Raw genomic sequence first — 288358 nt, 5'->3', positions numbered from 1 at the left:
TATCCCTTCTGTAACGGTCCCGATACGGTGTAAAATTTTATAAATTGTGTGAATCAAAATCTGGATATACATGGGCGTTTCGTATTTATCAGGGGAAGGATAGCCATCTTGACCCACCAGGATGCCCTGATTCTGTGGGTACATGTGGCAAGATAGTATGGGACCTAATCCTTCCCTTGTTAAATAAGGGATACAGGCTATGGGTCGACAACTATTACACAAGCATAGAGTTATTTAAAACTCTATTTTGCTTTGAGACCGTAGCCTGTGGCACAGTGCGTAAGAATCGTAGAGGTTTCCCCCAAACCCTGGCAAGAGGTAGACGCAGTAGAGGCTCCCTTTCAGCGCTCCGCCAGGATGAGTTGCTTGCCCTTCGCTTCACCGATAGGAAAGATGTGTACATGTTGTCTACAATGCACAACGAAACTTCAGTGCCAGTGTCTGTGAGAGGTGGAACTGAGCAGCTGGAGAAGCCGAAGTGCATTGTGGATTACAGCAAGTTTATGGGGGGAGTAGACTTGGCTGATCAGTGCATACAGCCCTATCTGGTGAACCGGAAGAGTAGGACCTGGTACAAGAAAATTGCAGTCTACATAACCCAGATTGCAATTTTCAATGCCTATGTGCTTTATAAAAAGGAAGCCATAGGTAGACCATGCCCATTTCTAGAGTTTATGGTCCAAATTTTGTCCCAAATTATATTTGCCCAGACCCCAAATCCTAACCCTCCTTTGGAATCAGAAGATGTCCAACGACTTACCAGCAAACATTTCCCTTCCCGAATCCCCCCCACACCCTGTAAAAGGTCACCCCAACGAAAATGCCGTGTTTGCTGGAAAAGAGGAGTCCGAAAGGACTCCAGTTATTATTGTCCCTCCTGTCCATCCCTACCCGCCCTCTGCATAACAGACTGTTTCAAAGTCTACCATACAGAGCTGAACTACTAAATCACTCTGTATGGTACTTTGGCAGTTTGTTTGCTTGATTTCCCTGGATTCCCTGACCTCGGCTTGTCCTGACTATGCTTCGTTAGCTGCCTGTACCGACCCATTGGCTTGTTTTACCGACTACTCTGATTTCTGGATTCCCCTGACCTTGGCCTGGCCCTGTTTATGCTAGCCATTCTAAAGTGGCTACACCAAACAACTCAAAATACTATATTTGTAGTACTTGAAATGTGCGTTCACAAAAAAAGCAAAAAAACTAATCACAGGGTTAATGCTACAGTATCTGAGTCAAAGATCTATCTGCCTCTCTCTGCCTTCAGATCAAAGTGTATATGGGGGTACTGTACTATTCCTGTGATATACTAAAAACCTGGAAACATTGTACATGTAGGTATTGTTATATTCAGAAGACAGTGTTAAATCAAAATACTGAGGTTTTAGTGCACTAACTAATACCAGGATGATGACATTCCTAGTGAAAATGCAATTTATGTGATTAAAAAGACAAAAATAAAAGTAGAAATTGCTGCATCGGCCTATCATTTCTGTTAAAATGGCTAGACCAAACATCTCAAGGTCTGCCATTTGTTGTACTCTGGGTTGCCTACTTTTGAAAATGGTATGCCATAACGGTGGAAATGTATTTACCCAGGCTGCCATGCTCTCTAAATAGCCACATAGGCCCAGCAAATCACGTTGTCAAACTTACAAGCTAAAAGGGCATCTAATATATTTTGCCCTGTACTTATCGGAAAGAATCTGAAATAATGATACGTGGGGGTACCGTTATATTCAGAAGATAGTGTTAAATCAAAATACTGAGGTTTTAGTGCACTAACTAATACCAGGATGATGACATTTCTAGTGAAAATGCAATTTATGTGATTAAAAAGACAAAAATAAAAGTAGATATTGCTACATGGGCCTATCATTTCTGTTAAAATGGCTAGACCAAACATCTCAAGGTCTGCCATTTGTTGTACTCTGGGTTGCCTACTTTTGAAAATGGTATGCCATAACGGTGGAAATGTATTTACCCAGGCTGCCATGCTCTCTAAACAGCCACATCAAATCACTTTGTCAAATATCCAACTTTGAAATGGACATCTAATTTATTTGTCCCTGTGACTTCCCCCCAAAAAAACAGAAAATCCGGTATATGGGGGTACTGTTACATTCAGGAGACAATGTTAAAAGAAAATAGTGAGGCTTTGTTGCAATAACTCATACCAGGAATAAGAAATGTCCTGTGAAAAGTGAGTTCATGTGTGGAAAAAAGCACAAATAAAACTATTACCGCTATGTGGGGCCTTCATTTCTGATAAAGTGGTTCGACCAAACATCATAAAATGCACCATTTGAAATACTCTGGGTTGCCTACTTTTGAAAATGGTATGCCATAATAGTGGAAATGTTATTACCCAGGCTGCCATGCTCTCTCAAAGGCGAAATAGGCCCAGGAAATCACCTTGTCAAATTTCCAACTTTGAAATGGACATCTAATATTTTGTCCCTGTGACTTCCCCCCAAAAAACAGAAAATCCGGTACATAGGGGTACTGTTATATTCAGGAGACAATGTTAAAAGAAAATAGTGAGGCTTTGTTGCAATAACTCATACCAGGAATAAGAAATGTCCTGTGAAAAGTGAGTTCATGTGTGGAAAAAAGCACAAATAAAACTATTACCGCTATGTGGGGCCTTCATTTCTGATAAAGTGGTTCGACCAAACATCATAAAATGCACCATTTGAAATACTCTGGGTTGCCTACTTTTGAAAATGGTATGCCATAATAGTGGAAATGTTATTACCCAGGCTGCCATGCTCTCTCAAAGGCGAAATAGGCCCAGAAAATCGCTTTGCCAATTTTCAATGTGTAAAACCAAAAATGGACAAGTGTATATTTGACCCTGTAACTTTCCAAAACCCCATAAAACCTATACATGGGGGGTACCATGGCGCTCGTGAGACATCACTGAACAGAAATAGGAGTGTTTCAGGGCAGTAAACTACATACTGACGTTAATATTATCAGTAAAAGTACAGTTTTTATGTGAAAAACGCACACAAAAAAATGGAACACTAACTTTGGCTAGCATTTGTGCCCAAATGGCTACTACAAAAGACTGTCCATACCCAATTTTGAATACCCTGGGATGTCTACTTTTTCAAATGGTATGCCATTAAGGGGTAATTTTCATTTCTTGGCTGCCATACGGCCTCAAAGGCAGCCTAGACACAGCAAACTAATCTGACAAATTCCATTGTGAAAAAGCATAAATGGATAAGCCGTATATATGACCCTGTAACTTAAAAAAAAAAACATACAACCTATACATGGGGGGTACCTTGGCGCTCGTGAGACATCACTGAACAGAACTGGGAGTGTTTCAGGGCAGTAAACTACATACTGACGTTAATATTATCAGTAAAAGTACAGTTTTTATGTGAAAAACGCAAAAAAAAAAACAGAACACTAACTTTGGCTAGCATTTGTGCCCAAATGGCTACTACAAAAGACTGTCCATACCCAATTTTGAATACCCTGGGATGTCTACTTTTTCAAATGGTATGCCATTAAGGGGTAATTTTCATTTCTTGGCTGCCATACGGTCTCAAAGGCAGCCTAGACACAGCAAACTAATCTGACAAATTCCATTGTGAAAAAGCATAAATGGATAAGCCGTATATATGACCCTGTAACTTTAAAAAAAAACATACAACCTATACATGGGGGGTACCTTGGCGCTCGTGAGACATCACTGAACAGAACTGGGAGTGTTTCAGGGCAGTAAACTACATACTGACGTTAATATTATCAGTAAAAGTACAGTTTTTATGTGAAAAACGCAAAAAAAAAACCGGAACACTAACTTTGGCTAGCATTTGTGCCCAAATGGCTACTACAAAAGACTGTCCATACCCAATTTTGAATACCCTGGGATGTCTACTTTTTCAAATGGTATGCCATTAAGGGGTAATTTTCATTTCTTGGCTGCCATACGGTCTCAAAGGCAGCCTAGACACAGCAAACTAATCTGACAAATTCCATTGTGAAAAAGCATAAATGGATAAGCCGTATATATGACCCTGTAACTTTAAAAAAAACATACAACCTATACATGGGGGGTACCATGGCGCTCGTGAGACATCACTGAACAGAAATAGGAGTGTTTCAGGGCAGTAAACTACATACTGACTTTAATATTATCAGTAAAAGTACAGTTTTTATGTGAAAAACGCACACAAAAAAATGGAACACTAACTTTGGCTAGCATTTGTGCCCAAATGGCTACTACAAAAGACTGTCCATACCCAATTTTGAATACCCTGGGATGTCTACTTTTTCAAATGGTATGCCATTAAGGGGTAATTTTCATTTCTTGGCTGCCATACGGCCTCAAAGGCAGCCTAGACACAGCAAACTAATCTGACAAATTCCATTGTGAAAAAGCATAAATGGATAAGCCGTATATATGACCCTGTAACTTAAAAAAAAAAACATACAACCTATACATGGGGGGTACCTTGGCGCTCGTGAGACATCACTGAACAGAACTGGGAGTGTTTCAGGGCAGTAAACTACATACTGACGTTAATATTATCAGTAAAAGTACAGTTTTTATGTGAAAAACGCAAAAAAAAACCGGAACACTAACTTTGGCTAGCATTTGTGCCCAAATGGCTACTACAAAAGACTGTCCATACCCAATTTTGAATACCCTGGGATGTCTACTTTTTCAAATGGTATGCCATTAAGGGGTAATTTTCATTTCTTGGCTGCCATACAGCCTCAAAGGCAGCCTAGACACAGCAAACTAATCTGACAAATTCCATTGTGAAAAAGCATAAATGGATAAGCCGTATATATGACCCTGTAACTTTAAAAAAAAACATACAACCTATACATGGGGGGTACCTTGGCGCTCGTGAGACATCACTGAACAGAACTGAGAGTGTTTCGGGGCAGTAAACTACATACTGACGTTGATATTATCAGTAAAAGTACAGTTTTTATGTGAAAAACGCAAAAAAAAAACCGGAACACTAACTTTGGCTAGCATTTGTGCCCAAATGGCTACTACAAAAGACTGTCCATACCCAATTTTGAATACCCTGGGATGTCTACTTTTTCAAATAGTATGCCATTAATGGGTAATTTTCATTTCTTGGCTGCCATACAGCCTCAAAGGCAGCCTAGACACAGCAAACTAATCTGACAAATTCCATTGTGAAAAAGCATAAATGGATAAGCCGTATATATGACCCTGTAACTTTAAAAAAAAACATAAAACCTATACATGGGGGGTACCTTGGCGCTCGTGAGACATCACTGAACTGAACTGGGAGTGTTTCAGGGCAGTAAACTATATACTGACGTTAATATTATCAGTAAAAGTACAGTTTATTTGTGAAAAACGCAAAAAAAAAAAAAGAACACTAACTTTGGCTAGCATTTGTGCCCAAATGGCTACTACAAAAGACTGGCCATACCCAATTTTGAATACCCTGGGATGTCTACTTTTTCAAATGGTATGCCATTAAGGGGTAATTTTCATTTCTTGGCTGCCATACGGCCTCAAAGGCAGCCTAGACACAGCAAACTAATCTGACAAATTCCATTGTGAAAAAGCATAAATGGATAAGCCGTATATATGACCCTGTAACTTAAAAAAAAAACATAAAACCTATACATGGGGGGTACCATGGCGCTCGTGAGACATCCCTGAAAAGAACTAGGAGTGTTTCAGGGCAGTAAACTATATACTGACAATAATATTCTCAGTAAAAGTACAGTTTTTATTTGAAAAATGAAAAAAAAAAAAATAACACTAACTTTGGCTAGCGTTTATGCCCAAGTGGCTACTACAAAAGACTGGGCATACCCCATTTTGAATACCCTGGGATGTCTACTTTTTCAAATGGTATGCCATGATGGGGTAACTTACATTTCTTGGCTGCCATACGGTCTCAAAGGCAACCTAGGCCCAGCAAACCAATCTGTGAAACTTCTATGTAAAAAATAAATAAATAGACAAGACATATATTTGACCCTGTAACTTTCCAAAACACCATAAAACCTATACATGGGGGTTACTGTTTTACTCATGAGACATTTCTGAATACAAATATGTATGTTTTATTGCAGTAAAACCAAACAGTATTGTGACATTAACTGTTAAATTGACATGCAGAAATTGAAAAATATCAAAATTTCTTAATTTTTCAAACTTTTTTAGATTTTATTCATATAAAGTGGAGTTCTATATATGAATGTTTGATATGGAATGAAAGCCCTGTTTCCCCTGAACAAAACAATATATAATAAGTGTGGGTGCACTTAGTATGAAAGAGGTAAATTATAGTTGAACAGACATAGAGCCAAATTCTGTGGTTTGTTTACGTTTTGTTTTGATCACAACTTGTACATTTGGCTCCGTCCTTAAGGGGTTAATATGCCACACCTGTGAGGTGGATGGATTATCTCGGCAAAGGAGAAATCCTCACTAACACAGATTTAGACAGATTTGTGAACAATATTTGAGAGAAATAGGCCTGTTGTGTACATAGAAAAAGTCTTTGAGTTCAGCTCATGAAAAATGGGGGCAAAAACAAAAGTGTTGCATTTATAATTTTGTTCACTATATGTAGCTGAATCCTTTCTTTTTTCAGTAACTTACACTTGCCAATTTTGCAGAAGTTCCAAATTTATTTCAGTTAACTATTTTTTTTACAAATTTACGATGCATCCATAAATGTTGCAGATTTGTTATAATGGTGATTTCTCTAATTTATAAAGATTCACAAATAAGGAGTTTGTCAGTAAACTAAACTGTGCAGGATCTAAGTTAGTTGTCTGCCATATGCCATAGTAAAAAAGTTAGTATGACAGATATTCATGCCGATGTAGTAACACGGTGATAGTTGTGTATTAAAGTGGCACTGTCACCCCCATCCTCTTCCATGAAAAATTAGTAATTCATAAAGATAGAATCTTTATGGAATACTAATTTTAACTGTGTTGGATGTTCACTGAAAATACCTACTCAGTTGAGAGATATACTGTGACTACTTTGTCTCTGTATATCTCCTCCACCTGACTTTCTAAACTCAGAGTGGAGCAACAGAGTCAACCTTGGCATCCATCATAAGTGACAGCTGCAGGGAATTTGCTCTGTCTATGGAGGATCCCAGGGTCTTGCAGCATCCCTTATGCACAAGAGTTCAGCAGTGACATTGGAGCTAAAGAGAACCCACTGGAACAAGATGGTAAAACCCAATAGAGACATGTTCTGGTAAGTATATATCACATTGACCTGCATCCCCTGGGCCACTGGACTCCCAGCGACGAACTCCGGCATTTTTGTGGATTCGTTATTCACATAAAGTTTTATTTATGAATTAGTTCTAAACCATTTAAATTAAATCTTGGTTGGTTCACACTAGAGAAGGATTGCCATAAAGTAACCTTAGGAAGCCACCTAGAGCCCAGGAGCCCAGGGTCCTGTGAACATGAATTTGCTTAGTGACTTATTTTCTGAAACAAAGTATAACTTTCAAGCACTCATAGTAAATATTAGAATAGTTATTCTGGCTATTTTCTGCTGAAAAAGCAGAAACATTTGTGATGGCCATATATGGCATTTCCAAGAACAGGCGTAGGCAACCTTTGGCACTACAGATGTTGTGGACTACATTCACCCTAATGTTTTACCAGCATTATGGTTGCAAGAGCATTATGGGAGATAGAAACATAGAAACATAGAATGTGACGGCAGATAAGAGCCATTCGGCCCATCTAGTCTGCCCAATTTTCTAAATACTTTCATTAGTCTCTGTCCTTATCTTATATCTAGGATAGCTTTATGCCTATCCCACAAATGCTTAAACTCCTTCACTGTATTAACCTCTACCACCTCAACTAGAAGGCTATTCCATGCATCCACTACCCTCTCAGTAAACTCATACTTCCTGATATTATTTTTAAACCTTTGCCCCTCTAATTTAAGACTATGTCCTCTTGTTGTGGTGTGTTTTTTTATTTCTTTTTAAATATAGTCTTCTCCTTCACGGTGTTGATTCACTTTATGTATTTAAATGTTTCTAACAAATCCAACCTGTCTCGTCTTTCCTCCAAGCTATATATGTTAAGATCCTTTAACTTTCCTGGTAAGTTTTATCCTGCAATCCATGAACCAGTTTAGTAGCTCTTCTCTGAACTCTCTCCAAAATATCAATATTCTTCTGCAGATATGATCTACATTACTGTGTACAATACTCCAAGTGAGGTCTCACCAGTACTCTGTACAATGGCATGAGCACGTCACTCAACATCCAGACTGTCAAAGCTTTTCAACACCTGTCCTAAAATTTCTGTTTAAACTGCTGTTTCCTGTTGAATTTCTTATACAGTTTGGTTGCTAAACGTTTTAATTCTATACCACACATGGCTACTCTCCATATCCCCCCACCCCCCACCCCACCTCCTATTTCTGTTCTTCAGGCCTCACCTCACATTCATACTCATAGGTACAGCTATAGTGAAGCTCTGCATTTTTTTCTCACCACTTCCCACCCACCCTCCCCTCTCACCTCCAAATTTCCCCTGCTACGTCTTGTCTCAAATCCCCACGGTATCCTTTAGATTGTATGCTCATGAGCTATCTAGCTAAGCAGGTTCAATGGCTAGTTATCAGCTTACGGGCAGGACTCTCTCTACCTCTTGTATTTGTCTGTGTATTTTGTACGTACTCCACTAATTGTACAGCGCTGCGGAATCTGTTGGCGCTTTATAAATACCAGTAATAAATAAATAAAATAAAATACATTAAATTAACTAAATGGATACAAGTAGTATTTTTAATTTAACATTTAAACTTTACCAAAATATTGTGGATATCATTTTTTTTTTTAGAGAATAACATATATCCTATCTTGTAATATTACAGAGTCCACTTTTCTTACAAAAACAGCCAAGAATGGATAAAAGAGTAAAATACTCAGTTTATTGGCATTTGTAGGAAACGTTATCTACGTTCTGTGAAACTAATGTCTATTAAGGGGCATAATGCATGTACAACCTGAAACTCCCTGATTGCATGTTCATATAGAAGTAACTTTTCCTTTCATTGTTAGCTGAGATTGTGTCAGTTTGTTTGCTGCAGTGAGCTAGCCTTCATAATGATCTTATCGCCACAGACTATATTTTTTTTGCAATTAAGTTTGCAATTAGAACATGGATTTTTATCATATTTTTGTTTTTTTTATCTCAAATAACTTTGCTCAAGATTATTTAAAGCATGATTTTTTTTATGAATCTAATGATTACATCATACACTATGAAAGAAAATACATTCTGCTGTTGATATTTATTATAATATGTGGCTTGATTAGAACCTAAACATTTTCTAGTATGAAAATATTCATGTATTTATTCATTTTATTGGATTCTAGAATTCTACAATCACGTATGGGCAATTTCTCTGTGTTGCCTATTGTATTTAAACCATAATATAAATAAAATAAAAACTCATGAGATTGTTTTACAAATATTAATTCAATTTCTTTAGGAAACAAAAAAAATGCAATCTCCTCATAATCTTATCCTTACTGACCTTATGTTAGAAAATGTTCAATTTATTTGTCTGCAAAACGTCTGTGAGCTCAAATAAATAAAAAATGTAATAAATGCTTGTTCGGAAGGTCTATATAAATCATATTTTGAGCTTGTTAAACAACTCTCTTAGTTATTTATGATTGTGTTTTAACATGTTTACCTTTCTATGTCCTATTTCTACATACCATAAACTGACGTGAATGTGGCTAATACTGCACGTTAGAACATTTTACTGTATATATCAGCATATAGTCACATAATCTGTCACAACAGGTGATCTGCCTGGATATCACCTGATGTAACCTGGTGTTATGGATGGTAATGTAATGATGTCAAAGAGGCTATGCTGCAGCCCACAAACAGTTAAAGAGTTAAAAGGAATCTTTCCATTTTAATATTTTACACAATATTTTATTTAATTACTCTTCTCAATCTTTGAGACTCAGTACACAGAGATAGATAGATTGATAGATAGATAGATCCTATAGACTGTAAGCTCGTTTGAGCAGGGTCCTCTTTATCCTATCGTTCCTGTAAGTTTTCTTGTAATTGTCCTATTTATAGTTTAATCCCTCCTCTCATAATATTGTAAAGCGCTACAGAATCTGTTGGCGCTATATAAATTGCAATAATAATAATATAGAATATGTTTTATCATAAAACAGAAGGGATGTTTCAAGCTGAATTCATCCAACCTGTATCATATACATTAGAAAATAAATCTATTTTTCAAAATAGGTGCATATATCTGAATGCTATTCTTTTTGATCTAAATCCACTGGCTCTCATCCTTCTTTAGTGATGTTATTTTTTTTAGCAGAATGTATTTCAGATCACTACACTACTGATCCATTGTTTCTTTCTACTGCAAACTTTTTTATTTTCTTCTTAGGTTCTTAAAACACTTATTCCTACAGCAAAACACATTTAACAATAAAAACAATAATGTTTCAAACAGCTCAGATGCTAGCATAGTCAGTTATTGACTGATATGTAAATTTTAATGGTTTTTACCATCTACAGTACTTGTTTAGATTTACAAAAGCACATTTACCTTCAGTTCAGTAATCTAGAACTATTAAGCTGTTCTGAGTGAGAAACAATATCACTCATAGTCTTGCAAGTTTCAAATAACATGCATCAAAGGAATATGTATTAAAGCATTCTGTAATGGTTATGGTGTCAGAAGTATGCTTGCAACCCCCCGGTGTAAGTAGTCAAACCATTTACTAATGGGTTGGCATCTTACTTGTTGTTGGTCAGGTGTCAGTCACTTCCTCCACTGAAAACCAGAAGCTCCTGCATGGAGCTCTAATTAGCTCTACTCAGCTAAGCCCTGCTGTTCTCAGTCAATGGACTAAGCCCTGCACTGTGAGGCTTAGTTCAATGCAGAATGCTTTCAGCGCTCATAGAGAAGGAAGCAGACACCAAGCAGAACTCAAGTGAGACCTTAACAAACAGTTTGAATGCTTATTTTTGGGGGAGGGGACACCTGGGAACTTCTAGCACCATAACCACTAATGTGCACTGTAGTGGTTATGGTGCTCAGTGTTCCTTTTAGGGATTGGCGTTAATTTCAAAACACTCAGTTGTTACAGTTTAAAACTCAATTCCTATTGAAAACCACTGTTATCTAAATATATGCATTACTTTTAAGATTTATATACTTGAAAACCTGATCCAGAAACAAAACACAATTAGAATAATATAAAAAGAAGAAAGGCAAGATTTAACTACAGTAATTTATAGAACATGTTTTATGTAACAAAAACCTGATAGACATAGAAGCCATGCAATTAAAAATGAAGCATATGATAGCAGTACAAATAAAATGATACCTAAAATCTGTGATCATACAAACTTGTGTATACATTGTAACATATGACCAGAGCAAAAAAAATATAGATACTTTTTTAAAACCAATGAAAATAATTGGAAATAAATATCAACAGAGAAAATTGTCGATATAATTTAAAACCATCAAATTTCTATATTCATGAATAAACTTATTTATGTTATCCTAGAATACTCACATATAAAGTTTTTTTTTTTTACTTTGAATAACAGTAAATAACATTGATTATATTGCTATAATGACACTTTTCAAGGGTGGGATATATTATGCATCATGTGAACAGTCCGTTCTTGAATATGGGAAAGCGAAAGGACCTGAGTGACTCTGACAAGGGTCAAATAGTGATCTCTAGACGACTTGGTTGGAGCATCTCCAAAATGACGTGTTTTGTGGGGTTTTCATGTAAGCAGATGTTAGTATCTACCAAAAGTGGTACAAGGAAAGACAATCGGTGAGCTGGCATAAGGGTCATGGACACCAAAGCTCATTGATGCACGTGGGGAGTGAAGGCTAGCCTGTCTGGACTGATCACAAAGAAGAGCTACTGTAGTTCAAAGTGTTGAAAAACTTGGAAACCTTGGGTCCTGGCATTTATGTAGATGTGACTTTGACACGTACCAGCAATCTAGAAATTGTTGCAGACCACGTACACCTTTCATGGCAATGGTGTTCCCTTAGCGATATGGCCTCTTTCAGTAAGATAATGTACTCTAGATAAACGGTTACTACCCTGTCTTTGCCAGCTGCCCTCAGAGATGGAGTCGAGAGGGCAGGAGCGACAAGGGAGTATGGTCAGATGGTGGTGCCAGTCCCACCAGAGGGCTTGTACCCAGATAGATTAATGAACAAAAAGAGAAAAGAAAAAGGGAAATCCCCCGAGGGGTATTCCTGCGCTGGCAATGAAGAAACAGTGACAATTAGGGTAAAGGTAACAATTGCCTACATGTCCTAGAGAGTATAGCATAAATATTAGAGAGAGAAAAGAAAAAAATATAATGATAATAAAGGAGCAGGAATATGCTGCCTAAATAATCGTTATAGTGCCCTTTGTAACGCTAATAGTGGGAATAAATCTTTATTGTATCTTCAAATAGTAACAAAGAGACACGAACTTATCCCTATATCTATATATGGCTGCAGGCAGGAGCTACAGAAAACACATTAATTGGTACTTGAAAAGGGAGAGATGGATTGCTATCTATCTCGATGTAACAGACAATCCTATTACTAGTCCCTAGTCTCCTGAAAACACCTTTGAGGGTGTTCTAAACTGGGTCTGAATCTAAGTGTTTGAATCACCTGCCTAATCAGTCTAAAGCTATACTAGCTAGGATTAGCACTGAAAATGAAAGATGGGTTTAAAAGCCCATGGTGCAAGTAGATATCCTTAGGTGCATTAAGTGCATAAGTGCATAGGTAAGGTGAGGAGAAAAACGACGAGCTTTTGGCCCGACGCGCGTTTCGGTGTGTAGTCAGGGGCTGAGCAATTGTCCTTGCGAAAAACCGGGATTTTTAAACGCCCGTTAACCAATCAGGAGCGGGATTCCCCTATCGTCATTTGTGACGTTTCGGGAAGTTCCCGCGTCACGTATGACGTACCATGTCACATGGTCAGGGGTGGAGATAAGGGAGGAGTCAGTAGGGGGAAGCGTCATATGATTGACGGATTAATTGTCTCTATCTGCCGTAACTTGGCAGAGAGTAGTAATGAGTCCCTCGGGCACCTCCTTGCAACATATATGCTTAAGGATTCTGATATCAGCTAGGGTTACAGTTAGAGAGCATTATCAGATAACGATTTGGAGTAAGAGAGATAGATGTATATTAGCCTTCTTAAAGAGAGGAGTTGTCCACTCCCATATCATGATAGTTAGATGACAGATCAAGGATGGCTTACACAGAGTTAAAGTGACAGTGTAGTCATTAAACTTTTTATGGAGATTAACTGTCATATTTGTCCCATATCAAAGCCAATTGATCAAAGTTGCTTTGGAGATTATACACTATAAATTGGTATACAGTCTTGAACTTCTTATATTGAGATAATTCTCCAGTAATGAGATCGAGTGTATACTCATAATTTGTAGAGAAGTGTATAATATGAAGAATGGGGGTAGTCTATCTATATACTTTAAATGTTTGGATAGGGACAGGCTCCAAATCTGGAGGCTCCTTAGTCTCATACTTATTATATGCTCTATAGTGCTTTTTCATAAACTGTAAATTCTGTCAAGCTGTTTGTATGGAATAGTGCAATGGGAGGGTGGTTAACGGTTGGTTAGGAGGACAAAATGCTCAATTATAATGGAAAAAGTGCTATATGTGGAAGCAAAAAAGGTGATTACTATTTACAAATGTCAACGTTTATATTTAGAGATCATGTAATAAATGGAGAGTAGGTAAAGCCTTCATTCAGACCATTTGGCGACGGGGTTTGTAAACGGTAAATCCAGTAACATTCCCATTTCCAAATGCGTTGGTATCCCCCTGTGTGCAGTTTTGACATGTCTAGAGACCGAAGTCTCTATATGTCTAGTTGTTTTTACTGCATTAACGTGTTCTAGAATCCTTCTTCTAAAGGGGCGAAAGGTTTTTCCCACGTACTGCATTGGACACTGGCAGGTGATCAAATAGACCAAGCCCTTGGAACTGCAGTTGAAGAAGGAAGGGTTGTCAAAATTCAGACTTTTGGAGCTGTTTGTAAATGTTTTAGAATCCTTTCTGATAAAACTGCAGGCTTTACATCTACCGCATTTGTAGGTGCCTTTGAGATTATTGATCAGCCAATGTTTTGGTGCTGTAGTCCTCTGGAAATGGCTATGGACGAGGGAGTCCTTGAGATTCATACCTCTCCTTGCCACTAGGGATACTTGTGATGGAAGAGAATCCCTCAGTTGTTCGTCCTGTTTCAGCAAAGGCCAGAACCTATGCATGATGGATCTCACGCAGTTCCATCCTGCATCATATGTGGCTACGCATCTGAGTTGTTTGTTGTCTGGTTCCTTAATTTTCCCATATAAGGGAAGGGGATGGGGATTTTCATCTCTTATTAGACTCCCTCTGTCTGCTAGAAGGGCTCTGTGATAGGCCCTCTTCAGACATTTGTTTGGGTACCCTTTTGACCTGAACATAATGCGTAGATCCCTGGCCTTTAGTTTGAAGTCCTCAATGTCTGTGCAGTTGCGCCGGAGGCGCAAGTACTGGCCAATGGGGATCCCTTTCTTTTGGGGAGTAGGGTGATGGCTCCTCCAGTTAAGTAAGCTATTTGTAGCTGTACTTTTCCTGAATAGATTTGTTTTTATACTCCCATTGGAGTTCGGGATAAGAGTAAGGTCCAGAAAGGTTAGAGTGGGAGTTCCCACCTCTGTAGTGAATCTGAGATTCAAGTCATTCTGATTGAGTGTCTGTACATAGTGTTGGAACTGTTCCAAAGTGCCTGTCCATATGATTACAATGTCATCTATATACCTTTTCCAGTAATAAATGCATTGAGTCAGGTCACTTGGAGGGTCAGTGAAGATTATCTTCTCTCCCCACCATCCCATAAACCGTTTATCTATAATTAAATTTCAGGGTTCAAGACCCATTTTGCTACTGGTCAGAAATTAGAGATCCAATTTTAAAGATTTAAATGGCAGGTTTCCTTTCTAACTTACCTAATGCCTCTAAGTGGTGTCAAGATGCAGACTTAATTTTTTCTGAAGCCACTTTACCACCGGATGAGTCCAACTACTCCCTAACAGCAGGCTTTAACAGCTTAACCCAGCTGTACAAACAACAAATCAGGACAAGCTGGGAGATAGCATCTCTAGAAAATTACCTAAAAAAAGGGCTAATTCCTAGGGGTTTAAGAGTTCCAACAATACCAAATACACATATAGACGAGGAAGATTTTATAAAAGAATGGGAGGAGGCTGCAGGACAATGCTCTGCTAAATTCATGGAAATAATTTGTAAATACGAGAATAAAAAACTAAAGGACATAGAGAAAAAGGTTGAAAAAGAGGTAGACCGGGTACAGCAATTTAAACTGGACCCAACCTTTAACTTGAATGAAAACAAACTACAAAATAATCTGGAAAAATTTCAATCCCTAATTAAACAACGTAAACATCATAATTTTTTTAGGGATAGTAAAGACTTTAAAACAGGCAACGTATATAGGAGATACCAGAGGAGAAGGGTCGAAAAGGACCAATTCTCAACCTCCGAATACGAGTCTAGTGAGTCTGAAGTGGATTCCCAATCTTCCACTTCCATCTCTGATGATCAGAGTAGGGGAATACTTAAGAAAGGGGTCACTTTTTTAGAGAAACAGGGGGAAAGTCGCCCCCAGCCACTATCAAGACCCAAGAGACAATACAATCGGAGGAAGCAATTCTGAATAAAAATCAGGTGGTCAACCTATCTAAGTATAAGTTGACACAACCAGAATTAGATCTATTGGGCAAAGGTCTATCTTTTATACCCACTCCACGCTTCGATAAGTTCACGTGGGTGAAAGACGTCCATTTATTTGCCCGCAAACTCCTACTACACAAGAATTACCTCCTCTCTGAGGAGAAAAAAGCTAAGGCACTAGGTCTAGATCTTAGAGATTATAAAATGACCATGCTTTTAGCAGAACTCCTAGAAGAAAATGACAGAGGTGAACAAGCAGTATATCCTCTCACCAATCTGAAGAAAAAAAGTCAATATTGCCCAAAATTGGGTGACTCAAAATACATTGAGACTTTTGTCGAATTGGTGAGCAATGAGATTGATAAAATCACCATATCTGACCTAGACTTTAAACCTAACTCCAATCTATCCATACCAGAAGTAAGGGCCCTAAAATCCCTAAGAGAAAACAAGGAAATTACAATTAAACCTTCTGACAAGGGAGGTAATGTCGTAATTATGGATACTACAAATTATATAGAAATGACGAAGAAAATATTGACTGATGAGAGTACTTATAAGGTCATACAACATGATCCAACCACAAAATTCCGAGATGAATTAAGAACCATTTTACTAGAAGGGTTGAATGACAATCTCATCTCCAAAAATGAATACGAATATATCCTAGGTGACAGTCCACGTATCTCAACCTTCTATAGTCTGCCGAAGATACACAAACAGCACAACATCCTAACCGGAAGACCAATAGTATCCGGCAACAATAATCTGACCCAGAACGCTAGTGTTTATCTGGACCAAATTTTGAAACCTCTGGTCACTCAACTCCCTTCTTACCTGAGAGATACAAAGCAAACTCTGGCAGAACTGACTAAAATTCAGATGCCCCCAAACTCTATGCTCTGTAGTCTAGATGTAGAGTCTCTCTACAGCTCCATCCCTCACCCCCTAGGCTTGAAACATACTAGATATTTTCTACAAAAAAGAGGTGCCCACTTAGACCAACATAGTGAGTTCACGGTCCAACTACTCGAGTTCATTTTGACACACAATCTTCCTGTTTGATGGAGTGTACTACCACCAGGTGTAGGGAACGGCTATGGGGACGTCTTGTGCGCCCTCCTATGCCAACCTGCACCTGGGATGGTGGGAAGAGAAGATAATCTTCACTGACCCTCCAAGTGACCTGGCTCAATGCATTTATTACTGGAAAAGGTATATAGATGACATTGTAATCATATGGACAGGCACTTTGGAACAGTTCCAACACTATGTACAGACACTCAATCAGAATGACTTGAATCTCAGATTCACTACAGAGGTGGGAACTCCCACTCTAACCTTTCTGGACCTTACTCTTATCCCGAACTCCAATGGGAGTATAAAAACAAATCTATTCAGGAAAAGTACAGCTACAAATAGCTTACTTAACTGGAGGAGCCATCACCCTACTTCCCAAAAGAAAGGGATCCCCATTGGCCAGTACTTGCGCCTCCGGCGCAACTGCACAGACATTGAGGACTTCAAACTAAAGGCCAGGGATCTACGCATTATGTTCAGGTCAAAAGGGTACCCAAACAAATGTCTGAAGAGGGCCTATCACAGAGCCCTTCTAGCAGACAGAGGGAGTCTAATAAGAGATGAAAATCCCCATCCCCTTCCCTTATATGGGAAAATTAAGGAACCAGACAACAAACAACTCAGATGCGTAGCCACATATGATGCAGGATGGAACTGCGTGAGATTCATCATGCATAGGTTCTGGCCTTTGCTGAAACAGGACGAACAACTGAGGGATTCTCTTCCATCACAAGTATCCCTAGTGGCAAGGAGAGGTATGAATCTCAAGGACTCCCTCGTCCATAGCCATTTCCAGAGGACTACAGCACCAAAACATTGGCTGATCAATAATCTCAAAGGCACCTACAAATGCGGTAGATGTAAAGCCTGCAGTTTTATCAGAAAGGATTCTAAAACATTTACAAACAGCTCCAAAAGTCTGAATTTTGACACCCCTTCCTTCTTCAACTGCAGTTCCAAGGGCTTGGTCTATTTGATCACCTGCCAGTGTCCAATGCAGTACGTGGGAAAAACCTTTCGCCCCTTTAGAAGAAGGATTCTAGAACACGTTAATGCAGTAAAAACAACTAGACATATAGAGACTTCGGTCTTTAGACATGTCAAAACTGCACACAGGGGGGATCCCACGGTCCTAAGGTTTCAAGGCATTGAACTCATTAAACAAGACCAAAGAAAAGGCAACTGGGACCAACGCATTTGGAAACGGGAATGTTACTGGATTTACCGTTTACAAACCCTGTCGCCAAATGGTCTGAATGAAGGCTTTACCTACTCTCCATTTATTACATGATCTCTAAATATAAACTTTGACATTTGTAAATAGTAATCACCTTTTTTGCTTCCACATATAGCCCTTTTTCCATTATAATTGAGCATTTTGTCCTCCTAACCAACCGTTAACCACCCTCCCATTGCACTATTCCATACAAACAGCTTGACAGAATTTACAGTTTATGAAAAAGCACTATAGAGCATATAATAAGTATGAGACTAAGGAGCCTCCAGATTTGGAGCCTGTCCCTATCCAAACATTTAAAGTATATAGATAGACTACCCCCATTCTTCATATTATACACTTCTCTACAAATTATGAGTATACACTCGATCTCATTACTGGAGAATTATCTCAATATAAGAAGTTCAAGACTGTATACCAATTTATAGTGTATAATCTCCAAAGCAACTTTGATCAATTGGCTTTGATATGGGACAAATATGACAGTTAATCTCCATAAAAAGTTTAATGACTACACTGTCACTTTAACTCTGTGTAAGCCATCCTTGATCTGTCATCTAACTATCATGATATGGGAGTGGACAACTCCTCTCTTTAAGAAGGCTAATATACATCTATCTCTCTTACTCCAAATCGTTATCTGATAATGCTCTCTAACTGTAACCCTAGCTGATATCAGAATCCTTAAGCATATATGTTGCAAGGAGGTGCCCGAGGGATTCGTTACTACTCTCTGCCAAGTTACGGCAGATAGAGACAATTAATCCGTCAATCATATGACGCTTCCCCCTACTGACTCCTCCCTTATCTCCACCCCTGACCATGTGACATGGTACGTCATACGTGACGCGGGAACTTCCCGAAACGTCACAAATGACGATAGGGGAATCCCGCTCCTGATTGGTTAACGGGCGTTTAAAAGTCCCGGTTTTTCGCAAGGACAATTGCTCAGCCCCTGACTACACACCGAAACGCGCGTCGGGCCAAAAGCTCGTCGTTTTTCTCCTCACCTCACCTATGCACTAATGCACTTAATGCACCTAAGGATATCTACTTGCACCATGGGCTTTTAAACCCATCTTTCATTTTCAGTGCTAATCCTAGCTAGTATAGCTTTAGACTGATTAGGCAGGTGATTCAAACACTTAGATTCAGACCCAGTTTAGAACACCCTTGAAGGTGTTTTCAGGAGACTAGGGGCTAGTAATAGGATTGTCTGTTACATCGAGATAGATAGCAATCCATCTCTCCCTTTTCAACTACCAATTAATGTGTTTTCTGTAGCTCCTGCCTGCAGCCATATATAGATATAGGGATAAGTTTGTGACTCTTTGTTACTATTTGAAGATACAATAAAGATTTATTCCCACTATTAGCGTTACAAAGGGCACTATAACGATTATTTAGGCAGCATATTCCTGCTCCTTTATTATCATTATATTTTTTTATTTTCTCTCTCTAATATTTATGCTATACTCTCTAGGACATGTAGGCAATTGTTACCTTTACCCTAATTGTCACTGTTTCTTCATTGCCAGCGCAAGAATACCCCTCGGGGGATTTTCCTTTTTCTTTTCTCATTTTGTTCAGATAATGTACTCTGCCACACAGCAAAAATTGTTCAAGAGTGGTTTGAGGAACATGGTGAGGAGTTCAAGGACGTGTCTTGGCCTCCAAATTCCCAGCTCTCAATCCAATTGAGCATCTGTGGGATGTTCTGGAACAACAAATCCAAACCATGGAGGCCCCACCTCGCAACTTGCAGGACTTAAAAGATCTGGTACTTATGTCTTGGTTCCAGACATCACAGCACACAGTCAGAGGTCTTGTGGCCAGAGCACCAGAGCTAGCCCATCTGGTCCAATCACACAGAAGAAGTACTGTAGCTCAAGCTGCTTAAAAATTGAATGCTGGTCATGATAAAAAGGTGTCAGAACAAACAGTGCATCACAGTTTGCTGTGTATGGGTCTACGTAGTCACAGACCACTTAGCGTGCCCATGATGACCCTTGTCCACCGTCAAAAGCACTTTTAATGTGGATGTGAGCATCAAAACTGGACCATGGAGTTATGGAAAAAGGTTTTCTGGTGTGATGAATCATGTTTACTTTTAGAACAGGTGCTATCTGGGTGCATGTGCGTCATTTACCTGGTGAAGAGATGGCAACATGATGCACTAAGGGAAGAAGGCAGGCAGTCAGGGCAGTGTTTTGCACTCGGCAATGTTCTGCTACGAAACCATGGGTCTTAGTATTCATGTTGATGTTACTTTGACATGTACCACCTACCTAGAAATGACTGCAGACCAAATATACCCCTTCTTGGAAAAAGCGTTCCTTAATGGCATGGAGACTTCTTTCAGCAATATAATGCAATATAAAATAAAGGTGTTGCCTTGGCCTCCAATTTCCCAGATCTCAGTCCAACTGAACAGCATCTGTGGGATGTGCTCATCCCCGCCCCACCTCACAATTTGCATGAATTAAGGGATCTTTAATGTTTTATGGAAGTGTGTGTGTGTGTGTGTGTGTATGTGTATGTGTGTGTTTTAAGAGTACCGTGACAAAATGATGTAATTATATTAGAATATCAACATGTGTAACAAGCATAATAAGGTAAAATGATGCAAACCACAAAATAAGCGCCAAAGTTAACTGGAGCAGAAATAAAGATTCATCAGTAAACTTTGTAAGTCTTCTAATGTAAAAATGTTCCATTAGTAGGACACAAGAATGTGTAATTCATATAGATATTAAATCAATATAATATAGTATAATATAAAATAATGTAATATATAAGTGGAATTCCCTATTACATTTCAACACTCACAATTAGCTGTATTTAGAAGATGTTCAAAAGACTCACTAGACAGAGTTCAATCTATGCAGTATTCAATCCATGGCAGCTGTATCAGTTGAATCATTGTGAACAGCGAGATACAAGAAGACTTGGCATTGCTTGAAATCATTGCTAATATTTTACAAAAATCTTAATCACAGCCGTGTGTTTTACCTTTAACATTAGCTATTACACTTGAGACGCACAATAAAAATGTAGCAAGCATAAAAAAGCAGATAAAAGATAAAAAAATAAATGTGGCTGAAAAGAAACAACCAACATAAATGTTGAGAGTAAATTTTATGTTATATAAATATGCCCCAGAAAAACTAGTATGACACTGAATAATAAACAAAAATGCACCAATGAAATTAAACAAAAAATAGGCTAAAATAAATAGAGAAAAAAAGCCAATTAGAGAAACAGAAAGTTGACAAGTATGTTATAGTTATAATCCATGAAAATAGGACTCAAAAAGAATAAAAACATCTAAAAATAATCATTTACATCAGAAAACAAAAATTGTATTTTGTGTGATAAGTTGTATTAAATTAGTGTTTCTGTTACACCTTTGGGGAAGATTTGATGACTAATACCATAACATATTTTCCTGTTTTACCAATTGTAGTGAAAAAGTGGAAACATTTGAGGCTGCTATACGATTATGAATAATTGTCTCATAGCAGTGGAAAACAACTACATTTATAAAAGGCAAAGGTCGGCTCAAATTTGATCAGATTAGCCCTTAATTGTTACAGCAGAATATGCTAGAAATATAGGTATACTGGAAAAGCACAAACATTTAGTAAATATTTGAATAAACAAAGAAGAAGTAGTTATTGGTGAAGTTTACTGTACAATTTTAAACATAGAGTTTAAAACAAAACATAAAACTTGCACATACACTACTACAACCAATATCCCAAGAAATAAAAAACTAATTAGCTCTGTTAGTTGAATTTCAACAGCTTAGAGTTGGTATCTGGATGAGCATAAACAAGACTACAAGTTATAATGGCTTTATTCTTCAATCTTTTCACAGCTTCAGGAAAAACTACTCTTCACTGGATCAAACTGCATTTTATAGTCCTGTATCTTTTATCTATATCTTTGTACACATAGATGTATATTGATAATTTATGTACATATGGAAATTATGGGACATTATGATTGTCTTTTACTGTATAATAATAGACCAATTCCCCATATTTGTTTTGGATAGGCAAATTTAAGTAGCCTGATAAGATTATTAGTGTATTCTTATGAGTGCGCCGTAACTTAATTTGTATCGTGTATGAATATTGGTCACTACAGCAGCACCATTCCTGTGGAATGCATATTTTAGGTGTGCCCCCAATCCTTTTTGTTTTGCCATGTCTTTTACTGTATGACAGAAATGCCATGTCCATGAAATATCAATTGTGTTAATTGTATGCTAAGAAAACAAGGGTTTTAGAAACATTTAACAGTTATTATTTCCTGAACATGTGTGTGCAATATGTACCTCAAGAGGTGTGTAAAATCAGGTAATCCTGATTTGATCCATTATTTCTGGATACCTCAAGTTTTAGTCTTTGCTCCGAATTTTGAGAATTAAAAATTGTATGGGGACAATGTGCAATGTGATAAGTCCTTCAGTATTGCATGCAATTAGCAATGTGATAAGTCCTTCAGTACTGCATGCAATTAGTAACAAGCTTTGGTCACAGCAATGATACCCAACATCTGTATGCCCTCAGATATAAGATCCCACAGAGGAGTTGAATATTTTGCACATAATTGAAGTACTGTACTAGCAATACTAGTTAGCAAACAGTTACTTTTTACTATATGTAGATATGCAGTATTGTTACAGCAAAGTAGAAAATGGTGTCTTTGTGGTCATATAAGAAACACAATCTGCCTTAGATCAATTTCTCATTGGTCAGTTTCTGTCTTTTTAACAGAGTGAACATAAATCATATGGCTCCAAACTTGTCTCAGGATGGATGAACTCTTATCTTTCGTAAGATGGTTATAGATCCATAAGCCTTTACTTTTCAAAGAAAGCAAGTGGCTGGGCCTAGGAGCCATTTTATAACTTAACTGTGTATATCTTGCTTACTGCATATGTGAATATGGGGTGTGTTGTGTGCATGCAAGTTCTTGTACCTTAGAATTCAGACAGAATTCAACAGAGTGATTGTCACACCAACACATTCTTTATATCTCTTCTTTTAGCAGTATTGGCCAATAAGTAGAGCTCCATCTACAGTATATTGATTACTGGGATGTTTTAAGATGCCATTTGCAGTTGGGAGTTGTATTCTTTAACAAACCCAGAGATAGCAAGTGACTAAATAGAAAGAATAAATGGGCCTGCAAACAAACCTGTCATGGCAGATAGAGATTTGCAGTTTTATAAATATCTGGCTTGACTCATGTTGTACAATTATGTGCTTCTTCTCCAAATACTATTAAAAGCTCATAATTTATTTAAATTACCCTGTCTCCTGCTGAGTTTGCAGTGGGTGTTGCACTTGCTGTAAGACACACCTCTCCTGCATACCCCTTTTTGGGAAACACAGATTTACTTTCCATAACAGGTTACATTCCCCAACACTTTAAGATAGCTTTGTATAAATAAATCTCATCTGTTCTTTCTCTTCATTCTTAGATTTCCTGTCAAAATCAGCTGCAATAAGTCATTTTGACTCTTTCTTCTTGCTGCTCTCACGGCAGAGTCTGCCCCTCCTCCCTACTTCCTCTTGCCAGCCTTGTTTTCTCTTAGACTGAAGGCAATCAGGGGAGACGCTCAGAGGAGGGTTTTTATGATAACTGGCAAGCAGAGCACAATTCTCTCATCTATGTGCCTACCAGCAAAAACTGCAGTGACTGAGAGGAGGGGGAAATGGCCGGATTTTAACATCTCATTTTAGAGAAATGTAGACAATTGCTAGCAATTTTGCTACTACAATGTATAGATTACATTTGATTTTCTATCACTTAAGAATAAGTTGTTTTTGTCAGCACAGATAAGCTTTGAATGCTAAAAAAATTACAGTTAAATAAACACTTTTTGATTACTTTGATCTCATTGTCAAATCCAAAAGAATATCCAAAACAAACAGTCATAACTCACAGATGAGTAATTGTGCCTCATTTTGTGCATATTTAGAACGAGCAAAACAAATCCTTTGAATAGAATGCAAATATGGTGGTTACTGCCACATAAGTCGTTTGGAACGAATTGTGAAGCTATATTAGGTCATTAATAAGAAGTGTGACATACCTATGGAATGGAAAAATTGCAACAAAGTTTTTATTTGGATTGATGTTGGCCTGCAACACAAGGTGACGGTCACTTATTGTTTCTATAGATATGTCTTATCTCCACATGTGGGCCAGTATGGATACCTGAGGGTATATATCCAATGATATGTAAATATCTAGTATACTTGCTTGGGGCCTGTAACGGACCGTTTCACTTACAAGAGGATAAAACCCAGTTTAGGCGATAATCCCCTTTCCAGATGCACAGGCAGCTACTGCAAACACCATTCTCCCGACTGGAACCACACGAACACTGGAACAGCTGAACAAGAAAAGCAGACATCGGCTTACACTCTTGGCAGTCAGCATACAATCCCATTCCCCCAAAGACCGAGACGACACATCACTTTGAGGTTTAAGCAAGAACTCTAGACTGGGACACCCAGTCTGGCTTTTATTACAAACAAGTACATACAGGACACTCCCAGGGGGAGGATGAATTTAACCAATCACATGGATGTACCTCCCACACATTTCCTCCCCTTAGATTAGCACTTAACATAATTATACCGTACACCCTTTTCCCCAATTCCTGGATGTACCCCAAATACACATGCTACACCTCCAAAACAGGTATCCCCTGATAGCCCTTATTCAGGGGGACAACATATCCAAGAATCAGGTCATTCGGATGAATGGTTCGGGAGATATGAGGTTCCAAAGATTTGACCGACCGCATGGGTAAAGTATCCGAAAACAGTTCCATGCATTTTGGCCCTGCGGTCGGTCACAAACAAGGGAATGAAAACAGACGAATTGCCTGTGTTATAGAGCCTAGAGAGGGTTTGAATGAATTCCCTTGTTTGTGGGGTTCTTTCTACCGAACGGCTGGTCATTCGGTAGTATTTATACGAATTTCTGGAAGTATGGAGGGCTCAGCGGTGTTTGCCTAGTCAAGTGTCCGATTTTAGTTCCAGACACTCGACGGCAAAACACCGCTGTTCGGTAGTTTAAGATGGCCGCCGCCACGTGTTTGTTTCCCGAATGGCGGCCACCCAGAGGACAAAGAATACATTACACTGATTGCCAATTACCCGTTTGCAACATTGTTGCAAACTGTAATTGGAGGCACACTTATTCCTGGGTGGTCTGGTTGTTCGGTAGTTTCACTCAATATAATGAATGGAGTGATTCTACCGAACAATCAGGTGAATGCTGCATACATATCCCAGGTCAAGCTTAACACACAAATACACATATAATATTACAGGCAGTACACTAGAATATGTAGCACAGTCTTAAAGGGACAGTAGTCCCAAAAGTCCCAATATGTCCATAGATGCTGTTAAAAGGGCCAGTAGCAGCAATATACAGTACAATATGCCCCAAATAACCCAGGGGCCATAGTCAGTAGGTAGGAGGCTAGCAAACAGGCTTCTCCAGGGCCCAGTGGCGAGGTTAGTTTCGCCACAGGGCCAAAATCTAATTTTGAGTGAGTCACCATCTTTCCCTGCCAGAGACCCCCTGGACAGAAATACACTATTTCTTGTAAAACATAAGTGAGTGAGTGAGTGATTAGGATTTCTTTAAATGTTTTTGTTTTATCTGAGGTTGGTGTGAATAATTTGTCTGTCATCTATTATTTTGTTACTTTTGTTTGTTCAAAATAAATAGTCTTTATTATGTTTTGCCTTTGTCTGGTAAATGATCCACCTTACCTATTTACCAGCGCTGTATCTAGCGCGAGGCTGACCAGGCATTAGCTTTGGGCAGCACTTTGAGAGAGGTGGCAAAAAAGCCGCCCCAAACACCCTGGCAGATGCCTGGTCAGCCTCTTGTCCTGGGGGGCTCAAGAAGTGGCTGGATGGCCACCTAAGGGATCCCCCTGAAGCTGGCATCTGTCCTGGTTGCGCACGGGCGGCGAGGGAGCATTCTCTCCTGAGCTCTTGCTGCTCAGCTAACTCGTGCGCACCGCAGTGATGCCGGAGCTGGAATGTGATGTCACTCCAGCCCCGGCATCACTGAGAGGTGCATGAGGGAGTGATGCCAGCCCCGGCATCACTGAGAGGGCATGACACTGAGTGAGTGTGCATCTGTCAGTAAGTGTGTATGCATTTCTATCAGTGAGTGTGCATCTGTCAGTGAGTGTGCATGTGTGTCTTTTCGGTGAGTGTGTGTCTGTCAGTTAGTGTGTATGTGTATCTGTTGGTGAATGTGTGTGTCTGTCAGTGAATGTGAGTGTGTGTAACTGTGAATGTGTATGTTTCAGTGAAAGTGTGTTGGTTAAAGGGACACTATAATCACCAGAACAACTAGAGCGTATTGCATTTGTTCTGGTGAGTACCAGAATCATTACCTTCAGGCTTTTTGCTGTAAACACTGTCTTTTCAAACAGTGCAGTGTTTACATTACATCCTAGTGATAACTTCACTGGCCACTTCTCAGATGGATGCTAGAGCTGCTTCCTATTTCAGTCTTGCCTAGTTTTAATCACAACATTCAGTATCTCCTCCCTTTGCATGCAGACACTGAACTTTTCTCATAGAGATTAATTGATTCAATTCTTCTGTGTGAGAAGATGCTGATTGGCCAGGGCTGTGTTTGACTTGTGCTGGCTCTGCCCCTGATCTGCCTCATTCACAGTCTTAGCCAATCCTATAGGGAAGCATTGTGATTGGCTCAGAACAACACATCTGATGATGTCAGCAGGTAGCTTGCTGTTCTGAGACAAACAGGGACAAAACCAGCAGCTTCAGGCTTGAATACAAGTAAGATTTCACAATATTTAGGGAGGCAAGAGGGGGACAGGGGGACTAGATGCTAGTTTTAACACTATAGGGTCAGAAATATGTTTGTGTTCCTGACCCTATAGTGCTCCTTTAAACAATGTGTGTGACAATGACTGTGTATCTGTCAGTGAGTGTATGTCGGTGCATGCATCAGGGAGGGCGTGTGTCTGTCAGGAAGAGAAATTTGGAAGGGGGGAGGTGTCTGAGTTTTGTCATACCTAGGGCAGCACAAAATCAGAATACACCACTGCTGTTTACACGTTACCTGATTAGATTGATTCATTAGTATTCTGAAGTGGCATAGATATTGTGCTAAATTATATTTGGTGAGTTTGTTTTGTCTAATTTGCGTGAGGTACCACTTTATAAACTGTCTTGGTGGTGGCAGCGCTAGAAATAGTAATATTTATATTATAACAATTAAGTGTGGGTGGTGTTAAGGGGGATTTTTATCAATATGTCCAGTCTAGTGCAGACAAATATTGAACTTTAACCCTTTCACCACCAGAACTAAGTCACACACACTGTTGGAATAGGGTGCGTTCGTAAAGAAATTTTACTTTTTAAAATTACGTCATGAACTTTTTTTTTATCATATACATTTTATTTTGTTAACATTTAATGAAACACACTTTCCAATCTCACCTATTACAATCAATCAATGTTGCTGGCTGTGGTAGCATTATTATTATTATTTTCTTTTACCAAAAGTTGATATTTTTTCACCAACTCAAATCTTTCATAATGTCTAACATTGACAGTGTACATTGACTTGATAAGGATCTCTTTAAGACCCCTTTAATGTTGTAGAGTACACACTTTAGACTGCTGGTTTGGAATTTTCTGGTGATGCAGCTTCATTGTTTGTTTTTCAACTATGTGTGTTCTAAAAGTTCTGATCACTCAAAATGCTTGTTAGAGAGTTCACATTCACACTAGAGTGCTTCTTTGCATGCACAAGAAGTCATTTGTCATACATATGATGACCATGAACAATCCATAAAACACTTGGCACATAGACCAAACAGACATTGTGAGGTGGCACTTGTCTCTGGCACCAACACTCAAACAGCTTGGAAAATGAATTGTATTGCCGATATTATGTTTTCACTTTAAATCTGAACTTGTTTTTATACCTAGAAAACATAAAAAAATTACATTATGTTATTGTTATTATTCAGAGCTTGTAGTATTTGCAAAGATAGCACATTTAATGAAATGAATGAAAGTGTAATTATCAAATATACAACAGTTTCACTAATCTGTGCAGTTGTTGATGGGTTAAAGCAATTACGTTTGAAAGAGATGCATAAACATTAGTTTAGCTTATCTTGTATAGAGCTGCTAAGGTGGGATTTTGAAGATAAAATTCTATTCACACTATTGCTTTCTCATAAACCTTTCTCATTTTACTACAAGTAAGCTTAATTGAACAAAGTTTGTGGTTAATATGCAGTAGTTTCATTAAACTTTGCAATATATAGCAGAACGGCCATTTCTCGCCTGCTACAGAAAATTTATCTCACATGAAACGCAGACATTACTGTTTGGTATTTATAATCCCGGAAAAACTCTCAAGCAACTCCAGTAATCAGAAAACCTAGAGTAGTTAATCATTGTCTGGAAGTAGTGAGAACCCATGAAAGAGGGGTGTGATCCTAATTTATGCCATGCTGAGTGATATTATTAATCTGCCTGAGAACTTGACAAACAGTATTTCACGTGCGTGCTCCTCTAAGTACTTGGCATTTTACAATTTAGACAGTAAGACTTGCTGTCTTATTTTTTTTTTTCTCTCAATGCTTGGTTTTGATTTGTATAGCATATTCCTTCTTATATGAGTGCCTTTACTGAAAACAACATAACATTTTAAGTCAGATTAATTCTTCCTTACTGAAATGCACAATTAATCTTTGCCAAACTAATCTCCTGATGCCCCGACTCAAACCCCTCCTTCTGTGAAAATTTCACAGATATCTCTAAATCTTCTAATTTGTGAGAAGACTATAGAACCCATGGCTTTTAGACCTTGGGTAATTTTACTGTTTAATGTTGATGACATTTTTATATTTCATTTTGTATTGTTTATGTTGATTGATTGCATTTATGGAATAACATGTAAAGTGGTCAGTTCAAGGTCGGTTACTTTAGCTGGTTCTATGGTGAAATTTTGAATGGTAAGTAATATACTAGAAATTCTTAATTTTAAATGTTAAGATGTATGTCTATTATTGCACAAGGCTTGAATTCACGATGGAAGAAACAGATGTTCTATGATTAGAGTTGAGCGGACACCTGGATGTTCGGGTTCGCCGAGTTCGGCTGAACTTCGTCAAAAGTTCGAGTTCGGGCACAAACTTGACCCGAACTTGCCCCTGAACCCCATTGAAGTCAATGGGGACCCGAACTTTTGGGCACTAAAATGCCTCTAAAAAAGTCCTGGAAAGGGTTAGAGGGTTGCAAAAGGAAGTAAAATGGGGGCAAGAGTAGGACAAGTGCCCTGCAAACAAATGTGGATAGGGTATTCTCTTTCATTGTTCAAACTGAGCTCCACTCCTGATGCATGGAGAAAAGGCCTTCACAAGCCTCTGCTATTGTGTACATAGTTTATACTAAGTGACCCATAGGTTGAAGAGGCGGTGACCGTGGCGGTGTAGGTGGAAGCGGCAGGTGGAGGAGGAGGAGGTAGCCAACACTGCGTTTATTTTTTTATTTTTTATTTTTTTTTAATTGGGGTAGCCCCCAAAATATTGGGAAATATATATAAAAAAGAAACATTTGAAGTCCAATAACGCCATCAGGTTTTTAAAACTGTCCGTCTCCACCAGACGGAATGACAGCATTTCAAAGGCCAGGAATTTTGAACTGCTGGCATTCAGGACTCAACGGATGTTAGTAACTACAGACCAATTTCATTAATAAATATAGATATGAAAATATATGCAGCAATTCTGGCATCCAGATTAAAACTATTTATTGAGAAAGTTATTCATCCAGACCAGGTTGGTTTTATTCTGGGTAGATCCTCAGAAGAATTCTGGATATACTAAATTGATTAGAGCGTCTGGGGATCCCGCTGCTGACCCTGTCATTGCAAAGAAAGCCTTTGAAAGGGTCAGTGGGATTCCTTGATGCCGTACTGACTTCCTTTGGTTTTGTGGGCTGGATTCATGGAGCCATTATGGCTCTTTATTCTGAAACAACGGCAAGAACAGTTGGGGTAAATATACTATGTAACTGGTTCAATTTACATATCAACATGAGGCAAGGTTGCCCTTTATCCCCCCTTCCCTATGTTTTGACGTTCAATCAATATTAGAGCAAATCAAAAGATTAATGGTTTACAAACTAATAGATCAGAAGCCAAAATATCGCTATATGCCGACGACATTTTATTATCTCTCACATCTCCAGAAATATCTTTACCACAAGTACTATATGAAATAAATAAGTATAGTGAAGTATCAAAATACAAGCTAAATGAATTTTCTAAACAAAGCTCTATTAGGAAATACATCTAAATTTGATTATTTAATCCTTTAAATTTTTAACTATTCTAGAGTAAAAAAAAATAACTTTCAAAGCAGCCAATTTAATACTTCTCTCTGATCAAAAATCGTTACATATCGTTGATAAGTGGAAAAAAGATTTGTATACAGATATAAGCGAAACTGAATGGTGCTTTACCCTTAAACCCTTAAGGACCAAGCTTCTGGAATAAAAGGGAATCATGACATGTCACACATGTCATGTGTCCTTAAGGGGTTAAGGGGTTAAGAATATTCGGAAAACACATCCACTGTTCATTAAAATGTCTAGCTATACATTGTCTTTTGGCAACTAAAATCATAATAGCCAGACAATGGAAATCAACCTTGCCCTTTCAAAGGGGGCATTTAATAGACCAATTATCATATCAATTGTGCATGGAAAGAGATATGTAAGGATCTTCCGTATATTCTTTAATTAAACAAGAGCATTAAATTAAATGGCTGGAAGCATTAGTACTAACCAACTAATAAGTAATGAGTTGGACCGAAACCACTGTACTGACGAAGATATAGACTTTTATGTATGCATTGTTATGTCTTTTCACCTATCGTTAGTTTTTTGGGGAAATATCGTTATATATAACAAGTGATATTTTGTCTTGTGATTTTTTTTCCCAACTGCATTGGGTCAATGTTGTTATTGTAATTTTATTTATTTCTTTATTTATTTCTGTTAGTTTGACGTATGTGTTTTTTATATTATGGAAAAAAAATAACAAACAATTCTTTCAATAAATATTATTATATATATATATATATATATATATATATATATATATATATATATATATAAAAGAAATGCACAAATTAAAAATGTATTGGGTAGCTTTGGATTCTGTACAAAACTTTATATAATGTACATCTGATCTGTACTAATGACTTTTCATAAAACATAATATTTAGGGAAAAAAAAGAATATTAGAACTCAGAGAAAGGACAAAAGCTTAGGGAAACTCAATAGCTTGCCCTTTGTTAAATCCCCGCTCAGGTCTCAAAATAGTTTTTGCTCACTTTTGCCATTATAGAGAGAACCTAATTCAAGGCATGTCCGACTGCCCCTACCCATAAGAGCTGTCCAGAACTGAAATGCCGGCAAGTCCTCCCTGCATGAGAGATACAGCAGCCCTGGATGATTGTTTTGGCCTTCTTTGGGCTTTGTCAGTAGGGTGTAGCTGACACCTCTCTAGGCACAGCGTGCACGTATTAAATGGAATTTAATGGAATTCAGTAAAAAAAAAAAAAAAAAACTGTATATAATGCACATCTGATCTGTTATAATGAATTTTGTAAAGTATCATTTTTAGGTAGCCTAACTGCAAAACAGTTGACTTGGATGATTTTTCAAAATATGCTATTTCTGCTAGTTTCAAATTCACATTAATTTAGCACAGTGTAAACTTTAATGAATGAATAACCCTGGCGATATTTTAATGGACAAATACATAATTTTGCTCAAAAGTTGAATTAAATATATCCCAAATGAATATACACAACATCATCAATCAGAATCTAGCCAAAGTTACATTCAGCTTGGCATTTATATTATTAACCTCAAATGATAAAAGACTGAGTTGAACTTGTCTAGAATCAACCTATGACTCTCAGATACTAACTACAGCTGGGGCTCTGTCCACTGAGATATCTCTTTAAACAATGCCTTCACACTTTTAAGTTACTCTTTTAAGTTTATTTATTTGTAATCTTTTGTCAGGATTACCTCATAACTGATTATTTTGCTTAATAATGACACATTAACAATTTATAGTATGTTATCAGGGCATATCAATGAATATGGAAAATAGAAAATCTACAATACAATAACAACAGAAAAACATTGCAATAATGCTATAACAATTTAAAAGATGGTGAATAAATGCAAAAAATTCACACTCACAAACCAAAATTGATTGTAGGCGTTATCATAAACCTCAGGACTTGTGGAGCATCATGGCAGATATAAAGGAGAGAAAATATAAAAATAATAGTGCAGAGTATCTTGATAAAGATGAACACTTTAATAAACAAACACACTTACAAAATTGAAGTGGAAAACAGGCACATCAATAAATCCCATCTCAGGATCCCTGGAATCAGGAACACCAAAAGGACCAATATCCAAAATGTAAAAAGGCGTAAAAGTAAAAATAAAAATAAATAAAACCAAAAATCAAATGTTCTGCACTAAAATAGAAAAGCCCTACGCGTTTCGTTCAGTAACCTGAACTTCCTCAGGGGAAAGTGAATCTCCTAATCTGCATGAAACATCCTTCAAGTCCCGATCTCCTTTTAAACTCATCTGAGTTTGGCACGCAATAAGTCCCAGCCTATCCACAGCGTACTTCCGGGTTCGGCATTTTCTGTACTTCCGGGTGCGTCCCAATGACGTCACCGGAAGTGCGACTCCGGTTTCATTCTCGGACTAAACCGGATATGATGATGCGTTCCATTCGGCAATTTTGCATTCCACCGCTCGTCAAGGGGGCGGAAAATAGCCATAATACAAAGAAACAGCAATTACCAAATCGAAAATCGATCTCATATCCCATAAATTAAATAATTCACCAGGATATCAATAAACAAACCTTCCTCTATATAAAATATTGAATACATAACACAAATAAAAATAAAACAGCTTAAAACATATACATGAGGTCTTAAAGAGACAAACCCATCAAAAAATCATATATTAAAGAAAACAAACCAAATCAAACACTACATTCAGCCCCGTTGGTTGCATAGTTTGCAAGGTGTATATCCAGTATCCCTCTCTTTTCCTCAATAATAATCCAAGGTCACCACCCCTTTCATCCAAAGACACTTGTTCAATAACAGTACATTGGAGGGTACTGAAATTGAAAAAAGGGCATTTATTACAGTGCACTGGCACTGAGTGTGTTACCATGTTCTTTTTGATATTATTTCTGTGTTCTTGGAATCTAATTTTAGCCTTCCTTCCCGTCCTCCCCACATATTGCAACCCGCATCCACATGTGATCAGGTATACAACATGTGTTGAGGAGCAGGACACCAAACTTTTGATTTTGAACTTCTTTTTGGTTTGCAAACTACTGAAACTCAAAACAACTTTATGTTGGTGATTGCAACTAATGCAGTTGCCACATGTATGGAAACCTACTTTATTTATAACCTTTTTATTCTCCAATCGAAAAGTGCTGGGTGCCAGAATTTGTTTAAAATTCGTTCCCTTCCTGAAAATAATTTTCGGAATTTGGGGGATCTGCATATTTAAATAGTCATCTTCAATTAATAGACCCCAATGCTTCTTAATGATTCTCTGTACATCAAAGGCCTTCAAGCTATATTGTGTATTAAAAGAGAAATCGAACATAGGGTTTCTAATGTCCGTCTTTCTTTTGTTCATTAAAAGATCGTTTCTATTAATGCTTCCCACTCTTTCAAACTCTGCATCCAAAAGTTCCAGACTATATCCCTTTTCCAGAAAACGATTCTTCCTGATTCCAGGGATCCTGAGATTGGATTTATTGATGTGCCTGTTTTCCACTTCAATTTTGTAAGTGTGTTTGTTTATTAAAGTGTTCATCTTTATCAAGATACTCTGCACTATTATTTTTATATTTTCTCTCCTTTATATCTGCCATGCTGCTCCACAAGTCCTGAGGTTTATGATAACGCCTACAATCAATTTTGGTTTGTGAGTGTGAATTTTTTGCATTTACTCACCATCTTTTAAATTGTTATAGCATTATTGCAATGTTTTTCTGTTGTTATTGTATTGTAGATTTTCTATTTTCCATATTCATTGATATGCCCTGATAACATACTATAAATTGTTAATGTGTAATTATTAAGCAAAATAATCAGTTATGAGGTAATCCTGACAAAAGATTAAAAATAAATAAACTTAAAAGAGTAACTTAAAAGTGTGAAGGCATTGTTTAAAGAGATATCTCAGTGGACAGAGCCCCAGCTGTAGTTAGTTGTAGTTAGTAAAGTGTTCATCTTTATCAAGATACTCTGCACTATTATTTTTATATTTTCTCTCCTTTATATCTGCCATGATGCTCCACAAGTCCTGAGGTTTATGATAACGCCTACAGTCAATTTTGGTTTGTGAGTGTGAATTTTTTGCATTTACTCACCATCTTTTAAATTGTTATAGCATTATTGCACTATGTTTTTCTGTTGTTATTGTATTGTAGATTTTCTATTTTCCATATCAATCTGAGGACTGTGAGGAGTCCTTATCTACAGTACTTTAGTACAAGGGTAATTGTTTTTAGAGTTTTTCTCTATCTATTTGCCCACTAAGTGTGTGTCTTTTCTTTTCCACGCTTTGGTGTATCTGGACATTTCTGTATTTGGTTACATATCAATGAATACCCTGATGACTGTGCTTTGATTGTATATTTTTACATATTTTCATATTTGTAGCTTTTTTGTTTTTAGTGTAAGGTGGTACCTTGGGAATTTGAGGTACATTCTTTGTGATGGTAAATATCTTCTGTAAGCTATATCTCATGATGAGTCACGATATTACATTTGAAGTTGAGCCATCTACATTTTGGATTCTAAGAGTGGAAAACACTGAGATTAAATTCTTAGTACAATTTTTCACTGTTGTCTATATTTTTACTTAAAGGAAAACTATAGGGACAGGAACACAAACATGCAGAGCCAACACAAGCCAAACACTGCCCTGTGCAGCACTGCCCCAGAAAGCACCTCTAGTAGCCATCTGAAGAATGGCCAGTGGAGGTGACTCTAGGTTGTAATGTAAACACTGTGTTTACTGAAGGGAATGATTATATTCACCAGAACAATACAATAAGCAGAAGCTGTTCTGGTGACTATAGTGTCCCTTTAAGTTTTATTTGTTTTTTTTACATAACTGTTTATATAATTTGAGATATAAAATGATCTACCTACAGCCAAAATCATGTTTTACTACAGAAATAATAATTAATAAGCCATGATATCCATTAACATACAGTATATCTCATATAAGTATATCATTTTGGGACATTAGTTTGTTTCTGTTTTAAGCTTGGAAAGATTTCATGTTATTTTTTTTTTTTTTACTTTGGCTTAATTCTAGAGTTGGTAATATAGTCACTGCTTTGGTCAAATAATGTCAATCACCTTATGGTCAGTTTAAATGATAATCTTTATCATCTCTACCTAGTCAATAGTTTTTAAGAACATTCAGTCTCCATTACAAAATAGCAAATACATCAGACTGTTATACTGGAAACAATACTTCAGACATGAGGAAGAGAGGAAAACTCTCAAAAGCTTGTCTTTGAAATATGTTAGTCCAATAAAAAAGGTATCATTGCATACTGCAATACACTGGTATTTTGACATCTTGTCTACTGGACTAATACGGCTAATCCAATATATGTATATATATATTTATATATATATATATATATTTATATAGATAATGTTAAACAAAAATCTGCACAGACTTGCTTGCTTTTCCCACAGAAATCACAAATCTGCAGTGATGTTACTACCGCAAAGGATTCTGGGTGGGCATATGCAAATTAGTTTAACAAAGAATCACATTTTTCCCTCATTACATTATAAACATGGATTCATTTGAGTCTGTGTTTGCTGTACACAGCAGCTTTGAAACACAACTTAGGAAAAGATGCAAAACCAGTGAACCACTCATGGACAGCTGTTTCGTTGTTAATGCAACTCGTCAGCATGAGGTTGGTTACTGGTTTGCTTATTGAGGCTTGGTAGTGCTTTGGAAGCAAAATCCAAATAGGTTATGGTGGGGAAAAATTGTGATTGAAAACCCCTTCCACCTGAAGTCTGTGAATAGTTAATACAATGTTAAACAAAAATCTGCACACCAGTCAAGCTTGACTGGTGTTCAGATTTTTGTTTTTCATGGTATTAACTATTCACAGACTTCAGGTGGAAGGGGTTTTCAATCACAATTGTTTTCCCCACCATAACCTATTTATACTCTATATATCCATATATAAAATTTTATTTTTATTTATTTTTAATATTTTTTATTATTTTTGGCTTTTAAAGACACAAAGAAAATATATATTTAATTCATTAACTTTTGTCATACCTTGGTCTCTGGATTGATTGTGAGTGGATCGGAGTTCCCTTTTGCTCTATGCCTGGAGTAAATTCATCCTCAAACAGCTTTCTGTATCACGTCTAAATGAGCTAAATGGTAAGCATCACAAACATATATATTTTTATTCTGTTATTTGTTAGCTTTGGCTCTTTATGGGACTGTGTGGGCTGAAGCAGCCAAGCTCTGCACTCTTCTTGTAGTTTCTTTTCACCAAGGTCAATGCAAATTTCTTTGACATAACAGCTTGTGAAACTGATTTTTCACAGCTCTGAATACATTTTCAGAATTAAGTTATTATTCCAAGGAAAATTTCCATAAGTGTGAAGTATAGTTTCAGCTGCTACCATCACAAATTGCTAGCAGGAGCCATTTCAGAGCTACATCAAAATATATACCATAATGAGTCCTTAAGTGCATTGCCATCGGGTACACGTCTGCTCCTGAAGGTGAAAGCACAAAAAGGCAACAGATCTCATTTCCCCGTGTTGACAAACAATCTTCAAATTCTGACTGCCTACCAAAAGGACTTGGGATGAAGGGTAATTAAATATTTCATAAAAAATATTAAAAGCTGATCAATTCCCAATATTTTCATAAAATTCAGAATTAAAAAAATAGGTTCAGAGTGCTCAGTTTGTCCAATCCACAGCAATTTAAATAGCCCCATAAACATTCACAACCACCTGTTACTCTAAAATAAAAATATCCTTACCTTGTTGTCCTCTAACTATATTTTAAAAGGAGCAATTTTAAATTTTTTTTTTGTTTGTTTGTTTTTTTAAACAGAAAAATAAGCATTTCCTTTTTTTTTTTACCATTTTTGTATTATTCATTTTAACTGATTTTGGTCTTTAGCATTGAAAAAAATTGGGTGAAAAATAATGGCATATTCAACTAAATGAGCACTGTGATTGGATGGTCTGGGATTCTAGCCAATGGCAATGTTTAAATGAGGGTTTATGATGTATAGATGTGCATGTTTTCTGTAACCTGTGCTGTATATATGCATGTGTATGAAAATCCTATTATTTTATCTTTATGTTTGCCACAGAATTTTGCGGGTTTTAGCTTTGACTGAAATCATGATAATTATGGTTCACATTCAGCTACAAAGTTGCATTTCACTTTCATTTGGTCAAAATAAAATACATTAGAAAGATCCACAGATACCATATCACATAGAATCTATTAATCACCCCCATCACATGAAATAACCACATAGTACACTACAGTCATCACTCAAAACCTATAGCATTTTCATGGCACCCACTTCAAACTCACAGAACTGTTTGTCACTTAGTACCCATGTGATAGTCATCAGTGGCTATTTGACACTGAAAGAGCACTCACTCTATAGGAGGGATTCTCTAGCAGAGTCAGGCTTTTCTCTGTTTATTAAATAGTAATTTCCTAATAAACTTATCAGCAGGAAATGTTTTACAGTAATCAGAGTAAATTTAGATAATCCAACAGTTAAATGTATATATCATTTAATTTATTTTGTATTGTATTACATATTAAAGGTGAAACAAAGTCTTAAGAAACACTCTCCATAACATCTTCATTACTTTTATACATTAACCTTGTTACAGCCTTTGGCATTCAAGCAAACAATAGGTCCTGAACACCTATCTGTAATGAACACAGATATTAAACGTTTTGCTTCCATTTTAGCCGAACGCCTTAAGGACATTATTGAAAAACTGATTCATAAGGACCAAATCGGGTTTGTGCCCCGGAAGATGGTCAGGCTATAACATGAGAAGATTAATAAACATGCTCAATAGTGCTACGAGGAACAAGAAGCAGCTGCTGACTATATCCATAGACTCCGAAAAAGCGTTTGACAGGCTAAGTTGGAGATTTCTTGACGGACATCAATGTCCTATAATATTAATGGCTGGCTATAAGATGCAATTATGGCATTGTATAAAAATCCCTCAGCTAGAACAGTCGGGCCAAATGTTTTCTCTGATTGGTTTAATATAAACAACAGCATTAGACAGGGTTGTCCCCTACCATGATGTTATATGTATGATCAATTGAACCCTTAACTTTAAACATTAGAAATAATGACAAAATAGTGGATTTAAAATGAAAGATATTGAATTTAAACTATGTATGCATGCGGCGGATATCATACTTACTTATAAGTGACCCTAAGAATTCATTAGACTTTCTCATGGAAGAATTCATTGACTATAGTTTGGCGTCAAATTACAAATTGAACAAGACCACTCTAATGGGCCATGGGCTAGATGATGCTATAAAATATGAGATCACTAGGAAATATAATTTAACATGGGCAAGAAAAATGTTAAATTATCTGTGAGTTTGGATCACAAAAAACTTTGACAGACTTATGGAGACTAACTTTATGAATCTGTTGAAACAAACAAACCAATTACTAAAAGATTGGAGACATTTGGAAAAATCCTGAAAATGCAGAATCCACGTATTGAATTCCTATATTATACCAAAGTGGAATTACCTTTTCTAAATAATACCTCTAAAAAAGTCCTGGACAGTTGGCTAACTCTTCTACAAAATAATATCAAATCCTTTATTTACAGAGGTAAAAAACTTAGGATTGATAGAACAATGTTATTTCTTAAGCCTAGAGAGGGAGGTCTTAATTTCTCAAATATTAGACTTTACTATCTGGCCAATACGTTAGCACACATGCATAGAACCCAGCTACATTCCGCTTCTAAGGAGGAATGGCTTAAAATCTAAACAGATGCGCTGGGCCTTAAATATGTTGCAGGTTTGTATTTGAAACATAATAAACTTTAAAAAAAAAAATTGAGGTTCCGATTGAAAATAACAAAATAATGAATCATGTTATCTTTGGGTGGGAAGAAATTAAAACGAAATTGGGCATACAATATCATGTTTTAGATTTTTTTAAAGCTTTCCGTAATAGAAGATTTCTGATCTATCTTTTAGTAGATGGGCAAATTGTGGTATTCATAGACTAGATCAACTATTATATCAAGGTAATGTGTTACCCTTTGAATAATTGTCCCAAAAATTCAAACTACCCAACTCTGAAATTTCCCATATCTTAGAGTTAAATATTTTTTACAAAAATACCTGCTCCAAGCTAATGATAACAGGATCAAAATGATAAAGATGTTATTTTCTAATGAAGCCATCCCAAAGATACTAGCTAAAGCGATAACCCGAATTAGAATTGTAAACTATGTGGAGAATTCTCCTCATTTGTCAAAATGGGAAAAAGAGCTCTACTGCGTTCTAGACCATTGGGAATAATGTAAAACTTTCAACACCACTTGCAAACAGGTTCAATGTTTGAATTTAGTAGAAATGCACTACAACATCATAAATAGGTGGTATTTGGTTCCGACTAGATTAGCACAGATGTAGCAAAGCGCTTCCCCATGATGCTGGTGTTGTGGATTCAAAGAAGGTACCTATCTGCACATTTGGTGGAGCTGTGCTTTTATTAAGAAGGCTTTAGATGCTCTTTTGTCATACATATAAGACCAAGATAACACTAGAAAGGACCCCTTAAACTGTATTATTACATATACATTGGCTCAATATGACACGTAAGAATGAGAGCTTTATTATTCATTGTTTTATTACTTAAAAAAATCATATTAGCTTGCAATTGAAGCCCAATTACTTTTACAACTAAAGATGGAAAGAGATCTAAGTATTCCTTTTTCTGAATGCCCCAAAACGATATGATTTGAAGGGGGGCGGAGTCAAGCCACAGAGCAAAGCAGACGTGTGGTTCCTTGGCTCCCAAATCCAGGGCGGATTTTGGGCCATTTACCCCAGAAATTGAGCAGCTAAAACTCATATTAGCTACCTCACAAGTTGGGGGTATTCTCCTGTGCACATTGATACCTTTCGCAAGGCGGAATGTTGTCGGAGAACCGAGGTACCCTGCTGCGGCGTACACTGGCACGTCACCGAACCGGACTGCCACGACACCAGGGGGCTCACAAGGAAAGTGGACCGAAAAGGAACATCAAGCTTCCACAAGAGGTCCCTGCCATTATCACACCTCCCAACAATCCCACTCGCCTTCCTAAGTCGAAAGCCAAACGCGGAACAGCCTTAAAGCATTGCCCACACGCCGGCGGCGGCCTACAACATGCGGATTCCCTGTATACCCCTGTCAGGGGACGGACATGGTCCTAAAGAAGACCAGAGCCTGTGGAATCTAGATGCAGGCCCTCACACAGGCCTAGGGCCAGAAGAGTGCTGTGTCCTGGTTTGAATCTGCCGACCAACACCTGCACCTAACTGGCTGCATGGACTCTCTGTAGGACTCTCTCGTGGATACTGTGAGCCTCCAGATACTATGCTTACCTGCCCTATGCTTTACGGTTTTGGGCTTATTATCTGAAGGCAGATAACAAGGGCAGACGGGACTCTCTACCATTAGACATTAGCTAGGGGGCACATATACTTGCAAACTAGCCGATGTTAGCCTGACATGATGCAACTATACTAGTTAGGTATTATGCTTTCAACGCTTGAACACTATGACACTGCACATAAACCCAGTGGTATTTACTTCTTTAGTACTGGCTCCACGATTCAGCTTGTTTACTTTTGTTTATTTTTTCCTGTTATCTAGCATATAATAGCTTTTCATGCATACACACCCTATTTCATTTTTAGTTGTGCACTAGAGATGTCCCGAATAGTTCGCTGGCGAATAGTTCGCTGGCGAATAGTTCCTGGCGAATATAGCTTGTTCGCGTTCGCCACGGCGGGCGAACAGATGCGATGTTCGATCCGCCCCCTATTCATCATCATTGAGTAAACTTTGACCCTGTACCTCACAGTCAGAAGACACATTCCAGCCAATCAGCAACAGACCCGCCCTCCCAGACCCTCCCATCTCCTGGACAGCATCCATTTTAGATTCATTCGGAAGCTGCATTCTTAGTGAGAGGAGGGACAGTGTCGCTGCTGCTGATTTAATAGGGAAATTGATAGCTAGGCTAGTGTATTCAGTGTCCACTACAGTCCTGAAGGACTCGTCTGATCTCTGCTGTAAGGACAGCACCCCAAAAAGCCCTTTTTAGGGCTAGAACATCAGTCTGCTTTTTTGTGTGTAATCTAATTGCAGTTGCCTGTCTGCCAGCGTGTGTGTCAGGCCCACAGCGTATACTGTGCCAACTTGCCCAGTGCCACCACTCATATCTGGTGTCACAATAGCTTGCATTTAAAAAAACAACAACTTTTTTGACTGTAATATAATAGCAGTCAGTCTCCTTCACACGTCTGCGTTTCAGGGCCTGCCAGGGCACAGTGTCACACCAGTGCAACTTATATCTGGTGTAACAGTAGTGTACATTAAAAAAAACCTAGAAATTTGACTGTGAAATAATAGCAGTCAGTTTCCTTCACACGTGTGTGTTTCAGGGCCTGCCAGGACACAGTGTCACACCAGTGCAACTCATATCTGGTGTAACAGTAGTGTGCATTTAAAAAAAAAAAAAAAATTTGACTGTAATAGATTGAATAGCAGTTAGTTGTCTGCAAGAGTGTGTGTCAGGCCTACAGCGTCTACTCTGCCAACTTCTGCCAGTGCACAGTGCCACTCATATCTGTTGTCACAGTAGCTTGCACGCATAGTACCACTAATCGGAAAAAAAAATGACAGGCAGAGGCAGGCCACCCCGCAGGGGCCGTCGTGGTCATGGTGCTGTGATTCCCTTTGGCCCTACAATAATGCCCAGTGTTCAGAGGCCACATACCCTGAACTCGAAAAGTTCTGAGGACATAGTTGACTAACACAGGACACCCAATCTTCCACAGCTTCCGCTCGGAACCTTGACGCACCATCCTCCTCCAGCTTAGCTTTGGGCACCTCTCAAGTTACCACTCGCCCGCCTGCTGCCACCACCAACACTAGCACCACAGCCGCTTCCCTTGATCTCTCAGAGGAGGTATTTACACATCAGTTGGAAGAAATGAGTGATGCACAACCATTATTGCCAGAGGATGTAGATAACAGGGATATGTCTCAGTCAGGCAGCATTACACACATGGACGTACGGTGTGATGATGATGATGTTGTACCCGCTGCGGCTTCCTTTGCTGAGTTGTCAGATACAAGTGAAGCGGTTGATGATGACGATGCGTCCGTGGATGTCACATGGGTGCCCGCTAGAAGAGAAGAAGAACAGGGGGAAAGTTCAGATGGGGAGACAGAGAGGAGGAGGAGACGAGTTGGAAGCAGGGGGAGGTCATCGCAAGGAGCTAGTGGCACAGTCAGACAGCATGCATCGGCACCCGGGGTAAGCCAGACAGCACGCCAATCAACGCATGCTGTTGCCACCACCAGAATGCCGTCATTGCAGAGCTCAGCAGTGTGGCATTTTCTTTGTGTGTCTGCCTCTGACAACAGCGATGCCATTTGCAACCTGTGCCAAAAGAAACTGAGTCGTGGGAAGTCCAACACCCACCTAGGTAGAACTGCTTTGCGAAGGCACATGATCGCACATCACAAACGCCTATGGGATCGACACATGAGTACAAGCAGCACACAAACTCAAAGCCGCCATCCTCTTCCTGGTCCAGCATCTTCAGCCACGTCAACCACTGCTGTCCTCCTTGCCCCCTCTCAACCATCCGCCACTCTGTCTCTCGCCTTGAGCAGTTCCTGCTCATCTGCCCACAGTCAGGTGTCTGTCAAGGACATGTTTGAGCGTAAGAAGCCAATGTCACAAAGTCACCGGCATCTGACAGCTGGCTTGTCTGAACTCTTAGCCCGCCAGCTTTTCCCATACCAGCTGGTGGAGTCTGAGGCGTTCCAAAATTTGTTGCTATTGGGACACCGCAGTGAAAGGTACCCGGACGAAATTTCTTTGCACAAAAGGCAATCCCCAACCTGTACTCGATTGTGAAAAAGGAAGTAATGGCATGTCTGGCACACAGTGTTGGGGCAAGGGTCCATCTGACCACTGATACCTGCTCTGTAAAGCATGGTCAGGGCAGGTATACCACCTACACTGCACATTGGGTAAACCTGCTGACGGCTGCCAAGCATGGAATGCGTGGCTCTGCAGAGGAGTTGGTGACACCGCCACGACTTGCAGGCATGCCAGCTGCCACCTCCTCTACTCCTCCTACTCCATCCTCTTCCATAACCTCCTCGGCTGAGTCCTCTTCTGCTGCTGCGTCTTGCTCCACATCAACTGCACCCCCCCAGCTCCCCAGGTACTATTCCACATCCCGGATACGGCAGTGTCACGCCGTCTTGGGGTTGACTTGCCTGAAAGCAGAGAGTCACACCAGACCAACACTCCTGTCTCCCCTGAATGCCCAGTGACTCTGCACCAACTGGAGATCGGCAAAGTGGTTTGTGACAACGGAAGAAATTTGTTGGCGGCATTGTATTTGGGCAAGTTGACACATGTGCCGCGCATGGCACATGTGTGTAATCTGATCGTACATGCTTTGTGCATAAGTACCCAGGCTTACAGGACGTCCTGAAGCAGGCCAGGAAGGTGTGTGGCCATTTCAGGCGTTCCTACACGGCCATGGCGCACTTTTCAGATATCCAGCGGCGAAACAACATGCCAGTGAGGCGCTTGATTTACGACAGTCCGACACGTTGGAATTCAACACTCCTAATGTTCGGCCACCTGCTCCAACAAGAAAAAGCCGTTAACGACTATTTGTATGACCGGGGTGCTTGGACAGCCTCTGCGGAGCTGGGAATTTTTTTGCCATGTTACTTGACGCTATCTAGTGGCACATTAGATTGCACGCGCAGTGCCCCAAATTTGAAGTAGGAGGACCGACCAAGCATCTTTTTCCATCTCCCGGTTCCTAAAATCGATGCCATATACACGTCCCCTGATAGGGGACGTAACAGGGATTAAACTGATAGGAATAGTACTACTTAACACACCTTATAATAATGCAGAGAGAGGCAACGCAGAGAGAGGAGTCTGAAGAAGAGGAGACAGAGGAGGATGGTGGCTTTGAGGAGGTGGAAGACCAAACACAGCAGGCGTCCCAGGGGGCTTGTTGTCACCTTTCGGGGACCCTTGGTGTTGTACGTGGCTGGGTGGAGGAAGAGACCTTCAATGACATCAGTGAGGACAAGGAACGGGACATGGCTAGCTTGGTATCCAACCTTGTGCAAATGGGGAGTTTGCGGTTGTGCAAATGGACTGTTTGCGGTTGTTTGCTGTGCGTTAAACGGGGAGTTTGGTCTGTCACTCTGAAGCGGGCGTAACCCTTACACTACCTGATCAATGCAAAATCATACCTGATGTTTTAAAGCACGTTATTCCAAACAATTTAGGAATGTTAGGTGATTTATGCCCTTTATAAATTAAAACCAGACTCTGCATCATCTATGTAATTTTCCTTGTGAGTTTTGCCATGGATCCCCCTCCGGCATGCCACAGTCCAGGTGTTAGTCCCCTTGAAACAACTTTTCCATCACTATTGTGGCCAGAAAGAGTCCCTGTGGGTTTTTAAATTCGCCTGCCTATTGAAGTCTATGGCGGTTCGCCCGGTTCGCCTGTTCGCGAACATTTGCGGAAATTCGCGTTCGCCGTTCGCGAACGGAAAATTTTATGTTTGCGACATCTCTATTGTGCACACATGCATACTGTTCTATCCATTTTAATATTACCGTCTGTATAAGCCAAGTAAAATACTCATCCATACCTAGCTTGCCAACCTATGCTCTCAGCAGGTAAACTTTACTCTATCCATTAATATCTAACCTGATAACACGTGTTCCTACTATAAAAAGTGGCTGCCTCGCTTAGGAGTAGCATTTGCTATATGTTGTTGTATATGTCATTTGCCCATTTGCCATAATAAAAGAAAGATTGAAAAAAAAAAAATTATATGATATGTGGCAGTCCTGGCTTTTGTCAACATAATTTACCAGTAGGTTCAGTGAAATCAAATCAGATTAAAGCCCTTATAGCATATGTCACCATGTACCTTTGGCCTACCTATATCGGGAAAAGAATGTTCAAAAGAATGTTTATTTGTATCCACTTAGGATTACATTGATGTATTCATTTGAGTGGTTTAATCTTTGCATTGTATGTCTTATGATTTATTGTTTATTGTCTTGATGGAAAAAATAATACATCTCTAATAAAAATTATTGAAAATATAGCAAGTTAAAAGTCAACTAATTTAGACAATTCCTATTTGCAGGCAATATGATACATAGTTACATGGACACATTCAGCCTTTCTCACATCTGTTCTTGCTGTTGATCCAAAAGAAGGAAAACATTTTGTTTGAAGTGCATTACAATTTTGCAACAAACTAGTCAAAAAAAATCTTCCTAATTGCAGTCAGATCTTTACTTGGATTACCACACTAATTACAATGATATCCTTGAATATTATGTTTTTGCAAGTATTCATCCAGTTGCTGTTTAAACATCTGTATGGACTCTGATAAAAAAATCACCTCTTCAGACAGATAATTACACATCCTTACTGTCATAGGCGTGTGTGCACCCTAAAGCACAAGCACACGCGGCGTATATATATATATATATATATATATATATATATATATATATATATATATATGTATATATATATATATATACACACACAAAGCTGTGTGTGTGCTGTGTGAGGGTGCTGTTAGTGTGATGTGTGTGTGAGGGTGCTGGTAGTGTACTATGTGGGTGAGGGTGTTTGTGTGTGCGTGCTTGTGAGGGTGCTGTGAATGTACTGTGTGTCAGGGTGCTGTTTGTGTGTGTGTGTGTGTGCACTTGTGAGGGTGCTGTAAATGTACTGTGTGTGAGGGTGCTGTTTGTGTGTGAGGGTACTGGTAGTGTGCTGTGTGTGTGTTTGTTTGTTAGGGTCATGTTTGTGTTTGTGAGGGTACTGTTAGTGTGCTGTGTGAGGGTGCTGTTTGTGTAATGTGTGTGAGGGTGCTGTGTGTTTGTGAGGGTGCTGTGTGTGTGGGTGCTGTATGTGTGTTGGTGCTGTGTATGTGTGTTGGTGCTGTGTATGTGTGTGGGTGATGTGTATGTGTGAGTGCTGTGTATGTCTGTGGGTGCTGTATGTGTGTATGTCTGTGGGTGCTGTATGTGTGTGTGTGCTGTATGTGTGTGGGTGCTGTATGTGTGTGGGTGCTGTATGTGTGTAGGTGATGTGTATGTCTGTGGGTGCTGAATGTGTGTGGGTGATGTGTATGTCTGTGGGTGCTGAATGTGTGTGGGTGCTGTGTATGTGTGTGGGTGCTGTATGTGTGTAGGTGCTATATGTGTGTAGGTGCTATATGTGTGTAGGTGCTATATGTGTGTGGGTGCTGTGTATGTGTGTGGGTGCTGTGTATGTGTGTGGGTGCTGTATGTGTGTTGGTGCAGTGTATGTGTTGGTGCTGTGTATGTGTATAGGTGCTGTGTATGTGTGTGGGTGCTGTATGTGTGTTGGTGCTGTGTATGTCTGTGGGTGCTGTGTATGTGTGTGGGTGCTGTGTATGTGTGTGGGTGCTCTGTATGTCTGTGGGTGCTGTGTATGGGTGCTGTGTATGTGTGTGTGTGCTGTGTATGTGTGTGGGTGATTGTGGGGGGTGGAGGTGGGGGTACATTACTTAATATCCCCCCTCCCTTCTTACTTTATGTAGGGACGGGGGATCCTTCCTTGCTGCCTTCCCTGGTGGTCCAGTGGAGGTGGGGGCAGATCAGTTATCCCCCCTCCCTTCTTACCTTATGCCTGGGAGGAGGGATCCTGCTGCTGCTGCCATCCATCCCTGGTGGTCCAGTGGAGAGTGAACTCTAGCCCCGCAGGGCTAGAGTTCACTCACGCGAGATTCGCTCAGATCTCGCGAGAGGAACCCGGCGGAGCTGCTGGCAATAGCTCCCCTGGTCCTCTCCTGCCTCCCTCACTGCTTGTGAGCCGGTGAGGGAGGCTGAGAGCAGAGCTGGAGCTCGGATAGTGCCGGCTCTGCATGAGATCTTGAGATCTCCCCTGCCGGTCTCAATACATAGGCGTGCCGCGGGGATTAGGGTGTGCCCAGGCACACCCGGCACACCCCGTGCGCACGCCTATGCTTACTGTTACTGTTTACTGTAAAAACTCTCTCCTTTGCCTTGAACTAAATCTAATTTCTTCCATTCTAAATGCATGACCTCTTGTCCTTTGTATAGTCATGTTTATGAATAGATTTCCAGACAGGTTTGTATTGACCCCAAATATATTTGTATAATGCTATCATATCTCCTCCGAGGTGCTGTTTTTCTAAACTAAACAGATTTAAATGTATTAACTTTTCTTCAAAACTAAAATGTTCCATTCCTTTTATCAATGTTGGAGCCCGCCTCTGCACTTTTTCTAGTGCCATAATATCCTTCCGTAGAACAGATGTCCCAAATTGCACAACATATTCAAGGCATAGTCTTGTCATTGATTTATAAAGAAGCAAAACTATATTTTCATCTTGAGAATTAATGCCCGTTTTATATATGACAATACCTTACTGGCCTTAGCCACTGATGATTGACATTGTTTTTTGTCTATAACAATTTCCAAATTCTTCTTGTGGGCTGTTATCTCTAATTCACTACCATTTAGGATGTAAGTTGCTTGTGCATTATTGACCCCACGGTACATAACTTTGCATTTATCTAATAGATTTCATCAGCCATTTGAGTGTACTGTAGCAAAGTAATATCCTGCTCACAATGTATACTTTTGTAGTACTGCTCTTTGAGGTTGATGGTTCAACAACTCCTGCCTAACAAAAACACTGCATGTCTCTGCGGTTAGTCAGAAATTCACAGTGTTCAGCAATTAATTCCTTAAAGTAGATTTTAGGAACTGACAGCAAGGAAAAGTAGTCCTACACTATTTTTTTTAGAACTTAACACAATTCTCTAAGATCTTTGATTTCTATATGTTAAAAAAAAGTTGGTTTCTATCATTTTGTGAATTTTGGAGCCACAAAAATTACTTGATTTTAAAGTGAAAGAAGTGGTGAGTTTTAACATGCATGTACTGTAGAGAACGATAGCTACATCTTCTCACTATTGCAGAATGCACATCACTTAAACCAAGCTCTATTTACAGTTATCGGAGAAGGGACACACTGGCAAATGACAACCGAGGGAGAATGAACATCATTTCCAGTTGCTGAAATGTGCAGGTAAGCCACAGGGATGAGAAACAATAAAAAAAATAAAAAATGTTTATTTATATAAGGACACACGATCAGTGTTTGGGGGCCTCTGCAGAATTCTTTGGCCCTATACAGCTGCCTCTTTGCCCTGATGGCTTTTGGAATGTGTGAGTTAAAGTGTCTGACATTCAACAAACAGGACTTTCTATAAAACCAGGACTATTTTGCCTTTCCTTAAAACTATCAAACATGTTAGTACATTTAATTTATTTGTCTACAAAAAAATAAGACGGCATTGTATTATTTTATATAGCTAGACTTTATGAGACCAAAATGAGAATGGAAGTGAAAAATAAAAAAATAAAATAAAGGGAAGCCACTTGGAACAGGAAAAAAGGAATTCTAAATTACTTTCCCAACCCCCTCGTTTTTGTTATTTCAAATGGAAATTATTCTGAAAGGAACACTGTTTTCTTCAAACTCTTTAGTTTGGGATTTGAAAAGAGGTTTCCTTTAAACTGCATATTTTAGAAGCTGATGGTGGTTGCTTGGCAACAGCCATGGGCTTACCACAATGCCAAGAACAAGAGCGGTAGTACAAGGGGAATTCTGTACCAGGATACACACATTTCTAACTGGCAGTTCTATCAGTTTTAAAAAAATGAAAAAAATCACTGCAAGGATTTTCCTTTTAATGACCATAATGTCCCTCACAGTAATGAGATATCACCATTCCAATGCTGCAGTTATTGCAATGCAGCACTGAATTGTGAATTATCATCATCAAAAACATCTAGCCTTAAAAATGCTCATCAGACACACTGGATCTTACAAATCCCAACAAAGTAGCCATTGTCCACATTTTGCTTCACAACTACACCTTATTTTAATGCAATTCTTCTTTTCATTCATGGGTCATTACTTACGGACTTTTGGGTTGTTTTATGCTAGCTAAAGGATTACTCTAACCACTAGGAGTATGTAAGTCACATCTCCTGGTAATGGAGCAAAATCATTTAGTAATTGTTTGCCCTTTTACCTGGATCCACGTCAGGCTCTTCCAGTGGCTAGTGATACCACTGTAGAGCTGAAGATGCTATAAGTCTATCCAGCCAGCCATTCTTTGGCTGAGAGCAACAGTTATATGCACTAATCAACCTCAACATTAAAACCACTGACATTTGAAGTGAATACCATTTATTATATTGTTACAATGGCACCTGTCAAGTATTTAAATATATTAGGCAGCAAGTGAACAGTCAGTTCTTGAATTTCATGTGTTGAAATAGGCAAGCAAAAAGTAACTTTGAAAGGAGCTGAATAGTGATGGCCAGATGAATGGGTCAGAGAATATACAAAACAACAATTCTAGTAGAGTGTTCCTGATATGTAGTTAATACCTAACAAAAGTGGTGCAAGGAAAGACAACCATCGAACCATCGAACTATGAACCAGCATCAGGGTCATGGGTGTCCATAGCTCATTGCTGCATGCAGTGAGCGAAGACTAGCCTGTTTGTGCAATTACACAGAAGAGTTACTGTTGCTCAAGTTGCCAAAAAACTTGATAGAAAGCCATGATAGAAAGGTGTCAGAACACACAGTGCATTGCTGTTGGCTATGTATGGGGCTGCCTAGCCGCAGACCAGTCTGAATGCCCATGAAAACCCCTGTCCACTGCTGAAAGCACATTCAGTGGGGACGTCAGTGCCAGAACTGGACCATGAAGCAATGGAAGAAAGCTGCCACTTGTGATAAATAATATTTTCTTTTATACCAGGTGGGTGGCTGGGTACATGTGCATCATTTACATCATTTACATGCAGTAGACATGGCAGCAGGAAGCAATATGGGAAGAAGGCAGGCAGACGGAAGCAGTCTTATTTTCTGGGAAATGATCTTCAAGAATACGCATAATTTTTAATATATAATAAAAAGTAAAAAAATAAAATCTGTACCTTTCGATGTGGCCATTAATAGATTACTGATCCTTTTTCAAGAGACCTGAAACTTTTCATTCACTTGTGAATGATGACTCATGTTGCTACTCCCAAGCTCTGCCTCTCTTTGACCATCTTTGCCATGTGGTTTGGATGAACACCACATTTATACACCCACATTGCTTTTATGATGAAACTGGTCACTTTCATATCAATCTTGATATACTATTACGCAAATTAAAGGGGCACTATAGTCAGCTTAATGTATTTGTTCTTGTGTCTATAGCCTGTACCTGCAGTTTTTTTCCAATGTAAACACGGCAGTGTTTGCATTAGTGCCTAGGAACACCTCTAGTGGCAGTCACTCAGACGACCACTAGAGGTGCTTCTTGGGTCAGTGCTGCACAATGCTGTACATTCCTCATAGAGATGCAATGATTTAATTTTTCCACAGATGTGCAACACCCTTCTTATGCTTTCCTGTGAGAAAGCATTGGATTGGCTGAGTTCATCAAGTTTGATAGCCAAGGGGGTGGGGCGTGTGCAGGGCCAGCTGTGACTGACCTGCGTGGCGCTGGAAGAAAGGTGAGTAAAATCATCTTTAACTTGGCTGACAGGGTGCCCAGGGGCCTAAAATGTGCTATTTTATCTATAGGGACAGGAATACTTATTTGTATTTCTGTCACAATAGTATCCTTTAAGAATACTGCTTATTTTACTGGCAGACAGTTTTGGTTTTTTTACGTTTCTCTGGCGAATGTGGCTATATGAATTCTTAAAGAGAATATGTTTGTTGAATTTCTATGTCAATCAACTGGCAGTTTGACTAGTAGAGTCAGATGATTGATCAAAATCAATCTAAGTCTGTGATGCAGAGAATGGTGGTGTTGTAAAGCATGTGTAAGAGCTGTCCATAGCGTTCTACTCCTGTGTGCTGAGAACACATCTGACAGGCTCTCACAGCCAGAGAATTTAAGAGAAAAAAAGAAATATATTAATATAATAATCAATAGCAATAACACATTAGGAATTGTGCAGCAGGTTTAAGCAATGAAACAGTGTTTGGAATTCCCAAACACATGCCAAAGTTTTTGAAAGCATATAATGAAGACGTCATACAGCTTGAATGCTTTTTCTATACTATTCAAGACCATGGCGAATAGATCATTGTTGATTTTATTCTATTCTGGAATTATTCCAGTTTCCCAAAGCAATAAATATGCCTCACAGCATCACAAGCTTTCCAAATTAAAGTACTGTTAGTCTTTGATAGCAGTTAATAGTGATGTCGCGAACATAAAACTTTCCGTTCGCGAACGGCGAACGCGAACTTCCGCAAATGTTTGCGAACGGGCAAACACGGCGAACCGCCATAGACTTCAATAGGCAGGCGAATTTTAAAACCCACAGGGACTCTTTCTGGCCACAATAGTGATGGAAAAGTTGTTTCAAGGGGACTAACACCTGGACTGTGGCATGCCGGAGAGGGATCCATGGCAAAACTCCCATGGAAAATTACATAGTTGATGCAGAGTCTGGTTTTAATCCATAAAGGGCATAAATCACCTAACATTCCTAAATTGTTTGGAATAACGTGCTTTAAAACATCAGGTATGATGTTGTATCAATCAGGTAGTGTAAGGGTTACGCCCGCTTCACAGTGACAGACCAAACTCCCCGTTTAACGCACCGCAAACAACCGCAAACAGTCCATTTGCACAACCGCAAACTCCCCATTTGCACAAGGTTGGATACCAAGCTAGCCATATCCCGTTCCTTGTCCTCACTGATGTCATTGAAGGTCTCTTCCCTCACCCAGCCACGTACAACACCAAGGGTCCCCAAAAGGTGACAACAAGCCCCCTGTATTTTTTTTTTAAATGTACACTACTGTTACACCAGATATGAGTTGCACTGGTGTGACACTGTGCCCTGGCAGGCCCTGAAACGCACACGTGTGAAGGAAACTGACTGCTATTATTTCACAGTCAAATTTCTAGTTATTTTTTTAATGTACACTACTGTTACACCAGATATGAGTTGCACTGGTGTGACACTGTGCCCTGGCAGGCCCTGAAACGCACACGTGTGAAGGAAACTGACTGCTATTATATTACAGTCAAAAAAGTTTTGTTTTTTTTAAATGCAAGCTATTGTGACACCAGATATGAGTGGTGGCACAGGGACCAACTTAAAAATATTGGATATCGCTAAAAATCATGATCACTATATACTTTCTCTACAAACCTCTAAAACGAACCAAACTACTCATCCATCCGCTATACCACTTTATCCCACCTAGAACTAGTGCCCAGTTAAAATACTTGACTCTTACTTACCCACACTCAGTCATGCCGCACACATTTCACCACTACTCTCACTGAATCCCTCTGACTACAGCTAAATTCATCTTCTACATCAGAACACTACTCCTAAGATTGGGTTGTATCCATGTCTCGGGTCTTTCATTTAGAATAGGGGCAGCGTCAGTCTCCTTCAACACTGACACTCCAGTGCATATTATTAAAAGATTGGGCAGATGGAAATCCTCAGTCTACAACCGATATATTCCTCATCCCGAGAAAGAAATGAGGAAAGCTTTTAAAAGTTTGGCTTTGTAAATTTGATGCAATAAGTGTGTTTTTCTTTAATACCTTTTCACCCTCTTTGCATGAACCCGATTTACATATATTACTAATATGTTTCTGAACATATATATTATATTATTCACTCACTCTCTCACTCTCTGGGCCGGCCTAAGACATCATGCTGCCTAGGTCCAACGATAAATGACTATGGGGGATAATGTATAATAAACACAGGTTACTGGCTATGGGGGGGGGGTAATGTATAATAAACACAGGTTACTGGCTATGGGAGGGATAATGTATAATAAACACAGGTTACTGGCTATGGGAGGGATAATGTATAATACACAGGGTACTGGTTGTGGGGGGTGAATGTATAATAAACACAGGTTACTGATTGTGGGGGGGTAATGTATAATAAACACAGGTTACTGGTTGTGGGGGTTAATGTATAATAAACACAGGTTACTGGTTGTGGGGGGATAATGTATAATAAACACAGGTTACTGGCTATGGGAGGGATAATGTATAATAAACACAGGTTACTGGCTATGGGAGGATAATGTATAATAAACACAGGTTACTGGCTATGGGGGGAAATGTATAATAAACACATGTTACTGGCTATGGGGAGGATAATGTATAATAAACACAGGTTACTGGCTATGGGGGATAATGTATAATAAACACAGGTTACTGGTTGTGGGGGATAATGTATAATAAACACAGGTTACTGGCTATGGGGGGTAATGTATAATAAACACAGGTTACTGGTTGTGGGGGGATAATGTATAATAAACACAGGTTACTGGTTGTGGGGGGATAATGTATAATAAACACAGGTTACTGGCTATGGGGGAGATAATGTATAATAAGCACAGGTTACTGGCTATGTGCGGGATAATGTATATTAAACACAGGTTACTGGCTATGGAGGATAATGTATAATAAACACAAACACAAAAAAATAATAATAATAAAAAAAATGAATGCAGCTTCAGAATTAATCTAAATTGTATGCTGTCTAGGAGGTGGGTGGGTCTGGGAGGGAGGGTCTGCTGCTGATTGGCTGGAATGTGTCTGCTGACTGTGAGGTACAGGGTCAAAGTTTACTCAATGATGACGAATAGGGGGCGTACCGAACATCGCATATGTTCGCCATCCCTGGCGAACGTGAACACGCTATGTTCGCCAGGAACTATTCGCCAGCGAACTATTCGCCAGCGAACTATTCGCCAGCGAACCGTTCGGGACATCACTAGCAGTTAATACACAAGTTCATACTGAATTTGGCATTTTGTTTCAGTGTTAAATTATTATACATTTACTTATAATTGAATATATATATATATATATATATATATATATATATATATAAACATTCTTAGAAATTACCTGTTTCTTGTTTCTCAAGTTTTTTTGTCTGCATTATCTGCAAATATATACAGATGACATGTCAGCAATACAATTTAACATGAATAATCATCTAATTAGTTCAGACATGTTTTAAAATCTATGCTTCAACTGCCTCATTCTCTCTGCAACTCCTGCAAACATTTCTTACTAGTACAGTCACTACTTTACTTTTGCTCATCCTCAAGAACAGGGGTAGGCAACCTTCGGCACTCCAGATTTTGTGGACTACATTTCCCCTGATGCTTTGCCAGCATAATGGGACATTTAGTCCACAACGTTTGGAGTGCCGAAAGATGTTTACCCCAGCTCTAGAACACTAAATGGGTCTCTTTGAAATATGTTGTGTGTCAGATGATGTGAGCACATAGATTAAAGGGACTCTATAGTCACCAGAACAACTACAGCTTACTGAATTTGTTCTGGTGAGTAGAATCATTACTTTAAGCTTTTTGCTGTAAACACTGTCTTTTCATAGAAAAGGCAGTGTTTACATTACAGCCTAGAGATAACCTAACTGGCCACTCATCAGATGGCTGTTAGAGATCCTCCCTGGGTCATGGCTGTCTAAAATGCATCCAAACATTCAGTATCTCCTCCCTCTGCATGCAGACACTGAACTTTCCTCATAGAGATTCATTGATTCAATTCATCTCTATGATGAGATGCTGATTGGCCAGGGCTGTGTTTGAATCATGCTGGCTCTGTCCCTGATCTGCCTCTTTGTCAGTCACAGCCAATCCTATGGGGAAGCACTGTGGTTGGATCAGGCTACCACTTCTGCTGATGTCAGCAGACAGCTTGTTTTTCTGAGGCACAGCTTCAGGCTTGAATACAGTACGATTTTGCTATATTTAAGGAGGCATGAGAGGCCCAGGGGGGCTAGATTGTGGCTTTAACACTATAGGGTCAGGAATACATGTTTGTGTTCCTGGCCCTATAGTGATCATTTAACCTCAGGCATTCACCATGCATATTTTATTGAATAGTTTATTAGTGAACATGATTATTTAGTTTTATGTAAAATAGAAACATTATGCTGCACTCAACATTTTTACTTGAATTGAAATATTAAATATTTCTACATGAAACTTGTACTCTGAAGCTAACAAATATAACAACTGTATGGCATATGCTCATATAAACATATGTATCAACACATTTCTATTTTGTATCTATAAAGGGTTCACGTATTATCACAAGAACGACTGTAGTTTTATCAATGCCAGCTCCATGACAAGTGTACAGAGGTCTGATGGAGTTGAGAGTTCAAGGGACACTATAGTCACCTGAACAACTTTAGCTTAATGAAGCAGTTTTGGTGTATAGAACGTGCCCCTGCAGCCTCACTGCTCAATCCTCTGCCATTTAGGAGTTAAATCCCTTTGTTTATGAACCCTAGTCACACCTCCCTGCATGTGACTTGCACAGCCTTCCATAAACACTTCCTGTAAAGAGAGCCCTATTTAGGCTTTCTTTATTGCAAGTTCTGTTTAACTAAGATTTTTTTATCCCTTGCTATGTTAATAGCTTGCTAGACCTGCAAGAGCCTCCTGTATGTGATTAAAGTTAAATTTAGAGATTGAGATACAATTATTTAAGGTAAATTACATCTGTTTGAAAGTGAAACCAGTTTTTTTTTCATGCAGGCTCTGTCAATCATAGCAAGGGGAGGTGTGGCTAGGGCTGCATAAACAGAAACAAAGTTATTTAACTCCTAAATGACAGTGAATTGAGCAGTGAAATTGCAGGGGAATGATCTATACACTAAAACTGCTTTATTTAGCTAAAGTAATTTAGGTGACTATAGTGTTCCTTTCAGTCTGACTGACATGACAATATTTTTTTTTTATAAATATGAATTGCTCCTCTGTAGAATGACATGGAATTTATATGTCTACTAAGTATCAGGTTTACGTGAGTTTATTTTCTTATCCTTATCTAGTTTAAATAGTAAGTTAGTAACCCATCTAATACCAAGCATTTTTGATTGAAAACATATTAGCATAATATATATTTGAAGCAAGGAATGCAAGTTTGTCGTAATACAGAGATTTTGTGTATTATTTGGTTTGCAAACATAAAAAAAATGAAATGATGTAATTGTATACATTTTTTATTTTTCACTTAATTATTCAATATTTAAGAAATGTACAGCTTTAGACAGTATACATTATTGTAATATTTCAAATAGTACGTTGTTAGTATAAAAGTATTAATGTGTTCCTGACCTTATAGTGATAAAACCACCATTTAGGTGACTGGCCCTCCTTATCCCCTTAGAAAGGGTTAAAATTTACATTATTTTAAGCGCCACGCAGGTTCGTCGGCACTGCCCCCGACCCTGATCTGCCTCCTTAGTGACAGCATCAGCATCCCCACAGGGAAAGCATTTGATTGACTGAAATAGGCATGGAGGAGGGACAGGGGGAAACACCTCATAGAGATGCATTGAGAAAAAATCAATGTTTTCATGCAGAGCATTGAGATGCTGAATGGCAGTACTGCACACTGTGCAGCACTGCCCCAGGAAGCACCTCCAGTGGCCATCTGAGGAGTTGCCACTGGAGGTGTCCCTAAGGGCAATGTCAACACTACCTTTTCTCTGAAAATGCAATGTTTGCATAAAAATGCCTGCATGGAATTATTATACTCACCAGAATAACTACATTACGCTAAAAGTTGGTAAAAATATTGTCCCTTTAATACCTTGCTTATAGATATTTGTAAGGACCCTGAAGGCATTACTAGCAGTCCAGCTTACTAAATAGAGCAACAGAATGTAAAAGGAATGTCTGCACTTGAGCATAATGTCCACATACAGTAAATACAGTTAAATAATTGTTCTAACATAAAGGTATTTAATAGAGACGTGTCCATCAAGTTCAGCCTTTCACACTTTTTTTTTGCTGTTGATCCAAAAGAATGCAAAAAACCCAGTTTGAAGCGCTTCAAATTTTGCAACAAACTTGGAAAGATGCCATCTTGACCCCAGAATGTCAGTCAGATGTATCATTGGATCTAGAAGCTGCTATAGGATTTTTGTCACTCTGCAATACTAATTTATCAGTGAAATTTGAGCTATCTGCTAAACAGCACCATCATTTGGCACTGTTAATTATGGCAATCCCATGTAGGGATACTAAACTAGGAAGCTATATATTTAAAGCAGCTGAAAGAGCAACATTAAAGGATCACTATAGGATCAGTAACACAAACATGTATTCCTGACCCTATAGTGTTAAAACCACCATCTAGCCCCCCTGGGCCCCTCGTGCCTCCATACATATAGCAAAATCTTTCTGTATTCAAGGCAGAAGCTGTAGATCTGCATGCTGTTTGCCTAAAAAAAAAAACAAGCAGTCTGCTGACATCATCAGAAGTGGTAGCCTGATCCAATCACAATGCTTTCCCAGGATTGGCTGAGACTGACAAAGAGGCAGATCAGGGGCAGAGCCAGTCCTGACCAATCAGCATCTCCTCATAGAGATGAATTGAATCAATGAATCTCTATGAGGAAAGTTCAGTGTCTGCATGCAGAGGGAGGAGACACTGAATGTTTGGATGCATTTTAGGCAGCCATGACCCAGGAAGGATCTCTAACAGCCATCTGAGGAGTGGGCAGGGAAGTTATCACTAGGCTGTAATGTAAACACTGTATTTTCTCTGAAAAGACAGTGTTTACAGCAAATAGCCTGAAGGTAATGATTCTACTCACCAGAACAAATTTAAAACGCTGTAGTTGTTCTGGCGACTATAGTGTCCCTTTAAGAAAAAGCGCTTTTTCTTTGTTTGCTGTTTCAGTTGCTTAGTAGATAAGATCCTGATTTTCTATCCTTATTAAAATGAATGGAACCCAAATAATTGGTTTCACTTCATTCCAAATGTTTATGTTTTTGAATGTTTTGTTTTAAAAGAATTCAGAATTAATAAAGGTTTTAATGGAATTAAAAAGCCTCTCTGTTGTGTCATTCTTGATAGTTCAGGGCGAGCACATACCCTTGTGTGTGTCCCATTCCACCTCATTCAAATGCCATTTGGAGTATTGAAGCATTTGGTTTTGCTTTCAGGATACAATTAGAACGATCTCATTCTCGTGTAGGGAAATGCATATTTCATCAATAACAACATAGATAAGTATGTTATTACAGTTGGTGGGCTTGTTGTTTTTCCAAAATAAAATAATATGTTACTGTTTGAATAATTTCAAAATTAACAAAAGCAGAAAACATGATGATAAAAAAGAATTTTATATCATTCATTACAGTTCAAGTATTATTCCTAATTCTTTATTTTAGGAGTAAAATTTGATAGTTTCATACAGAGTATGAAACATAATGATAAAAGAACAATATAGGGACAGTAATACAAACCTATAGTATTGAAATCACTAACATTCAGCCGCTCCCTGCCCCCCTTAAATAAGTAGAAAACTTACCTTTTTTCAAGCGCAGTGCAGGTCTGCTGGCACTGGCTCCACCCTCAATCCACCCCCTTGGCTGAGATAATCAGAATGGGAAAGCATTGGTAGGCTATTGCGCAAGCGCAGCATAACGCCACACTGTGCCAATCAGCATCTCCTCATAAAGATTTATTGACTCAATGAATCTCTATGGGGACAGTTCAGTGGCTCCATGCAGAGTGTGCAGACGCTGAACATCGGTGCATTGGGCAGCACTGAGTCAGGAAGCACCTCTAGTGGTCCTCTGGCTGACTGCCACTGAAAGTGTCCCTAGGCAGCAATGTAAACACTGCCTGCATGGACTGACTATACTCACCAGGACAACTACATTATGCTGTAATTGTTCAGGTGACTATATTGTCCCTTTAAGGATTATTTTTTTTAAATCATGATAGACCTTTCCACGTTTGAAAAATTAGAATGGTTATATTCTTTGTTTTTTGAGATGTCCGTTATACAATCTATCATACTATTGTTTCTTGTTTCAGTTTGTTTACGTAATCTATCCACAGAAATCTCACATTTAATTGTTTACACTCCTGGATGACAGCTAATTACTAACAGTCCGTATCACTAAACCGTTGACAAATACACTAAAGACCACTGTCAATCAATCATTCTACACAATATAATTGACTCTTCAGCCGGCTGAATGACATTATAGACTTGTCTACATCAGTGTAACATAGACATTATATATAATTTGAAATGTACTGTCATTGAGGCTTATCTAACGCCTACTGATTTATTTAAATTGTGATTTGGTTCTATGGTGTGTGCAAATATGCAAGTTAAAACAGGCAAACACAATTCAAAAGGACATATTAAAGATTTTACATAGTTCCACAAAATTTTTCATGTGTTTAGAGAAAAGAATCAGAAACACCAACAAAGGGGAACTTCATAGACTAAAATGCACAGCTTCAAACACCCATCGGGACCTGTCAGGATGTTAATTACACTCTTGAATAAAAAGGGGCTACCTAATCAAATATTATAAATTATACAAAATGATTTGAAATATTAAAACATCTTAAAGAAAAACTGCAATCATCTTGTAGATATCATCTTATAATGTGCAAATTCAGAGAAATAGCTATGGGTTATTAAAATATATTTTTAAACCAATAAATAGGAGAACATCATACTTCCTCATTGTCATTAAACTGCTGCCAAAAAGACACATAGGGTTATTTGATAAAATGATAATTATGGGTAATTAATAGTCAATTCAAAATTATTTTCAAATGTTATGCCAGTTAAGCCGAACTGGAAAAATGTTGCCAGTCTAGGTTATTTATCAAAGTGTGAATTTTCAGGGATTCAAAGTTAATTCTAAGTGCCTTTCAAGTTTAAAGCCGAAGTACCCAAACTGGAAAAACATCTCCAAGTTAGCTAAAGTTTTGCTACTTTGGCCTTAAGTCTAACGTGCACTTTGAATTTACTTATAATTCCAACAATGCAAACTTAATTAAATAACCCTGACAGTATTAAAAATTAAACTGGCAAGATAAGTAAAGTGCTAGTAGTAGAGTATCATGAGAAGAATTTACAGGGATATTCACTTAAGAATGGACAAAATTCTGTGAAAATAACAAAATTCCAACTGGAATGGCAATTCTCATATTTATTAGCACCAATTCAGTCGATCCAACTGAATAGGGATCATTCGGTCAGAAGCGTTCTCTGTCTGGTCTAGAATCAGTGCTTATTCGCATCCAAAGTCTATATGAAGTAGAGGACTCGGACTATGTAAAAAAAAATATTTGAAACTGAATCGTGACCTGATTAGAGAGCTGCCATTTTAAGAAAGGAGTAAATATATATATATATATATATATATATATATATATATATATATATATTTAAAAAGCCCATGGGTGTCAATATGACTCCCATATTACTACATGGGAGTTTTGAACCTCTCTTAAGTCCCCACCTGTCACTTTTCATCACCCTCTTTAAAGAACACTATAGGGTCAGGAACAAAAGCATGTATTTCTGACCCTCTAGTGTTAAAAACACTATCTAGCCCTCTATCCCCCTCCCCACACCCCTCACACACACACTTTGTCCCATTAAATATAGTAACATTTTACCGTTATTTCAGTCTGCTGGCTCTTCCCCTGATTTGCCTGCTTGGCTGACATCATCAGAAGTTGTGATCTCAGCTAATCACAATGTTTTCCCATGAGACTGTCAAGGAGGCAGATCAGGGGCAGAACAAGCACAAGCCAAACATAGCCCTGGCCAATCAGCGTCTTTTTCCTCAGAGATACATTGAATAAATGCAACTCTTTGAGGGAATTACAGTGTATCCATGCAGAGGGTGGAGGCACTTTCTTTTCTATGAAAATAGTATTTACTGCAAACACCTGAAGGGAATGATTATACTCACCATAACAAATGCAATAAGCTGTAGTTTTTCTGGTGACTATAGCTTTTTAAACTCTTTTTTTCCAAGTTGAGTTTTTCAGTTTTTTGTTTGTTTGTTTTTAAAGATAATCTACTTAATCCTGTTCATGCAGATGTTGAACACGAGGAATAGGATGTGCAGTACACATAGGATGTGCAGTACACTGTTGACCTGGAGTGTTCATAAGTTAGATCCCCGAATGTTGTAGAACTACAGTTCCCATGGCTCTTTCTTTGTCATTCCAAAGCATTCTAAAGACATGTAAAGCATCATGGGAGTTGTATTTTTACACTATCTGGGGATCTACCTTTTGGGCACCCTTGCTGTAGAAAATACAGTTGAATATATTTTTATTTCTTTTTTTAGCCTTTGTAATTAATTATTTTCAGGTACTGCAAATACCTTTGATTCAATTAACTGTAAAATGCTTGAAAAATATAGAGTTTTAAAAAAATATGAAGGTTTTCAACATTTATTTTTCCAAGAAAAACAATAAAGATAACTATTTAAAACACAGGATGAGTTTGGTTTTATTCATATGCATATAGGAAAATGTATCAGGTTTAAATACTAAAAAATAAATGATGTGTCCAAACCTTCTTTGTTTTTCCTGCAGATACATGCTGTGTCATATCACCGTCAGTGCTAATAAACAGGGCTGCCCAATGGATAGACCAATAGATTTAGGACTGTAACTTCCATGATGTTTGCCATTCTTAAGGCTGGAAAATCAACATCACATTTACAGTTCTACATCTGAGAATCTACCTTTTGCCCATACTCCATCTAAGCCATTCTGATTCATGGTGCAGAATGCTACATTAACCTCACAATAATCCATACCTCCCAACATGTCAACTGGACAAAGAGGGGCACTTTCATTTTAAGGGTGTGAGAGGGTGTGGCCAGGGGCGGGGTTGACCCTGAGAAATTTTAAGTGATTTACTAATAGCCATGTATGCAACTAAAATGCACTTAGAACAAGAACAATGTATTCAATTTACTCAGACAGATTTCTAAACAAATATATGGTAGTTTAAAGTCACATTGTTGTTATACACTCTGACCCCCCAAAAATATGGAACTCCTAGAAAAAGGGGGCATTAGGATAGAAAAGATGGACAGAGAGAATTGGGCTGAAAATAGGGACTGTCCCTGCTAACTAGGGATACTTGGGAGGTGTGATTTGGGGGCATTAATGGAATATTCACAAGTACCGATGATAATCCCCAAAACATTGTTTTCAGGTGCATAGATACATCCTTCCTCTCCAAGCAGAATACTTATCCCAATTGCTCCAATGTAGATGGTGTTTCAACTCTCTTCGGGGTGATCTGACCATATTTGAAATGACGTTACTACTACTGTTAGCAAACAATGCATTCTGTCAGATGAGATTTTGAAGCTAAATAATTAATAATAATTTTTTTTTTTATTTAGTTCAAACCATCATTTGCCTATAATGTGAGTTATTTTTAAATGCTTGATATTGACACCCAATAAATGACGTGACAGTCCAATTTCACGATAATATTAAATAGTAATCCATGTGGAACTATTTGGTATTAGACTGAGCAATCTATAATTCAGTTTACAGAGTCATTTCTGGAATGAAATCCTTGCTGCTTCAACATGGATCTAATTAAATAAGGACCTGGAAATGCAAACAGAAGCTACTCATGTGAGATCTGCAGGTGTTCAGGAAGATTGGATGAATAATAAAAACGGGGCTGTGTTCCTACATTAGCTTCAATGCACCAGACGGAATAACAACCCAATTCATTACACAAGTGTTGTTAAAGCCCAATTACTTTAATGACATTAATTCCTGGAGCCATTGGCAGGAAGAAATGAGCACAATTTGTTGCTAAAACTTCAGGAAGTGGCTGATGAACACAAACAGACTGATGGCTTAATGAGATAAGGCCAGTAAAGTCTGACCAGATATGATGCATTTTAAACAGTATGATTTCAGCCGGGGTTGCAGAATAATTTACAAGAAAAGAAAAAAAATGCAAGAATCAATCCGAATATTTGTTGCTCACTGTAAATCTCATTGATGCAGGGGAGCATTAAAAGAATTATTATTTTTTATTCATATACACAACCTTTTCACTTAAGCAGAATTAATTAACCATATTACACAGTGAGTCAGAGGTGCATCTCAGAGATCTGCTCTTTCAAGTAGCAGACTTCAGTTTATGACAAACCCTTTAAAGCAAATTTGTTTTGCCAACATTAGAAAGACCAGTTTAACCATGTTCAGACTGGTGCAGAGGGACCTTATGGGGTTTAGCTCCTATTTATTTATGTAATATGTTATACAGGAGGAAATGTTGGCTGTTGGTATGATACGTTTAAGACCTGCTGTTCTTTCGGGGGAATAAACATTATCCAGAAATAAGTTGAGAACTCAGCGAAATCTAAGCCTACTATAGCTCTCTAGAGAAAAACAGGATATATCCCAGAATCCCTTTTACTGTGGGGCTTCAATTTTCTAATTAAGAGTTTCACTTATTTTCTAAATCAAAATCGTGTATATACTTATGAGAGGCTTGATCTACAATCCAACTACAATGCTTTATCTCCAAAATAAAAACTCGGGGGGGAAAACAGCACAACAAGGAATTAAAGGGATATTATAGTCACCAGAACAACTGCAGCTTAAAAGGAAGCTATAGTCTACAGAAACACTACCGCCTATTGTATTTGCTATGTGAGTATAATTATTTCCTTCAGGCTTTTTGCAGTAAACACTGTCGTTTTAGAGAAAATGCAGTGTTTACATTACAGCCTAGGGATACCTTCACTAGGTTTTCTCACATGGTTTCTAGTCATATGGTTTCCTGGGGCAGTGCAGCACTGCCATTCAGTGTCTTCACCCTTGCATGGAGACACTAAACCTTCCTCACAGTTTAGTTTGTGCTGGCTCTGCCTCAATCTTCCTCCTTAACAATCAGAGCCAATCCAATGCTTTTCTATGGAAAAGTATTGTGATTGGCTCAGAACAGCACTTCTGATGATGTCAACCAAGCAGGAAGATCAGGGGCAGAGCCAGTAGCAGCAGACTGGAAAAAGAGGTAAGATGTTACCTTTTATTGTAAAAGAGAGCTTACTCCAACATTTGCAAGCAGTGTGCATATGCCACATGTGCAGCTTGAACAAAATTAAGATTTGGCAACCAGAATTTAGCATTCCGTGAAACCAAATGAAGGTGCATACGTCCAAATCTTTTTTTACATTTTTTTAACCCCTTAAGGACACATGACGTGTGTGACACGTCATGATTGCCTTTTATTCCAGAAGTTTGGTCCTTAAGGGGTTAAAGGCACACTATAGTCACCTGAACAACTACAGCTTAATGGAGTTGTTCATGTAAATCTAATGTAAACACTGTATTTTCAGAGAAAATGGCCCTAAGAAGGCCATGTACACATCAGACGTATTAAAATATGTTTGACGTGTGCAGGAGAGAGAAGGCACTGTGTGCGCGCCTTCTCTCTCCTGCCTGTCAGCAGAGGAGAGGGGGCGGGCAAAGACCGTGAGCTGAGCTGTCAGTCAGCTCAGCTCGCGGCTGCACACACCACGTGCATGTGATAGTGATAGTGCGCTCAGGACTTCATAGGGCGGCATGAATGCCACCCTATGAAGTATGTGCGCATGTGTGGGGAGCAATGGCGCTTCTGAATTGAAGCATCTGATTGCTCCCTGCTCGCGCCCACCTATTTTGTCATTTTGACGAAATAGGGGGGCGCGGCTTCACAAGGCTCCCAGCGCTGGAACGAGGTGAGTAAAAAGGGCTGCCTGGAGAATACTCTTTATTAAAAAAATTTTTTTTCCTTATTTTACCACATTATCAATGAATGACATACAGTAATCCATACTATTCAATTCACCATCTGACAAAAAAATTCAAAAACATCCTTTTGGTTAGCCGTGAGAAAGAACAGGGCATACATTTGTTAAAGGGCAACTTTTTTTTCCTTTATCTTCAATCTTTCTTAGGAATTTTCTTCTGTTAGGGTAAGTGTTTTCTGTAAACATGCTTCTCTAAATGATTTATTTTTGGATGATATATTAGTTATCCAACCCACCCCATCTCCATTTTTAATTGCAATACCAGTTGGGTTTTCCACTGGGAATACGTTAAGTTGTTTTGTTTCCAATTTCTAGCCAGGAGAGTTTTTGCTGCCATTAAACTATATATGGTCATATATTGCGGTTTCCTTGTCACAATTGGCCAGAACAAATATAATAATACTGACTGGGGAAATCTCTGCATCTCAATCTCATCGAACTTGAATAAAAATTTGAACACCCAGTCCCATTGTTTCTTGATATTTGGACAGCTCCACCACAGATGAATATATTTGCCAATTGATAAATTGCATCTCCAACATATATTTGAGATGTTACTATCCATTTAACCATTCTTGTTGTAACTAGGTACCATCTGTTTGTTACCTTATAGAAATTTTCAAATAATGCAAGGTTATGTATGTATTTATTGACTTTGTTTTGTGCACTGTACCACTCTTCTAAGTTTATAGAGATATTTAGAAAAAATGGTAATAGACAAGAAAGTCCAAAATGGGAGTGACAGTAATAAGGAAAGGAAGCCCTACCTTTAATAATTCTAGGGATAATAGAAAAAACAGGTAACGTAAGAAAAAACAAACGTCAGGAAGAGACCAAAAAACGTATATTGCTGGGTATATATAAACAACTCCCCAAAGCAAGGAAACCAACTAAATAGTATTTTAGTTGCAATAAGCAATAAGTAACATCAAACTCTCATTAAAGCCAGAATCCTATTTATTACACTTAAATTTTCCAAAAATGCCTAAAGCAGAGGATGACATAGTGGTACATATTTTGCTGGTAGCAAAGATTAGTATAGCTAGAAAATGGAAATCCTGTATTCTGCCATTATGGATCAAGGTTAAAAATCAACTCCTCTTCCAATTAAATATGGAAAAAGGAATAGAGAAGTAACAAAATTTTACTCTGAAGAGGAATTACAAATGGGACCTATGGATAAAATTGACCCCTGAGTTAGCATGATAAATAAATACCCTAGAATAAGATGTTTATGATATTTAATCTCTCTAGGAGCTGCCCTGCCGGACATGTAGGTAGTTTTATATGTTCCTCCTTTCCAGTAAATACGAAAGGAGCATAGTGGAAATGTGTGATCATACGGATGGGAGGAGTGTTTTTAAATTGACTGTTCAGCATGATATGTTTTGTACAGTTGATTTTGTCTATGTCTGTTTTTGTATTTTTTGTCAATAATAGTCAAAAAAGAATAAAGAATAAATAATTCAAAAACAACAGTCTTATCTTTAGTGATTTTGTTATTTGAAACCAAACTATATTGTTCTATTTCATTCATGAGGTGGTGAGCAGAAACCACAGGGTCAGTCACTGTTATGAGGATATCATCTGCGTATAAACACACTTTGAGTTCTCCTTTATTTATTGGAAAACCTTTGATCTTAGAATTAGATCTTATTTTAATTGCCAGCATCTCCAATGTTAATATGTATAAAATGGATAGAGTGGACACCCCTGTCCAGTCCTGTTACTTAAGTTGAACCATTCATAGCACATGTCTACCCCCACTACTCGGGCAGATGGGTTGGGATATATTGGTTTAATTGCCCTTAGGATCCAGTCTCTCATTTCAATAGTTTCCAGCGTTTAAAACATGTAGCTCCATCTGACCCTGTTGAACGCTTTTTCTGCGTTAATCGACAGGGTCAGGAGGGATATGTTGTTTTTACGCTGGCTTCCATCATATTTATCAAATGTCTGTAATTAAAACAAGCCTGTCTCCTAGGGACAAAGCCTTTTTTTGCTGGTAAAAGCTCCTTCGGACCCCTCTCTCTGCTCACCACCTCATTATATGCATTTATTAAGTGTTCTACTGTCTCAATTTTGTATATTTTATAAAATCTATTGGTTAAACCATCTGTTCCAAGAGTTTTGTAATTAACCAATGTGTCTATTGTTTTGACAAAGGTCATCTTTTGTTAAAGGTTCTTTTAATCTTTCCATATGAGTTTGAATTAATCTAGGAATAGCTATGTTCTTTAAATAATCTTTAATTTGATCCTTATTTATATTGTTTCATAGATTATATAGTTCTTATAATATCTTTGAAAGACCATACTTATATCTTTTGATGTCATATATTTTATATTAGATTCTACAAGCTAATCCTATTATTTCCTTTTTTGTTTTGTTTTTTTAGTTTTTCTGTTAACCATTTAGATATTTTATTGTTGCTATAATAATTATTTAATTAGAATTTTTCTAGATTTTTGGTTGTTTGTGCCATTCCTATGACATATATATATATATTTTTTGGATCTCTTTTAGTTTTTTTGATTCTCATCAGTCCATTTTTCTTTTATAATTTTTTAGCTATAATAAAATTCCCAATATATAGCTCTGATAAGGATGCCCATCTTTCCTTTCAGATCTGACATTTCAATTCTATTAAAAATCCATGGACTACCACTTCGAAAGCACACCAAGTTATAATCGGGAAAGTCTCTTTACTTGAATTTTCTTTAAAATATAATTCTATTATATTTTTAATATGGTCTTGATGATTTTTATTATACAATATGCTATCATCTACCCGCCATGTAATCATAGGTTTTATATTATTATTATTTTTAATAATCAACAATATATAACTGTGATCAGCCCAGGGGTTTTCTCCTATGGTAATCAACAGTGTTTGTTCCACCAAACTTTCTTCACCCAAAATTAAATCTATTCTGGAAAATGACTTATGTACTTTCAATAGATGTGTGTAATCTCTTTCTGACATATGATATACGCGCCATAAGTCTACCAGGTTATTTCTTTTCATTAAATTACATAACCTTATAGACTAATTTTTAATTTTTGTTAACTTTTTGGTTGGTTTTACATTTTTTATCCACTTCAGGATCGGGGGCACAGTTGAAATCTCCTGCTATAATCATAGTACCAGTTCTTATGCTATCTAATTTCCCAATTATTTTTTCCAAGCACCTATTCAGTTGTTTATTTGGTAGGTATACGTTTACTAAGGTAAAAAAAAATGAGTTTATTCTACAGATCATTATCTGGTATCTTCCCTCTGTGTCTAATTCTATATATAACTTTTCTACCTGTAATGAATTTGTAAAAAGTATCGCCACCCACATGGGTTAAATAACCTTTGTAACCCCATTATCCTTTTTTATCCAGTGTGTCTCTTGGACAAAGGCCACATCAATTTTCTCACTTAAGCACTTAAGCACTTAAGCACATTATGAAGAGAGTTTCTTTTAAATGGGGTATTAAAAATGTACATTCATGGAGATGAACTTTAACGTCATCTGTTACCTTAAAATTTATTTTTCAAACTCTGAAAGCTAACCAAACAAAAACACTTGTTACATACAAAACGTATATATCTTCTCATAACATATGGGATCCTCCTGCCATTCATACTAAAAACACAGGACCTGGAAACAATCCTGGTCAAAGTTATCATGGTACTAATTAAAGTACCGCTGTAACGGATCACCTGGCACCCCGACTTGGTACCTCCGTTAATGGATGCTCCTAGTGCTTCCTGAGGACTCCAAGCACTCTGGCAGACACCACAATCACCGAATCCGAGAAACCTTTTAAATTCTCCCAAGCATATGAATGCTGTAGACCATTGAATAGGAACCATACGAATAGGCTTGTACTCCTAGCAGTCAACTTGAACAGCATACAATAAATCCTTCCCCCCAATAATGAGACGACACATCACTTTGAGGGTAAAACAGGAACTCTGGACTGGCTCATCCAGCCTGGCTTTTATTTCCAACTCACACATACAGGCCACACCCAGGGGGAGGCATAAAAGAACCAATGACATAGATGTTACCTCCCACACATCCCCTCCCCTTAGTGTGACACATAATCCCATTATGCATACAGTGTAAAAATTACTTTTACACAACTTTCATAACTTTAAAACCATACATCACATTCACATAAAAATACATATCCACAATCAATCCATTCAGGGGAACAACATATTAAAAAATGGCATGAATCCGACCAGGGGTTCAAAAGTTACTAAAAGTATCTTTTGTTCCTTTCTGGCTGGCAGAAAAACATCCCCACAATGCACCCTGGTTTCCTCCCTTCTGCCCTGGAGTTAATTGGAGAAGTAATCCAATTACCCAGGACTAAAGGCAGACTCCATTAACCACATGGTTGCAAAACGACATAAAACACTTTAAAATACATAAAGTCACATTTACACATAACACACAGACATTTCACCTATCCCCAGATAGCTGGGATCTGCACGCGCAAAACTACCGAATAGCGCGCAGATCCTACTCACACAGTACAATTGCCATGGAGCTAAAGTCTTTCCCATAGTCTTTCATTATATGAATAGGCTCCATGGTATGGCTATCTGGGGTATCACATTCCCATAAAGTCTGGTCCATAGTCCAAAGGCAAGAGGCGGGCAATCAGCCCCCTCCAAGGACACGTGGCGAGGTCGGTTTCGCCACAACCGCTACCTGAGGTCTAATTTAAGATCTCTGGGCAAACCAGTAAGGCTAAGTGTCTTATTAATACAAATTATTAATTTACTTTTCCTCATTCTTATTATCCTCTATCCCTTCCTTTCTATCTCTCCTTCCCTAACCCACTATAAGCGGTTTCTTTTATCCATCTCATATAATTTAACATCTAAAATTACATTTAAGTGAAGGAGAGATAGAGAGTACTATGGGAAACTACACAACAACTTATCAAGACAATATATCTGTCCAAAATAGGAATTTTCCAACCATATCTTCCTTTACACTTTATACCATGAAATTGGTCACTTATTTAATTTATACTTTTCATTCTATTATATATAATCTGGAGGAAGGAAAAAAAGAAAAAGAAATACATTGTTTTACCATTTCATTATAGGAAAATTACTACGTGTTACTTTCCAGAACTTCGACTCTGTTCATCTGCAACACCTTGCTGCACATAACCTATAAGCCATGTAACAAAACCACCATTATATTTATCCAACTTTTCTGTTAAGACCTACATCTTAATCTTACCCTACACCAGTGATGGCTAACCTTGACACTATACATTGTTTCTGGACTACATTTCCCATGATGCCAAGCTAGCTTTTAGAATCTAAAAGCTAGCTGAGCATCATGGAAAATGTAGTCCAAAAACTATTTATGGTGTCAAGGTTAGCCATCACTGCCCTACACCCTTAAGTGTCTATTACTCTACCGTTTTACTATATTTCCTTTATTTTGTCTTTTATTTCAACCTTTGTGAATTAACTCTTTATAAGAATTATTCAATTTTCTTATCTGTATAACAATCTCTGTGACTTACTTTATCAAGTTTTTACCGTTTAGCTCTTATTATTCCTCTAGGGAGAAAAAAAAATCACTAGTGAGAATAAATATCTGTGATTTTCTGTGTATTACTTTCCATAACTTCAACTCTGAGTATATTATTGTGCTACACAATAGCCCAGTTCTATTCATCAAACTATACCTCTTGTTGTTCCCCTACACGATTTATTGTCTATTACTCAACCCTTTTTTTTTCATTCCTTTCTAATTTCTTCAATTTTAACATCTGTGAATACATTCCTTATAATAATTGTTGAATTTACTTATCCATATAACAAACTCCATGATTTACTCCATCTAGCTTCTACTGTATTGCTCTAAATACTCAAAAAAAATATATAATATATTGTACCTCTCCCTTCCCTCCATCTCATTTCCTTTCCATGCCCTACCCCTTTGATTCCTTTTTGTTTCCTTCTGATATCTATGAGTCCGCAAAAATATCTTCCTTTCAGTTTGATTTTTAAATTCCTTATTTCAATATATTCCAGTGTCCAGATTTTAGTTTTGTCTTTCTTTTGGTTCTTTTGTTCTCTTATCTTGTGTGGCACTCTTCATCTCAAAATCCTTCTCTTTTATCCACCTTTCTACTTCATTGATTTCATAATATATCTTTTGAGTTCCTTCCCAGAATATGGTGACCAATTTTGATGTTCCCCATCCCCCTTATATTAAGATGTCTAAATGGTATCAAAAGGCAGCCAAACTTTTCCTCCATATTCTTACATGTGGTGCCAAATCCGGGTATATGACTATACCTTTAAATCTCTGTAATATTTCTTGTTTTTGGTACGGCAATAAGAAGAGTACTATGATGTCTCATTTGGAATGTTATAGGGGTTTTTTTATCCTGTAGAAACTTTCCAGTAGTATATCAGAAACTCTTGTAAATATTGTTTCAGTTTATCGTGTGTGACATTTTCTGGCACATTTTTCAGACGGATGTTCTTCATTCTTAACCTATCTTCCCATGCATTCATTCTATTTTCCAAGTTTTTTTTATATCTCTTTCCATTTTATTTTGGATATCTGTTCTTGTTTTTACTAGAATTCAAGTTGCTCATATTTCTCTTCTATTTTTTTCCATCTTTTGACCCAAGTCTTCTATTTGTTTTTTCAGCACAGTTGAGCTACTTTGGATCTCATCTTTCAAGACCTCTGTCTGTTTTTCTAAACTTGTTTTAATACATTCTTGTAAGTTGCTCAAATAATTCCTTCTTTCCTAAATTGTTGACTCCTCCATCAAGGAGGTTTCTATTGAGGATTTATTCTGTATCTCTTTGCTTGATTGGGCAGAAAAAAAGGAGGACACCCCTAGTCCTGTTTGGGGTCTCTTTTCTCTCTCTCTTTTTCTGATTTATTACTGTTAGTGTTGTTTACTGCTATACTTGTCATGTTGGGTTTTCCTTTTCTAGCTTTGAATTTGTAGATTAGTTGATATGTCTTTATGTACCTTTCATTCTTTTCTTTCCTATTTTCCTTTGTCCTTCATTCCTCTACACCTATGAAACCCCAATAAATGATGAACAAATGTAGCAGAGAGGAAAACAGAAAAAAGAAAAGAAAAACAGTGTCATTATAGGCCTTTGTGACCTTAGCTGCTAATATTTGCTCTTCACCTCTTGTGGTATTTAGAACCTTTGGCTGTTTAAGATGTTTGCCTATTATTCAGTGCTTAAATTACTTTGAGAATAGTTATCACTGCATTTTGCATCGGCAAATAAATGATAGGGAAGGTGGAAGGGAAGGTATATTTACCTTTTTCTTTCAAATCATCCGTTGTACTTCTGCCAGCACTCTCGCTGTTATTATGGCATCTAGTTACCAATTTTCAGCCCTGTATGTGGGTGCTGTCGGCGGGGCTGGTTCCCAGTTAGTATCTCCAAGGACTATTTAGTATGGCACATCAACGTGGCAAACTCTGTTTGCTACGGAACACTCACCTTCTGGACCCCACCTCCCAATGTGCACAGACGTCATCACGTCCCTAGACCAAATCTTTTGTGGGTCCACATAAGAGAGAGAACCTAGGTGCACCAAAACTTATCCCAAAAAGGCAGTCTTTTTAAGCTTGATGAAGGATCAGTGTAGAAACCTAAATGTTGCTGTACTTTGTTCACTAATAAGAACTTAGCATTCCGACTGTCTGATTAACAGCTCTGAGTAGCAGGCTCAAAGCGGCCCAATTTAAAAAAAATTAGCTCAAATACACATATTCAGATCAAACTATATTAAAAGAAAAAAGTTCAAATGAGTGTGGCTATAACAAATACAGTATGTTGAAGGGACACAACAGCATTAAGAATACAAGTCTGCATTCCTAATGCTATATTCTCTCTATCCCTAGCTAACTTTTGCCCCACCCACACCCAGTTGTGTGCACTGTTATTTAAAAAAAATATTATTATATTCACTTTCTCTCCAGCGCAGAGATTTCCCCAGCACTGGCACCCTCTCCTGCATGCTTGACATCATCCAGAGGCATGCCTCCAAGATGACTGTCCAATCTAATGCTTTTCATAGAGGAGCCTTAGGAACTGTAGGCAATGTGCTGCACTCACTGTGATCTGCCAATGATTCTGTCATAGAGAATCATTGAATGCAATAATTCTCTATGACAAACCGTGACATCACTGCACATGCACTTATGATATCACAGTATGCCTGGATATGAGAGCCAGGAAGTAACAGTCTGGCTCTCCTATCTGGAGGGTTAGAGGCGTGGCTTAGGTCCGCACTTCCAAGCCTTTTAACTATTGGAATAAAACATTTTGGGGGCAATTACTGTAGGCACCTTAAAAAAGAATGGAGGGTATTTATAAAATATTTTAGACAATTTTCTTAAGAAAAAAAAAAAGCAGGAGTATCCCAATTGTTTCTACAGTGATTGGTCCATTTTTAAAATGGGGTCCCAAATTCTTCTTAATCAATAACCTACAATTAAAAATAATCTAACTTTTGGGCTTGTATATTGCAACACGGCTATAATTTATTAAGCAATTATAGCGTCGTACTGTAGATTGAACATATAGCTCTTACATTTTAAGACATAACAAATCAGCCGGGTAAATCTAAGATATTTTAAAATGTATTCATCTTAGACTATGTTACTTACTTTAAGTTTTGATGAAAACTTTCACTGCTGATTGGAAGGTAATAAATGATTTATCTAGTGTTAACTTGATGGAAAGGACACAGATGCAGAGAAAAACAGCAGTTAAAAAATTTGCATAAACGAAACGCGCTGGTCTATTAACTCACTATGAGAACTTATTTCATTTTAACACCAGCAATTGTGCTCTACTTTGGCAGATTGTAGCATTAAATGTCGCTATAATCAGCAAGAATAGAACAGAGCTTAATAAATATTTACCATCTTAATACGCTGGCTTGTGTATACCACCCAAAGCTTCAGATACTTAAAAAAAAAACCTGCATACTAAAAAATATATACACCATTATTAAACATTGCTGTCAGCCTGTTTTTATTTTCTTACCTCACTTGAACCGAAACAAAAAAGCACTTTAAATGGCTACAAGCATTAAAGAGAATAAAACCATTTTACTGTGAAGGAATCTTTACACAACTTAGAGGCAGCTATGTTGAAAGTAAATAAATGATAGAAAAAAGAATATTTGGGGGAAATTAACCCAGTTTTTATTTTTCCATTAAGGAGGTGTATCAACGAAAGTGAGAGTTTGCTTTTTCAACAAACCTGTATAGAATCATGTGAAATAGCCATATTTGGGTCATCTGTTCATTAAAGGGTTGCTCCAAGCATCAACATCCACTTTAGTAATTTAAAGTGTTTATGGTGCCTGGAGTCTGTATGTGCAGCATTTTGCTTTTAAATGCTACACATACGGCTTTTAACCCCTCTGCACTCGAAGGTGTCACTCGACCTCCAGCATCATCATTATGGGCTCACTAATGTAAATTCTGTTCAACATTTGTTGCACAGAATTTCATTGATGAGCTGACTGCTCTCAGCCAATGGTGACAGCTGCTGGTTCACCAGAAACTCATCACTGGACCACCAGGCAGCCCAGAGCCCAGAAGGGGGACCTGGTAATGGGGGGCAAACCATTGAACAACAGGAAACCAGGCTAAGGAACTCCAGGCATCATACCTACTGCAGTAGACTGTAGGGGTTATGATGCTGGGAGCAACCCTCTATAAGCAAGTTGCATATACCTATTGCGCTGACTCCCACTGCACAGCTCAGGTACAATTGGGTATAATTTTAAAGATAGCCAAAGTGCTCTTAAAAGTATAGGATCTCAGTAACATGCTATTTCACTACTACGTGTACCTGATATTCGGCAAAGTTGGTTGATCAAGCAGAACAATGGTACTAAAAAAAAGGGGCAGTCAAACACTTAAAAAAAATAATAAAAAATAAAATAAAAAATCACTGTTCTCAGGACATGTATATGGCTGAAGGATCCTGCCATATACTAAAGGTAGGGATGAATTATTCTAATTTTTTACACTTTTTTAAAAAATCTATTTCCTTTTATAATTTGATGAAATTATTTTATTAAAAATTGTTTCGAGGTGACATTTGTCCTTTAATAACCCATATAGAAGAACCATTAGTATTCATCTTTTGCTGCATCCTTATGGACCTAAAGGGGAGATGTCAGATGACCTGCACTAGACATTAGGGATATTTACATAGTTATTCCCTAAACTGAGAAGTGAATTTCAAATTTAAAACCAAAGTAGCTGAAGTATAATGCTTCAAGTTCGGCTATTTTTGCATTTGAAATTCATTTTGAATTCACCTGGAATTCTAACTTTTGCAAATAACCCTGGCACCTTTATTTCTCACCGTAAGGCAATGTTTCACCCTTGTGTTTCTAAACTATTTGTTCTGCTAACTGTTTGAAGAGGCAATTTGGTACATGGGGCACTTTGAGATGGCATCTCTGCACCTGTTTTATACCAAAGTAGAACATTTTCATATAATTACCTCCACTTTTTCTACTCAAATTCTGGATAAAGATATATATGGTTAGCGTAATAGTTATAGCTCAACAACTATTAGTTCGATTTTGCTACTCCTGCAAATAAAGCTGTAGCAATAAAGATGTAGTTCAATTTAGTGTAATAGTATTTGAAACTTATTTCGTACGACCTGCTGTGAAGCTAGAATTCAAATAACATTAAAGCATTAGGTTCGAGCCACAATAAATTAAGAAAACATTTCTGGGGAACTAATTCTGGTTAATATTTGGAGGAATGTCATTAGAAGTTAGTTCTGTACATAGAATGTAAATAATATACAAAATAGCATTCAGAAGCAACTTAAAAAATATGCAACATTTAAAAATGTAAACCACTAATAGTTATATAACCATTACATGTGTTAACCCATTCAAATTATTTTCTTTAGGGAAAAATGAGCACAAATTAAATGCTATATTTGTTATACATGTTTGGGGGGTTAAAAGTGTTAATAGGGGTCAAGCACTAACAAAAGACAAAATAAGATCAATGCATTTATTACAAGCAGAAATATCTCAATTAAAATAAAACATTTTATAACGCTTCATAATGCTGGAATAATATTTACGCATTACTGTCAAACTATTTTATATTTTTTGATCAACCTCTAATAAAAATATAAAGTAATGAGTTCTGTTTAACTTTGTCTGAAATGTTTCATTATTCTTCATAATAACTAAATAAATTAAAACTGGCAATCTCAGCCAATTCAATGCTTTACCATAGGGAAGCATTGGAAGGCTAGTGTACATGCACGAAATATCACAGCACCAATCAAATACTCTATAGGATCAGCATTTGATTGAGAACAGAGTCAGCCACGAGAGGCGTATTTAGCCCTGCAATGAAAACATTGCAGTTTCTACATTCTACATTATAGGGTTAAAACCATAGGGCCACTACACTCAGAACACTTCTTTGAGATGAAGTGGTCTGGGTACTTTTAGTGTTTTTTTTAAAGATGTAATATTAGAAGTAAAGATTGAAACATTGAGCTTATTTTACATGATGAATGGAAAACCAAACTAACGCAGAATACATGTTCTGGGTCCCTGTGAAAGAAGGTTAAAGGGCCATTGTAGTGGCAGGCTACGTCATCACCCCAGGACCCCTTTGGCCTGGTACCTTGCTATGTCACCACACTTCTGCATCAGTAATATCAGTTTTATTCCTATTTGGATGGTATTAATTGGCTAAGTATGTCAGCAGATGCTCTTAACATCGTCAATACCAAAAATTAGTATAAAAATTTTTGTTTTCATATTTTTTGCAATATAAAATATAGTCCATAAAGCCTCATTCATACTCTAGTTATGATTTTAGCAGCCTTTAGAGGAATGAATTTCTCTGCCAAAAGCCACTTCTCAATTATATTGCCTGTAAATTTGCTGCAAATGTAAGTTCACCTCCTGCTTCCAAATAGTCCAGGAAGTTTCAGTGGTGTGAATGGATTTTACCATTTCACTGGCATCATTACATAAGTGTTCCAGAGGCAATAAAGATTGCTAAAGCAGTTTTACTTTTATTTAAAATATAATTGAACTTAATTTACTGTATGTGGACATTATGCTCATATGTAGTCATGCTTTTTTACATGCTGTTGCAATTTTTAGTAAATACCCCAAATAATGCCTGTAGGGTCCTTACATATACCTATAAATCCAATATTGACCAATTAGATTTACCAGTTTTTATTACTGTTACAGTATGTGAGAAAACTTGCTTTTTTGTTTTGATGCTAACATTTCAGACACTTTACCATCAGATAAAGGATACTGCTTACTCGCTAAAGCTGTTTATTTCCCAAATATTTTTATAGCGGAGAAATGAATAAGTGAAAAATAAAATGTTTGCAAATTGACATAATTTTATTATTTACGTTTGTCTGCAAATCAATCTATATACAACATTGCTGAGATATGATATAATTATGATAGCTACGTGTCCCTTGCTTCAATTAAAAGTTATTTTTCAATCAAAAAGTGCACGGTAGTAAAGGGGTTAAGCAATTAATGCTGTCCAAATATATAAAAAAATATTAAGAGTAATATAAAAAAAATAAAAAATTATTTAGGTTCACAGGGGTGGATTAGCACTTTTATAATAGATTGATGTGCAAGAGATATGGTAAGTGAAATAGTGTACTATACTACTATTTTTTGTTCTGTTTTTTTAAAGTGGACTTATGACATTTATTGGTCCTGACCCTATTTTTTTTTTTTTTATATTCTTTATTTTTGGTGTGCAGGAAATCTACATTCAATAAAAATGCCAGAGCAGTGATAACAAAGATATTGAGGAGCATAGAGCAGGAACACTTTCATAGCATTCTATGGAGCTGCACAATTTTAGATTTTTAGAATAAACAAGAGAGTTTAACATGCCTTAAACTGCATCAGTTACTAAGGTAAAATTTAGGTAGAGACAAATAGACATACAGGCAGGATACAATGTGTGCAATTAAGGTAGCTTAAAAGGTGATACGTAATAAACATGTGAGCAATATCTTAGTATGTTATCTATTATGTCTAGGATAGCTTCTAGGTTGCACATATGTTAAATTTACCACTGGGCCTGAGGAGGACTAGGAAGCACTCCAACCATTATAAGGATTAGCATATCTACAGTGGGGATTCCTCAACATATAGCCTGGCTTAAATTTTATAGTGAGTAAACACACAGAGATTTACAGGCTATGCTGACCCGTCATGGCTGCCATACAGATGAATAATTTGGGGAATAGTAATGAATTGTTGCTCTGAAGCACCAATAGTTGAAAAGGGGTGCTGGGGCAGGTACTCTATCTTGTGTGGGCCTGGAGGTCTAATAAGAGTAAGGCCTACACTGAGGGGGGCAATCAACCTATGCCTACTGGTCTGCATAGCCTGTCCAGAGGTTTAGTAAGAAACTGGGTTTCCTCGAAGCAACCCCACCAGGCCCAGTCTCTATCACAGTCCCGCACTTTTGCTTCACTTGTCCGTTTGGCTCCTGCAGTCTGTACGGAGTATCGGGACCCTGCTGCCTGTTGGTGATGTCGTCGTTGTGTGGTGGGTACCCGGTGTTGCGGTCCCTGTCTGGGGATGCGTCTCCTTGTGTGTTGAGATCCGGGACAGTCCCGGCATTTTGGTTTGCAGGCTTTAGGTGCAGGAAGGGTAGGCTGGCAATGAGTAGATCTTTCTCTGCGCCATCGGGGTGAGGTATAGCAGCCATGTGAGCCCTGGCGTTGAGGAGCCGCCACCCGCCGCAACGGTTTCTCGTGCTTTCTTCTCCTCATTCCCCCTCTAGGAGTACATCGGGGTTGAGTGTGTGGGCCAGGTCGCTGGTCGGGACGGCTCTGCGGGACAGCAGCTTGATTCACAGGAGTGAGGGTGAGTCTTCGCTCACAGATCCTTGCCCAGAATTTCTCGCAAACGAGATCAAATGCCATGAGAAGCGGATCTACACCCGAAGGTGCCTGAGGTAAGATGCCCCCTGTTGCAGGCCTCTGCGCGGCGGCCATTTTAGTAGTGGGCCCAAGTTCAGAGTCGCTGAACCGTTAGATGTTGCTGAGGTATGGCCACTTCGGTGCACCCGTGGGGACCGGGATATCCCCCACCGGTCCAAAGGGGGGGGGGGAACAGGGCGCAAGGTTTGCAGACTGTTAAGTCAAGTCTGGGGATCGGCCGCCTCCCCGTCCTTAACCGCAACTGCAGGCCGCAGGTTGGTCTCACACGGGCTGTGTCTTCCGGGTGCCGGTTTGGAGGTGCTGGATATTCAGCGGAGTTCGTTCTGGTTCTGTGCGTGGGATTGAGCCACCAAAACGAGCGAGTTATGCCCCTTTGAGGCTAAAAGGGTAGGCCATTCCTGTCAGCGGTCAGGCCCCGCCCCCCGGTCCTGACCCTATTTTAAATATGAGTTCTTCTAAATAAAAAAATAAATAATATGCTGACATTTTATTTTATTTTAGTAACCATTTGAATAATGACTGTTTTATATTTTTGTTTTAAGCACATATTTGTATAGATTGATTTCAACTCCTGTTTTCAGTGTAGATAATGATTTATGCTCTGTCTAGATGACTGGATTGAAAATTAATCTGTTTTCATTTTTGTAAAAATATTGATATCTGTTTTATTAGCCTGCTTTGACTATGACAATACTAATTTCATGGCAGAGAAAACACCACCAGAATTCCGTTTTTCTTTTGTTTAAATTAACCTGTTATTTATAAAAAAAAAAGATAGTTTATAGTTTAAATTTTAAAATATAATATAATTATATAACGTAAAAATAATAGAGTATCATACTTTTAAAAGATGCAAATGACTTGCAGAATGGAATACTGCAGAGTCAGCAGACAAACACAACAGAATGCTTTCAATGTATTGTAACAATGTATGGATTTTGCAGAGCAAGCATAAGAATAAGCAAGAACAAGCCTGAATTTGATCCAGATTTATCCAGACCAAAAGCTGCCGGACGCATACAATTCGGACCCATCCTTCAAAGGTAGTGGGCTTAAATGCCATTAGGATGGCATGGAACGTCCTTCCATTTTGGTATGAGCTATACCTGTTGTAGTCACCTATTTGTCATAACATTGCCAGAATTTAACCAAGCCAAACCAAGAAAGTATTTTGCAGTAGGCAGCAGAAATTACAATTTCAAAATTAGAGTATTAGTTCCATTTATCTTTTGAATAAAATGAATTTTATTAAAGGGTTATTCAAACCCTTATGGGGGGCACCTTTCCAGTATAAAATGCCCCACTGGCCATTATGGAGAACTCCACCCCTCCCTCCCCCCCCCACCTCCAAACCTGTAAAAAAAAAAAAATTCTACTTACCTGGAATCTGAGCCCCCCTCCAACGTCAAGGAAGCCTATGATTGGTCTATTTTGCCAGTTCAGAGTGCATGCCTGATGAGGGGAGGGAAGGGAGGAGGGAAGGAATCATTTAAAAAAAAACAAAATAGGGAGGCAGGAGGGTGTGCAATGTGAGTGGGACAGAGGAGGGGAGCAACTAGTTACTATGTAACTATTTAACTAGTTGCCAGCACACAATTAAAAATAACTCTGGAGAAACTGCAGAAACATTGCAAATACTGCCTCCTACCACCATGAACATTTCAAATCACTGGCTGGAGTAACCCTTTAAGATTAGGACAAAATTAATATATCTAATGTGGCAGAAATATTTGTGAACTAGGAATTGTTAAACTGTTCACAAATGGTCTAACCTTCTTTATATTTAATTAACTCAGTTTCTTGTAATTAACTATTGCCTGTTTAACCCCTTAAGGACACATGACATGTGTGACATGTCATGATTCCCTTTTATTCCAGATGTTTGGTCCTTAAGAGGTTAAACATTGCTCTTAGCTCGCCTCTTTGCTTGATTTTTGAGTCGCCCTGCTTGCCTTGCCATGAGTAACCTCATAGCCTTCCAGCCTCAGTTCAGGTGGGTCCAAAGTCAAACAGTCACTCCTTTAATGAATGACTTCAGACCTCTGTTTGCCTTTCTGACTACTCTCTCAAATTGTCCGTGTTTGCTCCAGACCCTAAATCTCATTCTCAACTACTCTCTTGGATTATCCCTTAATTCCTGCTGCCCTACTGGCTTTAGAACATGGCCTTCATCATCTGTCTGCTCTCTCGGATTATCCCTTATCCTTGTTTCAATTTTAGTATCCGACCCCAGTTCACTATTGGCGACCATGGATTCGGATCATCCATTGAACTATTGCCTTATTGTTATCTGTTGTCTTAAATCTGTTCTCTCTGCCAAAACATGCCATTATCTAAGCCTCTGCCTCATATCTGTTCTCTCTGTTATCTCTACAGTACTCCACAATGCTCAGTCTGCCACCACGGGACCTACTGTGTATTGCATTATGTTGTAGGCATATCTACTTATCAGTTATTTGTTGTCCAGCTATGCCAATCATTATAAGGAAACTACTTAATTATCCTAGAACGTCTCAGTCTATGCCAAGAGTGGTACAGTAAGGTCATTACTTTACCACTGGATCCATATTGATTAGACAAATGGATCCACAATAATCACCAAGACCACTTCATCTCAATAATGCAGTGGTTCTGTCATTTTAACCCTCACATTTAAAATATTAAGTTTTTCTAAACACAGCAATGCTTAAATCGACCTCTAGCAGTTGTCTTCCTGACAGCCACTCGTAAAACTCATTCACGTGACATGGAAGCTCATTGGAAAGGATTGGAATTGCATGAGCATTAGATTCCTATGCTCCTCTATGAGGAACTTTGGATTGGACCACACAAGAGGAGGTCATGCTTCCAAAATTACATCACAGAAGAATGGGAGCAACACCAAGAGAATATTTGCACTGAAAAAAAGGTGAGTAAAAACGTTATTTTATTAAAATCTTAAATATGGCAGGGGTATATAAAACCAGGGACAGCGTCTCTATAGCTTTAGGAGTACAGATTTTTAATCCTAAAATGTTAGTGTTCCTTTTATCTATTGATTCCTTCAATTATTGTTTAATATTGCACCTGCCATACCAGTCTATTGTTAATAATAATTTTTGTGCATATCTGTATTGCACATTCACCAGTATACATTGAACATTTGCTGAAATCTATGTGCATTGTACTTTTAACCGCATCTTTTATGCACAAAAGCAACATATCTTTCAATATAAGTATATATATATATATATATTTCTAAATAAGTATGTAAAAGTATATATGTATTATGCATCATACAGGCTATTTAGACAGAAAAAGTCATGCTAAAATAAAACCTCAAACTAAGTACCAATTACTTATTAACTGACAGTTGTTCAAAGATATGTCACAGTACCATAGCGTAATTTTTTTATTTTTTAACAATTTATAATGTATGTGTGTATTTTGCTCAAAAACATGGATCTAGTTTAAAACTACTATTCATAGTAACAAACACATCTAAAATAATTATTTTATTGGGACATAATTAAGGAGTGTCTCTAAACGTTAATAAAATTAAGTCATATTACCATTAATTTTCTTTGCTCCAGTGACCTATCTTCAGTAGCACTTTGCTTGACTAAGTAATCTGCATTTCACATATTATATGCACTTTACTTACTATCTCAGTACTGGCTACAACTAGAGCATATCAATAATAAATGTCCCCTTCCATTATGAAAATAGGCTGCTATCATAAAACCTCCCTCCCCTCTGTCTGGCTTCTGTTGCAATTAATAGAGCAAAGTGTAGATCTTAACACAGTTTGAGGGCTTTCCGGCAAACAAATAGCCTTGTAAGAAGAATTTAATTATGTTAGAGTTTGGCTGCAAAATTGCAAATGTACTTTAATGTTTGAGAAGCTGAAATATTGTTCAGCCTGGAGGTAGGAGCTAAAAAAAACAAAACAAAAAACTATTATTTGAAGATTAGCATTGACAAAAGAAAACACATTACATAACAGTAACCATCTCTATAAGATGTCTTTAAATCGGTGTATATATTGCTGAAACAGCCAGGCTTTTTTGACAACAGGTGGTAATCTTTGCATCCCAAATGTTTGTTACATCTCCCATGATGCTGGTTAAGAAACACAAAGCTCGGCAAGCTATTTGCCAGTTTGTGAGGGTATTTATTTTATCAACATTGATATAATTTTTCAGTAAATATAATAAACATTATAGAATACATAAAATTATTAAAATAACCTACAAGAAGAAGCTCTTATATGCACTCCCTACAGGACCAGATTAACATAGGGGCTGATGGAGCTGCAGCTCCAGGCCCATGCCCATGGAACAGGCCCATTGATTTGAAAGAAAAAAAATTGTTGTTTTTTGTTTTGTTTTTTTACATATTACCCCTAGGTATATTTCTTAGTATAAACAGAGATTACTCTGTTTATACAGTAGGGGTCACTGTGTGTGGAGATACACAGGGATAGGAAGTTACAGCATCTCCCTCCCTGCCTCTCTCTACTCACTGTCCACGGGGGTGCAGCTAGACAGCACAGAGAGTCCAGAAAGCAGCTCCCAGCCTGCAGAGACAGCCTACAGCTCAGGTAAGTGAGGAATGGGGGGAAAGGCTGTAGGGAGACATAGGGATACTGCGAGACACTAGGGGACACTAGGGGACACTGGGTGACCTGGGGACACCGAAACACTTTTGGGCACTGGAAGATCAGGGGACACATCAGGATACAGAGACACTAGGGGACGCTGTCAGACACTAGGGGACGCTGAGGCACTTGGGGCACTGGGAGACATGGGGACACTGTGTCCCTAGTGTCTGTGTCCCCATGTCTCCCAATGTCCCCAAGTCTCTCAGTGTCCCCATATCTCCCTGCCTTTGTCCCCATGTCTCAGAGTCCCCTAGTGTCCCAATGTCTCACAGTGTTCCCATGTCCCTTAAGTGTCTCCTAGTGTCCAAGTGACACTGGGAAACATGGAGACATGAGGGGACACTGGGAGACATGAGGCACTGAGACACAGTGATACATAGGGACACTGTGACACATAGGGACACTGTGACACATAGGGGAGACTAAGAAATGGGGACATGAAGGGACACTGGGATACATAGGGGAAACAGACACTAAGGGATACTGGGAGACATGAGGACACTGGAAGACTAGGAGACACTGGGAGACTAGGGGACACTAAGAAACTGGGACACAGGGAGACTCTTTTATTGATAAATATGGTGATTTTACATAATTTTCTCTTATGTCACTCCTTGTGATTTACACGCATACATAATTAATTATGCAAATTAATAAGGCCGGTATTTTTTTCCCAAGAAAGCTGGCAGCCATAGCTATCCTTCACATATTCTTTCTTAAGTATGGAAACTTAAGAAAGAATAAGAAGCTCAGGGTGCTGTCTGCATAGTATGTCCTTAGTTGGCTAGCCTGCATGATTGGCAGGCAGCCTGACAAGCATTCATGTCAGGCTGGCCTTTCAATTCTTTAGGCAGACATGCCCCATTTTTAAGGCATGATCGCCTCTTTCGGCAGTTCTGATTACATGATTCGCACCAGTGGCCCACCCTTATATACCGCCCATTGACTTCCTGCTTCACTGGACACTGCTGTTAGGGGTATAGATTTACTTGAAAGATGAAAGCATAAATTAAGGAGAGATTAGCATAGAGTATGTGTTTTCTTATGGCTGTATCCTATGAGTTTCCCTCCAGCACCACTTCCGCCAGATACGCTTGGGAGGTATGATTATTTTAGTGTTTTTGGTTGATAAGATTCTGTAATTAGGCCCATCATAATTGTCAGCACCAGGCCCACTGGGCTCTTAATCTGGCCCTGAGAGTACTGTAGCCCTCCGCTACTCCCTATCCCCTCCACTATATTTAGTTCCCACTCTGCCCTGCCTCCTCCTCTTTTCCCATCCCCTTGAAGGCTCAGAGTTCTCTGTGCTCATTAAATCCACCAATCAAAGGCTTCTCTATGAGAAACTCCCATAACATCAGACTGGGGTGCACAGAGCAGCTGCAGGGACTTCACTCAGCACTGGATTGAGTAAAGGTGAGTACAACTTATTTTAAAACTCTCTTTGGGATTTTTTTTTTTTTTATGGAGTTGTATATTAATATATATTAATATTCAACCCTTAAATGGGATCTTCCAGTGTAATTTCCCTATCCCATTATTGACAATTAAATGACAGGGTAGATATTACTGAGTGGGTTTGGGGGGAAACGTGATCCAATGTAATCCTTGTTGAAAAAAATCATAGACCAAGGATGGTTGGCTAGTGTCACAATAACTAAACAGTCATATCTGTAGTAAATCCTTGTCTGCTATACTATACAAGTAGGCTTGTTACATTAAAATTCATTTTAGAACGTGTGTAAAATTTGGTGTGTAAAATTGTTATATATATATATATATATATATATATATATATATATATAATAAATACACAAGATCCAGCGCACTCTCCTATCTACTAAACAGCAACTTCAATGTTGACAGATTTTATCAGTTTGTAAAAGTTTTTTTTAAAAACACCTAATCTAGGCAAAAAAATGGGGATTTAGTTACATTATATGATCATACATTGCATAAGCCTGCCACAACGCCTCAGATGGAATTTTTTCCCAAGTAAGTGGTTAATCTCATAAGAGCAGACATTAGACTGTGAGAGTAGGACCTGCCAAAGATGGGGTACATTGACGTTGTTGTTTCCTATATATATATATATATATATATATATATATATATATATATATATATATATATATAAAGAAAAAATGCTCTTGCACTCACGCTTTAAATGTCCCTTGTGTGCCGGGTGCTAAGCCAAGGCTTTAAATATCCAAGAAATCCAAAGAGGTAGCAGCACTCACGGTCCAGATAAAAAATCCAAATTTTATTAAAGCATATTTAAAATGATCTGATCATTTTAAATATGCTTTAATAAAATTTGGATTTTTATCTGGACCGTGAGTGCTGCTACCTCTTTGGATTTCATATATATATATAATATATATAAAAGAAACAATGCTTTACTCCACAGGTCAACATTTCAGCTCCACTTGGGAGCTTTCATCATCCTGGGAGAAAACTTGCTTCTCCCACCAAAATCACACATTTGCAGTGATGTTACTACTGCAAAAGATTCTGGGTGGGTATATGCAAATTAATTCAACAAAGAATCACATTTTTGCCTCATTCCATTTTAAAACTGGATTCTTTGGAGTTTGTGTTTGCTGTATACAACAGCTTTGAAACACAGCTTAGGAAAAGATGCAAAGCCAGTAAACCACTAATGGACAGCTGTTTCATTGTTAATGCAAATCATCAGCATTAGGTTGGTTACTGACTTGCTTATATATATATAGATAGTAGCACACTCTTTATTTTTGAACTTTCAAATCACCTAACTTCTAGAAAAACTAGAGAACTACGACTAAGAAAGGTATCAGAATATCAAAATGAAACATTTTCACTGATAGTTAAACTGTTTTGGGGCAATGAAGTGGTTTTCTTATTCAAAAGACATTAATGGGTTTTGTTGTATATAAATAACTGAAACTGTAATTTCTCTTTATTCCTATTTCTTAAAAAGGATTATTACAACATATGCAAAGCATTTAAGATAGTTGCCAACTTACCAACCTTGCCAACAGAGTAACATGGAGTAAAGCGCAACAGGATGTTTGCAAATAGTCCTGCTGTGCTATCACAATACTGCTGGAAAAGCAGTTTGAGATTTACTATACTGTTATGGAGCAGAATTGTTACTGTCTGTTTTAATGTTGTTCTGTTATAGCAGAAACCACTCCCTGACCATGCTTTCCTTCATTTATACAAAGACCACTCACTATCCACAAATTCCTTCCTTAAAGTCACCAGCCAGGATGTTGCAATGATGGACCCAATCACAATACAAACTATGTATACCACAGAATTTATGAAGCAGATTTCAACATTGGGTTATAATGTTTGTTTGTCTTTTTTGTTTGTTGACTTATTTGTTTATTTTTTAGCCTTTTTGTGGTTGAAGAAAATAAGATTTGAGAAGAAAGAAGGCTTCTGTGTTTTTTACACAAGAGTTACATTTATCCCCCATGGAGTGAGATAGGGATTTTTTTTAGTTTGGATTGGAAACCTCTATTAACCAGAGAGAGGTACAAGGGGGCCCGATATTTTAATAACAAAAGAGGGTGGTCATGTTATTGTCCACCCCCTTTTTGGTATTAATACCTCAACCAGAATGGCATGACCAACTCCCTTTTAGTTTTACTAACCCCACCAGAAGTCCACGGGTGGGGGCTTAAACAAGTCCTCCACATTTTCTTTAAAAGAGCCTCCACTGGCTGGCCGCAGGTGGGGACAAGGTATAGAAGCCTGCTATTAAAAATAGTGCCATAATGACATTGTGTTACTTATTAAGCTGCAATATATTACTGTCAATATCATGATTCATATCATTTTAAGATTACACTTTTTTCATTTGTCATAAAATAAGCCAAATTACAGTTTAGACTTTTTAAATGTCAAAAATATTTTAAAAAGTGGTGCATTCCTGCATTACACCTTGTGCACCAATTTTAATATAATATATATGAGTGTCTTCAAAAGGTAAAGGTCAATGCCCCCAGGAGTGGAAGAAAATAGATGGTCACACAATTAGCTTATGTCGGAAAGTTGCCACAAGCTAATTGCTAACCAAGCTCTTATGAAAGGTCACCGCACATTGAACCCTTTTATACATTTCTCTCCCACTGAAATAGAAATAACAAAATTGTAATATTAAAAAAATCTATAGAAATACATTAAGTTGGCCGTATTGGGATTCATATCCTAGCAGAAGACACATTTAAAAAAGAAAATAAATGCCTCAATTTGAACTTAGGCCTCCAGGGCAAAGTAATTTGTAGGACTTTACATAGTTTTCCTTCTCTCAACCGCTATATTATTTTGTTGTTCTTTTACACCTTTCCACACGTGTATAAACTCCATAGACAAATATAGATAGCAACATATGCAAATTTAGTCCAAAATACAGGATCAATTTCATAAACACATTTTATTTAAGCCATAGGAGAACTGTAAGAATCCCTCCCACCACAAGGCATGTCATTCTGACATTCTTTCGGTATTATGGTCACATTGTTTGCGGGTGCCACCATAGGAAGAAGTTGAAAGCTGAACCTGGACTGTTCTTATATTTAACTAATAGATAAACCATACTGCAGCCTTAGGTAGAAAGCACAAATATATTTACTAAGTTCAAATGACAATCCATAAAGGGGGTCAAAGTATATGCAGAGACATTTCACGAGTCTGTGTAATCATTGGTACATGCTCAGTCCCACTAAACACCTTCTTGAAGGTCAAGTCTCACCCTAAGCAAAGGTGCCAAGGAAATGTGCCTCCATATGACGTGCTATGAGGTACAAAGGGTATGTGTCAAAATGTGGAAGATAGGATTGAATTATTATTTTTTATGTGATTGTATTGATGCCTTTCTGTGCTATACCACAGGGATCCACTCTTAGATAAAGTAGTGTATATATTTAAGAAAATCCAATTTTTTTTTCCTTCTTTGATGATTTTAGATTGTAAATGTTATCCATCTGTGGGACATAAAACATTGTGTTTCAGAGGATGCTGTATCCAACTGCCATTTACTACTGAGGGTAATGTTAAATAGCCAGATAAATAACCATTTTCTATCACTGTAAATGCATATAAAAGATACATTAAAGTTTATCAGAACAGGAAAAAAATATATTCTAAAGCAAACACGTTGTGCTGTAAGATCAGATTGAAAATAAAAACATTTTTTAGTTCATAACGGTTGTGTGAGTCACAGTCAGGTAAAGTGCTGCCTGGGCTGAATAAACAGGAACAACAGTGATTTAAATCCTAAATGGCAGAGAAATGAACAGTGAGACTGTTCTATGCACCAAAACTGCTTCATACAGCTAAAGTTGTTTGGTGCTTTAGAATGTACAATATTTTATGGTTTTAAGGGTTTGAACATTTACAAATAGTTTAACACCAAAATTGACTCTCCAGCACTGTCCCTCGCTGTCCCTATTGACATCTGGCATGTACCTCTTTAATGAATTGGGAGCTATTGATTGGCTTAGAGTCAGCTGACCTCTCTAAGCCCATTAGCAGCACCCCTGCCCGGCCACAGCCCATGCTTTCTCTAGCATTTCAGACAACGGATATCAATGGGCACAGCGAAGAACGTGCTGGAGTGCCATCTCTAGAGTAAACTGTTCGTGAATGGTTTTACCTCTGCGGATAAGGAAGCGCCATGGACCATCTTGTACCATTACAACTTAATTTTTACTAAGTTTTTGTCGTGACCGGAGTGTTCCTTTAACAATGTGGCTAACAGTAGTTGCATCTACTGGTAGGATAATTAGTGGCATGTGACAGAGCAAATTCATTGTAAAGACTGATGTGTAACATATTTTTTAAACTGTACAATGGTCCAACAATCAAATAACGAGTAAGTAAAATAATTATTGGTCATTAATAGTTTGAGATCTCTGAAAAAAATCCCTGTGGTCAGACAGCAACATCATTCACATACAAGATTATTCACTTACAGGGTTATTCACTCAACACTGAAAGGGTTCGTGTGATATGCGGCCAGAACATTAGTAAGAAGCAATTTTTTATTTTATTTTTTGCCTGGGGTGTTAAAAAACTTTGCCTTATCCCTGTGTGTTTTATCCTCTTTTAGGAGTTTGCAGCTTTTAGGGTTATTCACTAAACACCGGATTTTGACAGGTGAAAATTTCCGAACTCCTTAGAGAATCTGCAAGAATTACCAGGATTCAATATCCAGATTAAAATGTGTGATTTTGCATTTGACCACTGGACAAAGAGTCTTTGTGTAGTGATGTGTGATTTCGGTTTCAATTTGAAGACTATGTATTGTCATTTTGGCACCATTTCTTTTGTTATCAGAAATAAAAATGGCCTTGAAAATTATGGTTGCAAGTGTAGGACAGCCGCATCGGAAGATACTAACAGACTATTCTTGGAATGTTCATTCAGAAGCGGTAGTTTTAATAAAGATTTAAGTGAATTGTATTATATAGAGAAATTATATAGAGAAAGAGTAATGGAGCTAAAATATAATAAAGATGAATTATATTTTAACTCAATGCTTGGTTTATTGAAACATATTTTCTCTACCTCTAAATTAACCATAGTATTGTGTCTTCAATAGTATAGCAGACAAACCTAACAAATCTGAGTTTTATAAAGTTCTTGATATTTTCATTTTTCTTTAAAGCCTGCTGATTCAATCTTTCTGAGCCACAGTCCCTTCGTACCCCTTCCTTCTTCACCAGGTATTTTAGGAGACAAGCTATTTTTCTGACTAGGCCACCTATTGATTGTTACTTTTTCAGTTTAAGAGAATTTAAGTACAGAAAGGTAGTGAAAATGACTTCTGTAAAATAAGAGTACTGAGTTTACACAAGAATGATTGACATAAATGGGGGGGAATTACAGACTCAAGCTATTACAAAAACAACTCTAAATGAAATCCCACTGAGTCTGCAATCCGCAAAGCACACACATCGTCTTCCATATTGTCTTCCAATTCTGCCTTGGAAATAGTTGACTTCTTCAATAGAAAACTTCATACATGTTATACTGATGGGTTAAAAGATCGTTATTTTGGGACCATAGGTTCCCTTATGGTGATGTGATCACAGTCCGCTTCCCTTTGCTCAGTAAAAGTAAGTAAAATAAAGCTGATTTACTTTTTTCCCAGCTCTGGACTTCTTTGCTGCAGTCTCCAGCTCAGACTCCAGGTGAAATCATACAAACTGGCATCAATCATGATCTCTTGATCTCCTCCAGTTCTTCTCATAGAGCTGCAGAATTTTATTCCTAGACTAAGTTTTACTCGGTTCTGAAGGATGAAGTGCCTCTAGTGGCTTTCAGGAAGACACTATAGTCACCAAAACAACTACAGCTTAATGCAGTTCTGGTGTCTATAGTCTTCCCTGCAAGCATTTGAATGTATCTAATGTATTTAAAGTAGTGTTTACATTGCTGCCTAGGACAATTCTAGTGGCAGTAACTGATAGGGCCACTAGAGGGGCTTCCTGAGTCAGTGCTGCACAGTGTGTGGCACTGGCGTTCAGAGTCTCCACGCTCTACATGAAGGTGCTGAATGTTCCTCATAGAGATGTACTAAGTCAATGCATCTCTATGAGGAGATGCTGATTGGCACATTAGCCTCCCAATGCTTTCCCAAGACTAATGATCTCCGCAAGGAGGCAGCGCATCGGTGGGTTAAAAGCTGCAAGGAGACCCACATGGCGCTGTAAAAAGCTAAGTAAGTAAGCCAGCCACCTAAATGGTGTTTATTATAGTGTCAGGAATACATGTCTGTATTTCTATAGTGTTCCTTTAACTATTCAATGTAAATTCTACAACACTAAAATGGTTTACATTCCAGGGTTAAAATTACAGGACCACTGCACCCAGATCAATAAATTGAGATGAACTGCTCTGGGTGCCTTTGGTGGTACTTTAATCACTTGATCATATTTGGAGTACCTTGATACAGTTTACTATTTTTGCAATCAGTCAGTTAATTTGAATAGAGTTCTATTCATTACTGTGAATCTTCTGATGTTACCATTTTTCCGAACATGGGATAGATGTGGATGGACAATCACAAGAAACACTTATAAATATATTTCCAGTTCAGAACTTACAATAATAATAAAATAAAAAAATTGATGCAAAAAATAAATAAATAATAATAATTAGACATTAGAGGCTTTTAAAATGATATTTCCCATTTTCATTTTTTTATGAATGACATAACATTTTTACTATAAAAAAAGAAAGTTGTCACTTAAATATGCATGCATAGAAAACATGATCCAGTTTATTTTATAACATCATTATTAGGTGATGCACTTTTAAAACTTTAGTTTTTTTCGTCGCTCATTATATTGTTAGTTTTGCAGTCGTTAATTTTGAGATATTTACCTGATATCACGTCAGCACCTGATCTGCTAATAATCAAAGTTAAAGGTGAGTGAAAGTTTCTATTTATGTCAGATCGTATCCTTTATGATGTGGTGTTTACTATACATGCCACCATTAACGTCCTGTGCTGTTTCCTGTATTAAGTACATTTCCTCTTACTCACGAATGCTTTGTTAATGTTTCCAGTGCTTGCGATTAACGTAGGCTGGATTAAAACATTCTTGTAAATTTGTAAATTTGGCATGTGCCAGAATTGCAACAAGGAAACTATTACCTGAACCCCAGAACTCTGTCTGTACACAGACCAATGCTTCTATTATAGAGAGACTTGCAGAGCAGTACAATAAAATAGAGTTCTCCTTTATTAAAAGAAAGCAATTGCATACCTTTCTTTCAGTTTACAGATTAACAACATATCGAACATCAAGCTGTTTTAGTCCTTATTTGCCATGTGTTTCACACTGTGCTGCAACTGGTGTTCAGTTCCCAAGGGTTTCTCTGGTTTGAAGTAGTTGCGTTGCGTACAAAACACATGCTTTTTGGGTGGCCCTAAGTGCATGGGCCACCCAATTGGCCCCCTCAGAGTGGCACCCCCCTACTTAGTTGTACCCCCCACCCCCCTTAGTACACTACTGACACTTATATAGTGTATCCCTTTTACTGAAATATTGACTGCTTAATCTATTAAATATGTATTGTACTGATATATTTAAACAGTATATCAAAACAAGAATAGAGCTAATAACTAAGAATTGTTTATTGGGATTGATCCCTGTGGCAGACAGTGGAACAGTCTATTTCAGTACATTCAAAGCATTATCATAATTAATAGACTAAACACTCAATATGAATAGGGGTAAATTAGCTAATAGGTGATCCCATTCCCTACCTCGTCATTTTCCTTTTTGTTAAATTTTTGTAACTTAATTTTCAGATCCTGTTTGCCGCACACAATATTGATACACGATGGGCACCATAGAAACTGGTCCTTTTTTGGTATGGATGTTGTCCTTTTGTTTTTCAACATACTGCTCTATGTTTTCAGTTAAATTGTGAAGACACACTCACTTTTGTGGTCTCCCATCCCCTATGGTTTTTCTGTTATGTACTTTGTGGTTCCCTCCTGATGGCTAGACCCACAGTCAAGTAACTAACCTAGATTTCCATGTCAGATGCATACCATGACCATGAATATTTCTGCAGCTTCTTTAACTCCTCACTCACATCGTGGTTGCTCCTAATACATTAAATTTATTTCTTGGAATGTGGCGGGTTTGAACTCACCTATTAATAGCAAAATTGTTCTGAATGCCTTGCACAGTTTCAACCTCATATAGTCCTCCTTTGGGAATTCATTTGGAAAGCCACTAAACCAACCCTCATGGTCGAAAGTCAGATTGATCAACCATTGTGTTACTGCATCCTACAAATCTAATTCCCATGGAATATCAATACTAGTTATGCTTCTCTAAATGCCACCATGCACAGCAATTTACTGGCCCAGAAGAGCATTACTTTACCTTAATGCCACAAGGACCAGCACCAACCCGACAAACCTCCTAATCAAATGCATTCTTACAGGCCAATAACTCTAGCAAATCAGGACATAAAATGTTTACAAAACAATATAGCAAATGCACTGTAGCTAAATTTACAACAACTGCTTTACCTCCAATGGGTAGGTTTTGTCAGGACAAAACAATCATACAAGAGATTAGGATCCGATAGTATCTAGTGCTTGTTTTGGTTCCCCTCCTCTTTTTTAGAATTAACATGCACAAAGCCTTTGACCTGGTTGCCTGGTAACACCTTGTTGGATTCCTATAATTCTATATTTTTGGCATAACCTATTTAATCTAATGTGTAACTTATATAATTCTCCAAGTTCCAAATGGTTTGGTGTCGGGTAAGGTTTGAATTTGTTGTTCCATCGCATTCCACCGATACTTAATAGGATTGAGATCTGAGTCATTTGAAAGCTAAGTCAAAGCCTTGAACTCTTTCTCATGTTCTTCAAACCGTTCCTGAACATTTATTGCAGTGTGGGAGGGTGCATTATCCTGCTGAAAGAGGCCTCTACCATTAAGGAACACCATTGCCATTAGCATAACTTTGCCCAGAGCATAACACTGCCTCCGTCTGCCTTCTTCCCATAGCACATCCAGCTGCCATCTCTTCCCCAGGTAAATGATGCACATGAGCACAGCCATCTACCTGATCTAAAAGAAAATGTGATTCCTGGCAACCTTTTTCTAATGGTCCATAGTCCAGTTCTGACACTCACATCTCCATTAAATGTGCTTACGGTGACAGACAGAAGACATCAGAGGCACTCTGACCAGTCTGGTGTTCCACAGCCCTTTATCCAGCAAACTGTGATGCACTGTGCTGTGGATTCTGACATAATTTTATTGTGGCAAGCATCAAGTTCTACAGCCACAGAAAGTCTGGGTGGGGTTAGAGAGGATAGAGGGAGTGTGCTTTAAAAGGCTTCAGACAAGAGATTAGCATATTTTCCAAGCTGTTTTCAGATATAAACACAATGAAAAAAATGTATAATTAATTGCATGCATGTTTATAGTGGGAGTATATCTACTAAACAGCAATGTTTATACTTTTTTTGTATTTGGGCACTGGATTGTTCTTTTATGCCTTAGAAGTACAATCGCTTTCAAAAACATATTAGTCGGTGAACCTTTATTGAATGCGTACTGTACATTGCAAGGGTTGTGGAGGATGTCAATCTTTAACAATTCTGATCATAACTGATGTTGCCCCCATAATAAAGGATATCCATGTGTATGACCAGATCACCGGATAAAGGATTTTCAAATACTATTACGGCACTATAGTCTCCTACTGAAATGGGATTGATTTGCTGTTTTTTTCATCTCAGGGAATTTCTCACGTAATTTACAAGATTTAACCCATGACCTCCCATTTATGGTTAGTCTCATGAGTTGATAATGACACAGATCATCTCTGTAAATAGTTTTTGTCTTTTAAAGGTATTTTGAACGTATTGTGTCTTTAATATACTTTACAATTGTATTAGTATCTAGTACTGTTTTGCAAATGAAACAAACAAACAAAAAAAAAAAAAACAAGGAACATCAACTTTAGTTATATTAATATGCAGGGGGAAAAAAAAACATTTGTGCTTGATGCCAAAAACACTAAATAAAATAGCAAATATATGTGATGGGCAAAAAACTGCTATACATAAACACCATGTAAAAATAATTCAAATGTACTTAAATTTATGAATTCAGTATGTCTATTTCAGTGCAGTTTGTATGGAAAATACAAACATATAATACATTGTTCTTTGTTTATGAAACAAAAAAAACTAAAATTGCCAAACATGTTTAACTCACTGTGCCAAAGCAGATATACTGCTCTACTATTTTCACATTAGAGAGTCTTATAACACCAAATAAGGATACTCATCTTTAATGGGCATTGCAGTCACTGCATTGTTTTTGTAATATGATTATGAGAGAAAGAACATTAATTCTATATTTATGGCATATAAAATGCACACTTTTAAAATATGATATTTCCCTTTAGGAACACCTCAAAATGGACACATAGTTTTAAAAAAAATGTCCAATAATTCATCCTCATAGCCCCATGCAAATGTATCTTCCGTGTATTTGTGCCCCAGTTTTGTATAATTAGCAGTGAGCTAATAAGCAATTTAACGGTGCAGATCGATTAAATACCGCCATGAAATGCTTATTTTAAATCAATATTTATCAGTTTAAATATGGAATCTGATTACAATGTTTAACATAGGAAATATTAGATTAAGTGTTTCAATTCCATCTATCAAGGTTATAATACTCGCCTTGAAAATTTAGATTGGTAAAAGTCGTTAATTATATATTTTTTTACCATTTTCTTGCAGGTAGCCCTTCAAATTATAGGAACCATCCAAACACCAAAGTACTTTAGATTGCTGTATGTAAGTGTTTGTCCTTTTTTCATTTTACAAACAGAGCAGATTTATTGAAATTGTACCTTTGCATAAAATAACATTGTCATACCCTACTGGCTGTCAATCAGACAACCAGTCCTGTAACTTCCTAATTGTTTATCTCAGTGGAGCTAAACTCAAGAGGCATGGCTAATGACTTACATTAGAATATAAAAACAAACAGCTTGTCACCATACGTCCTACGCGTTTCGTCCCAAGTCTGGACTTCCTCAGGGACTTGGTGCAGTAAAGTGCAGTGAAAAGTAGCCGCTGCTACTTTTCACTGCACTTTACTGCACCAAGTCCCTGAGGAAGTCCAGACTTGGGACGAAACGCGTAGGACGTATGGTGACAAGCTGTTTGTTTTTATATTCTAATGTAAGTCATTAAATACTTTTTTACTTTACTCTGGAAGTGCACTACATTTTTGTGTATATCTTTCTCTTTTGAGATACACACATCTACTTTATGATGAACGTGTGAGGAGGGACAACACCACATTGGACACTGAAAGAAAAAACACTGCTTAAGGCTGTTTTAATTCTACAAATTTGTGAGTGACCAATTGTGATTACATACTAATATTTGTCCCCACACAGTTAAACGCTATGTTTCTCTATTGTGTCTGTATTTAGCAGATATTCCCTACTCTATGTGCATATAACAATAGGTGAACTGACTTGTAATGAGCAGTCATGTTGTAAAAGCCGAAAGAATACTCTTGCCTCAGGGTGGAATATCCAGATGCTAAGAGTATACTCTGGAATGATGTAAAGTGTAATCCTCGTAATGATATTGATGATAGAAAGTAAATAACTGTACAGCATAGATGCCCATAGATAGTAGTCAGAATCCCATAAGTGATAAAATAGCCATTAGGCAAGAATTTTATCACTTATGGGATTCTGATTACTATCTATGGGCATCTATGCTGTACAGTTATTTACTTTCTATCATCAATATCATTACGAGGATTACACTAGCATCTGGATAGTCCACCCTGAGGCTAGAGTATTCTTTCAGTTCTACGCATAGGGGTCAAGCCCCAGGACACTTCTGGAGTGTCCATTTAGGTGTTCTTTCCACAAGTGAAGGTGGGACCAAAGCTGGACCACCACCACTTGTGGATCTTTTCACTTTTGATGTTGTAAAAGCCCGATGAGAATCAGTCTTTCATTGAACAGTGTTATCCTGAAGAAGAAGGTTCCTTTAAATTGATGAACAGCTCTACAATAAAACATTTAAATACCATTATTTTATAAATGTAAGGCACGTTGTGAAGAAGGATTGTGTGTGGCTGTATACATCTAATTTCCCTAACATTATTATAATATCAAATTATAAATAACAATATGCTGAACTGCTAAAAACAAAAAAAGAAAAAATTTACTTACGGTCAAAGTATAATTTTAATTGATACATTTATGTTATATCCATAGAGAGTTGTAGAGTGTATCCAAATGTGTTAAATGCTATCATGTTTACTGCACTTATAAAGGTTCAGCTGGATCCCCAACTTTAACAATATTAACAAGGAATCTACTTTGGAACTTGAATAAATTGTGTTTAAAAGAACACTCCAGACAAAGTGTGCTAGGTGTCTGGAGCCTGTCACTTTGCTCTCCACCTTGATTCCCCTTCTTGCCCCCGCTCTAAGCAATATACCTGATTGAGATCTGTGTGGTTGCTTTGTGTGATTATGTGATTGTGCGATGGTTCACTGAGTATAAAAGTGTTTAGCTGGATGAATGAGGGTAGGATGAGAACTAGGAGGGGAAAAGGGGGAAGAGGGAAAAGGGTAGACACAGGGGAAGGGAGGGAGACTAAGGGGGAGAGAGGAAGGGAGGGAGAGAGAGAAAGAGGAAGGGAGAGGAAGATGGGGAAGAGAGAGTGGGAAAGAGAGAGAGGAGAGATTATGGGAGGTAGGTTCGAAGAGAGAGGGAGATTGATAGAGAGACAAAAGGAGAGAGCTAGATAGAGACAAGATAGAGACACAGAAAGGGAAGAAGAATGAGACAAAAGGAGAGCCAAAGACAGCAGTAAACTATATAGAGAGATAGACATTGAGACATACACAGAAGAAGAACCAGCCTCATATGTGTGCAGGGAGTGGTCAGATACAGTATTTCACACACCCTGATAATGTGTGCCACTGGAGGTGAGATGCAGACTGGAACAGGGTTTTTGTGGGGGCCTGGGGCTTCAGTGGGCTTGCTCTGAGCTCCCTGCACAGCCTACGGGTTTCCTGAGATCTGACATGTTAGGAGGCAACTCTTCCAGAACCCATTGCCTCTGTCCAGGAAGAGATGAAGGTAAGACAATGTATTCCCGCATGAACATCTGATGCACCTCTGTGATGCACACCAACAAAGTGGAGAGCGGGCGGTTACTCAGCCAGTTGTTTAGATAATTTAATTAATCGGTATATTGGAGAAATGGCAATATACTAAAAAGCAATTTTGCAAGGGGATCCGCTGTTGTGGATTGTATTCAGCCTGTCCTGTATAATTCATGTTAAAACTGCATTCGTTTAATTGTATCGCTATGTATTGTAAAACTGTATGTATTTTCGTATGAGGGTTCGGTAGTTTTCATACGAATGAAACTACCGAACCCCCAGACCACCCCAGTGAGAAGTGTGCGCCTCGTTAGGCGTTCACACTTCTCAAAATCGCAGGTTAATTGATGTGGGTTAAGTGCCTGGGTGGCCGCTGTTCGGTATACGAACCACGCGCGGCGGCCATCTTACGCACAGAAATCTCAGCGGTGTTTGGTCATCGAGTGTCTGGAACTCAAATCGGACACTCAAACAACCGAACACCGCTGAGACCTCCAGAGTGCCATAACTCCCGAACGGAGGGACTAGACAGCCCCCCGTTCAGTTAAAACAAAGTACTGAACAAGGGAATCAAGGCAAAGGTATTAATAAGTATGGATGGCAAGGATTTTCATGCAATTTAACTGCAGAACAGAGACCGACCGCAGGGCCAAAACACTTGGAATCTTTTTCGGATACCACCTCGTGTGCGGTCGGTCAAACTTCACCCTCCACCTAACTCCCGAACCCCTGGTCCGATCTGGGTGAATTTTAGATATGTTAGTCACCCAGATCAGGGCTACCAGGCAGTACCCTAAATATTAGGCTATCTGCTTATTTTAGGGTACATCCAGGTTTGGGGTAAATGTACAGTACAGTTAAGGGGATTATGATTCACTCTGAGGGGAGGAGATGTGTAGGAGTTAACTATTGCTGTATTGGTTAATGTCTTAATGATTGCAAATCCTTCCCTTGCATGGGAGAATGTTTTTAAAGGAAGCTGTGGGAATAAACGTCAGTTCTGCTCCTGATGCTGTGTGTCGTCCAGTCATTGGGATTGCTGTTGGGATATTGTTGGATTATTTTGCCTGCTTGAATTACTACTCTATGGATTTAAAATACTTGTTCCTGAGTCTCACTGGGATCTTAAGTGGAGATTAGCTGTGGAATATCAGCTCTCCGCTACATCCGCTCCCTAGCAATGGCACCTCTTTACAAACAGAACTCCAGGGACCAGTCGTAATGGCAACTGCCGCCACTGGTTAGAGTTTATTGAGAAGCACAGGAAAACTGAGAGGATGAGAATACTCTGATTGGAATATTCCCCAGCAAGGACTAAAAGGGCTTGGTTTCCAAAGGCTGCGGATAATAGATCTGCAGCTTTTGACAGATTTTTCAAGTATACCCCACTGCAAGTTATCTTTGTAGCAGATTCATATGAATAGTGCTACGTTGCTTTGTAGTTAATGATTGCCCTCTATATTGTTTAGTTTGTCTAAGAATGTTGGGAGCAGTAAAATAAGAGCATCTGTTATGGTGATCACACTGGCAGTCTTAAGACGTTAACTTATAATAATATTCTAAGCTGCATTTTTGAGGATGTAGGGTTTGCCAGAGAAAGCCAGATAAATGACTCCAAAATTGATCAGCCTTTAGGCGCAAAAGAAGGCTTAGAGGTAATGGTATTGAAAGGTTCACTTAGACTTATTCTAGAGAGATTGGTGCTGTTTATCCTCCCTAGAGGTCCTTAGAAAGCCAAAGCTCTTGCAGTAATGAGCAAAGATTTCTGTGCACAGACAGAGCATGAGAAGTACAATGATTTAAAGAAAATACATTGGCAAAACAAAGTAAGACTGAATCAATAATACATTTCTACTGTTAACCTGTTTATTTCTGTTATATTTTAACATTGGAGACTCAGGAGGAATATACATATGTAGGAAGTATATATCAATATATACAGTATCAATAAACACACATGCTTGTGTATTGTAGGTTATTCTTTTTGTTTTTAATAATTCTTTATTTTTGCTATGCTTGAGAATTACAAAAAAATGCACAATATACACTGGAGAAATTGCAAAGATGACAAACCAGAGCAAGAAAATGTATACATATAAGCACATTTTTTATAAAGCTAAAGAATGAAATACTTAGTACAGATTAATTTAGACAATTAATATAGAGAGTAAACAAGTTATTTGCACAGAGATGGCTCTGAATAGGGGAAACATTAAATAAACCAGAGGGATAGCGTGGCTGAATGCATCAGAATATTTCCCATTGGAGGCCCTTATAGTGGTAAAAAAGAGGTTAGTGATCAGAGGTACGCATGGCAAAAACAAATTACTAACGTAAAACAAGATATGGGGCTAAACAGTAAGACAAGCTTTAAAAGGGTGAGAAAGTAAAGTGACCAGGAGCTGTGGATAGCCCAGTCCTTAAGCCCAGTTTATCCTATACATTCCATGGACACAACATATCCCGCATTAAGGAGGAGTACTGCAAGCCTCCAGGCCCAGTAGTGGACATGCTGGTACAATCAAAGGTCCAGGTCTGCACATCCCATGATTGAGCATTCTGCCGCAGCAATACTGGTCTCTGTGTCAGCTGGTGAGAAGTGCTGGACTCTGTGTGCTCTGCTGCCATTTTAGGGTCATCTGATACTGAGATCTCGTGCTGAGAATGTTGTCAGAGTGAGTGACTGTATCAGGGCTTGTTGGTGCAGTTGGTTACCAGAAGTCTGTCCAGCCTAGTCAAGATATCAAGCTCAACTATGCTGGTTCTATCAATGCACACTGTGTCCGCCATCTTGGGTAAGGCACTACATGGTCTCTCTGCCTGTGTAGTTTCCCCCAGCACTTCAACGATAGCTTCCCATGGGTGGACCAGGACCAGCCCCACTGGTCCAAGGTGGGGGCTAGCGGGGCACATATATCCCAGTGACTCCCTCTTGCCTCCTCTGGGTCAGGAGATCGGCCATCTCTCCCATATATAGGGGTACCCACCTGATGAGCTCCTATCCAATTGAAGATCACCCCACTGTATTCCTTCAATTGTGTGTGTTAAGTTGGTTGCCAATGCTGGCGAGATCAAGCCTGGTATAGCTGTGAAACGTTTCTATGTGAAAAATAGTTTTCGAGCTCATTGTAAAACCCATCCCTCTGCTAAAATGCCTGTTTTTCCTAGTTTGTTTAGCTCAGTGGAGCTAGACTCAAGAGGCAGCAATTGGGCAGAGCACCTTACTTAAATTGTCTATGGAGATTTAAAAGCACCACTCACCTACAATATAACAATGCACTATCACAAATGGATTATTATATATTATTTGCTAAATTCATCCACATTTGTCCGAGTGCACTCAGACTGCAAAATCTGACCACTGTTGTTGTATTACTGACTGTGCATGAGCCAGAATATTTAACTGCCACTGGATGGCTGAAATTTGGATCTGGATGTTGAAAATATAGGTCCATATTGGTAACATACAGGACAGGATTGGTAGAAGCCAATAGTTTTGTAGCAGAGCTCCCTGTACCCCAGCTGGGTACATCAACCAAGGATCATGTCCTAGCTGGAACCGAGAAAACTGCAGCACTTCTGCCACAGTCACCATGGCTTGACTGGGGTCCTCCTCAAAGTTCTCCTTCCTGAAACAGTGAAAATAGCTCCTAGTAACTGGACAACACACAATTCTGGGAGTACAACTGACTTTGAGTCAAACTCTGCCTTTTATGCACAGACCACAGCATGGGGTCTCCATACAATACAATACAAGCCCTGTCCAGGTGTCTCTGTGTCTGGGAGATAATTTGGTCAAGGACCAGTAAGTTAATTTACTCCCAGATACAGAGAGCCAACCATAAAAAACATAAAAGTGCCCCAAAACATAGTTAAAACATACAGGAACCCCACATATCTTGTATCTCCAAATAGCCCTGAACTAAGCACCCAAGTTGTCCAAATAGCGCTTAGATCCAAAATAGTTCCAGAGCGATTAGTACTTTGGCCACTCAACTTACTGGGGCTCCTTGGGACGAAATACGGAATGCTTCTCCTGGCTCTCAGGGATCAATTGTTGCTCACAGTCTCCTAGCAGGTCAGCAAGAGGGTCAAAACACCAGACAAAGATGACCAGGAAGTACCAGTGAGGACCATTCGTGGGTTAGTTCGTACGAACGAACCATGATGATCGGGAACCACAAAGTCCTCTATCCGATAAGAGTTCCAAAGTAGATGGGGCTAAGTACCGCTGAGGTACGGGTTAGTTTGCACGAACCAGGGGCACCAAGGATAAGCCTGTTAGTGAGGCCGGGCAGGACAACTCATGGCTGGACAACTCAGACCATAGCTGGTGGGCAGGAGGCCAGCTTCCACACTCCTCCAGGAGTTCATGTAAAAGGAGTGTTTGCTACAAGTTTATTTTAAGTTTCCATACTTTTTGTCTGCTGGCAGCCCTTAAACATAAACATCCCTACATCTGCATCCATGCCTATAAACACATCACTCTCTCTCTCTTTATATATACAATTTATATCTCATATATCTTACATCTTATCTTGCAGACATAAGCTTTCATCATCACCCACATGGTCATACTACACAAACACATATAATGAAAAGATAAGAGACATTGTCATGCAAAACATTGGTAGTAGGAAACTCAAATTTAAATAGACATTCCTCTATTTTTGAAAATAAAAAATAATTCTGAAGAGCAATTCTAGCGTCAAAAGATTTCCCCTCCTATGGGTTTCTGGAATATATTTTTAATTGCACCAGTGGCTGTGATACCCTCTTGACTACCTCTCCTCTGGGATGGGTAATGCAATAAATACTCACTGGATAACCTTGTTGCAGACTAAATTAGGAGAATTAGAATATCTAGGGAACATGTATGTAGAGCAGATCTAGTGGGAGAGGTGGTGAGTGAAAATAGATTTTTACTTTAGCAGTCTTGCATTCATCAAGTTCAGCCTTTCACACTTTTGTTTTATGTTGAGCCAAGAGAAATTTTAATTTGAAGTTCTTTAGTCTGAAACATTTGTTCTGAAACAATCAAACAGGCGAACTGAAAGTGGACAGGTCCTGAACGGCCCTCCATATTTTTTTTTTACCTCTCCTATAGAGGGTATAGAAAGTAGCCACATAGACAAATTCTGAACCACCTAAAAAACTATTTTTTTTTAAAACCACTTTTTACCTGTCCCATAAAGGCTAAAGCAAGAAGTTATCTACATATCAGGTCAACCCCTGGAGTAAATGAGGGGGAGCATGACTGCTGCCGGGAGAGGTTTGCAAGGCGATAAAAAGGATACAATGTTGGGGATGCACCTGCACCGGGGACACTGGGAAAGACTTACCAGACCAATAGAAAGCACGCTGAGGACACCTGGCAGTGCTGTTTCCTGCCCACCCGCCCTGGGTAGGTGTGGAATGGGATATGAGATTAGTAACTTTGATGTTTGTTGTTTCTGTGAAAATACAAACAACCACAATGTGCAAACACACTATGTAACATGCACCCTTCAAAAAACAGAAGATAAGATACTTTTACACACAATGTTGATGGCAAGTAGGTATCAGCAATGCCTAAAAAAAGAATATAGCAAATAGTGTGTACTGATAAACAACTGAAAATGATGTATGATAAATGTTTACACTTACAAATTCCAGAGCCGTCCCAGGCTCTCTGTAATATGCCCAATAGAAAATGCCCATGGACCACTTCAGATGAAGGGATCACGGAGGTAGTTGGATGTCGGCAGCACAAGGATAAATATTCCAAGATTTATTAGAGTGAGAACAAACAGATGAAAATCAATAAAAACAAATAAAAAAAAAAATTCTGGATAATTCTGTAAAGAAGATCAGACACGTTTCGACTGTTAAGTCTTTATCTAGAGATTCCTGTGTGCTGTTAAAAAAATTTCCAGTCCGCAGAATAAGACATCATATCCTCTATGGGAAATAGTATCGGTAGAAGTCTGTCTTATTCATGTAATACGTCGACCATATTTGTTAAGGGTTATTTGCCCTGAGGGTTCCCTGTTATATCCTTATAAATTCTAAAACAGAATATACATAAAAGAGGTCAAATATATAACATTAGTGGCTGATATCCTGTTAGAAAAATAGATGTATACAGGAATATATTATGAGAAATATATAAATAATATGGTGTGCATACAGAATACATATACATAGAACATAAAATGTAAAGTACATATTAAAATTTTAATAAATAGATGCTGTGAGCGAATATGTGGAATAGTGGTTAAAGGAAGATTTATCAGGCCTGCTTTGCTATAAGGTTTTTCAGTTAAATGTCCCGGGGAAAGATGTTATGACTGTATTGCCGAACTTACCTTTTTTAATTGATTCCTCTTCTCTCCCTCTGTCAGGATCTGTTCCTCATTTCATCCTGTCTGCTCTAGTTTTTTTAAAAACATAAGACAAAGTAGGAACTATGCCTGACCATCTCTGACCAGCGGAGGAGCAAAGTGTGCTTCCTTTCCGGTGGTCAGAATAATTTTCCCACAATTCTCACCTTTCTTCCGTGTTCCCGCAATACTTCCTTTCACTTTTCCCGAACGTCCTGTCACTTAGACAGAACGCTGGCGAAACTACCGAATTGCATCCCAACAGAATGAGAACAGTTTGTTCATTCATTTTAGGACGCATTTCGGGAATTTGTTCATATCGGAATTTCATTAGAATGAATAAAACTCTGATCCTATTCGTGCTGCGGCTGCATCTTGCAGCCACTTAGTAGATAACTCCTTAATTCCCACAGTATTAGGAAGCTATCTACCAAAAGACTGAAAGACCTAAATTGGTCTTTCAGCCAAATGTACTAATACTAAGTAAAGATTACTTAGTATTAGTAAATTCTGCCCCTACTCGCTATATTGCGAGTAGGGGGACATCTAGTAAACAGTGAGCAGCCCCTTAGTATCCCCCTCCGAGCCCCCAACTGTGCTGCGCGAGTGGGGGCTATTAAAGTGAAGGAGGGACCTAGCTGCTAATTAAAAACACCTAATTTAGGCAAAAAATAATGGGGGTTTAGTTACACTATATGATCATACATTGCATAAGCCTGCCACAAACGTCAATGTACCCCATCTTTGGCAGGTCCTACTCTCACTGCCAACTGTCTACTAAATGAGCTACTCACTTGGGGAAATCCTTCCATCTCGAGTTCTCTGCAGTACAAGGCTTAAATAGGGTCAGGGTTTGTGGCAGGCTTATGCAATGTATGGTCATATAGTGTAACTAAACCCCCATTATTTTTTGCCTAAATTAGGTGTTTTTAATAAAACTAGTCAAATCTGTCAGCATCAAAGTAGCTGTTTAGTTGAAAAATGAGTGCGCTGGATTTCAATTTTTACTGTACTTATTGGCCCCCAGCAGCACCCCATTTAAGGATGTTTAGGTGAGTGCAGCCAGCCCCTTGTTTTCCCATATATATTTAGGAGTCTAGCCAGCTCCTTGGTTTTGCACCGGCCCCTGTCACAGGTGTGTCATCTCAGGACCCTATTTAAGCCTTGCACTGCAGAGAACTCGAGATGGAAGGATTTCCCCAAGTGAGTAGCTCATTTAGTAGACAGTTGGCAGTGAGAGTAGTGTGGAGTATGGATCATTATTTAATGTGCAGTTTGCAATATATATGTATATATATTTAATACTAATGTACAATAGGTGTATGAAATATTGCAGGCCCTTTTGCTTAGATTTGAAAAACGTTACACTTTCAATGACATTTCCACAAGGTTAAAGTTAAATTAGAACAAACACATGTGCTGTCAGTTAAATGTATACAAAAACACTTCGTAAGCTAATTACAGGCAAGAGCCATTTAGGGAATATCCCAAACTTAGATATGCAATACATTACATCATGTAACAAGTTAGAAAACCTTTTTGGGAAAATCACACAGGTGGGGGCTGCTTTATGGAGAACAAAATGCCTATTTAACTGAAGGAGAAAGGATAGGACGTTGTCATTCCTTAACATTCATTCATTCAAACATTATTCCATTCTCACTTGCACGCAGAGCATCATACACAAGAACATATGCTGTAATACTTTGGTAAGATTAATTATTTACTGACTATTTTTGCATTCTGTTACATTCATCCAATACACTTTTATCTTATATTTATTTGAGTCATTGTTTCATTTATTACAATATTATTACAGTGCCTTCTGGGTCTGCAGACACTGAACTATTTTTAGTGATAAATCAAAAATATCATCTAGAATGGTTAAAGAAAACAGTATTTATAAGTAATTTGGAAACGGAAGGGTCTACTCCGTATATAGCTATAGATTGCATAAAGACACGCTAAGCTTAGAATGACCCGGAGTGACCTTTTGTCGGTAAAGGTCCACATCATACCTGAAGCGAGCCATAACTATCAAAATTGAAGTATCACCGAAACCGACATTCTGGGGGCCTCGTCCTTGGGAGGTTTAGTCGTGTCTTTTGCAGTGGAGAACACGGTGTACTCAGTTGCCGGGAGGATTCTCGTTTTGTAAGTATGTCTTTCTTTAAGTTTCCAAATAGGATAGGTAATCTTGAAACTAGTTCAAGTGACCCTATTGATTTAAATACTGAACAGAGATCCGTTGATTCCCCTGTTTTGTTTTCTTTCCCTTCTGTGTTTCAAGAATTTATAAAATGTTGGATTAAAAAATATGGAGGTCCATTTAAGTTGGGCGAAAATATAAGTGATGCACTGTTTCTAGAGGACATTTTTCAAGTATTACCCTCATTAATGCAGCTTAAAGATGACAAAGTAAAAAAGGGTAGAAGTTTGCAAGCTTTACTAGATATGCTATTAATGTCCCTTCAAATGATTGAACAGTTGCAAGTTAGTTTTAATCTGCAAGCTTCTCTTATTAATACGCTGCATGTACAAATAGAAGATTACCGCACCCAGGCACAAAATGCAGCTCACACTGCTGGATTCTTACAAGATAAAGTTCATAAGTTAGAATCCAAAAATATAATTCTTGATCAAGCTGTAGACACCTTACAATGCCTGCGTACAAAGCACTCTCCTTCTTTAAAACTAGGAGGTAAAGCACGGGGAAGTGCTATATTTAAAAAATCCCCTGTTGCTCATGAAAACAAATGGTATCAGATTGCCACCTTGTCAGTCGATCTTCCTTCTGCTTTAATTAATGAAGACGACAATGCAATATGGATGGAGCATAAAAATGAAAATATTGAGTTTCCTTCACAAGTAACTTCTGTCCCCACTGCTCCTCCCACGTATACACATTTGTATCCAGAATTGCCAATTGAACATTCTAAAACTGATCTTGTTCCTTGTAATCCTATAACACGTGGTCCCCAATTAGAGGCTAACGAAGTGTTATCAGATGACAAATTGAAGGAAATTCCTAATGAGTCAATCACAGAAACTGCTAACAGAGTAATTGTTTTCCTGGCTGCTCTTACTAATGGGGCTACTTCTTCAGACAAACGTTCTGAAATACAAGCTGACCTTAAATTAGATCCAGCAGTGCGGGAGTTAATTTTCACTCTTGTACCAAGTAACATTTCTCATGTTATGACCATCTGTTACGGTGACATGAGGAATGTGGACTTTAATTCATGGCTTGACCGTTTGCAAGTTGTAGTGGTTAGATATTCTACACCCTCTCCGATTTCTGAAATAACATGACAGGCACTGCACACAGATGCGGTGTCCGCCTTAAAAAGTAAAAGTGATTTTGATAAAAAATCTGACCTCACTGAATACCAAGTGGGAGATTCTGTGTGCATGCTTAAACAAGGACAGAAAAACCCTAGGAAATTTCCTAAAGATTGCTGGGAAGGTCCATATCTTATTGTGGACAAAGTGGGACCCTCAGTTTATCTTATTCAAAAATCAGATGGTTTAAATGTCTACAAGCATGCAATGCAGCTTAAATTGTTTAAGGGCTCTTAAAGCCCTGTGTTTGTTATTCTATATTTACTTTGTTTTTTAGAAAGTATACAAAGGGACTGAGACTCTAGAACGGCTGTTCCAGACTCTACTGTTCATTATGAATGATCGGCGCCTTTACATCTAATCTTCATATTGACAAAGAAAAATTAAAACAGTCCTACCGGATGTACAAAACTAGCTTTGGTTAGACTACTTTCTGCACGTGTTGCATGTTAGCATGGTGTGATACTTTTATGTATTTACTAATAATAAATAGTAATGTTGTGTAATAATCTCCTTATCCACATTTTCATGTTATATTTGAAGTTTGGTGTCCGTAACTTACAGTTTGATCATAACTAATTATTTTATTGGTTTTCATAACCTACAAATTAGACTATGGCATCTTGGACATGTTGCTTGATGGGATGCGTTACAGTGATGTGTTTGCTCTATACCTTTACTAACATTTGGCATCCAGATAATCATAATCTGCAGAAGCGTCTTGTCACTTCTTCTGAAGTACTTGCTCCTTTTAAACCTATATATTTAGTCTCACACCCTACTACCAGCATTGACCTTATCTTTTCCTTATTGTCTAACTTTCAGCGTAATAGTGTTAAATCTAACCGTCCCATATATCATATTTCTCATAGTTCTGCATCCCCACAATTTGTTGCACTTTTTATTGCTAGTGTTCCAAAATTTGACTATGCTCAGCTATGGTTTATTAATAAAACCCATCTTCTGATTCCAGAATATGGTGCACTTCCGCATCTTGATAAAAATATTTGTTTGATATGCAGTATTGATTTGCAATCTACTACTTCTGGCATTTTTCATAATTCTAAAAGTCGCCCTATGGCTCACATGGATAATCTTAATACCTGTGGAAGTCCAGAAGTCCAGGACTCTACTTCGGTTGCAATGCCTGCGACTATTTTGGTTGATACTTCCAACCCCTCTGATTCTGTAGGTGAATGGCAATGTACAGACAATGGTATTCCACAGTTTATAGTTAGAATTGATGAAATAGCTCAACCTTCTACTCCTATAGCTTCTGTATCTCCCTCTACTCCTATACCAGAATCTACCACACCTCCATTTCAGGAAGGTGACCCTATTCAAGTTCGTTTAGACTCTGCTACACAAGTAGCATATGATGTTTCATATTGTTTGGTTACCTGGCACTTACAATTAAATAAATGGTTGGTTTCCACACAATATTCCAATTGTACGCCATTCGTATCAGTACAGGAAAGAGCTTTTCAGTGGTGGTTTCATGAAAGCATGTTATATAATGTATCACTTCGATCACACCATCGCCCTAGACGAGATATTTTAGCTACTGGGTTAGGTACATATGGTAGTGTCATGGGATCAGCTGCACAAATTAATTCAGAAATTCTAAGATATAAACTTGCTTCTTTAGCCTCTCATACTTCTACAGGTCTGGATACCCAATATGGTATTAATACTAATATTGTTAAGCTTCAACAGCATCAAACTCATGTTATGGTAGATACTACTGAGATTATTTCTGATCAGTTTCACACTCTGGTCGACTCAGTTTACAATGTTACGCATGATACTGCATGGGCAATGCTATGTTCACAGGTTCAGGCTGATCTGTCTGCCGATCTTAAACTTCAGTTGCAAAGTTTATGGTCTGGTAGATGGCCTGCTTCGTTGAGTCTTGCTGCTTCAAAATCTGTGACTGACTTTGCAATGACTAATCTTTTGTGGTGGGAAGTTCTTCTATCTGACTGCTCACTTGAAAGATGTGCCATTCAAACATTAATACCATGGGCAGGCAAAGATGCTATTATTTATCGTTTAGCTACAATTGGCCTACCATCTAATGGTTCATTATTGTTGCCTGAACTTTCACATCAATGGGTAGCCCAGGGTACGGATAGTTCCAACTGGACCCTTGTAGACATTTCTTTGTGTCACTCTAATGCTAATTCTTATATATGTTCTCCATCCCAATATAAAACTACTACTGAAACATGTTGGGTTAATCAGGATGAATGTAGTTTTCATGGTCAATTTAATGTTACAAATCCTGTCTACTACTTGGGGTTAGATCGTGTTTGTTTTCACTTATTTCAGCCTGATCAAATTATTTTTAAAACAATGGATGAATCCCTTCTCAGCACTCACTTATTGCCTGGCACGTGGTGTAATTCCATTCCTGTGTCTTATATTGCTTCTTCAGTATGGAACTTCACTATGCCTCAACTTACTAACATAAGTTTGGATTTATCATGGGAACGTATTTTTGATTTTTCCATGTCAGATTTGCCCTTAGGTATGGGTTCTGAGATGAAAAAATGGTTAACTGACTCAACATCAATTACGACATTGCTTAATTCATTAAAGAGTGTTTCGCACCAAGCTCAAATTACTGTCACACATAAACAAGGGATTCTTAAACAGGTCTCTGCTGCTGTTAAACAAGATGGTCAGACCTCATGGTGGGAATCTGTTTTGGGATACAGTAATACTGCTACACATTTTTTTAATATAATGTTGCATCCAGTTGTAGTTATTTCTCTCTTACAACTGATTTTATTTTTATTCATCTGTATCAGTGGTTGCTATTTCAAACGTTTACATCGTAATCTGTGTAAAAAGGTGGCTGTGTTGGAGGACTTAGAGTCTAAGCATAAACGTCTTCTCCCATTATATACACTAAATGGTTATTCTGTATCTTTGGATCCCTCTCAGCTTCCCACTCCTCGTTAATTTTGGATTATATTCTGTGTCCATGATCTTACATTATTTTTGTTTTCTTTTAGATCTCCATTTTGCTTTTCTTCTATGTCATGACTGGTTCCTTACTTTATTTTTAAACAGCACTTGGGCGTTTCTGTCTCTTTATTTTAAATACTAAGTGGTACATTCTGATGACAGGTTTACCAGCTACACTCTATTATCAGTAACTTTCTCTGTCAACGTACATCCAGCTGCTTTTATTACACTTATCTGTGAAGAATTTCTATTTCTAAGAAGAGTTCCTACTGACTGCTATACTATCTATGGGTACGATCGGTACTAGGATGAAGATTTTGCATACTACCTCTGACGAAGATTTCCTAAACTTTGCATATACCTAAGGAGTTGAGGAGCTATCATGGTTATCCTACTTCTCAAACTTCCTGTTTGGTTGCTGTGAATGTCTATTGTTGCTATTTTATGGGTGAATCTCATGCTGCAAATTGCTATTTCATTCTGCGACCTGGACTCTAATTCTGAACTCTCCATGAACTATATTTCTTGCTATGTCGCTGATATTCCTTCTATTGGACTTCCAAATTTGATACTGGTATTTGACTTCTTCAATCAAGATCTCTAAAGAACTTTAATGTAGCTTTAACACAGTTTACTACGTCACTCTGTGTTATATTTCTTATTCCTGTGTTTCTGCTGGTACCACTTGTATGCAATTTATTTTTTTCTCTTTCTCTCTTTCTCTTCTCTTTGGCACAAGTGTTGTTTTGTTTTAGATTTTTCACAGTTTTTCTCTTGTTTTTCTTTTTGGTTTTGTCATAGAAGAAAAACAAGTGGGGGAGTGTGGAGTATGGATCATTATTTAATGTGCAGTTTGCAATATATATGTATATATATTTAATACTAATGTACAATAGGTGTATGAAATATTGCAGGCCCTTTTGCTTAGATTTGAAAAACGTTACACTTTCAATGACATTTCCACAAGGTTAAAGTTAAATTAGAACAAACACATGTGCTGTCAGTTAAATGTATACAAAAACACTTCGTAAGCTAATTACAGGCAAGAGCCATTTAGGGAATATCCCAAACTTAGATATGCAATACATTACATCATGTAACAAGTTAGAAAACCTTTTTGGGAAAATCACACAGGTGGGGGCTGCTTTATGGAGAACAAAATGCCTATTTAACTGAAGGAGAAAGGATAGGACGTTGTCATTCCTTAACATTCATTCATTCAAACATTATTCCATTCTCACTTGCACGCAGAGCATCATACACAAGAACATATGCTGTAATACTTTGGTAAGATTAATTATTTACTGACTATTTTTGCATTCTGTTACATTCATCCAATACACTTTTATCTTATATTTATTTGAGTCATTGTTTCATTTATTACAATATTATTACAGTGCCTTCTGGGTCTGCAGACACTGAACTATTTTTAGTGATAAATCAAAAATATCATCTAGAATGGTTAAAGAAAACAGTATTTATAAGTAATTTGGAAACGGAAGGGTCTACTCCGTATATAGCTATAGATTGCATAAAGACACGCTAAGCTTAGAATGACCCGGAGTGACCTTTTGTCGGTAAAGGTCCACATCATACCTGAAGCGAGCCATAACTATCAAAATTGAAGTATCACCGAAACCGACAAGTAGGACCAGCCAAAGATGGGGTACAATGACGTTTGTGGCAGGCTTATGCAATGTATGATCATATAGTGTAACTAAACCCCCATTATTTTTTGCCTAAATTAGGTGTTTTTAATAAAACTAGTCAATTCTGTCAGCATCAAAGTAGCTGTTTAGTTGAAAAATGAGTGCGCTGGATTTCTATTTTTAAAAGGTCTGGTACCCACATATTGTAGACCACACGGGCACCACATTGGATGAGTGACAAGTCAAAACAGAATTTATTTTATACCTTTTCTTGGTGGATTTGGATATAAAGTGATCTTGTTTGTTCTTAGAAATTTTAGTTTTCTTACGTGCCCAACAGATTTTACAGGGGTAAAAACGATTTTGTTGTAAAAATTGATTGGTGGCTTGTTCAGTCTTTATATGATTTTTTTAACCAAAATCTTATGTAAATGTTTTGCTCCTCGATATATGATTGGGGCATTGTCCTTAATTATATTTGTTAATTTAATATCAGTAGTTAATATATGCCAATGTTTTTAATGATTTATTAATAATGAACTACCCGGTGCTCAGCATAACTGAGACACAGTGCATCGCGCCCCCTTCCATCTCCCCTGCCATGACAGGCAAAATGGCAGGGAGGAAGGCTAGAGAGTAGAGCCTTCCACTGGACCGCCAGCTCTGTGAGTGCTGTGTGGGATGAGGATTGCATAGGTAGGTAGGTAGGTAGGTAGAATTAATCAAGGGGGTGGGGAGATATTGAGCAAGGGGGGAGGTTAGCGGGGGGGGGGGAATATTGAGGAAGGGGGTTGGCAAGGAGGGCATATTTAGGAAGGGGGAGGTTGGCAAGGGGGGAGATATGGATGGAAGGGGGGGAAATATTGAGGAAGGAGATAGGTTGACATGGGGGGAGATATGGACAGGAGGGGGAGGTTGACATGGGGGGAGATATGGACAGGAGGGGGAGGTTGACATGGGGGGAGATATGGACAGGAGGGGGAGGTTGACATGGGGGGAGATATGGACAGGAGGGGGAGGTTGACATGGGGGGAGATATGGACAGGAGGGGGAGGTTGACATGGGGAGAGATATGGACAGGAGGGGGAGGTTGACATGGGGGAGATATGGACAGGAGGGGGAGGTTGACATGGGGGAGATATGGACAGGAGGGGGAGGCAGTGGTGTATCCTGGTTTTGTGCTGCTCTAGGCAGGACAAAACTCAGGCACCCCCCTCACACCCCACGACACCCTTTCCCCCCGCCCCGCCTTCTAAATACACACACACACATTCACTGACAGATACGCATACACTAACAGAAACACACACTCACTAACAGACATTCACTAACAGACACACACACACTCACACTCACTAACAGACACTCACTCACATTAACACTTTTTTTTTTACTTTAACCCCCCCAGCCTCCTTACCTTTGGGAATGCTGGGGGGAGGGGGGTCATCTTTCTCCCTGGTGGTCCAGTGGCTGCTGGGCGGTTGGGGGGCGCTGGCAGGCGGCTGGCGAAGGAGCACTTCCTCTGAGCTGTCTGCTCAGCGCCCTCGCGCGGCGCAGACTGAGGCTGGGAGGCGGAGCTGGAATATGACGTCATAGGAAGTGCTCCCTCGCCAGCCACCCGCCAGCACCACCCGCAAGGCTAACAAGACATTTGCACTGGGCATTTTGGGGCGCCTTTTTTTGCCGCCCCCTGGAAAATGCCGCCCAAGGCAAATGCCTTGTTTGCCTCGCGGCTAAAACGTCCCTGGTGGGAGGTTGACATGGGGGGAGATATGGACAGGAGGGGGTGGTTGACATGGGGGGGAGATATGGACAGGAGGGGGAGGTTGACATGGGGGGAGATATGGACAGGAGGGGGAGGTTGACATGGGGGGAGATATGGACAGGAGGGGGAGGTTGACATGGGGGGAGATATGGACAGGAGGGGGAGGTTGACATGGGGGGAGATATGGACAGGAGGGGGAGGTTGACATGGGGGGAGATATGGACAGGAGGGGGAGGTTGACATGGAGGAGATATGGACAGGAGGGGGAGGTTGACATGGGGGAGATATGGACAGGAGGGGGAGGCAGTGGTGTATCCTGGTTTTGTGCTGCTCTAGGCAGGACAAAACTCAGGCACCCCCCTCACACCCCACGACACCCCTTCCCCCCGCCCCGCCTTCTAAATACACACACACACATTCACTGACAGATACGCATACACTAACAGAAACACACACTCACTAACAGACATTCACTAACAGACACACACACACTCACACTCACTAACAGACACTCACTCACATTAACACTTTTTTTTTTACTTTATCCCCCCCAGCCTCCTTACCTTTGGGAATGCTGGGGGGAGGGGGGTCATCTTTCTCCCTGGTGGTCCAGTGGCTGCTGGGCGGTTGGGGGGCGCTGGCAGGCGGCTGGCGAAGGAGCACTTCCTCTGAGCTGTCTGCTCAGCTCCCTCGCGCGGCGCAGACTGAGGCTGGGAGGCGGAGCTGGAATATGACGTCATAGGAAGTGCTCCCTCGCCAGCCACCCGCCAGCACCACCCGCAAGGCTAACAAGACATTTGCACTGGGCATTTTGGGGCGCCTTTTTTTGCCGCCCCCTGGAAAATGCCGCCCAAGGCAAATGCCTTGTTTGCCTCGCGGCTAAAACGTCCCTGGGGGGAGGTTGACATGGGGGGAGATATGGACAGGAGGGGGTGGTTGACATGGGGGGGAGATATGGACAGGAGGGGGAGGTTGACATGGGGGGAGATATGGACAGGAGGGGGAGGTTGACATGGGGGAGATATGGACAGGAGGGGGAGATGGACATGGGGGGAGATATAGACAGGAGGGGGAGGTTGACATCGGGGGAGATATGGACAGGAGGGGGAGGTTGACATTGGGGAGATATGGACAGGAGGGGGAGGTTGACATGGGGGGAGATATGGACAGGAGGGGGAGGTTGACATGGGGGAGATATGGACAGGAGGGGGAGGTTGACATGGGGGGAGATATGGATAGGAGGGGGAGGTTGGCATGGGGGGAGGTTGGCAAGGGGTGGGAGATATGGCTGAAAGGGTGATGTTTGGCACGGGGGGAGAGATATGGATAGTAGAGGGGAGGTTGGCAAGGGGGAGAGAAATGGATGAAAGGGTGGAGGTTGGCAAGGAGTGTGAGATAAGGATGAAAGGGTTGGCAAGGGGGGAGATATGGTCTAAAGGGGGAGATTGGCATGGGTGACAGAAATGGATGAAATGGGATAGATATGGCTGAGAGGGGGAGGTTGGCAAGGGGAGGAGAGATATGGATGAAAAGGGGAGGTTGGCAAGGGGGGAAATATTTGGACGAAAGGGGGGAGATTGGCAAGGGGAGGGAAGATATGGATGAAAGGGAGGAGGTTGGCAAGGGGGGAGAGATTTGTATGAAAGGGGGGAGGTTGGCAAGGGGAGGGGAGATATGGAAGAAAAGGAGGAGGTTGGCAAGGGGGGAGAGATATTGATGAAATGGGGGAGGTTGGCAATGGGGGAGAGATATATAGATGAAAGAGAGATTGGCCAGGAGGAAAGAGATATGGATGAAAGGGGGAGGTTAGCAAAGGGGGGAGAGATATGGATGAAAGGGGGAGGTTGGCAAAGGGGGGAGAGATTTGGATGAAAGGGGGAGATTGGCACAGTGGGGAGAGATATGGATAATAGGGGGGAGGTTGGCAAGGGGGAGAGAAATGGATGAAAGGGTGGAGGTTGGCAAGGAGTGTGAGATAAGGATGAAAGGGTTGGCAAGGGGGAGAGATATGGTTTAAAGGGATTGGCATGGGTGGCAGAAATAAATGAAATGGGATAGATATGGCTGAGAGGGGGAGGTTGGCAAGGGGAGGAGAGATATGGATGAAAAGGGGAGGTTGGCAAGGGGGAAATATTTGGACGAAAGGGGGGAGATTGGCAAGGGGAGGGAAGATATGGATGAAAGGGAGGAGGTTGGCAAAGGGGGAGAGATATTGATGAAATGGGGGAGGTTGGCAATAAGGGAGAGATATATAGATGAAAGAGGGGTTGGCCAGGAGGAAAGAGATATGGATGAAAGGGGGAGGTTAGCAAAGGGGGGAGAGACATGGATGAAAGGGGGAGGTTGGCAAAGGGGGGAGGTTGGCAAAGGGGGGAGAGATTTGGATGAAAGGGGGAGATTGGCACAGTGGGGAGAGATATGAACAAAAGGGGGGAGGTTGGCAATGGGTGGGAGATACGGATGAAGGGGGAGATTGGCAAGGGAGGAGAGATATGGATGAAAGGGGGAGGTTGGCAAGGGGGGAGCGATATGGATATGGCAAGAGGGAGCGATGTGGATGGAACGGGAGAGGGAAAAATTGATGGAAGGGGAGGGAGACATGGATGGAAGAGAGACACTGAAGGGGGGTGAATATGGATGGAAGGGAGACATAAGGGAGAGAGACATGGATGAAAGGGAGATATGGATGGTGGAGACATGGATGGAATGAAGGATAGGCATGGAAGGGGGCGAGAGATATAGATAGAAGATGAAATGGATGGATGGAAGGGGGAGATACATGGAAGAGAGGAGAACAGAGAACAGAAGGGGGGTGGAAGAGACATGGATGGGAGAGGAGTAGAAGTGAGCAGAGAGTGCAGTCACATCTTACCCTGGCTGGAGAATGCAGAGGTACTAGGGAGGGAGGGAGCGAGCGAGCGGAGCACATAATGCGGCTACACCTAAGGTTTGACACCTTACATACCGGGCTGAGAATGTAGTTGGCATAGGGACTGAGGGAGCGTTTGGAGTGGACATTCCAGACTGTGGCAGTAATACTAAGATAGTAAGTAACAAAGTAAAGCTTTTGAGTAAATTATATGTATGTATCCAGGATTACATGTTGTGTGAGAATGAAACACGTCACACGTTATACAGGTCACAGATGACAAATTACATGATGCTATCTACTCATCAATGGTTATAACTGTCATTCAAAGACACAGTTAGTCCCACCATACACAGCCAGCCCAAAACCATCACAAACACAAGCAGCCCCCATCACACATTAACAGCACAAAATGTTCACACACATTCTCATCACACAGAGCCAGCCCAGTGCTAACATGCAGTTTCCATCATATGTGCACAGCTCAATAACATCCCACACAGACAATATAATACATCACATGTAGTCCTCAATACAGTCAGACAGCCAAATATACCACACACAAACTGTAGCCATTACACTGAGATAGCCCAACACGCAGTCCCCATTGCATCTTGATACCCAAATACATCGCATGCAGTCGCCACTGCACTCAGACAGCCTGAGTTCATCAGTCACAACCAAATAATTTGTTCATTATTAAAAAAAAAAATGTAGTGACACCAGAAAACATTCCTGTTTGTAATAAGGTGCAGGGCCAGACTACCGTAGGGTTGCTGTGGGATGTGGTCTTTAAGAATTCGGCAGTGGTGAGGTACCGACAGGGGCGTGGCCTGGACCTGAACGCGAGCAGTCGCATGGTTTGTTAGCTCCGCGGCTATTTAGGCCCTCATATACCTTAGAAAGACCCAAATGGACGGAAAATTACAAAATCGGGGAAATCTTATACCATGTCTCATCACAGAAGCAAAAGGGGATCAGACAAGCAGGACAAACTGAACTTTTTCGGCAACAAACAGGGGCAACCAAAAGGGGCCCTGATACCGGAAGACTCGCAAGATGGCGCTGAGTCGGACAACGAGCACGGAATACATGCGGAGACTGCAGGCCTCGTGCTGACAGCAGAAAGCCTGCAGGCTATGTTCGACAACATGGAGGCTAAGCTGCAAGGTACACTGCAGAGATCATTCACAGACATCCGCACAGACATCCAAAAACTGGGGTCCCGTACCTCGGAACTGGAAAACATCGTGGAAGCACAAACTGAGGCACATAACCGCCTAACTGACAGAATGGAGGAAGCATGGGACCGACTAAACCAATACGAGGCGAAACTTGCCGATATGGAAGATCGCGCAAGAAGAAGCAATTTGAGGCTGAGGAATATACCGGAACAAGTAGGCCCGCAAGATCTACAGGCCTTTGCAACTGGGCTGTTCCGCCTCTTAGTACCGGACATCCCGCAAGACGTCCTGCTGCTGGACCGTATACACAGAGTCGCAAAACCACAATACTTGCCTGCAGACATCCCAAGGGATGTAGTGCTCAAAATGCATTATTTTCACGCCAAGGAAGCGGTCCTCAAAGCCAGCCGCACACGCACGGACTTGCCTATAGAATATCAGAAAATCAAGATTTTCGCAGACATCTCCGCCATGACACTCAAGGCGAGAAAATCCTTCAGCAAGATCACGGAAGCTCTCAGATCGAATAACATCGCATACAGGTGGGGATACCCGACCAAGCTGCTAGTTCACCGCAACGGGACTCTCACAGCTATCATAAGCCCGGAAAACGGCCTACAACTACTAAAAGACTGGGGTATTGACCTACCTGCCTCTCAAGCAAAACAGACTCAGGACAACCGCTTGCCTTCAACATGGAAGAAAGCGAGGAAATAAATACCACCACAATGCCAAGAACTTTCCCGTGTCCGCAAGTATCAGATGACACCGCTTTGTACATAGTTTATGAGTATTGATTGTGTTTAGTGTTAACTACCTTAATAGAGGCTTTGGATTAGCCTAGCAAACCGAGTGACATGCAAATTTGGTAACATGGGGGTGAGGGAGGCGGGAGAGGGGAATCATTCACAAAGGCCCAGATACCACCCGGGTGGGGGCACGATGTCGTCCAACGTCAATCGACCCCAATAGCAGTAGAAAGTGCCAACTCTACCCGGAGCGGGGTAGGTCAACCCCCAGGCACACCGCCCACATGGCCCCACGAGACATTCCCCATGTTACGGAGACTAGTTAGCTAGCGGATAAATGTATTGAATAGACAAGTATGTATAGGGTCTAAAAAAAATGTCATTGAGTCAGCGAGGGCCAGCCTCGCGGTAGCACCATCAACCAGGATCGAAGCTTTTAGCTCCGACCCCCAAGGTTCCCCCTATGGGAACCTAGCCAATAATTTGGCAATATTGTTCTCACTTGTAATTGTATGGCAAAGTTGTGTTGTTAATTGTTATGTCATTTGTTTTTTCACTGTTATGTCACCTTACCTATCCCTCACCAACCCCCGCCCGGGCCTAGTGGGTGGCCCAACCATTTTAATTGTCCTTTATGATAACAGATATGCTGCACTCCCAAACCTGGAGCTGGACTCCGGAATGGGCTGCAAGACAGGTGCCCAAAGGAGAATGCAGGAGGGGATCTGCCTGGCTCGACATGGCTGGGGAAGGCAGAGCCCTCGTTTAGAACTACTTCCACTTGCAATATACAGACACTTCCCTTATATGACACCCTAAAGTTGTATAGTCATAACGTGAGGGGACTCAACCTCCCAGTGCAAAGGCATCTCCTGGAGAGGGACATCAGGACACAGGACGCAGACATAGTGTGTTTGCAAGAGACGCACTTTAGGGGAACGACGCACCCACGCCCTCTGACCTCCTTATATCCACACCAGTTCCATTCCACGGCGGCTACCAAATCTAGAGGGGTATCCACCTACATAAGCAGAAAAGTAGCCTTTGATCTGATTTTGGAAGACATAGACAAAGAAGGCAGATATGCCATTATAGTAGGCCGCATAAACCATGTTTTATACACGATAGCCAATATTTACGCCCCCAACACCAATCAGAGGAACTTTCTCCATAAAATAATAGGCAGGGTATCGAATGTACAGCAAGGAATGACGATTATCTGTGGGGACCTAAACCACGTCCTGAACCCAACTCTCGACACTACGCTCTCCCAGCATAGCCCTAGATATAGGCCACTAAAAAGACAATGTGCAGCCCTGATGAAATTACTGACCCTGCACCACTATTACGATGCATGGCGAGTAACACACGCAGAAGACAGAGAATACACCTATCATTCGTCAGTCCACAATACTTACTCCAGAATAGATGGGTTTCTGGTGGGGGGGGCGGACTTGGAGCAGATAATAGACAGCAAGGTGGGACAAATAGTCTGGTCAGACCATGCCCCCGTGGAATTAACTCTGAAAGACAAATACGATTTTAAGCATAAAAGCCCCTGGCGCCTAAACGAGACCCTCCTCACCGATACCACCTTCTCAACCTCATTGAACGACTCTCTTAAAACCTATTTTAGGGAAAATGCAAGCCCCTCGCTGTCACATCACACAATATGGCAAGCTCATAAAGCGGTAGCAAGGGGAATACTCATAAAACAAGCATCACATATAAAACGCAAAACACATGCTAAAGTGCTAGGGTGGCAAAAAGAGCTATACTCCCTGACGGCCCAAAACCAGATTAACCCGACAACACAGAGGAAAAATCAAATTTCCCAAATACGACACGACCTGCGCCAAAATGCGCTTGACAAAGTGGGATATAATTTGAAAAGAATGAAGGTAACACAATACTCTCAGGGGAATAGAGCAGGGAAACTACTGGCGTCGAGGTTAAAAAAACAACAACAGGCACAAAAAATAGCGTACTTAAGCACCAGTGCAGGAGGGAAGGCTATAACCCCCATAGACATTAGCAATGAGTTTGCACAATACTACTCAGGCCTCTATAATCTCAAACACGATCCGACAACACACAAGCCACTGGATACAGAGATTGCTGACTATTTAGATAGTGTAGAGCTCCCCACCCTGACGGTTGAACAACAAGAAGCATTGGCGAGACCAATCACCGCAGAGGAGGTCAGAGACACAATTAAAACCCTACCGAAAGCTAAAGCCCCGGGCCCAGACGGCTTCGCAAATTCCTACTATCACAAATTTGGGGAGGTTCTAGCGCCACATTTAGCGGCAGTGTTCAATGAAGCGGTACGCACGGGGACACTACCTGGAGAGATGCAGGTTGCCCATATTATCACTCTCCCCAAACCAGGTAAACAACCGACATGCCCACAGAACTTCAGACCAATTTCGCTCCTCAATACGGACGTCAAACTCCTAGCTAAACTATTTGCACTGAGACTGGGACCCATGCTCCCCCATATTATACATGACGACCAGGTGGGGTTTGTGAGAGGCCGACAGGGAGCAGACAACACAAGGAAAGTCCTTAGCCTCATGTACAGCCTTAGAGCGGCGAGATCCGGGGGGGGAGTATTGCTGTCCTTGGATGCGGAGAAGGCCTTTGACCGGTTGGGATGGGGGTTCCTGGAGGCGACCCTGAGAAGGTTCGGGCTCCCGGGGGGCTTCATCTCGGCGGTCAGGGCCTTATATTCAGCACCAGTGGCCCAAGTCCTAAACTCGGGGTTTGTATCTGACAAAATCAGGATAACTAATGGGACACGGCAGGGGTGCCCCCTCTCGCCACTGTTGTATGTGATGGCGTTGGAACCCTTGGCGGCGGTCATAAGGGCACACCCATCCATTAATGGAGTACAAGTAGGCGACAGGGAATATACCCTAAACCTCTTTGCGGACGACATACTTCTAACATTGACGCAACCACAAATTTCTTTACCTAACTTGTTAAAGTGTATACAGGATTATAATAAAGTATCTTACTATAAACTTAACTTAACGAAAACGCAGGCGTTGGGCATTGACCTACCGGGCCAACTCTTGCGTAACCTAAAAAACTCCTTTAACTTTGACTGGAGGGATGATTACCTAACCTTTCTAGGTATTAAGGTAGCTAGGTCGACACACTTAATGTTTAAGTATAATTATGAAAGGCTGTCCAGTGAACTAACACAAATACTTCACCAGTGGGAAAGTGACTTCCACTCCTGGCACGGGCGCATAGCGGCATTCAAAATGTCACTACTCCCCAAACTGCAATATCTGTTTCGTACACTACAGATTCCCATCCCCAAACAATACACACTAGCTCTACAGAAACAAGTTACTCGTTTCGTTTGGGCAAACAAAAAACCCAGAGTGGCACTCCAAGTACTCAAGAAACCAATACAACAAGGGGGAATGAATCTCCCTGACATACATTTATACTACAAGGCCGCACTCCTCTCCACAGTCGCAACCACACATAGGACGGATTCCGTACCCCAATGGGTGGCTATAGAATCCTATTGGGCGGGCAAAGTGGGGCTACACCACCTATTCTGGGTCCCGAAAAGGCTACGGCCTGATACACCATACATCTTAGAACAGACCAAGTTGTTATTGAATACATGGGATACACATCAAGTCCAACTAAGCGGCCCTCTGGCCACTTCGCTAGCCACAACGATGTATAGCATCCATTTGAGAAACCAGACATTTGATCACAACATATGGGAGAAAGCGGGATGCACACATGTATACCACCTCTATAACGGAACGTCCTTAAAACAATTCCCAGACCTACAGGAACAGTTCAATTTACCTAATAGGGCAATCTTCCCGTATTTACAGCTTAAATCTCTTTTGCAAAAGACCACAGCCAGCCTCCAGACGCCAACAATGACCAGATTCGACGCCTGGTGCTTCAAGGGGGCACCGCACAAAAAGATTTTTAGCTTAGTGTACGCTACACTGTTGGAAAGTAAAAAACTTATGGTAGACAATTTCAAACACGCATGGCACGCAGATTTAGGATGCACCTTCACCGAGGACCAATGGGCTCAGGCTTTCACGGTCCATAAGGGTAACACCTCCTGTATCACACACTTCGAACAGGTACGGAAACTACAGTACCGCTGGTACTTAGTACCAACGAGACTGGCACACGTATACCCGGGCACATCCTCCCGCTGTTGGAGATGCGAGGCAGACAGGGGCTCCCTACTTCACATATGGTGGTCCTGCCCACGTATCCAACCGTATTGGGCCATGGTGAGCGAAATCATTAGGAACCTAATGCCTGCATCTATGAGACTAACACCAGAAATCTGCCTCCTGTACATATGGCCAGAAGGTCTTACCAGGGTACACACAAAACTATTATTTCCTACGATAGTGGCCGCTTGCCTCCTCATAGCTAGAACATGGAAAACACAAACGACCCCCACGAAATCTGCACTACTTAGGCAAATCCAGACAAACTGGGATTATGAATCAATGGCCTATCGCCAAATAGGGATAACGGGGGCAACAGCGGAGGCGCGCTGTATATGGGATAGCTACTGGAAACAGACGGGATGTACGATAGATGGGGAAGAGTGAACAACAGAGTGGATGGGAACACCGGGAGATGGGTGATATAAAGTGTTGTAAAAGGATGCAAAGATACCAATTGTTGAATCATGCCAAGCGGGACTAAAGGACCTATGGGCTGAGGTCACAATTGTTCCTTCTCCTTTCACCCACAGTCATCGTGTCACACGGTGGACTGGAAATGTAGCTGGTACCTGTAGCACTCGTAACATCGTGCTGATAATAATGTAGTGCAGTTTTGATATATACCCACTTGTATATAAGTTACCCCCCGACCCCTCCCCTACACATCCTCATTAACCCCCCCCCCCCCCCTTCCCAGTCACCACGGAGGCATGAAACACATTCGTAAGTGGCACCTCCGGGTAGGTACGGGCACCCTTCCGAGGGAAGTCCCAGAGGGTAGAGAACATTCTGTGATCGACAACCATCTCCCCTGCCTTCCAGGTTGTGGATATTGTTTACGCATAAAGCACTGTATAATGCAATGTATAACTTGTTTACGTGTTCATGGAATTATGTTACGAATGTAAGCACTCAAAAATTTATGTCCCTCCCCTTCTTTTTCTTCTGTACCCCTGAAATACTTAAACATTATGCTAAGAAAATAATAAAAATTGTCAAATTGAAAAAAAAAAGAATTCGGCAGTGGTGGGATGCAGATGCGGCCGTAACAGTGTGAGAGAGTACTCTCTTGGCCAATGTGATGTCGCCTTTGTTGCTGCCGGAAATCTCATATCTGGCATCCTTTTTCTTCTGCATGGTGCATGCAGCAGACTGTTTGAAGTCCTGGTGTAAGTCCTGTGAGTGCAATCTAAATGCCAGGGTAAGTCCTGGGTGCTGGGGCAAGTCCTGTGACTGCAATATCAGTATTGCTTAAGTTATCGGTGCTCGGGCAAGTCATGTGAGTGCAATATTTGTGCTGGTGAAAGTCCTGGGGCAAGTCCTGTGAATTGGTATAAAACTTTTTTTAGGGCTGATTTTTATCCCCAGTCTGGCACTGATATGGTGTGATGTCCCAGTGGTATGCTTGTAAAAAGGTGTGATTTATCTATGTTGTATTTGCAATAAGGTGTAATGGCCTGTGTTGTGCTTGTCATAAGGTGTGATGTACCTATACTATGCTTGCAATATGGTGACAAGCATTCCTCTGGGACATCGCCACCATCACACAAGTCTAAATATGTGTGTGTAAATATATATTTTCAATTCAAGGTTGATAACACAGATTATTATTGGCATTATTGGGAAAGCATTGTATATAGAGCTTTGCTATTTCATGTGTACGAGTTCTCCATGAAGTGATTTCATATAGTGTGGAGGGGTTTGAGAGACTGCAGGAAATCTCAGGAACTTTCCATTCCTTTTTATTCATTTTTTTATGGGACAGGGAGGATTAGGAAACAAAATATAACGCTAGATATGTTTCTTTAGTTTCCCTTTACATGGTGGAGAACTTATATAGGAGTCATGCTATGTTGAACAGCACCTTTAAAATGTAAAATGAGTTCCATCAAGGTTTATATTCCTTCAGAATGTGATACGGCATGTTTAGCCAAACTCTCATTTGTGTAGTATGCTTACTATGGACATGCAGACAATAGAAAATGATTGAAATTGATCTAAACAAGAAAAAGAAAATATGAAAATGTTTACTTTTTCATGATGGGGGGGGGGAGGGGAGCTGATACAGCTCCTCACCAAGGGTGGAAATGAAGATTGTCTGATGAAGAAGGTTTGTATCAACTTACACCAGTGATGGCAAACCTTTTTGAGCCCGAGTGCCCAAACCGCAATACATGGCAACTTTTTCCCTCAAAGTGCCAACACCGCAATTAAACCTGCATACTGAGGTTTAAGTTTAGAAAAAACAACTAGTACAGTTGTCCGAACTAATTAGCATTTTGTTTTAAAAGAAGAAAATAACAGAGAGTTCAATGATACAAATTTTAACCCCTTAAGGACCAAACTTCTGGAATAAAAGGGAATCATGACATGTCACACATGTCATGTGTCCTTAAGGGGTTAAATAATGATATAAATAGATACAAATTAATTTTATATGTATTAGTATCTCCAACAAATGCAATAAATACACACAGACTGCTGAACACATTCACACACCGACTGCTTAATACACACACACAAGGACACACAGACTGACTGCTAAATACATACACACAGTCCGCTAAATACACACACACACAAACACAAACACAGTCCGCTGAATACACACACACACATGGCTGAATACACACACACACACACACACTGCTGAAAACACACACACTGCTGAATACACACACACACAAACTGCTGAATACACACACACTGCTGAGTAGACACACACACAGACTGCTGAGTACACACACACAGATTGCTGAGTACACAAAGACTGCTGAATACATACACACAGTCTGCTGAATACACACACACACAGTCTGCTGAATACACACACACATAAACACTGCTGAATACACACACACACGTACTGCATTGAGGGGTGCAGTGTATGTGTTTGTGTGTAAGGGTGTGGAGTGCTGTGTGTGTGAGGTGCTGTGCTGTGTGCGTGTGTGAGGGGTGCTGTGTGTGGGGGTAGGGGTGCTGTGTGTGAAGGGGTAGGGGTGCTGTGTGTGGGAATAAGGGGTGCTGTGTGAGGGGGGTAGGGGTACTGTGTGTACTGTGTGTGTGGGTAGGGTGGGGAAGATGCATTAAAAAGTATATTAAACCTGTATCACCCCCCCTCCCTTCTTCTTACCTTTGGTGAAGGAGGGGGGACACAGCCATCCCTGGTGGTCTGGTGGTGGTACGTATGTGAAAGGTCCTGCAGCTCTCCTGTTCTCCCGCGCGATGCTGTGTGGAGCGTTGCCATTATAACGTGCAGCAACGCTCCACACAGATTGCTCGCGGGAGGACAGGAGAGCAGCTTCTCAGATCCCTCCCCATGTCCTCCCGACACAGAAGCAAAGTAGGCGCCTGCCCAGTTTTGGGCAGGCAGGTGCCTACTCTGCATTGATGGCGAACCTATGGCCGCGTGCCCAAAGAGAGGGCCCGGCGTGCCACCTGACTTACACCAATTTCAGAATTCTATTTCCTGTCCATTCCTCTTAATCCTTAGTCCTCAATCTTTAATGCTGCTATTTTTGATCAGAAAAAAGAGGCCTGATTTTAGTTTGTAACCTATATTTAAAACACGAGTTTTATTGTCTTTCTTCACAAAAATTCCAGTTAGATTGCTCACAGAAATCAATAACAGGTGTATATGCATTTAGTATAATGTATATTATATGCTTATGACCCTCTGAGAAGGATTGCAAGATAAGTGACATTATACAATCTGTTAATTTGTTCTGTTTTTCCCTATTACTTTTTTATTTCCAAAGAGCGAACAGATAAATGGAAAATAAAAAATTAATTTACATATATTACATTTTACTTATGCTTGAAGATTAGTTTGCAATATACTATATAATAAATGTTACCATTTTTTTTTTTAAATTCTGTAGTGAAAAGGTTAATGTTTTCATGAATCAATACTAAAAATATGTAGGTGTGTTAACCTTTATATTCTTAACAGCAGCAACTTATACAATATGCTTCCTTTACTTTCACTTGTTCTTTGATGATTTACTATGCTCCTCATTCAATAAGCAGGTTGAGAATAGCATTTTTTTTTTTTTTTTTGCATCAGACTATTTTGAATGATGTATCGAAGAAGAAGAAGGAAAAGGCACAGAATCTCTAGAATGAGTTTGAAGGGATTTGGAAAGGTGACATTCAAAAGATAAGGACTTGTAAGGGAATTTTCACATTTAAAATACAAAGTGAAAAAAAGGCAATTTGAAAGCAACTGCAGCAATAAAGACGACAACAGATGGTCTCCAAAGTGAAAACATATTTTCTCATCAAACATAGCGGATTGCTTTTTTTTAACCTCCTATTCTTGAAAAGGAAAAAAATAATCATTTTTTTTTTATTTTTTTAAATTTATTTTTTAGGGAACCTTTGATTGTCATCTATGTAAAAGACAATTATGCTGGTACACTAAAAGGTATCACTAACTGCAGTACAACACTCTTGCATGACCTTGTTTAAATGACAAAATAAATGGCTTCATATCCAAATAGCACACCACCATTATTCCAAACAAGGTGAAAGTAAAAATGATATTAAAACGACTCAGCTAATAGCTATCTGACCCAGGGCTCCAAGTGTTCGGAGAAAAAGAAACGTTAAAGCTATATAGTAACCACATTGAATGATGCTAGACATAGTGTATAGCTAAAAGTTACAAAATATATTTAACCATTTAATTTCTGAAGCATTGTGACACCCAGGGTTAACCCTTATTTTAGAAGTTAACCTTATTAGAAATGGTTAATTCTTGCAAAGCTATGAATAAATTGCATGATAAACATATTATACGATTTCCCAAACAACAAACAAGTATAGATTCTAATTTTAACATATATTGTTTACATCCACAACCACGACTGCATCTATTTTTCTGTGTAAATCCAACGAAGGCTGGCCTGTTGATTAAAATGTAATTATAAGATAATGATACCAAAATAATTACATGCTAATTAAAACTAATTACTTTGTACATGCACATGACAGTGTATATCATAGTACGTTTAATCATTGTGTACAGTATCTGGTATAACACAAGCATAATTGCTCAAATCAGTATCAAATACAAATAATTGCAAATAATGACCTCTCTCTTACAGCTTGGTATGGGGAGCTAATTAGAACCAATGAAGATTGTGTCCTTTGGTGGGTACAGGTGACATCATTAGGATTCTATAGAATGTTCTTATTTTAGGATTTGTTGTGATTCTCATGAGGAAGGCAGTGTGCCCTGGGCTTGCCAAGAGCAGGTGCAGCCCAGGTTAGCAGCTGGAATCCAGCTGTGAGAATAAGAGGAAAGAGACTATGACATCCTCAATTGCATCTTCTGTTCTGTGGTCAGCAGAAGTCGCTAGGACCGCGTGGATCTGAGTGGGTATTAGCAGCAGAGCAGGGCTGCACTGAGCATGCGCAGTGTGGGGCTTGTAGCTCTGCTTCTCTGTTAGTTACTGATATAAACAGCTGGAGCTAGTGAAACACACACAATGCAGGCAGGCACAGAGCACTGAACGCTTGCTGGGAGGCACTCACTGCACATCCTGACGCTGGTACAAGCAGCCAAGCATGGGACTGGAATTCACCCTGGATTTGTCCTTTGATTGCTGAGATCTCACACTGCTGGGCTGTACAGAGCATACTTTTTCCATCCCCCTGTGATAAGCAGGTATGTCACAAACGGTTACTTTCTATTTTCTTGGAAGACTCAATGCTGATCCTCATGCCAACTTATTTCAATGATGGAGACAGAATCCTGGATGCATCAAATGTATCTTATTGGTCACTGAGACTTGGGTCTTGTTGTTTGTTAGAAGTTTGTGGTAAGATGGCATTTTAGGTGGTACATGTTTCCACTTTGAATCAGTCTGCAATAAACGGAAAAGCAGAGATCCACAAACCTATAGATCTCCAGCAGGCTTGGAACTACAAATCCCTTGATGCTTTGCCATCCTTAAGGTCTAACTTCAAGCAGTATAGCAGCTGGGGTTCTATACTTTGGCCACCCTTAAATGAAAGGATCTCGAATTAAACGTGCTTGGGAGAAATGCTCTCTGTTGTCTCTTGTGGGAAAGAAGTCGTCTGTGCACAGGTTAATTCAAATGGGATATCGTAGCATTCTTAGCTGCTGTAGATAGAGGCTGAGCACAATGAGTTTAATTTATTATTATTATTAATAATAATTTAATATGTGATGAGGTTCACTGGCATCCAATTCATGACCGGTATGAGCTTGGAATACATTTTGAATCATTTGGAAAAATACAATTAAAAATTCCATGGTTTTAAGTATAACAAGTCAAATAAATAAATTGCTGTGTGTGTATATACATATAAATCAGTATATTGTGTACCGTATAAAATGGTCTCCGTATATCAGATCCTAAGTTTGACAGATCTGTAATTCTACATTAAAATACATACGGATATCCTCCCATGATTCTATGAATGAAATAGGCTGAGAATCATGGGAGTTGTAGTTCAGCAACATCTGGAGGGACAGAGAGAGTTTGGGGAAGCCTTGTGTAAACAGAGGATGGCTGTGCTTCCTGGGAGTTGCAGCCCATAGCCCATAGCCACTGCAATGCCCCATGTTGGGTACTAGTATAGGATTAGTAGTTCTTGGGAGCACATTGAAAATCACTATGGAATCATCAAAGAATTCCAAGTAGCCCTCTCACTGTCTTGCTCAGTTAAGTAAAATGTTTCAATGTTTTCATTAGTAAAGCACTTAGTCGATAACTTACTATAATCATTCACTGAGTTTGTAAGGCTCTGTGCTGAGGCAGGATATAAATAGAGGCCTGACACAAGAAAGGGAAAATAATTGAAATGGTACTTTATGTAAACACCAGGGACCGGTGCAAACTGATAGGTATATTCTAGTAGTGGAATAATAATAATGACATCAGCAATCCAGTATTTGTTGTTTTTGCAAAATTGTCTCTTTAAGATTTGACTGTGGGAATGCAGAGTGGCAAAAAAATACATTTTATATAGTGTTTTCCTTTGTGTTTATGTCCAAGAAAAAGCACAATTTCTGCCTCCCATTAAGTATTTGAAGACCCCTAGCTGTAGAACTACAACTTACAGCCGTACTTGGGTAAAGGATCATGGGAGTTGTAGTCCAACTGTTCAGAATCCTTCTCTGGACACCCCACTGTTTAAATACAGACTGAGGAGAGCAGCACTGAAGGAGTTAGACATATTTGCAGCTAAACACATCTTCTTTACCCTCTAGTGGTGTTAATTAGTTTTTTCCCATTTTCTACCACCTTGTGCGGTTGTGAGATCACAGTCAGTATATTTCCATTTCACAGATGATTTAACTCCATCCTTTCGCTCGCCCTGTTAGTGATGTCTTGTTTATGACAGGAATTCATACCGTACAGAACATATCATAGGGACTAAATGGTTAAGGCTTTCGGTGCCATAGGGGATATACTATCCTTGCCTCTGAGTGTCAGATAGGTAATCAATCCATTGATTTGTAATGCATAACTATTTCCAGCGCCCCAAGGGTTAATCTCTGTTATATGTGTGCGTTGAATGTATTTTTATTTTTTTCCAGACACACAATATTTTTAATCAAACAACATTATATGAAAACTATGGTTTACTATTAGTAAAGATATTTGGCAAAACAACATGTTTAAATACAGAATTCCTTATTTTTGTTTTAAAGGCTAAATGTTTTATAGTATAATTATGCTAATAAAAAAATAATAAAGTTTTAAAATGAAAGAAAAAAAATATTAAAAAAACAGTAATCATTCATAAAACCAAATAATCTTCACCTATTACCTTTATATCACTAATGGCTACAATCTATATGAAAATAATTCCTGTAGCATAGTAACCCACGTCACATATTCGGAGGCACTTAATGTAGCGTGATAAGTTGCCCAGCTTTCTCTCCAGTGAGAGACATTCTTCTGCCATATTTCTCGCAAATTACTGCTAGTAACAGGTGTCTTACATGCTTCTATGCTCCATATCAACTATTTATTCAGAGAGAACTCTGTTTCAATTACCAATCAAGCACGCTTGTACTTTAACCAATCAATCACCTTTAACTTTTTAAAGTAATTTGTTATTTAAATTCTCTTTTTATCTTCATTAGTCATATCCCATGGCGTGCTGGTAGCACAGTTTAGAAAGACTGGTATATAGCAGTCAGATACTACAACTACTTTGAACAACATTGGAAATTGAATACATGATTTTTAACTTCTCACACTCCATCACTGGCTAGTGTAAAAAAAAAAAAGAAAAAAAAAAAAAGTAAAAATGCGCATATATATATATATATATATTGTGCAGTCCTTCATTTTTGGGTGTTCTACTAGAGGTTTGGCATGGTTCTGCATTGTATTTTATCTGTTCCCTAAATTGCACTCTTTTAGAAATAAATCTCAGATATCCCACCTGGAATCTACTGCCGTCACTATCCCACCCTTTCCCATAATGCACATTACAGCAGATTCCAGATGGGACGAAATCTATTACTGCTTAATTTTTTTAGTCTTTGTTTCTCAATGCCATAAAAACGTATCCATAATAACAACCTTTGTACATTGGGAAGTTTGTGGGCTTTTTATTTTGTTTGTTTTTGTACTTTTTTAAACTTGTTTGTCAGTAATAATGTGCATTACCATAAAACACCACATCCCAAGTTGTTTGACTATTCTACTGAATAATGAAGCTAGTATATTGCTATTGAAGCAAGCAAGCAAGTAAGCCTGCTGGGAAAGACCAACCCCATGAATAATACAACTAATGTAACTTCAAAAAATAAGGACAAGAAGTACCATCACAAGTATTTGAGTCATTTTGCAGTCCCACTTTTAACTATGAGAATGGATAATATACTGTTTAGATTGCTTGTACCCAGAATAAATTCTACTTTATAGTAAATTCCAGACTCAGACCTATTTAATCTAGATACTACTTCCCACGTGACCTCGTAGTTCAGAGTTTATTAGACTAAGGGTGTCCAATTGTTCTGTGCATTTTGTAGCTTTTCCACTGTTACTTAAACACAGATTCCTACAATGGTGGTCCTAATGGGTAATATACTTTGTCAAGCATCCTTAATACATTTATTATTATCATTATAATAAGTAGTAGTGTTAGCAGTAATATTCAACATGACTATAGTCCATACCCAAGGGGGGGGGGAGAATTGTAGAAAATTGACCTTGGAAAAGTAGGCCAAAATAGCAGAATCAGAATTTTTTTTAACTCTGCTGGTTTTTCATCTATGCTATTCTTGCCTAAACTTTGCAATTCTCTTGTTTGTTCCCCATAATTTCTGGGTTTATGGTTTATAACCCATGAATTCTCTTATCTGCATACATTTTAATTGAGTATAATATGTGAGCAAAGATTCTCATGTTGAAGGAATCCTAGCGTTAATGTATAAAGTAAAAGCTAAACATTATTGAAAAAGTAAAAAAATAAAACATCATTATTTTACCTTTTATGTTAATTGGATAACTGGCATATGAATTGGGTAACTGGCAAGTGCTGGAATTAAATGTTCTATTTTTTCTTGGTTCATACTGTGCCTAGTCTCATAGACTAGGAAAGAAACGCTGTTATGAATGTTTAATCCACACCTTTTATTTAACATAAAGCACCACTGGCATAACCTGATAGTGATTTACAAAGGAAGAAAGGCTGCAAGGGATGTACATTTTTGAAGGTTTAAATTTGCAAGAATATTTTGTATGGAAGCAACTTAATAATCAAAATTAAAACTATGTATAGAGAGATACAAGTACAATTAAACAGCTGCCATTTGAATTTATGGTCTGTGGTTATATCTGATTATATCTGATGGTATAAATCGAAACTGAAGAATAACTATACACATGGTTATCATGTTAGTAAAACCTCTACTTTCTTTGTTTTTTGAATATTTAATACAAAAAGTGGCTATCTATGTTAATAAGCCCTGGATACATAGATTTGCAATTGACTCGAGTATTAAATTGATAGAGTGAGCTATGTACTTCTTTACGCCTTTAATAAAATCATTACATTATCTTTTATGTCATTCCATATTTTTTTTCTTTTGTGGTGCATTATATCTAAACATAAGTAGCTCAGTAAAGCCTACAAATAAGTGAATTAAAATCTGTTAACTCTTTCATAAAATATGTATCTCTAGCAGTTATTCACAAAAGTGAGAATTCCAATTTTAAGGTCAAAGCAGCTGAACTGAAGACATTCTACAAAACAGATATGCTTCCTTACATCTGAAATTCACATAGAATTCCCTTGGAACTAATTTTAAAGATGAAGGGGAGGGAGGAAGAGGATATCGCTATTTTTTTTTTTTTAGTTTTATTTTTTTTACTTTTTTTTGCAGTTGGAAAAATCCCTATACGCAATCCTATGTCTTTTCATGTATGTTTGTATCTATGTTTTTGTAATTGAAAATCAATAAAAAAAAATCTATGATTATAACAAGAATTCCCTTGGAATTCTCACATTAGCTCATAACACTGTTAGAGTAAACTCTTTACTGTTCCAACACAGTTCTCAAAACATAGTCTTGTTTTTTTCCAATGTCTCCACAGGAGCAGAATTTGGCAATGCCTATATCCCTAAATGTGGATGTACCTTAAAGACTGGGTTGGGAAGTACTAAACTAAGGAGGAGGTAGTGGTTGTGCTATCGCCCCAATATGACAAACCTTTATTTCATTTTGATTTGTTTGAAGCTCTATGTGCTACGGGCAATTATCTTTTATACAAGCAGAAAAATAATTATCCTGTAATCTAAAAGTAGGAGACAAATCAATCAATACTAAACAATGAATCAAAATACAATAGCAATAAATATAACACGAGGGAATGAAAAGTAATATTAGCAAAACATAAATAAAAGAATACAAAAATAATAAAAATTAAATCAATAAAAAGTATTTTCAGCATACAGTGCCTTGAATAGTATTTATTGTTTATTTTTTCCACTTTGTTTTGTTGCAGACTTATGTAGTAATTGATTAAATTAATTTTTTTTTTCACATCAATCTCCACCCAATATTCCTTTATGTCAAAGCAAAAAAAAGGATTTTTGACACCATTGCAAATATATATAACAGAGTACTGAAATATCATATTGACATAAGTGTTCAGACCATTTACTCAATACTTAGATGGAACATCTATGACAGCTGTTATTTTTGTGTATGATGCGACAAGCTTTGCAGACCTGGATTTGGATAGGTTTTGCCATTCATCTAGGTAGATAATTTCAATGTCTGTCAGGTTTATGGGCACCTTCAGTGGACAGCTATTTCCAGGTCTCTCCAAAGGTGTATGATATGATTCAAGCTCGAGTTCTGCCTGAGCCACTCAAAGACTCACAGAATAATCCCTAAATTACCCTTGCATTGTCTTGGCTCTGTTTTTAGCATCATTGTTTTGTTGGAAGGTAACCCATTGGTCTAGTCTGAAGTCCTGAGTACTCTGGACCAAGTTTTCTTCAGGGATATTTCTGTATTTTACTGTGTACAGCTTTATCTCATTCCCAAAAAATCTTCCAGTCTCTGCTGCTGGAAAAACAACCCCACATGAGGCTATCACCATTGGGCTTGTATTGCACAGATGATGGGCAGTGCCTGGGTTCCTCCATACATGACTCTTTCAACTGGGGCTAAATACTTAAATCTTTGGTTTATTGGACCAGGGAATCTTGTTTCTCATACCTTGAGAGTCCTTTTTAGAATTTTTTTGCAAATTCCAAGCAGGCTTTCATGTGTCTTGCAGTGAGAAGAGGCTTCCGTCTGGCCAATCTGCCTTAAAAGCCGAATATGTGGAGTGCAGCAGTGATGGTTGTTCTGCAAGTTTCTCCCATTTCCACACATGATCTCTGGAAGTCACCCAGAGAGATCATCATACATTTGGTCACCTCTCTTACCAAGGCCATGTCCCCCAATTGCTCAGTTTTGTAAGGTTTTTTCAGCTGATTATATAGACAGATGTGTGTGCCTTTCCAAATCATGTGCAATCAACTGAATTTGCTGGGCTCCAATCAAAGAATAGAAAACATCTCAAATATGATCCAAAGATACGTGTGTTAATGTAATATTTCATCATTTTCTTTTTAATAACTTTGCAAACTTTTTTTAAAAATGTGTTTGTTTGCTTTTTGCTTTGTCATTCTGAGATATTAAGTGTAGGTTGATGAAAATTAATTTGAACCATGTAAACCAGATTTAGAAAAATAAATAAAAAGGATTCTGAATGTTTTCTGAATGTGTTTTATGCCTCTACTTGAGTCCAAAGTTTACTTGTTGATAAAGAAGCTTTCATTTTTAAGAAAAAATGCCTATTGTTTAATTGGTTATTTGTTTTACTGACAGACAATCCCATCCTGCATATATACATAAGTATATGACAAATGATTAACCCTCTTCTCTTGCCAATCCATCCCATATCCCCCAGCAGTCATGAGTTTGTTTTTACAGAATCCCGAGACCTTTTTTCATGTTGTTGAAGAACTCCATCTTCAGCCTGATAAAGAGAGAGAGTACATGTAACATTATGTTTTTCTTTAGCTTATAATGTCAGTACAAGGGGCAAGTGAAAAGAAAGTAGGTGCTATCTGCTCCAAACTAGTTTTTAGGAGTTCCTGGGAATGACATCTCCATCTTTACTTCCTTATTGCTGCAAGGTTTTATTACAAACTGGTTTAAATGTATATATCCAGATCTGATACAGTAATAATGTGTTTTATTCATTAAATGTTTCCCTTTGCGAAGCGTATATCTCAGTATTCTTTGAATGTGGAAATATCATAGAAATCAATAGTTTTCCTTTTACAGAATGCAATATTATCTCAAGGTACTAATATCCTCTCTTTATTTAGATCATTGAACTGTAAATAATATGTGGATATAAGGTCACAACCCAATAAAATGCTTCTGTGACCCGTTATAAATTTAACAATGTGAATAACAACTGTTCACTTGGCAATTGTATCCAGATACCATTATGGTATTAGGATAGCCTTCTTCATTGAATGAAGAAGGCCAATTGTGTATAGTTCATGGAGAACATCTATTCAATGAGATTCATTCTGCTTTAGTATATGTATGACTTATATTTGAAATGTTTTTTTACTAATGCTAGAGATGACTTTTGGGGTAATATTTTTACAGGTAACACACTCTCCTTAAATGGATGGCATCGAACACTAATCATATATAAAAGGTGCATTTTATTTAATCTCACTATTTACATCCAAATTGCAAAATTGGGGTACAATATATAGATCGCAAAAAAACAAATAAAATATTTTTCAGGGCACTTTGTGTGCATATGTTGAGCATGCACATTTTTATTTGTAGCAATCTGTTCCTGCCTTGTGAAAAATAACGTTAATTTCAATAAAAAATTATATAGTAAATAAACTACTTATCAACATCAAAACCCACAACTTAAATGTGTCTCTGTATTAAAACAGCTTGATACATTCAGATATTTCATTTCACAGACAAACAAACAAAAGGGTTTCTCTCTCCCCTTCCTTTACCCAATTTGTAGTAGAAAAACAAAAACAGATTCTGAGTCCCAATGGTGCCACTACCAGATGTCCCTTAGTTCCATGCTTGGGTAAGCTTTGATAGGTAAAGGGGATTTAACCTACACATCTTACAAAATTAAATGTCAGGGAGATGGCAACTCGTGTGTTAGTATTTTTAAAGGGACACTATAGTCATTAGAACCACTACAGCTTAATGTAGTTGTTCTGGTATATATTATCTTTCCCTACAGGCTTTCTAATGGAAACACTGCCTTTCCAGAGAAACACTGCCTTTTCTGAGAACACCTCTAGTGGCAGTCACTCAGACAGTCACTAGAGGTGCTTCCTGGGTCCGTGCTGACCCAATGTGCAGCACTGGTGTTCAGCATCTCCACACTCTGCATGTTCTCCATAGAGTTGCTCTCAGCTAAAGGGGTTATGCGAGGCACCTTTTTACCGCAAAGAGAGGAGCCCGGGGACGTATAGTTATTTTGACACTATAGTGTCAAGAATACAAGTGCCCCTTTAATTTTAACCCAGCTCTTCTGCAGGTAGGGTGAAGAAATAAGGGATGTTCTGCATACCTGTATTTATATAAACTGTGACCTTATGCTACTTCATTAATCCCCCATTTCTTGTTCAGTGAAAACATATTGAAATCAGTTTCAGCAGTTAATTGCAAGGCAATTGTTGGTAAATAGCATATTTACTAAACTTTTAACAACAGACTTAGACTGTGCTCAGCTGTAATTATAATTTCAGTGAATAGAATACTTTTTATTTGTAGTCAAATGTATTGATCTGGTGCCTGCTGCTTGTGTGTTTATCAAAAGCAAAATCAATTCTAATCGAGTTTTTTTTTTCTTTTTTCAACTTGTCTTTATAAATTGTGTAGAATTAAATTTAAGACCTGTGTTGAAAAACAACTGCATATACATTCTGGTTTAGTTTTGAATTCTTACTTTGTTACAATGTAACACTGAATGTTGGCAGCTAAACCCTTGCGTGTTAAAGATTTTCAGAAGAAAATGCAAATGGAAGGGAAACTGATTAGGAAGGATATTCTACAGGATACAGTTCTTGGCTTACTCTTGCAGTTAAAGGGTGTTTCATGCTGTTAACATGTGCACAGGAAAACCATTTTTAGAGAAGACCTATAAAAATAAATATGTAATTATAAATAAGTAAACAAAAAAAATAATAATAATTAAGTATTTTTATTTAATTTACATCAATCCGCTATCTTCTTCAGCCTTGTTAGATGTTCAGGTGAATAGGGTACAGTTTCAAATTACTACATTCAGTCTTCCGGCCATGGAATGTATCTGTGCGTACATATCATTGTTTATATTTTATTTTTTTCGGGGAGGTAGGGGACCTGGGGTGAATGATTATCCTCTGTTGATAAAGATGCTAGAATTTAAAGTTTATTTTGTTTTGTTTTTTCAAATAAAAAGACAAAACTGTAAGTTAAAATACTTTAGAGAGATACAAAATTTAAATAAATAAGGAAATAAATGCCAGGTGCATCTTTATAAATAAGGGGATCTGTTCACTGAACATTAAGTTGTGGTGTGTTGAGAACAGACTTTTGAAAGGCAAATCATTTGCAGCTTTCTTAAAATAAACTTTTTCCTGTCTCTGTTACGTTGTCCTAAATCTTGCATGCTGATTCACAGCACATTATTTAAAGAATATAATATATAAGCACAATACATTAAAAGACGACTATAGTCACCCAGACCACTTCATCTCAATGAAGTGGTCTAGGTGCAGTGGTCCTGTCATTTTAACCGTGCAATATAAAACATTGTCGTTTGTTAGAAACTACAATGTTTACATTGCAAGGTTATATGCACCTCTAGTGACTCTAACACTAACAAAGCTCAGTGTGAGCATGAAATGCTGTTGATATAAGGTTTTAATTGGAGAAGTGTAGCATTTGGCCGTGCATGTTAAATCCGATCCATTGCTTCTCTATTGTGTATAGGGTCCCACATGTTATGCCTAATCAAACTTAAAGCATAGGGTAAAGAATTCATTGTATCAGAAATAATTAGTCGTATCAAGTACTTGTGTTGATAATCAAATCTAACAAAATTCACTTTGTTAACATTCATATAAGAAGTGCCTCATTCTACTATTCTCTTTTGATTTTAATATTACTAATAATACAAATGTACCACCAACTATTCAACTAGGGGTATACACTTAGCTTTTGCTAGTTTCCAAGTAGCCCCTTGAGTATATGTGAGATTTGTTTCACATTTCTCTTGTGTCCATGGCAACAGATGCAAATGCTTTAATTTGGTACTATTCTTAAGATTTTGGTGTGTGCATGTGTGCGTGTATGTATGTGTGTGTATGTGTATATATATATATATATATATATATATATATATATATATATATATATATATATTATATACATATTATTTTATATACATTACATTTTCCTTCCTCTAGTTACATTTAGACATGGATATTTGTTTCATTCCGAACTGCAGTTCATCTAAATTTGGAGAATCATATGAATTCCATTGCAAAATTTAGCCAAATCATGAACCAAAATGAATTACGCAATGGATGAGCATGTTTATTTTGATTCATGATTTGGAGCCAAAAAAAAAGAGATAATAGGAAAAAAGATGACTGAAGACTAGGGGACAGCCACTACATGTTGTATTCACAAATCTAGTGAGAAGTCACCAATAGCAGGAAAGAAAGGCGCAGTAAAAACAAAATCTATATTTCTATATTTTTTATTTAATTAATGCATAAGATATAAATATACAGAGTTGTTTTTTTTGTTTGATTCGACCTAAACACATTTTTTTTTTTGGGCGTGCACATGTGAATAGTGTAGCATCCTGGCCTAGATGTAAAATACTTAACAAGAAAAAAAAAACGCTATTCATATACTGTATTATCCAATGCAATAGTTGAGATTTGATTTTATATCCTGTGCTCATTCTGTTTAAAATATGTAGTACTAGGGACTATCTTGCATTTATATCACTCCTGAAGTTTAGTGTTGGAGACAATTTTTTTTATTTATTTAAAGGACAAAAAAGACTTGAACAAAACTTTCTTGTACAAAAGGCAAGCTGGACAATGGACCGCCAAGAGAGCACCATTGGAATCTGTCATAATTGTGACTTAATGGGACTTGCATAGAAAAAAAATAACAAATGCCTTGGCTTAATCTACTGTGAACAAAAAAGTTTAAAAATCAAATTTTAACAGGAAAGGCTATCTGGAAAAACAATGGCTATCTGAAGAGTTTAATTATAATAACTATAGGCTATGTGAGGCAAATATAACAAATGCTGGCTACATTGTCCTTTGGAAACCCAGCAACATGAAAAATAGTAAGTTGTGGTAAGTTGATGTTGTCAACTAGAATGGAAATCTCTATTAAGCTTACATTAGAGGCTGAGAGCAAGGGGTTTTGTCAAACCACTCTCAAACAGTGTTATAAAAATATGGGATGGCGGCCACAAATCTACTGCTCTGAGCTTTAGTAGTTATAGTGCGTAGAGGGTCCCTTATGTTTTTAGGTCAATACATTGGGTATACATTTATGGAGAGTAATGCCACAATTGTTACATAGAGTACCAAATCTTAAAGGGACACTATAGTCTCCAAATCAACTTTTTAGCTTCATAAGGCAGTTTTGGTGTTTAGGTCATGGCATCTGCCTGCTCAATTCACTGCCGTTTGTTTATGCAGCCCTAGTCAAACCTTTCCTGGCTGTGACTGACAAAGCCTACATAAAAAACAAACAAAAAAAGTCAATCAGATATAACTTTATACGTTTTTATCGTCTAGCACGCTATTAACAGAGCAGGAGATAAGAAATTCTAAATTAAACAGACTGTGTAATAAAGGAAATATAAACATTTAGATCTGTCTTTACAGGAAGTATCTATGAATGCTGTGCAAGTCACATGTAGGGAGGTGTGACTAGGGCTGTATAAACAAAGTGATTTAACATCTAAATGGCAGAGAACTAAGCAGTGAGACTGCAGAGGTACAATCGATACACCAAAACTGCTTTATTAAGCTAAAGTTACTTTGATGACTATAGTGTCCCTTTAAGTAACCATCAGTCAGTTATCTGTGCAAAAGTTGCTACTTCTTTAAAACTAAGGATTTCTTAAAAACAAATTGAGATAGATTTCACACGATGGAAGATCCAAACATGCATTAGAAAAGTTGAAAGTGCTAGAAATACAGCAATCTACTTGCATAGCACTTTCCTCGTCAAATAAACTTAACAAAATGAGCTGATAAATTGAAGTTACAACTCATATGTACTAATCTTTTAGAGTTTGAAAAGATAAAAGGCTGAATAGACTAGGTTTGTGCCCTTAAAGGTTGAATTTGCACTAACTAGCTGACCTCATATAGTCTGTGGTATTTGGCATTCCTTAATCACAGAATAAGACATATTTAGCAAAAAACAACAACAATGTAAATACAGAAGTAAAGTACTTAGCTGCCAAACGTATAAGGCATCATTAGCACAAATTCATTTTTTGCATTTCTGTGGAGATAGATCGCAAATGTAAAAATTGGAAATGTGAGTATTTTTATTTTTGTTCAGTGCATGTTTGTTTTTGTTTTTTTTTTTTCTCTGTAATGTGTTCATTTAAGCCTAGTGTGTTCATTTAAAGAGCAGGGTGTAAAGTGATCAATTCAAGAATGTTATGTGTAAGGAAATAATAGCTAAATATGATTTTTTTTTTTTAATTGAAGGCATTTATTGTTTCTATTGCAATATGTATTATAATCACTTGTCATGGGTATCCGCAGCATAGGGTCAGGTCAGCAGCCGAGGCAAATCTCCCGGTCAAGTAAGAGGAAAGGAAAATGCTCTTCCCCGGAAACTAGTTAAAAGACCTTCTGAAAGCCAGTTTAGTAAGGAAAAGGATTGTAGTGTAATCTATAGATAGTGTGTGTCTATATCTGTGTTTCTCTGACTTTGCTTTGCTCTGCATGAATAGCTGTAATTTGTCAAGTTGTGTCTCTATGCATCCACTGTGTTTGGTTTATATTTATTTTGTATGTATGCATGTATGTTTGTATATATATTTATTGCCATTTATATAGTGCCATTCCATAGTGCTTTACAATATTATATATATAATATATGTGTATATAATTGAATGTGTTTCCAATTCAAGGTAAAAAAAGCAAACGGGAAAAATTAGAAAAAATAAATGAGTCAGTTATGCTTTTAATTTGGCTATTTTGACCTTAAATTTTAAATTAGCTTTGTACTCTCACTTTAGTGAATAACCCTGCAAGTGGTTTAGTAAATTTAGCTGATGTGGAGGGGGAAAAAAATCTCCATTCTCACTTAGAGGAATGTTAACAACTCAATAATTTTCACTTGCGGATATAGGTATACATTTAGACTAGTGATGTCGCGAACATGAAATTTTCCGTTTGCAAACGGCGAACGCGAACTTCCGCAAATGTTCCCGAACGGGCGAACCTGGCGAACCGCCATAGACTTCAATAGGCAGGCGAATTTTAAAACCCACAGGGACTCTTTCTGGCCACAATAGTGATGGAAAAGTTGTTTCAAGGGGACTAACACCTGGACTGTGGCATGCCGGAGGGGGATCCATGGCAAAACTCCCATGGAAAATTACATAGTTGATGCAAAGTCTGGTTCTCATCCATAAAGGGCATAAATCACCTAACATTCCTAAATTGTTTGGAATAACCTGCTTTAAAACATCAGGTATGATGTTGTATCGATCAGGTAGTGTAAGGGTTACGCCCGCTTCACAGTGACAGACCAAACTCCCCGTTTAACGCACCACAAACAACCGCAAACAGTCAATTTGCACAACCGCAAACTCCACATTTGCACAAGGTTGGATACCGATCGATGGTTCGATATTCTGAGCCCTCTCTGATTTACTGTACACGACTATTCGATATTCCCACAAATTTTATATAGCATTTTATGTTTGTTTGAGACCACCTTAAAAATATTGGATATCGCTAAAAATCATGATCACTATATACTTTCTCTACAAACCTCTAAAACAAACCAAACTACTCATCCATCCGCTATATCACTTTATCCCACCTAGAACTAGTGCCCAGTTAAAATACTTGACTCTTACTTACCCACACTCAGTCATGCCACACACATTTCACCACTACTCTCACTGAATCCCTCTGACTACGGCTAAATTCATCTTCTACATCAGAACACTACTCCTAAGATTGGGTTGTATCCATGTCTCGGGTCTTTCATTTAGAATAGGGGCAGCTTCGGTCTCCTTCAACACTGACACTCCAGTGCATATTATTAAAAGATTGGGCAGATGGAAATCCTCAGTCTATAACCGATATATTTCTCATCCCGAGAACGAAATGAGGAAAGCTTTTAAAAGCTTTTAAAAGTTTGGCTTTGTAAATTTGATGCAATAAGTGTGTTTTTCTTTAATACCTTTTCACCCTCTTTGCATGAACCCGATTTACATATATTACTAATATGTTTCTGAACATATATATTATATTATTCACTCACTCTCTGGGCCGGCCTAAGACATCATGCTGCCTAGGTCCAACGATAAATGACTATGGGGGATAATGTATAATAAACACAGGTTACTGGTTGTGGGGGATAATGTATAATAAACACAGGTTACTGGTTGTGGGGGGATAATGTATAATAAACACAGGTTACTGGCTATGGGGGAGATAATGTATAATAAACACAGGTTACTGGCTATGGGGGGATAATGTATAATAAACACAGGTTACTGGTTGTGGGGGGATAATGTATAATAAACACAGATTACTGGTTGTGGGGGGATAATGTATAATAAACACAGGTTACTGGCTATGGGAGAGATAATGTATAATAAGCACAGGTTACTGGCTATGGGGGGTAATGTATAATAAATGCAGGTTACTGGCTATGGGGGGGATAATGTATAATAAACACAGGTTACTGGCTATGGGGGTAATGTATAATAAACACAGATTACTGACTATGGAGGATAATGTATAATAATCACAGGTTACAGGCTATGGGAGGATAATGTATAAAAAACTCAGGTTACTGGCTATGGGGGATAATGTATAATAAACACAGGTTACTGGCTATGAGGGGATAATGTATAATAAACACAGGTTACTGGCTATGGGGGGATAATGTATAATAAACACAGGTTACTGGCTATGGGGGATAATGTATAATAAACACAGGTTACTGGCTATGGAGGATAATGTATAATAAACAAAGGTTACTGGCTATGGGGGGATAATGTATAATAAACACAGGCTACTGGCTATGGGGGGATAATGTATAATAAACACAGGTTACTGGCTATGGGGGATAATGTATAATAAACACAGGTTACTGGCTATGGAGGATAATGTATAACACAAAAAAAATACAGAAAAAAGGAATGCAGCTTCAGAATTAATCTAAATGGTATGCTGTCTAGGAGGTGGGAGGGTCTGGGAGGGAGGGTCTGCTGCTGATTGGCTGGAATGTGTCTGCTGACTATGAGGTACAGGGTCAAAGTTTACTCAATGATGACGAATAGGGGGCGGACCGAACATCGCATATGTTCGCCATCCGTGGTGAACGCGAACATACGATGTTCGCCAGGAACTATTCGCCAGCGAACCATTCGGGACATCACTAATTTAGACATATAAACACATTTCACAAATGTCTTTGCAGTAATGTGATTAAATAGAAAAGTATTTACACAAACATACAAATATTTACATAGTTTTACAAACATTACTGACATACATTAAAAAACGTTCTATACTTATATCTTATATTATTATTATTGCCATTTATATAGCGCAAACAGATTCCGTAGCGCTTTGCAATATTATGAGAGGGGGATGTAACTATAAATAGGACAATTACAAGAAAACTTACAGGAACAATAGGTTACAGAGGACCCTGCTCAAACAAGCTTACAGTCTATAGGAGGTGGGGTATAAGACACGTTAGGACAGGAAATAATCAAATAGGGTGGCAGTGAAGCAGAGCTGGAGGAGAGAGTAAAGCACTGCCCTATAGGAGAGAGCAAGAGATGGAGGTTACTCTGGGAGGCCATAAGCTTTCCTAAATAGATGGGTTTTAAGGCACTTCTTAAAGGATTGAAGAATAGGGGAGAGTTTGATGGGGAAGGCAGGCTATTCCATAGAAAAGGAGCTGCCTGCGGGAAGTCCTGCAAGCGCAGGTTGGCCGTACGGGTGCGAGCAGCGGTCAGGAGGTGGTCACAAGCAGAGCGGAGGGAACAAGGAGGGGCTTACCTATGGATTTGTGAAGAGATATGAGGGGCTAGAATCGTTCAGTGCTTTAAATGTATGGGTTAGCACTTTGAATTGACTCCTATAGGATACAGGGAGCCAATGTAAGGACTGGCATAGGGGTGAGGTGTGCAAGGACCGACTAGAGAGGAAAATCAGTCTGGCGGCGGCATTCATTACATTTATTACAGACATAAAACAGTTGTACACATAACCTGTACTAGTTATGAAATTAAAAATTGGGAAATGTGGTTGTGCATAGACTTGGGTAAGCTTGGTCTGGCTGCTTGGGTATCAATGAACATAGGAAGATGGAGGCAACAGGGTTGCAACTGGCAACTCCTATAAGTCACCTTTCTTTTGATTTAACTTGTCTTAAGAATTACATTCCCCACGCATATTATGGCTCGGTGCAATCTTGGAAAATTAACTGCAGAGACCACTTTCTATGATGGAACATCATAGAAACCATAATCTGTACCATTTAATGTGCCAAAGGTTACAAGGCAAGCAGAACAAGGAGGGAATGAGAACATCAGACAATGGGTGTCCAATAGGTAGAATGTACTAGAGAGAAATATAATGGAATTGTGAATAGGGATGATATATTGAGTAGGGAAGCAGTGGATGGGAATGATGTATTATGTATTGAATGTTACAGATACAGTAATATGAAGATTGATGGTGAGAAGGCCACAGGAATGGACGGATATAGTAAAATGCGCTTGTAGGGATAAGATAGGCATAGTCGCAGGACATTATAGATTGTGTGATATGGGGTCAAATATTTTAAAATAGAATATTGAGTGATGCATATGGTATATAAGAACATTTGATTAAATATGGCATTATTGATCACAGGGTAAAATCTGAAATGGCTTGGCATTTGATATCATGGTGTGAAATATGAAGTATGCCGTATGTAATCCTAAATAAAATGTAAAAAGATTTTGACATATGGGATCAAGTGGTGAAATATGACATGATCTGGCATATAAGATTATGGGGGGAAATGACTTGAATTTTTAAGGCCAACGCAGATTTTGCCTCATTAAACTTCTGCAGATGCTCCTGTCCCTAATCACACTTAAAACAAGGTTGATTCCAGAATGGTCAATTTGCTAATGAAATTAGTAGCTTGCAAACACAGTCTGGTTTTTAACATATTTAAAGTATCGTGATGCTTCCTATTTTCTAGAAATAAAAAATGGACTTGTTAAAAGGACAATAGTCATCCAGACCACTTCATCTCAATAAAGCCGCAAGTTTGCATTGTCTTTCTTGTCTTTCTGGTAGAATCTGGTTAGTAAACTTTTCAATTATTATTATTATTATTATTATTATGATATTTATATAGCGCCATCAAATTCTGCAGCGCTTTACAATGGGTGGACGAACAGACATGTAGTTGTAACCAGACAAGTTGGACACACAGGAACAGAGGGGTTGAGGGCCCTGCTCAATGAGCTTACATGGTAGAGGGACTGGGGTAAAAAGACACAAAAAGGTAAGGATAGTATTAAACTAGTGACAGTTGCAGAAGAGGAATCAGTCAGAAGCTATTAACAGTTTAATTGATACACTTTTATGAAGAAGTGGGTTTTTAATGACTTTTTGAAGGAGTGGAGACTGGTAGAGCATCTAACGGAGGAGGGAAGCGAGTTCCACAGGAACGGTGCAGCCCTTGAGAAATCTTGAAGGCGAGCATCAGAGGTGGGAGTATGGACAGAAGATAGACGTAAGTCTTCAGCAGATCGTAAGGGCCTAGACGGGACATACTTGTGTATAAGGGAGGACAGATAGGTGGGAGCAGCATTATGTAGAGATTTGAAAGCAAGAACCAGAATTTTAAATTGAGCTCTATATTTTATAGGAAGCCAATGTAGGGACTGACAGAAGGGTGAGGCATGGGAAGTGCGGGCAGACAGGAAGATGAGCCTCGCTGCCGCATTCATTTTGGACTGTAACAGCGCAAGTTGGGAGCATGTAAGACCACTGAGAAGCGGATTACAGTAGTCAAGGCGAGAAAGGATAGTGGAATGGACCAATATCTTAGTCGCATCTGGTGTTAAGTAGGGGTGGATGCGCGCAATGTTTTTGAGATGGAAATGACAGGATTTGGCAATAGATTGAACATGAGGCTTGAAGTAGAGGTCGGAGTCAAAGAGAACACCTAGGCAGCGAGACTGCGTGGTGGAGCTGATGGTAGCACCGTTGACTTGGAGGGAGACAGACACAGGAGTAACAACACTTGAGGGAGGAAAGACCAGAATTTCAGTTTTGGTCAAGTTTAGTTTAAGGAAGTGGGCAGCCATCCAGTTAGAAATAGCAGAGAGGCAGTCAGAGACACTAGTCAAGAGGAACGGGGAGAGATCAGGAGAGGACAGGTAGATTTGCGTGTCATCTGCATAAAAATTATATTGGAAGCCAAAAGAGCTAATGAGTTTACCAAGCAGGGGCGGGCTGGGCCGGGGGGCAGGGAGGCAATTGCCCCCCAGGCCGCCCGAAATTCTTTTAGGACCGGCCGCGGTGGGCCGGCCCTTTAAATGCTGCAGCCGCCTGAGCAGAGCGCTCAGACGGCTGCAGCAGCTTCTCCCCTCCCTCCCCTCCCTCCCCTCCCTCCCCTCCCCTGTAGCGTGGCCGGAGCTGGTCTCCGGTCCGTGGTCCCGGCCGGAGTGATGGAAGGTGCACACTGAGTGTGCACTTCCTGGCAGTCCGGCCGGTTACAGGAAACAGAAACTCCTGTTCCGCGCTCCGGCCGGGACCACGGACCGGAAAGCAGCTCGGCCACGCTACAGGGGAGGGGGTAAGAAGAGGGGAGGGAGGGGGTGAATAAGAAGAGGGGAGAGGGTGGGGGGAATAAGAAGAGGGGAGAGGGTGGGGGGAATAAGAAGAGGGGAGAGGATAAGAAGAGGGGGGGAGAGGATAAGAAGAGGGGGGGAGAGGATAAGAAGAGGGGGGGAAAGGATAAGAAGGGGGGATAATAAGAGGGGAGGGGGGGATAAGAAGAGGGGAGAGGGGGGGAATAAGAAGAGGGGAGAGGGGGGGAATAAGAAGAGGGGATAGGGGGGAATAAGAAGAGGGGAGAGGGGGGATAAGAAGAGGGGAGAGGGGGGGATAAGAAGAGGGGAGGGGGGAAATAGGAAGAGGGGAGGGGGGAATAAGAAGAGGGGAGGGGGGATAAGAAGAGGGGAGGGGGGAATAAGAAGAGGGGAGGGGGGAATAAGAAGAGGGGAGGGGGGAGTAAGAGGGGAGGTGGGGAATAAGAAGAGGGGAGGGGGGAATAAGGAGAGGGGGAGGGGAGGGGGGAGAGTAACAAGAGGGGGGAGGGGGGAGTAAGAAGAGGGGGCAGTAAGAAGGAGGGGAGAAGAGGAGGAGGGGGAATAAGAAGAGGGGGAGGGGGGAATAAGAAGAGGGGGAGGGGGGAGTAAGAAGGAGGGGAGATAAGAAAAAGAAGGGGGAGTAAGAAGAGGGGGGAGTAAGAAGGAGGGGAGATAAGAAAAAGAGGGGGGTAAGAAGAAGAAGGGGAAGTAAGAAGAAGAGGGGGAGGGGGAGTAAGAAGGAGGGGAGATAAGAAAAAGAGGGGGGGGAGTAAGAAGAGAGAGAGGGGGAATAAGAAGGAGGGGAGATAAGAAAAAGAGGGGGAGGGGGAGTAAGAAGGAGGGGAGATAAGAAGAAGAAGAGGGAGTAAGAAGAAGAGGGGGGAGTAAGAAGAAGAGGGGGGAGTAAGAAGAAGAGGGGGGAGTAAGAAGAAGAGGGGGGAGTAAGAAGAAGAAGGGGGAGTAAGAAGAAGAAGAAGGGGGAGTAAGAAGAAGAAGGGGGTGTAAGAAGAAGAAGGGGGGGTGTAAGAAGAAGAAGAAGAAGGGGGAGTAAGAAGAAGTAGGAGGGTTAAGAAGCTCGAAGGTACAGCTCTATAGGACAGGGGGCAAGACAGGGAGCTCTTTCACACTATGCGCAGACACACACACACACAATGCATCCCTATACATACACAGAAACACACAATGCATCCCTATACATACACAGAAACACAACATGCTTCCCTTACACACAGAGAAACACACAATGCATCCATTACACACACACACACACACACACACACAATGCAACCCCCACACAAAGACAATGCATCCTTTGCACACATACACAGAAACAGACAATGCAAACACACACATACTGCTTTTCTTACATACACACAGAAACACAATGCATCTCTTACACTCAATGCACACACATACAGACACACACCTTGCATCCCTTATGCATACAAACACAGATTCACACAATGCATCCCTTACACACAACCAGAAACACATAATACATCCCTTATACACAAATACACACTGCTTCCACTACACACAAACACACTGCATCACCTGCACAAACTGGTATCCCTATAAACTACATACCATAAGCACACATATTAGATCCTCTACAATAACTCATAACACATCCCCTACACACTCCACTCCCTGTGAGCGAACTCATGGGTGGGTGGAACATATAAGTGGACTTATGAGTGGGCCTTATGGGCATACTCACCGTCAGGCCCTGGGGCCCAGACCTTGAGCTGTGTAAGAGGCCCCCCAAAAAATGGAGCTGCTTCTAATTCTCCCAGAACATTGAATTTTGTGACCACAGTTGCAAACAGCCTCCAAAGATCCTGTTCTACACCAGACCAGTGGAGCCAAACTGCAGCTCATCATCATCCTCATCTAATTGTAAGTAGGCAATCTAGTATATTATTAGTGACACTAATCTATAATTTACCTCACATTAAAGGGACACTATAGCTTAATGAAGTGGTTGTGGTGTCTATAGCTCGTCCCTGCAGGCTTTTTAATGTAAACACACACTGTGCAGCACTGGCGTTAGTTCATATGGCAGATCATATGGGTGGGGCATTGTGATGTCACATGGGGGGGCGGCAAATTTATATTTTGTCTAGGGCGTCAAAAATCCTTGCACCGGCTCTGATCCTGGGCAGGTGCACCAGTCTACTGGTGACCCACAGGAGGGGAGTTTACTGATTGCACTGCACTCTCCTCCTGCCCAGACCCGTCTTGACCGCAGTGCAACTGCCCTCTGCCCTCTGCCCCTAATTTACAGTGGCTCACACTCACAACAAGCAGTGCCTGGAGCCCTTTGCAGAGACGGAAACAAAGAGGTTCTGCGGCAGCTGGCCGTCCTGCAAGCATTACATTAAACAGCTGTTCCCCATGCAGCCACAGGTGGCGTTGTGCTGGGAGACTGTGATTACTCTTCACTTCCTCCCAGCCTACAGAGCAGCGCATGGGGGAGAGAGAGGAGGAGGCATGATTTAATCTTACAATAAATCCTCTAAGCAAACCTTTATAAATTTGGGGGGATCAGCTCTGTTTCCACAGTTTATTGGTGTTTACTCTGATGTCTGTATTAATATTGAGGGATGTCTAAGTAGTAACGTCAGTGTGTGTCAGCAGGGCCAGCCGTTGGGGTGGGCAAGCTGGGCGGGCACGCAGGGTGCCATGACAACAGAGGCACCCGGCGGCCAACACAGCTCACAAGTTGGGTACACCAGCATATTTAATTTAAACGATTCGCTGGTGGTCCACTGGTGGGTCAGATCATATCCTCTCCCTCATGGTTCCAGCGCTCAGTTAGTGAGTCAGAGCACAGGCTCAGAGATTCTCAGCCTGTGCTCTGACAACATTGAAAGTCAGAGCCGTGAAGAAGCGGGTATGGCAAAGAGCTACTGATTAGCATAACATCAATATCCGTTATAAAACCAGGAAAAGGTGGGCATGGATGGTGAACTGATTTGGTGGCGCAATGGGCCACTTGACTGGTTTTGCCCCCCAGGCCTAAGGCTGCCAGCCCTCCCCTGTTACCAAGGGAGGCAGTATAGATGGAGAACAGTAGGGGACCAAGGACTAAACCTTGGGGGACACCAACAATTACAATATTATACAACAATGCTCTACCCGCTCGCTCTCTCCATGCTTTTACCTTCTCAGCTATAACTACCTTCATATAACTGTGTTGTATCTTCATTCCTGATACTTGGGCCTCAATCCACAAACCCAGCTAGCAACAACACTGATACTCTCTTAATTTTCACTAAGTACTAAATATGATTAGCAATCTGTGTTATGTAGAACCAGCTAGCCTTTTATTTTCCCTTGGGGATCTTGGGCACATAATATCATCACAAACTTGCCTTTTCTTCTTTTCTGTGCATTGAAAAGCTAAGGTTGGTTAGAAAATCAGATTCTGACATCAGATTTATTTTTGACATTAGATTCTTTTTTTATTCCACATATAAACTTTTTGTATACCACATATATTACATTCAACATATAGCCCAAATTAAAGATTCTGGCCCAAAACAGGTGTAACTAAGTTTTCTAATGTTGAAATATATACAGTATTTGTTGCCTTTAGCCTGTGTAAGTGGTCTGTTCTGACAAAAAATAAAGATTTCCCTGACAAAATTAAAAGACTAAATTCTTCTGTAGAATCAGAGTATTCTCTTTTGCTTTGTTTTTTGGGGGACCAGAGAGTTTGAGAATATTCTGTGAGTTTATGCATCACAATATTTTGTTAGTTTTTATTTTTTTTATAGGATTCCCCAAGAATACATTTTATATTGTCAATTTCTTTAAACACGGATGTGAAAGTGACTTAATCACATGAAATCTCAATAATTTTTTATGTCATGACATTTCTATACAAGGCATCACAGTTTGTGTTAATTTTCTATGCAGGGAAGTAGACATTCAGATACCACAAAATAACTATCTTTTATGCATCCCGTGGCAAAATGGATGTAAAACGCTTACAATTCTACGACAGAAATAGATGGATCGACAAAAGCATTCATTCCAATACCAGCATCCAGTCCATTGCTAGTGATAAGTGAAACAGTTTTGTTAGCTATATTAACCCCTTAAGGACACATGACATGTGTGACATGTCATGATTCCCTTTTATTCCAGAAGTTTGGTCCTTAAGGGGTTAAAGGGATTTGTCTTCATGTAGACTTTGCCATGTTGGAATCATCATGATGCAGAAGTTTTGTTTAAATTATTTTTCATAGTATCAAGGTCATTCTCAGACATAGAGTGGCTGCATCACATATGGCAATTTCATGAAATGGAAACAGCAGTCGGCAAACATCCAATATTTGCATTGTGTGTTTGAATTGATTTGTAAACAACAAATAGGATGATGTAAAGGAGCATTTTAAGACCTAAGGTTAAGGTATTATTATTATATTTATATAGCGCCAACAAATTCCGTAGCACTTAACAATGGGTAGGGCCATACCACGTTAAGTAGTCAGACCTTTATGACAGGACCCAAGTAAATTGTCAAAACAGTTTGATTACTTACTGTGAGAATCGATCAGTGCTATCATGGCACCATAACTACTACACTTGGCTGTTGTGGTTATGGTGGTTGGGGTGTACCTTAAAGTAAGAATTCTTGGAAATTAAATATGAATTCATAGGACATTTTCAAATGTTTGCACAAAATAGCTGAACTTCTCCAGGTCAGCTATGTTTCCAGCTTGGCTACTTTGGCCTTAAGTTTGAACTCACAAAATTTCATACATTAGTAAATAAGCCTAAAATATCACACACTCAGCAGTTATGGCTGCTGCGAATCCCCAGACTAAATAACCAGAAAATTCACAAAATTAAAGTGAATATTTGTTATTGATTTTTATTTAAGAAAAGCTGCATTTGTCAAATACTGAGTGTTTTTTTCATAAACTCTTGGATGTTATTTTATATATTGTCCTATTTATTATTCATATTAAAACCATATTTTTACGAAATATATGTTTATCATAAAGTAACCATTCAGCTGAATACATTTCTTGGGCTATTGTGCAGTATATTTAATGTCCTGCTTTCTCTCTGGGAAAAGCAGATGGTAGAACATTTTTTTTTTTTTTTATTATCTTCCGTTTAAGTTTTTTTTCTTTGCTTTCGGTTCAGCATTCCTGGTTGTTTTATTATGTAGATGCAAAACTAACATATTACAAGGTTTTTGTTTGTTGTGTTTTTTTTTTTTTTTTTTTTATATTGACACTGTTCCAAAGTCTGCTAGAGGCACAATATTGTCTGGGTACAAGTTTGTATCCTGCATTTGATAAATGCATATTCAAACGGTAAAGGGTTAAAGCAGTTAGCGTTATAAAAGATAGACAGCCTTTTATTGTAGAATTCCAAAAATGCAATATTTTGTTCACTAACTGTGACCTTTATCAAGCCAACTAAAAGTTGTAAAAGGTTTGTGACCGAAACGTTGCCTTGTGAAATTCTATGTAATATGGCTCTCTATCTTTAAAACTCTTAGCTCCTGGACCCTTTTTAGTTTGAATACTGTGACAAGGGGTTAGGGCAACTCCAAGTCCGGGAGTTGCAATTAATAATTTAAGAAAATATTCTAATAAAAGAGCGCAGTCCACTCAATTGGAAATTTCTGATGTGCGCATATTTAAATTTTTTTACCCTCTGATTCCTACATTGTTTTAATCTGATCATTTTTTTCCCTTAGTGAGTCAGATTCTTGCAAAAAAAAAATAAACAAACAAAAAAAATCACTCTTTCAAACTGTCCGGATCCCGCGGGCGGCTGCGAGGGGATGCTGCACTCCGCTCGCGGTACTCACCCTCCAGCCGTCGGCGGTCCCCTCCTCCTCGTGGGCTCGGCGAGCGGCATCCTTCCAGCTTCGGATGCCGCCCGCGTCTTCCTCTACGTCCCCCAGCGACAGCATGCATGACGCTGCACGCTCGGAGACCGCCCAATATATTACACGCCGGGGTCAGCCACCTGACCCAGCGTTAAAGGCACAGTGCCTCAATCACAGTGGGGGGTTTAGATATCTCCCACGTGTGATTGTTAATTCTGATTGGAAATTATCCAATCAGAATTAACCTTATGATTTAAATACTTACCTTTCCTGTTCCTCCCTGCCCTGTTGTGGTCTTTGCTTGCTAGTATTGCTACTGAAACTTGTGCTTCTGGTTACGTACTCTCTGGCTTGTTTATCTGACTTTGTGACTTTCTCCTACCCTTTGAACTCGGCTTGTTTCTCGTTATTCTGTCTTCTGGTTCCCCTTACTCGGCTTGTCTCCTGACTTTTCTTTGTGTGCTTAGCCCGGCCACTCTAAGGTCCTAAGGCCTTTTCTGTGTGTGTGTTAGCGTGTTTGGTTCCCCGAATCGTGACACAAACATCCCAAGTTCCTATCAAATGAAGCTGTTTATCCAGATTTCATTTAAGGTTGGCATGGGTTCCTTTGTTTATTTATAGAAGTCTGGTTTCCAAAATATTATATTAATATTTTCACCAGACTATTTTCCTTTCTCCTAGCCCTCTGCGAGCAGTAGAATCATTTATAAGGTCCTATGATGTTTGATTTGAAGTTATAAAGTATGCAGATATGTGTTACATAACATTGTTAATATATTCATAGTATGAACAGGAATAAACTCTTTCAAGCCTCGCTGAAAATAAATTAGATTATGCGGTAGAATTTTTGGTTCTGATAACAAACGTTTTTAAACTTTCAAACAAATGGCTAGAGTAAGCGTTAATGCAAAAGAATACATTTTACACTATACATAAACACATATCCTATCCTACAGAAAGTGTGATTTATGTAGACATATTTCTCCTGATCACTGCCATCACTGTTGTTAGTTATACCGGAGCAAAACTGTCATTCAGTAGGTTTTTTATTTTTATTTTTATTATTATTATTATTATTATTATTGTTTTTATCATTATGGCCATTTATATAGCGCCAACAGATTCCGTAGCGCTTTACAATATTATGAGAGGGGGGATGTAACTATAAATCGGATAGTTACAAGAAAACTTACAGGAACAATAGGTTGAAGAGGACCCTGATGAAACAAGCTTAGTCTATAAGCTCAGCCTGTTATCTTTCTCTAACTTGAACACTGAGGTGGATAATCGGAACATCTGTGCTTTAGAGCATGTTTCCAGATCCAGCAAGTGTTTCTGGACAAAAGTCGCTTTCATGCTAGGGATCAGGAAAAGTTCTGGCTAGCATACACATAATTAATGTGCTGTAGGAATGAAAGTATTAATCAAGTAGGAATTACACAGGCAACGTCTTGATTAGCTATTGGATTTCTCCCTGCAGCATATAAATCATGCATACAGAATTATAACACTGTTCATGTGCTACATTAAGCCTGAAGAAGTGATCCAAATCTACAAAAACATGGTATTCTCATGGTTAAGGCTTTTATTGTTATACAGATTTATTTTCCTTTTTTTTTTTTTTTTGCCAATGATTTATAAAATAGTAAAACAGTCATAATATAGAATGTGCTTTTGTTTTTTAAGATCAGCAAACATTTAAAATATATATATATGTTTATGTTTTTTAATATTATTTATCTTATGTCTGTTCATTTGAAAAGCAAAAACACTTTAAAATCTGATGGGAACTGAGCACATTAGTGAGTGATAATGATATTATTGGGATTGTGAGAACAAATGGTCAGGGCAACTGTCGGAATGCATGCAATCATTCTTAGACCCAAGCTTCCTATCTGGGAAATCGGTTTTGAGCTGCAAAAAACCTTAAAAATCTGAGAAACTGTTAACAATCTGTTTCTAAATACAGGAATCTTTTGGTGTCAAACAGTAGAGTTTAGTGCAAACTCTTGTCTTCTTCAGTGGGTCATTAGATTGAGACAGTAGAAACAGCTGGATGCTTATTATTAAGGCGTGCTACCTGCACACAAAGGACTATTGGGTCATAGACACAAAGGCTTCCTTAAAAATTGACATTATTATAATAATTGCACCCATAGCTTCAAAGAGAACACAAGTCAAGTTATGATACTTGCTAAAAGAACATATCAGTGACCCACATCCTTAACCATTCTAACACTTCTTAAGAAGCCCTCAATGGCCTTTATCTTTAAAGGCACACATTTACAAATGTTCTTTTACCTTCACAGTTTGGTGACGGATATCTATGACATGTACTAATATATCCTATATATCCAGGGTCTTTTATGGCAGCACAGGTGGATAGCAAAGTTTCGTAGTCATAAAACACACAGTAAAATGTCTCTTTAGTAAACCTTATATGTTACGAAAAGACAGGAATCATATTCCAAGGTATAATTCAGTCTTCTTTATTAGGGCATATTTCAATTGATTAGAAGGCAATATATAATGTCTCGGCCTTTCAGATTGTAATCATGCACACTTTATTAAACATTTTTTAATCTAAATTACTTTTTCATTTATATTTCTGTCTATCAATAGTAAGAAGTCACGTAATATGCTCAGGAATTTCACAGCTACGCGGTTAAACCTCCTGCCACACTTCTAAAACTAAAACATACTTTTCTTGCCATTTTAACTGGTGGGATATATCATATATTGTGATGAAAACTCTTGCTTAACAAGAGAAATAGTAAGAGATGGTATATATTTGCCTTCCACGAAGGTCCTGCAAGAAACCCAAACTATTCATCTGATATTCTTTTTGTTAATATTTCAATGGACTACCCAGTTGTCCACATGTTGGGTAAATTGTCTAAGTTGGGTTTTATCTGTTTTATTTCTTTCAATGATACTGTTTTGCTCCATAAGTCCATTCATTTCATGTTCCTACCTCCAAACCAGTATACTCCCTGCCTCACCCCCTCTCAGTATACTCCCTCCCACACCACCACTACCCCTTCCCTCCCTGTGTCCCCAATCACTATCACCACCCTCCCAGTATATTCCCTCCCACACCACCATAACCCCCTCCCTCCCAGTATTCCCCATCACTGGGAGGGATACTGGGAGGGGGTGATAGTGATGGGAGATACTGGGAGGGAGGGGGTAATGGTGGTGTGGGAGGGAGTATACTGGGAGGGGGATGATGGTGATTGGGGATACTGGGTTAGAGGGGGTAATGGTGGTGTGGCAGGAATGTATACTGGGAGGGGTGATAGTGAGGCGGGATACTGGTAGGGGGTAATGGTGGTGTGGGAGGGAGTATACTGGGAGGGGGTAGGGGGATACTGGGAGGGAGGAAGGGGGTAATGGTGGTGTGGGAGGGATGTATACTGGGAGGGGGGATACTGAGGGGGGATACTGGAAGGGAGGGGGTAATGGTGGTGTGGGAGGGAGTATACTGGGAGGGGGTTGATAGTGAGAGGGGATACTGGGCGGGGGTGATGGGGAGGGGGATACTGGGAGGTAGGGGGTAATGATGGTGTAGCAGGGGTTATACTGGAAGCGGGTGATAGTGAGGGGGGTGATAGTGAGGGGGGATACTGGGAGGGGGTAATGGTGGTATGGGAGGGGTTATACTGGGGGAAGGTGATAGTGAGGGGGGATACTGGGAGGGAGGGGGTGAGATTAAATACCTTATTTCCCTGGTGGTCCAGTGTCCTTCATTCCATGGCAGTCTGGTGGGCTCCCTGGCTATCCTGTGTGGGCTCCCTGGCAGTCCGGTGGGCAGGACATTCGGTCTGCAGCTCCGCAGTGTGCATGTATCTCGCGAGACCCAGTCAGAGCATTGCCGTGGTAACCCACTGTAGTGTTCCAATTGGCCAGATCAAGCGGGACACATAATCTGCAGCTCTGCACACTGTGGAGTGGCAGACTGGTGTCTGTGATGGGCGCTCTCCTCCTGGCAGACTGGAGATGTCTAGCACCCAGCGGCATGCAGAGCAAGCCGCCGGGCCCCCTCCTGGTGTCGTGTCCTCGGTCACTGACCGAGGACCTGACAGTCTGCCCTAAGGGGGTTTAGGCAGCCGCAAGGCCCCAGACAGCGTGAGGCCTTTGGCGACTGCCTAAACCACCTAATTAGAGAGCTGCCCCTGATAAGGGTGTGCCCAGGCACACCCCGTGCGCACGCCTATGATTTGCCATAGACCTAAAATACTCTGTGAAATTATAGAAAGGTGCTGAACAACTCTGAGGGTCTACAAATTAAAGGTAATTGGGAAAAAAACTCAATAGAAAAGTTGATCTCCCTGTGTTCTGTACCTCCCTTGTATATATTTCTAGAATGTGTAATGTATAACTGAATTTATGTGTACCTTGCAGAGCCATAAAAATAGATCGTCATTTGATTTGTGGGATATTGGTTCTATTAACGTGTTACCGTCTATCTAAAACATGCTGACATAAACGGACAGAAGAATGTTTTAATGAACACAGAGAATCTCTCTTTAGATGGTGCCCAGATAGATGCTTGGGGGGCATCAAGGTAGAGACGGATTAGAGAAATAAGAGTATGGGTGAGGGAAGAAGATTGCTTGTATGTATATGTTTTCAAATGTGTATTTTATCAGCAATAGTGGAGCAGCATGGGCAATATCTGAATAATCAACAAAGATAATGCCCATGTTGACAACAAATGGGACAAAATTAGACAATGGAATAGGGGAAACTTGACACGTATGAGTCAAAGTAATAGTATGAACATTTTATAATTCTGTACATTTATTTTAATTTTAATTTATTATTTATTTGTTAAAATAAATAAATTCATGCATTAATGTGCAGAACACAAAAATTGTTTCTGGTAGTCATCCTTTAACAAAGCTAGGTAGTTAATAGGGTTAACAGAGTGTCCGTTCATTGCCAAGAAAGAGATCCTGTGTTAACAGCTTGTAATCTCTGATTTACTGCCGGAGATTTAAAGTATTTACATATCAGTTCATCTTCATCCATATGTTGCATGTATTAGTGAATGGATATCTTTTGTAATCCAGTCGTGGCAGGCAGTCTGAGACTGTGCAAACTCATTTCCGAATAAGAAAGTGCAAATTATGTTGAATTTCTCCATATCCCACAATATTGGATAAAAAATGTATTTATCGAGTCCAACATGACTACTTTCTTTTATCTGTGTATTCATTCTGACTTCTGCCCATTGAAACATTAGAAATCTAGATCTCTTAAACATCTTATTTAAACTAGAATACGATAGGAAAACATTGTCATTCCCTATAAAACATTTATTATTGTGTGTATGTGGCGGTTTATTGCTTGAACTGTATTCTTTGGATGAGATAGGCAAAACGTTTTATGATAAAACGCGTTGGTGTTTGCAAGTGCATTAGTATCTTGGATATGCTATTGTGTTATTATTGATATAGAGGATTTTGAACCTCCTATCTGCATAATTATATTAACCTCCAATCCACCTCTCTCTGATTTGCTGGACCCTTACCCAGTTTATTTGTTTTGTCATTTACCTCCCCAAATCCCCTTGCCATCATAATGCTCAAAAGACAGATCACAAGCCACACTGGTAAAAATATGAGGTTTTGTGACATCCTTATGCTCTACTTGAGTGTTGAATATCCTATCTGCATATTGCAGGCAACTCTTTTACTTCATTTGATTGGTTGAGCAAGTTGCTTGCTATGTATATGTATATGGTTTTTTTTTTGCATCAGATGTATTAACTATGTACTGCTTTCCACTGTGTGGTGCTGCTCTTATAATTAAAATATTAATACACAGGAAAAAAGATAATTAAGATTTGTATGCTAACGCAGAACTTTTTAATAATAAAATAGATACGTGACAAATCTTTTTATTAAGTTTTATTTCCTTGGTAGTGCTAAATAAATTAGTTATAAAACCAGGTGCATTTCTCCGTAGGATACAAAATGATTGATCATAGTCTTATCTCTATATTTATCCTTTTACTTACTGTAGCCATCCTGGTTGTAGTTATTTTGTGCAGTAGATTTTAATGATTACTAAGTACTGCTGGTCATTTTAACTCAAAGAGGGTACACAAGGTTTTCAGGAGGGTTCACAGGTAGATATTAAACACTATTTTTAATGAAACATGTCTGTTATGATGTAGTACAGGGGTTCCCAACCCAGTCCTCAAGAACCCCCTACCACTTCAGGATTTAGGGATTACCCTGTGTCTAAACAGTTTTTGGGTTTGTTTGTTTTTCTGAAAACTCCTTAGACACAAGTGGGCAATCCCTAAATCCTGGACTGTTAGGGGAACCACTGGTGTAGTAGTATTATAGATATATTACATTGGCAGATTGATTAAAATCCATGATTTCAGCCTGTGAGACAAGGATGTCAAGCTAGGAACAGAAGTCATGGATGTGGGCCAATGGTATTGTTGGGGTGGACTTGACAAGGTCTAGACCCCCCAAGACCCAGGTTGGATTGTAGCCAATTGCATTGTTAATTCGTGACAGTGCCATCTTTAATGCTCCATATTTGAAGTGTATTTGTACAGCATAGTACTGCTAAAAGTGCCGAGTTTTATACTCGGAGTGCAGGCTTATTTAGCATGGCTTGGGGTATGGAGTATAGGTTTTATATACTACTATGAATTTATTTAAAGAGTAGGTTTTACAATGTGATTTATAGAACATGGGGTTTAAGGTTGAATTTGGAGTATGGCACCAGGCTAGTTTTAGAAGGGACCTCGGTCAATACATGTAGATATGGCCATATAATTTGCCAATAGGCTAAAGCTCCTGGTCTTTTTTTACACACAGAAACACCCTTGATGCAGGCAATGGCCTAGCCCAGATTTGCTCAAAGGTAGAGCCCACATGTTCTAAAATTACACCTCCCATAAATACATCTGGGGATCTACCTAAAGCCAGAACCATACTTTCTAAACCTGGCTTACAAATTCAACACCTCCCATCTCAGATTAAGATTTGGTTTAAAGGGTTATTCCAAGCATCATGACCTCACTTGATTTGAAGTGGTCATAGTGTCTGGAGTATGCACACGCAGAGTTTTGCTTTAAAAATGCTGCACATATAGAAATCAACACCTTAGCTGACAGAAGTCTAACTGTACCTCAAGCAGCTTCATTTGCCAGCCAGGGTCAATGTTCTAGGCTGCCTTATATCAATTCTGTGCAAACTTGTTGTCTGATGCCAGCACCTAAATATCACCTCTGCTCTCTGCTTAGACCATTCTTCCTAACCTCACATGTAGGGAAAGAGGAGCAACGTCGGCCAAGGAGGATAGGGCTTCAGGGAGAACTTAGCATTGAAATTAAAGAATGTTTAAAGGGACTCTCCAGTGCCGGGAAAACAATCTGTTTTCCTGCCACTGCAGGTCCCCTCTCCCTCCCACCACCCATCCCCCGGTTGCTGAAGGGGTGAAAACCCCTTTAGGTCACTTACCTAGGACCCCGCCGATGTCCATTGGCGGTGGTTTCTGCTCGCCTCCGCGCCTCCCAGGGATTACGTCAGCCGGTGGGCGAGACTGATCCCGTAGACAGCCACTAGAGGTGGAGTTAACCCTGCAAGGTAATTATTGCAGTTTATAAAAAAACTGCAATAATTACACTTGCAGGGTTAAGGGTAGTGGGAGTTGGCACCCAGACCACTCCAATGGGCAGAAGTGGTCTGGGTGCCTGGAGTGTCCCTTTAAATGTTTATTTAAAAAAAAAAAAAAAGGCTTGGGTGAGGACAACCTTAAAAAGGGTTTTACGAAATCACTCAGTTTTGGCTGGAATAATGCCTTAATGCCTGGCAATATAGTAGGACTTGGAATAGATGCAAAAGGGGATGTCCCTTCATCTGTAATCTCATTACTTACAGACTAGGGATTTGTTCTCCTTTTTAGGAGCCCGTCCACTGTATATGCTCCCCTACAAGTGATCTTCCTAGAATTGTGGTGGTCCAAAAGTAAATACCAATAGCATTCCACCATCTTGTATAACAGAAAGAAAAACAAATTCTAGACCTGCAATAGAAAAGACTATAACACTTCTGAACTTTCTTAACACCAGAAACAATGAGATTATATCTGACATTGCAATTTCAGTGCATGTAGTCATTTTTAGTTTTTTTTGTCTGCAAGCATTTGGACTGTCATAGCTAGACAGAAAACATAAAGGACCTTAGTGTCATTGTATATAATAGTGCTTTATACCAGCAGGAAGATAGAGGCAATGTTTCAGTTAACACACTGACCTCTGATTTTACAGAGTTTCTAAGCTTTTTGACTGTTTGTTGGTCTATAGTGATACTGAGATTGTATTTCTCAAATGTGCTGTGATTTGTTTTTCTCTTTGTAGTGTTATGTGTAATGAATTTATATACCGTGCAACATAAAACTTATGGAATTTGTTCTGGTGAGTAGAATCATTACCTTCAGGCGTTTTGCTGTAAACACTGTCATTTCAGAGAAAATGCAGTGTTTACATTACAGCCTAGTGATAACTTCACTGGCCAGACTGATCCTTCCTGGGTCATGGCTGCCTAAAATGCATCCAAACATTCAGTATCTCCTCCCTCTGCATGCAGACACTGATTCATCTCTATGAGGAGATGCTGATTGGCCAGGGCTGTGTTTGAATCATGCTGGCTCTGCCCCTGATCTGCCTCTTTGTCAGTCTCAGCCAATCCTATGGGGAAGCATTGTGATTGGATCAGGCTACCACTTCTGATGATGTCAGCAGACTGCTTGTTTTTCTGAGTCAAACAGCATGCAGAGTTACAGCTTCAGGCTTGAATACAGTAAGATTTTGTTACATGTATGGAGGCATGAGGGGCCCAGGGGGGCTAGATGGTGGTTTTAACACTATAGGGTCAGGTATACATGTGTGTGTTCCTGACCCTATAGTGATCCTTTAAAATAGGTACTTCTTGTGACTTTTATAGAGGTAACTTTAGGGTTCTGCCATTGCTACACTTTTTTGTGTCTTAGTGACCTTTCTCAGTGGCTCTAATCTCATGTGTTGGCATTTGAGTTGGCATCTGAATCTGGTCTTCCCCTTCACTGGGTACTGACCATGCGTAAATGTCTCACAAGCTCAGGGACTTGCAGTGTGCTCTGGTAATCTGCTGCAACAGTCTGATTATCCCGAGCTAGGAAGACCACTACTTATGGTCTGCAGCCAACAGAAGTGCAGACCAGAAGTGCCAGACTGCCTACATTACAGAGGAGCAGACCAAGTATGTCACATAATACTGTGAGTGGTTTTGCTTTGGAGCTCTGGATTATACTTATTTACCTTGACCTCTTTGGAATAAAAATGTGTAGTAATGCGCCTCCCTTTATCACAGAGCTCCACAACAATAAAACTCCCAGTAATGTGGAGCTCTGTGGCAAGATCATACACTACACAACAATACAACTCTAAGTAATGTGTCTATTAGTATATCACCGAGCTCCCTAACTATAAAACACAGAGTGATGTGCATTTTATATACCAGAGCACCCCTGTAATACATCTCACTGTAATATGATGTCATGTTTGTGTTGTCTGTGTATGTGATAGGTGTGATGAATGGGTTGTGATAGGTATGCTATGTGTTGGCTGTGTGTTATATTTGTAATGAGTGTATTAACTGTGTGTGATATGTGTGTATTGGTTGGATGTGCTATTTGTGCTAGGTGTGTTGGCTGTGTGTGATGGGTATTTAATTCAGATAACAATATGCATTTAGGCCTATGTGTGAATGCAGGTGCATATTTTTGCAGAGTTATGTGAACACAGTCCCACAGTCAGATGCACACAGTTATACAAATACAATGTCAAATCCACCACATTCACACAGTTGTAGACAGATAGTCACATACACAGAATCAGGCAGTAACACACATACACAGTTACGGATGGAAGGTAACATACATACAGCCACACATTCAGTCTTACACACACACACTTACATGCAGACAGTCACACACACACACACAAACAGAGGCAGGCAGACAGCCACACATACATACAGCCACACACACACACACACACACACACAGACAGCCACACACATACAGACAGTCATACACACACATGCAGGCAGACAGTCACACACACACACACACACACACACACAGGCAGACAGTCTTACACAGACATACACAGGCAGACAATCACACATAGTTACCTCTGTTCATTATGGAGGAGTGGAGGCAGTGCAGCTCCTGGAGATTGGTTGTTGAGGAAGCAGGGACGACTTCCTGCTTCACCTGCAGCAGTTACCAGGCACTTCTAGCTCCGCCCCCGCCATCAGTTTAGCATCACCTCTGCTGCAGGGAAGCCCAGGCAAGCAATATTGGGGAGAGGGAGGTGAATTTTTTTTTTTTATAATCCCGACCAGCCATGTGTGATTGTCCCCCTGCCCCCTGCTCCCATGGCGCCCTCGCACACCCCTAAGGCCGGCCTGGAAACACCTCAAGCACCATAACCACTTAACTTGCTGTATATATAGTTCAAAAATAGAGATAAAAATGAATGCCCAATTGAGCATTGAAATATACAAAGCATTGTTATTGATGTTGAAGACAGTTGTGTGAGTATGTACGTTTATTTTAGAGCAATACAACAGTAGCTGACTAGCTGGACTCCTAGAATACATCTAGGTGAAGCAAACCATAAATAATGGAATACATGAAGTACAAAGGAGTACAAGTTGGATAATGGTAAGTCATTCAATAAATATAATTCTTTAATGCACATTCTTGCTAAGAATTAAGGAACATTTGTGATAACATACTTAAATATTTTAAATAACAACCAATGTTTGCCTTGAAGAAAATAGCCTAGACATTGGATCTATAATATGCAGTAGATGTATTGATCTCTTTGCCAATCAAAGCAATACCTTCATTTTATCTGCCCTCTTATTTATCTCTCTTAAGCCTGTAAAGAAAACTTGAATGAAATAGCCTGCAGTTTCTGCATCAATTATTTTCACTTAAAGGGGGAAAAAAGGAATCTAAAAAAACTACACTCATCTCATTGATTTGATGAACAATGGATTTCATTTTTTGTGGCCGATTAAAGAGTATATCTTGGTAATCAAAGTTTTATATTTCTTCCATAGCCCTGATGACCGTGGGTGCTTTACCGCTTGTGAATAGTTTGGTATAAGGAAAGATGGATGGGAAAAGTTTCATCTTTTGAGAACTGACCTGTTTCGAAAACACATTTCAGTAGTCAGGCTTTAGGAAATTACAAGGGAATAGCAAAATGAATGGCGAAGTAACCAAAAGGGAAAAATAGCTGAGCTGAAATCTACTTTTCAGATTTTTCTATTTGACCTGAAGTTTAAAAACCTCTTGTCAATTCCTAACATTTCCTAGTTTACAGAATAAGCTAGTTTCATCGGCTTGTCTTTTGAATTTAACTTTTTCTTTTCAATGCAAAATGAGGAGGCTAATAAGTTATTTTTATTTTCTATATATATATATATATATATGTGTGTGTGTTTACAATAGTAGAGATATTTTGGTATTTATATTTTTCCAAACCTTTCAGTCTTCATTACGTCATGAAGGTGGGGTTGGTTTAGGGTTAGATTTAGAAGTAATGCTAGAGTTTGTGGTAGGGTATTAATTAGGGTTTGCTGTTGGGTTAGGGAAGGTATATGGTTAGTGTTAGTGTAAACATAGTGTAAGGGGCATGATTGGTATAATGTTTTTTTTTTTTGGTGGGGGGTGATATATGGTTAGTTATAACTACCAAAAACATATTTAGATCACAGGCATATTGGGCATTTAACAATCAGGACTGATATGTGAATCTATTTAGGATTATTTTTATTTAGTTGCATTTAAGGTGTGAAAAATATTAAAAGCAAAATGTAAAAAAATATATATTTTTGGATTTAAAAAAATATTTTTTCACACACATTTAAAACAAATCTTGAATTTACCAGTTCTCAATATGTGAATAACAATAATGAATAGAGATCATAGGAACATTACTTCTACTATTATCAGATTAATAACAACCATATAACAGTAATATCACTCAAAGAAAAGTAATCTAAACAAACATAAAACATGCCTATACCCCAAATATTTGATGTGACCTCCCATTGTGGATTCTGCATTTTGCATCAAGGACGCCACTGGGTGTGAGGCAACAACTGGAAGCTCAGTGGATAAAGCCATATATAATTTCATACTATTTCTTTACTTTCCATTCCCTTTAAGTTACTTTTTTGCTACAATTTTATTTTTTAAAGACTTTTAGTCCATTTCTCTGTTGCAATAAATCTATAGACCTGACTAATTCTGACTGTAAAATTAAATAGATTTTTGAAATCACACTGGTTCTAAAATAGAGCTTTACTGGTCATTTTCTATCTTAGAATGTAATATTTTGTATAAAAGAAGTCAAACGAGTGGTGGGTAGTTGTACCTTTTAATGGTTAGCTAAAGCATATTGAATAAAAGCCCTAAGAACACAAAGGTTCACTCTTCAGGTTCCACCAATCCCAAAGAAGCCCCTTTAAAGCTTTAATTTACTCTCATCTCAGCCATTAAAGATCTACTCTTACATCTCTTTTGTAATTTCTTTTTTACAAAAGCACTTTGACTCCCATCTAATCTACTGGCTAACACCATTTTATTTGATTCTCAGTGTGGTGGCTGCAGTCTCTCAAGTCAATGTTAAAAGCTGAAGTTCTATACATTCACCTAACTACTTTCTAATTTTGTGAAGCTTCATGCTTCATGATTCATGCTTAACTGTAACTGCTAGAATTATCTTAGCGATGCTGTATTTGCTTACATATATTTATCCCTGACCAACATCAATTTCAATCATTTGCTTCCACTCTCTCTTTCATGGCATCACTGGTTCCATCTTAAACCAATGCAATTAAATTACCTTATTTTTAAATCACAACCAAATTGGTCAAAGCAGGATATTATATCAATGCATTTTTAATATTGGCTATCTGCCCTATATATGTTTAATTCATTTTCAGTTTATTAGGAAATTTAAAAAGCAAGAAATAAAGCATTTGATATAAATAATATACATAATCATGAACCACCATTTCTTACAAATATATGAAGCAAGATATTCTATAGGGAATATAAAAAGTTTGACAAAAAATTACCTAAAGGTTTTCTCAGCAAGGAGAATGGTTGCATGTCTTCTTGGTTCCATATCGATAGCTGTAATAGGCTATCAATTTCACTCTCTCTCCCTAGCAATATAGCTGCATTTTGTTTACCTCAAACCCTGTCTTAGGGAGGAAGAAGAAGAAGAATCCCAAAGCCCTGAGGTATTGTGCAATATTGACAAACTTTTGTTGAACAGGCCCCAACCTATAATGGCAGTGCAGCCAAATTCCCGATGTTATTCTTCTGAAGAGGTTATGTTGGACACTCCAGATGCACTCTACCTGCCAGATGCAGACCTTGACACTCCGGCTACAAAAGGTGACATGCTTGATGAAAAACATTTGTGCCTTCATTTAACATGGACTTGACTGTCCTGCGGGAAGAGATTGCCAACCATCACTTATCGAGTGAAGGCTTCAGTGGAGGATGTTTTTTTCCCTTGAATAGAGACACACCGGAGCATTGGAACAATTGACCCAACTCGAGGCCTCTAGGTAGACTGGATGCTTTGATGTAGTAACCTCAAAATAAGAGGCACTTTGAAACAGTAGATGACGGCAAACTACCATACTTTGTTCGACACCTATTGGGTACTCCTTGACCACAACATAGACAGGCAACATAGACATTTGAGCAAGTAACTAATTCGCACCTCTACCACAATGTCAGGTCGAAATACACTTTTCATTGGATGCTATTGCCTTCCAAAATTGGGCTGAGCACCTGTTGAGAGATGTGCTCCTGCAAGCATACATGTAGAGGAGATAAGAACAGTTTAGTTTAGGATAACCTACACCAAAAAATCAATTCAAACTTAAAACAGTTACTTAAAATAAACTTGGTATGTGATTTAAATTTAAGGTAAATATCAGTGATCATAGTTTTAAAAGTAATTAATTGTGGTAGCTCCATTCTGTCTATAGCATCGGCAGTTCCTTAGATGTTCAAATTTCTTCTTCAAAGTTAATCATTCAGAGCCACAACCATAGATGCTAGATCTGTGTGAGACTGCTGGAGCTGGTGGATAATTAATGGGGTCATTCACTAAACACTGGAATATTGAAAATATGTATTTGCGAGTTCTTGAAAACCAAATTAAATGTAGACATTAAACTCTCTGGAGCTCTACTGTATTGGTTCCTTGTGTATCATTGTCATAAGCTTTGCTCCTTTACATGTCAATCGGCGAATAGACAGCACAGTTCTTCATTTCATTGTGTGCCCTGTGCTTGAACCAAACTGGACCATGATCTAATTAGCAAAATATTGAATATATTTTTTCAAGAAATAAATATAATTTGATATCAATTTTTGTTTAGTTATTCCAAGCACCATTACCACTCCAATGATTTGAAGTGGTCATGGGGCCTGGAGTCTGTGAGTACAATATTTTGCTATGGAAGCTGCACAAATGAGTTTAGCCACTTTAAAGCTGGAAGTAGCTAATAGCAATTCTGCACATGCCTGCAACAGATGTCCCATGGTGGCCCTCCAATCCTACAGTGCCATTTACTTCCTTCAGCCTGTCCTCCCCCCCTACATCTGACCTACATCCCTGCCCCGGCAACTAGGGGAAGGATGTCACAAGAGAAGGGTCAGAATGAGGGGAGAATTTGGCCTTGCTGCTGGAGTACAGGTAAGGTGTTTTTTTTTTTTTTTAAAGTAGGGGGAGGGGGTAGGATAGCAGGTTTACTCTAACCAAAACCAGCATTTTCTTAATCTACAGTGTTTTGTTTTTTGGTTTGTTTTTTTTATTAGAGTAGCCCTTTAACACAAGTTACAAGTGATGTTTAACACTTTTATTTGATGGTCTAACTTTCAGAGACGTGATGGCTTCCTTTTACATTTTCTTCCACGATTACTAGTATGCATAATATTGTGTCTGTTTAAATACATGTTTGTAACACTATGATCATTCCCGGCACTTGTTATTTTCTAAATAGAAGATCTCATTGTGCATATTGTATCCGTAAAAGGATTTCCTTACAAGTGGTTTACTCCTGAGCTTAGTTGCTGGCTCAGAGGCATGTATGGTTATTCTAAATATTTTTCAGTGTTGATTTTGTTTTGTTTTTTAATGATTTTCTCATTTCCTGTGCGTGACTCAGAACTCTGAGATATGGAGCACACATTTAATTATTCATGTATATTTAAACATTTGGTTGCATATACAAATTTTACCATTAACGGTTGATGTACTACTCGAATGGCTACCTATCCCTAAAAAGTGGTTAATATACATTGAATGCACACCTATTCATTATTTTTGCATGAATTGTGTAAAGTCAAAAAATAATATTCAAATAGACACATGCATATGTAAAGAGACAGTCACAGATAGATTTAATAATAATATTTTTTTTTATTTTACTTTGCATTCATTTTTTCTCAACTAGCAGATAGAAGCAGAGGATATCTTCCGTAATATCCTATATCCATTACATGAATAAACACACCTTGCTTTGTAGCAGAAAACGGCTGCCTCTCATTTTCTGTGCTGCCCTTGTTCTGGATGAAATGAATAGCCTTTTTTCTGCCTACAGATACAGGAATCCTCTATGAGTTTCACAAAAGCTCAAGCCATTTTCTCTGCAGCATCTATGCTGAAATATATCCTCTAAGGTTTCACAGTTTTTTACAAAAAGGGAATAGAGTTGGACGTTAGGAAGGAACCGAGTCACCCTGGGCATGATGCCGGCTTTTACTTGCAACAGGAGGTTAAAGGTCCCGCTAAACATAAAGGAGCTTTTTCTTGCTTGGACAATTCTTTCCCTGTGAGGAACAGATATGCTAACAGTGTCAGCTAAGCAAACTTGGAAAGAAAACATTGCTCAGTCCAAATCATTTCAAATAAGCTTTAGATTCACTGACTGAAACAGATACATACACATCTAGAACATATTAATCAACATTTCCTTGACACCCTTTTTACAGCAGTATTTGCCCAACTGAATACATATTTCAGCCTTTAAAGGGCACTTCAGAGTGAAGTTACTGCAGTTTATTACGCAGAAACAAAATATAAAAATGTTACCAGCATGCAATGTCCCTTTCTACTTTAGATTTCCACACTCTGCTCCTTCTGCAATGGAGTTCTTAAACTGAGTTAATGAATGAGATTTCTCAGCAAATCTTGGTCACCCCATTTTTTTTTCAACGAAAAAGCTTTATTAAAAAAAACAAAAAACCTCTAGGCCTGATTTATAGCAAATGTACTGCAGGGAATTATTGCACAAATCTAGTCTCTCAAGATGATATTATTTATTGAACATTTGCAGGACAATTGTTCAAGCAAGTGAAAAGTAGCCTTTAGGAAGGTTGCTGGACAGAGTGTTATGGAAAATAGAAACACAGAATGTGACGGCAGATAAGGACCAATCGGCCCATCTAGTCTGCCCAATTTTCTAAATACTTTCATTAGTCCCATGCTTAAACTCCTTCACTGTGTTAACCTCTACCACTTCAAATGGAAGGCTATTCCACTACACTCTCAGTAAAGTAATACTTCCTAATATTATTTTTAAACCTTTGCCCCTCTAATTTAAGACTATATTCTCTTGTGGTAGTTTTTCTTTTAAATATAGTCTCCTCCTTTATCGAGTTTATACCCTTTACGCATTTAAATGTTTCTATCATATCGCCCCTGTCTGGTCTTTCTTCCAAGCTATACATGTTAAATATATAGCTGTATATCTTCTCTAGTTTCACCTCATCCTATGGGGAATAAGGAGTTGGAGAAATGGTAAAAATATACTTCATATTTTTTTTTTTTTTTTTTACTTTATGTGATGCCCCAGCAGGACTAAACGGTGCACAAGGGAGCAGAGCTGGAAGATCAGGAAGATTAAGGATCATAGCTGGGGCATTATGGGATGCACTGATGCCTGCATATTAGCAACAGCATGGGGGATTTCCATGCTTAGTGATGCACCCAGTTGGTTTGCTTAGGGGAAGCAAGGAGGGTCGGTATAGGATGGGGTGGGGCTTCTTTAATTCTTGCACCGTAGCCCTGTGATTCCTAGTGATTTCTAATATCACATGCCTATAGATTATCTTTTTGGAATCTTTCTTGGTATTTAGTGCTTTCATTCCGCGTCTATCACTGTTCTTTGGATCACTCTATTTCCTTTTGATCTTGCTCCCTGTTCACTGCTGTTGCTATGCCTATTTCTCAGTCTTCTAAGAAATCTATATTACTCTCTTTCTTTGATATATATATATACCCACTGGCTGTCCTTTATTTATTAAGCGTCTTTCCTAACATAACATAAGCAAGTGAAGTAAATCTTAAATCAGGTTCAAACATATTTTGAAGAGCAGACATTTAATTAGCTGTTGCACAGGGTAATAGAATTGTCTCCAAGCTAGTTTTTTGATCTCTTTAGTTTATTGCTTTGAAACTGTGATGCAAAGTCTGTTTTCTCATATTCTTGCTCATGCCCTGGCATTTATTTAATATAGTTACATAAGTGCATGGATTAAGATGAAAGTTTTAAAGAGGAAGTGTTTATTATTATGAAAAACATATATAGATTTTTTAAAGGTTGGCTTGACTTTAGGTCTTTGTGGCGAAAGTAACCTCACCACTGAGTTTTGGAGAGGCCTGCTTGTCAGCCTCTTGCCCTGTGACTATGGCCCCTGGGGTGTATTGCCTTTTAAAAACACTATTTGTGCATATTGGGACTTAGCACAATGCCCCTTTCAAACATGTGGCAGCGGCCATCTTATATTGTCCAGCAGTTTTTTGTCGTCGAGTGTATGGAACTGTTTTGGGCATGGGACCATGTGCACAGTGGGGCAAAAATAAGACTTCCAGGAAATTCCTGAACCCCTGAACTGATCTGGGTGATTTTTGGATATGTTGTTCACCCAGATCGGGGCTATCAGGGGATTTGTGGGGATATGTTGTATTTTGGGGTACTTTTTGTGGTTTGCAAAAATGTATGTTTTTTCTGCTTAGAGTTAATTGAGTTAGTCCATTGTCTTTGTTAATTTTATAACACGCAGAGGGAAGGGTTTGTGTACATTATCTGGGAGTGTTTAACTGTACAATACTGTTCTGATTGGCTTTGTGACTTTGTGTCCTGTGCTCAACAAGGTCCACCTGGGTGGTAACCTTGTGGGGAAAACTGTATAAAACCTCAGATCTGCTGAGTTCCTGTTTTACCCTCAACATAGAGGCTCGTATCATGTGTGGGGGGAAAAGGCTGAATCTACACTGGGGGATTGCTATACTCTGTATACTCTCCTGGGCTATAATCACTAAGCTCTTTTATAATCACTAAGCTCACTAAGCCTGCTACTCTCTCTTGGAGGAGAGGTTCACCCACTGGAACCTGGAGCCTTGTCGTAGGTCCAGGGTGGGTAGAGGATGGCGAGTTCCCAGCCAAGCTGTGGCGGTTCATGGGATCTGCGGTGCTTATGGTGTACGGTGCGGTGCTGATGGTAAACACTAGGAGCATCGATTGACGGAGGGTCCATTACAGTCTTAAGCTGCCGAATGCAAAGTTTAGAGTATCACTCTACATTTCATTAAGTAGTAGCATAGATCCTCCCAAAATTAAATATATACTTTTTAATGAAAAAATATCCTTAATCGAAAGTTCATATTGGTTTTAAAGGACCACTATAGTGCCAGGAAAACAAACTTGTTTTCCTGGCACTATAGGGTCTTTAGGTCCCCCCACCCTCAGGGTCCCACTCCCGCCGGGCTGAAGGGAGAGGAAGGTGTTAAATTCTTACCTTTCTCCAGCGCCGAGCTCCTTCGGTGCTGGGGAACTCTCCTCCCTCTTCCGACGTCATCCGCTGCATGCGCAGCAAGAGCCGCACGCGCATTCAGTCAGTCCACAGGAAAACATTTCTCAATGCTTTCCTATGGACGTCAGCGTCTTTTTCACTGTGATTTTCACAGTTAGAAGCGCGGAAGCGCCTCTAGCGGCTGTCAATGAGACATGGATTAGCCCTATTGTAAACATAGCCGTTTCTCTGAAACGGCTATGTTTACAGCTGCAGGGTTAACCCTAGATGGACTTGGCACCCAGACCACTTCATTGAGCTGAAGTGGTCTGGGTGTCTATAGTGGTCCTTTAAACTTTACTTTGTTATTAGGGCAACTATAAACTTGTTCTCAAATTTAGCAGATCTAGCTATTTACCAGAGCCTTTGGCCACGCATTATGTTTTAAACCAAAATGAATTTAGAGTCGACAATACAACATGGGAAAAGGAATAGGCATAATGCTCTTACAGCCGTAATCCTGACAAAGCATCAGGGGAGATGTAGTCCATAACATCTGGAGTGCTGATGGTTGTCTGCTGTTGAACTAGCCCACTTAAACATTGTTGAAATAAAGCACAGATTGAACTACTTTTGTATATTTATGCTGTTGTGTAATCAAAATTTGTTTATTTTTTCAGGTTATTTTATGTATGACATGTTTTCAAGGATCAACATATAATGGCGCTGATCTTCAGAGCCTTCAGTTTGGAATTACAAAGATCGCATATTCCTTCATGACCTTAATGCCCTCATGCCACATGAGAACTTTGAAGGAACATGAAATTGTTTTCCTGGAGGAAGTCCTATAATACAAAATATTTTAAGAAGCATCAAGTAAAAGTGGGGGGTTAAAAGTCCTACTTTTTTTTTTCTTTTTTTTTTTTTTAAACTTTTTTTCTTTTGGGGGGTTTCCAAGGAGGGCATGGCCAAACCTTTTTTCAGTCTACAGAAATTTCTAAGGCGAGCTCAGTTTTTCCTCTTTTTTCTCACAGTTGCTTATCTAATGGCTGGAAGTTTGCTACTTTTGCAAAGGTCTTATCTGGTGATCCAGCAAAGTAACCGAGGAACTTCAAATCTTCAAGGCTCTCCAATTGACAGCTTGACTGCCGGAGATAGGTATATTGACCACAAGATGGCTCAAAACCCATATTGGAGCCCAAAAGGAATAGTGGGTTTTAATTTACCTACAAAAACATTGACAAATCAAAGAAATGGATTGATTGATCAGCCACTTTGGTTGATATCCCGCAATTCTGAACTGAGGCAGCTGAGGAGAAGATGGTTTCACAATTTTGTGAATGAACGAGCACCAGTACAAGGTGCACAACCAAAAATAATGAAGCACACACTGGTAAACAAAGGTGAGCTCTACTATAACTTTCAGATGTTTTCATATTCTCTACTAGATATATCTTTTTAATATTGGTTCCACCACTACTACCAAAATTATATTCAGAAATATACACGATTCCCTAGAGTAGGGGTAAATAACCTTCAGCACTCCAGATTTTGTGAACTACATCTCCCCTAATGCTTTGTCAGCATTATGGCTGTAAGAGCATTATGGGTAATGTAGTCCACAACACCTGGAGTGCCATTTGCCTAACCCTGCCTTAGAGGTACAATGTTCTCATACAATTTGAAAGCATACATATATAATAGCATATAAAACACAAGTAACTATTTTTATTTATACTATGTACTGTAACAGAGTTTGAGAATCCTACTACAGTTCTGAGATGATCACCTTAAAGGATCAATTTAGGGTCAGGAACACAAACATGTATTCCTGACCCTATAGTGTTAAAACCACCATCCAGACCCCTTGGTCCCCTCATACCTCCATAAATATAGTACAAAAACCTAACTGTATTCAAGCCTGAAGCTGTAGATCCTAAAAAAAAAACTGACTGCTGACATCATCAGAAGTGGTAGTCTGATCCAATCACAGTGCTTCCCCATAGGATTGGCTGATACTGACAAGGAGGCAGATCAGGGTCAGAGTCAGCACAATTCAAACACAGCCCTGGCCAATCAGCATCTCCTCATAGAGATGAATTGAATCAATGAATCTCTATGAGGAAAGTTCAGTGTCAGCATGCAGAGGGAGGAGATACTGAATGTTTGGATGCATTTTAGGCAGCCATGACCCAGGAAGGATCTCTAACAGCTATCTGAGGAGTGGCCAGTGCAGTTATCACTAGGCTGTAATGTAAACACTGCTTTTTTTTATGAAAAGACAGTGTTTACAGCAAAAAGTCTAAAGGTAATGATTCTACTCACCAGAACAAATTCAATAAGCTGTAGTTGTTCTGGTGACTATAGTGTCCCTTTAACATTAGCTAATGATAAATTAGTTTTGTGAGATTAAAATAATATGAAACTATTGAACATTGTTTTAAACTTATTTATAGCAAAAAGTGATGGAGCCAGTTTAATTGAACCTGTGAGTAATCATTTTAGATCATCTTTCAATACTGATGTTCTTGCTTAAGCAAAAGAAACACAAAACAATTATTCATCATGTAGAGCAGATATTGCTTTCACTTCTTTCAATCGAAAAAAATAATCTGTTTTTCTTTGAAATGCATAACATCCAACCAGAGATAGTGTTTTATTTCAGCTACTGGGTATAATAGAAACGATTGTAAAACGGTTATCAGTTTATAACAATTTAAGCTCCATTTATATATATATATATTTTTAAAGCTGAGTTGCTATGGTCCATTTAATATATTTGTTAAAGCGACATTTATACAATATTTGGTATATTAAACTAACACTTAAATGCTCTGTTAGGTATATTGCTAGATAAATTCACTTCTTTTGTTGTGGAAATTGATTTTGGTGCCCATACAAGAATTTTGTCATTTAATCAAATGTGAAATGTTGAATAGTAATCTTCTTCGACTATACTTGATCAAGTAAGTTTTATCAGTGTCTATGCATTTCCTGAGTCATTATCAAGATGGGTAAAAGGTATCTATTGTATAGTGGACAATTTTATAGTGGTCATGAAGGAAACTGACCACATGGTTATTTTAAAAAAAAATCATATTAGTGGTGTATTTCAAACGTTATGGAATTGGATTCTAAATTGAGCAGCCACAATGGAAAACTGTTCCTGGCCATTTCTTCATTTTTGGAACTTTACCTTCTTGATACAGAATCCTATTTATGTTTTGTCATAGTCATTTGACCCACATGTAAAGAAAGCAGATACATTTTTTATGCAGGCATACCATAATGTATTCTAATCAGAAATGTAAAGTATACATGTGAGTACAGTGCTCTTTAGTATTTGTAAAAATAACACCTAAAAGCAATTAAAGGAACACTATAGTGTTGGATATACAAAACTGTATTCCTAATGTGATAGTGTCGCAATGCACATATGATTGGTTGCCCTCCCCTCCCACTGGTGTTGGATTGGTTTAAAAAAAAAAAAATTGTTAAAGTGGCACTGTCACAGTTTAGGGATTTTGCAGCGTTTACTTACCTGAATCTGTCCATTGGTACAACATGGTCCTCTACATCACAGCTGTACTCTCGCACATGCGCAGGGTTAAGGGCACAGAAACACTGCACCCAAACCACTTCAATGAGTTGAAGTGGTCTGGGTGCCCATAGTGTCCCTTTAAAGGGATACTGTAGCTTAACAACATTAGCTTAATGAAGCAGGTTTGTTGTATAGATCATGCCCCTTCAGTCTCGCTGCTCAATTCTCTGGCACTTTGTGTATGCAGTCTTCCTAACCACTTCCTCTGAAGTGGGATCTAATAGTCAAGCTTCCTTTATTGCAGAATCTTATTAATTTGTAATTTCATATATCCTACTCTGTTATTCGATTGCTAAAGCCTACTGTGGTTTCATGTGTGATTAAAGATCAACGGAGCTGGAGATTATAACCTCTAAAGTAAACACAGTGTGTTGTAAGATGTTTTGGAAATTCTAATTATTTTTTTCATGTTAGCTGTGTGAGTTACTGTTAGAGGTGTAGTTAGGGCTGCATAAACAGAAACAAACGTGATTTAACCCCTTAAGGACTGAGCCAAATGTACAAGTTGTGATCAAAACAAAACGTAAACAAAACCTGGCATTTGCGCTATATGTCTGTCCAACCGTAATTCACCTCTTTCATATTAAATGCATCAACACTTATTATATATAATTTTATTCAGGGGAAACAGGGCTTTCATTTAACATCAAATATTTAGGTATGGAACATAATTTAATATGAATAAAATATTAAAAAAATGGGAGAAAATAAGAATTTTTTTAATTTTCTTCGTGAAATTTTAACTGTGAATGTCAAAATACTGTTTGCTTTTACTGCAATAAAATACACATATTCGTATTCAGCGATGTCTAACGTGTAAAACCATACCCCCTATGTACAAGTTTTATGGAGTTTTGGAAAGTTACAGGGTCAAATATAGCATGTTACCCTTTTCAGTTTTTTCACATTGAAATTCGCCAGATTGGTTACGTTGCCTTTGAGACTGTATGGTAGCCCAGGAATGAGAATTACCCCCATGATGGCATACCATTTGCAATAGTAGACAACCCAAGGTATTGCAAATGGGGTATGTCCAGTCTTTTTTTAGTAGCCACTTGGTCACAAACACTAGCCAAAGTTAACATTAATTATGTTTGTGTGTGAAAAATGCAAAAAACTCATTTGAACGCCAATTTTGGCCAGTGTTTGTGACTAAGTGGCTACTAAAAAAGACTGAACATACCCCATTTGCAATACCTTGGGTTGTCTAATTTTGCAAATGGTATGCCATCATGGGGGTAATTCTTATTCCTGGGCTACCATACGGCCTCAAAGGCAACGTAACAAATCTGGCGAATTTCAATTTGAAAAAACTGAAACGCCAGCCTTATATTTGACTCTGTAACTTTTGAAAACACCATAAAACCTGTAAATGAGGGGTACTGTTACACTCAGGAGACTTTGCTGAACACAAATATTTGTGTTTCAAAACAGTAAAAAGCATTACAGCAATAATATCGTCAGTGTAAGTGCCGTTTGTGTGTGAAAAATGCAAAAAAACGTCACTTTCACTGACCATATCATCGTTGTAATACATTTTATGGTTTTGAAACACAAATATTTGTGTTCAACTATGTCTCCCGAGTAAAACAGTACCCCCCATGTACAGGTTTTATGGTGTCTTGGAAAGTTATAGGGTTAAATATAGTTCTAGCAAATTAAATTCCCTATACTTTTGTCCTGGGTTGTCAGGCAGGTCCCACAAATTGTAATTAATAAAAGGACCTAATTATGTAAAATTATTATACTTATGTATATAGATATATATATTCTTTTGTTCTACGTGTATTTTGATATCAATATATATTAATATCAAAATACTGTTAGAACGAAATTACACACATATATATATTTTTTAATTATTTATTTTGTATTATTATTTTTTAACATATTTACATATTTTTTATTATATATAAATATATATATATATATATATATATATATATATATATTTAATCAATATCATTCTACGTGTATTTTGATATTAATATATATATACCCACCATAACCTATTTGGATTTTGCTTCCCAAGCACTACCAAGCCTCAATAAGCAAACCAGTAACCAACCTCATGCTGACGAGTTGCATTAACAACGAAACAGCTGTCCATGAGTGGTTCACTGGTTTTGCATCTTTTCCTATATTGTGTTTCAAGCTGTTGTATACAGCAAACACAGATTAAAAGGAATCCATATTTAAAATGGAATGAGGCAAAAATGTGATTCTTTATTAAACTAATTTGCATATGCCCACCCAGAATCCTTTGCGGTTGTAACATCGCTGCAGTTATGGGATTTCTGTGGGAAAGCAAGTCTTATGGCTTGACTGGTGTGCAGATTTTTGTTTAACATTGTATTAATTATCCACAGACTTCAGGTGAAAGGGGTTTTCAATCACAATTTTTCCCCACCATAACCTATTTGGATTTTGATATATATATATATATATATATATATATATATATATATATATATATTAATATTAAAATACACTTAGACAGTGTATGTGTAAATGTGTGTGTGTATATATATATATATATATACTTAGATCATATATATAATATATATATAAATGATCTAAGTATATTTTATTTGTTACTGTAATTTATTTTATTTTTAACTTTAACCCCTTAAGGACACATGACATGTGTGACATGTCATGATTCCCTTTTATTCCAAAAGTTTGGTCCTTAAGGGGTTAAAGGGACACTATAGTCACTTGAACAATTTCAGCGTAATGTTCAGGTGAGAACTATAGCTCCCTGCAGCCTTTCTAGTGTAAACAATGTATTTTCTGAGAAAATACAGTGTTTACATTGAAAGCTAGGAACACCTCCAGTTGCAGTCACTCAGAGTGAACCAGAGGGACATCTGAGTTGATGGAGGCATAATATGCCTCAATCCACTCAGATCTGCTGTGCACGAGCATTCTGTGATTCAGTATCTCCTCCCACTGCATGCAGACACTGAACTTTCCTCATAGAGATTCATTGATTCAATTCATCTCTATGAGGAGATGCTGATTGGCTGACACACAGGATCAGTGATCAAAGTAACTGGCTGTCACTGTGATCACCTCCTGCAGATCGCGGTAATTGGCCACAGGGGAAGTGCCTGGGTGGCCAGGCATGCCCCCCACCGCAATCTGCAGGGGGATCCTGCCTGCAGTTACTATGTGTCAGCCAATAGGCTGACACGTAACTCTGATCGCAGTGACAGGATGTCACTACGATCAGATCGCAGTGAGAGGCTGTCGCAGAGACAGCGATCAAGCTGAGTAGATTGCGGTCACTGACCACAGGGGGACTGCCTGGGGACCCAGGCATGTCCCCCGACCACGATCTGCAGCGGAAAATGCCGCGGCTCCATGTATCAGCCGATTTGAAAATCGTCTGACACATGGTAAATACCGATTGCAGTGACAGCCTGTCACTGCGATTGGAGGCTGCAGACCGCAGTCACTGGGCACAGGGGGGCTGCCTGGGGGGCCAGGTATGCCCTCTGACTGCGATCTGCAGCGGGGTAATGCCGCCAGCCACGTGGGCGGCAAGACCGCCCAGGACGTTCTATGCCGTCCTGCGGCGTTTAGAGCCAGCCCCTTAAAGGACGGCATAGAACGTCCTGCGGTCTTAAGGGGTTAATGCCTAAATGGTAGAAACCTGGGCAGTGAGACCGCAAGCGCATTATTTATGCATTAAAACAGCTTCACCAAGCTTGATTGACTGCTATCACCATAATACAGCATACTATCACCATAATCATGCTATTTAGACTTTGAATATACCCATTTTTAAAGCCTTATACCATATTATTTAGCTTTCTATAAACATTTTTCTTTAAACAAAGGCTCTAAAGTAATTTCCTTATACACATTTCCCGTAACTCTTTTAACAACCTTATAAACTGAAAATATTTTTTTTAACTGGTTTACAACCTATATCAAGCAATGACACAGTTTGTCTGGGTGCCTTCTATGGCAATGTATGTTCGCCATTGTTTTCATTGTCATCCATTGTTTTGATTGCTGACTCTTGACAATCTCGTAAAATAAAAAAAATGATATCTGTGCTCCTCTCTAATGAGTGAACCCATGCTTAAATTTGCATTCATTGGGCCTTTTGCAATGTTTGATTAAAATCCCATACTTCTGGCTGTTGGAGTCACTAATAGCTCGGCGAAATAAGATTTAACCATTACTCCACATCATTTAAACGATTTCCGATTGGGATGAATCTCTACCTACTGTCTAAGAAATTCATCATGTTAAAACCCTCAAAGTTCTTTTTAAGTTAGTTTCCAGAATAGCTTCAAGGTCCTAAAATAAACATCTTAATTTCACCTGGCACAGCAGAATAAATGGAAAAAGACTTACTGCCAATTGTTAAATGAATGTAGAATAGGACTGTGCCTATTCTTATCTTTATCTTTTTCAAATCTATATAATTCCCTTGGCGGAAACAAGGAAAGTAAATCCACATAATCGCCCCACTATATGTGTTCTTTAATCTGGCTTGATAAGTGGTAACCTGAGGGTGATATTTCACAAGTCATACTTCCTTTCTGAAAAATTCATTTACAAAATAATCTTTTTCATTCAGCTCTCTGCTACTAAATCATCTTTGCCCCTTAGCCAAAGCAGGACCCTTTTCCTTGCAAATCCCTAACCATCTGAGATAATGACGTTAAAGCTAAATATAACTTAATCTAATTCATCTTCATCTCCGCACTCACCACCTCATCCGAGTCCTGCTCCACATCAGATGCTTAACTTGCTCATCATTCTCAAGGATAAGGTCAAAGCAGTATTCACTATCCTTATCAGATACTCTGAGATGCTGTTCTGGCGCTCTTGTTTTTTGCTTCTTTGCCAGAAAAGGTTAAGGAACTATGCTCTGTCACACTATTCATTTGTTCAATTGCAAAAATGGAAAACTAACCACACTCGATTAAGACAGGGTGCTTAACTGAACCAAGGGCCAGCACAAGCCAAAAAGATAATAAATACCAGTATTAGAAAAAGGGTCCAGGCACTCCAATGTTTTCAGGCACCTTTATTAGAACATGTGGAACACTGCAACATTTCAACGACTTTGTCCAGCTTTACAAAGATTCCATTGGTGCCTGAAGACCTTGGAGTGCCTGGACCCTTTTTCTAATACTCTTCCATTGTTCGACCATTCCAGAAGAAGATTTTCCTTTAAGCTGCTACCATCTAAGCTGTTCCTTCAAGTATGACTGCAGGTGCCTGACGAGCACTAAACATAATGTAAAGTTGAGCGTGAGACTGCTGCACGTCTCACAGCTAGCTAAACATCGACATTTTCTCAGTTTGCTGGTCTGAGGGAATGATTAAAGATACACTATAGGCACCAAAACAACTTTAGTTTATTGAAGCAGTGTTGGTGTACAGATCATTCCCCTGCAGTCATGGCTGGATTAAAAGCCCACTGGCTCTGGTGCTGACAATTATGATGGACCTATTTACAGAATTTTAATCTGAAAAGCACTAAAACAGTCTTACCTCCAAGTGCCTTTTATCTGTTGGAGGTGGTGCTGGAGGAAAACTGAACCAAATCTTTCAACTAATATCAGCGTCCTGTGAAAGAAAGTGGCTGAAGAATTGGAAGGTCGGCCTGGCATGAGTGCATGCCCGGCTGCCTGCAAGTCGGCCAACTAACGGCAGTCTCTGCAGGCAACAATGTTTCAGTGCCCTGAGCGTGGTGCAAACACATCTAATGATGCGCTGACTCTTCCCTTTCCCCCTTTTTACTAACAGCCAGAAGCACCTGGTATGCTGCCTAGTACAGAGAAAATACTGGATGTAATGAGTGTAGATGAAAGTGTACATGCCACTCTATAGAGAGACCAAAGCAACAGGAACATTTGCAAAGTGTGCAAGGTCAGCTTATCTTAAAGTGACACTGCAGGCACCCAGACCTCTTCATCTCATTAAAGTGGTCTTGGTGCAGTGTCCCTGTCCCCCTTATCCCTGCAATGTAAAACATTGCCATTTTAGACAGTCACTTCCTGCAGTTTCATGGAGTTTGACACTGTGAAATGACACTGGACATTCTTGCACTTTGCATAGGGATATCCAGCGTCAAGCAAAACCCCATATGAAATCATTGATACAATGCTTTCCTATGGGGAAAGCCTAATGCATGCTTGGCACTCATTGCACATATGCATTATGTCCTCCAACCCCATAGGCTAATGAGGCAGAGGAATAGCGCGACTAAGCCCCTGAGACCTTGGGGCTGGAATGAGGTAGATGAAGAAAAAATCTATTTAACCCTTTCCTGGACAGGTTGAAGAGGCTTGGGGGTCAGAGGGACATCCCTTCTTTGTATTCTTAACACTGAAGCGTTCCTTTAACTAATTTATAGTCAATCAGTGCACAAAAGGTTTGTTCCCCTGCACACCTCCTATGTTCCCATACATATTTCCTTCTTCACAAAGCAAGAGCATATGAAGAATAGTTAAAAAAATAAAAATACATAAATAAAATAATGGGTCTATTCCATGGGCATAAGCCTGGAGCGTTAGTCCCATTAGTCCCTATGTTAATTTGCCTACCTGCAGTCTTACTGCTCAATTCTCTGCCTTTTGTGAGTTAAATAACTTTGTTTATGCAGCTCTAGCCACACCTTCCAGCTTGTGACTGACACAGCTTTCCTAAACACTTCCTCTAAAGGGAGATCTAATGTTTAAACTTCCTTTATTGCAAATTCTGTTAAATTTAGAATTTCGTATCTCCTGCTCTGTTAATAGCTTCCTAGAACCTACAGGGGCATCCTGTGTGTGATTTCTGTTTTTTTTTTTTTTTTTTTTTTTAATTCTTTATTTTGTAGTGCACGCATCTAGTACAAGTAGGTTTGAGGTACCCCAAAGGCAATCCTCAAGCTTTTCCCACGCGAGCATGCAGGGTATATTCTTAACAGGCACAATTTTTAAAGTTTTCAGGCTTAATAAATACATAGGTAGGTTATTGCTTTACTTGAGTAGAGGTGACATGCTAGAGCTTTTGCACATATTTTAAAAATATTTTAAAAAGTAAGAGAAACAACATGTTAGTCGTATGAAAGAGAAAACATGAGTCAGGTTAATCATACTAACAATACACGAATAACATTGATTGAGAGTATACTATGCTAAGCATAATGATTATTGCGCTAAAGGCATTAACATGGAAAAAATATATGCATCAATTCACAGGCTTTATCAGCGTAGTTATTAGCTTGGGGCCACCACCTTCCCAAAAAACACAAAATTTATCAGACGACTATACTATTAGAGATAGCTGGATAAGGTTTCAACTTCAAAGGTGGGCTTATGGTGCTGAGTATGCAGAAGGTCAAAAACATTTATATAGCCAAAACATATAGAAAGCCTTCAGTTGCTTGTTAACCGATTCCATCAGGAGGCCAGGTGTCTGTGTCGCTGAGCTTGGTAGCACGGTGATGCTTGGTGACATTTCTGCCCCAGGTTTTCAGGGGGCCTGAGCCCGATGTGGGTACAGTCTCTGTGCCCCTGCTGAGCTGGTCCAGCTTTTCTAAGTAAAGAGTGGTGTCCTTCCTTGGTTTGCAGGGGAGGCTTGTGGGGTGCCACCCAGGTCCCTTCAGCGGTGCGGGTTTACATTGCTGGGCTAAGTGTGGGGCCCGGGGGGTTCCCTGTGCTTGTCGGGATTGTGAGCTGTAGTGTTCAGGATGGCTACCGCGGCGGCGCCCTGTCTGTAACTGTGGTGTTATCACCTTCCATGTAGGTCTTTGCTTACTGTGTCGCTTATGGGCTGCTTTGGGGGTGCGAGGGAGGGTCCGGCCTATTTGGCGCCGGGTTGCCGGGCGGATCCATGCCTCCACTACCTTGATTGCCACCTTGAAGGCCTGTCTTCGGGCATAAAGTCGTGACCACAGTTTGGTATACAGCTTATTGTAGAGCTCCTCCGTGTTCTCGGGTGGTAGGTGGAGTGCGCGGCGCCTCGCAGGCCGCATCTCTCCCTCTTGTCTAAGTTGCAGGGCTGAGGTGTGCTCGTCCGCCATTTTGGAGGCCCCCGCTCCCGTGCTGCTGATATGGGCTGCAGGCTTGTTCGGAGAGTGCCGGGTGCTAGGTTCTCCTTCTGGCGGGGATCGGGATATCCCCCGCCGATAGGGGGGGGGAAGGTATCGTTCCCAGCTTACTTGTGTCTGGGTGCGTCTGGCGGGAAAGCGGCCGCCTTTCTCCGCCTCCTCCTCCGGTAGGCCTCAGTCCGCTAATGCAGTTCCCGGTGGACCCCAGCGCCGTGTTCAGCATCTCCGGGTTCGGGTCGGCTGCCCCGGTCCAATGAGCCCACTTACAGGAGGGTGAGCGCACTTTATTTCGGGTTAGTTTTGATATTCGTGCTGGTTTGTCAGGAGCTGTTGCAGAGCACGTCTGCCCTGCTCGCTGGTCAGGCTCCGCCCCGCCCTGTGTGTGATTTAAATAAAATTTACAGAGCAGAAGAACTTCTAAAAAAAGTTAACATCAGATTGAAAATAAAACCACTTATTTTCATGCAGGATGTGTCAGTCACATCAAGGGGGAAGTATGGCTAGGTCTGCATGGACAGAAACAAAGGTAATTTAATGCCTAAATGGCAGAGAACTGAGCCGCGAGACTGCAGGGCATGATCTATATATAAAACCCATTCATTAAGCTAAAGTTGTTTTTATTTCTTTAGTGTTTCTTTAACTGCCACTTCGTGATTGTTCTGCTTTATTATACTTTTTTATTGTTCTCTAAACAGGGCTGGAGTGATGGGGGATGCAGGAGAATGTAGTTCCCTTACTAAAAGTGCAGGGGAACACCATTTTCACATCACTGGTTTATTTTATTTATAGAGTTTTGCTACTCTTCCTGGTGAACTCTTTCTTGAATAATTCAGTATGGTGCTTCTGTGGATAAGATAGGCAGACAGGATGGGATGTGTCTGCTTCTCAAGGGTTTTTGGGGTTCTACATCAACTGCTGACTGGAGACAAAATAACAAACTGGGAAGAATAAGGGGTGCTCTTTACTGGTGAACTTCAGGGGTTGAGTGTTTATGTCTACATATTCTGCTATAGCAATCCATGTTGAGTGTATGAAGGACAATGTGCAATTACTGCCTCTATGAATGCTTTGAGACAGCTCCTTAATCTGGCTCAGGTAATGTTTGCTGGATATGGCTAAATATTACTATTATTATTATTATTATTATTATTATTATTATTATGGTATTTATATAGCACCATCAAATTCCGCAGCGCTTTACAATGGGTGGACGAACAGACATGTAGTTGTAACCAGACAAGTTGGACAAACAGGAACAAAGGGGTTGAGGGCCCTGCTCAATGAGCTTACATGCTAGAGGGAGTGGGGTAAAATGACACAAAATATCTCCCTACTCTCTATCTCACAACATTTTTCTCCCTGATCAAATCTCTCTAGTTTTGCTTAAAAAAAATCTACTGTTTTCTGGAGCATAACTCCATGCTTCCCCAATTCACAAATTGTCTTTTTGATTGCTGAAGCTTTGTTTCTGTGTAGAAATGGATATCCATGCCTCTACACAGTATACAGACAGTCACGCATTGAGTATCCCTTTAAGAGTATGTTGACAAGACTTTAATTAAGGAGAGAATAATATTGATGATGCCACACACTTATTTTTTTTTTATTATTATTTTTAGGGTCTGTCCCCTGTTCCTAAATATTATGATTTTGATTTTATTCTCACAATTTTTTCTGGAGAACTGATTTACAACCTATGAGAGGCAACCTAAAACACTCAAAATATACAATACATATAGAGAAATAAAACGATACATAATTATCTTGCAGACCTTAGCAGGTTTCTAATGCTTAAATAACACTGTGTCTAAATGTTGCAAGTCAGTCGCTCTAAAAAAAATTTATTATCTAAAATTGCACAGAGTGTTCCGTGCATTTATCTGCACAAACTCGTGAACAAAAAATAATTCATTTTCCTAATTTATTTAAAGCTTCAGGGATATTGAAAAATTAGTTACTGCCAGCTTAAAATGATAAATAATGCGTTTTTTTTTTTCAAATTTTGTTTTTATTTGAAATTAACAAAATATTTGAGGGTAAGCTTGATTTAAATATTTTATCGATTACCTAGCATCTCAGTAATATATGTCTATACAGTTAAAGTTTAGAAAAGAATAAGAAATGAAGGGCAAAGTAATTGATTAGTACAATTCCAAAGGCAAACCCCCCCAAACATCAGCATCTCAGGAAGTGGGGTGAAAGTGAGCAAGCCAGTGACAAAAATTGCATCACTGGCGAAACCCAAAGAATTTACAGTTCAGTCTGGCATAAATGCTATTATGCTATATTGATATCAATGCTATATTGATATTATTTTCAATAAAAACTACCCTATATGCAGGTTTTTTATTTGTTTCTAGAACACTTTTAAAAGTTTTGATATCTGTTTTATTTGAACAGAGATGCATTTAATATTACATATACAATTTTAAGAGGACCCTATTGCCTCTGCGGGGAGTGTCATCTCCTTTTGGTTTTTATGTTATCGCAAATACAATTATGCATAACCAGTTGCTTCTATTCTAACTTCCCCTCCTAAGACTTCAGATGAAATAATTTGCTAGCCAAAAAGAATTGAAGATATGGGGTGTTGTGTTAAATGTGCATGCAAATTGTACGACAAGTAGTAGACCTAGCTTGGCAGAGAGACCATGTGTATATCCTAATATTTTCATAGTTTTGTGGTCTGATGATATGTTTTGAGTTTAATCATGCTCTTCCGGGCATATACTGAGAAAAAAATTAACCTGGATATTTATTATGTGTCTTTTAATACATAGCCTTCATTAAACTTACATTTTGTGCATTTTCAGGTAGATACATTGGATGCTTTATTGACAACGTGGAACAAAGAACTCTCAAAGCAACAGTGTTCTATGATCTGAGAAAAATGACTATAAGCCACTGTCAAGATGCTTGCGCAGAAAGGTAATCCATTAGAATCTGTAAGGAATCATTAAAAAAACATTATTATATTTATATTTGGCTTTTAAAGTTATAACATTTTGACTAACAATATTATAGTGCTCTGGGTATACAACTGTTCTTAGAATAACTTAGAGAATAATAATTTATTAATTGTATCAGGTATTTTATGCTGTTATTATGAAAAGTCAATTAAATTTACCATACATATATAAGTAAATAGTACAAGTGATTTTACTTAAAACCATTAAAAAAATAATAATAATTCAAAAAATTCATGCCAAGTTGTGTTTTTAGGTTTTGCTTAGAGGACTCTTTAATTTTTACTTTTTTTGAGTAAAGTACTAGTCTGCATGACATTTATATAAAATAAGTTTTAGTTTTAAACTAATGGTATTGACTCTGCAACTATTGAAAATGTCAAAAGAACATTATAGGGTTAGTTAAAAAAAAAAATTATAGGGTCAGGAATACAAACATGTATTCCTGACCCTTAAGTGTTAAAACCACAATTTTGGTGGCTTGTCCCCCTGTTCGCCTTAAAAGGTTACAAATATTGCTTTATTTCCACCAGCGCTAGCCTTGCCCCCAATCTGCCTCCTTGACCGACATCATCAGAATTGATGATCTCAGACAATCCAATTCTTTCCCATAGGAAAAGCATTGGATTGGTTGAGATCATAAAGTAGGTGGAGCGGGGTCAGGGTAAACTCCGGCCTGGCCAATCAGCATCTCCTCATAGAGATGCATTGAATCAATGCACACTGTTTAGCACTGACCCAGGAAACTTCTCTAGTGGCATGACATAAGTATTGAATATATTTATTTATTTTTATTGTAGTCCTAAAATGTCTTACAGTGTCCGTTAAAGTTGAATTTAAATTATTGAATGGTTTTTTTTGTATTTTTTTTTTTTTTACAGAGCTTATCTTTATTCTGGTTTGGCATATGGATCTGAATGTTACTGTGGAAACAGTCTACCCCCGAACAGAGCCAAAGAAGAAGAGTGCAACAATGAATGTAAAGGGGAGAAAGGTTCCATCTGTGGAGGTGTAAATCGTCTGTCTGTGTTCCGTATAGAAGAGCTCCAAGCTTTGGAAAAACAGAGTAAGTGTGTGCATGAGAAATAGAAGACTAGTCTAGCCTCTGTCTCTTTGATCCGTTTGGTTCCAGATTCAAGTTATACCTGTGGGCTCAGCCACAATGATAAAATATAAACATCCATTGCTGTTTTATAATTTAGGCTTTTCCGCAGGAAAATTGGTAAGCCTACAGTCCAACCATTCCTAGCAGCACACTAATGTACCCTTGGCAGTAAGCTGTCTATCACAAGGATATTTAAAATGGAGAAGTCTTACATGAAATTTAGGGTAAACATTAGACTTGGAGATTCAGTTATGGCAGAATCGCGGTTCTGAAAAAACTATGGACGATTAGCAATTCTGCTATGAAAATAAACTGACATATCTCCGAATCCTGAAGCAACTGAAATGCTCAATGGCTGAGTCACTTTGGCTCCTATGATATTTGTACTATCAGCCAGCAACCTGTGGAATCACTATGACCCCCACATTAGTACAAGTAAAATATATACATCCCCTTGCCCCCACTTAAAATGCCTTGAGTGCAGCCATGTCAATTACAGGGAGCAGCCATTGTTTGATCAGTGTTTAGTAAACAACTAGTGGGGACTTTAATGTGAAGAACAGATTAGGCCACCTCACGTGCTGCTATGGTGGGTGCCCCTGGGTTCTCATTCGTGGCAAGCAGCTATAATTAAATTGAATGGGGAGGGTGGGTTAGTGTGCCCCTGTACACCACTCTCGGTGGGTGAGGGCTGTAATTGGTAAAGTGGGGAGATGTCCCCCTAACTCTCACCTATGGGTGAAGGGGCTATAATATTGATAATATTTGGAGAACATAGTACCCCCCCCCCCCCTGCCCAGCCACCACCCTCGAATGGCATGTGAGGGCTAAAATCTTTATCAATAGGAGACCTAATGTCCTCTTCAAGCAACCGCCCATGGATTGCAGGTGGGAACTTTAAATATAAAATAGTTGGATATGCCATTTTCCACTGCCCCCAAAAAATGTCTAGCCCCCCAAGCCCTTCTCTATCCCATATCAATGAAAATAAACTAGCCCTCTTCTTAATAGTGAGGGGGCAATAAAACTAATACCTGTAAATAAATAAAAAAAAAAAAAACAGTTACCATTAGCTATCTTCTTTCCTCTTCCATCTTATTTTCTTCAGCCCAAAGACAGGGCAAATACAAATCTATATTGTCCAACTACAACATTGAAAATTAAAAATTAAAAACCGGACTGCAAAGAAATCATGGGAAGAAAAATAAAAACAAATGCAAAAAAATAAATCTATGTGAGCCTTGCAGGGTGCTGCTAAGAACATGCTTTCAATGCAGGGTAATTCCATATAGGGCTTTCTCAGGATATCTAGTAGCAATCATTGTGCTTTGAATGCTTGGCTCTGATTGGATGTCCCCTCCACCTGTCCCCCCATGTTCATTTTAATTATAACATCCACCCACTTGCCACAGCATTACTTTGTATTTAGATCCCCTCCAAGGAGGCATGTGGGTGGATAGTGATCTGTCCTCTCTTGTTCTTTAACCCCTTAAGGACACAACTTCTGGAATAAAAGGGAATCATGACAGAATATATCTGTCATGTGTCCACAAGGGGTTAAATGGAAGTCTTCACCTGATGACCATGGGTGGAGGCACAATGAGGTGTTCATTAGCAACTGGGTACCAGTATTTGCTAGTCTTTAATTATAGTGAGCAGTCAATGCCATGGCAAGTGGGATCATGAGGGAGGTATAATGTACTAATGTGGGTGTGATATTGACCCCCAATAGGTTTATTTATTTTTTAACTATTTAATGTTGCGGATGGCTAAAAAGTGCTGGCCAGCCACCACATTATTAACCCTCACACCGCCAAGGTGTCCAGCCAAATCGGATTTTAACAGATTTCAGCTGAACCGAGCCATCTGTCCGATCTTCAGAGGTCATGAACAAAATTTGTAACTCAAAACAAGCTTGTCAGGCCCATATTAATTCCAATTTTTTGCTCCAATGGTCCGCTAGCAGTTTGTTCTTCTTGAAGAATAAGTAGTATCACTGCTTCATATTGTGGCTGTTGTTGTTGAAATTAAGGGGTATGCCAGGCACCCATACACATTTGGTATAATGTGTATTACATTTTAGATGGTGTTTTTATTAATCATCTTTAGTTAATTAAAAAATGTTTTGCACAGCAAACCCACAATCATCCTTCCAAGCTGCAATGCTTTTTCTTATGCTTCAAAAATGTTTTAAGTTATGATTTTGTTTACAGGGAGTTTTTTTTCCCCAGCTATTAGCTATCTACAGTGGCAAGTGATAACTGAAACCCTTGCTGTACCCATAAAGCACTATTTATGGCATAGGCTCAGCAGTGCTGTTGAAAGTTAAGTGAGCATTTGTCAAATCCTGGTTTACTGAGAGCTCAATTCAGAACTAGCAAAGCATAATGATTGGAAGGAAATTCAGTGAATATCAAATATGAATATCTTTTTTTTTATGTATTGTTTTTACATATCAATCATATCACATATTTTGTAGATCAACTCTATTCTGGATTATTCTTTTAATTTATATAAGAGGAAATCCGTTTCAAATTAAGATTTTTGTACAAGAGAAAGAAAAACACAAATGTGTGTTTTCGTGTCCTATTTCTCTTTTTGAAAATTTTAGAGGACCTTTCATAGACAGTGCTGGTTCCTACAAGGAATTAATGTAATTAAAGGAACACCTGCATCTCACTTGCTTTTTTATGGAACCTGGAGTTCTGTGGCACCTGCTAAGGTGTTAAACCATTTATGAATGGATTCCCATCATGCTTCCTCCTCAATCCTTTAATCAGTTGCTCATCTAATAGGAAAAGCAATGACTTGGCAGCCAGTGCAATGACTATGGTCTGAGAGCCTCTGCCCATAGCAACTTTATCTAGATAAAAGGAACACTATAGCATTAGGAATACAAACATAATTATTTTTATCCTCCCCCCCTCTTTGTATCAAAAAGCTGAAAAAAGGCTTTTTACTAATCTTTTCTAGAGCTGCCACCCTTTTCTTCTTCCACAATGTCACCATTCAGGGTTTTGGTCCTATCTAATGCTCCCCATAGTTTGTTTCCTGTGAAAGTGTTTGTCAGCATGAAAGACACTAGAGGTATGTGTAACCCTTCAAGTTAAACGTTGCTGCTTCTACAAAACGCCATGTTTTACATTGAAGGGCTAAAATGACAGGACCACTGTAACCAGACCAATGCCTTGAGATGAAGTGGTCCGGGTGACTTTAACGGTTCTTTAAGTTGTTATAGGGTCAGAGTGGTCCTTTTAAAGAAGAAGTAAAGTTTTTTTGCTTTCAAAATCAAGATGTATTTGCTGTTGTGTACAACCACACATGCAATCAAGACAGTCCCACTGCCAGACTGTCCTTACCAAAATACCAGTTATGTGCCACTTTATGCTTTTGCTTAAATTCAGCTATGTGCGAAAGAGAATCCGGTAAGTCTTATATATTTACGTAGCTGTAACATGCCACCACATAATAAAGAAAGAGTCATATGTCTTCACAGGGCTGTAGGTTTTAGTTGGACATGTCATATACTGTGTATAACGCTGCACAGATTCAAGCTGTTAGCTGCAGCACGTTCCTCTCCATTCTATGTATTCAGCACTATGTGTGAAATACAGTATTTGGTTAATGAGTCCCAAATTTATAGCTCTATCTATATTTTCCCACTTAGTTAAAATATACATTGCTATCTTTATCACGAATATGAGAAATTTTAAAAGCTGAAATAAGTTATTTATTTCTCATGCGTGTCTTCAATCACCGCACGCTTTTTGCAAACGTAACATCTCTGGGGCATTTAAATCCATAGCTACATTCTACATCCACCTTTAACTGCTGTAATTTGGCTACAAGGCCAGTTACCTTTGAATTACAAATCTAAATGTTAATTCTTTTGGCATTCCATTTTATCAAACAGTAATAAACTGAATGTACTACTTAGTGTATTGCTGTGTACATAATGTACTTCATTTTTATCATTCGTATTATCTGAATTTTATTTCCACGCATAATGCAATCTTCATAATCATTATTTTAGTTGTACTGCAATAATACCACAAATTAGCTACATCAGGCCCATTTATATTAGCTATTTAATGTCTCTTGTATTATGTTATGTTAGCAGACTTTAATTATAATGATATACGTCACTCACAGAGACCTAAACACTAGAGAAAGGGATGCATGCTGACAGACAGTATGCATTAGAATTTTACGTGTCATTGTTAATGTAGTTGATTATATGGGTGTAAAAAAGCTTTGCATGAGGACATGCAATGTCTTCAAATCCTCAATAGAAAAGCATTGAATCAGTGCTTTCTTATGGGGAAGGCCTAATGTGCACAGCGCTTGCCACACATAATCATTAGGTTCCCCAGGACTCCATTTTTAGAAAGCATTCACAAAAATGCCAACAGGTTTCCATAATAAAGGTACATGTTAACCCCTCAAAATTTTTTATTTCTGCTCCAGAGATACTTCAGAACTTGTATGAATATTTTAATATAATGGATACTGTATACGTACTAGTAGGTTTTATGTATCCACTCATTCATTAAAATGTGGACAAATAAGTAAAAAGTCAAATTTAATACATTTATATTGTAATTGTTTTTAGATATCCCATCATTTCTATTTTGCCACCTATTCATAAAAAAAAAAAGTGTATTATATTGGAAATTGACTTTACTAAATTAAGTCGATTCATAGTTTGCTATGAAAACTGTCTTTAATTTTTAAGAGCAAGGTGAATCATAGAAAAATAAAAATATCAACCATTTTGTATCTGTCTGTCTTTCCATCCATCCATTTACCACACCACAGCAAAATTACACTAATTGAAAAACGGAATCTTCTCCGTGACTAGGTTTCCCTTGCATTGTCAAAATGGAATTATGATACATAGCATGTTCTTTTGCATATACCGTATACAATTTTTTTTTATCATTTTGCCAAAATAATAAAAGAATAAGCATTGTATTTCTATTCACAAAATTTGATTATTGTTAGATCAAAATTCATTTTACTTATGCATTTATTTATCAGTCTCTTCTGTCAAATTTCCCATTACTTAGAAACTGGCAGCAACTGCGCAATTTCTTGCCTAATCATGCTTCAAATTCTAAAAATACATTACCTATCACATAATATTTTATGCAATGTAAGTGACAGGAGGTCATGCATCTAATACATGATTTTAGTCCCTCTCATATGCCGGGTAGTTACTTAGGTGTAATCCTTTGTGAAAATACCATTAAATGATTTATGTGTGTCTCATTTATATAGAATCCATTTGCAGAAAGTGTATGTTCTTGTTCTTGAATGATATTATGGATGAATGACTGAGCCCTGATTTTTAATTTTTTTTATTAGTTGGAACAAAACAACTTAAACTCTAGATTAATGCTCAGCTAATTCAATATTTCAGTGCATGGTTTTTTTTTTTTTATATACTAGTAGGGCATAAAGCACATTGGCCTTTAGTTATTCCTCTGGGACTAGCCGTTGAAGGGTATGAGAAGACGGGCAGTCATGCACATGTGTTTGGTTTAAGGAGAGGTGGGAAATGTCAATCCATTTGGTCTGATGATGGTAATGCAGGATCTCCAAAATGTGACGAATATTTAAAAAAAAATAAAACATTTAAGAGCTGTAAGCAATTCACAGAAAAGTAAAAAAGGTAAAAAAGGTTGCAATATACATTTTAAGCTCAGTGTTTGATATTCAATAAGTACATCATGAACTTGATGTTCCAAAATGCCTGAAGAACTTGGCAATATTTATTTTGTTAAATTAATGTTTTACTTTTTTTCCCCCATATTCTTATTAGACATAACCCAGAGCAAGTAGCCAAAAGGTTAATGCTTTGTTTCCCATAAGCTTTAGGTTTTTTTTTTTTCTGCCTCACTGCATATCACAAGATAAATCGATACAGTGGATGGGATGCAAGAAGGATCAGCATTTATTTCTCTGCTTATATTGTCATTCCTTGACATTTTAACCTGTAATTAAATATCGCAGCATAAAGCTGGTTGTAATTGCTAATCATACTGACCCTTCACGGGAGAGGAAAACAAACAGATTGCAACGGAACAGCAGTCCGATGTTTTCTTTATTAAATGCCATGTGTTTCCCTAAGGGTATTGTTACTAGATAGAAATATGTAGCAAGCCCTTGGGTCTTTCTGTGACGTCTACTGTTATCTCACAATAAGAACCTCTGGTTTGTTAAAGAAAAACTGTTAAGAATTGTTAAATAATTCAGTTCTGGCATATACCCAGATTAAAAGTGTCACGATTGACGGAAAGTTTTTGGCAAATTTCCCAGTATTATATAAAAGTAGAACAAGAGCCTGAGAAGCATTAAGGACAATTTGGTTTAGGTATTACTCTTGTTTTTCTGGAAAGGTGTTCTCATATTATAACGCCTTGTCCATACTATCTGAAACCATGTCTTTTAAAATTCTGTTATTAGTAACGTTTAAAAAAAGTTCCTCCTGAGGACAAGATCCGGGCTTGAATCAATCATATGGGCAACAGCTAAATATTTTTTGAAAACACCAAAAAGTGACTAACAAAGTGAAAAAAATTGACTGTAATATGGACTTGTGATTAGTAAGTGGGGTACAAATCTATTCTATTAAAAGGTGTTTGTGTGTGTGTGTGTGTGTGTGATGTAGTTTATTCCCAAATATGACCCATGTTAAACATGTTCATATTGTGTATATTAGTACTTTAGTATAAATTTAGAAATTTGCTATTCAAATATTAGTTATACAATGTGAAATTAAGGGGTTACTCAAAGCACCATGAGTACTTCATCTTACTGAAGTGGTTATGGTGCAGAATCCTAACCATGCAACCTTTCTTTTTTAAATTGTTTTTATTTAGATTCTGGTTGAGGTTGATGGGAACAGTTCATGTGGGATACAATGCCAATTGACCTCATCCAGTAATTGTATGAGCTTGATAAGAATTGTATCAATAGCTTTACATGACAAGTTACTATGCAGTTGATCTAAAAGAAGGCAAATACCCCAGTTTGAAGGGCTTTCCAATTTCACTACAAACTAGAGGAAAACTTCCTTCTTGACTCCATAATGTAAGTCAGGTTTCTCCTTGAAAAGAAGCCACATATTGAAAATTATATCCCTGAATATTATGTTTTTGCAAGTATTCAATTGCTGTTTAAACATCTGCAAAAAACCCTTTCCTTTGCTTTAGACTAAATCTCCTTTCTTCCAGTCTAAATGCATGACCTCCTGTCCTATGTATAGTCCTGTTTATGAATAGATTTACAGACAATGGTTTGTATTAGCCGGAATATATTTGTACAATACTATCTTATCCCCTCTAAGGTGTAATTTTGTTAGAAACTAAACAGATTTACATTTGTTAACCTTTCTTCATAACTAAAATGTTCCATTCCTTTTATTAAGTGTAGTTGTAGAGTTGTCTTATTAAGGAGACACTACAGTCACCAAAACAATAACAGCTTAAAGGGACTCTATAGTCACCATATAAAAGCAAGAAAGACAGGTCCCCCAGCCTTCCTTCTTGCTTTTATATGTACTTTCATTTATTAAAAATAAATTTCGAGGTGTTTTTATATTAAAAACTTACCTCCGTTCCAGCGCCGAGCTCCCCGCTAGGCCGCGCCCCCTTTTTCGTCAAAATGACGAAATCGCGGGGCCCAATGGTACGGCTTCGCGCTGCACCAATCGCGTTCTTCATAGAGCGGCATTGAATGCCGCCCTATGAAGAACCTGAGCGCTTTACCGCGCATGTGCGCGGAATGCGCGTTCGCGAGCTGAGCTGTCTGACTGACAGCTCAGCTCGCTTTCTAAAATTATCAATAAGGGGGGGGACCTACTGTCCCCCCCCGGCCCCCACCCCTGTGCGGCGGGTGGGGGCCCTAAAATTATCAATAAGGGGGGGACCTACTGTCCCCCCCCGGCCCCCACCCCTGTGCGGCGGGTGGGGGCCCTAAAATTATCAATGAGTGGGGGACCTACTGTCCCCCCCCGGCCCCCACCCCTGAGCGGCGGGTGGGGGCCCTACAATTATCAATAAGGGGGGGACCTACTGTCCCCCCCGGCCCCCACCCCTGTGCGGCGGGTGGGGGCCCTAAAATTATCAATGAGGGGGGGGACTTACTGCCCCCCCCCGGCCCCCACCCCTGAGCGGCGGGTGGGGGCCCTAAATTATCAATAAGGGGGGACCTACTGTCCCCCCCGGCCCCCACCCCTGAGCGGTGGGTGGGGGCCCTAAAATTATCGATAAGGGGGGGGACCTACTGTCCCCCCCCGGCCCCCACCCCTGAGCGGTGGGTGGGGGCCCTAAAATTATCGATAAGGGGGGGGGACCTACTGTCCCCCCCCCGGCCCCCACCCCTGTGCGGCGGGTGGGGGCCCTAAAATTATCAATAAGGGGGGACCTACTGTCCCCCCCGGCCCCCACCCCTGAGCGGTGGGTGGGGGCCCTAAATACAAAGGGGGGGGACCCTAGTTAACCCTCCCCCCCCCAAAAAAAAATTTATCTCCCTACCTACCCCCCTCACCCTAAAAATAATGAGGGGGGGAACATTAACTAAAAACCTGTAAAAAAGAAAAAATGAGATAAAATCAACTTACCATTCGATGTTTTCTTTCTTCTAAAATCTTCTTTATTCAGCCCCAAAAAAGGCCAAATAAAAATCCATAATAACCGACGCAATTAAAAAAAAAAAAAAAAAAAAAACGAGCGCAAAAAAAAATAATCCATCTTCACCCATGGAGGGCTCCGCGCAGACTGAGCTCCGCAGGGCGGGGGAAGGCTTATAAAGCCTTGCCCCGCCCTGCAATTATGCTAAGAACACTCTGATTGGTGGGTTTAAGCCAATCAGAGTGCTCTTTGTCATTTTACAAGCGTGGGAAAGTTCTTTGGAATTTTCCCACGCTTGTAAAATGACACAGAGCACTGTGATTGGATGGATTTCAAGCCATCCAATCACAGTGCTCTTTGTCATTTTACAAGCGTGGGAAAGTTCTTTGGAATTTTCCCACGCTTGTAAAATGACACAGAGCACTGTGATTGGATGGATTTCAAGCCATCCAATCACAGTGCTCTTTGTCATTTTACAAGCGTGGGAAAGTTCTTTGGAATTTTCCCACGCTTGTAAAATGACACAGAGCACTGTGATTGGATGGCTTGAAATCCATCCAATCACAGTGCTCTGTGTCATTTTACAAGCGTGGGAAAATTCCAAAGAACTTTCCCACGCTTGTAAAATGACAAAGAGCACTCTGATTGGCTTAAACCCACCAATCAGAGTGTTCTTAGCATAATTGCAGGGCGGGGCAAGGCTTTATAAGCCTTCCCCCGCCCTGCGGAGCTCAGTCTGCGCGGAGCCCTCCATGGGTGAAGATGGATTATTTTTTTTTGCGCTCGGTTTTTTTATTTTTTTTATTTTAATTGCGTCGGTTATTATGGATTTTTATTTGGCCTTTTTTGGGGCTGAAGAAAGAAGATTTTAGAAGAAAGAAAACATCGAATGGTAAGTTGATTTTATCTCATTTTTTCTTTTTTACAGGTTTTTAGTTAATGTTCCCCCCCTCATTATTTTTAGGGTGAGGGGGGTAGGTAGGGAGATAATTTTTTTTTTTGGGGGGGGGGAGGGTTAACTAGGGTCCCCCCCCCTTTGTATTTAGGGCCCCCACCCACCGCTCAGGGGTGGGGGCCGGGGGGGGGGACAGTAGGTCCCCCCCTTATCGATAATTTTAGGGCCCCCACCCGCCGCACAGGGGTGGGGGCGGGGGGGGGGACAGTAGGTCCCCCCCCTTATCGATAATTTTAGGGCCCCCACCCACCGCTCAGGGGTGGGGGCCGGGGGGGGACAGTAGGTCCCCCCCTTATTGATAATTTTAGGGCCCCCACCCGCCGCACAGGGGTGGGGGCCGGGGGGGGGGACAGTAGGTCCCCCCCTTATTGATAATTTTAGGGCCCCCACCCGCCGCACAGGGGTGGGGGCCGGGGGGGGACAGTAGGTCCCCCCCTTATTGATAATTTTAGGGCCCCCACCCGCCGCACAGGGGTGGGGGCCGGGGGGGGGACAGTAGGTCCCCCCCCTTATCGATAATTTTAGGGCCCCCACCCACCGCACAGGGGTGGGGGCCGGGGGGGGACAGTAGGTCCCCCCCTTATTGATAATTTTAGGGCCCCTACCCGCCGCACAGGGGTGGGGGCCGGGGGGGGGACAGTAGGTCCCCCTCCTTATCGATAATTTTAGGGCCCCCACCCACCGCTCAGGGGTGGGGGCCGGGGGGGGACAATAGGTCCCCCCCCTTATTGATAATTTTAGGGCCCCCACCCGCCGCACAGGGGTGGGGGCCGGGGGGGGACAGTAGGTCCCCCCCCTTATTGATAATTTTAGGGCCCCTACCCGCCGCACAGGGGTGGGGGCCGGGGGGGGGGACAGTAGGTCCCCCCCCTTATCGATAATTTTAGGGCCCCCACCCACCGCTCAGGGGTGGGGGCCGGGGGGGACAGTAGGTCCCCCCCCTTATCGATAATTTTAGGGCCTCCACCCACCGCACAGGGGTGGGGGCCGGGGGGGGGACAGTAGGTCCCCCTCCTTATCGATAATTTTAGGGCCCCCACCCACCGCTCAGGGGTGGGGGCCGGGGGGGACAATAGGTCCCCCCCTTATTGATAATTTTAGGGCCCCCACCCGCCGCACAGCGGTGGGGGCCGGGGGGGGGGGAGGAGAGTAGGTCTCCCCCCCCCCCCCTTCAACCACTATTGTGGACCGTAAGCGTCCCTGTGGGTTCGGGCTTCAGCTGAAGCTGAAGCTGTCAGCTGAAGCCACGCCCACAGCAGTGCTGACAGGCTGTCAGCACACAAAGCGCGTTCACAGTGCTTTGTGTGCTGATAGCCCGTCTGATGCATTCACCCAGAATGCATCGGACGAGAGGCCTTTTTAGGGCCTCTGAACTCGGAAGTCCCTCTGGTGGCCGTCTGATTGACTGCAACAAGAGGTGTTCCAAGCTTCCAATGTAAACACTGCATTTTCTCAGAAAATACAGTGCTTACAAGAAAAAGGCTCCGGGTAGCTGTAGCACTCACCTGAACAACCTCATTAAGCTGAAGTTGTTCAGGTGACTATAGTGTCCCTTTAATGTAGTGGTTCTGGAGTCTATAGTCAGTCTCTGCAGGCTTTTTGTCCTTTTAGAGAAAAAGCAATGCTTACATTACAGCCTAAGATGGCCACTAGTGACCTCAGATGGCCACTGGAGGTGCTTCGTTTTTGTAACAATCAAAGTTCTGATAATTAGATTACCAGTCAACCAACTACCATATGTTTGATCTATATTCAGAAACAGGTGGTTAACTTCAACTAAATTATCTTCTTAAATAACTTGATGGCTTCATTATTCACTATTAGCATCTTTGTACTGTGTTTCTCAACGCACTGCATCTCAGTGTAATCCATTAGTCCTACAATCCCCATAAATTTATAATCACATTTTTCCCCACTTTAATTCAGCTCCCTCTGCATCATTGTGTAAAATACCTTTGTCACGTAATAGAATTAAGGAACTGAAATGATTTCAGCAAAGTACAGTACAGTACATCAGAACACCGAAGAAATCAATGCACTTAGACAGGCATTTATAAACAATCATTGTATGTGTGTTGTATATTTTTACGAGCACTCTAATAAAGATACATTAAATGTTTTCTCACTTCGTGATTCACAGCTAATTTTTTTATTTCATGTTACATCAAACCCATTCAATAACTGTGCACAGCGGTGGTTTATCTATAATGTATAACAAACATGATATACAATGTACAGAAATGATTGGAAAAAAAAATTGCAGTTACACAGCTTTGAATTATGTTTCTGACTGACAGAATCTGGAAAACATTCTACCATACTATAAATGCTAGGACGAAGAGGAAGGGAGGATGGGAGGTAAACATTTGTTAATACCTCATGACCCTGACCTTTACAAAGATAGTAAGCAACCCAAAATAATATTAATTCATAAAATGTAACTGAACGTAATCCCCTGGTAGAGCCATTACTTGGCGAAACGCGTGTCGGGACAGTTTAGTGCAGTGGTTGGCAGCTAGATAACGGGCGATGCTGCAGCATAACTTGATTTCAAAGATAGCCACCATGCAAATGTTTTTACAATGCCTTTATTTATGCTTTCTATTTAACTACTAAGCAGCAGTTGTAAAGAGTGTGTCTCTATTTATTTATTGATCTACCGGTGTTTTAATCCCTTACCTTGGTAGAATAGGAGGGTTTAGAGATTTAAGGGGTGCCCACAAAGGCACATTAGGTTGTATCGATTTAGACCTATAGGTCATTCCTATCCTATGTCACTGTTTGTCCATCTCCCCTCCTTTTACTTAGTAGAGATTTGATCCTCTGTCTGAGTATTTCAAGGCAGTTCACCTTCCCACTCTACTTATATTGTAATTGCAACTGCTACATTTGACTCTATAATTGCTAGTCTTTCTTCTCCCCCTTTTTTTTTCAACTGAAGCAGTTCACTTTATACTTCTGCTTCGTTTGGCTAGGATGCTTTCCATTTGATCTATTATCCTTTTCTTGTTTTTTTCTCCCCCGGACCCCCTTTTTAGTATTATTTTCCTATTTATATTAACAGATGGGGCTTGAACTCCAATAGTCCGCTGTAGGCTATCTAGTTTGTTATACTAGTTATATTCTATATTTATATGTTATACTGATTCTAATAATAGGTTGCGTTTAATATTGTTTTGAGTTGCTTACTTTCTTTGTAAAGGTCAGGGTTGTGACACTTCATAATCTCCTTTTTTTTATTTCAGACTCATCTATTTTGGACTAAATTTAAAGTACTTTTGTTTTATTTTTCTACATATGGCCAAAACATCTATATTCTGACAGTTTGAACAGATCAAATCCTTCCCAAGCATGGCTGTATAGCACTTGGCTATAAATACTTTAGTATTGTTCTTATGCCATAAAATTATTTGTTTATTGTAATTTGAATATTTATTTAAAATTCCTAATATGTCTTGGTCCTCTTTTTTTCAACATATCTATTACAGACCAATACATTATTTTTTTTAATAAAAAAGTTACAAAAAATGATTTATATCGATCTCTAGAACTTTAATTTTTGAAACGTTGCCAGTCCATTTGTCATTTTGTATATTGTAGCTTTTTTAATTTCCGATATATGACACTGTTGATTATTCTGAATTGTATATTTTATTTCTTTATTTTGGATTTTTATTTTTAAAAGACCCTTCTGTTACTACACATTTTTTATTGTAATATTCGGACTAAAACAGCCTACCAGTGACTGTAGATGAGTTGAAAAATGTTACAAAACGAGCTATGTTGGCCTAAATTTTGCAATTCAGTTTTGAAAATTACTACCGAGGTTTAGCGAATAGATTTTATTGTGTGAGATTTAATTTTCACTGTTTGATTGATTTTATACAATTGACTGGTTAGTGGTTAAAAGCTAAATGTACTTCAATTATCATTTTCTGTTCTTGCTTTTTTCCTTTATTTTTCTTTTTTTACAAAACAGCATAGTTTGCTGGATTAGTTAAACGTAGCATTTTTGTGCATCAGCAAAAGCTCTATAGAGGCTGAAGAGTAAAATGGGTTAAAAATATTTACTAGTCTAGACACTACAACATCTTTTCTTATTTGAATCTTATGATGGATCCTATTTCTTGTCACTGCAGGGAGGAACGTCACCTACCGAGGATGTTACCGAGCACCAGAAAATATAACACAAATATTTCCTGCCTTTTTTGCCAATCTCACCATTGAGATGTGCTCAGAATTCTGCACCATTAAAGTAAGAGCTTTTTTAATATATATATATATATATATATATATATATATATATATATATATTTGCTTATAAAACTTGAACATTATACAGTGGAGCATAAATATTGCAAAAATGTAATGTCAGCTTTGCTTGCGTCCTGAAGAACAAAATAAGCAAAATCGCCTTGTGTCATTAGGTGTTCAAAATTACTCAACAAAATTAAACTGATACTAGTTCACCAGAATTCAGTTTAGTGAATGCACTGTACAATTTCCAAACAATTAGGTTTCCCTCCAATTCAATATTTATTTGTTTCATTTTATTGGTAAATTGATTAGTGAACCCAATGGAATGAAAATTCCCCGCCCAGTGTACTGCAACATGTATGATAGGCACGTTTTCCACCATTTTGGTTATGCTGCATCATTTGTCCTGAAATAATCACATGGAAGACATTTGCAAATAGACTGAAACAAAAAGATGTTTGGGACAAATCAAATCTGACAAAGCAAATTCTTGTTCTGTGCACAAGTCTAGTGTTGTACCTTAATATTTAACAGGCAATAAATAACATGGTACAAATGTCAGTAGTTAGTTATCATTACAAAAGATTGCCAACAGCCAAGTGAGGGACTATTATATTGTATCACTGTTCCATATACAGCAACCCCAGTAACCATTGCTAAATCATTTACAAGGGTGATGTGTGCAGAGAGGGTAAGTATAATGCACACATGTACAGCATTTTTGGGTAATACTGTTGTTTTTCTTGACTCTCAAATGTAGAGAGCTTCTTTCCTTAATGCATTAGGTCTGCCAGGGCTTTCCATCCTGGTGCTGTGAAGGCAGCACCAAGATTCCATATTTATTTTACTATATACTAGGCCAGGGATAGGCAACCTTTGATATTCCAGATGCTGTGGACTACATCTCCCATGATGCTCACAGCCATAATGCTGACAAAAAAATAAGGGGAAATGTAGTCCACAGCATCTGGAGTGCCAAAGGCTGCCTCCCCCCATACTAGACTACACAAGGACAGCATTGCATATAGAGTAAAAAAAAAAGTGATGAAACTCTGCTTAAAGGAATCAGTTCCTTAATGTTTTATACATCAAGTAAGATACCTATATATCACAGAATGCATTAACTCTCCACGAGAGGTTAAGCAATATCGATCTAGAGAGGTTATTTTATCAAACTCTGTATAGATGTGTAAAACATATATTGGAAATCACTTCAAACTAACTTTTTCCACCTCCTTTTTGATTACATTGGGAACAGATGTATGAAAGGGGGAACCTTAACAGACCGTAAACCTAAATAACCATGTAAATACGCAGCAAATACAAAAACTATAAATACTTTTTTTTTCCTGCATTTAGTTAATTTCTTATGGGTAACAAATCTCATCATTGTCAACAGATGCAAAAAGCTTTACTGGTTTTCTATATCATTTCTGTATTATTTTTTTTACATTTTACAGTAAGCACATGTTTGTGTATGCTTCAATTTTATTTAATTAAAACAAACGTGTTGGTAGAAATGCAATTAGCAGATTGCACGAACATTCTTTCAGTATTATGAACTTTTCATTTTATTATTTATATCTATTTAAATATAGCAATATACATAAAAACAATATCAATACAGTGATTTAATAGAATGGACTGTAAATATTCCTAATGCTAATGCGTGAAACCTAAAGTTATAAAGATCACTTTTAATTTCTAATATAATACAAGATACTGTTGTTAGGTTTGTTTAGCGTCGTAAGATACTAGTAGCAGCTGGTGACGTTTTAAGATGGTTTGATGCCAGACTTCAGCAATGCGATTTGCTGCCAGCCCTCTCTGGAAACCCACATCCTGATCTACTGGATTCATATGAAATAGAAAAAAATATGAATTTGTTTAACCCTTTGACCGTTGTTTAATGGCTCTGATGTAGTGTCCCCTCCAAGTGCTGCGCAGGGCATGTGCTATACCTGCCATACCCTAGGTATGTCATTGCAAAGTGCTATTATTTGAAACAGATGGGTGACACATTTTGACATTTTCAGGAAACATACAGTAGTGAAATTGGAGGAGAGTTTTGTCATTACATTAGCCTAATGGCTAACAGTTATTTGATAAAGTGTAAATTGTTGGGAATTTAAAGAAAGTCAAAAACGTTGGTCCAAAATGATCAAAACTGAAAAGAAAGCTACCGTAATTAATATTTTCTAAATTGCCTCATATGGCCTTAAAAAATGAATTCCCTTTTAATTCCTGACAATACACACTTTAGTGTATAAAATTGTTTTTTTTTTTTTTTACCTTGGCAACAGATGTTCAGTTCTTTTTATTGGCATAAAACATTTTATTTTTCTTGTGATTTTTTTATTAAACCAGAAAAAATGAAACATTGTTTGAGATGCCACAGGACATGAATACATTATTTCATATATACCAGTAGATAAGCAAGTAAACCTATTCACTCGTGGATATTCACAGAAATTCAATAAGTAAATTCAGTGTAGTTTATCTAAGTCTCAATAAGGGCATTTACAATCACTATTGCCTCCCTACTGCTCGCTCTAATGCTTCTGGTGTAGTCTGAGCAGAAACCAAGGGAGAGAGACCTGGGATATATATTTAGCTTTAAACCGTTTGAGAACTGTTTAACAATTAAAGGCATGACTTCGCTGAAGGACTCTAGGCACCATAACAACTTTATTGAAATGAAGCTGTTATGACACTCAGAGTTTTCCTTTAAGGGTTGTTGTTCATCTTTGCTGCCATCTGAATCTGGTCTCTAACGTCTTCGTAGCAATTATAGGAGCAGCACAGCAATTGTAGTATCATGACTGATGGCAGTCAAGCTATTGGTTATGTCTGGTATAGGGCTTCATTGATCCTTAATGATTTAATGTTAGTGATTCACGAGAAATACTGTTAGTGATTGTTATAAAAATGTCAATTACCGTATATACTCGAGTATAAGCCGAGTTTTTCAGCACATTTTTTGTGCTGAAAAACCCCAACTCGGCTTATACTCGAGTTAATGTCTGTATTATGGCAATTTGCATTGCCATAATACAGACAATGGGGCTGTGGGGCTGCAGAGATCTTACTTACCTCTCCTGCAGCTCCTGTCAGCTCCCTTCTCCTTCTCGCCGGTCCGTTCAGCACCTCTGTCAGCTCCCAGTGTAAATCTCGCGAGAGCCGCGGGGTCATAGTGCGGCTCTCGTGAGACTTACTCTGTGAGCTGACAGAGGGAGCTGCACGGACCGGCGCGGAGGAGAAGGGAGCTGACAGGAGCTGCAGGAGAGGTAAGTGCTCCCTGCCAGCCCCCCTTCTCCCCCCACTGAACTACCAATGCTACTAGACCACCAGGGAGTGAGAGCCCCCCTCCCTGGCCAGCTAGCAAGCAGGGAGGGTGGACGAAAAAAAATAACTATATAAATAATAAAATATTAATAATTAAAAAAATAATAATAGTACAAATAAAATAAAATAATACAAAATAATAATGAAAAATATTAAAATAAAATAAAAATAAAAATAAAATAAAATAAAATAATATAAAATAATAATAAAAAAATATTAAAATGATAAAACAAAATATATAAAATTGCCCACCCCCCACCAAGGCTCTGCAACACACACACACAATTCATACACATACTCATACACACACTGCACACACTGCACACATACACACACACACACTGCATTCATACACACTGCACTCATATACACACACTGCACTCATTTACACACACTGCACTCACACACACACACACACTGCACTCATACACACACACACTGCATTCATACACACACTGCACACATACACACTGCACTCATACACACACACACTGCATTCACACACACACTGCATTCACACACACACACACACACACACTGCATTCACACACACTGCACTCATACACACACACTGCACTCATACACACACACTGCACTCATACACACACGCTGCACTCATACACACACGCTGCACTCATACACACACGCTGCACTCATACACACACGCTGCACTCATACACACACGCTGCACTCATACACACACGCTGCACTCATACACACACGCTGCACTCATACACACACTGCACTCATACACACGCGCTGCACTCATACACACACTGCATTCATACACATACACTGCAAATAAATATTCAATTAATATACATTTTTTAGGATCTAATTTTATTTAGAAATGTACCAGTAGCTGCTGCATTTCCCACCCTAGTCTTATACTCGAGTCAATAAGTTTTCCCAGTTTTTGGGGGTAAAATTAGGGGCCTCGGCTTATATTCGGGTCGGCTTATACTCGAGTATATACGGTATGTATCTATAGTACAACTAACTGCCTAACTTCTACTACTGGCACCACATTTCTCAAAATATAAGGGTTTCTTTTTTTTCCTTATAGTTTAATATTTTTTTCATCATTAAGCATCATTAATTAAAATTACATTTCATATTCTAGCCAGTGAATTTAATTAATGAATTTATTAGTGCATAATAGTGCAAGCCATGCTTCTATGCACAAGTAAAGCTCTATTTACCAAAAAATCTACTATTAGAACCGTCCTAGAAACCATTTTATTTTCTGACGGAATTGTTACCAGTTTAAAACTTAGTGTGTTGTCCAATTCACTCCTCCTCCTATATATACTGTAACTCTCCATTAACTAAATGTGCATGGCTGGCAGAACTAATGGATATTTTAATAAACATGTCCTCGTTATCCAACACAATTATGCACGGTCCATTTCATCATGTAAAGGTGGCCATTTTGCGGTTGGTGGATCCTTCAATTTCTCAATGTGCAATAATGCTTAAGTGTTATTAGAAGTTCGAGGTGAAGTCTTCATTAGATAAAATACATAAAATAGACCTTAAAAACAATTGGAATTTTTGTCCTCTAATCCATTAAGCAGTTGTAAAACAAACACCAAACTATTACTTTGGAATATTACAGATGTTGTAACATAAACGGGGGAAAAGAAAGTAAAACCGTAGAACACAAAAAACAAATTAAGTTCAGAAATGCAAGTGGTTATTTCTTTTTCTATGGGAAAAAAAAGTTGTTTAGTCACAAAAGGTTGTAGATGTCAAACCACATGGTGACTTGTTTACTAAAGAGTAAGCTGTATATTGCCGATCAACTTGTTATGTCCAAAATAGCCAAGCGGCATAATATCTTTAGGGATTTTAGAAGACAATAGCCCTTGGTCAGAACACGTATTGGTTTTGTTTTTTCCACTTTATGGACCCTTACCTTTGGTGTATGTATTTGTTATGTTATACACTTTGTATTTATGCACTTTATTCTTATATTAAGAACGGACTGTGTGTACTAAATAAAATCTAACTTTTGCATAATTTGTTGTGCTAAGGTTTTTTTTATACTAAATATTGTTAAGCTCGAGACTATGTTTGGCGTAAAAGTTACAAGTAATTTGTCACTTTACCGCATTCTATGGTTTCGTACCTAGATCATCAGAGTGTAGAGATACTATGACTTTCTCAGTCCGTCACATGTTGGTAGCAGCTAGATGGCACATGCAAGTAGCACATAATGCAGGACAGAAAACCTCAGGGAATAATATGTAGGGAAAATATTACAGTTCTGATTTGTATGTAGGTAAATCCTTTTGTTATATTTGCTCATAGGTTGGAGGTGTTACTGCATTGATTTAGGATTTCAGTTGTTCTGCATCTGTACCATCTTGGCTGCAGATAACTGATGTAAAATTACAAATTGATCTACTCACTAAATACTAAATTCATATTAATTTATAACTGACCTAACTATCTACTTATAAGTCACTTAATAAGAAATCAATACATATAGACAGCCAGGTGGACAGACCGGCATAGACATAGATAAAGAAGAATACATGTATTTATTTTTAAAAAACTCATTAAAAGTTGAATGTTTTGGTGAATTTCCCAGATATGAAATTGTGTTCCCTTAGTCATTCACTGCAGTCAGTAGGTTTTATATTAAGATGCATATTAACAAATGAAAAATTACCATACTAATTGTGTAGCTTTCTGAAGAGATGGAGGTAGCGTATACGTCTGCAATTCATTTCCTGTGAATTTATATAGAGTATGCTTATCGGCAGAAACGAAGATGATTATTTATAAAACATCAGGTTTCTTCCAGTATTTTGAATAAGATAAAATAAGTGTATAATATTTGATGATTGTTTTTTTTTTCAGTATAGTTATTCATTTCAGGAGGAGGTGGCCCACATTAATTATATCTGTCTTTTAATATCAGTTTCCTTAACTTTACAGTAGGGGTCTTTTTAATGAACTGCACTACAATAGCACTGCTCAATCCTCCATTTAAAAGAAGGATTTAGTTTTCCCTAGATTTCAGTTATGTTGAAAGGCTGTCGGGATTTTAGAACTAACAAATAAAACTAACTTTCAATGAAAGGTAATATACACTCAAAATGCAATTGATGCAGTCTCCTTTTAAGTACCTACTGTTGTGCAGTAGTGGCTATGATGCATGAGTGTTCCTATAAAGGAAAGTGGACCAAAACCACTTTGTGTAAATAATGTTATGGTGCCCAGAGTCATCTAGACACTGCTTACCTTCAAGTGTTGAACCAATTTCAAACTGTATAATGCTGAAGTGGAGTCTGACATGGCTTCCTGTCCTGAGCTGCTCAGGAGGAGTTTAAGTCAGCTCAGTTCTCTGTGTCAGAGAAAGTACTTTTCCTTCTCCGTGACGCAGGAAATGGAGCGGACTTAAGCTCCTAATTTGATCACATAAAGTCAAGTGTAGGAAAAATGCATAAGGCAAAGTAATTCCCAGATCAGAAATAAAGAAAAAAACATATTCTGAGAGAGGAAGTGAAGAGGAAACAATAGGATAATGGTGAGTTTGGCATGACAGTGCCGCTTTAAGGCCTGGCCAAAGCAAAACCGTATTTTGAACTCACCTGATGTAAGTTTTCTTTTTTTGTTTATTCTTTATTTTAGTCATTCCACATGCGAGTACAACAACCATAAATTGGATATTGGTCATAGCCGAGTCAGAGTACAGTTTCAATGTATTATCCTGGAATAACAACATGTAGAATGGGTTTTTGAGATAAGGGTGAAACGCTAATGACAGACAAGGAATGGCTAACTAGTAGTACCCTCATGTGTATGAGGTGGTGACTGCCTGGTCTGAGTGTAAACAAAGGAGGGATTTGCGCTCTCATCACTTGTAGACCTTGGTGCACTGTACCTAGGGCTGGGAAATCCCCATTCTATATAGTGAAGAAAATGTAGTCTGAGTGAACATTTGGATTTAGTGAAATCCTGGTGCCTCACTGGTGGGCTAATTATCCACTATTAACTGTATGGGAAGGGGGGGGGGGGAGTTGAATGGAGGCAAACAAGTTAAAACTGTGAGGTAAAAGTCCCACGAATATCACAACATATTTCAAAAGGTAATACAGTTTCCTAGTTGCAAATGTGTTTTGTTTTTTAATATAGTTTTATTAAATGTAGTGCTACTACTCTTGTATGTTTTTTTTTTATACCACCATTATAGCACTGTAAGAACATTTCCTATTTTTCCCCTAAGATACAGTTCTGTAATTTTTTTCAACAGTAATGTACAGTAACTAAGTTATTTTTGTGCTGGCTGGAAGAGAAGTATAATTAGAAAATGCTAATTAATAATATTTTAACACTTAGAAAAAAACGTACAGTGATCTTATGACCGATTTACCCTCCTCTCTCAATAATTTACAATTTATCTCTGTTGTGCTTTGCTGGATTGGCCCTTTGTCTCAGTTTCATTACAAATAGTTTCAGTAAATTAAGTTTTTGATTAAGGGAAAAAAAAAGTCCTGGAGAAAGTCAAGTGTGAATATATTACTCTGTAATCATACAGAAGCTGAAAATCAGAGATAATTAGCTCTTTTCCAGTTTTGCATAAAATTCTGCTACTCATCAAGTCATACGGGTGATAGGGGTTAGATGGTATCAAAAAAATGCATATTTATATTTTGTTATATGCAATCCGATCCTGACACTGCAAGGCTCTCTAGCCTAAAACTATAGTGTGAACAATTCTTTTTTTTTTCTTTTTTTGTGCTTTTTTTAAAATTATAATAAAATTATTGTTTTATATTGTCCATAATACTCCCATTCTGGGCTCTAACACAAATTCGTGATTATATAATAGAGATAATGAAAATAATATAGACACACAAACCAAGGTGTTGCATCAATATGATGGTACGTATTAGATGTGATGAAGACAGTACTTGATAAATGCTGTGGCTATAGCTGGTAACATAGCAGCACTCATGGTTTGGTAAATGCTATGTTCTCTATTACATGATGTAGTTTTATTTATTTATTTTTGTGTTTTAAAACACACATCTGAAAGGTTATACGGTACATTTTATGTCACGCAGGACATGTATGATAGATATGTACGGTTTGGTTTCTGTGGTGCAATTTTTGGTGTTACATAGGCATATCCGTTTACATTGAATACATATATGTACATTGAAACAGTACATGATGGATTTTGACCTGCAGCTGTGCCCAAGGTAATTATTACAACTAATAATAATGAAAAGATTACTATTACTACTTGTACTACTACTACTTTTTATAAAAGAGTGTCTGTTCCAAAATCAGAGATGTTACATAGAAACATAGAAACATAGAATGTGACGGCAGATAAGAACCATTCGGCCCATCTAGTCTGCCCAGTTTTCTAAATACTTTCATTAGTCCCTGGCCTTATCTTATAGTTAGGATAGCCTTATGCCTATCCCACGCATGCTTAAACTCCTTTACTGTGTTAACCTCTACCACTTCAGCTGGAAGGCTATTCCATGCATCCACTACCCTCTCAGTAAAGTAATACTTTCTGATATTATTTTTAAACCTTTGTCCCTCTAATTTAAGACTATGTCCTCTTGTTGTGGTAGTTTTTCTTCTTTTAAATATAGTCTCCTCCTTTACTGTGTTGATTCCCTTTATGTATTTAAATGTTTCTATCATATCCCCCCTGTCTCGTCTTTCCTCCAAGCTATACATGTTAAGATCCTTTAACCTTTCCTGGTAAGTTTTATCCTGCAATCCATGAACCAGTTTAGTAGCCCTTCTCTGAACTCTCTCTAAGGTATCAATATCCTTCTGGAGATACGGTCTCCAGTACTGCGTACAATACTCCAAGTGAGGTCTCACCAGTGTTCTGTACAATGGCATGAGCACTTCCCTCTTTCTACTGCTAATGCCTCTCCCTATACAACCCAGCATTCTGCTAGCATTGCCTGCTGCTCTTTTACATTGTCTGCCTACCTTTAAGTCATCAGAAATAATCACCCCTAAATCCCTTTCCTCAGATGTTGAGGTTAGGACTCTATCAAATATTCTGTACTCTGCCCTTGGGTTTTTACGTCCAAAATGCATTATCTTGCACTTATCCACATTAAATGTCAGTTGCCACAACTCTGACCATTTTTCTAGTTTACCTAAATCCTTTTCCATTTGGCTTATCCCTCCTTGAACATCAACCCTGTTACATATCTTAGTATCATCCGCAAAAAGACACACCTTACCATCAAGACCTTCTGCAATATCACTAATAAAAATATTAAAGAGAATGGGTCCAAGTACAGATCCCTGAGGTACCCCACTGGTGACAAGCCCAAGCTTTGAATATACTCCATTGACTACAACCCTCTGTTGCCTGTCACTCAGCCACTGCCTTACCCATTCAACAATATTGGAATCCAAACTCAAAGATTGTAGTTTATTGATAGGCCTTCTATGTGCAACAGTGTCAAAAGCCTTACTGAAATCTAGGTAAGCAATGTCTACTGCACCACCCTGATCTATAATTTTAGTTACCCAATCAAAAAAATCAATAAGATTAGTTTGGCATGATCTCCCTGAAGTAAACCCATGTTGTCTCTGATCTTGAAATCCATGTGTTTTTAGATGTTCAACAATCCTATCCTTTAACATGGTTTCCATCACTTTCCCCACTACTGAAGTAAGGCTTACTGGCCTATAGTTGCCCGACTCCTCCCTATTACCTTTCTTGTGAATGGGCACAACATTCGCTAACTTCCAATCTTCTGGGACTACTCCTGTTATCAATGATTGGTTAAATAAATCTGTTAATGGCTTTGCTAGTACACCACTAAGCTCTTTTAATAGCTTTGGGTGTATTCCATCAGGTCCCATTGACTTATTTGTCTTTACTTTTGACAGTTGAAATAGAACCTCTTCCTCTGTAAACTCATGTGTAATAAATGACTCATTTATCCTTTTTCTTAACTGAGGTCCCGTTCCTTCATTTTCATCTGTAAATACCGAACAAAAATATTCATTGAGGCAGTCAGCTAGACCTTTATCCTCCTCTACACACCTTCCTTCTTTTGTTTTTAATCTAACTAATCCTTGTTTTACTTTTCTTTTCTCATTTATGTATCTAAAAAAAGTTTTGTCTCCCTTTTTTACTGACTGTGCTATTTTCTCTTCTGTGTGTGATTTGGAAGCTCTTATAACTTGCTTAGCCTCTTTCTGCCTAATCTTATAGGTCATTCTGTCTTCCTCACTCTGGTTTTTTTTATAATTACTAAATGCTAACTTTTTGTTTTTTACTATTTTGGCCACATCTGCGCACAGTGGTTTCTTGAATTTTTTGCTTTTACTGACAAGCCTAATGCAATTTTTTGTTGCCTTCAGTAGTGCAACTTTTAAATAATCCAATTTCTTTTGGACTCCATTTAAATTGCTCCAGTCTGATAATGACTCCTTTACACATATTCTAATTTTAGAAAAGTCTGTTTTTCTAAAGTCTAAAACTTTTGTTTTTGTGTGGTGTGACTCAGTCACTGTTCTTATATTAAACCACACTGACTGATGATCACTGGATCCTAAACTTTCACCTACAGTAATATCTGATACCAAATCTCCATTTGTTAACACTAAATCTAGTATGGCCTCTTTACGAGTTGGCTCCTCAACGACTTGTTTTAGAGACAATCCCAGTAGGGAGTTTAGAATATGTGTGCTCCTGGCACAAGTAGCTATTTTTGTTTTCCAATTCACATCAGGAAGATTAAAGTCACCCATGATGATAACTTCCCCCTTCATTGTCATTTTAGCTATTTCTTCAACTAGTAGATTATCTAACTCTTCAATTTGGCCTGGGGGCCTATAAATCACACCTACACGAGTTAATGTGTGATTACCAAATTCTAACGTAACCCAAACGGACTCTATGTTCGCCTCACTAACCTTTATTAGGCTAGATTTTATGCTATCCTTTACATACAGGGCCACCCCTCCCCCTTTCTTGCCTCCCCTGTCTTTTCTATATAAAGAGTACCCTGGTATTGCTATGTCCCAGTATTTTTTCTCATTAAACCATGTCTCAGTAACAGCGACTAAATCTACACTATCATTTGCCATTATTGCCACAAGTTCCTGGATCTTATTCCCTAAACTGCGATCATTTGTAGACATGACTCTAAGCTTATCATTTTTTAACACACTTGCTACAGGCACCTTCTGTCCTTGTTTTGGGGGACAATTGGATTGATGTTTTATCACCCTTTTGCCCCCCCTCATAGTTTAAATACATCCTAGCAAAACCTCTGAACTGCTCACTGAGAACATTTGTTCCCTTTTGAGAAAGATGCAAACCATCTTTTTTGTACAGTTTATTTCCATTCCAAACAGAGCTACCATGAGCAATAAAGCCAAATCCTTGCTCCCGACACCATTCACCAAGCCACAAGTTAAAGTCCCTAATACGCATCCGCCTGTCGTTCTGAGTGTTATGCACAGGCAGAACTTCAGAGAATGACAGTGTGGAAGCAACCTGCCGTATATCATTGGCAAAAACACTAAAAACTTCCTTAACCTCTGATACCTCATTTCAAGCCAAGTCATTTGTCCCTAAATGGACAAGTACATCCAATTCCCCTTCCTGCTTTGCTTGCTTAACAATATTATAACAATGTTAGAACTGCTTTGGTAGAGTAATCCAACTTTTAGTGGCTATACCTATCCTGACTCAAAATGTGTGTCCTGGACGTTTTCTATGGATAGTTAAGATGATGTATTGTGCGTACCAGCTGCCATGGTTTATGCTAGCATGGTAATGCAACAGAAGTTACATGGTGAACTGGAACTAAAAGTTGGAAGAACCAGGTCAGAACACTCAGGATCACAATACAGGGTTGGTTTGGTGGTATAAAAACTGGCTTTGGAAAATTTGCATGTCTTCAACACTAGGCAAAAGAAGATCAGGAACAAATAGCGACTCTGTCAATGGTCTGTAAAATCCACAAAGGAAAAGACTGGTCTTGATCTGGCAGAAGTTGAGCATAAGCACTATTATTTTTTTTCCGAGTCTTCTACTCTTTAAGGTGCTTCCATACAATGCTACTTTTTTCTCCTGTACAAGACTTAATTCAAACTATAACAGACTGCATATGGCCCCCAATGACATACAACTGAGAATTAAATCAAATCCTGATTAAACTGTAAATGGTTTAGGTATTGCATTCCTTCAACATACCCTTTGGCTAATTTGAAACTAGGGCAGTGTCAGAATAATTTTCGTGTTTTAATATGCAAAATAAAACTAAGTAGACATGATTTAACGCACGTGATTTTGTAAGTTCTCTTATTTTTCACACATTTTTCCACACATAGCTTATTTGTATTCTTTGTTAAGTAAAATCAGCTACATTGAGACATATAACGAGTTATACTAAGAAATACATGTTTTTTTAAGCCTTAGTAGTATATAGATACATGTATACCCTATATGCCATGAATGCAAGGAAAAAATATACAAATGGTAGTGATACATGTAAAAATTGATAGTATAATTGATAATTGATAATACACTCAGTTATATGCAGCTACATCGTCACAATCTATAGTATCGCATGAAAAACATGAAAGGAAAAAAATTAAATTGGATAATACTGAAAGGAGACATGGCCTCTCCAGAAGAGACAGGCAATTTAAGATAATAGTCTTAATAGTTTCCATTGCCTCTAAGGTCTAAGAACCAAATTTGATGTGGCAATAACTTTGCAATTGATGTGCACACTGTGGGGTACTATAGTCTCCTAAGGGAAACATCACCAATTTAATTATTCACTAAAGATAAATTGATATTAAATGTTGTTTAGAGAAACAGACTTGCATTGCCTTGGTAGATTTGAAGTTGGCTATGCATTGAAAATTGCAGTTACACAGAGGCCGAACTTGATCTGTTTATGGCTGGGACAGCAGTGATAAGATTGGGGGAAAATGATTGGTATTCTCTTGTTTCCCTATTCACCAAAAAGGACCCACACAATGATAGCTCCATTTCCACACCATTATATGCCACATCATAGGGCAACACAAGTGTAGACTGAGCATTTGCCCATTCTTCTGACTCTCATACTGGGTATTAACCTTCCTGACATAGAATATAGATATGTGGAGGATGACTGTAGCCATATAGTTTTTATGACCCCCGGCTCCTACTCCTAAAGTGGCATACAAATAGTCATTAGTGTGTCTACATTCTTATTTTATCTGTTTATGCATTTAAAAGCTTTCCATAGGCAACCCTTATTTGCTAAAAAAAAATACACTATTCCTGATCATCACAATTGAGAATATATATATATGAATCTTTCCAAAATAACCAAAAACATTAGGTATTCCATCGATAAAATGCTATACACCAGCTAAGAAACTTTTGGGTGCCATAAATCTCAATACTGATTTCTCTTTGTGTGATGAAAATTAAACTATAGACATTCAGTGGGAGAGACAGAAGAACAGAATAGTCCTTGAACTTTTTATTCCCCAAGTATTTTGTCTCTGACAACTATCTCTGAAAAAGTATGATATTTCTAATGGATTTTAAAGAAAACCGATTGAACACAGACGTGCCTTTTGTTATTCACTTTTTTAGATTTTAAATTATCCGTCCACAAAAAGCTTCCAGATACGAGGCTAAAATTATTTGAAATAATTTGAAAAAACGAGTGTTTGGCATAAGTGCCTAGCAACAAAACTCTGGATTTCTAAAATTGTTCCTTCAAGGAGAAAAATGTCTTCGGATATTCAAACATGACCACTGATTTTACCTATCATTAGCCCTATTATTGTGACATTCCATGACCTGCACTGCTTGAATTCTCGATGATTGACATAAACCGTAGTGAAAGTGCATCAGACAATATGGGATTATTTCACTTATCTCCTTTTTTTCAATATAATTCTCTAAACTTGCTGCTGATTGCAGACATTGTATTTCGAAATAGAGAGAAGGACAATGAATACTTTAGGTAGAGATAGGCTGAGGAATTTAGAAGCTTAGCAGAATTTCAGTTTCCATTGGTTATTTCAGAATACGAACATAAACTAACAAATACAACATTGTTTTGTTCATTCTCAGGTGGAGAGATTAAAAAAATATATATAACATTTGTTTCTATGTTTCTTTTATGTTATATGTAATTGTATAATACAATAAAGAAAATTAAAACTTAAAACATAAAATAGAATCTAAAAAATAGCAATGTGGTGAGAGCACACAAAGTTAGAAATACTACCCACACTGCAGTCAATCAATCTAGGAAAAAAACAAAAAAGAAAGACATAGGGTAATATAGTCAGACACAACTAATTGTACATTGGTGTTGGTCTCACTCACATAGAAAGAGCCACTTCGTTAGCTGGCTGAAGTGTGTGAAGATCTTATGTTTAAAAGACACTCAACTGTGACTGATTCTTTACTGCAGTTTGTGTGGGCTATTCTATCTGCTTGCATTGTATTTAAATTCATCATTTAGTCAAGTACTTTTTCAACAAGGTTGTGGGCTGCTATAATTGTAGATTACACATAGTAGAAAACTCGGTATTTTCAAGGATTTTAAATATGTATCTGCAATTATTTATTTTTCACAAGTTAGCAAAGACTTTAAACACAGATATGTTGTGCTGCCAAAACATCTCTGATGCATCAAGGCATGGTCTTCACAAGACCTCTGAACATGTCCTGTTTTATGAACAGTGTAATACTCACCATTCATGAATTGTCTTCCTTTTGTTGGGCTCTCAGGGGGTTGAGGGAAGCAATGACTACAACTTTTTCTTTTTTAATTCTTTGACAGCTTTGCATGATCCACATGTTTTGCTATGCAGCTTCTGGAACATGCAGCTTTGGTCTGCTGTAGAAAAAGTGTCAAAGGGGTGCAGGAACCTAATAACACTGATTTCGGAAGTAGCTGACTGCTCCACCTCCCTGTTTAAATCAGCTATGCACCATCCTGCCTGTAAAAAGCATGTGGCTGCAACAAAAAGCAGGTGAGCTGCCAAGGGTGCAGTTCTTTGTACGGATGGTTTTGTTCTAATAAAGAAAACTGGAATTATATGGTTTGCCATACAAATTAAGCTGCTTGATGCTGTGTACCCAATACAGCTTCCTTAATTTAACTATTTTCTTCCTCAAATTGCATATCCTCCCAGATTGGCATCCTGTGAACTGGGTTGTTTGTGAATAGGGTAAACTGGGGTGGGCAAGTGAAGCAAATTGCTTTGTTAGCACCACCCAAAAGGGAAAACCCACCAGAAAATGGGCTGGTCTACTGGGAGAATTGCATTTTAGCCTGGTATGAAAGCATGCCAGGTTTCATGCCAATCAAGCAGGCTGGCACACTAATGGTGGACAATCAGGGAGCACTTTTTTTATTGCTTTCTACAGTGTCGTAATACCCTGAGCATAGCAAGAGTGTGTCTAATGAATGGGACAACAGGGTACAAAGTTGGGATGGTGGGACAGGACCCTGAAATCGGGATGATCTCTTCAAAATTGGGAATGTTGGGAGGCATGAAAATATTTCTTATCTCAAATTTATTCTACCCTTTTTTTATTCATACCCTTTTTAATCTGTCTTCATCATCCCTCCTTTCCAGTAAACGTTTGATAATTTGTGGGGATTTATTCCTATGTGGGTTAGGTGAATTAATAACACATTTATGTATGTTCTATTTATGCAGGCACCCTTTGCCTTTTTAACCCCTTAACGACGAGTGACGGACGAGGTCCGTCACTCAGGGGAATGCGTTAATGACGAGTGACGGACCTCGTCCGTCACCCGTTAAAATTAACCCCAGATCGCCGCAATCGCGGCGATCGTGGGGTTAATGGTGCTCCGGTCTGCCTCTGCATTAGAGGCAGACCGGGAGCACCGGATCGGGCTGTCAGAGTACATGTGCCCGCTCTGACAGCATGTCTGTGCGGGCACATGTGCTCTCTATACTCACCTCCGCCTCCCTGCACTTCCTGGTTCTGTGTGAAGTGCAGGGGGACGGATCTTCAGTGATCCTGCCCCCTGGTGTTAAAAAAATAAAGTAAAATTAAAATCCCACCCCCCTTTACCCCCCCTTTACCCATTTTAATAAAAAATTAACCCCTTCCCTGCCAATTGATCACTCACTACAGTGATCAATTGGCAGGGATTACATTTTACTAAGATCTGATTTTTTTTAACCCCTGAGGGTTAATTCTTTTTTTTTTTTTAACCCTCAGGGGTTCAATTTATTTTATTAATTAATTTAAATATTTTAAAATTATAAATTTAGCTAGCTGGGGAGGGTGGAAGTTAGTGGGGAATTGGGGGATTTAGTATTACGCTAACTAGGGGTTAACGTTAAAAAAAGTTTAAAAATAAGCTTTAATAAGTTAAAAAATTAAGTTAAAAAAAAGTTTTAATAACATTTAAGTAAAAAATTTAAAAAAATAAACCCTTTACCCAGTCCAAATAAAAATTAACCCCTTCCCTGCCAGTCGATCACTGCCTACAGTGATCAAAATACAGATCACAGTATTATACTGTTCTAATTTTTTTTTTTTAACCCCTGACGATTAACTTTTATTTATTTTTTAACCCTCAGGGGTTAAATGTATTTAATTAACTAATTTAAATATTGTATAATTAAATATTTTGCTAGCTGGGGTGGGTGGGAGTTATGGGAAAATGGGGAATTTACTGTTAGTGCTGCTTACTGCTAGTTAGGGGTTAACGTAAAAAAAAAAGCTTAGAAAAATGTTAAATCTGTAAAAAAAAAGTTTTACGAAAGTTTAGGAAACTTTAAAAAAATGAATAATCAAAACAAAAGTTTAAAAAATAGTTTTAAAAAGTAAAAAAAGGTTTAAAAAGTAAAAAAAGACATTTAATAACGCTCATTACCACTACACCTGGTACAAGCTAGCGGAAAAATGATCCCACGCTAAGGTTCAAAATATGCCTTTTGAAATACCCTGGGATGTCTTCTTTAAGAAATGGTATGGCTTTATGGGGTATTTGGTTTATATAGCCTGGTAAAATACTCTAAAATGGGACATGGGCACAGCGTAAAAATTCAAAATTTGAAAAAAAATGGAATGGCTGTGTCCCAAATGTGCCCCTCCGATGTCCACATATACCTGGCAAAGGTACATACGGGGGTATTTTTGTACTCAGCAGACATAGCTGAGCAACATATGAAGTATTATACAGTGGTAGTACACATAAGGTTTGCAAAATATACTGTGCAAACTCACTTTGTGTGCCAAAAAGGCAGAAAAAACGCTTATTACCACTACACCTGGTACAAGCTAGCGGAAAAATGATCCCACGCTAAGGTTCAAAATATGCCTTTTGAAATACCCTGTGATGTCTTCTTTAAGAAATGGTATGGCTTTATGGGGTATTTGGATTATATAGCCTGGTAAAATACTCTAAAATGGGACATGGGCACAGCGTAAAAATTCAAAATTTGAAAAAAAATGGAATGGCTGTGTCCCAAATGTGCCCCTCCGATGTCCACATATACCTGGCAAAGGTACATACGGGGGTATTTTTGTACTCAGCAGACATAGCTGAGCAAAATATGAAGTATTATACAGTGGTAGTACACATATGGTTTGCAAAATATACTGTGCAAACTCACTTTGTGTGTCAAAAAGGCAGAAAAAAACGCTTATAACCGCTACACCTTGTACACGCTAGCGGAAAAATGATCCCACGCTAAGGTTCAAAATATGCCTTTTGAAATACCCTGGGGTGTCTACTTTAAGAAATGGTAGGCCTTTGTGGGGTAGTTTGAATTTAAAACCTGCAAAGATGCTTGGAAATTGCACATAGGCCCGGCGTCAAAATTCAAAGTTCGGTCAAAACTGATATGGCTTGGTCTCCTATATGGCACTGTAGCTTCACAAAATAGTGCCATAGACATACAATGGGGGTGTCCTTTTACTCAGAAGACTTAGCTGAGCATAATTTGGGGGGTTTGAACTTAGTGGCACACATGAAATATACAAAATGCCCAGCAAAAATGCAATCCGTATGTAAAAAATGCACAAAATTATTTTTTACCACATACTTTGGCATGTAATGGTAAAAAAATGGGGGCATGTTAAGGCACAATATGCACCTTATGAGATACCCTGGAGTGTCTTCTTTTACAAATGGTAGGCCTTTGTGGGGTGTTTTGAACAGTCAAACTGTTATAATACCCCAAATGGAAGCATAGGCTCATTAAATCCGTCTCTCAAAATTCTACTGTGAATACTGAAAAGGACAGGTCTCCTGTATGGCACTGTAGCTTCACGAAATAGTGCCATAGACATACAATGGGGGTGTCCTTTTACTCGGAAGACTTAGCTGGGCATAATTTGGGTGGTTTGAACTTAGTGGCACACATGAAATATACAAAATGCCCAGCAAAAATGCAATCCGTATGTAAAATATGCACAAAATTATTTTTTACCACATACTTTGGCATGTAATGGTAAAAAAATGGGGGCATGTTAAGGCACAATATGCACCTTATGAGATACCCTGGAGTGTCTACTTTTACAAATGGTAGGCCTTTGTGGTTTTTTTTTGAACAGTCAAACTACTATAATACCCCAAATGGAAGTATAGGCTCATTAAATCCGTCTCTCAAAATTCTACTGTGAATACTGAAAATGACAGGTCTCCTATATGGCACTGTAGCTTCACAAAATAGGGCCAAAGACATACAATGGGGGTACCGTTGTACTCAGCAGAAGTAAATGAACACATAATAAAACTTTGTACAGGAATAGCACACACCAACTTTACAAAATACACATGAGAAGTTCTTTGTTATAAGTTTGTGTGCGAAAACCACCAAAAAACACAATTTTACTCCAATATTTAGCAGAGGTTGGCGGTAAAATGGCTACGTAGAAAGTGTCAAAACAACCTTAGGTAAATAGCCTGTGGTGTCTACTTTATATAAATATATACTTTTGTGTGGCAATTTTGTTTTCTTTTATGGCTATTAGGCTTACAAGACAAACATACCAAATTCTAAAATCGCTCCACATAAAAAGTTTATTTTACTCCTTGTGCTTTGTGACCTGTAACTACCAAAAAAACCTTAAAATCCCAGACACATTATATATTCTGTAATTCAGAACAACTAAATGAATTTATTTATTACTTTCCTTAACCTGCACTAATTATGTACACATTATTATTGCAAAAACTGTAAAAAAAACACACAAAAATTATTTTTTTTGCATATTTCTGTATTTTTTTTATAATAAATAAGCATTTATATATATATGTGTTACATCAAATTAAAGCCCTTTCTGTCCTTTAAAAAACGGTATATAATATGTGTCGGTGCAATAAATTAGTAAAATGCAAATTGCAGTTGAACGCAAATAGCAAAAAATGCAAAAAATGCCGTTGTCATTAAGTGAAAGACAAGCTTCTGAAGCTCTGTCCTTAAGGGGTTAAACATATCTCATTTTGAAAACCAAGTTATTGTTGCTTTCAACTTCAGCAGTGGCTTGATACATCACAGTGAGCACACATTTTTCATCCCACCCTGCACTTCTAGTGATTTGTAATGAGAACGCAATAGCATGTTAGAAATTACTTCTTGTGTTGTAATAAATTGATGCCTGTTTTATGACACTTGAGATTGAAGGGCTGCAGGGTAGTCAAATGTATATTCTGCAGTGTTGGTAAAAAAAGAAAGATAAATAATGTGTGTCCCCTATAAATGTACTGATTTACAAATCACAGGAAAGCTACCTGTCCCTTATTCGCTGTTTTAGATGTGACAGGGGGTGCAGTTGCAATAGGATCATGGGCCCCTGAAACTGTATTTCTTGTGCTTCTTAGATGTTTGCAGCAGCTTTCCCACTGTCCCATCCGATATGTGCAAATAAAGCAAATTCTCAGTTGGCTTAATGAGGCCAATCATAGATCAAACACCTCCTACATCTGAGTTTGACTTAACTGCGACAGCCAGTAGGGAAAGTCCCACTCCCAATTTCTGCACAGACTTTGTGAATAGCCACGTAAATGATGAGTCCTTGGTGTATTTCTTTGCATATTGTATCTGTATGCATGCCTGCTCTGAAAACTTTAATTGTGGGAAGTGAATCCTTGCTCAAACTCAAGAACATAATACTTTTGTTCTGGAGCCTAGAAATGCCTAGTTACAGCCCCGTTATATTTAAGGTGGCCTGATCACCACATAAAAATACATAGTTCAGTTCTGCATTAAGTAAGCTGTAGAACAGTTCTCCAAACTGTGGCCCTCCAGATGTTCATGAACTACAAGTACCATGATTCTTTCAATGAAATAAACAGCCAGAGAATTGTGGGCATTATAGTTTAGCAACATCTAGAGGACCAGAGTTCTGGAGAACCCTGCTATAGAATATAACATGGATAGAGCCCTGAAGTGTGAATTTCAGCATCTTCTATTAAAGCAGTTATCTGGCTGTTCTCATTATATTAGACCATTGTAGAAAACAAGCAATGGAGTTTGTCCAGTTCAGTGATGGAAACATTCTGATCAAGTCAATCTAAAGAGTGGTAATAATTCTAAAGGTGCAGCAGTAAATGTGATAATTGTGTACAGCTATCAAATGAAAAATATTGCCATTTTGCCTTTTTCCCATATGCTGAAATAACATTGGACATCGTTGTTATAAAGAAATGCTAGACAAATTGCATTTGGTTTTTTAGAATAAAACCCATAGAGAGGACAATAGGTCATCTGTTGAGACTTGAAGGAAGAAGATTTAGCCTACAGGAGGGGGAAGACGATATGAAATTATCTGCCTAAAGAGGTTGCTGTTTTATTAGCTTCAGTTTATATCTTAAAGAAATGTCTGGGTTACTAGCATGGAGTCAAGAAAGGTTTTCCCCTTTTCAAGTTGATTTTTTTTTCTCACTTTTTGATAGATGAAAATTCATGAGTGCAAGATTGAACTGAAAAGACTTAAATCTTTATTTCAAACAGTGCATCTATGTAACTATGTGATAAAGTAGCAGTACATTTTTTAAGCATTTACATTGATTGTGAATGTCCCCAACAGCCGAGTTTTAATTCAGATCCTTTGTTGCAATTTGTACATATATGGGAAACTGACAATAACGATTCTACTGAAGCAGAACATCCTCTGCTTCCTCTGCAGGAAAAATCAAGGAGAAGTTTCCTAGGAAACTTGGAGATATAGTGAAATATCAATAATAAGTAATGCAAGATACTTTTTTTCTTTATGTAAAACAACATCAGCAATTCTATAAAGGTATTTAGTGAGAAAATGGAACTTATTAGTAACAACAGAGATTTCTAACTGTAACCACTGGATAGTTATTATAGATATCGAAAATATTGTTAAAATCAATCTGTCTGCCCATCTGTCTACCAATTTGTCTACCTAATTACTGTGAATTTCTCATGTCTTTTTCTGTGCTAGATTATGAACAATAAAATACATTAATCAATTTAAATGGTTTCTGAAATCCGGTATCTTTATAAATCAATAATGTATATCATTTTAGGCAGTTGAAATGGATATAGCAAGTGGAGGGATTTGTGCTGCATGTCGTTAATAATTTACGTAGCCAAATTCTATGAATCAGCAGGAAGCTGTCAGCTGCTGTGTGAAATGAACCTTGATACACTTGCAGATATTGGGGCAAATTGCAATCCATAGTTGGTACACTGCTAACATTTTCAAGTGTTTTGATTGGTATTGTGCAACAGTTATGAGAGTGAACACAATTCATGACCCATTTTACTACTGCAGAAGTCAGAAAATGTTTCAGTGTGCAACGTTGCCTAGTTCACGAGTCCCCTTTTTATTTTGTGATGTCAAACTCTATAGGGTAATATTGCAAAATTTACGACAACAAAAAGCTATAATGTATGCTTGATTTCCAGCTACGTGACAGGTTGAAGGTATAGACATCTAAGTGCATTGATAATGCTAATGGGCGACAGGTGTGTACTTAATCTAAGAGGTAAATAAAATACACAGGTAAAGAAAAGCAAAAATTATGACCCTGTAGTGTTTAAAAAAAAAAAAAATTAAAGGGGCTTGCACCCTTAAAAAGTAATAAAACATACCTTATTTCCAGTGCCACACAGGTACGCCGGTGCTGCCCCTGCCTCCGATCGGCTTTCTTGCTGACATAATCAGAATTGATTATTTCAGCCAGTCCATTGCTTTTCCATAGGGAAAGCATTGGATTGGCTAAAATCAGCAAGGAGGCGGGGCAGCTGACAAACACCGGCTTGCTCCATCATCACCTCCTCATTAAGATGCATTGTATCAATGCATCTCTTTGAGGAAAGTTCAATGTCTTCTTGTTGAGCGGCTGAACGGCACTGCTGTACACTGTGCAGCACTGCCCCAGGAAGCACCTCCAGTCTCTATGTGAGGAGTGGTCACTGAAGGTCTCCCTAGGGGGCAATGTAAACACTGTCTTTTCTCTGAGGCAGTGTTTGCATGAAAATGACTGCAGGGAATGATTATACTTATCAGAAAAATTAAGCTGTAGTTGTTCTAGTGACTATAGTGTCCTTTAAATATATTGAACAGACCACCTACTTAAAGCACCATAAGAACGTCATCAAAACTAATTTGTTATGGTACTAGAAGGTCCCTCGTTCTGGCTCACCTTAAGGGGTTAAACCGTTCTCGGTTTAACCGCAAAGACTGTGTTCCAGCGCCGAATCTCCCTGTTTCTCTCTCCTTCCATTTTCTCAAAATCGGAAACCAGAAGGCCTTAGCAGAATCAAGCAGATATGCTGCTGATTAACTGAGTGTTCCAGAGTGAAAGTATTATGTTCTTGAGTCCATGAAAGGACTCTCTTCCCACCATTAAATATTTTTTTTGAGCTGGCATGCATACAGCCAATTAGCAGTGTCGCTGCTGATTCTACAAGAGCCTTTCGGTTTTCCTGATTTAGATAAAGCAGAAGGACAGAGAGGGAGGCAGATTTGGCACTGGGACACAGACTTTGCAGTTAAACTGTTCAAAAACCATTCAACTCTTTAAGGTGAGCAATTGACAGGGAGATCACGGCACCATAACAACTTTATTTTGATGAAGTTCTTAAGGTACCCAAAGTGTTCCTTTAAGCACACATCTGTGTTACTAGAAATTACCTTTTAAAAGCACACAATCAATTGATAGATAAAACCTCAAAAAACAGATTGGCCTTTGGCTAAGTCTATGTCAGAATAAAACGTGTACATGTGTGTTTATTCCAGATATTTAAAATGGCACATTTTAGGTATTATTCACATTTGCAACTGCAAGGTTATCAAATTTGCTATATTACATTTTAGTCACAGTGCCTAATTGTCCTCTAATTAGTATAATTGATAAATGAGAACTCTGTAATTAATGTTTACACACATCAAGTCAGGGAAGTTGTTTCTATTGTTCATGTTGCTGCACAAACACTTTATTTTGGGGTAAAACCTAGCATATGTGTACAATTCTCAATCTCAATATGTGTGAAATGTATCAGTAATATTATTTTTTAAAGAGATAACATTTTTCAGATAATTTGAAACTAAATAAAAATGAAAATAAGAATAAGAATAAGAATAATAGTGGCCATGAACTACTGCACTTGTGCAAAATTAGCAATGGAAACACCCAATTAATAGCCAATACCCAATAAAACAGTTTAATTTAAAATAAAAGAAATGGTCTGGACCTTCAATCCGTGTTTCTTATGCAGCCATAAGTTTTGTCAAGCTATTTGCTTTCCTTTCTTACACTCTTATTTTATTGTGCAATATAAACTCCTCCAACTGTCATGGAAGAAAAGGAGTCTGTTAGGGTTATTTAGTAAAGTGAGAATTCAAGGTGAATTCAAAGTGAAATTCAAATGTAAGGCCAAATTAGCCAAACTGGAAACATTTTCTTAATCTGTTATGCTTTAGTTCGACTACTCTGGCCTTACTGTACTCACTTGATCCTAGTGCTTTTCTCTCTCGGCACTGCTGGTGCCCTGCCTCCTCTGACGTCAACCAATGGGGGGTGGCAAATCTGCATGTGCCACGAGCACATTAGGCCATCCCCATATGAAAGCATTAAAGCAATGCTTTCCTATGGGCATTTTACTGATGCTCGATGTCCTCATGCAGAGTGAGGACGACCAGCATCAGTTAGGCGACCAAAAGTTGCCTAGCAAGCAGGAAATGCTTCTAGTGGCTGTCTGATTGACAGCCACTAGAGGCAGTCTTAACCCTGCAATGTAATCATTGCAGTTTCTCAAAAACTGCAATGTTTCATATTGTAGGAATAAGTGGGACAGGTATATAGCACCCAGACCAGTTCAGCGAGCTGAAGTGGTCTGGGTGCCTGTAGTGTCCCTTTAACCCCTTAAGGACACATGACATGTGTGACATGTCATGATTCCCTTTTATTCCAGAAGTTTGGTCCTTAAGGGGTTAATCACAAACACTGCTGAAGAGAAATAAATCTGGCCTGCATACTAACCAGCCGGTCTGTCAATAGCAAAAACAGTTTTCGCAGCTACTTAGCCGTTTAACTGAATTTCCGCTTAGTAAAACAAATATCTGTAGCTAAATAATAGTCTTACTAATTTATTTTTAAGTTTCAAACAGGAATATTATGTGGGTTATGGTGTCTTCATCATCATGAATAGCTAATTGCCAGCCATGTTGATAAGTAATGGATGAATATTTAACTTCTTTTCCAATTTTAACACACAAAATAATCACGTATTTACATACAGGGATTTGGGGGTCGCATAAATTACTATTTGAATGAAGAGTGGTGTAACATGTCAATTGAACTTCATCATAATATATTATTTTAAATATTGTGGTAATAAATATGTATTCTTAACTACCGTATTTATCGGCGTATAACACGCACTTTTTTCCCCTGAAAATAGGGGAAAAATCGTGGGTGCGTGTTATACGCCGATATCCCATAATTACTTACCTGTCCTGAAGCATGGGCCGGCTTCACAGCTTGCACCGCGGTACAGGAACTTTCATTTCATGTTCTGGTTTCCGGCGGGACTGAAAGGAAGTGTGCACAATAGTGTGCACACTTCCTTTCAGTCCCGCCGGAAACTGGAACATGAAATTAAAGTTCCTGTACCGCGGTGCAAGCTGTGAAGCCGGCCCACGCTTCAGGACAGGTAAGTAATTATGGGAGGGGAAGTACACTATGGGAGGGGAGGGGGAAGTACACTATGGGAGGGGAGGGGGGGGGAAGTACACTATGGGAGGGGAGGGGGGGAAGTACACTATGGGGGGAGAAGTACACTATGGGGGGGGGAAGTACACTATGGGAGGGGAGGGGGGGAAGTACACGAGGGGAGGGGAGGGGAGGGGGGAAGTACACGAGGGGAGGGGAGGGGGGGAGAATAATATGGGAGGGGAGGGGGAGAATAATATGGGAGGGGAGGGGGAAAATACTATGGGAGGGGAGGGGGGGGGAGAATACTATGGGAGGGGAGGGGGGAGAATACTATGGGAGGGGAGGGGGAGAATACTATGGGAGAGGAGGGGGGGAGAATACTATGGGAGGGGAGGGGGGGAGAATACTATGGGAGGGGAGGGGGGGAGAATACTATGGGAGGGGAGGGGAGAATACTATGGGAGGGGAGAATTCTATGGGAGGGGAGGGGAGGGGAGAATACTATGGGAGGGGGGGAGAATACTATGGGAGGGGAGGGGGGGGAGAATACTATGGGAGGGGGGGAACACTATGGGATGAGGGGGGAATACTATGGGATGAGGGGGGGGGGGAATACTATGGGAGGGGGGAAATTTCCTGGAATTTCTTTCTAAAAATGCGTGTTATACGCCGGTGCGTGTTATACGCCGATAAATACGGTAATAAACAATTTAAAAGTAAAATTGTTCAGGTCATCATGTTAATTTCTATACAACTTTTTTATTTTTTTTATTTATTATTTTGCCTTCATAAATACTATCCCATTTAACAGCCCTATACATGGATATTGTAAATTTAGACTTGTAGCACTAAACTCTGGTATTGGAAACAAAAGAAGTATGTTTGTTAAGAGCAATTTTTTATTTTTTCAGTCCCTCTTTCTGGAGAAAAAAACAATGCTATTCTTACTGAATTTCAAATAATCCCTGTTGCAATTGCTTTTCAAGTAGATTTGGATAGATGTAATAGCTGTTTGTGTAATGGCATTCACTGTATTGTACTATCTATGAGTGGTGACTCATAGAAGCCTTGTGTGTTGGAATTAGGTTTCTGACAAAACTCAAGGTTCAACCTCTGATATATGAGAATTTACAAATTGTTCTTATAGAAACATAGAAACATAGAATGTGACGGCAGATAAGAACCATTCGGCCCATCTAGTCTGCCCAATTTTCTAAATACTTTCATTAGTCCCTGGCCTTATCTTATAGTTAGGATAGCCTTATGCCTATCCCATGCATGCTTAAATTCCCTCACTGTGTTAACCTCTACAACTTCAGCTGGAAGGCTATTCCATGCATCCACTACCCTCTCAGTAAAGTAATACTTTCTGATATTATTTTTAAACCTTTGTCCCTCTAATTTAAGACTATGTCCTCTTGTTGTGGTAGTTTTTCTTCTTTTAAATATAGTCTCCTCCTTTACTGTGTTGATTCCCTTTATGTATTTAAATGTTTCTATCATATCCCCCCTGTCTCATCTTTCCTCCAAGCTATACATGTTAAGATCCTTTAACCTTTCCTGGTAAGTTTTATCCTGCAATCCATGAACCAGTTTAGTAGCCCTTCTCTGAACTCTCTCTAAGGTATCAATATCCTTCTGGAGATACGGTCTCCAGTACTGCGTACAATACTCCAAGTGAGGTCTCACCAGTGTTCTGTACAATGGCATGAGCACTTCCCTCTTTCTACTGCTAATACCTCTCCCTATACAACCAAGCATTCTCCTAGCATTGCTTGCTACTCTATTACATTGTCTGCCTACCTTTAAGTCATCAGAAATAATCACCCCTAAATCCCTTTCCTCAGATGTTGAGGTTAGGACTCTATTATCAAATATTCTGTACTCTGCCCTTGGGTTTTTACATCCAAGATGCATTATCTTGCACTTATCCACATTAAATGTCAGTTGCCACAACTCTGACCATTTTTCTAGTTTACCTAAATCATAAGCCATTTGGCTTATCCTTCCTGGAACATCAACCCTGTTACATATCTTAGTATCATCAGCAAAAAGACATACCTTACCATCAAGACCTTCTGCAATATCACTATTAAAAACGTTAAAGAGAATGGGTCCAAGTACAGATCCCTGAGGTACCCCACTGGTGACAAGCCCAAGTTTCGAATATACTCCATTGACTACAACCCTCTGTTGCCTGTCACTCAGTCACTGCCTTACCCATTCAACAATATTGGAATCCAAACTTAAATATTACAGTTTATTGATAAGCCTTCTATGTGCAACAGTGTCAAAAGCCTTACTGAAATCTAGGTAAGCAATGTCTACTGCACCACCCTGATCTATAATTTTAGTTACCCAATCAAAAAAATCAATAAGATTAGTTTGGCATGATCTCCCTGAAGTAAATCCATGTTGTCTCTGATCTTGAAATCCATGTGTTTTTAGATGTTCTTATATTTAAAAAAGTCTTACAACCTGATTTTTGACATAAGTGAAATGTTTAACTCCAGATCCCAGAAGACCCATGACCTTTCCAGACAATCATAATATTAAAGAGGAAAGCATGAGAGAGAGAGAGAGAGAGAGAGAGAGAGAGAGTATCACATGTGTGCCTTTTACAAGTGTTAGATTGTGTGTGAGGCAGGGAAAAAAAGAGAAATGATTTTGCATTCTCAAAGGCAATCACTCCTATGTTTCACTGCTGATATGTATTCATTTAGATAGTCTATAAGATATACCTATTTAAAGAGTTGGAGTAAGTCCCAATAGATAAAATGCATTAGTCTACTCATCTCTCCTATGTACAAGTAAAGATGAAGGATTGATTTTAACATAGAAATAAGTGATGTTATAAGTCATTTCAGCTTGTTTGCTCTGTTGACAGCAATGGTGTGCTAAATCAAGCTGGTTCTTAGAATTACAGGGAGTTGGAAAGGAACACATTTATGCAGATAAGACGTCACATGTTCCTGCATACTGAAGAGCTAATTCTAGATGCATTACTCACTTCTGCCCTTGATTGGCAATAGCTGTTTCATGCAAATAGAACATAGAGATAGGTGAATATCAAGCAGGAAATCCATTTTATGCATTTTAATGCCTTGGGCTCTTACTGGATCACATTATTTATGACTATTAAGTGAAATGTTCTAGGAATTAAACTATTGTGTCAAAATTCCATGAAGAGTTTTGAAGAAGAAAACCACAACTTTTAGTTTAAGAGACCATTTACCAACAAATTATCAATAAAATGTTATCTTGAGGAATACACACAATAAGGCAGCAGAAATGTGAAAATGTTACTTCCTTTAATGTTTTTATTATATTAAAATGTTGATGTGATGTTATTTTGGTATGTCTATGGTAATCCCTTTATAAAATACATTTAATTTCCTACTAGTTTGAGAATGGTAGAGCTGTCCATAATATTCAGGGTCTCGGGTCTTAAGTAACAGATCCCCCTAAACAGAAAAGCAAGTCTCAGTATAGAGTTCTATAGCATTGATATAATAACTCCAAATTATCCTCATGCAAAGGTATCACTAGAAGTCTGCTCAAAATCACTTAAAATACTTATTTAAGCATGCATGTACTATAGTTACTGCTATGTCTGCCAGATGGGTATTATGTGGAAACAGAGCTCTTACAGATATTTATATTTCACAAAGGCATTATCGAAGACTCACAGAAATAACATCACATCAGCATTTTTATATATTAAAAAAATTCAGGTATCCACACTATAATGCACAAGAATTGGAGTATCATAAATGGTGATATCTTCGCAGTATTTTCCGGGATAATTATATATTTATGCTTGGCAGTATTTTTGTTTTGTTATCAGTATTTTTATTATCGTTACCCTTTTTTGCGGGCTTTTTACAGTTAGTAATATTTTGTGTGTTTTATGATTTATCCATAGAGGATTGTATCTACTAAAGTCTAGAACATATCCTGGAATTTTTTTTTTTATCTTTAATATTTTCAAGTTTTTTTTTTTTCTTTTGTGTCTCCTAAAATATATGTTGATATGCATGTGAACATTACCTTGGAGTCCATGTTATCATGCCTATGGATTAATCTTTGATATAGATAAGATATTTGCAAGTAAATACTTGCATCTGCAGACATCATTAAAAAAAAAAAAATATTACAGTCTCTTTAAATATTTGCTGCAGTTGTAATGTCACTCATGGTCCAGATTGGAGAAGGATGATTGTTCCAGTTTCAAATATATACCCTTTAGACAAGGTGCAGGAAGTGAAACCTGGAATATTAAATGCAACTGTGCACTACTTTTAAATTAAGCACTAAAGCAAGTCCTCAACGTCAGCAAGGTGGCTGACAGCTTTTATTGTTTGGGGAGTAGTTTTTGATATATGGTAATTGACTGCCTTGACAGTTTTTTTACTTGTTTACAGGCCTCGCTGGCAACCGCATGTGGCTGTCAAGCTTTTAAAACAGATGGGAAAAGAAATGTTAACTCCCTGCTAGCTAGACACAAAATGAAAAGCTATTCAATTGCACAAGAAAGAAAATACTACCTTTTGGAAGTACATCTCAGAATTCTAAATCTAAGAAACATTCAGTATCAATTCCATTAGAAATACAGAGTTGACAGCCATTCTCCAACGTATTCATTTGTTTTTCTTAATATAAAAGCTTTGTGTGATTTGGAGTGGATGGAGTCGATGCACTTTATCATGCACTTTATCATGTAAGACATTTTATTATGAATGCAATTTGAATTGAACTTTTGAACTGTTTGTCTGTCTTTCATGTATCTGTTTATGTTCATTAAGTAGATGCAGGAATTTATGGTGTTGTTCGCTTAAAAGGTTTGATCCCATTTATCTTCCATATGTGAAGCTCAATGATGTGCATTACAAAGTGTGACCGATAACAGTTATTTCAGGATGTAAGCCTTAGCACATAAACCATATTTCATCCTCTGGTAATTGAAATCCCAGAAGTACCTTAGAACAAGATTATGAAAGTAATGCCCTATGAAACCTTACCTGGCAATTGAAGCCCTCTCCTATTCTGGATGTACACTAATACCAGTAAAGTGGGAGGAAATACCTGAAGCAGTCTATGACTAATGTGAATGTTGGGATCGGAGTATTAAAAACGATGGCTAATAATGTCCACAAAGGGCAGCATTAGTGGTTAAAGCTACTGCAGATCAAAAGGGCAAAGGCAGAGTTCTAGGAGTTAGCACGGTACAATCAGTGAGTCTTTCTTTCACATAGTGACAAAAGTACTCCTTTCCTTTGGTACCTTGTCCTGGGATTAGTGTGTTACACACAGTCCTTTCAGGCTTCAGAGACACTTAACACGCTGGATGAGGTAAAATTACTTGCTCTTTTTGTGTGCAGTTAGGTATAACAAAGTATTACAAAATAGTGTGTGTGTGTATATGTATATTTGTGTGAAGGGCTCATGATGGCAAAGAGAAATAAGACCTAATAAGTGTAGGATGGTATAAAAGTAGCAAGTCGGTTGTGGTGTGCCGAAACCGACGATGAGGTAGGCCTGAAAATAAAGAGGGCCCACCAAGAAGAAATGTAAGAAAAAGGAGTTGATAAAGAGGTGTGGGTGGGAGGGTGATGCAACGCTGACCTCGAAGGTATGGAGCCAGGTAAGGGGTGTCCCTTAAGTAGGGAAGGGGTGTGTCATACGCCCCTCCCACAAACACAGGCCAAAAGGCCTTACTACTTGTGTGAAGGGCTCATGATGGCAAAGAGAAATAAGACCTAATAAGTGTAGGATGGTATAAAAGTAGCAAGTCGGTTGTGGTGTGCCGAAACCGACGATGAGGTAGGCCTGAAAATAAAGAGGGCAAAAATAGAAATTTCAATATTTAATACAAACTACCAATATACATACTTTTAACAAGACATGTTCTGAAAAGCATTTCTTACTTCTAGTACAGGGTTAGGAATGTATCGTGTGTAAGCGGATGATTTCCAGCGCCCCAGTGTCTTGATAACATGAACCGGTATGTTAACACTGGAGGCTGTGGGGGCCGCTCCTATGCGGAAGGAGTGGCCTGAATAGTTAGCTGGCTTGAGTCCCAGCTGTGTTAGTAATGACCTAACGTGGGTCATGAAGTTGGTAGTAGTGAGAACTGAACCTCGTAGAACAAAAAGTGGTTGTGATGGTGGTGCCTTGAGACTCTCTGTATAAGAGTCCAGTATTTGGACGGGGCACCATCTGTTGTGAGTCGGATAGTATTTAACCTCTACGGGTGGAGCGTGTTGACTGTTTTTGGAATGAGGTAGTGTCAGGATATAATAGTCCATGTGTTTGGTTAAGTGCGAATGAAGCAGTAGGTGAGTGGATTGTGTTGTATTGATGGCGGTAAACTCTCTAGGTCTCAGAAACCCATAAAAAGCCACGTAAATAGCTGTTTTGATGACTAGAGTTGTGTTGAAGGAGAAGGGTTTTAGATCTAGTAGTTGTGATAATTTCTTAAGGATATGAAAATCTATAGGAAGCCTCTGTGCTGTATGCGGGGGTTCGGATCTTTGTATACCCCTAAGGATGTTCTTGATTTGGTATGATGACATGAAACTTGAGTTGTTGGGTTGTAAGGTCAGCATGTGATGTTGGATGCCTGTAAGATATAGTTTGATTGTGTTGTAAGAAAGTTTGAGTTTGATATGGCAAAAAGAGGCAAAACCTAAAAATGATGTCATGATGAATGGTTGTAATATGTTGTGTTCCAAAAGGAATCTTTTGAATAAACTGAAAGCTCTGTTGTAGGTTTTCCTGGTATTTGTAGATAGAGCTAGTTGGGACAAAGTTCTGCAATGTTGCATGATAACGTCTAGTCCATTGTTAGCTGATGGAACAGTGGAGTGGCCGTGGCTGTGAGAGCGGCTGATGGGAGAAGTTGATGAAAGGCCTGGAATTTAAAACGAGACAAATTATCAGCTGCCTCGTTACAAATACCTGGAATATGAACACAATGCAAGAAAAAATTATGACATGCTGCCAACCAAGTGAGTTTCCTCAAAAATCTCATGATAGTAAGGGAGTTGGAGCGACCTTTGTTGATAATGGAACAGGTTGCTTGGTTGTCTGAGTAACACCTGACTGATGAACCTGTCCATAGATGTCCCCATGCCACGGCAGCCGCCACGATGGGATATATCTCGAAAAGAGCTGAGGTAGAGAAAAAACACTCCAGGTCCTGCACCTCTGAAGGCCAGCTACCCCAAAGCCATTCGTTCCCAAAAATCGCTGCAAAACCTGTGGTAGACGCCGCGTCTGTCCAAACAGTAGGAGAAGTGTCAGACAATTGAGGGAGGAACATGCTTTTTCCGTTCCAGGAGTTTAAAAAGTTTCTCCACATGAGAAGGTCTGCCGTGGCTTGGGTATCTAGGGTTAATCTGTGTGCATCATGTAGAAACCGTGGGAACATGCTGAGGAGACGTGATATGAAAGCACGGCCTTGAGGTATAATACGCATGGCAAAATTGAGTGACCCCAGTAAAGATTGTAATTCTTTGCGGTTGCAAGTGCGTAGTTGTATATAGAGGTTGATGTTTGTCAGGATGTTTTCTACCTTGGTGCGTGGTAGGCTAGCTTGCATGTTGGCTGAGTCTAGCATGATGCCCAGGAAAGTGATGATGGTATCTGGGCCTTCGGTCTTGGTAGGGGAGACTGGGACCCCCAACTGGTTGAATAGGCTGACAGTTTCTTTGAGGCTACTGGGAGGGGAAGAATTCTCCTCGACCATTAGGAAATCGTCCAGATAATGTATGACTGTAGGGCATCTGGATATATTGAGTAGTAACCAGCATAGGATTTCGGCAAATGTGTCAAATATGGCTGGACTACTTTTAGAACCAAAAGTTAGTCGTGAGAAAAAGTAGTAGTTCCCTTCCCACTTGATACCATGTAGGTGCCACAGTGTGGGGTGGATTGGTAGTAGTTTGAATGCATTTGTTATGTCGGTCTTACTGAGCCATGCACCGACTCCTGCCTGTAAGATAGCCGTAATGGCGTGGTCTATAGTGGAATATTGCAGGGAGAATTCCTCCGATGGTATTAGGGAGTTGAGGCTAGGAGTGGTAGAGGTGTGTGGTGCCGACAAATCGATAATAAGTCTCTGCTTGTTGGAAGATTTTCCTGTGACAACCCCGATAGGGTTTGTCCTCCATGTAGTGAAAGGAGGGGATTGAAAAGGTCCCAATAAAAAACCTTCTGACACTTCTTTAGCTATGAGTGTGTCAACAGCTGTAGGGTTGTGTTGGGCGGATTGTAGATTTGGACATTCCAGGATTCCTGAAGGCATATGTATGATACCTGTGTGGAATCCTTCTGATAGACCAGAGATTATGAAATCTACTAAATGTGTAGATGGATGCTGTGACAGAAATGTCGCAAGTAGGGATATGTTGATAGACGTTAGGTACTGTTTGGGATACATTTTATTGGGACACATGATTTTTGCATGTGCCCTGAAACATTTTGAGCATATATGCAATAAACGACAACCGCTGTAATTACATGTACCAACATTAAAGTTATTACATATCTGGGATTTGCCCAGAAACTTGATAGGTCTACCCAGTTTGTCTTTAGCTATTTTCTCCGTAGGACCAGCGGAGCTAGGTCCTTGCACGTGGGTATGCTCGTTAGCAGTGGTGGGACAAAAATTTGCCGAATGAGACATGGAGGAGCAGTATGCACAAGCCGGCGTCCTTAGCCCTGCAAAGTGTCTGCAGAAAATCACTGTGTCTATCTTACTCCAGTTGGACCTTGTCCCGTACTGTGAGAAGGCGCCTGACACTTTTGCAGAAAAAGATCTATGGTAATCGTAGAATGCCGATCCACCATATTTATTGCCCAGGTCCACCAGCTTGTGCATATACATGTCAAATTCCTCACGCCTGTGTGGGTAAACGGCACATATGACATCCCGGTAGATGCCAAAAGCCAACACAAATTCCGGGATGGTGAGTTTCCTGTTTAGGCGTGCATCCCTGGACTTGACCACCACAGAAATATCCTCATACGCATACGTTTTATGCTCCACCACATCCTGGGAGGCAATTAGTAGTGCAGCTAAGTTGACATCTTTACCTTCCAGGATGTCTTTCTTAAGGTGCTCAGGTATCATATGGGCAGGGTTAACCTCCTGCTCGTCAGAGGTGGTGGCTGGAGAAACTAGTGGCAACTCGACCAGTGGCGGAGGGGTCACAGTGGCTGACCCAGCCAAGGTAAGGGCTGTGGTGACCGATTCCAGTTTCTCCAGCCTGGAGTTTACCTTGCCCATGGATGACATGAGGGATGTAAGCATGCCATGTATATCTGTCGGGTTAGACTGGCTAGTCCCTTCCCCTGCATCAGAGTTATCAGTTGAGGTGTGCAACAGTTTGTATAGTTCCGCTTTCCTGGCAGTAGCGGGGAAAGGAATGTGTCGCCTCCTGAGTTCGCTAGTTATGCGAGGGATTGTCCAGGACCTGAATGATGCAGGACTAGCCATGTCTTCTTCCGGTGGTGGGGAGTTTGGTCTAGCCGGAGTGCTCGGGATGGAGAAATCCTCTACCCCTTCTTGAGACATACTAGATGAGAAAATATACCGTTAGTGTTGAAACCCAGGGGATGTACTGGCGGGCTAATTATGCCGTGTGAGGCGAAAAAATTAATCTTGTCCTTTGGTGACAGGTGAGGCCCTGCTATTTGCCAAGTGGCTATGAGAGGCTCTATCTATGCGTTGGCGCGAGGGAATATTGAGGCCACCCATGTAGTGGCAGGAATTCGTAGGCCTCTCGGTGACAATAAAAGAAAAACAGGGGAAGGGAGTGACAGGTGACGCCCTCTCTAAACTTTGCGAGGCGGCTAACTAACGTGTGGCTCGAGGGGTGTTTGCCTCCGAAACGTTTGAGGCGGGGTGTTGGCCTCGCGGACCTCTAAACTATAGGCGGTATGCCAAGAGGGGAGATACCTATTTGGGCCTATACCCCTAACTTGCCAGTACTCTATGTCCTATTTAGGGAGAACGTATGTGACACGTGAGCAGGCTTACGTACCTGATAGTATGTATACGTATATGGTGCGTAAGGTATAGAAAACCTGGATAAACCTAAAAGGGTAGAAATAGATATGATAGTATGAGAAATGGATCCTGTGATACTAACGTAGACTAGATATGCTGTGGTTGATTTTATTAACCGTATGTGTTGAAGGGGAACAATTAGAGTAAGGAAGTACCCCGCCTGATTTGTTATGGAGAAAAACCGTAACGCAGGATTAGCTTGTAGTGGCTACGTATAATGTGTATACATGGTGACCAAATTTAAAATATATATATGGCCGTGCTACTGTAGTAATCATAGTGCAGGGAGTATGAGTTAAAATATGAAAATTGACCATATGCAGAAAAAGTTGACGTATGAGAGGTTAAACCAAAAGTGTGATTCAATCCTGAAAGTGTGAGATGTTGGGACCGTGTTCTGTATACACGATATATCGTTTGAGTATATGCAGAAAGGTCAGGAAATGTACGTGCCATGTAATCGGGTGTACATGGTAGTGACAACGTAATATACACAAATAAATTAGAGAAAACCTTATCACATTTATATACATTATACCTATTCCTGATTAATTATCTGAGTTCTTGTGTATGTAATTTGAGTACATAAAGAAAAGTCAGCATATGACACGTGCCATGTAATGAAAAGTGTACATGGTGTGTTTAAACAGGGAGGAAAAAAAAAAAAAAAAAACGTTTGTTTAAAACAAATTTCCTAAGTGTAAATGGAAGGTACACAAAAAGTAAAGTTGTTCAAGCAAAACTATGTATATGTATACCAGGATAATATCATGAACTAATAATACATGAGCCCTAACCTAGGTATAATTAATGTGACAGCATAAATTATGAAATACATACTATAATCGTTATATGTATATAAAACAGACTGGTATTTAATGAACTATAATCTGCATTAAAAATGAATAATCCTACTATCAGGTACTAAAAACTTATCATATAGAAACAAACTGAAATAAAGGAGGGAAAAAGTAAAGCATAAGAATGCTACATACTTAGTACTTGGTTTCCGGAAACCGGAGGGTTAATTTGCCTGAGACTTTGGCCGTAAAGCGTGTGGCCGTAAAGTAAGGCTGAAAATTATTGCGACGCCGTGGGAAGTGATCCGGGCGACGGACTTACGTTTGAGAAGTCCTGAGGACTCGATCAGCGAAGAAGACCGGGTTTTTTGTGCGTGGCTGGCCGTGGAAAGACCTGTAAGGAGTTCCTGGACACAGCTGACACCGAAGAAAAACGCGGAGTTTCCGAAAGCAAGATGGCGCCGTCCGTGAACCGGAAGTGGATTCAGGATGCAACGCTGACCTCGAAGGTATGGAGCCAGGTAAGGGGTGTCCCTTAAGTAGGGAAGGGGTGTGTCATACGCCCCTCCCACAAACACAGGCCAAAAGGCCTTACTACATATATATATATATATATATATATATATGTCTTTCCATCTGAAGTTCTGAACAATCTGCCTTCAAAGCAGATCTCCACTGTTAATATTACCCAACCTTATGACGTACACCTGTCAACCTTGTATTCATGTGGGTCAGCTATAAATATATATATACAAACAAATAATATGAGTAGCCTTTCTAAAAAAAAATTAAAAATATTTATATATGCCTATGTTTAATATGAATACGTTAATAATGTAAATATACAATCTCTAACAACTTCTTCGAAATTTTAGAAACTATATAAAATTCTGTATTTTAAACTATATACTTAAGCATTATAAAGGTCATGTAAACTAAGTAATTAAGTTAAATTTGTTTAAGACAACTTCAGGGAGATTCAATTGTACAAGCTACATGTATAATTAGCAACAGCAATGTTAACCCCTACCGAGTACAATTAAAAGAGGATGGCTAGTCCCAGTTTTCATGGTTGAAAGATGTGTAACATTTATCTGAAAAACAGACAGCTTAGCTAGCACATAAAATACATATAACAAAATCATTCTGCGCTTTTATTAAAGGGACACTCCAGGCAACTAAAGCAATTTAGATGGCAAAAAAGCTTTATATGTGAAGAGTGTGTCCTTTTTTTCCATTTTGCAAAAAGTGCATATTTAAAAAAAAAAAAAAAAAAAAAGTTTTCTAAATTCATCTAGTTACACCCCCTTGGCTTTCATGCAGAAAACAGGTGCAGTTACTTCCTGTTTTGTTTAACTCGGGGAATTGTCCAAAGCACTTGCCTTTCAAAAACTTCTAATTAAGCTGCCTTGGTAAGTCTGTGATTGGACAGCTACAGAAATCATGGGGATGGTTACAAGGGGTGGGTTTACAAAGCCAGCAGACAACATAACTGCAGGTTTTTAACAAGCTGTTTTTACATATACCTTCAATGTAAAAATGCATGATTAAATGTATTCATATTTTCATTGGTTGTATATATACTAAACAGTGATATATATATATATATTTCCTGGCTTATCATGGCAGCATATACACATGGGTTAGCTCCTCCCCTACAGCCGATAGGACAGGAAAACCACCAAGGTTTTAAAAGGAGGCTCCATCCCTAAGGTCCTCAGTCTTTTTCCTGTCCTACAGCCCTTAGGACGTGAGCAATTTGCTCCCTTTACTTATGGAATATCTCAAGGATGCTTACTTTCAGTCCAATCTGCAGAAGAAATCTTCGGCATTAGCTCAGAAGAGAACATGCATGTTAGTGCCCTACCATTTGGCCTCAATGCGGCCCCAAGAATCTTTATATGTGCTTATAGTGTTATTGAGAGTCCAGAACTCCACCTGGTTCCATTATCTGGAGGATCTACTTCTGATAGCCTTAAACCCTCAGAAGGCAGGCACACAGAGGTATATAGTTCTTTCATAACTCTTAAAGTTTGGCTGCTTGATGAATATCAAGAAAAGCAGTATCAGACCCGCTCAGTGGTTGTCAATCCCGAGTGGAAAATTCTATGCTCTGCTTTTCCCTATCTCGGGAACAGTTCCACAGATTGTAAAGGTTTCTTCATTTCTGCTTGGTAACAGCAAGAAAATAGATGCAACTACTAGGAATCCTGGTTTCCACCAGCAGACTTGTCAGATGGGCCCAATGACATCTCTGGATTCCTTACAGATCCTTCCTATCTTGGTCCAACAAGACAGAGATTATTGGAGTCAGCCACTTACTATGCCCCATCAGTGGAGTTACACATTACCCTGGCAGCTGAAAGAGGGATTAGATCTCTATGAGTTTCCAGTAAACAGAACCTCATTGGTCAATTATTAGCTCAAATTCCAGTTTTTATAAGATTGGTTGCACAGAGTTTGGACCATGTTGCACAATATTTCCATTCATTTGTATGGAATTAAGAGTCATTTTCAAGGCTCTTCTTCACTTCAGAGGCTTGCTGAAGAACGAGTGGGTCCAAATTTGCTCAAATATCAATGCAACTGTATCCTATATCTATCAAGATGGGTCTCACAGATACATATTGATGGAATTCCAGCCCATAACAGGGCACAGTAGAACAAACAGTGGCTCAGAATACAATGGCTGTTTGCTGGAGCCGAATAACTGTGGACAAGGTGGATTGGCAACGATGTCCTGACGTATCCTTGGGGTTGGCGCAGATTGTCTGATAGATCTGATGGCCATTTCTTGGAACTACCAGGTCCAGAAGTATTTTTTGCATGCTAGGACCAGAATGCTCAGGTTCAGGATACACTGACTCAAATTTAGAATTTTAGTTTGATGTGCATATTTTCCTGTTTTTGACTTTCCTAAAAAGGCAATGCAAAAGGTGACAGTGGAAGACCGTGTCGACTCTAATTCCTATGATGAATAAGATGATTCAGGAACCTCCAAGGGAAATTCCAGTACGTCCAAACCTATTACAAGGCCCCATGACACACCAGGATCCTCAAGTTCTGGTGTTGATGCGGGAGTCCATATTAGTACAGGCATCCCTGAGATGGTCATTGAGATCCTCTTACAATCCTATACAGGCTTTACTAAGCTTGACATGCTTTTGTCTGTTGAAATTACTCCTCGTTCAGGCCTTGAAATGTTCTGTGTTATAACACTCTAGAGGAGCACTTGCTTCATATAGGCATTGATTGAAATCATGCCTCCACTGTGTGTGGTGAAACCAATATGTGACGTACCACTGGTCTCACGAGCCCTGAATGAACCATTATTCGAACCTCTAGAAGGAGCTTCCATGGTGGTAGCACAGAAAGTGCTGGTGGCTGGTACCCCAGCAAGGAAAATGGGTGAACTCCAGGCTTGATCCTGTGAACCCCCTTTCACTACTTTTTAACAGATATGGTCGTCTTGCATTTGGCACTTGAAGATCCTGCCTATGGTGAATGCGTAACTATGTCATTCTCTACCTGTATTGAAGGGTACTGATTGAGCGTTGATGCCCCTGGTGCTTTGCTTCATGTAAGCAACAATTGAACTCAAGCCTCCACTGAGGGTGTTGAAACCAATATGTGACGTACCACTGGTCTCACAGACTCTGACTGAACCTCTAGCAGGTGCTTCCATGATGTTAGCACAGACGTTGCTGTTGCTGGTGACTGGTACCTCAGCAAGGTGAATGTGTGAACTCCAGGCTTGATCCTGTGTACCCCCATTCACTGAATTTCAACGGGATATGGTTGTCTTGCATGTAGCACCAGAGATCCTGCCTAAAGTGAGAGCCTTTCAATGCCATTCTCTACCTGTACTAAAGGATTTGGGGCATTCTCCACTAGTGCTGTTACAGCGTCTCGTGGGCTTCCATGACTATGGTCTCTGCTGAAACTTTGTAGAGTTGGCATTTGGACCTCTTAGAACTAGTTTGTCCTGCATTACATATTGGACATTGAAGCAATTAATGTGGCACAATTTGGACGTCACGTCCGTTCTCTACCTGTGCTGGAGGGTATCAGGGCACTCTCCTCTCATGCTGTTGCAGCATCATGGGTTGCCATGGCAATGGTTTCTGCTGACACTTTGTGTAAGCTAGCATTTGAACCTCTTTAGACACGTTTGTCTGGCATTTCATACAATTTGGTACTCAAGTACTTAACTCAGTTCATTCTTCTATCTATGTTGAATTATTCTGATTATTTGATTGGCTATTCTGTCCCTCCCTTTGTAAGCTTGGGTATTCCCCATGTGTATATGCTGCCATGATTAGCCAGGAAAGTGGAAAATGTATTCATACTTACCGTAATTTTCCTTTCCTGGCTATTATTCATGGCAGCATATACTTCCCACCCATTAATGTCTCTATTTATGTACTTTAGAGCTTGTAAACTGACTGAGGACCTTAGGGATGGAGCCTCCTTTTAAAACCTTGGTGGTTTTCCTGTCCTATCGGCTGTAGGGAAGGAGCTAACCCATGTGTATATGCTGTGTATATGCTATTAGTATTTGGTTAGTGGAGTGTCCCTTATTTCAATGAACAAGCACACATGCATGCAGACCCACAAACGTATTGCTGTATTTAGCAATTCATTGTCATAACTATGAGGAAAAGCATTTTTACAGTTATCTCTGAGTCCATAAAAAGATCCCTTATAAATTGTACAGAAGGAAAAATAACTGTATTAGAGCAATAGAGTACAGTAATCTAAATTCACAAAACTGCTTAATTACTTTGTTTACAGGTAAGGATTATGCTTCTATATTTGGGAATGTAAAATGTGCATATCACAATGTTTTAAATTGAATGCATCATGTATCTTTGTGATCCATTATGTATACAATGTATTTGGGAACTATTTAGCTCAACTTAAAATTCTGCCGACAGGTTCACTTTAGCCTGCTTTCATAAAAATAATAATGTTTCATGCAGAACTAGAGCAAAACCTTCAGGTTTCTGTATTAGGATGCTAGAGATATTTGCCCAATAAAATTTCTAAAGTCAAAATGGACACTATCTGGTAATGAACATAAATGTTGTGATTAGGGATTGAAAAGAACCAGTGAATTCAGTTTCAAACAAACTGTGATTCTTCGAAATTTTCGACAATGGGTGGGTCTTTGTATTTCATAACTCTGAAGTGCTATATAGACGTATAAACAAACTTGATAATGCACAAGCAGGTTAATTTGTTTCTTTATTTAAACATCCATCACTTGAACTGTAAACCAAATGGTCAACAAATTTGCATGTCAGTGTACTGAAAAATAAAATATATCCATAATATTTATATAATGTATATATTTTGCAGTACATTGACTGGGCTGAATCATTTTTTTTTTTTTTTTTTTTTTTTTTTATACTTCGCATCGATGAAAATTGTCTTGGCCAAACCGCCACATGAATAAACTTCAGATTACCTAAACAAACTTTTACTTTTTCACTTGATTCTGGAAAAAAAAAAAACACACTAGTAGTACAGTAAGGACATGATTAAGCCTTTTATAACCAACTTTGTGACTTCAAATGCTTAGCAATACAATTTCATTCAAAGACAAAAATCCAATTCACTTCTCTTCTCTTCCATATGTTTCCTGGTCTCTATATTGTATATCCGTATGCTTATTGGTTTTCCTTTAATTACCTATGCCTTGGTCAAAAGGAGTGCAAATGACATCTTCTATCTCTGTCTCACACTCACTAGAAGTCCACTTGGCTTACAAAGTATAGTGAGCCAATGAGGTAGAAACAACAAACTTAGGGATTATTTGTGGGCAAATAACTGCAGTAGCAAACCCAAATGCCATCTGAAATATTGCCTTTAGTTATTGTGGACATTGCTTCCAGATACAATAATATGTACTTTCAGTTTTCATTCAAGTAAATTGTTTTCTAAAACAAATGATAGTCATTTTTCAATATACCTATAGACAGACAATTGTATTTGTGTTTATTGGCCCACCTGCTATGTATTACATAATACAATTTCTACTTCTATGCTAATATTTTGGAACTGCATGAAGAATAATATATGAACTAATACTTACTTTATCCCAATGTTTATTGTGATGTGAACAAGTAAAAAAAGGTAAATTTACATATATTTTTAGTAAGTCTCAACAACAGTCTACATATGCAATAGTTTTTTTTTTTTTATGTTTATGCTTTGCATCTTATGTTTGAAACACAAATTACACTTAAAGGAAAATTTATTTTATTTAAATTTAAGTTATTATCAAAAAAAGCAATTTAGTGTAATTTACATCAGTAATTTTAAAGAGCACACAATTTACCTGCACTGGAACACTTTTCTTCACAGACTGTCTTCGATTCTTGTTCCTTTGCTTTCCTAAGCATCTCCTTTCTAAGCATTCCATGAGGGCTTCCCACATTACACTATGGTTGGAGGACACACAAGTTGCAAATAACGTTATTTCTCCTAAAAAATATTCTTCTATACTGCTGTGATATGTCCACCCATAGTAACAGATTTAATTAGAGATTTCACATGGTTTATATATATTACATTTTTTACATTAAAATAAGCAGGTAACAACCTCATCAAAGACAATGAGTTTAAAAATTAAAATAAAAAAATCCAAGTTAGCTAAAGATGACCTGTAACAACAAGCTTGCAGCCCTGCATAAATTCATAATGAATTCAAACATTCAATCAAGTTCAATGTGCTGGAAAAGAAAGGAAACCAGCTCTACTGCTCCAATTTCTTCACACTTTTTGAAAGCAACAGTATCTACTCTCGAGCTTTTTAAAAAGTGTTCAGTCGAGTTCCTCCTCGTGTTTTGTTGCAGACGTGTTATTTTATTTTTATAGACCAGCATACAAGCTATGTCTAATCGCATTCTCAAGTTTGTCACTAGCAACCAGAGAATTATCAATTTTCTCCACAGTACATCATGAGGTTTTTGTGTTTCAGTAGAATTTCCATGCTCTACTCTTGATCACAGCACTCTATAACATGACAGTCAGAATTATCTTCTCTGATTGTAGAGATCTTGTCAGTGAAGTGAGTTGCAAAGTCTGAGGCGGTCAAGTTAGTAGGTGGAGGAGTAACAGCAGGGCGAAGAGAGTTAAATGTGTGAAATAGTCGTTTGGGTTCGCGGGAGAGTGTGGTTATGAGGGTATTGAAGTAATTAACTTTTGCAGAGGAAAGAGCCAAGCTGTATGAGCTCAGCATAAATTTATAGTGGAGAAAGTCAGATGCATAGTGAGACTTTCTTCAACAGCGTTCAGCAGTTCTGGAGCATTTTTGGAGGTATCGAGTGAGCTTGGTGTGCCAGGGTTGTTGTTAGGGGGGCCTGCGGCGTTGAAATGTACAAGGTGCCATGATGTCTAGTTGAGAGGAGAGGGTGGAATTGTAGAAGGAGGTTGCAGAACTAGGACAGGTGAGATTTGAGATAGGTAAAAGGAGAGTTTGGAGATTAGTGGAGAAATGCTCTAGGTCAAGACATTGGAGGTTTCTGTGAGAGTGATGTTCAGATGGTGGTGTCAAATGGGTCTTAGGTATGCCAATGTCAAAAGTCAGCAGATGGTGGTCAGATAGAGGAAAAGGAATATTGGAGATATTAGAGGCAGTACAGAGGTTGGTGAAGGCAAGATCAAGAGTGTTTCCTGCTGTATGGGTTGCTAAATTGGACCATTGCGTAAGGCAAAAGGAGGAGGTTACAGAGAGCAGACGAGAGGCATCAGTGCAATTGGGGTTATTGATTGGGATATTGAAATCCCCAAGTATAAGGGAAGGAGTGCTAGATGAGAGGAAGTGGGGAAGCCAGGAAGAAACGTGCTCAATGAATAGTCTAGGATAAGGGGGGGATTGGGGGGGGGGGGGCGGTAGATGATAGCAATTCTTTGTCATAAAGGCTGCAAGATATAAGGTGTTTCACCATCATCTCTTTACTCCTCTTTAATCTCTCTTTGCAGTATTGTTTTAGTGCTATTAGGTTGGACAGGGCTGGCCAGAAGTCAATGACATTTTCAATGTTAAGTGTGTTTTGTACTTTTGTATTACTGATCCACTTGGACACATTCATGAGTGCACTTCATAGTATTACATAGAAACTAGAGTGGAGGTGTGTAAATCGAAGTTTTTTGCTTGAAGAACTTAAAAAAGATTTGAAAGTAAATGTATTTGTGTGTATATGAATAACATAACACAGTCTTGTCAATATTAACTATATCTGTATTTTGCAGTAGCTTAAAGAAACACAATGGTGTTAGGAATCCAAACCTTTATTTATAATGCTAGACTGTTACACTATATATTCGGATTATTGCCCTCCCCAAATAAATAAAAAAAATAAAGATTTACTCACCTTTACTTCTTGAGCATATCAGTATTGTCTCTTGATGATCTCCACCAATCCAATGCTTCCCCATTGAGAAGCATTGGGAGGCTTGTCATTAATTAGCATCTCTGTTGAGTCAATGCATCTCTATGCAGAGCATGGAAACGCTGAATGTTAGTCTTGCAATTTCTGCAGGACCAAACCCAGGAAGGCCTTCTAGTGGCTGTCTGAGTGACATAGGTGTCATTAGAGTGGCTAGAGGTTGCATTAAGTAGCAGTGTAAACACTGCCTTTTCTGAGAAAAAGCATAGTTTATACTACTGAGCCTGCAGAGACAGTCTCTACTAAATTAATCTGTAATGGTTCTGGTGCCTATAGTATCCCTATGAATGCTAGACAATGCTTACCATTACATATTTATATGCCATCTTTGCATCTAGCATTAGACACAAAATAGTTGTGTGTTGTGAGTGGCAGCAGAGCATTGAAATAAAGTTGTTATGGTGCCAGAGGTCCATGGCGCTAGCTAACTATAAGGGGTTAACCCCACAGTTTTTGTTTTAGTGCTGAATCTCCCTGCCTCTTTGCCCTTCTGTTTTCTAAAAATTACAGAATCGGGCAGTGGTGCTGCTGATTAACTGAGAGCCAGTGAGTAAATCCCAATTTATAAAACTGACTTGAAAATAAATGTATCTTTTTCAAGCAAGTTTTATGCATGGAAATTCACTGATTGACTGAGAGCATCAGCTGACTGCTCTAAGCCAATCGCTGTTCCTTTAACTTAATTCGTACATTATCTACCAATCTATTCAGCTAGCCTAGAGTATACAAACAGTTATTAGTAGATATCTGAAATCTTTTCATTGATTAGCAATCTCATCTTATTTAGCTAAATCCTTATATTTAGGAGATGTCTAATGTTTTTCATAAGAATTTTATGAACTCCTATTAAAATAATGCCATATAAAAAGCTTTAGTGATAGAATATTGTATTTACCTAGTATATACATATTCCATGTAGATAACAAGGTACATGCAGGTCTCCAAATAAAAAGCCTTGGCGTAGATTTAACAGCACAGATTTAGATTATGTCTATGGACATGCATACATTTTAATTGCTTTAATAAACTATTCTAGGATGATGTTAATGTGTTGCTTGCTCAGCTGGAGCTGCAATGGTTACTATGTACTTTTCTCAACGATTAGCCATTAACTGTATTGGTTTTCTCTCTTAATTTTTCCCATAGGACACAAATAAGGTGCTCCTGAGCCCCGGACAACAAAAGATGCTTGCCTACAAATTGTTATTAAAATAATTATTCATAATAGCTAGGAATGAGGAGATACTGGGTACAATTTGGCTGTTGTTCATTCCTTCTAGCAGTTGTCCCATTGGTTTAACTGCAGTTATATCACACGTTTTTTGGTCACTGCACTGAATTGAAAACCTCAAATGCCCACTTCTAAAAAATGAGAAGCTCGTAAACGTGATACTGGGTAATTTGAGCTAATTTTTATGTTTCTCTGGTGGGGCTTTAGTAATTGAGTTTCTACAGTTCTTTATCTGTTTTAGTTTCATTGGACAATTAAAACTCTAAATTACAGTTGCTTAATGAGAATATACTGCTAGTCATTACACTTCTATCACATGTTCAAAAGAGTTGTTTTCAGCAGCTTAGCTATTTTTAAATGTGTTGTATGGAGTGGTAATGGTTCATACCACATTTCACAATTCAACATGTATTCGTAAATAGAAGCCCTTGTGTTTTTGAGAACCATGTACCCCACAATATCATTTAAAGAAAGCTATGTTCTTGATTGAATGTAACACATTTCAAACTAATGCATTGCATTATTTCTCTAAATGTAAAAAAAATTGAAGAATTTTGTTCTTTATAACAGGAATTTAATTTAGTAAAAATTATTATTTATAGACCTTCTATCAAATACAACTTTCAGTAAACATTGTGATCCATTTTAACATACGGAGTTTTGTGTCATCTGCAAATGCTAAACTATGACTTTTTATGCCTACTTCAAGATCATTTATAAATATGTTAAATAGAAGCGGTCCCAGAACAGAACCCTGAGAGACACCAGTTACAACTTTTGTCCAGCTTGAAAATGTACCATTAATGACAACTCTCTGTACTCTATCATTAAACCAAGAACAAAAATTGTGGGGCGTGGCCTGACTGTGAAGCAGTGCAGACGCCCAAAGAAAGAGCTCCTGGGCCTAAGGCCAATTACTGGCTAAAATCGGGGGCAAACTAAACAACCCTGATCCCCAACTCACCACAACTTGCTCTGCAGACACTGGCAAACAGGGGGATACCTCATATGCCCAGAAATAACTCCGGAATGACCGAGCTGAGGCCCGGGGCCTATACTAAGCAGGGCAACGGAGAGGCGGACACTCTCCCAGCCCATAACCGCATGCAGCACCTGCACCAAATGGCTACCCCCCCTTAGGACCGGTGGGGGTTATCCCGGTCCCAAACGCCTCGACTGGCAAGCCCCAGTGGACCCTAAAAGCGGACATCCACGCACCGAACTTGCAAGCAGCCCACCATATCAAAATGGCGGACACGCAGCCTCGTGGACAATCTGGGCCTTCACTACAAAGCCCCAACACAAACGACTCCCTCACTACCCGCCTAGACGGGCTGTTTGAGGCCTTCTGGACAAATATCGCGGGCCGACATAAGGAAGAGCGATCCAAGCTGCTAGAGATCGGAGGTACAGAGGGCCAACAAGGCGACACCGACCGGAGTGGAACCAGGCTGCCTTCGGGCAAAGCCGTGAAAACACAGTCCAAGAATCTCCACACCAGCCCATCTGGGCCAAGGGCCAACAGGGGATCAACCCCAGAGCATCGACCACGCAGGCGGAGACCCATCTGCCGAAGACGGCATACCACCAACCCCAGGATCTCCAGACCTACCCCAAAAGGGAAGGCCTCGGCCTTCAATAGTCCCCGAGTCCGTGGCCAGGGCCGCCATCAGGGGGTGACAACCATGACGGTTGTCATGGGCCCGGCGGCCCTGGGGGGCCCGGACTGCTCTGGCAGTCCTGGGCCCCACTTTCCCTCTCTGCACACATAGATAGCGAATATCGCTATCTATGTGTGCAGCCGCGGGCCCCCGGCTCCCTGTTACCGCAGAGGGGGCCCAGGCAGCACATAGCCTCTTCTCTTCTCGTCTCTGCTAATAACTCTCGCGAGACCCGGTTGCCATGGCAATGCTCCGCGGGTCTCGCGAGAGTTATTGGAGGAGAGAAGAGAAGAGGCTGTGTGCTGCCTGGGCCCCCTCTGCGGTAACAGGGAAGCCGGGGGGCCACCACCATGCCACCGGACCACCAGGGATGGACTCTCCCCCCTCCCTAGACATAGGTAAGCAGGGAGGGGGGGAGAAACAATTTAAATATTTTTTTTTTAAATTATGTTAAAATCCTCTCCCTCACTCCTCACCCCAGATTGCACATTTACACACACACACACTGCATACACTGACACAACACACACACACACTACATACACTGACACAACACACACACTGCATACACTGTCACAACACACACACACACACTACATACACTGACACAACACACACACTGCATACACTGACACAACACACACACACACACACACTACATACACTGACACAGCACACACACTGCATACACTGACACAACACACACACACACACACTACATACACTGACACAACACACACACTGCATACACTGACACAACACACACACTACACGCACTGACACAACACACACACTGCATACACTGACACAACACACACACACACACACTACATACACTAACACAACACACACACTACATACACTAGCACAACACACACTACATACACTGACACAACACACACACACACACACACTGCATACACACACACTACATGCACTGACACAACACACACACTACATACACTAACACACCACACACACTACATACACTGACACAACACACACCTACATACACTGACACAACACACACTACATACACTAACACAACACACACACTACATACACTGACATAACACACACACTGCATACACTGACACAACACACACTCTGCATACACTAACACAACACACTCTGCACACACCAACATAACACACTCTGCATACACCAACACAACACACACTGCATACACTGACACAACACACACTCTGCATACACTGACACAACACACACACTCTGCATACACTGACACAACACACACTGCATACACTAACACAACACACTGCATACACTAACACAACACACACTCTGCATACACTGACACAACACACAGTATACATTAATACAACACACACTGCATACACTAACACACACACACACACTGCATACACTAACACAACATACATACTGCATACACTAACACAACATACATACTGCATACACTAACACAACACACACTGCATACACTAACACAACACACACTGCATACACTAACACAACACACACACTGCATACACTAATACAACACACACACACTGCATACACTAACACACACACTGCATGCACTAGCACACACACTGCATACACTAATACACTAATACAATACACACACTGCATTCACTAATACAACATGCACTCTGCATACACTACACACTAACACACTCACTGCATCCACTATACTGACACACACTCTGCATTCGCTACACATTAACACATTCTGCATTCACTACACTAACACACACTCTGCATCCGCTACACACTAACACACTATCTGCATTCACTACACATTAACACTCTGCATTCACTACACTAACACACTTTCTGCATTCACTACACTAACACACTCTCTGCATTCACTACACATTAACACACACTCTGCATTCACTACAAATTTACACACACACTACATCCATTACACTGACACACTCTGCATTCACTACACCCTAACACACACTCTGCATTTATTACACACTAACACACACTCTGCATTCACTAAACTATGCACACACTCTGCATTCACTACACTAACATACACTCTGCATCAACTGTACACACAGCATCCACTACACAAACATCCCGTATTCACAGTACACACACTACATCCACCACAAATTGAAACACTCTGCATTCACTATACACAGACACTGCGTCTAATACACACACTACATCCACTACAGACACTGCATCCACTAAACACATTTCATCTAGTACATACAAACACTACATCCACTACACAAACACACACACTACATCACTGTACACACACTACATCCACTACTCAAACACTCTCTGCATTCACTACACATTAACACTCTGCATTCACTATACACAGGCACTGCGTCTAATACACACACTACATCCACTACAGACACTGCATCCACTAAACACATTTAATCTAGTAAATACAAACACTACATCCACTACACAAACACACACTACATCACTGTACACACACTACATCCACTACTCAAACGCACTCTGCGTTCACTATACACACTGCATCCGCTACACAAACACACACTCTGCATTCACTGCACAAACAGTATCTAATACACACAAACACTACATCCATTACACACATTCTAATTCACTTCCACTATACACACCACATTCAGTCCCGCATCATTGTCAGCGGACTAGGTAGGGCGTGGGCGGGCCCGGGAGGGAGGGAGCGGGGGAGGCGGGCCCAGACCTTGTGCTTTGTCAGGGGCCCCAAAATTTCTGATGGCAGCGCTGTCCGTGGCCACAAGGTGCCGGCCCTGCTACAGGCCCGGAGCGAGAGGGCAACACTGGTTAGCTCCTGGCCGACCGCCAACCTCTACACTACCCCACGCAAGCTCCAGAGGGCACAGCAGCACGCACCCGCGGCAAAAGCTCTACCAGCGCGCAAGCAGCAGAGCCCAAAGAAGCCATCAGCAGCACGGAGGTGGGAACTGCCAAAGTACAAACCTCAGCCCTGCGTCAAACCTTACAAGCCATGGAGAGCCGGGTCCCTGACCACAGAACAGCACAGCCTCAAACCTGGGACTCAAACTGGTAACAAATTACCCTTCCTAATTTGCGGCTGGAAACACCATAGCAGGATAGCAGAGCAGCTGGAACCCGGCAAAAGACCGCTAAGCGGCATCGGTTGACTGAGCCTGGCATTACCAAGTACCAAGTAGCACAGAGCCTGGGCTTCTTTTAGCATTTTTTTTTATTTTTTCTCTTCACTTCTCAAATTTACATTAGCCCACTGTTGATGGACTCTGAGTTGCATAACTGCGCTGCCTTATTATTATAATTATTGTTTTTATTTGAATTGTGTAGGCCTCATTTAAATGTTCAGTGATAGAATGTCATATGTACTTAAGAAAATGTCACACACAACATGCCGACCAGCTGACACATTCACACTGATAAAGCCGGCAACCAACCTTCGCTGTGCTTCATGCTATTTAACCACTCAACTCCCTAGATATTCTCACCTGTCACATATTCGGCTTAAGGCACCTGGCATTATTATAATTAAAACGATGCTCACACACTTACTCAGCCCTAGAGGCACCACGTAGGCCTCAACCATGTTTAGTCTCTGAAAGCTTCTAAGATAACTCAAACTGTCTATTTTTCCTTCATGTAGTTCCCAGCATGGATGTCACTCATGTTACAGACAGTCCGACCAAATCTGACCTTTTTTTTAAAAAAAAAAAAATGTGCTGTAAATGCTTGCCATGTTACTGAATATTTTGTGTTACTCTATTGGCTTATATCTGTTGTCGTGGCGATAAAAGCGTATCTGTAATTCTAAGCACTACAAAAATAAAGAATTTAAATTAAAAAAAAAGAACAACAATTTTCATCTGTAGAACTGTATTGAATGCCTTGGAAAAATCCAAGTAGATCACATCCTCTGCAATATCCTGATTTATACTACTACTTACTTCTTTGTAGCATGCAATTAAGTCAGTTTCACATGACATATGTTTCATAAAACCATGTTTATATGTCCTAATAACAATGTTCTTCCCAATGAATTACTGAATATTATCCCTTAATAACCCTGTAAATCATTTTGAAACTGCAAAGTTAAGCTCACAGGTCTAAAACCTAAGGGCAGAGATTTTGAGCCCATTTTGAATATAGGAACCACACCTGCCTTCCTCTAATCCTCCATTATAATTCCTGGAAGAAGAGAATCCTGAAAGATTAAAAACAGAGTTTCACTAATTGCCACACTTAGCTCCTTAAGTACTCGTGGGTGAATACCATCAGGGCCTGTTTACACTAACTTTCTTTAGTTGCTCTAGCAGTTTGTCTTGCGTCATACAATCACAATTAATTTATTGTAGCAATCATTTGCAAATCTCTTGCCATAGATTCCTCCTTAATATATAGTGAGGAAAAAGTGTTATTTAAATGTCTTCCTTTTTCTTGGTCTTCATTAACAAACACACCCATCTCTGTTTTCAGCAGAAAAAGATGTCCTGTCATCCTAGTGTACCAGGTACAGAGACTGACTTTAACCCTGAACATTAGCTGAGACATTAGAATATTGTAACAGTGTGGTGCAGAGATTCAATGTCAGGACACCATCTGTAAACATATTGTGAATGGCATACCCTAGATGTCCCTTAAGCCCCAGTTCTGGCCTACAACGGAAGGCATCAAAGAGCTGTGACAGCAATAGTGGTTATTTCTGGATTGCCTCCCTACTGAATATTTGAAAATGGTGAGCTTTCTCTCCAAATTGTAAGAGCAGTATTCAAAGAGATATTTTAAACCAATTTGAAAAAGGCTTTATTTGGTGGTTAATACAGGGTATGTCTGCTATCATAAGGGGTTAAAATAATTTATTTGTGAATTCAAGACTCTTAGACATCCTTTGATGGAACGTACACAAGCAATATAAAGTTGTTTAATGGAAAATGTACAGTGAAAGCTTTTGCAAGGTGAACAGAAATGAATCCTGTGAGGGGAGAAAACGCTATTTGAACAAACACTTCCTTGTTTAATCATGTATGTTATTTCATTCTATTGTGTTCACAGGAATATCCTTTGGCGGTTGTCCGATGGACAGAATGCTTCTGTGGTTACCCTACAGTTCAGTTTAACCTTTATGAGCAGCTGGATGATTCACTCTGTTCTGGCTGTACAAATGACAGCAGTGGACCAGATCTCCTAAAGGAAGACCGTTACTGTTCTGTCTACCAAACACCTGTACAAGGTAAAGGTGGAAAAATTGTAGTGCCTGTGTCCTTTTTTTTTTTTTTTTGTAAACTCAATCACAGATCAACAAAATTAAACCTGATATTTTATTGAATGGGCCTTGAAATGTGCTTAGGTGTAATGCTGTTTAGGAAATCTGCCCATAAAACTTATATAAACATTACGATAATCATAAAAATAGCATTGTCATAACTCAAAAGCAACATCTGAAGGATTCTAATTGAATATAAGATTTATAGTCACTAGTTCCCCCATGACTGGTTACAATATTCACTTGTGACCTTGCTGAGCTGCAAGTCCAACATTGTATAATATTTTTCTACTTGGTGCTGAGAAAGAAATAAAGACCATCCAAGCAGAATTAATTTCCCTCTAAATCTTTATCCATATGCGTATAAAGGTAACGGCTCTAAAATCTCATCTGGATATAACCATTCTGAATATAGAGTACATGCATGATTATGGTTGTCATATCCACCGTGTTTTGTGGGACACAAATAATTTCATCATGTTGATTGGCAGCACATGAATAGCCTGCCCTGTATTATGGACAGTGTATATGCTGCAGAACTCCTTATTGATGTATCACCTGATTTAATATGTGCATCATATGACTTCTACATATTACAGGGCAGCACTTTCTGTATGTTGCTCATGTATTTGTATAAATGATGTGAAAACATGGTGGATATAGTATATCCTATGCATGATGGCTCTGCTTATTTGTTCCAAGTATACATGACGAGTTAAATATGTTGCCTAAATAATTTAAAAATCTGGGGATGTTCTGGTAATCCTGTTTCATCCGGAATGGAAAAACCAAAACATAACACTTCAGAGTACAGATAAAATTGTCAACAAAAGGTAAAATGTACTTATTTTCATAAAAATAATAATAATTTAAGCCCACTATTGTACATTATAGGCACACTATCATCCACAATTACATCTTCTTCTCTTCTTCACTCCTTAGCTTTCTTTTAGATTTTTAGGTTTTGTTAAGATATTGCATATTTTCTCTAATTTTTTGGCCTAGTGGCTAACCATACCAAGTCTGAACCAACAAATATAAAATTGTTTCTATGATAAGATAAATGCAATACAGCTAATAGCTAAAATATGATCCGTAAAGGGCTTTGTAATATACTTGTGTTTTGGTAAACATTTCTAAACTTTTGCAATGCAAATTGCTGCTCTGAGCATACCATCAACTTAATATTATAATTTAGTGGATATCTCTTTAAAAGTACGCCTGAAAAAGATGTAATACTATGGGGCCCGACTGTCATGGTGGAGAGATAGGACTTTGCTAGGACTCTTCTACTATGCTGGCAAGACCTGCATGGGAGAGATTAATTTAGGTGACTTACCTAATTCCTGACCCACTTGAGACTCACTTCCACACTCAAGGCTTCTAGGCAGAATCTGGGCACCTGCTTCTCAAGTCGCCTATGCACCAGGCGAACTGACTGTTGACCGGCAACTTATGTTACCCAAGAAGTGGGCCTGAGGCAGAGAAGGCCACATCAACAGGTCTTGAAGAAGGAGACGCACAAAGCACTATCGACCACAGATGTGGAATGGCCAAAGCGAGACAAGCTGAAATGTGGAACCTGACTTCTGACACTGAGCCGATCATCTGCGCCTCCGATATAATTCCTGAAGACCTGCATGATCTCGGGGGACTGTGTCTGGCCCATGCAGGGCATAAGCTGATCGGCATGCTGAAAATCTGGCAGTATCTCACCTCTAGCCTGAGTAGCTGTCTTCTCACTTTATACATATTGTGGTTCTTTACTATTACTTTATGCTTCTTGTGTGCTCTTGCCTCGGGTACCTTTCGGCACTCACCTCTCTTATCAACCTACCACTACAGGGGCCTCCAGTGGGTTTTACTCTGACACGTTAATAATGATTACTCTTATTTATCTCTGATTGCTCTTCATGTCTAGCAAGCATTATCTGCTCAAAAGTTTAGTATCTATCTACTGGATGGACATAAACGCATAGCCTGCCTACTTAATCTTACAAATTGTGCAGAACCCTTGAATTGTCTTAATTTGATATGCAATATTTCCTACTATGGTTGCACTTGCTGTTACAGCATTGCTTTGCATTTTCTGTATTGCTATACACACAAAAAAAAAGATATGGTTCTGTGGGGCAAAACTATTAGTCATCTCCCCATTAACACCATCACAAGATTCAGGTATTAATATATATATATATATATATATATATATATATATATATATATATATATATATACAAACTGAAAAGAAACAAGCTGATAAATGTAATTTTCATACAATGGGCATAGTCCAAAGGCACCTGAACAATTTCTTAAATAGTTAATAAACGTCTGGCCATGTAATAATAACACGAACTTTACTGTTACAAGTAACAGTAGTAAATAAATAATAAGAAATAACTTTTGCAAGTAAAACAAATTTATGCCAGTGTTTCTAGTAAAAGTGTTATATCACAGAAGAAGTGTGAAATAAATTTTACAAGCACTGATAAGTGATATTCATACCCTTGAGTGAAGAATGTATTAAGGGGAAAAATAGTGTTAAAGAAAATTAATTTTAAACACTAACTATTGTTACACTTAAAGAAAATGGGTTCTCATGCCAAGGACATAAACACTAGGGAACAATGGCTTTTCGATTCTCACACAGACTTCATTATCTAAAAAAGTAAACTCATTTTAGGTGAGATTTAAAAACCAATTATTTTGGCATAAGATGCAATAGGTTATAAGAAATATAACCAATTTAGGAAAATTGTGTGTATTCTGAATAACATGTTTTGGGAACTTACAGTCAATTTACAAATTTAGTATTGGAATATCACAAGGCCAAAAGTCTTAGACTTGCTTACGAACAAGGGATAAGAGCCATGGGTTCCTGTCAAAGATCCACTTATCAATGAAGAGTTGTGAGCTCCACCACACCAATTATTAAATGTGACTGCTTTTATTTCATCCATGTCCTGGACCTAGCAATGTTTTGACCTATAGTGGTTTTTGTCAACACTTAACAAAGACCATTTTAGGCTGAAATGCAGTCTTTCTTATTTTATGAATTTAGATAAAAAATTCAAACATAAATATGGAGGCTTTTTTTCTCCGGTTTTCTACCTGTACCCAAGGCTAAGTCTTCAAATTGTTGCTAATTCATTGAACATACTGTTTAGTGAATAACCCAATGTTTTATTTATGTTCTATGTTTAACTATGCTCAGGCAGATCATAAAATAGGAGAAAGTGTAGAATATGAACAAATGTAAATGAAAATTATTTTCCTAACTCCCTGTTTGTTGTTTAATCATCAAAATATTGATTTTCACTCATTCACTAACTCACTCACGCATTCCTTCCCACTTTTTATATGGCTAGAAAAAGGTTGTTAGCATTTCTTGAAAGATAGTTCAGGATGTTTAGTATTTATATAGCTTGTGAAATTGTTTTCACTGAGTTTTATTTATATTGTTTAAAAACAATATGTTTTACTACTATTACACTTATCTAGCAAAGGATCGTGTTTTACTTTATTACCTACAGACAGGGTGGATGTTTTTTTTTTTTTTTAATCAGATTTTTTTTTTTTTTAATTCTTTATTTTTCGTGTGCATTGATGGTACATACAATCTCGTTTAGCCACAACAGCTAGATCAAATATTTTCTGTCAGACAAAAGGTATACAATTGTAGGCATCAGTAAAACAGCACATTTTTTAGTATATAGTATATAGAGAACGTTAATAGTAGTACATGTTGTAAATAGTAATAAGTGTAGGAAACCGTAGGCTAACTAACGTGCAGCATCTGCTCATGCGGTGTGGGGTAAGTGTACTCTGAGTGCCTAAGAGTCAGGGTGCAACAGTTGCCGCTCTGGTCGTTAGATGGGTCCGGGTTAGGGAACCAGAAGCGTGTTGGAGTGGCTTACGTCCCCCTGCATATATACCAGAAACAGGTGTGCCGGAAGATATTTCTAGGGATTGTACAGGGGGCTGGGGGGGGGGAGAACAAGTAAACAAAAACTAGTGCGGTGCGCCCACACATCATTGAAGAGGGCAAGCAAGTATTCTTGAAGTAGTGGGTAACATTTAAACATAAAAGTAGAAACACAAAAGTGAAACATTACTGAGAGAGGTTTAAGTCCATAATGTGGACGATGTCAGAGAGTTCACGGTATTGAAGTAGATGCTTTCTCTCCCCTCTGGGCTGCCGGTACAAAAGGTTGCGCTGTCGCAGGGTTCCAAGTTGAAGTCGCCTTCGGCTTGTTAGGTTCTGCTATGGCCGGAGTCTGCCCTCCCAATGCGAGCTGCTGCAAGATTTCAGGTATTTCGGTAGCTTCATGTAGTTTTAGATGACCCGTGTCTCTGGGTATAATTAGAGCTTTGGGTGCGCTCCAGCGGTAGGGTATGTTATGTGCCAAGAGTTCTGCAGTCAGGGGTCGCATAGACCTTCTCCAGTCCATAGTAGCCTTTGAGAGGTCTGGGTAAAAGGTTAAAGAGTGACCCTCGAAGTAGAAGGGTGACTTGTTGCGCACGGCCGACATGAGCGTCTGGCGGTCTCGCCCGTGTTGGAATCGTATGATTACATCATTTCCCCCTTCTGGGGTGCCAGTGTGTGGTCTGGAGATGCGAAAGCAGCTGTCCAGTGGCATCCCTTTGGCCTGTTTGGCCGTGAAGAGCGTGGTGAGCAGCCTGCGGATTAAGTGCGGCAGCTCTGCGGTCTCTACCGCATCAGGTAGGCCTCGGATTTTAAGGTTCTTCCAGCGCCTCCTGTCCTCCAGCGCTGCCAGGTTATCTTGTTGCTGTCTTTGTGTCTTTAGCAGTGCAGAGATTTGTTGCTCCACTGTTATCAGTCGGGATTTTTGTGCGGCGGTATTGAGCTCCGCGTTTTGCAAGCGGGCTACCACTCCACTTATCTCGTCCCGGAACACTCCTATGTCGGTCGCTATATTGCGGCGTAGTTCACCCAGCATGTCTTTAAGTTTCTCTTCTGTCAGGCTAGGGTTCTTGGGTGGGAGAGTCGTTCTGCTCATCACCCCAGCGCCGTAGTCGTCGTCATCAGACTCTGTGGCCTCACTGAAAGAGTGATATAGGCCTTCTAGCTGTGGCGCCATATTGGGCTTCTGGCAGTTTTGAGGCCTCCGCAGGAGTTCTCCAATGTCCGCGGTGGATGGGGGTCTGTCCGGTTTCGGTTTTTTTAGTTCGCCGTCCCATGACCATCCAGGAACAGGTAGCAGCCCTGATAGCTGTAAAAAATTAGTTTTTTTTCGCTGTTTTCGCCTTAATTATGCGATTTTCTCTCAGAGCTCTAGACATGTGCGACTTCTCAGTATGGCTGCTAGCTCCGCCCCCTCCTTTAATCAGATTTTTATGTATGTGTTTGATCAGTCTTTTATTTAAATCCGATTTCTTTTAACAAAATGTTTCTGCAGTAAAAATCTATCTAAAGATAGTTTTTTTTTTTTATTTTTATTTAAGATGCATTATAGTCCAAAGGTTATTCAGCATGAAATAGGAAGTTGTGTCGTACTAGGCTGTACATTCATGCCACACTTATATTTTTGGGTTAATTAATTCCATTTATTCAAGTGCATTGCTACATTTTTTTTCCAGAGTAAAAATGTAAAGCAAAAATTAAATCTATTCACACAGAATGAACACCATTTAAATTATTTTTTTTGGGGGGGGCCAAATATGAGCCATTAAACTGGAGATAGTTCACCTTGTAATAATGTCATCATTACCTATGTATGGCCTTGATGGTTTTCGTCCTAAACAGTGACTAAATAAAAATGCAGATAAATGTGCAATCAAGGCCTATGCATTTCTAATGTTATATAACAAAATCAGTTCTGAAACTAATCCAAAAATGTATATTTCTAAATATGAAATCTTGAATTGCAAATATATTACAATTATTAAATATTATAACATCTAGCAAGAATAAGTCTTTACGTTTAAAGATAATGATTTAAATCTAGTCTTACCTACAGGCATTATAAGCTACAAATGTGTAAAATGCTAAAACTGTTTAATTTGTTGAATTACTACACTCATCCTTATAACGGACCTAAAGCTTGAGTCTTCTGCACAATGCTTACCCTTGGGCAAGTGCATATCCTTAGCTATATTGGGATGGGAATGTCATTCGTCCATGCTTAGCAAGAAATAAAACCTCTTCTATTTATTTTTCTATACTTTATGAATTTAGAGCACAGACCTGACTGTTGTTTTTGCATCCACTATATTGATTTTTGTTAAATAATAACCAGATGACACATTATCACCTAGATGTTTTCCACAGATGAAATACTCATGCACTGACACAAGCCTGAGACACCCAAGTAAAGCTGTTCAATAATTCATGCATCCTTAGGCAAAGCTGCCTGTTCTTTATATTATCATATGAATTCAGCTGAGCTCCAGTTAGACTTTTGGTCCTGCTGGGAGGAATAATCAATTTTCTTAATAAACAATCTAAATGGGTCACAGGTCTCCAGTTATTTCAACACGTTAGATTGGAAGAATTTAGTTCTTCTATGGCAATAATATGTTGATGAGTCTAACGAAGGAGTATATTGTCTAGATAACAGTTTTTTACTCTAACACAAAATGTACTGAGCTTCCTGGCCAGATTGTACACCATAATAGCTATATATAATCTGTAACAAGCACAGTCTGCTTCCTCGTCTATTTCCATGTGCCATATTTTTATAAACCGTTTTTACGTGTTTTGTTTCCTTATTGTGTTATGCCACTGAATATTTAGCAGCTCTATGAAGATATCACACTTTAGAATTATATATGATATTAACTATTCTGTTCTCGTAGTATATTTATAGTTAACTGAATAAGATATGAAATTCCTAATTTTTATATTGGAATTCTTTTTCACTTGTGCAAAATTTTCAAGATACCTAAAGTTAATTTCCAAAGTCTAAAAAAAAAATGACTTTTTTTTTTTTAAATAGCAAATTTATCATGAATATTGCCAGTATTTTACAATCTTCTCTCTCCCAATTTATTTATTTTTTTTATTGCTAAAGATTAGCTACCGTATATACTCGAGTATAAGCCGACCCGAATATAAGCCGAGGCCCCTAATTTTACCCCAAAAAACTGGGAAAACTTATTGACTCGAGTATAAGACTAGGGTGGAAAATGCAGCAGCTACTGGTAAATTTCTACATAAAATTAGATCCTAAAAAAGTTATATTAACTGAATATTTATTTACAGTGTGTGTATATAATGAATGCAGTGTGTGTGTGTGTATGAATGCAGTGTGTATATGAATGCTGTGTGTGTATGCAGTGTGTGTATGAATGTAGTGTGTATATAATGAATGGAGTGCAGTGTGTGTATATGAGTGCAGTGTGTGTATATGAGTGCAGTGTGTGTATATGAGTGCAGTGTGTGTATATGAGTGCAGTGTGTATATGAGTGCAGTGTGTGTATGAGTGCAGTGTGTATGCAGTGTGTATATAATGAATGCAGTGTGTGAGTGCAGTGTGTATATAATGAATGCAGTGTGTATGTATGAGTGCAGTGTGTATGTATGAGTGCAGTGTGTATGTATGAATGCAGTGTGTGTATGCAGTGTGTGTATGAATGCAGTGTGTATATAATGAATGGAGTGCAGTGTGTGTATATGAGTGCAGTGTGTGTGTATGAGTGCAGTGTGTGTGTATGAGTGCAGGGTGTATATAATGAATGCAGTGCAGTGTGTGTATATGAGTGCAGTGTGTGAGTGCAGTGTGTATATAATGAATGCAGTGCAGTGCAGTGTGTGTATGAGTGCAGTGTGAATGCAGTGTGTATGTATGAGTGCAGTGTGTATGTATGAATGCAGTGTGTATGTAGTGTGTGTATGAATGCAGTGTGTGTATATAATGAATGCAGTGCAGTGTGTGTATGAGTGTGTGTATGAATGCAGTGTGTGTGAGTGCAGTGTGTGTGTGTGTGAGTGCAGTGTGTGTGTGTGAGTGCAGAGCATTGGTGGGGGTGGGCATTTTATTAATTATTATTATTTAATTATTATTGTAATATATATATTTTTTATGTTATTATTTTTTCATTATTATTTTTTTTTTATTTTATTATTATTTTTTTAATTTATTTTTTCGTCCCCCCTCCCTGCTTGTTAGCTGGCCAGGGAGGGGGGCTCTCACTCCCTGGTGGTCCAGTGGATGGGCTGTAGGAGGGGGGCTGTCAGGAAGCTGTAACTTACCTTCACCGCAGCTCCTGTCAGCTCCCTTCTCTCTCCTCCGTCCGTGCAGCTCCCAGGTCAGCTTCCTCTGCAACTCTCGCGAGAGCCGCGGGGTCAAAGCGTTGCCACGGTAACCCGTGGCAACGCTCTGACCCCGCGGCTCTCGCGAGAGTTGCAGAGGAAGCTGACCTGGGAGCTGCACGGACGGAGGAGAGAGAAGGGAGCTGACAGGAGCTGCGGTGAAGGTAAGTTACAGCTTCCTGACAGCCCCGGTCCTTGTCTGTATTATGGCAATGAAAATTGCCATAATACAGACAACTGACTCGAGTATAAGACGAGTGAGTGTTTTTCAGCACAAAAAATGTGCTGAAAAACTCGTCTTATACTCGAGTATATACGGTAATTAGTAAATGCATTTTAGGAGTGAGTATAAGGTAATTCACATCTTGAAAAGAGCATCTTAATGGATTTGTTGGTACATTAGAGAACGTAGAATGAATAAAGAATTAGATTGATTGCTATTATATGACTGATATTTATTATTTTAAATTCAAAATGTATTCTCTTGTTTGTATTGTATGTCCATTCATACAATATATGAATGGACATACAATATAAACAAGAGCATACAAGGTGGAAGTAAAGAACCAGCGTCAAGCTAGTTCTTTCCTTCCACCTTTTCCACTTTGTAGCACTTTTTAGCACTATGATTTTGTATGTATAGCACTTGATTTAGTCTTGACGTAGGCAGTGAAAGTATGGTTTAGGTAGGTACTAGTGGTTTATCCACGGTGCCGAGGTAATTTTAGGGGGAGCTTCTTTTGAGTATAGACAGTCATGTGGATGTTCATTGGGATCCTTATACCCTTACCTTCCTTTTACCTCATTAATTTTTTTTGCCTTTACTCTGGATTTTTTGTAGACAGCTTTCGGTATATGAGACACTAGTTTGTTATTTCAAGACTCTTTTTTTATTTGGATAATTTGTTCCCATCTAAGCCCCCTGGCACCTGGTGTCGGTGATATATACCCCTGGCATTATCTTAGCCTGTTTCCCTTATTTTTTGTCATTGTCGTTATTTCATTCCCTAGAAATAATAAATGCTGGGGTCCCTTCCCTCTTTATATTGACCGAGCTTTAACTTCGGACCCTTTATTTTTAAGGGGTTCTTTTTTATATTTGTAACTTGATAATGTATTAATTTACTGACAAAATGCCATGGGGTACACAATGCACTCATTGCTGTTTTTTGTAGTGCCGATTACTTTACTATTCGGTTCTCCCTTTTCTATGTGAGATTAACAGCTTTCTGGAAAGGAAAAAAACTAAACAAAATTCACTTTTCTTTTACACTGTGCTTGGCATCTACCATATCTGCAAGTAGCTGTAACACAATAACATGCGTTTTCCAAACGTATTTAGAGAGTTGGAAAGCTTTGTGTTATTCCATACAAACAAACATGGCAAAACATTAGACTTTAGAATTTATTTCCAATGATATGAATTTCAGAGGCCAGCACTCTGTTGAATAAAAAGCCTTGAAAGTGAAACATTTCTAGCATTTACCGCAGTGAATTCTTGGAGCTTTTCCTTCTAAATAACAATGGAGCAAATAACTATTCATGTCCAAATGTGAGTAAACAGCATTGTCCTAATGCTAACGCTTTGACTGCAAGTGAATTTGTTATATTCATTTCAAGTTTGTGTTTTTTTTCAGATACCAGATGCACAGCGAGGTCATTTCTACCTTCAAAATCCAAAGTGTTTGTAGCTTTGTCAAGTTTTCCTGGGGCAGGAAACACATGGGTGAGACACCTTATTGAACATGGAACAGGGTATTACACTGGAAGCTACTACTTTGATGGGACACTGTACAACAAAGGTAGGAGCAGTAAAGGATTTTAAATGTTGGTCTTATTATTTAACCTCTACCTGATATGTTCACTGGCCAAAATAAAATGGACTTATTTTCAGTTGACTTCTATACATAGAGTCCCTTTCCATATCCATGCGAGGTCCATTAAGCTAATACTGCTGTTGAGAGAATATAAGTTATATGCTATAGCCCATTTGTAATGCTACACTAGCATTGCAGTGCCCCCCATAGACAAATTATTGCATGTAACCTATAATGTCAAATAACTGTTGTATTGTATCAATATACTAATAGTGTGAATAACATGTTTTAAAGGCTTCAAAGGTGAAAAGGATCACTGGAGGAGTGGGCGTACGATATGTGTAAAGACTCATGAAAGTGGCAAAAGAGAAATAGAAATGTACGACTCCTCAATATTATTAATTCGGAACCCTTACAAAGCGTTGATGGCAGAATTCAACAGAAAATGTGCAGGGCATTTGGGATATGCAACAGAAAGGCACTGGAAGAGTAAAGGTGATAAACATGTTCTAATCTTTAGCCATGCATACATTGAATTTATGTTTATTATATTTGTGATGCAAATATGCTAAATATGTGAAGGACAGGGCAGCCCTTGAAAATCCTACAAATTGGAGTTAGCAGTGCCGCAATAAGCAGATGTTAGAAGATGGATGTTTGAAGAGTAAATAGGTGTTTGTTGAGTAAAAAGGAAATGTAGTAAGGAGTGAAGTTAGTTTTACAACAAAGACATGGGTATTGTCTCTGCTCGGGTCCCAAATATGTTACTACTCACTTGTGTCATTACAGAGAGAGCCTATACCCTTTGTATATCAGACCGATTTCGCCCATGAGGCCAATCCAGATCTGAAATTCTGACAAGTTCCCTCTGCACAAGAGATGCAGCAACACTGGATGATCTATTTGGCCTTCATTGCATTTTTATGACATGTGCAGGGACTAACTGAAGAGCAAGCTATTGATGTTTCTCTGAACTTTTGCCCATTCTCTGAGTTCTTATATTATACGTTTTTGTTGCTTTGTAGACTAGTATTAACAGTTTGAATCGAATACTGAAGGGTACAGAAAACCACTGTAATGATTGGAGAAAAGGGTGAGGTGATGGAGTAGCGATCAGTCAGATGAGCCTGGCAGCATCATTTACTAGAGACTGAAGAGGGGCACTGTGGGTAATTGAAAGGCCAATGAGAAGTGAGTTGCAATAGTCAAGTTGGGATCTATGAGTGCATGAAAAAGTGCTTTAGTTGGATCTTAGGTTATAAAAGGGCAATTGTGGGCAAAATGTTTGAGGTGGAAGTTACAGGATTTGGAGACAAACGGAATGTGAGGAGAAAAGGTAAGACCCAAGTCAAATGTAACTCCAAGGCAATTATCTTGAGGGGTTGTTTTAATAGGTGTCCTATTTACATACAAGGAAATTGATGGAAACCAATAAATTAGGTAGACTATATCATATTAATGTTATATATGTATATTAAGAAGATAACAAATTTAGCAAATGTTGCAGAGCAAAATAATAAATTTAAACTATCTGATAATGTCACCACCTGGTACAGAGCAGTCCTTATAAACACTTTTTTTTTATTTATTTTTTTGTCAAACAGAATGGCCAGAATTTGTGAACAGCTATGCATCTTGGTGGGCTTCACATGCCTTGGACTGGCTACAGTATGGAAAGAGACTTCTTGTTGTCCACTATGAAGAACTGAAGAGAGATCTTATTGGAAAACTGAAGGAAATGGTGGCCTTTCTCAATTTAACAGTAAATGAAGACCGTCTACTTTGTGTGGAAAATAACAAGGATGGGAATTTTAAACGAGTAGGCTCTAGTCAAACAGTCTTGGAGCCTTTCACGCGAGAAATGAAGGATTTAATTGATGGATATATTAGGACGGTAGATAAAGCACTAAAAGCCAGAAACTTTACAGGCTTACCTGAAGAATATATGCCAAGATGATATCTGGACAATGATTAGTTTTTTGTTTCCTTTAATTTACTTTTCACTTGACAGACAGCTGCAAAGATGCATAATGATAAAAGAGGGAAGAGTTGAGAATCACTGTTCTTATAAATCAAGGCAGAAATGTTAAGCATCTTTTTTTGTGTGTGTTTCTCCTCTGTACCAATTGCGGGGAGTTTTACAGTTGTTCACTGTGTACAGTATTTTGGAAAAGGTTACTTTGTTCATCCGTACTGCCTTTTAGCAATACTTTTCAGGAGTAGTTTTATGTGTTCAAGTGCCAGAGCCTGGAATCTGTCAGACTTTCTTTCTGTAAAAATTAATAAACGTGGGAGCAGAAAAGGTCATATTTTTAATAAAATATCTCTGTGTACATTTTGTTACTTCGTAGCTTAAGGTTAATTAAATTAAAGAAAAAGGGGTGTCATTTGGCTGTCTTACTTAAATAATGGTTACATATGGATACACATTGATATACCGATGCTATCGAGTTCTATGGATCCATTTAAGGAATTCGTATGAACTTCTACTTATTTCAGGACACTGTTCTCTTTCTTGAGGAAGCTATTCATCCATTATTCACTTACGGATAAAAAATAACATCTTGGTCCAATTAAAATTGGGTTCCTGAAGATCTGCTAACATGGAATTTCCTAAAAATAGAAATTGGATGCACATGCTCTCAAGGGTGCCCAGACCCCAATACTATCCAAACCTGTAGTAAATATGCAGAAACCAAAGAAATGGTCTAGCACATCCTCAAACCTTGTATCCCTTTATCATTGCCCCATTATCATTGATAAAGACCACTTGCGGTCAAAAGTTACTCTGTATATTTATGGCACTAGACACATATTATGAAACACTATACACATTTAATGACGATTCTCTGGGCCATTTAATTTGTTTTTGAACATGGACATTTTTTTTTGGTATTTCCATACAGTCTTCCAGTGGTGGCTGATGAAATTAAACAATAGTGGGGCATTGCTCCACTGGACTTGTTGAGCTTTACACATGTAACATGTCTCCTGACCTGTTTAAAACCCGCAGAATATCCATTCATCAATAAAAGGAAGGATGTTAATTGTGAATTTAATTATGGCAGACACTTTTTTTTATTACTAACACACACTTTTCATTAGTACTTACAATGCCACCCACCTTGACTGAAACAGAGACACTAAAAATGTTGTGTGAAATAAGGAGCTCATATAACTATTGCAGTAGTCACCAAGGCAAGCAAATGCTTATTTACAGGAGTCTCAAAATGCTTAACGGAACAGTATAATGTTGGGAATACAAATACGTATTCCTGACACTATATGCGCCATTAAGGCCTTGGCCTCCCTTGACGCCTTTAAAAATGTGTAAAACTCTCCTGAGTTTTAGTGCCACACAAGTCTTGTTGTGGATGTCTGTTTCCTTGGCTGAGATAATCAAATTTGACAATCTCAACCAATCCAATTACAAAAAAGGGTGGATGGTGAGAGCACTTTATATATAACTTTACCCTTTTATAATAGCTTAGAACTTTCTTGTTGATCTAAAAACACAAATAGAAAGTACATAGGGTAATAATGTAGCGATACAATAAATACAATACTACAATTGGGAAAACTCACATGGTCATGAGCCACTTAAAAAGTTGGCTCAGACTAACAGCATATCAGCCCAACGTTAATCCACTCAGACTCCAAGTTTATTCCCTTCTGTGGTCCTTCCTCCTTAATACTTCAATTACTCCAGGATGCAGGGGGTAATGAATAAAGGAATTTATTGACACATTTAGGGTAGTTGGACATAAAAGTGTAAAAACATACAAGTATTAAAAGTCCTCTGGACATAAATAACTCTACGCGTTTCGGCTCGTGGCCTTTCTCAAGAGTTCTGTTTTCTTCTTCTTTGTTATTCGTTTATATGCCGTCTTTTGGCGCTCTTTTCTCTAGTTACTTCCTGGTTCCGGTTGCCGGTTTCTATTTCTGGTCGCATCCTTCCATGTCCTATAATTATGATGTCACGATGTTCTCTTCATACTGACGTCGTGACGTATGTGTTAGGGGCGGGACCTACTATCGTCCGGATTTTGCCCAGTTTAAAAATGGAGTTTACAGGGTCAAAATGGGGCAACAGCTCTACATATAAATAACATTCATAATATAGCCTTCTAAAATTCCATACTTTAATGTAATACATTAAACTTATCAAAAGACTCAAATTGAGGATATATATTAATACAATGAGGAGAATAAAAAAAATTATAATAAATACATACTAGGGAGAGAAAATACATTTCTATATGCTGAGGAAGAAATGGAAACATACATTAATGTTTTGCATTAAGGAGGTAAAAAAATTGTAAAAAATGCTTAAAATGCAAAAATTGAGATCAATCCAAATTTATGCACTAGATAATTAATAATGACTTAAACAATATAAATTATCATTTAAAATCTAACATTAATATAATAAAAACTTTTTTTAAATATATAATCAAAACATATGAGGTTATAAAATAATTATAAGTATGGGGTAATCTCAAAATCTACATTCAGACCTTGTGGCATTAAAGTATCCATATTAAAAATCCACATAATTTCCGTTCTATTAAGTAGATTTTCTTTATCCGCCACTGCAGATGTCAGAAGTTTATACACCAATATTGATCATGGGAAGGGCTGTGAAGCCATAAAATATTTTCTTGAAAAGTGTAGTGATCTGTCTGACACTCAAATGAAGTTTATTATAGAAGGAATTGATATAATACTTACCAATAATTTCTTTTGGTTCGAGAATAAATTCTATCTACAGATCAAGGGCACGGCAATCGGGAGCAGATTTGCCCCAAGTTATGCTAATCTTTTCATGTCCTATTGGGAAGATTCTTTCATTTATGGGGATGGAGAAATTGGGGCAAATCTGGTCCTCTACAGAAGGTACATCGATGATGTATTTTTGATATGGAAAGGTAGCGAGGAGTCTCTTATAACACTCTTTAATAACCTGAATGAAAATAAGGTGAATATTACCCTCACACATGACATCAGCAGACAAAGAGTTAATTTCCTGGATTTAACAATTTAAATCGAAAATCAGAAGATCAAAAGTAAAACGTACTTTAAGTCTGTTGATGTCAACAGTTTTATAGATTGTGAAAGTTGCCATTTTAGACCTTGGCTGCAAAATATTCCAAAAGGGCAGATATTAAGAGTTAGAAGGAACTGCACTGACAATAAAGAGTTTGCACAACAGGCAGAAAAATTAATGGAACAATTTGAAGAAAAGGGGTACCAAAGTACTTCCCTAGAAAAAACCTTTAAGGAGATTGAAAAAATTGATAGACAATCACTTTTACAATACAAAAGTAAAAATTTGACTCAAAATAAAGAAGATGATGTACCTTTGATTTTTAATTTTAATACCCAGAATAGGAACTTGAGGAAAATAATTAATAACAACTGGTATATTTTAAGAACAGATGATAAGCTGACAAAATTTATTAACGATAAACCAATAATTATTTTTAGGGGGGCCAGGAACCTTAAAACAAGTTTTAACTAAAAGTTTTAGAAGTTGATAAAAAAGAAAATGATAATTTTTTAAAACAACAAAAAGGTTTTTATTATTGCGGCGAGTGTAGAGGATGTAAAATTAAAAAAAGTAGAAGTAAAAAGATCTCCCAATTTATATCTAATACCACCAAAAAAGAATACCCTATAAAATATTTTATAACATGTAATAGTTCCAATGTTATTTATATGCTTACTTGCACATATGGATTGCAATACATAGGTAGAACTTCTCATAGCCTTAAAATCAGAATTAGAGAACATATTTATAATATTAATCGACACTTTTAAAATCACAGTGTCTCTAAACATTTTAAAGAGTGTCACAATAGTGATCCGAGTGATCTAGATTTTATTGCCATTGAGAAAGTTGATATTCATTGGAGAGAGGGGGATAAAGAAAATCTACTTAATAGAACGGAATTGATGTGGATTTTTAATATGGATACTTTAATGCCACAAGGTCTGAATGTAGATTTTGAGATTACACCATACTTATGATTATTTTATAACCTCATATGTTTTGATTATATATTTTTAAAAAGTTTTTATTATATTAATGTTAGATTTTAAATGATAATTTATATTGTTTAAGTCATTATTAATTATCTAGTGCATAAATTTGGGTTGATCTCAATTTTTGCATTTTAAGCATTTTTTACAATTTTTTTACCTCCTTAATGCAAAACATTAATGTATGTTTCCATTTCTTCCTCAGCATATAGAAATGTATTTTCTCTCCTTAGTATGTATTTATTATAATTTTTTTATTCTCCTCATTGTATTAATATATATCCTCAATTTGAGTGTTTTGATAAGTTTAATGTATTACATTAAAGTATGGAATTTTAGAAGGCTATATTATGAATGTTATTTATATGTAGAGCTGTTGCCCCATTTTGACCCTGTAAACTCCATTTTTAAACTGGGCAAAATCCGGACGATAGTAGGTCCCGCCCCTAACACGTACGTCACGACGTCAGTATGAAGAGAACGTCATGACATCATAATTATGGGACATGGAAGGATGCGACCAGAAATAGAAACCGGCAACCGGAACCAGGAAGTAACTAGAGAAAAGAGCGCCAAAAGAAGGCATATAAACGAATAACAAAGAAGAAGAAAACAGAACTCTTGAGAAAGGCCACGGGCCGAAATGCGTAGAGTTATTTATGTCCAGAGGACTTTTAATACTTGTATGTTTTTACACTTTTATGTCCAACTACCCTAAATGTGTCAATAAATTCCTTTATTCATTACCCCCTGCATCCTGGAGTAATTGAAGTATTAAGGAGGAAGGACCGCAGAAGGGAATAAACTTGGAGTCTGAGTGGATTAACGTTGGGCTGATATGCTGTTAGTCTGAGCCAGCTTTTTAAGTGGCTCATGACCATGTGAGTTTTCCCAATAGTAGCATTGTATTTATTGTATCGCTACGTTATTACCCTATGTACTTTCTATTTGTGTTTTTAGGTCAACAAGAAAGTTCTAAGCGATTATAAAAGGGTAAAGTTATATATAGAGTGCTCTCACCATCCACCCTTTTTTGTAATCTGTATTATCTTATGTGATAAGTGACTCACATTGGTGATTGGAGCACCTAATTTTTAAACCTTTTAACCTTAATATATCTTTTACTCTCAACCAATCCAATGCTTTCCCATATTGGGCATGCATGAAAAAAACTCAGCACTATGCCAATTAGTATCTCCTAATAGAGATGCATTGAGTCAAAACATCTCTATGGGGAATACTCAGTGTATGCAGAGCATGGAGAAGCTGAATGTTAGTGCTGCATGTTGTGCAGCACTGACCTAGGAAGCAGCTCTAGTGGCTGTCTGAGTGACTGCCACGAGAGGTGCTACTAGGTAATAAAGTACACATTGCTTATAGTCACACGAACAACCACAATAAGCTTTAGTTTGATTTAAATAGGTTTCCAATAATGGAATAGTAGGATTTGGAAATATATTACACTTGCTCTCCCCAGTTGTGATATATTTTATAGTTGGGTCAGGAAATATTTGGACACTGACACGTAGAAGTTTTGATATTTTTGCTGTGTACCAAAATAAATTCAAGCTACAGTTAATTATTAATTATTATGGGCTTAAAGAGCAGTTTCCGAGCTTTAATTTTAGGGTATTCACATCCAAATTTACGGAAGAGTTTAGGAATTACAGCTCTTTAATATGTAGTCCTCTCTTTTTCAAGGGGCCAAAAATAATTGGGCATTTGACTCAACACTATTTCATGGACTGATGTGGGCTATTCCTTCATTATTTCTTCATCAATTAAGCAGGTAAAAGGTCTGGAGTAGTGATGTTCCGAACGGTTCTCTGGCGAATAGTTCCTGGCGAACATAGCTTGTTCGCGTTCCCACGGCGGGCGAACATATGCGATGTTCGGTCCGCCCCTATTCGTCATCATTGAGGAAACTTTGACCCTGTAACTCACAGTCAGCAGACACATTCCAGCCAATCAGCAGCAGACCCTCCCTCCCAGACCCTCCCACCTCCTGGACAGCATCCATTTTAGATTCATTCTGAAGCTGCATTCTTAGTGAGAGGAGGGACAGTGTAGCTGCTGCTTATTTAATAGGGAAATTGATAGCTAGGCTAGTGTATTCAGTGTCCACTACAGTCCTGAAGGACTCATCTGATCTCTGCTGTAAGGACAACACCCCAAAAAGCCCTTTTTAGGGCTAGAACATTAGTCTGCTTTTTCTTTTCCTGTGTAATCTAATTGCAGTTGCCTGCCTGCTAGCGTGTGTGTCAGGCTCACAGCGTATACTGTGCCCACTTGCCCAGTGCCACCACTCACTCACTGGTGTCACAATAGCTTGCATTTAAAAAAAACTAAACTTTTTTGACTGTAATATAATAGCAGTCAGTTTCCTTCACACGTGTGCGTTTCAGGGCCTGCCCAGTGCCACCACTCACTCACTGGTGTCACAATAGCTTGCATTTAAAAAAAACAACACATTTTTGACTGTAATATAATAGCAGTAAGTTTCCTTCACATGTGTGCATTTCAGGGCCTGCCCAGTGCCACCACTCACTCACTGGTGTCACAATAGCTTGCATTTTAAAAAAAAAACTTTTTTGACTGTAATATAATAGCAGTCAGTTTCTTTAACACGTGTGCGTTTCAGAGCCTGCCCATTGCCACCACTCACTCACTGGTGTCACAATAGCTTGCATTTAAAAAAAACAAACTTTTTTGACTGTAATATAATAGCAGTCAGTTTCCTTCACACGTGTGCGTTTCAGGGTCTGCCCAGTGCCACCATGCACTTACTGGTGTCACAACAGCTTGCATTTAAAAAAACAACAACACTTTTTTGATTGTAATATAATAGCAGTCAGTTTCCTTCACACGTGTGCGTTTCGGGGCCTGCCCAGTGCCACCACGCACTCACTGGTGTCACAATAGCTTGCATTTAAAAAAACAAAACTTTTTTTCACTGTAATATAATAGCAGTCAGTTTCCTTCACACGTGTGCGTTTCAGGGCCTGCCCAGTGCCATCACGCACTCACTGGTGTCACAATAGCTTGCATTTAAAAAACAACAACCCGTTTTTGACTGTAATATAATAGCAGTCAGTTTCCTTCACACGTGTGCGTTTCAGGGCCTGCCCAGTGCCACCACTCACTCACTGGTGTCACAATAGCTTGCATTTAAAAAACAAAACAAAAACTTTTTTGACTGTAATATAATAGCAGTCAGTTTCTTTAACACGTGTGCGTTTCAGGGTCTGCCCTGTGCCACCACTCACTCACTGGTGTCACAAAAGCTTGCATTTAAAAAACAAAACTTTTTGACTGTAATATAATAGCAGTCAGTTTCCTTCACACGTGTGCATTTCAGGGCCGGCCCAGTGCCACCACTCACTCACTGGTGTCACAATAGCTTGCATTTTAAAAAAACTAAACTTTTTTGACTGTAATATAATAGCAGTCAGTTTCCTTCACACGTGTGCGTTTCAGGGCCTGCCCAGTGCCACCACTCACTCACTGGTGTCACAATAGCTTGCATTTAAAAAAAACCAAAAACTTTTTTGACTGTAATATAATAGCAGTCAGTTTCTTTAACACGTGTGCGTTTCAGGGTCTGCCCTGTGCCACCACTCACTCCCTGGTGTCACAATAGCTTGCATTTAAAAAAAAAACCTTTTTTGACTGTAATATAATAGCAGTCAGTTTCTTTAACACATGTGCAATTCAGGGTCTGCCCTGTGCCACCACTCACTCACTGGTGTCACAATAGCTTGCATTTAAAAAACAAAACTTTTTGACTGTAATATAATAGCAGTCAGTTTCCTTCACACGTGTGCATTTCAGGGCCGGCCCAGTGCCACCACTCACTCACTGGTGTCACAATAGCTTGCATTTTAAAAAAACTAAACTTTTTTGACTGTAATATAATAGCAGTCAGTTTCCTTCACACGTGTGCGTTTCAGGACCTGCCCAGTGCCACCACGCACTCACTGGTGTCACAATAGCTTGCATTTAAAAAAACAAAACTTTTTTTGCCTGTAATATAATAGCAGTCAGTTTCCTTCACACGTGTGCGTTTAAGGGCCTGCCCAGTGCCACCACTCACTCACTGGTGTCACAATAGCTTGCATTTAAAAAACAAAACAAAAACTTTTTTGACTGTAATATAATAGCAGTCAGTTTCTTTAACACGTGTGCGTTTCAGGGTCTGCCCTGTGCCACCACTCACTCACTGGTGTCACAAAAGCTTGCATTTAAAAAAAAATATTTTTTTTGACTGTAATATAATAGCCGTCAGTTTCCTTCACACGTGTGCATTTCAGGGCCGGCCCAGTGCCACCACTCACTCACTGGTGTCAAAATAGCTTGCATTTTAAAAAAACTAAACTTTTTTGACTGTAATATAATAGCAGTCAGTTTCCTTCACACGTGTGCGTTTCAGGGCCTGCCCAGTGCCACCACTCACTCACTGGTGTCACAATAGCTTGCATTTAAAAAAAAACAAAAACTTTTTTGACTGTAATATAATAGCAGTCAGTTTCTTTAACACGTGTGCGTTTCAGGGTCTGCCCTGTGCCACCACTCACTCACTGGTGTCACAATAGCTTGCATTTAAAAAAAAAAAAAACTTTTTTGACTGTAATATAATAGCAGTAAGTTTCTTTAACACGTGTGCGTTTCAGGGTCTGCCCTGTGCCACCACTCACTCACTGGTGTCACAATAGCTTGCATTTAAAAAACAAAAACTTTTTGACTGTAATATAATAGCAGTCAGTTTCCTTCACACGTGTGCATTTCAGGGCCGGCCCAGTGCCACCACTCACTCACTGGTGTCACAATAGCTTGCATTTTAAAAAAACTAAACTTTTTTGACTGTAATATAATAGCAGTCAGTTTCCTTCACACGTGTGCGTTTCAGGGCCTGCCCAGTGCCACCACGCACTCACTGGTGTCACAATAGCTTGCATTTAAAAAAACAAAACTTTTTTTGCCTGTAATATAATAGCAGTCAGTTTCCTTCACACGTGTGCGTTTCAGGGCCTGCCCAGTGCCATCACGCACCCACTGGTGTCACAATAGCTTGCATTTAAAAAAACAAACAAACATTTTTTTGACTGTAATATAATAGCAGTCAGTTTCCTTCACACGTGTGCGTTTCAGGGCCTGCCCAGTGCCACCACTCACTCACTGGTGTCACAATAGCTTGCATTTTCAAAAAAAATAAATGTTTGACTGTAATATAATAGCAGTCAGTTTCCTTCACATGTGTGCATTTCAGGGCCGGCCCAGTGCCACCACGCACTCACTGGTGTCACAGACAGATACACACTCTCTGACAGACAGATACACACTCTCTGACAGACAGATACACACTCTCTGAAAGACAGATACACACTCTCTGACAGACAGGCACACACTCTCTGACAGACAGGGACACACTGAGAGGCACACACACCGTGACAGACACTCACTGACAGACATACACTCACTGACAGACACACACTCACACAATGACAGACACACACTCACTGTCAGACACACACACACATTTCCACATTCTTGCACACACTAACATCATTTTCTTTATTGCTCCCTACCTTTGGGAGCTTGCGTGGGGCCTCTCCCTGGGATCCAGTGGGGATCTTCTTTCGGGAGCTCAGTCTTCCTGCTCCTCACTGCTCTCTCATGTGCACAGTTTAGTAAGGACGGGTGCCGGAATGACGCCATATTCAGTGCCGGCACCACTACAGTGAGCGCACATGAGGGAGCAGTGAGCAGCAGGAAGACTGAGCTCCCTCACTGTTGCCAGGCCGGGTATCCAGCTGGGTACATTTTTAGCAGAGTAGGCACCTGCTATGAAAGGAGAGTAGGTGTCTACTCTGCCTTAGTAAGCATGGCAAACTTGCAGCTCACTGGGCCGCAAAGATATTCATTGTGGGCCGCATATCGTATTTTTTTAATTGCACTGTGTTCAGGTATTGTCTATAGTGATGTACCGAACTGTTCGCTGGCGAATAGTTCCCGGCGAACATAGCGTGTTCGCGTTCGCCACGGCGGACGAACACATGCGCGGTTCGATCTGCCCCCTATTCGTCATCATTGACTAAACTTTGACCCTGTGCCTCACGGTCAGCAGACACATTCCAGCAAATTAGCAGCAGACCCCCCCCCCCTTCCAGACCCTCCCACCTCCTGTACAGAATCCATTTTAGATTCATTCTGAAGCTGCATTCTTAGATAGAGGAGGGAAAGTGTAGCTGCTGCTCATTTGATAGGGAAATTAATAGCTAGGCTAGGGTATTTAGTGTCCACTACAGTCCTGAAGGACTCATCTGATATCTGCTGTAAGGACATCACCCCAAAAAGCCCTTTTTAGGGCTAGAACATCAGTCTGCTTTTTTTTTCTGTGTAATGTAATTGCAGTTGCCTGCCTGCCAGCTTCTGTGTCAGGCTCACAGTCGATACTGTGCCCACTTGCCCAGTGCCACCACTCATATCTGGTGTCACAATAGCTTAAGCTTGCATTTAAAAACAATTTTGTTTCACTGTAATAGATTGAATAGCAGTTAGTTGTCTGCCAGCTTCTGTGTCAGGCTCACAGTGGATACTGTGCTCACTTGCCCAGTGCCACCACTCATATCTGGTGTCACAATAGCTTAAGCTTGCATTTAACCCCTTAAGGACCAAACTTCTGGAATAAAAGGGAATCATGACATGTCACACATGTCATGTGTCCTTAAGGGGTTAAAAACAAAAAATTTTTCACTGTAATAGATTGAATAGCAGTTAGTTGTCTGCCAGCTTCAGTGTCAGGCTCACAGTGGATTGTGCCCACTTGCCCAGTGCCACCACTCATATCTTGTGTCACAATAGCTTAAGCTTGCATTTAAAAACAAAAAAATGTTTTCACTGTAATAGATTGAATAGCAGTTAGTTGTCTGCCAGCGTGTGTGTCAGGCTCACAGCGTATACTGTGCCCACTTGCCCAGTGCCACCACTCATATCTGGTGTCACAATAGCTTGCATTTAACAAAAAAAAACTTTTTGGACTGTAATATAATAGCAGTCAGTTTCCTTCACACGTGTGCGTTTCAGGGCCTGCCAGGGCACAGTGTCACACCAGTGCAACTCATATCTGGTGTAACAGTAGTGTACATTTAAAAAAAAATACAGGGGGCTTGTTGTCACCTTTCGGGGACCCTTGGTGTTGTGCAATTTTGACTGTAATAGATTGAATAGCAGTTAGTTTTCTGCAAGCGTGTGTGTCAGGCCTACAGCCAGGGGCGTATTTGCCGCGAGGCAAACAAGGCATTTGCCTTGGGCGGCATTTTCCAGGGGGCGGCAAAAAAAGCCGCCCCCAAACGCCCAGGGCAAATGCCTTGTTAGCCTTGCGGCTAACAGACATCCTGGGCTGGTGGCTGCTGGGCTGGTTGCTGGGCGGGCGGGCGGCTGGCGAGGGAGCACTTCATCTGAGCTGTCTGCTCAGCTCCCTCGCGCGCCGCAGAGTGAGGCTGGGAGCCGGAATATGACGTCATATTCCGGCTCCGCCTCCCAGCCTCACTCTGCGGCGCGCGAGGGAGCTGAGCAGACAGCTCAGAGGAAGTGCTCCCTCGCCAGCCGCCCGCCCAGCAACCAGCCCAGCAGCCCGACCGGCAGCCCCACTAGACCCCAGGGAGAGGGAGAACCCCCCCAGCATTCCCAAAGGTAAGGAGGCTGGGGGGGTAAATTAAAAAAAAAATGAGTTAATGTGAGTGAGTGTGTCTGTTAGTGTGTGTCTGTTAGTGAGTGTGTCTGTTAGTGTGTGTGTGTGTGTCTGTTAGTGTGTGTGTGTGTGTCTGTTAGTGTGTGTGAGTGTGTCTGACTGTGTGTGTCTGTTAGTGTGTGTGAGTGTGTCTGTTAGTGTGTGTGAGTGTGTCTGTTAGTGAGTGTGAGAGTGTGTGTGAGTGTGTCTGACTGTGTGTGTCTGTTAGTGAGTGTGAGTGTGTCTGTTATTGAGTGTGTCTGTTTGTCTGTTAGAGTGTGTGTGTGTGAGAGTGTGTCTGTTAGAGTGTGTGTGTGTTTCTGACTGTGTGTGTCTGTTAGTGTGTGTATGTCAGTGTGTCTGTTAGTGAGTGTGTGAGTGTGTCTGTTAGCAGCTAACAGACACACTCACACACTCACTAACAGACACTCACACACACTGACATACACACACTAACAGACACACACACTAACAGACACACTCACTAACAGACACACTCACTAACAGACACACTCACTAACAGACACACTCACTAACAGACACACTCACACTCACTAACAGACACACTCACACACAGACACACTCACACACACACACACTGACAGATACGCATCCATTAGCTAACAGTTAGCTAATGGATGCGTATCTGTCAGTGTGTGTGTATTTAGAAGGCGGGGGAAGGGTTGGGTGGGGGTGGCGGGGGGGGGGGTGGGGGTGAGGGGGGCGTCTGAGTTTTGTCCTGCCTAGGGCAGCACAAAACCAGGATACACCCCTGCCTACAGCGTCTACTCTGCCAAATTCTGCCACTGCACAGTGCCACTCATATCTGTTGTCACAGTAGCTTGCACGCATAGTTCCACTAATCGAAGAAAAAATGACAGGCAGGCCACCCCACAGGGGCCGTCGTGGTCGTGGTGCTGTGATTCCCTTTGGCCCTAGAATAATGCCCAGTGTTCAGAGGCCACGTACCCTGAACTCGAAAAGTTCTGAGGACATAGTTGACTGGCTAACACAGGACACCCAATCTTCTACAGCTTCTGCTCGGAACCTTGACGCACCATCCTCCTCCAGCTTAGCTTCGGGCACCTCTCAAGTTACCACTTGCCCGCCTGCCGCCACCACCAAGAGGAGTTATTTACACATTAGTTGGTAGAAATGAGTGATGCGCAAGCATTATTGCCAGAGGATGTAGATAACAGGGATATGTCTCAGTCAGGCAGCATTACACACATGGACGTACGGTGTGATGATGATGATGTTGTACCCGCTGCTGCTTCCTTTGCTGAGTTGTCAGATACAAGTGAAGTGGTTGATGATGACGATGCATCCGTGGATGTCACGTGGGTGCCCGCTAGAACAGAAGAAGGGGGAAAGTTCAGATGGGGAGACAGAGAGGAGGAGGAGGAGACGAGTTGGAAGCAGGGGGAGGTCGTCGCAAGGAGCTAGTGGTACAGTCAGACAGCATGCATTGGCACCCGGGGTCAGCCAGACAGCACGCCAATCAACGCATGCTGTTACCACCACCAGAATGCCGTCATTGCAGAGCTCAGCAGTGTGGCATTTTTTTTGTGTGTCTGCCTCTGACAACAGCGATGCCATTTGCAACCTGTGCCATAAGAAACTGAGTCGTGGGAAGTCCAACACCCACCTAGGTACAACTGCATTGCGAAGGCACATGATCGCACATCACAAACGCCTATGGGATCAACACATGAGTACAAGCAGCACACAAGCTCAAAGCCGCCATCCTCCTCCTGGTCCAGCATCTTCAGCCACGTCAACCACTGCTGTCCTCCTTGCCCCCTCTCAACCATCCGCCACTCCGTCTCTCGCCTTGAGCAGTTCCTGCTCATCTGCCCACAGTCAGGTGTCTGTCAAGGACATGTTTGAGCGTAAGAAGCCAATGTCACAAAGTCACCCCCTTGCCCGGCGTCTAACAGCTGGCTTGACTGAACTCTTAGCCCGCCAGCTTTTACCATACAAGCTGGTGGAGTCTGAGGCATTCAAAAAAATTGTAGCTATTGGGACACCGCAGTGGAAGGTACCCGGACGCAATTTCTTTGCACAAAAGGCAATCCACAACCTGTACTCGATTGTGCAAGAGGAAGTAATGGCATGTCTGGCACACAGTGTTGGGGCAAGGGTCCATCTGACCACTGATACCTGGTCTGCAAAGCATGGTCAGGGCAGGTATATCACCTACACTGCGCATTGGGTAAACCTGCTGACGGCTGCCAAGCATGGAATGCGTGGCTCTGCAGAGGAGTTGGTGACACCGCCACGACTTGCAGGCAGGCCTGCTGCCACCTCCTCTACTCCTCCTACTCCATCCTCTTCCATAACCTCCTCGTCTGAGTCCTCTTCTGCTGCTGCGTCTTGCTCCACATCAATGGCACCCCCCCAGCTCCCCAGGTACTATTCCACATCCCGGATACGGTAGTGTCACGCCATCTTGGGGTTGACTTGCCTGAAAGCAGAGAGTCACACCGGACCAGCACTCCTGTCCGCCCTGAACGCACAGGTGGATCAGTGGCTGACTCTGCATCAACTGGAGATCGGCAAACTGGTTTGTGACAACGGAAGAAATTTGTTGGCGGCATTGAATTTGGGCAAGTTGACACATGTGCCATGCATGGCACATGTGTGTAATCTGATCGTACAATGCTTTGTGCTTAAGTACCAAGGCTTACAGGACATCCTGAAGCAGGCCAGGAAGGTGTGTGGCCATTTCAGGTGTTCCTACACGGCCATGGCGCACTTTTCAGATATCCAGTGGCGAAACAACATGCCAGTGAGGCACTTGATTTGCGACAGCCCGACACGTTGGAATTCAACACTCCTAATGTTCGACCGCCTGCTCCAACAAGAAAAAGCCGTTAACAAGTATTTGTATGACCGGGGTGCTAGGACAGTCTCTGTGGAGCTGGGAATCTTTTTGCCACGTTACTGGACGCTCATGCGCAATGCCTGTAGGCTCATGCGTCCTTTTGAGGAGGTGACAAACCTAGTCAGTCGCACCGAAGGCACTATCAGCGACATCATACCATTTGTTTTCTTCCTGGAGCATGCCCTGTGAAGAGTGCTGGATCAGGCCATAGATGAGCGTGAAGAGGAAGAGGAAGAGTTGTGGTCACCATCACGCTGGAAGAGGATTGTCAGAGGAGGAATGTGGCTTTGAGGAGGAGGAGGAAGACCAACCACAACAGGCATCCCAGGGTGCTCGTTGTCACCTATCTGGTACCCGTGGTGTTGTACGTGGCTGGGGGGAAGAACATACCTTCAGTGAGATCACTGAGGACGAGGAACGGGAAATGAGTAGCTCGGCATGCAACCTTGTGCAAATGGGGTCTTTCATGCTGTCGTGCCTGTTGAGGGACCCTCGTATAAAAAAGCTGAAGGAGAACGACCTGTACTGGGTGTCCACGCTACTAGACCCCCGGTATAAGCAGAAAGTGCCTGAATTGTTACCAAATTACTGCAAGTCGGAAAGGCTGCAGCAGTTCCAAAATCAATTAAAAAGTATGCTTTACACAGCACAACGGGAATATAACAGGGGAAGAGGTGAAAGTAATCCTCCTCCTCCCACGACCACTCCGGCAAGGACAGGACGCTTTACAGACGTGTTGTTGATGGAGGACATGCGGAGCTTTTTAAGTCCTACGCATCGCCGCAGCCCTTCGGGGTCCACCCTCAGAGAACGACTCGACCGATAGGTAGCAAACTACCTCGCCTTAACTGCAGATATTGACACTCTGAGGAGTGATGAACCCCTTAACTACTGGGTGTGGAGGATTGACCTGTGGCCTGAGCTATCCCAATAGAACTTCTGGCCTGCCCCGCTTCAAGTGTCCTGTCCGAAAGGACCTTCAGTGCAGCAGGAGGTATTGTCACTGAGAAGAGAAGTCGCCTAGGTCAAAAAAGTCTAGATTACCTCACCTTTATTAAGATGAATGAGGGATGGATCCTGAAGGGACTGACAGTGGGCAATACATTCGACTAAAAAAGGCCTGATGAGGGGGACTGCTTAACACACCACTCCTATGTGGTGGCACATTAGATTACATGCGCAGTGCCCCCAATTTGAAGTAGGAGGACCAACTGATAGGAATAGTACTACTTAACACACCTTATAATAACGCAGAGAGAGGCAACGCAGAGAGAGGAGTCTGAAGAAGAGGAGTCAGAGGAGGAAGGTGGCTTTGAGGAGGGGGAAGACCAAACACAGCAGGCGTCCCAAGGGGCTTGTTGTCACCTTTCGGGGACCCTTGGTGTTGTACGTGGCTGGGTGGAGGATGAGACCTTCAATGACATCAATGAGGACAAGGAATGGGACATGGCTAGCTTGGTATCCAACCTTGTGCAAATGGGGAGTTTGCGGTTGTGCAAATGGACTGTTTGCGGTTTTTTTTGCGGTGCGTTAAACGGGGAGTTTGGTCTGTCACTGTGAAGCGGGCGTAACCCTTACACTATCTGATCGATACAACATCATACCTGATGTTTTAAAGCACGTTATTCCAAACAGTTTAGGAATGTTAGGTGATTTATGCCCTTTATGCATTAAAACCAGACTCTGCATCAACTATGTAATTTCCATGGGCGTTTTGCCATGGATCCCCCTCCGGCATGCCACAGTCCAGGTGTCAGTCCCCTTGAAACAACTTTTCCATCAGTATGGGGTTTTAAAATTTGCCTGCCCATTGAAGTCTATGGCGGTTCGCCCGGTTCGCCCATTCGCGGAAGTTCGCGTTCGCTGTTCACGAACGGAAAATGTTATGTTCGCGACCTCACTAGTCTGGAGTTGATTCCAGATGAGGCATTTATGTTTGGGAGCTTTTGCTTGCTGTGAACATACAACTATCAATACAAATCAGTGAAACAGGGAATAGGCTGCAAAAAAGAGAATAACAATAAATTCATCTGAGAGATAATAGCAGGAACATTAGTAGTGACCAAATCAACAGGTTACAAGCTGAAAAAAAAAATGAAAGAATGCACTGGTGAGCTATGCAAAACAAAAAGGCCTTAAAGGACGTCCATGGAAAACAACAGCAGTGGATGATTGCAGGATCCTTTCCATGGTAAAGAAAACTCCCTTCACAACATCCAGCCAAGTGAAAAACACTCCCCCGGGAGATAAGCATATCATTATCCAAGTCTACCATAAATAGACGATTTCTTGAGAGCAAATACAGAGGCTTCACCACAAGGTGCAAGCCCATCAAAAGTACAGAAGCCCTCAAGTACCTCAAGTACAGCCCTCAAGTACAGAAGGGCCAGATTATTCTTTGATAAGAAACCTCAAAATGCAAGCCCAACAAGGCAGTTTGATGGCTTGAACATGCATGGCTTCAGACCAGGCCCGGACTGGCCATCGGGCAAACTGGGCAAATGCCCGGTTGGCCACGATGGCCATGGGCCGAGGCCGGCAGGAAAGATCTAGAGATCTCCCCTGCCGGCCCATGCGCAGCAGCACTGGCCCCAAGATGGAGTTCTATCCTATCATGGGCCGGAGGGGAGATCGGGAAGTGAGCCGGTCTCCCTCTGCGCACGGCGAGCAACTTCCTTTTTTTTCTTCTCGCGAGCTCCGAGATTAGCAGAGTGTTTCCATGGTAACCCGCGACAACGCTCTGAAAAAACGGCGCTCGCGAGAGGTAGAGAGACCTTGTCTGTACCCTGCGGGGTACAGACTGAATTACCTGCCGCTGGACCGCCAGGGATGTGTGTGTGGCGTAGCCCCCCCTCACTGGACCACCAGGTATGTGAATGCTCCCTATGTGAATTTTTTTTTTTTTACTTTTTAATAATAATAATTTAAGGCCATATACACACACAAACACATTACACACATACAAACACACTACACACACTGCACCCCTGCACTAACACTCACTGCACCACTAACACACACACATTCTGCTCCCCTGCACTAACACACAAGCACACACTGCACTAACACACACTGCACCACTAACACACAAACATTCTGCTCCCCTGCACTAACACACAAACATTCTGCTCCCCTGCACTAACGCACAAACACACACTGCACTAACACACACTGCACCACTAACACACACATATTCTGCTCCCCGGCAGTAACACACAAACATTCTGCTCCCCTGCACTAACACACAAACACACACTGCACTAACACACACTGCACCACTAACACACACACATTCTGCTCCCCTGCACTAACACACACTGCACTAACACACAAACAAACACTGCAGTAACACACAAACACACACTGCACTAACACACACTGCACTAACACACACTGCACTAACACGCACACATACTACTCCCCTGCACTAACACACACTGCACTAACACACAAACACTGCACTAACACACAAACATACTGCTCCCCTGCACTAACACACTACACACACAGCGCCCCCTGCACTAACACACAAACACACTGCATACATTCAATACCCCTACATACACACTACAGCCCCTGCATTAACACACAATACACACTCTATACCCCTATATCCACACTGCACCTCCTGCACTTACACACAAACACACTAAACACACTCTATACCCCATAAACCTACACTACACTCCATGCACTCTCATACGTTATACCCCTATAAACACACACATTACACCCCCTGCATGCACCCACACTAATTTATATCCCTATAAATACATATTCTGCACCCCTTGTATACACTACACTATCTATGCATACATTATCCCCCTATACACATGTGCTCTACAGCTCCTATATGCATACACACACTAGAGCCCCTAGATACACTCACAAACACACAGTACAGCTCCTTACATGCACACACTCCACAGGCCCTATATAAATACACACACACAAACACACATACTTTACAACCCAGAGACACACACACTACAGCCCCTAGCCACATGCAGTACGCCACAAACAGAACCCTTCACACACACAATTGCTCTACACACATGCAACGTCCAAACATATACAACAACACAAGGAACATCCCCACACATGCACAACACTCTTTAACAGTCCGGTTCCTGTTTTGATCTCTGGTATCCCACTATTGAGGACACCAGAGACAAATCGCCAGCAAACGCTGCACAAAAAAAAAATCATGTCATTTATTTTAGCCAGGAGCACTGGATGCTCTGGAGGAGCATCACATTAACATACTCATTTGGTGGGGGGAAGGGGGTGTGCGTGTCAATGGTGGTGACATGACATGCCCCCTTTCTGGCCCTGCCCCTAATAGTGGGCTGCTCTGCCTTTAATTGCCCGGGCTGAATTTTTGTCCCAGTCCGGCCCTGCTTCAGACAATGTCCCCAAACATACTGCAGAAGCAACCCAGGATTTCCTTAAGGCAAAGAAGTAGAATATTCTGCAATGGCCAAGTCAATCACCTGATCTCAACATGTTCGAGCATGCAGTTCACTTGAAGACAAAACTGAAGGCAGAAAGTCCCCCAAACAAACAAAAACTGAAGACAGCTGCAGTAAAGGAATGAAAAAGCATCACAAAGGAGGAAACCCAGCGTTCGATGATGTCCATGCATTTCAGACCTCAAGCAGTCATTGCCTGCAAAGGATTCTTGACAAAATAATGATTGTGTTAATTTCTCCAATTACATTGAGCCACTGAAATAAGGGATCGCTGTATGAAAATGGTTGCAATTCCTATATGTTTCATACAATATTTTTGTTCAACCATTTGAATTAAAGCTATAAGTCTGCACTTTACTTACATCTTGGTTGTTTCATTTCAAATCTGTTGTATTTCTGGACCTAACTGTATATGCAATATTTTTCACAGCAAATATTTATGTTTATATGAGATTAGGGACATTTAGTGATAGAGTTATCACTGAGTGCAATACTTAGTTAATAGGTGCCCTCAAAGGCATGTTAGGGTATGCTCTGCCTCTTATTGCACAAGTTATATCCATATAGTATCTTGATAGGGGATATGTTTTCTTTTTCTTTTTGAGTGTCCGAGTCTTCACTTTTTGGATTTTATATTTAAATAGTTGTTCTATTAGCCTTAAAAGGAGAGCAACTGTAACCTATTCCAAAATCCCACTTTTCCCTGATCAGAAACTTATTTAAATCAAAATGTGAAAAGTATTTTTAACCACATAAGATAAGAGGTTAGGGAACTGACAGAATGGCCCTTCTAACAGCCTTTAATATGGTGTGCAGCAACAGTTAATTGTAAGTGTCTATGGTCAGTGCCGGCCTTAGACCTTTGTTGCCCTGTGCGAAAAACATTCACAGTGCCCCTCTCTGGCCACACCCCTCATCCAATACCTCCTGCCATTTAAAACTTCCCATTCTTGTTAATCTCCCAAAACAAAGAGATTAGAAAAACATAATGAAAAAGATTGCAAGCTCTTCAAGCAACATAGAATATTTTCACGATGAAAAACTTTTTTTCCAGACAATTTTGACATTTGAAATTAGTTTGTTAATTTTTGACAATTTCTGCTTTTACCAATAAAGACACCAGAAACAATTCATCTCATCTTTAAATATTTGTTAAAATAATTCCTCTTCCATTTCCTTCTCAGATCT

The 288358-nt window shown here is 39.2% G+C and overlaps 1 protein-coding gene across 1 annotated transcript; it reads left to right on the top strand.

The window, feature by feature from the left end:
• Window positions 1-129394: 129394 nt before the first annotated feature.
• WSCD1 (WSC domain containing 1) lies at window positions 129395-268340 on the top strand. Its single transcript, XM_063449769.1, has 9 exons — window positions 129395-129611; window positions 174070-174792; window positions 187869-187983; window positions 188903-189087; window positions 202857-202972; window positions 255737-255914; window positions 265861-266025; window positions 266335-266535; window positions 267645-268340. The coding sequence occupies exons 2-9, from the start codon at window positions 174354-174356 to the stop codon at window positions 267995-267997; spliced, it is 1752 nt and encodes a 583-aa protein (XP_063305839.1). The 5' UTR covers window positions 129395-129611; window positions 174070-174353; the 3' UTR covers window positions 267998-268340.
• The last annotated feature ends 20018 nt before the right edge of the window (window positions 268341-288358 follow it).

Source organism: Pelobates fuscus, chromosome 1, assembly GCF_036172605.1.
Source record: "Pelobates fuscus isolate aPelFus1 chromosome 1, aPelFus1.pri, whole genome shotgun sequence".
NCBI classification, from domain to species: Eukaryota; Metazoa; Chordata; class Amphibia; order Anura; family Pelobatidae; genus Pelobates; species Pelobates fuscus.
Note: the sequence above shows the minus strand (reverse complement) of the source record. Positions and strands in the feature narration are given on the sequence as shown.

What these genes read in the sequence shown, in the direction of transcription:
- WSCD1 (XM_063449769.1), top strand. Translation starts at nt 174,354, where the DNA reads ATGGCCAAACCTTTTTTCAGTCTACAGAAATTTCTAAGGCGAGCTCAG. An exon ending in CTACCAAACACCTGTACAAG is followed by an intron (nt 255,915 to 265,860) that starts GTAAAGGTGGAA and finishes GTTTTTTTTCAG; the next exon opens with ATACCAGATGCACAGCGAGG. An exon ending in TGGGACACTGTACAACAAAG is followed by an intron (nt 266,026 to 266,334) that starts GTAGGAGCAGTA and finishes CATGTTTTAAAG; the next exon opens with GCTTCAAAGGTGAAAAGGAT.